At 46.8% G+C, this 285,137-nt stretch overlaps 7 protein-coding genes across 24 annotated transcripts; 4 read left to right on the top strand and 3 right to left on the bottom strand.

Moving 5' to 3' along the window:
* Positions 1 to 34,794: 34,794 nt before the first annotated feature.
* On the top strand, positions 34,795 to 39,500 carry SLC35C1 (solute carrier family 35 member C1). 2 transcript variants are annotated; one of them, XM_072865696.1, is made up of 3 exons: positions 34,795 to 34,928; positions 35,018 to 35,553; positions 37,365 to 39,500. In XM_072865696.1, exons 2-3 carry the CDS (start codon positions 35,049 to 35,051, stop codon positions 37,922 to 37,924), a joined length of 1,065 nt encoding a protein of 354 aa, XP_072721797.1. In that variant the 5' UTR covers positions 34,795 to 34,928; positions 35,018 to 35,048; the 3' UTR covers positions 37,925 to 39,500. The 2 variants fall into 2 exon arrangements, with proteins under 2 accessions (XP_072721797.1, XP_072721796.1); XM_072865695.1 differs by lacking the exon at positions 34,795 to 34,928 and having other exon boundaries at positions 34,950 to 35,553.
* Positions 39,501 to 39,727: 227 nt separating this feature from the next.
* CRY2 (cryptochrome circadian regulator 2) lies at positions 39,728 to 63,096 on the top strand. The gene is made up of 12 exons (XM_072864617.1): positions 39,728 to 39,957; positions 42,885 to 42,993; positions 46,495 to 46,637; positions 53,825 to 54,009; positions 55,341 to 55,429; positions 56,471 to 56,611; positions 57,105 to 57,416; positions 58,494 to 58,645; positions 58,797 to 58,999; positions 59,476 to 59,565; positions 60,087 to 60,228; positions 60,713 to 63,096. The coding sequence occupies exons 1-11, from the start codon at positions 39,746 to 39,748 to the stop codon at positions 60,224 to 60,226; spliced, it is 1,776 nt and encodes a 591-aa protein (XP_072720718.1). The 5' UTR covers positions 39,728 to 39,745; the 3' UTR covers positions 60,227 to 60,228; positions 60,713 to 63,096.
* A 2,686-nt stretch (positions 63,097 to 65,782) lies between these two features.
* Positions 65,783 to 92,561, top strand: MAPK8IP1 (mitogen-activated protein kinase 8 interacting protein 1). Its single transcript, XM_072864217.1, has 13 exons — positions 65,783 to 65,808; positions 67,802 to 67,897; positions 75,463 to 75,568; positions 82,298 to 82,531; positions 86,285 to 86,366; positions 86,587 to 87,462; positions 88,123 to 88,198; positions 88,653 to 88,825; positions 89,117 to 89,226; positions 89,374 to 89,493; positions 90,522 to 90,592; positions 90,974 to 91,072; positions 91,517 to 92,561. Exons 1-13 carry the CDS (start codon positions 65,783 to 65,785, stop codon positions 91,587 to 91,589), a joined length of 2,142 nt encoding a protein of 713 aa, XP_072720318.1. The 3' UTR covers positions 91,590 to 92,561.
* Positions 92,253 to 93,496, bottom strand: FREY1 (Frey regulator of sperm-oocyte fusion 1). Its single transcript, XM_072866130.1, has 4 exons — positions 93,429 to 93,496; positions 93,141 to 93,214; positions 92,806 to 93,017; positions 92,253 to 92,688 (listed from the first exon to the last, which is right to left on the bottom strand). The coding sequence occupies exons 1-3, from the start codon at positions 93,494 to 93,496 to the stop codon at positions 92,881 to 92,883; spliced, it is 279 nt and encodes a 92-aa protein (XP_072722231.1). The 3' UTR covers positions 92,253 to 92,688; positions 92,806 to 92,880.
* A 64-nt stretch (positions 93,497 to 93,560) lies between these two features.
* PEX16 (peroxisomal biogenesis factor 16) lies at positions 93,561 to 101,265 on the bottom strand. 2 transcript variants are annotated; one of them, XR_012043200.1, is made up of 11 exons: positions 101,064 to 101,265; positions 100,861 to 100,896; positions 100,506 to 100,582; positions 99,117 to 99,250; positions 98,707 to 98,813; positions 98,127 to 98,207; positions 97,513 to 97,665; positions 97,098 to 97,170; positions 96,608 to 96,794; positions 96,401 to 96,465; positions 93,561 to 95,256 (listed from the first exon to the last, which is right to left on the bottom strand). XR_012043200.1 is itself a non-coding variant. In XM_072866129.1 (11 exons), the coding sequence occupies exons 1-11, from the start codon at positions 101,218 to 101,220 to the stop codon at positions 95,198 to 95,200; spliced, it is 1,062 nt and encodes a 353-aa protein (XP_072722230.1). In that variant the 5' UTR covers positions 101,221 to 101,265; the 3' UTR covers positions 93,568 to 95,197. The 2 variants fall into 2 exon arrangements, 1 of the variants encoding a protein (XP_072722230.1); XM_072866129.1 differs by having other exon boundaries at positions 93,568 to 95,256; positions 96,675 to 96,794.
* A 70-nt stretch (positions 101,266 to 101,335) lies between these two features.
* LARGE2 (LARGE xylosyl- and glucuronyltransferase 2) lies at positions 101,336 to 126,750 on the top strand. Of its 6 annotated transcripts, none has more exons than XM_072866128.1 (16): positions 101,337 to 101,401; positions 107,374 to 107,534; positions 119,872 to 120,045; positions 120,343 to 120,599; positions 120,977 to 121,080; positions 121,341 to 121,464; positions 122,006 to 122,177; positions 122,343 to 122,447; positions 122,735 to 122,847; positions 122,962 to 123,087; positions 123,240 to 123,395; positions 123,612 to 123,676; positions 123,951 to 124,229; positions 124,563 to 124,709; positions 124,886 to 125,081; positions 125,204 to 126,750. In XM_072866128.1, exons 3-16 carry the CDS (start codon positions 119,946 to 119,948, stop codon positions 125,399 to 125,401), a joined length of 2,142 nt encoding a protein of 713 aa, XP_072722229.1. In that variant the 5' UTR covers positions 101,337 to 101,401; positions 107,374 to 107,534; positions 119,872 to 119,945; the 3' UTR covers positions 125,402 to 126,750. The 6 variants fall into 6 exon arrangements, with proteins under 6 accessions (XP_072722224.1, XP_072722229.1, XP_072722225.1 ...); XM_072866124.1 differs by having other exon boundaries at positions 107,374 to 107,504; positions 123,513 to 123,676; positions 125,204 to 126,749; XM_072866125.1 differs by having other exon boundaries at positions 120,998 to 121,080; positions 123,513 to 123,676; positions 125,204 to 126,749.
* Positions 126,751 to 129,526: 2,776 nt separating this feature from the next.
* On the bottom strand, positions 129,527 to 268,982 carry PHF21A (PHD finger protein 21A). Of its 11 annotated transcripts, none has more exons than XM_072863760.1 (21): positions 267,819 to 268,117; positions 256,318 to 256,432; positions 256,022 to 256,241; positions 236,823 to 236,863; positions 232,080 to 232,215; positions 227,413 to 227,445; positions 225,185 to 225,250; positions 163,771 to 163,971; positions 159,826 to 160,080; positions 157,959 to 158,045; positions 155,427 to 155,723; positions 153,526 to 153,624; positions 152,370 to 152,421; positions 151,465 to 151,544; positions 150,953 to 151,013; positions 148,343 to 148,506; positions 141,607 to 141,762; positions 139,842 to 139,917; positions 139,411 to 139,514; positions 137,422 to 137,487; positions 129,527 to 132,525 (listed from the first exon to the last, which is right to left on the bottom strand). In XM_072863760.1, exons 5-21 carry the CDS (start codon positions 232,131 to 232,133, stop codon positions 132,415 to 132,417), a joined length of 1,962 nt encoding a protein of 653 aa, XP_072719861.1. In that variant the 5' UTR covers positions 232,134 to 232,215; positions 236,823 to 236,863; positions 256,022 to 256,241; positions 256,318 to 256,432; positions 267,819 to 268,117; the 3' UTR covers positions 129,527 to 132,414. The 11 variants fall into 11 exon arrangements, with proteins under 11 accessions (XP_072719861.1, XP_072719863.1, XP_072719855.1 ...); XM_072863762.1 differs by lacking the exon at positions 129,527 to 132,525 and adding an exon at positions 132,533 to 132,915 and having other exon boundaries at positions 267,819 to 268,116; XM_072863754.1 differs by lacking the exon at positions 129,527 to 132,525 and adding an exon at positions 245,763 to 245,856 and having other exon boundaries at positions 132,533 to 137,487; positions 267,819 to 268,115.
* Positions 268,983 to 285,137: the final 16,155 nt, after the last annotated feature.

Below are 285,137 nucleotides of genomic sequence, written 5' to 3'. Positions count from 1 at the left end.
TGCTGTTAGAGAGCCCAGACTGGGATCACAAGGGGTTTCCAGGCATCCTGCAGCACCTGCTGGGGACAAGGAAGGTAGGGATCCAGGTGAGACCGGAGCCCAACCATGAGGGGCTCTGGCTGGAGAGAGGCTGGGCTGCCGTGGGCTAAGACAATGAGCATCTCAAGGTGACCTGAGCATCCTTTGAAAACTGGGCTGGATCAATGCAATCAATCCTCCTAATAATTTCCTCTCCATCAAAGCATGGAGCAAAAGCCCTGAGCTCACAGGCAGCCCATCGGCCTCATGCCAGCTGTGGTCAGCCAGGAGCCCAGGGACCCCCACTTGGGACAGGGGAGCCCTTCCTGGCAGATGGGGACCTCTGGGACCCCTCTGGCTCCTTGCTGGTGTGCCAGAGCTTGCACCCCAGGGGGAAGGGGCACAGGGCAGTATGGGGTGGGTGCCCCCCGTGTTCGGGAAAGCATATCCCTTCCACGCTGCTTCCGCCATCCCCGAGATGGGTTTCTGAGCCTGGGTTTCCTGGCAGGGGAAGGGGGTGGCCGTGACATGTTACCCAAGCTCTGTCGCAGACAGCGCACACGGCAGCCGCCCATCCCTAAATTTTCATCCTGCTGCTTCAGGTGTAACACCCCCAGCCAGCGCAAAGGTGAAAGCACCAGTGTAGGCAAAATATCAGAAACTACCTGCGTTTCAGCTACAGAGTCGACGGCTGCTCTGGACTGGGTTAAATGACACTTCCCCGGGGCATTTCAGGATCATTTGCTCCCTTGCTCAAGCTCCCTAACTAGGCCCAAGGAGGCAGCGAGGGAGTGGACGAGGTGGCTGAAAGCAATTTCAGCCCTTCGAAAGAAGTAACTGGCATGTAACTGTGACAGGAAATTGTGCAATTAGTACAACAGGGCAATGTCAACAAGCTCTTAACGCCAGTTGTTATGGCAACACCAGGGAAAGCGATGTTAGTGCTGGAAAAATCGAGAGACTGAGAAATAACAACAGCAGCAACGGCAGCCGGGATGGCTCTGGCTTTGCTTGCGAGGGTCCGGGGCACGGCAGCATCCCAGCAGCATCACAGGGCCACGGCCACCGCCTTGAGGCCAGCCCCAGCTCCGTGCTGGGGAGGGGATGGGCAGAGGTAGGGGACCTGCTCCAGCAAGCAAGAAACAGGAGCCATCAGCAGGGACCGGGAAAGGGTTTCCATGAAGCTCTGCCCTGCAGGAGAGGCAGCTGGGACAGCCCGCGTCATCCCTGGTCACGAGCATAGAGCATCAAATGGCTGCGAGCTGGCAGGGCCAGCTTGGCTCGTCATGCTAATAAAGTAGCATTGAGTGAATTGCTTGAGAGAGAATATTGAGCCTTTTTCTGCTAGCAAAATTATGGTGCTTTGGGTCTGACAGCACGTTCGCTAATCCTGGGCAAACATATGGCTAGGCATGTTGACAAGGTGTGTCTCGTGTGGCTTTGCAGGCAGCTGGATCCTTCGCCTACATGCTGGGCATGGCTGAGCCTTTGTAGCCCCCCGCATGCCCCCGCTTCAGCCGGCCACCTCACCAGCCGTGCCACGGTGGGCCTGGCGCAGGGGAGAGGAAGGAGGCAGAGGACCGCCCGGGAAGCAGCTCAGCCCTCGCTCCCTGCCCGAGCCATGCCACAGCCGTGCCTGTGCCAGCTTACGCCCCCTGAACCACTGGCTTGACTTTCCAGCTTGAGCCCGGACTTGCCCGGTGATGGCTGGAGTGAGGCTGTCCCTGCTTGGTGTCACCGGCCTGGCTCTGAGCCCCTGGCTCACCTGCGGAGGGGTGCCCGACCGTCTGGAGGGGCTGTGATTTGTGAGGTGCGTGTGGAGGGCGTCTGCGGTACTGTGGGAGAGAGCCATTAATGCTGGAGCTCAGGGCGTATGCAAGCCTCTGCGCTGCTCACCAGTAGAAAAGTGGGGAATTTCTCGACGGGCACAACATGTGCCTCTTGTACCCTGTCCCAAACATGTCAAAATGGAAAGGATTTGAATTCAGCTTACTGGGGTGTACAGCGGCTCCCTCCCTCCCTCCTGCCTGCCAGGGCAAGTCCCTGCGGCAGGGTTCCCCCAAGAGCCATCCAGATTCCTCCGTGGTTGTGCCCTCTGGTTCACCCCAGCATAAGCCAGTGTATTCTCCTTTCTCAGTATCAGTATAGCTCTCTTGGTACCAAATTTGGTGCCTACAAAGCTAAGCAAAGGATTCAGGTTACTGCCAGCTCCCTTTTGCATAACGTTAGACCTTTTCTGGGAAAAAAAGCCTTTGCAGTAGGAGCAGGAGAGACCATGCGATGCTTTCAGAGAGAGCCAGGGCTCCCAGAGTCACAGGGAGCATCGTCCCTTGCAGCTCAGCTCTGTCATTGCAGGGCTCCCACGTCTGCTCTAAGCCTTCAGAACCCAGAGGGGCAACCGAGACCCTGACACAGCAGAAGGACGCCAATCCAGGGGAAGCTGCTGCAGCATACCTGTGAAAGCTAAAAGCATATGGCTTCAAAGAGAGGAACATCCTGAAGCCCTTTGGAAAGACCTGAGCGATGGGAGGATCAAAGCACTAGAGAGAATTGTGTTTTGTTTAAAACTGAGGTCTTATGGCAGCTCTTGAGTGAATCTTAAGAAAACATAATGGGAGCTCTCAGAAAACAGCAATGCGAGCCTTGCAGCTGGTACAATGAAGAAGAGCGAAGACCTCTGCGTGTTATTTGTGAAATGTTATTGCCCTTGTAGCAATAGCTTAGTCATTCAAGTAAGTTAGGATGTTGGTGACTGAGTTTTTAATGCGAGGGGGTGCTTTTTGGCCAGCTGAGAGCTCTGTGTTGTGCTTCCATCTGGCCAGATGGTAACACCTTTCCTCATTCCACAAAGCGTCTTGCCATGGGAATGTTCTTATTGATTTTACTGGAGCCGTTTGCAGAGCAAACACTGTAAGGCGGCACAACTGAGCCCACAGTGAGGAGGAAGCTTCCGTAAAGCTAATGAGCTCCTAATGAATGTGGCTGATTACCTGATGCTCTTGCCTGTAAATGCAATAACAGCGTGTGTGCCGTGGTAGATGACTATAGCATCGCTTTGGAAAACCTCTAGCATTAATCCTTCCCAAAGATGGCAGAACCATCAGGTCTCTGCACTTCTGGGCCTGGTGGGGCGCAGCGTGGTCCATCGGTCCACTGTGCAAGCCAGAGCCGGGTGATGGAGCATGATGGCGCAGCGCCGGCGGGTGGGGAAGGAGCTGTGCTGCCTCTGCACCTCCCTGCAGCTGCCGTGTGCGTTTTAGAAAGGAGAAACCGTTCCAGGGAGGTAACGGGGAGCTTTGATGAGCCGATCTCCCACCCCAGCCCACCTGCTAGGAAACATCTGGAGAGCTGCGGCATGACTTTCCCTCCTGCCCAACTGGCTGGTTCCTTGCTGGGGGCCATGGTGAGCATCCCACGTTGCCTGTGGCCATTTGGTCCCTCATGGGTCTCCTGCCTGGGATCAGAAGCGAGGTGGGAGTGATCCCATGTCTCACCCTGACCCCCAGCTCCATCTCATCTTTGCCTTCTTTCTTCTTTTCATCTGTTTGTGCCTTGATCCCGAGTTATCTGCTGGGGTTATTTAGGACTGAGAGAGGGAGGCTTTCTCCCCCTCCCAGTAAGCGTGACTACTCCGCAGCCCATGCTGAGCAGCAGCGGACAGGAGACACTGCAGCCACTCCAGGAGAGGAGATCCAGCCTGTTAACCCATTTCTCTCATCCTTGATCCTAGTGAGGCACTGAGGAGAGCAAGTCTCTGATGCCATAAGCAGCCCTGAGACGCCTATCCCAACCATCTTCCTCCTGAAGACACTGGGGATGTCTTTCTTCCTTACCTCTGCACCAGCTCTCTAGTCTGCATAAATAGACAGTGTAAAGAAACTGGCAGTTCTGGAGCATAGCTCGTTTGACTTCCTGAGATGTCTACCTTGGGGTGACCTCATGCTTCTCTGGTGGGAATAAGGTGAGATGAGTGGGCTGGAGAACGTGTGACAGAAATGTGGGCAGGAGGATGGCACACTAGCAACACAGGAGGCAGGGGTTCTCCAGCAGTGATCCTGAGTTCACCTAGTCTCTGGCACACTTGGGCTCACTGCAGAAAGGAAAGGAGAAAAAACATTTATCAAGGTGGTTAATAAGAATTAACCACAGAAATTCCTGCACTCCTGTTGCCTGCACTCCTTCTCTCAAAGGGAGCAACTCGGTCAGCGCTCTTGGTGTGCTGCTGGGACACATGGATGCTGAAGGTGAGTGTGGCACAAGGCTCTGCTCAAACGTCTAGTGCCTCTTTGTGCTTGACTCTAAGCCCAGGGGAGGTCAGAAGCATGGGGAACCTGGAAGGTTGGAAAGAACTTGCTTTTCTGGCAGGAAAATCTCAGCAAGAGCTTTTGGTTATGAACAGTTGCTGTTTGGGCAGAGGAGGAATGTGCAGAGAGCACCAGAAATAGGATGTAGAACTGGGCCTGTTGCCCTGGGTTTTTGCAGGGTGATTTTGCACCCTTGTGTGAAGTTGTCCAGAGGCTGCAGTAAATCTGCGGATTGGGGGAATGACGTCCCTGAATCACTGTCTTCTCAAGGGCCAGGAAACACAAGGTGAAAATATACAGTCACAACAGTGCACCCAGTCAGACTTCTCTTAATGAATGGTGCAAAGGAGGAGCAAGAAAGCCATTTGATCTACCCATCACAGCGTCTTTCAGCATCCCTGCTTTTGTGCCTCTGAGGCATGCAGCTCGTCTCCCTCTCCTTGCTCCAGTGGTCAAGGTTTCTGATGTCCTGGCTTTCCCTCTTGCTCCCAGCTCAGTTATCCAAGTCCTTTGATCAGCCAGGGCTGACCTCACCTCCTCCCTCCTTTCTTTGGGTTGTTACCTGGATGATACCTGCAGGCAGCAGAGAGAAGGCATGCCTTCTCCCAGCCCTGTTCCTGAGCGGTGTAAGTTTAGCTCCCTCGGCTTCCCCACACAATCTTCTTGCTTCTTGGCCATACTGAATATATACCATTTATGTGCTGCCTCCTTTGATTTCTACAGGGGAAGCCTTTGCCAGCAGTGAACGTGTCTGATTTTTCTCACTCTGCCGCGGCAGCTTTGGAGCCATCGAGATCCCTGGAGACTCAGCGAGTCTTCAAACAGTCAGAGGAGCTGAGACCCAGTCTCCTGAGACATCTGAGCACAGCACAGCATCAGCTTTTTGATACAATGCTATCAAGACGTTTCTCTGTATTTCTTTTTTTGCAAATCAATAGAATGGAGCTGGTTTCCCTCCTGCTGTTGTCGGGGGCTGTTGGAGAAGGAGGTGTTTTCATTTCAGCTCTTGAGTCAAAGAATAAAGGAGGAGGAGAAGGTGGGGGAGAGGAGGCAGGAAAGAAATATCAGAGAGGACGATAAGGGAGAGCATCTGCTCACAGCTTTTCCATAGGGCTGGCCCTCTCTGGGCTGGGGGAGGAGGCAATCAAAGGGTGCTCGCCCGACAAAGGAGCCAGTGCTGGGATGCAAAGGCCGAGTGGCTGGAGGTGAGCAATAGCGAACAGGAGGTGAATAGAGGGGGCAGAGGGGGCTGCAGGGGGCTGGGACACGCCGGGGAGCCCATGGGGACCTTTGCACCGACAGACAGCAGGACTGGGCAGGACAGGGCTGGCTTTGCCAAGCCTCCAACCAGATGTCTTGACCCTTTGGCCAGTAAATTGGTGTGGCACAAGCTGATTTCCTCCTTCCACCACTGGCTTTTCCCCCCTCCCAGCACTATGAGGGCACCTTGTTGCACCCGTAATGCTGTGTGATGCCACCTGCAATGCTGTGTGAAGCCACCCGCAGGGTTTCTCACCAGGCTGCAGGCTCCTGACCCGGGGTCCCGCGCTCTGCTCTGCCACCCAGGCCACCCTCCAGGAACCCAGATGCCTTGGCATGGGAGCTGCCTCTGACATTGCTTCCCAGGTCCCAGTCCCCCCTCCTGCCCCGCTCCCCGCTCCTGCTCCTGCCCTGTCCTCTCCATTGGAGACTGCCACGGGGATTGAACCGTTCAGATACAGGGATGCTCCAGGTTATCTGAATGAACACCCACATTCGCTCCAGATAGTACCTGCCAAGCAGCTGGGCCTGGAGCAGGATCTGGCCCCGTGCTGCCTTGGGTTACAAGGCCAATGTACTATTCCTAATCCCCATCAAGCTCTTTGTTTGGGTTTGGCCTGTGATCATTAGTATAAAAAATACCCTTGGCACATGGTACCCTTTGCAGAAATAATCCTCTGCTCCTGCTTGGCTCGGCTCCAAGCTGCTGCCCCACCGGACATCCCAGAACCTTCTGCAGAAGTCTGCTTCATCCCAGTTCTGCTTTGCCTTGATTTAATCTCTGCCCCAACAAAAGCACCTTGAAATCAGAGCCTTGCTGAAGCCCTCCAGGCACGCTTTGTGTCCATACAGGCACTCCCTATTCGCGCCCCTGGCGTCTCCCTCGGCACCGGTGGGACACAGGATCTTCAGCCAAGCTGCTGCTGACCCTGTGGGGCATCTCAGCAGGGACCTCGCCTTCCCTTGGAGCTGTCTGGAAGTGCGGTGCCACCAATAATGGGTCCTCAAAGTCTTGCTGTACGTGCAGGGAGCATGTCAGTTGTTACCACCCATATTTCCCATACTGCCCATATCTCTTTCCTCCTCCCGTATACATACTCTCCCCCAAGCTCCCTTTTTTCTGCCCAAAGCACGTTCATTTTAAATTCATCTGTGATTTCCTTTTGCAGCTTGGGGCACCCAAACCCTCCTGCTCCATCCCCAAGTGAGAGGGAAGGGAGCAATGAAGGACACTGCTGCTTCCCTTCCTGCCTCTCTGCACTTGATCCCAACATCTGGGATGCGGATCTCTCCCTCATCCTCCTCACAGAGGGTCTAAGAGGCTTTTAAGCCCCCCCTACGCATGCACACACTCAATTCTCCACTAATCCATGGTGCCATTTAATAGCAGACCCAGCAAGGGCTGGGCAAAACTTGTGAGTCATTAATTCAGCTGGAAGGATGAGCTAATGAGAGGAACCTTTCGAGCTTCCCTCCCCACTCCTGGTTGCTCAGTGCATATTAATCTTCCCAAGCGCATGTGCCGGCAGCATCCCCAGCAGCTGAGCACGCTGCTGCATGTTTGCTTTATGGGCCGTTGTTCCCCGTGCCCAAGACCTCTGCTTGACTTGCTATAGTTCTTCCCAGTGAATTTGTTCCAAACCACATGATTTAGTGGCACACGGAGACCTGGAGATGGCAGGGGGAGGCTGTGCACATTAATGAGGTCCGTGCTAGTACTTGCGTGCTGCCGCCTCTTTGCCTGGTGGGACTGAGCACGGTCCGTCCTTCTGCAGATGGTGAGGGGCTCTGGGGTACGGATTTGTCCAGCAGGGCTGGATGATGGCAATTCAGCTGCTGTGGGGCAATGCTAGCATCGCTGAAATGTAATTAATTCTGCGCACTACCCGGGGGTGAAGGGGAGTTTGAATACAGAGGCTGTAAAACTCTCCCGGGTGAATGCATCCATCTTGATCTGAGCTTTGCGAGCTTTCCCAGTTGTATACCTCCTAAAAATATTCCCATGGAGCCACAAATTCCTGTAGAGTAACTGTAAGGCTGCTGACAAGAGGCTCACTTTTCTTAGTTACGCTTAGAAATAGCCCACGGCACCCCTGGGATCCATTGACCCCCGGCTGTAAACCACCAATCTGCAGCTTGTAGAGGAGGGAAACGAGAGGGCAGCACTGTGATTTCCACCCAGATAAAGCCGTGCACGCTGAAGGTGCCGGGGCAGCCCATTAGTTTAAAAACTGCTGCCTGCCATTATAAACCTGGCACCATCAGGCCAAGGGCTGCGTGGTCCCTGGGATACCAGGAGCATCCCAAGGGGGAGCAGGCAGCTGTCCCGTCCCTTCAGGCTCCGGCATGGGACGAGGCTCGGCACATGGTGGGCTCCACGTGCACAGTGTCTACAGCACGGTTTTCAGTTTAGCTCCTCACCATAAATGTTTGATTTCTCTTTAAAGGAAAATTTCAGAGGGCTTGGTCAGCAGGGCAGTGGCTGTCACTGCTGGAAGGACAACTGCCGGGTCACAGCCTGGGCCAGGGGACAGAAATGAGTGCGGTTTGATGCCGTCAAGCAACAACCCAGTTTTAGGTTTGAGCGTGGGAGGACTCTGCTTCTTCCTTGAGCTCAGATGGCTGCTGTTGCCTGAGCCCTAGGAGCAGGATGTATTTAAATATTACTGCTAATTGAGAGTATTTTAGGTCTGCATTTCTCCTAAAAATTAACTCTCTTGATTTGAAACTCTAAGTCGAGGCATAAAATTACCGTAGGTTAATAAACCCCATGTAAATATAAGTACTCACAAAATGCACGTTTGTTGCTCAAAAGTTAATGCTAAGCCAACAGCTCAGGAGGCACCCGAAACCTGGAGTGAAATACAAAACCAGAATTTGGCAACAGCAATGGGCTCTGTAAGTGCAGCAAAAGGACTGTCTTCAGCTTAAGGATGAGCTCGGTCTCATCTGAGAAGCTGCAAACTCCGAAAAGCAGAAAGGCTCATTTTCCACCCTTGTCCTAGCAGTGATATCTGCAAGGTTGAAATCTATACTGCTGAAAATCCTCAAGGACCCCAGAGCCAGAAACCAAGCCGAATTCATTAACTACCTCTAATGCTGCCTTTAATAGATTGTATGGGTTTTAAATACAAACGTACTTTGAGAGACCTTTTTTGTCCTGTAGCTAGGACAGGTAAGGCAGGCTCATAAAGCCAAGTGTAGATTCTGAGTTTGCACGTTTCAGTTAATTACCATCCAAATTAAAGCTTATTCAGCTGATGAATTTAAAAAAAATAATCAGCTAGTGAATAAATGCAATATTAAGCCTTTCAACACAAAGTGAAAAAAAAAATCTGAATAAATGTTAATTACATAATAGCTCTAAAAAGCTGGTTTAACTACAATGGAAGCTGGCAAAAAACAAGTACTGGGTTTTGCTGACCAGTGCCAGTCTGCTTGCTTTAGGAAAACAGCAAAGTAGCTCAAATGTGAAACAAGATTAGAGCGGATTATTTAAAGGCTTCCTGTTTACAGATTTAGATCAACTTGAATTGAAATCAATTCATCCTTCCTGCCTGGAAGGGGTTTGCTCAGGAAGACGACAGCGGCAATGGATATGGGATCATGGCAGGTGTGATCCCCCTTATTCCCTCTTCACCTCCCTCCACAGAGGGGTGTTTCACATAGTTTATATTTTAAAAAAAAAACAGACTATGAGATGAGTGGATCATCTATCGGTATTTCCATGGAGGAGAGATTATTTAGCAGGGCACTTCCATTTAACGGAGGAAGCTATAGCGGCTGGATCATGCCGCGGAGCCACGCCGCTGGCGATACCCTCGCACCGAGGATGCTACCGGCACGGCGTGAGTGAAGGTGGTCCTCACAGGGAGGGAAGCAGGATGAGGGGCGCCTGGCACCATCCCTGTGTGCCCCAAAGCCACAGTGGAGCAGCGAGACCCTCCACCCCCTCCATGCCCGGCCAGGAAAGGGTCCCCTCCTCGCCCCCCCTCGAAGCATTGCTGCAGATGGGGCTGGTGTGCCAGACAAATCCCCGGCGCCCCAGCCGTGCCAGATGCCTGGCACATCAGTGTTGCTAAGCGAGGAGAAGTTTTAACGCATTGATTAATGCCCTGACTCTGGGTGAGTAATTAGAATTAATGTGGGATATCAAATCAGGAAATCAGGCATTATTAGGAGGAATTAGTGATTTATTTTCATTTTATGCCTGGCTCACCCCAATCCCCCAACACAGACAGGGGATTTGGCAAGAGGCGAAGCTCCTTACTGAAAGCACAAGGAGGGAGAAGTAAGTGGTGATGGGAGGAGGAGGAAGAAAGGGGAGAGCACAGTTCCTGCGTGGTTAATCACAAAATCTCATCGCAGCCTGCAATCGCTGTGAGCGAGGTGCAGAGCAGCCGCGAGGGACCATCACCGCGACTGCTGCTCGGGGTCCCAGCTGGCCGTGGCTGGAGGGACGACGAGAGCCCAGCAGCCGCTTGAGCAGGGAGATGCCATCCTGGCACGAACCCTGGTTTGCTGGAAGTGCCATCCTGGCACAGACCTCGGCACTTCCCTGCTCTGGTTTGCTTTTGCTCTTACAGACCACTGATGGGAAGAACATGCCCGAGGCAAATCCATGCCCCTACAACAGGGACATGGCAGCAGGGCAAGGCAAGGGTGAACCTCACTGGTGCTAATGCTGGGGGTCTTGCTCCTCAGAGGGGTCCTGCTCTGGCACAGCAATGGGGACCAAGCGACACCGGGGTGCCAAGCCTTTGCCCAAGCAATCTCAGCTGGTTGTTCCAAAGCAGCTGTCAGTCAGTGCGTGGTTGCAAGCCGGCACGCGTGGCTGACAAATGGTTTGCGGCAGACAGCTTCCTGAGCCACTGTGGGATGAGGGAAGGCTGGAAATCCCAAGCCTGCAGCCTGCTTTTACTGGTGCAAGGGAAACAAAAGGGGCAGGGGAGTGAAACAGTGTAATTTGGGACCCCCGGCGCCTGAGCGGCTTGAGAGTAGTTGCTCTGAAAGGGGAGAAGTGGGCCAAAGGATGGAGGTAGAGGAGCCCGTTGGACCCCAAGGCCAGCCTGCAGCACAGCGGCTGACGGGGATGCCACGGCAGCATCCCTGCTGGGAGGGCAGTTACTGTGCAGGGGACCCCGGGAGGCAGAGACGGGGTGCGAGCCCTCCCAGCCACAACGGGTTCTTCAGTCACACGAATAAGAAGATGGTGTTTCTCCACGGCTTGTCAACTGTGTCTGAGAATGAATTTTAATTACACTGCCCAGGCTCAATAAATCACAGGGGCAATTAAAATCCCCATTTGCACTGACTAATTGCTCCAGAGCATGGATTGTGGTAAGATGTTAAGCTGCTTAGCCGTGGTACAAGGCAGAGATGCAAAGGAGCAGGGTGGATTTGAGAGGGAGCAGGGAAAGGGGGATGCAGGTGGTGGGGATGGAGCCCACCCATCTTCCCCATTCCCCATCCCACATTCTTGGTTGACTGTGCAATTTGATGGCTAGTTAGAAAAGAGCCCAAGGAAATCTCTGCAGGTGACAGGGCCTTTGATGTGCTTGGCTAATGTGAGCTGGCTATGTAAACCAGGTGCCCTGGGCCACCTTCTGCCCGCACCTCTCCGTACATCCCTTGCAGCTCCAGCAAGCACATGCTAGAGCTCATCACTTCTCCCGGGGGTCTGGCTCAAGTCACCCCAGCCACTGGCTGGCCGGCAGAGGTGTGCTTCCATCCTGCCTGCCTTGCTGCTCTCCCCCTGCACCAGCGACACCGCTCCACCAGCCCTGGCACGGAGAGGAGAGCTCGAGGCAGGGGAAGAGCCAGCCAGGGGTAATGGCTGCCGAGACCCAACTGCTGCGTAGGCTGGGAGTAGGGGAGAGGGGCAGCAGCAGTTGCACACCCGGGAAGGACAGCGAGAGCATCGCCTCTTTGGGAGAGAGCAACTCTCTGAGCAACCTGAGCAACACTGCTGTGCAGGACCCCGAGCCCATGGCTTTGCTGCTGGCCGAGCCCAGGAGGCCACGGAGGATTTCACAGGGTTGTATGGGAGTGTGAATGTCTGAAGGTAACAGCTCCTGCAGGACTCGGTGGATGCTGTTTGGTGGTCTGCCCCGTGTGTGCTTATAGCAGATGAAGCTCTGACTTGCTGCAGCCCTGCAGGGTGCCTCCCTCCAAGGAGCTTAAGGAGGTCTTGGCCAGGTAAGGAGGTACAATGGCCTTTGTTTAGCTGTGACAGGGGGTGGGAGGGATGCGGGGAGCAGGGAAACACACGAGCTCCCAGATTGCCCAGAGGGCCTCTGTCATGGCTGGGACATACCGACATAGCCTTCTAGGAGCAGGACATGGCCTGGAGCAGGACATGCTCCCTCAGCGGAGCAGCAATGACACTGTCTCAGATGGCTTCAGCATCTCCAAATGGGGCTCCCTTTCCAGTTTGCATGACCTCAGGGTTTAAGTGCAGTCAAACCTCATTTAACTGGGACCTAACCGGGCTCCTTCTGTTGCAGAAGCCAAGGTAAAGCTTCATTATAGGTTTGGCACGTGGTCCCTCTGCCTGTGCCCCACAGGTGGTAGGTGAGGTGGATGTACTGACTCCCTTCTCGCCCTGCCCTGGCAAATCTCTCCAGGAGCTGTGCAGGTCAGCACTGCTGTTACACCCAGCTGGGGAGCAGGAGCATCTTCCACGGATCTTTCTCCTCCTAGATGCCTTCTGCTGCAGAGCCACTGCCGTGACAGGTTAAGCCCCAGACAGAAAAGCCAGCACATGGCTGATGATTAAAATCTCCAAGATGGTGCAGACAGATGGAAATTTCCCCTGGTTCCTAGCTGCTGGGGAAAAAACAGAGTAAAAGGAGGAAAAGTCTCCCTCTCCTGGGGTGGGGGTTATGGGCCGGACACCTCAATACGGTAACACAGCCATTATGGATGATCATCCCCGTTGGGCTTTTGCATTTGGTTTGAGAGAGGGGAGAGGCCCCAGGGGGCTGGTAACAGCAGCTGGCTCGGCCTTTCTTCCCGTGGAAGAGTGGGGAGCTGGCCGAAGGGGAGATGGGAGCAATGCCGGGGGGAGCTGAGCACTGCGCTGAAGCCTAGGCAAGGGCACGGCCGAGGGCAGCGGCGCTGGCCGGGGAGGGCTTTCACACGGCTGCACACTCACCACCCCAGCATCGCCCCGCAGCACCCTGAGCACAGCCCGCCTTGCTTGTCCTCACACAGCATCCAGCCTGCCCCGGCAGAGCTGGCGCTCGGGGGACGCCCGGGTAGAGCAAGAGCCCATCGTGCCCAGGACTGTCTGGCATGGGAGGGGATGGGGGTGAGCAATTACGATGAATCCACGGCTGTTCAAGTCCTCCACGTCTTTGCAGGGACACGTAGCGGAGCACAGGCTGCCAGGCCAGGGGAAGTGCACTGAGCACTGTCACCTCAGGCTACCAAAGGCTGCGACGGACACAGAGCTAACGAAGTACAGTGATGGGATCGCTGGAGGGTCCAGGAATGCTTGGAGTGGCATGGCAGGAGGTAAGGAGCCAGCTGCTGTCCTCCTCCCCAGGGGGCTGAGCAGGGACAAACAGCAGCAGCAGCACCCCACCAGCCTTTCATCGTCCAAGCTCTGTATTTGCGGCGACAGGTTAAGTGCTAATGAGCCCTGAACTGGTGGTGGAGTAGGAGACCCAGCAGTGCCGGAGCCCAGGCCAGCGCTAGAGTAGCCCTGGTGGGAAGAAGAGGGGGGGTAACCTCAGGTGGCAGTGCCCCAAAGAGTTGCCCTCTGTGATCGGACCCATTTGCAAATTCATCTTCTCAGGCAGGAATTTTAAGCAGAATTTTTTTCACTCTCTCTTTTTTTCCCCAAGATGGAAATGTCATTGATATAGTTTATAGTACCCCCTATAGCATCTCAGCCATATTATATTGCCTTTGATATATCTCACGTGCAGCATGCATCCCGGTAGCAGTGGGAGGAAGCTTCAAGAGCAGTGTTCAATATGCACGAAGGCTGTCTCTCAAGAAGTTTATCTTCACCAAAAAAGGTAGGCAACCTTTCTATTTCTAATTACTTTGAGTCTATAAACAGGTAAAAAAGCCCTCGCTCGCTTTCCTTTCTGCTCATTTGCCAGAGAAGAGAGGAAAGCAAATAAGCCTAATAAGAGATGCAGAGACTGGGTCCACAGCCTGGCTGCGTAGTGCAAAAAGCGGGTGCTGTTCTGGGGTCCCTGGGCATTGCAGATGGAGCCTGAGTGGCACAGCTCAGCCTTTACCTCGTACCTGGGGGTTTTGTGCCAGCTGAAGAGGCAGTCGATGTCCTGCTCTGGCACAAGGTGAAAGCAAGGCTCGGTCGACGAGATGCCCAGAGAAACCAGTCCCTGTCCTGGCACACAGTCCTGCCTAGAGAGGCGAGGAGGAAGAGCTGTGTTTGGCAGGGTGTGAAGACAGCAAGAGTGCTGTCTCCCAAGCAGGAGGGCTTGGGAGGTTTCAGCCCCCATTAAGGTTCATTGACCATGCAGCCGACGCTCTCTGAGGAGTCATAAGAGATTGCAGAGCTGACTGCTAAAATGTAGCCTGCTGTGAAGCATCACACCGATTTACATGTAGATCTTCATCAGAATTGAGATGTATTTGTTTAATTAGCACCACCATAACACAGGCTTGGATGGAAAAACTTCACCGGGGAGTTAGATTAACGTGGAGCTGAGTCCAGGCACGCCAGGAGAACAGGCTGCAACCAAAGAGACTGCTAAGCTGGGACAGCTTGATCACTCCCACACGAGCAGCCAGGAGAGGCTTTCCAATGCGGTACCTAGCAGGGCAATCAGCTCTTGGCTTGGATAGAAGATTCTTTAGCCTGAGGAAGAAAAGCTAGGGAAGAAAAGCTAGGGGCCATTGCGGCAGTCTGCAATCCCAGCCCAAGTGTGGCAGAAAACAGAGGTTTTTCACCAAAAGCAGCATATGTCACTCATTCGAGTTAAATGAGGCTTAAAAAAAAAAAACAAACCCAAAGAGAAAGCAACAACATGTCTTAAGAATAGTCTGCTCTCCCAGCTGGTGTCTCTGCCTGAAAACACACCAACCAAACCAGGAGCAGCAGCAGCGAAGGGGTGAGTGCCCTAGTGTTGATGTGCGAGCCGGCACCTGCCAGCCCAAACACCGGGACACCCTCTGGAGCGAAACCAGGAGCTGCCGCAGCTCCATCTCAAGGGGCAGGGTCCTCCAGATGGGCTTGCAACACACTCCCAGCCGCTCTGCGGTGGCACTGACAGCCCTGTTACGCAGTCGCGCTTGTCAGCCATACCAACAACAAACAGACATGAAGACACCATAAAAAAACCTGCAGATGTCTGCATGCAAACATTTACCACGTCAGGTGTTTCCAGCCTTGCAGAAGGAAACAGGGCATCTGCTCTGACCTGCTGGCAGAGCAGTGGGATGCCTGGGGCCTGGGCTTGGGCGCAGCTGGTGAGGGACGCCAAAGGCAAGGAGCATAGCCAAGGCTGGAGAGAGGGAGGGAGGCAGTCCCATACGGAGGAGAAAGCCCAGCACGGGACGATGTGAAAGCACCAGTGGGATGGGGCGGAGGGCAAGGGACAGCGGTGCTGGTCCCGGCTGGCGGGTGCCTGCTGGCTCCGGGACAGGCACCGCGTCCTCCTCAGGCCCTTTGCAGGGAGCAGGACAGTGGCTTTCCCTGGCCACCTGGGAGGGAGGACTTGGGTTTCTGCAGGTGCTTGGTTTCGGTGCTGACTCCTGCAGAGGGCAGGAGCAGGGCAGACAGGTCATCTTGCCCTGAGGATTTTAAGTAATAAGGCAAGATACGGCCTGTGAGCTCGGTGACGGATAGAGAGTGGCATTAAATGGGACTCGGTGCCTGTCTTTATCTTGTCTCTAGCCATCACGGAGGGGGGTGAGCTAAATGCTGAGCACTGAGGCCTTGGGAGCTCCCTTCTGCTGGCCTGGAGCAGGTAATGCCAGCAGCAGAGGGCAGGAGGGGCTGGGGGCATCGCAGACCCCGCAGCCCTCTTTGCTCCACCATGCTCTGGAAGCTTCCTCCTGAAATGAAATGTATTTGGAGGTCTTGTTGCCCAGGCTTACCAAAATCTGAATCATAAGTCTTCTTATGTACGCCCAGAAGCCATCGAAAATTCAAAAGAATTTGAGGAAGCATAAGGCAAAACAAACCTTGCTTTTTTTTAATCTGAGGTATTCTACCTCATTACATGGCACTAAAAGAGGTGTCCCTGTGCCCCCTCGCCCCGGTGCTGTCAGCCCTGATGCCACAGGGATGGGCTTGGCTCACCTGTCTGGGGCTGCAGCTCCTCTCAAGGCAGCACTCCAGGAGCCCAGCATGGCAGAGGGCGGACAGGGCAACCCCCAGTGTAATCCTAAATGCCAGCCCTAATGCTGGGCTCTGCGGAGCTCGTCTCGGGGGCTGGCATCCCACCTGGCGCTTAGGCTGCCGTGCTGCCTGCCACTGTGCCCCTCTGCTTCTCCTTGTCCGGGGGCTGGGATGGATTTGCCCACTGCCAGACACCAGTGCCCCTCTCCCCTTGTCTCCTGGGACCTGCAGGGCACACCTCAGCCAGCCCAAAGCAGGGGGCTGCTGAAACAAAGCCCTAAGGAAGGGAGCAGCAAGCACCACGTGGGGACAAGTGAGGGGCCAGCACAAGCACTGAGGTCCCCAGCTGCATCCCAATGCCTTGCTGCTTCCCCAGCCCCGGAATGGAGCCCTGCACTGGCTCCCTCCTGCCCTGGCACGGCAGGGGAGAAGGCACCGCAGCGGGCTGGCCACAGGCAGGAGGCTGCAGGCAGGCTTTGGCGCCGGCAGCAGCAGGCACACAGACAAGGCTGGGCTCTGCCGCGGCAGATTGATAGGTGTCTGGCGGAAAATGTCCTGCTGATAGCCTGAGAACAAAACGCAAACAGGGAGAAATGACAGCTGTTCCTGTAGCTTTTCCATCATCTCTGCCGATAGCAGCCACGGCGCCTGCAGCTCCGCGATTGATGCATCTCCGGGGACTCCGGGAGTGCGGATGCCACAATCGGGAAGGATAAAAGAATTGCTGCTGGAACCCAGAGGAGACTTCGGATCCTTATCAGGAACAAAAAGGACATCAATCTGATGCCAGCACAGGCCTGTCAGATGCAACCACACACTCAGCAGCCAGCCCGGCAAGGCTGGCAAGGCACGTCCATCGCTGCTGGTCCTCCTTCCCACCCGGGGTAGCTCTGTTTCAGCCGGGCAGTGCCAGGCAGCAGCCTTCCCGGGGCAGCGGCACCGAGACCCAGCCACTGCTTGGCCAAGAGGTGGCCAAGGAGATCCTTGGCAGGAAAGATGTGGAAAACGGAGCAGGAGACGAGCCTCTTCGAAGTCCCAGCTGGCTCTGGCACAGTCAGTCCTGCGGCCTCAGACAGCTCGACAGCCCAGATGGCTACCCTGCCTTTCTGTGCCACGTGAGCCCCAGCCTGAGCTGCGATGCCTCGTGGTTGGTCCCCTGCTATCTGGCTGACTGCAATCCCGGTACCCAAAATGTATGGGACTACTTTATACAGCACTGGCAGAGGTAAGCGTCGACCCCTCAGAGATGGATGAAGCCAGCATTTCCTTTTTAGGTCTAGCTTCTTGACATGCAAGGGGTAGGGACGAGGCATGCAGTGCTCTTGGCTGGAAAGCACCCAGGTGCTTGTGTAGACTGGTCTTCTGGGGCTTCCAGCCACAGCCAGCTGCGGGAAGCCCAGCTGCGGCATCTCTGACCTGTGCAAGGGGACTGGTACCCACGTGCCATAGCAAACGCACGCAGCCTCCCTTCGGCCGCCACTGCCTCCAGCTTCTTCTGGGGCAGAGCACACCAGCCACTTGATAACCACACCGCTCCAAACACGCAGAGGTTAAAGACAGCCTCACAGCACGGTCTGTCCCCTGGGCACGGCCAGGTCCCGGGCTGGCACAGGTGCCTGTGTCATCAGTGGCCAGGACAGCTGGGCTGGTGGGAGCTGGTGCTGGCCATGAGGATGGAGGCTGCCAGCACTGTCTCTGAGGCTGCTTTCTGCAGCATCCATGCCTCCTGCAGAGATCTCCCATCCCCAGAGCCAGGCATGGAGCTTCTCTGCTCGCCGGTGGGCCAGGACAGGGCTGAGGAGAGCACAGCTGCCTGCAGGGCCATGCTGAGCCCCATCACCTACCGTCTTCTGCCCCAAAGGAGATGGCATGCCACTAGGACCACCATCCCCATAAAGCCAAGGAGAGTTGATGGGCATTGCCGTTCAAAGAGCTATTGCCTAATGGTCCTGTGACAGCTTTCTGTGAAAATACAGCTGTTTCTTAAAGTCCATTCCCTGCCTGGTGAGGGGAGTAGGACAGCACATCATCAGCCTGCTCTCAGCTGCTCCCCAGCCTGCAGGCTGACTCGGGGACCATGAAATGCTGCGGCACAGGGGCATCCTGGGATGTGCAGGTACTGCAAACCTCTTATTTAAAGTTCCTGGTCATGGCTATCAGTAGCAAAATCGTAAGGCTTGGGTAGCAATAAGGAGCTCTGATTTTTAGCAACAGAGGTATTTTGTTTGTCTCAGTGCACACACGTACGTACACACAGACCTCATGCGTGCACAGCCAAAGGGGAAAATGCACTGATCGAGTTAAGTGTGGCTAGACCTTGCTACGGTGCAGGGCAAATACTAATGTCATGTAAAGAGCTCTAATTAGTTTAGAAGCAAAGGCCGGTAACAGTTTTCAACATCTTGAGGAAATTGCATTGTGGCTGTTTAAATCTCCGCTGCTGCTGCCCCCTGGAGAAGGCTGGCGATGTTTCTCCCTCTCCTGCAATAATGTTTGTCTCTGTGACTCTATTTTGCGTGACTACTTCCAGCTGACGCAAGGCTACTGGGGAGCTGAGCTCCAGGCGAGGAAGGGTTTTCAAGATGGGCTTGGCGTGCTGCAGCCCACGCAGGGCCACGCAAGGCAAGCTGTGGTGGGGAAGGAAGGTAGTAGGAAATATTTGGAAAAATATGAGGATTTGGGGACAAGGCCTTGAGGCTTGCAGCAAGCTGGAGAGCTGCAAAGGGTGGATCTGGCCAGAGCTAAGGTCTTGCACGTGTACCTCCAGTGCTGTGCCTTTCTCAGGACTTGCCGTTGCTACTGCAGACCCAGCTGCCAATGGCAGGAGACGCTTGGCTTGCTTTTCTCTCTCTCCCACCTCGCTTTGCTTTTAAATAAGATTCTATCCCTCACTGCTCGGAGGAATGCTTTGAAAACCTGACCCCGGTGCACCCTAAAAGCTCAGAAAGCAGCAAGTAAATAAAAAGAGTGCTTTCTCTTTTGACTTAAAAAATCATATTTGAGAAAAAAAAAACCAGCAATCTCCTAACGCTTTTTGCCCTGATTCAGGAGAAAATTTTTTTCCTCTCTTCTTTTCAGGCTGGTGCCTCTGGGAGATTTGGGGTTGCAGTACCAGTGCAGAAGAAGCCAGTGTGGCCTCTGTGCCCCTTCCTGAGGATGCTCAGTTGCTCCCGATGGCTGGCTAGTGCTGTCACCTGCCAGCCAGCACTTGGTGGCTGTGGGGGACCATAGCACTGCTCTCACTGACACCCTTTCCTGACGGAGAGCTTCACCATGAGCATGGGACACAGCCACAGAAGCCGTGCCCGTGCCGAGAGCCTTGCCACCCTTCTCTGGCCAGGGTGATTTTGCTTCTTGGAGCTGTTAGTCAGAGGCTAATGCACTCGCCTCGAGCTGTCTGGTGGCCAGCTGGTCCCCATCCTAGTCCTGGGTGCCTGTACTGGGCACACAGGTGTCTCTGGCAGAGAGGGCATCCAGCCCTCGGGGCATCCAGGATCTGGGCAAGGCTGAATGAAGGTGCCCTCCATGTCTGCTCCCCACTTCTGCTTGTCAGCTGTAAATGCTGGCAGGAGATCTCCAGCTGGAAGTGGGCTGCAAGCCACTGGCAGGTAATTGCTAAAGCAAGCAGGGCTGCATTAATTGAGATGACAGCAGCCAGCAATGTGCTCTTGGTTAGTCTTGGCTCTGCAGCAGCTGGTGGGGAAGCAGAAAACCCAGGGGGATGGGAGATGGGGTCTGTTTTGCTACAGTGATGTTCCAGGCAAGGGCCCCGTGAGGGGGCAGGAGGGAAACCTGCCTTTCTCCCCCCGCAGTGCTCTGAGCATTCTTTAGCTGCACCTCTGCCATTTACTGTGGCTCCACACCACGCTGGCGTGGGCTGTGCCATGCCCAGTACTGGAACTGGCTTTGCTGATGTGCGCTGGGCTGATCCCTGCCCTGTGGACCATCCTGACAAAGAGATGCAAGAGCCTGACGAAGCCGCAGGGTGGGAGGCAGGCAGCCATCTGTGACAGGCATGTGCATGCCCAGCAGGGAGGCGGGGAGGGAGCTGCGGCCCCTTCTTTTCGCCCCCTCTCCTCCCACCCATGCTAGAATCATGCCTGGAGGTACTGCAGGCCCTGGAGGGGTTTGGAGCACCCTGTCCCCAAACAACTCATTGCCGCAAAGGGAAGATGTTGCTTGGGCAACACATGAGAGTGGGAGAAGAGGGGGGCAATGCAGGCCAGGAATGAGGGGTGTTAGCAGAGCTGAGCGGGGAGCCCAGGGCTGCCAAGGCAGAAATTTGGCCGTTCAGGGCTGGGAGGATGACCACAGACCTGGCTAGCTGAAGGCGCAGTGGGACAGAGGAGCACAGCACAGCTAGATGTGGTCCAGGTCCTGCTTTCTGTCACTTCACAGCCTCCTCTCAGGGACCTCAGACCCTGTCTGGGGCCACCCAGCCAAGCTGCTAGAGCAGGGATGATGCCACTCACTTCGTCATCTCAAGCCATCACTGGTAAGCTTGGACTTGCAAGCTCAGACACCCAAGCCTGCCGGGGCAGGATTCAAAGTGTAAGTCCAAGGCTGCTCAGCTGCTGGGGGGGAACCAGCAGCTGCTGGTTGCAAAATAAATTGAAAGAAACAGGTTAGTTGCTGTCGTTTGCCTGCAGTGGCAATAAGGTGAGCAGGGCTGTCGCAGGGGGCCCAGAGAGTGGGCAGCAGCCAGCAACCACCTGTGCCACCCTCCCCGCTGGGTGTCATGAGCTAGGGTGCCCTGGGGATGGGTGCTCACGGAGCAAGCGTGTCCCACCTACCTGCACCACTGCCCAGGGAAGGATGGCACTCAGACGGGGAACCCTGTCCTCTGTGGGGACCAGAAAATAGCCCTGGCTACCCAAAGCTGGGTGCCACAGAGACCAAAGCCACCCTAATTGCAGATGCTCCTTTAAGCCCAGCCACCATGCTGCCTGCTGAGCTGTAGGGGAATTGTTTGGTCAAAGGCTTTAGGATAAATGGTGCAGAAAGCCACCCGGTGTCATCACCATGGGGCTTGTGGGCCAGGGGCGAGGACAGAGCCCCTCTGATGTGTAAGCTAGGGGCTTGCGTGACCCAGAGACGCTCTTCTAGCGGGCTGCCTCTTCCACACCCCACACACGTGGGCACGAGAAGGGATACCAACCACCTGTGGGAGGATGGGCACCTCCTCTGGCCCTGACCACAGGGGGCTCAGGGACCCCAAAGGCGGAACCCCACTACATCCTGTAGTGGGGCAGCCGGCAGGGAGAAGGGAGGAGTCGGATGTGGCTGTTATGGCAACTGAAGCTCTCAAGATGAAGGGAAGGGAAAAGGCACTCTTTAAAGCATGTTTCCATAGCAACAAGCATCTTCAAAGGCCTCTATAAAAAAATGAAATAAAAAAAAAAAAGAGGAGGTTTCCATAGAGGTGGAGACTTCTGCGAGCTGAGCTGCTGCAGGTGCTTTGGGAGTTAAATGAAGAGCCTGGGCCCTCCTGGGGGGATGGGGCCAGCCCCGCAAGGCATAAAGAGTGGGAGGAACAGAATTTTGCAGCTCAGGGGCTGTATCATGCCTCCTTCCTCCCCCACATTTTTTTTTTTTTCCTAGCTGGGCCTTTGATCCATAAGATGGCCATGCCCAGCAGAGGGAAGGGAACAAATAACCTAGTGGAAGCCAAGGGGCAAAGAAATGCCTGTGCTCTTGTTCCGGCTCTTCCAGCCTTGCTTTCCCTACCCAAGGGAGGACAATCCCACAACATCCCCGCTGCAAGGGCTTGTCAGCTCCACACCTCCCAGGGATGGGAGGCTGTAGGCGATGAGCTCTGGGTCAATGCCACAGCTGGGAGCGTGCAGTGTGACTGCCTGCTGGGGACGGGGATGTGACAGCAAAGGGCCAGCTGCCCATGGGAGCAGCAGCAACAGCCTGCTTTGCCTGGGGTGGGGTGGGAAGAGCCAGCGTGGTCGGGCACCAGCTCAGTCCTGCACGATGCTGAACCTGCTTTGGGCCACATGTGCTCTGGTGCTACATCCTCTGCAAGGATGGTCCCAAAGACTTTTCTTTCTTCTTAGCACGTGCCCCTCAACTAGAGAAGCATCAGATGTTCCTGGAGGGGCATGAGCTGCTGACAAAGGCTGTAGTCAGCACTGGCCCCAGCTGCGTCGTATCCTGGGAGTGTAGGCTAGCTGGACTGGGCACCACAGCAAAATGCTTTCAGAAAAGAGGCTTCAGCCTGCTTTTCCTTCTTTCCCCCCTCTCCTCAAAGGCAGATTTGCCCCAGCTTTCTCTGCTGTGTGATTGCAAGCCTTGGGCTCGCTTTCTTCATTCCTCGGGGGTGCTGCCTGGTCTGCAGCAGGGGCCAGCAGGGATGGACACCCCCTGCACACTGCTGCAAGCAGAAATGGGTGTCGCGTGGGGCTGGCTTTAGAGTCGTGAAGCTCGTTAGTGGGTGCTGAGCTGCAGCCCCTTTCTCTGCTCTTACATGGTATAGACCTATAACCACTGCCCTCACAACCTCATTACTAGGGATGCCAGGCACCACTATGGCTGTCCCACCCTAAAAACGAAGCCTCTCTTTGCTCACTCAGCAACAGTGAGCACTGGCTTTTCTTTACTTTGGGATGGGGAGGCAAAGGGGTGGTGGGTAGCAGAAGTGCCCTGATGCTGAACAGGTCTTGGCTGGAGGAGCATTTTGAGACTGTGGAAAACCACAGGGGCTCCAAATCTGTAACAGTTGTTCATTAAAACAGATGAAAAGACTCATTCCAGATGGCCTATCCATCCTGGATATCTTCAGTGTGGGATGCACTCAATTTTAGCTGATATAATTTCATCTGTAGGCATTCTTTGCTTCAAACAAAAGAGCTCGCAATTAAAAGGAGGGACAATACTAGTTGCCAGAGCCCTGGCCCTGTGACTGTCACTGGTTTTCTGTCAGAGTACTCCCTGAGAGGTGATCAACCACCCTACAGTGCCTGGGTCCACACTGGCAGGGGATCACTCTGCTCCCCCAGCCCAGCCCCTTCTCTGGAGAGGTCTGGACTTCCATGCCTCATTTTAAGGCTGCTGCTCAGCTTGATGACTAACAAACTCTACGCTCAAATGATCCTGCTTCAGAGTAATGCTCCTAATCCTGCCAGTAGCCCCTTGGGATGCTGGAGAACAAGCACTTTCCCAAACCCCCAGGCTCTGCAATCACATACCTCCACTCACTGATGCCTCATGCAATAACCCTGCGTATGCTCCGGTCTCCTGTTTTACTGATGGATTTTGAAAGGTAACCTTACCTGGAGAATCCTTTGAGTGGCTTCTTTGTCTAATTGCCTGCAACAACACAGTATTGTTGGCAAGTGGTGCAGGAGAGTTTGGCCTCACACAGCGTAACTAGCTAGAGGTAAATTGAAAAGGACAAGTAATAAAGCAGAAGTGCATTAAAGGGCCTCCTTCAAGTGTACAAGTGAGAGAAAGATTCTGCACGACCAAAAAGGTGCAGGTTAAAGGACTGTATGAGCTGCTTGGATGCAGCAGGGCTGTGTGGCAGAGCATTTCCCTAGATCAGAGGTGGCAGCACGGGAGCAACCCAGAGCAGAGCACTGACTGCCCGGGAGTCCCGTGTCACAGCAAGGGCAGGAGGCACCATAGCTGCACTTCAGCTACCATTAACGCCCATCACCAGCTCCATGTAGTAAAGTCAGGGTAAGCCAGAGGCTTCAATTACATTTATCAGGCAATCAGAGTCACAGCAGCCCCGTTAGCACAAAACGAGCACTGGGGACCCATGTGCTGGGGAACGTGGAGCTCACCTTGGGATGTGTAACGATGGGCACAGCTGGCAATGCTGGGGGGATCGGGGTGATGCCATTCCCGGTGCGCTGGGAAGCCCTGGCAGGGGATGAGCAGAGGACAAGATGCACATCGACAGGCCTCGCTCCTCTCCCTCCTGGCCCCCAGCCACTTGCAGCAGGACTGGTTAATGTGGGACATGTTATTGCAGCGCTGGCTGTGCCTGTGAGATGATTCCCCTCCAACCTTTGGTACTTGCTTTTCTCCAGCCTGTCTGCCCCAGCTGGCAGCCTGAGGGCTCAGAGCGAACCGGGGTGGGGGCTCAGGGCAGAAGTTATGTGAGTGCTTGTGTTCAGTGAGCTGCTGGGAAGGGTCTTTATACCCTGGGAGGAATAAGTGGAAGCAAGGAAGGGATGCCTGCTGAGGAAGGGGAGTTTTTCTTACCAGAAAGGACATATATATCTTTTTTTAAAAAAAAAGAACACTTGGTTCTGACTATATGGACCCTGTGCTAACCCACGCAGCATGGCGCAGCAGGGGCGCGACACCCCAAGGTGTGCTTCTGCCGTCACCAGACTACAGACTGCTCAGAGGAGCCCTGCAGCTCCTGGGTTACGTTACAGCAGCCAACAGCTCCTCTGTGAGGCGTAAGCTGGCCCTTCTCTGCCTTCCTCCATGGGATGATTTGCAGGGTACAACCTGCTCCGTGCATTGGAGCACTGCCAGCAGCCCTCTGGCTGCTCGGATTCTGCGTTGTTGATGGCCACAGCAAGAGGAAAGGGATTGCCTTGGTTGAGCCGCAGCAGGAGCAGCGAGCCACCTTCCCGGCCCCGTGCCTGGCCCGAGCCTGCTTCTCAGCCTCACACACGCTTCTCCTCCTCGGCTGTCCCGGGCTCACGGCTGGATGCCCAGCAGCAGCTCCCGGCTGTGGGCAGCCCTTGCCTGCTTTCCCTCTGCTCTGAGTGGTTTGGGAGGTCGGGGCTCCTCACCCCATTTCCCCCTGCTCGTTCACAGGTGCTGGGCTCCCGTGGGTCCTGCAGTCCCCTTGTTAATATTGCAGGTGTGAGAGCAGTCAGCGCTGCGTGAACAGGAGCCAGAGGTTAAAAAGTACAGATATAACTATGGTGATAACGCTCCTGTGCAGCCAGCTGGAATGGCAGGGGAGGAGATGGCTAGAGAGGGCTTTGCCGTCAGCCTCCATTCTGCCCTGGCTTCTTCTGGCCAGGTATTTTTCTTCTCTTCTTGAGGTAATGCATCCTCGGTACCAAGATCCCAGGCCACAGGGAGGCTGAGGGTTTCAACTTATTAGTTTTGGGAGACACGGCTCATGAGCACATTTGTTCCCCCATGCTCCCTGCCAGCTCCCGTCCCCCCTCCATCGCTCACAGGTCCTTCAGGTGCAACAGAGCTGGGTGCTGGCTTTAAAGCATCCGCTTTTGCATTTGCAATGTGGTCTTCATGATAACCATATTCATTTAATAATAGCCAAGGCCCCGTGTATTCCCTGGCAAGCTTGACCTAAATTCAGCAGCAAGGTTTATTCTGCAGCTTGCACTGCAGCGGATGGGAGAGTCTGCAGCAGCTGGGGGAAAAAAACAAACCTTGAAAGGGGGAAGCTTGGATTGTATTAAATCTGAATCAAATCACAGCCATCTCCTCTGTGTTTCTTTAATTGGAAGTTCAAATTCAGTTTATTGTTCCCAGCTCCATCATTTTTAGTTTTCAATGTGCTGCAGGATTTGCGACCTCAAATGGCTGTGATTGTTGCACACGGGAATGTTGACTGCTGTGGTTGCTAGAAATTGGGCAAGGGCTGTGGTGTAGTTTGGATGACAGTTTATTAGGTTTCAGAGTTAGCCCTGAGCGGAAGGTTGCCGCCTTTGTGAGGCATTACTGGCTTCTTCTTTCATCACCTTCTTGCACTCACCGGGGTGATTTATTTTGTGTTATTACAGTGACACTCAGGCATAAAGGGCATAAAAAGGTGGCTTCAGCAAACTCCGTTCTTGGGGAACAAGAAAATAGTCAGGGCTTGATAATAACAAGCTAAACAGGTTTCACGCACGTGCCTTTAACCACTGTAACCTCAGGAGGTATAGAGCAATGATATGCTTAATCCGGGCTGTTTGGCCAACTTTGTTAGTCAGCTCCCTGGAGGAGGAACAAAGCTGCTCACGTATGTACAGCTCTAAGCCATTGGCCATGCTCCAGAAAATGGTCCTCTCTGCTGATGGAGAAGGATGCTCACCAAAGCTTTGCTTGTGCTCATTCAGGCACATCCCCGGAAGGGATTAATGCTCAGCAGGTGCCACCTGAAACATGCAGAGAAAGGGAAATGCCACTTTTCCTTGGAGAGCGGCAACGGTTACACTGTTGGCTTCAGGTATGGGCAGGAGCCAATGCTGGGAGCCTTCTGGTTTGTGCTTGTGCTCCTGGGCAAGCCCAGGCTCTGGCACCCTCCTCAGCAAGGTCTAAGAGCCACCTCCACCATCTGCCCAAGCAGGTAGCTCAGCAGTGTTCTAAGAGACTGGGAACAGAGCTGGATGGAGGAGGATGAGGAGGACAGCTGGTCTCATAGTGCCTGATCAGAGCTTTGCCCCAGCCTTGGTGCGGGTGTCTCGTTACCACCCTGTCACAACCCTCCCGCTCAGCCTTTGGGAAATGTCTCTTCCCTGGGAGAAGGGATTTTTTTGGTTTTGTTCACATTGCTGGGGAGGAGGAAGGAAATGCAGCTCTTCTCCGAGCCCAGGCCAGTTAGCCTCCTTGCCTCCTGTTATCCCCCCAAGGGCCAGGGGATAACACCCTGCTCCTCAGAGGGACCAGGGCAGGTCCTACAGAGGCTTTGGACCCTTCATCTTCATCAGGAGGGAGGCCAGACAACACTGGGGACTCTCTGCTCCCCACTGGTGCAGCCCAGGTGTGCCCTGAGCCCTGCCAGGCTGTAGGAAATGGCTCTTCTGGCAGGGAAAATTGCATCCTCCTCAGTAAACAACCCTTGTTTTGGCTGGAGAGGCAGAAAGGGCAGGATGGCCTGGCATGACGCTGTGAGGGGGGCAGCAGGTGCTGGATGGAGGGGTCCTGCTATGGTGGCAGCCCTGTCCCAGGGGGGCCGGCTGCTCCTGCGCTCGCAGGGCACAGCGGGGATGGAGGGAGGGTGCTGACAGGGCATCCCGCAGAGATGCCCCAGCTGGCCCTCCCCAAAAACATGCCAGGGCAAACCGAGCACCTAGGGGAGCCAGGCGGGGGGCTTCGGAGCCCCGTTTGGGGTGGACGCTCTGCCCACTTGGCCACCAAGGCAGAGGGACATCCCTGCCACACCAGATTCATCTCTCGCCTGAAAAGCCAACTTCAGCCCAGCCATGGAGAACAAAGCCAGAGCAAAGTGAAAGCAGCATCACCCTTTGGTTTCTCCACCTGACCTAGCCTTAAAAACTCCATTTGAAGGCAGCATTAGGGAAGTAAGATATCGTTTATCAGGAGCGACAGATCCAATCTATAAATTAACATGCTCAGCCTGGGAGGCAGGAGGCAGAGATATCTATCAATTCCTCCCCGGCAGGCTGACACAGGCACACAAATTTGGCCAATTCCCCAGAGCAGCATCCGGTCTCCAGCAGGTCTGAGGACCCAGAATTGCTGGGGGAGCAGAGCCAGCAACAGGGAAATTATATGGGAGAGCCCTGGAAAAGAACCGAGCTCCCACCTCCACCCCACCCTGTCCTCTGTGACATGAAACAGAGGAACCCCAAGAAAACAGAGGAACCCCATGAAACAGAGGAACCCCCAAACAGAGGAACACCAAGAAAATGGAGTTCACGTCTCAGTCCAAAGGCATAATATATTCTTAAATGCACTGTCAAGGCATTCAATATATGAAGAGTTGTAAAATGGCTGCAGTCCGTTAGGGAAAAGCTGGCATTTTAAGATACATCTACACAGTTTGCCTCCACCCTCCAAAAAGAAAGTATAAACCATGGAAATAGTATTTGCTTTGTATGTAGGACCTACACAAACATAACTTTACATGTACACAAACTACTGTCTCTGTGCTCAGTAAACCTGGGGTCATAGGGCTGCTCACCTCCCAGCCCTGGGAGGTGCCGGCTGACTTTTGGTGATGCCTGGCATGACTCTGCTGTAAAGGACAAGCAAACGAGGACATTCACAACCCTGTCACGAGGCGCTTGTCTCGCTGAATCCCTTTTCTACATAAAACCAGAGAGGCTGGGCCAAATGGTGGAAATGGGTTTGATCAGGACCGCCGGCACGGCCTCGCTCCCACGCCAGGTAGCTGGGTCTCTGTATCAGCTGCTCCCCACGGGGAGGAACGGACAGCGGGGCGGCTGAGGGGACGGCTCCCTCCGAGGGACATGGAAATGAAATGATCAGGGGGCTCAGATGGTGCAGCCAGGAAGCCTGTTAAAGGCCTCGTAAATAAGAGCCCATGCAGACAGCAGGTACCGCAGGGCTTTATAGGCCTATAAAACACCCTGAGCTGCCACTGAGGCTGGAAGGGATGGGTCGGGAATCTAATTTCACAGGATTTAAAGCAGGTGAGAGAGATATAAATGTGTGTTTTTAATAGTAATTAATGCTGCCATTCAGAAGCACTTAAGCACTGGGTTTGGAGAGTTTCCAAGGGCTTGTCTCATAAATCACAGCCCGCTACCTGCCCGCCCTGCTCCTGGGAAGCCGGGCTGCTGCTCCCTCGCCTGACCTGGCCACGGCAGCAGGGCCATTTCCAGCCCCAAGCGGAGAGCTCAGCATCGCTGCGGCCAGGCTGCTCCCAAGCCATGGCAAGCAGAGCCATCCCCAGCCATCCCTCTGAACTGGGGCCACCCTGGGATGGGCACAGGGACACCTTCCCCCAAGGTCATCCCCTTTTCTGCAGAGCCAGAGGGACTAAGCAGCAGCTTCCTCACACCTAGCTAACTGCTCACTTCTCTGCCGCGGGCTGCCAGTTTTCACCCTGCCTTCTTGAGTCATTTCTGCTGTGCAGGCGGTCAGGTCCCAGCCAGCTCCCTCTGCCTGGTGTGGGTGGGGAGCAGAGACTGCTGCAGCACACAGGGATGAGGCAGAGTGGCGGGTGCACAGGAAACGCACAGGAACTGGGCAGTGTATATAATCCATGCTGGTTTGTGTGGTGCTGTGATTTCTAAGCTGACATCAGGACCCTTGGGGTCTGATTTCATACCATTCCTGGATGGCGACAGAGGCCAAGCGCTTAGCAGAGAAGCCCAGCATGGGCAGCTGAAGATGCACCCCATGCCTTAGCATCCCCACACACCCCAGAAAGCAGTTGCAGAGCTCACGGCCTTTGCTGCGTGGTGTGCACCTACTCCTGCCTCCCACGGCTGCAAGCGGGCAGGCAAAGTGGGAGAGCAAGGCCAGGGCTCCCCTCCACCCCAGCCCCAGTCCTGCCCCAGCCTCACCCCAGTCCTGTCCACCTCTACCCCAGTCCCCCCCAGTCCAGCCCCAGGCTTGTCCCAGCCCTGCCTGGGAAGGCTCCAACCGTGTGCCAGCCCTGCCCTCTAGTGTCACTTCTGCTACGACCACACTTTATAATACAGCACCTCTGGTGCAGATGTTCAGTCGGGTCTAAGGCGTGACTGTTTCAGGCAGAGCTTGACTTTCACGCCAGGGGAGCAGGACAGGGGAAGGATCGAGGCTCACAGATTTGCCAGATGGTGATGCAGTAATTTGGGGGTGGAAGGTACTTGCTGCTGCCTTCAACTCCGGACTCTGCCCATGGTCAAAGCAGGTCCCTGCTATTTCCCCAGTCGAGGCAGGAGTCCTGAGGAAACCAGGAAAGAACAAGACAGCCAGGAGAAACCTTCATTAACTATTTCTTATGCACTATTCTTCCACTTATGTGCAGTCAGATTATCCAGGTTGTGGATTAAGCATGCCTCAGATGCAGAGTCAGCCTGAGATGTGGCCAAGTTGATTAGCTGATGGTGCCCCTGCACTGCTTCCAGAAACACCTCGGGTCTGCAAAGCCCAGGACTGCTTTAGCATGGCACAGAGCCCACACAGAGGTCCTGTTGGACCCCACTGCCTCCAATAAAGAGCTGAGTCAGTATAACTGCTCCAGGGCCCTGGGACCAGACATGCAGAAGCTGAAGACCCCAGGCAGTGCTGGTTTTGATCCAGTTACAGAGCTGGTTTGGATCCAGGTGGGAGTTAGCCCCTTCTGGGCTGAGCTCCAGCAGACTCTGCATGAGTCCCCCATGTCCTGGGGTCCAGGAAGGTGTCTGAGCTGGGTGCAGCTGGATCCAAGCACTCTCCAGCTAGTGCCACCAAGCTGCTGGAGGACAGCACGTGGGGCAGGCACCGAAGCATCTTTGCAGCAGCTGCCTGGGCCAACAAGGCTGGCACAGAACCACAGCTAATAAATCCACCTGGACCAAATCTGTTCCCATTTTGCAGTGACACAAGGCCACCTCTGTACTAGATTCCCCAGGTGCTCCATGTTTCTCCATGATGTGACTGCAGAGACATCTATTATCCTGCACAACAGAGAGCTACAGCAGCACTACCCTGCCACGGCCATTTCTCCTACAAACAAGGGAGAGTCTGGAGAGATGCTGTATCATAATGGGAAATGCCAGTGCTAGAAACAGGTGTTGTTTGAGGATGACACTAAGAGATTTTCTATTTTCTCACCCTGATTCACGTTTACTACCTAGCAGAGAGAGACCTGATCCAGCTATTCTGACCTGATAAATCAGGCTTGGCTTTTGCATTGGCCTCCTTCTCCTGTACTAATTATCAGCAAATATGAAATAATGGTGTGACAGCTGAGACCTGTTGTTACCAGGAAATATCTGCAGTTCAAACTTGAAACCTTGAAGGCTCAAGCTAATTTTGCTGAGGTACACAGCAAACCAGAGGAATCACCAGTAAGTCCAGTGAAGTAATACTCCTGTCACAGGTGAACCCTCCTGGGTTGTTGGTCCCTGCCTGGATGCCATTGTGGGGTCACACTGGCTATATACAGGCTGAGCATACACACACACATATGCATAAGTACAGATATACATGTACTTACATGTACATTTGTGTATACACGTGTACATGTGTTAGTACATATATAAAGCTAGATTGTTGCCTTGACTTGTTAGCCCCACACTTTATAAACATCTGCATCAGGGATGCGTGTATTAACTGGAAATCAGATCTCCATACACACAAGGAACAATAAATCCTTAAATACACTGGAATGACCTCACTGTTGAGCTGGTTTCTTCCCATTTCCCATTCCAGGTAGTGGAATGAGCCCTATTTCTAGCCCCAAAGGGGTCTTCCTGAAGTCCCAGAAATACTCAAAACTGGCCGTGTTTTCTGCTGCTTTGTTTGCTATTCTACAAAGGGCCTATTCCCACACTAACACACTGGTCAGTACGTCCAGGTCTCCTGAATGGACAGGAAATGCAATTTATGCTGTTTCACCACTGGGTTTGACATACATACCAAAGCCTATTGCTATTTTATCAGCCGGGCTGCTGGTTATCATCTAATTTGCTTGCTTTCAAGTAGGTCACATAATTTAAGGGGGAAGGGGAGAGCTCTCCTCAGGGGAGCACCGCCTATCATATTTTAAAAGGTTTTCTGTTCACACAGGAAAGGATTGAATAAGATACAGGACTGCATGCGCGTGTGTGTGTGCATGCCAGCAGGCAGGCAGGCGTGCCAGCCGCCGGCAGCACCGCAGGCACCTCGCAGAACACGGGAACAAGGACACTATCGAGGCAGCCAGATTTTCCAACACGAAGAACCCGTCAAGGCTGCTTATTTTCCAGCCTCAGACCTCCACTAGCAATAATAGTTTATTTTTAAAGCACTCAGGGAACATGAAGCAGCACAATCCTAAACCAGAAATAATCCTACACTGGCTCCTCACGATATGTGCTATTGTGTTAATATACAACAGGCAGCAGGGCAGGAAAATATCTAGGTCTTATCCGCATAAGGAAGTGAATTGCTGCTGCTATTGCATAATAAACATGTTCTGTAAGGAAGTTAAATGCATTTATCTTTGAAAAAAAAACTAGGTTAAAAGGTAACTTCACCTGCCTGTAAGTGCTTGCTTGTAAAAAATCAGCAAAGCTGTAACAAGATCCAGAGGTTGAAATCTTGAACCAGGCAACTCCAAGCATGAAAAAGAGTGTACCTTATTTAGTGGGAAATAAACAGCCATTGGAATAATATTGCTAGTGTCCTACTGAATTCAATATTCCTGGAAGTATTGTTAATCGAGATGATTGATTTTTTTTTCCTAAAAGATCAGCTTTAATTCAAGCATGAATTAATTCAGGGAAGCCCAAGGCTGGTGCTGTGCAGGAGACCAGGCTACACTGTCACAACAGCTCCAATTAGCATTATAACCTGTTCATTACCGCCTTGACTCTGAAATTTCTAAATCACCTACAACTTTAAATCACCTTCCCCCCAAAGCAGAGCATCCCCGTGAGGCAGGTAGGCAGGCACGGCTATGGCAGAGTGCCAGTCAGTTTTTGCACCTTTATTCAAAGCACTTGTCAGAACCATTGCCATGCTGTAGACAAGCTCTGCCTAAGGAGATTGACCAGCACAACTATCACAGAACTACCTGATTATTCGAGAATAAATCACTTTTATTTTGGAATACACTGTCAACACCGGGGAGCTATATTGGCAGAGCTGAGAGAGCTATTCTGGTCAATTCTCCCATGCGGACGTGCCCTACATGTGTGATAATAAGGCTGGAGAATAATCCCCCAGGAGAAGCAATGAACATTTTATTGATTGGGATATTTCAAACTTGTGCAGGACAAAGCAATCTTCAATGTGCTGAATGAGCAGACAAGATGGAATTGAGGGTTGGGGTTTTTTCCATCTCTAATTTCTGTGTTTAGTTTAGAGAAGACATTTTGAACAACACTAGCAAGTGGCAGAGGGGGGAAAAGAAAGATCTATACCTGGCTCTGATTCTGCCAGAGGCACTGTCATACTTGCAACATTAGTGGTAGGAGAGGTCATTTCCTTGAAATTCAAGACAAATGTGTGATGCTGAAGCCACAGGTATGTGTAACAGGCCACGGGGACCCCTAGAACTGACCCAGTGTCCCACACCCAGGCTGTTTGCTTTCTTTTTCTTACCCAACCAATGCCATTTACAGGAGAAGCGCTGGGCCAGGTGCTGGAAGGAGGTGGATAGGAAGGGACACAGGATAGGAAGCTTGCAATGAGTCATTGCTAGCTGTCCTTCTAGCAGCAGGATCAAAGCAGAGCTGAGCTAGAGGGGACACCGGTCGGTCATTTCCAGCGTATCGGTAGCAGCTTTCCCTGCCTTGATGCCAGCCCCTCTGCAGAGTCACGGTCTCTGCTGTTTCCATGGCAGGAGCTGTGGGCCTGCGTCCGCCTGCTCTCATGCCCCGTGTGTGCTCGGGCAAGCACCATGCACCGCTGTGGCTCTCCCAGCTGCCTGCGCAGGCAGGCAGAGCGGGGAGGTCGGTGAGGCGAGGAAGCAAAACTCGCTTGGTGTTGCAAGGGCTGTACCAGGCTGGAAAGGCGCCTGATAGCCCATCACAAGGTGCAGGGGTGAGAGCTGGTGCTCAGCACATTCCCAGAGCTCTCCGTCATGCTGTGGGGCACTTGGGCAGTCCAGAGCAAACACCCAGGCACCAACTTTCTCTGTCCAGAGGCAACGTGATTCCCACCAGCGCCCAGGTGCTGTTTACAAGGGAAGGGCTATGAGGAAAGGTGACATCTTTTACTAAACCAACTGATGCAGCTGGGGAAAAAAAAAATCAAGTGCGATTTCAGAGATTTGAGAAAAGCACATTATGCCTGAAAAATCTTCCAGCCGCATCAACAGGTCTAACGAAATACATCATTTCTCTCTCCACAACCCCTGCTACGCTTCTGTCCTTCACAACTGCAAGAGCATAGCTGCTATGAGGGCAATTAACACCGCTGGCCTTGCCTTCGAAATCCCCTTAATTGTGCCCTCTGCAAATTGCTGGACCCCAGGACATTGCAGACCAGGCATTTTGCAGCAGTCTCAGCTGAAATAAGGAGTGGGGGATCATAAGGACCAATGTTTGACGCTGAGCTCGCTGCTGCCTCCCATGCCACATGGAATCTGGTATTAATTTTAATTTATTTCGTCCTGTCCAGCAGTTTGAATTCACAACATGCTACAGTTCGGTATTGGAAAGGCCCCTTTGCTGCAAAGCACCATTAAGAGAAGGTGGGACCTTTTGGCATGTGAGTATGGGCAGATGGGTCTTTTATACCTGGAATGATGATTCGGGACTGTGGGTAACTGCTTTAGCAGGAGAGTGTGTGCCGCTTGCCCCAATACTCAGGCTACCTTGAAAGTAGCTAGTTCCTGTATTGCTTGCGATGTAGCAGGGCGGTGCAGTTTGGCACAGGCTGCACATCAGTACCGGAGCAGTTAATGGCATTGGCAGTGACATTCTCCTGATTAGATTTCGAAGTTAACACTGCAGCAAGGGGAATAAGGCAGCTGACGCTTCCCTGTACTGTCCTTATGAGCTGTTTGCAGATGTCACCGTGCCTACTTCATTCAGGTCGTACCGCAAAGGTTTTATTTACCTCTACAAAAACGGGAACTTTATTTCTGTAAATAAGGCTTAGGCAGCAGAGCACAGACCTGTATTTTGTGGCGGGCTGCGGGCGAAATCTGCGTTAGAAAATCAGCGAACGTGCAAGGCCCGGATCCCGTTTGCTCCAAGCAGCACACACGGGACACCGATCCGAGCTAGCGGAGCGGGCGCTGTTCCCGACCCAGGGGCTGCTGCCAGTCACCCCCTTCACGCCCCGGCCCTGCCGCACTGCCCGGTGCTGCCGGACAAACACGGGGCCGGTCACCTCCTCTGGCCGCTATTAACTACCGTGAGCTCCTGCTGTGTCGCAGCGCTTCCCCAACGGCCCCGCCGCAAGCCCTTCACTTCTGGCTGCCCGGGGGTGCGTGAGGAATCGTGCCCCGCGACTGTTCCTGGCTACACTGCCCCGCTTGTTAATTGCCCCCGCCGCCCCCCGCAGCGCGGCCCGCCCTGCTCCCCCTCCTGCCGCGGCCTGGCCCGGGGCGGAGCGGCGGGGCCGGGCCGGGCCCTCCCCCGACATGGCGGCGCGGCCGGGCGGCCGGGGAGGCGCCGAGCGGCGGCCGCGGGGCGTGAATAAAGGGCGGCGGGCGGGGCCGCGGCGCTCTGGGAAGCGCGGGGCCGGCGGCGGGTGAGCGGGTGAGCGGGGCCGGCGGCGGGAGGGGGGGCGGCGGGGGCGGGCCGGGGCTGGCGGCCGTCGCCTGACGGCCCGCGCCCGCCATGACCAGGGCGCAGCTGACGCGGACGGGGATCCTGCGGATGGCGCTGGGCGGAGGTGCCGCCGATCCGCTGCTGCCGGCGGAGGGCGGCGGGGGCCAGCGGGCGCCCTTCCTGCTGCGGGCCCTGCGCATCGCCGTGGTGGTCTGCCTCTACTGGTTCACCTCCATCGCCATGGTCTTCCTCAACAAGTACCTGCTGGACAGCCCCTCGCTGCGCCTCGACGCCCCCCTCTTCGTCACCTTCTTCCAGTGTGCCCTGACGGCCGCCCTCTGCCTGGGCCTCAGCCTGGGGGCAGCCTGCGGGCCCCCCTGCGCCGGCCTGCCTGCCCTCCGCCTCGACCCCAAGGTGTCCCGCAGCGTCCTGCCCCTCTCTGCCGTCTTCATCGGCATGGTTACCTCCAACAACCTCTGCCTCAAGCATGTCGGCGTGGCCTTCTACAACGTGGGGCGCTCCCTCACCACCGTCTTCAACGTGCTGCTCTCCTACCTGCTTCTCAAGCAGACCACCTCCCTCTATGCCCTCCTGGCCTGCGGAGTCATCATAGGTGAGGGGGAACGGGACGGGGCTGCACCCACCCCATGGTGGCCCCATAGCCTTGGAGAGCTGGAGGTGGGGTGTCTTCCCTTGGGGAACCATCCCCACCTGCACGGCAGCTCCCGGGTGAGGTGGGGTAGCCCAGGGCTTGTGCCTTGCTCTGCCTTGGGCACCCTGCTTCACATGAATGGAGCATATAGGTAACTCGTTAAGAAAGGAAATTACTCTTACTTGACCATGGCTCCCTTTTTCCTTTGAGCACTAAAACCTGTCTGCTCTCTAATGAAGTTTAACTTGCCTTGCCTTTTTTTTCCCCCCCCACAAAGGCCATAAAACAGCAGGTAGCTTTCTCCCTGTTCTCAAGTGCTTGTTGATTATTAACTTTGGTAACAATAATGGTGTTTATGTCAGCACCGTTGTCAGGGACCATACAATGGAGCCAGCCAATTCAGGCAGTCTGAATGCATATGATGAAGGGTTAGCTGATCAAGCCAAGTGTAAAACACCACCAGAAGATCTGGTTGTGTGGTTAGGATGTAGGGCAGGGCATTGACTGGCTTAATGGCAGTTGCTTACAAGTCTTTCATTACAAAGGCATCGGTAATGCCAAAGGCTACCTTCCACTGGAGGGCCATTTAGATGCCAATAGTGGTGAAATGTTGACTTCAGTCCGGTTCCAGTTGGACATGTGTTCACTCTGGTGCTTAGACAAGCAGGTGGACTCAGATGAAAATGAGACAAGAGATTCTCCTCTCCATAGAAGAGGTGAAGAGGAACAGAACTACTGATTTTTCCACCCACGAGATGCAAGCAATTGCCTTCAGCTAATCTTGTGTTCAGGTGTTGCCCAGGATTATGTGTCTGCCAGCCTTGCAGGGTTTCTCTAAGACTCTCTCTGTCTGGCTCCATCTCCTTTTGCTGTGGGAGCATTGCCCATATGCCTGTAGCAGCATAGCTGAGCATCCTCTGTGGCCTGATGCAAAGCCCTTCCTGTCTGTGCAGTGAACCCATTTGTATTTGAGCTTAGTTTAAAGCACATTAGCCGCTTTGCAGGCAACTTCCCAGACAGCCTCCAACATGAAGCAGCTAACAGAGAGGCGGTGCAGTGCTCCTTCAGTAGCTCATCTCCCTTTTTATGTTTTGCTTATGAGCAAGATGGGGAGAGGTCTCCCTTTCTGCCCTGGAGACACAAAGCCTGTAGCTCCTGTTTTGGAGGTGGTTAAAGAGTGCATTACCTATCAAAGAGGTTTAACATCTTGAAGATACTGCACTCAGTTTCTGCCTTATGATCTTTTTTTGATCAAGCTTCTTAATATTACATCCATGTGTTTACTATCTTTCCATCTTCTTTTCTGACCTATCTTTCCCTTCCTGTTAACGGCACAGCAAAGCCTGTGAGGCTTTTTTTTTTTTAAACCTTGAGGAATATTTCTTGCTACCTGCAGTCAGTTTGCTGCCTTTTCAATTAAAAAAAAAATCATATGATCTCCTGAAAATTACCTATACAGAAAGAGTAGCTTTAACTTTAGTTCATGGCTCTTTGGAATAATGGTTTCTAAACTCATGCTGCCTGCTCAGTGTGGGAATCAGTCTTCTGAGATTGAATGATAGCACAGTAAATTACCTGCACTCCCAAAATAAATCTTCTCAGAACACTGGTCATGATGCTTTGTGGGTTCACTTAATAGAATGGGGAAGCCCTTAAGCCTGTCTCTGCTTGTGGTTGTGGTTGTTCAGTATAAGGTAGATGATGAATTGCTGACTGCATGTTTTGAGTCCTTCAGCAGTTGTTCAGATAATGTCTGATTTGTTTGGTTGCAGGTGGCTTCTGGCTGGGTGTTGACCAGGAAGGAGCAGAGGGCACTCTGTCATGGACAGGTATATTCTTTGGGATCTTAGCAAGCCTGTGTGTCTCACTCAATGCCATCTACACCAAGAAGGTGCTGCCTGTGGTGGATGGTAGCATCTGGCGCCTGACCTTCTACAACAACGTCAATGCTTGTGTCCTGTTCTTCCCCCTCATGATGCTGCTGGGCGAGTTCCACACCCTCTACCACTTTGACAAGCTGGGGAGCCCCAGTTTTTGGGGCATGATGACCCTGGGGGGCGTGTTTGGCTTTGCCATTGGGTATGTGACCGGACTTCAGATTAAGTTCACTAGCCCACTCACCCACAATGTGTCTGGGACAGCCAAGGCCTGTGCCCAAACAGTGCTGGCTGTTATCTACTTTGAGGAGACAAAGAGCTTCTTGTGGTGGACGAGTAACTTGATGGTTCTGGGGGGCTCCTTTGCCTACACATGGGTGAAGGGGCTGGAGATGAGAAAGATGCAAGAGGATCCTAATGTCAAGAGCAGCGAAAGAAATGAGACTGGTGTGTAGGCAGCTCCAGCACCTCTGTTTCTGTGCCTGGGGGGTTAACCTTCGGTGCTGCTTTCCTCCTGGGGAGAAGAACAACAAGGACCAGGAAAAAAATTCACCTGCAAAGTATATGGGGAACTGTGTCAGGAACCAGAGCCAAAGACCTGACTGGATCATGTTTTATCCATGGGATCTCGGCCTGTATCGGAGTTGGGGAGAGCATGTGTTGTAGAGAGCAATCAGGTTTTTTGTGATCATTTTTTAAAATGGATGTTGATACTGACCTAATCTGGGCAATTTGCATCTCTGGGGGTTGGGCTCATAGCAGAGAAAGACCGGGATGGGAGCTTTGTGTAGTTAGGGATCTAGAATTAACTCAGTGAATGCAGTCTGAAGTTACAAAATCCTGAACCTCCATGTAAGGAAGAGGCAGGTTGCCAGACAGTTAGGGGTAGATTCCAGTAAACTCCTCTGCTGTAAAAGGATTGACAACAGCTGTTCTTCCTATTGCCCCATTCAATGCAAAGGATGGGAAATTCCTTCTGGTTCTGTACAAGCCTAAGCAGCAGCAGTGCCTCCGAATCTCCTTTCCAAGAGTCAGTATCACATCCTGCTGAGGTCTCTTCTGTGTTTCCCTCCACCTGGTTTCTTAGCTTGGGAAATCATGCCAAGAAGCAGGAATGAAACTTCTCATTCCCTCTGCACTGTCCCCTGTGATGGAGAGCATGCTCTGTCAAGTGGCCTCTCTCAGGGAGCAGCAGCTTGGCCTCTGCCTCTGTGACAGGCAGGAGGGGAAAAGTTACTCTGAAGCACTTGCTTCTGTGGGGTGGAGATCCTAGTTCATGGGATTTGCAACACTTGTCCTCCTTACCCTCTGTGTAAGGGTAGGTTTGTGTTTAAAAATGGGGTTCTTACTAATTAGGCTTGTTTTGGGGGACCTATTCCATACCTGCTTTGGATCCCCTCTGGTGTTTGCAATTTGTCTTTTGGCTTGTTCCTTTTAAACACACCCCCATGGCCAGCTCAGTGAATCCCTCACTCCCCAAAATCCTCGTTTTGCTTAGCTGCATCAATCCCTTTACTTGAAACTTGCTGCTGAACAGTTAGTTCTGCAGAAATCTCTGCCCCTCTACCTGGTGTCATGCAAGTGCCACCTGAGGTTGCTCTACAGCTGTGACTTCTGATCCCAGGGGTCAGCAGCAACATCCTATGGTCAGCTGTGGTGTTGCACCAGCTTTCTAAACCCCTGGCCCCTTTATATTTAAAGGGTTATTTGAACAGGGATGCTGGGCAGTTGATGTGACTGCTTTGTACCCTGCCCCATGGATCCTACATGATATACTCTGCCCCCATGCGTGATGTCTGGCCACTCCTACAGAAGGACATTCCATTTCTGCCCAGAATATGTTCCTGTCTAATTCTGGGGGGCTCCTGCTCCAGGTTTCATGACCACAGGTACCTTCTCACTCCTTTTCGGTGCCAGGGTGCCATTTGGAGTCCTTGAATTTTTTTTTTTTTACGGGAACTGACATTTTTAATGTTGCACGTACTGACTTGTAACAGCCAAATTTGATGAATAAAGTCTGGGGTGGCTCTCTGGGTCTGATGAGGGGCGGGAGCGACCTTTGCAGTTATATCGCCGTGGCGGGGGGACCGGCGACACCCTCTGCACCCAGCTCCTGGCGCGGCCGCTGGGGGGCGGCAGAGCGCCTTTAGAGCCGCGCACCGCCCGCTCCGGCCCCGGCCCGCCGCGCTGATTGACTGTCGACGCGTACGCGTTGACAGCCAATCAGCGCGGCGGGGCGGGGCCGGAGCGGGCGGCGCGCGGGGGCCGCGGTGGTGATGGCGGCGGCGATGGCGGCGGCGGCTCCGGCCCCGGCTCCGGCCCCGGCCCCGGCCCTTTGCCGCTCGGTGCATTGGTTCCGCCGCGGGCTGCGTCTCCACGACAATCCGGCGCTGCAGGAAGCGCTACGTGACGCTGCGTCCCTCCGTTGCATCTATATCCTGGACCCCTGGTTCGCCGCCTCCTCCGCCGTGGGCATCAACCGCTGGCGGTGAGTGGGCTGAGGAGGCGCCGGGCCCTCAGGCCACGGGTGGGCCCGAGGGGGACCGGGCAGGCTTCGGGACGCGCCAGGTGTGGGCAGGAGCGACGGGACTGGCGGTGGGGAGGGCTCCCGCGGCAGTCGGAGCGCTTTTGGTGCAGCGGCTGGACCGAGGCGGTCAGGCCGCCGCAGCAGCGGGAGCAGCACACACGCTGCCTTGTCTGGCCCGGTCCACGTATTGCGGCCCCCGGTCCTCTCCGTGCAGGAGAGAGGTTGCCTTCCCTGGTTGGCCTCGCCACGGTTTTCACAGCGGTGTTGCCTGACTGTGTGGGAGGGTGCCTTCAACTTTATGTAATGTTATTAGACTTTCTCCTTACAAGCTGGCTGAATGTTTGAGAGCAGCAACCGATGGACTTTTCGCTTTAGGAATGCTTTTTCCTGAGTTCACAGACAAGCGCAAAGAACCCTCAGAGCTGCGTGACCGCACCGTGCCTTCCCTCTGCCCTTTGGCTGGCAAGTGTGCATAGGCATGCGCGCATGCCTGTCTTCTTCTCATCCCCCAAATTTTTACGGAAATACAATTTGGCTGCTGCTAGGAAGGTAGCGATGAAGCTGTTCGGGCTTTTCCCCTCTCTACAAATGGGAAAATGTATGGGGTGAGTCGTGTCTGTGCAGAGAGGAAGACATTATGTACTGGTGGCCGGTAACATTACATAATGCTGTTCTGCGAGCTGTCTAAACATTTGGAAACCCAATCCAGGTAGGGATTCTTCTCTGCAAGAGTCCCCTGCATACAAGCAAAGCAGATCTCTCCCTGCCCTCACACTAGGGGGTTCTGGACAGGACAGCCACCTGGCTAAAAATCCTTTAAGTGCTCTTTGAAATGTCATGTGGCTTTGTGTGTAAGGTTAGGGAAACTGTAGTTGTAACTGATTGCCTCTTCTGTGCATCTTAGCTTCATCTTAGAGGAATGGGATAGCGTGGGTGATTTCTAAGCATTTCTAGAAGCCACATCAGAGAATGGCTTAAACATTGTAAATGTGCAGAAATGACCACAATGTAGATGTTCAAGTTACAGAAAATTGTGGATTCTGTTACTGCTTAATATCCTAGAAGTCTGAAGAGATCTTTCCATAGACCAGACTTCCTACAGGCAGCAGCAGACAGAAATGCCTTCCACGTGCTGCTGTTGTTGCTCACTGTCCTCATTTGGAAGAACAAAAGCAGTGCCCCCAGAAGATTAATTCCTGATCCACTTAATCCTTGTTTGTTTCCCCAAACATTGCAGAGGAAGGGAAGCTGGGTAGTAGTTTTATTTATGTTGCAGTTATGGAATATATGAGCAGGTAAAGTTTTTAAAAATAATGTTTTATTGGAGATGTCGGAAATTAGCACCACCGGCTGTTAGGCAAAAATGTATTAGCAAGTTACTTGTATTTACCAGAGTTCCGTTGGTTCCCACTGAGAACCTTGGCTTTGTTTTACTTTTTTTTTTTTTACGCAATCACTCGTATTCAGAGTTCTGTGCTCCAAAAGCAAATGTTGTGTTTTACCTAGCTCCCAGAAATCTATCATGTTGAAAATCCCTTATTATTTAACTGCAGAGCATGTGTGAGCCGTAAAGGACTAACCCTTGTTTAATTTTTAGAACACCTTGGAAAGTTGATATTCCTGTTTAATAGATGGAAAGTGGGCTGGGGGTAGGGGAACGGTTTGTTTAGGTTACCCAGACCTGGTTCTTCTATACCTCGATACTGGGGCCTTCTTTCCATGAACCCAGAGTCCCTTTCTCCCTCAGGAAGTGCAGAGGGAGCTTGTTCTATCTCAGAGCTTGCAGTTCACATTATCAGCAGTGCAATTGAGAGAGGAAGTACCCAGTTTGCAGGGCAATTGTAGCTTAGCTTTCCTATTAGCTGTGTGTGGTCTTAAGGGAGCTGATGCAGATACTCATGTCTTGCAGGTCACGCTGCAGAGTGGGCATGTAGGAATGAGGGAGAGGTAGAGGTTGGCAGGCTCACTTACAAAGGGTTGTGAATTTGCCAGCAGTGCCACGTGCTGTCGCAGAGATTAAAGTTTTAAAGCTGGTGTCTTTTGCAGAGTTAGACGAAACGAAGTGAAGTTACAATGTAGGTGGGGTGACGTGTGGCTGTGAAAGCAAAGGTGATATGTTTGATGTTTTATAGCATAGTGAGGGATCAGTAAGACACACCATTAAATGCAAAAAGCAGTTAAATGCTTTTTTACAGTTTTGGGGTGGGAGGGAAGAGATTAATGTCTTGGCATGCTCTCATCTTTGCATCTTCATGGTGGAAGATAAATTGCAGTTCTGTTTGCAACTGTTCTAAGTACAGATAATTCTTGCCTTGGGAGATCTTGGTGCTCAGTCTCATGCTACTGATGAGCTAGGAGTGTACATTCCTCTGCTGTGACATTGCCCGTTTGTAGCCAGAACTGTAAAACTTGCACGGTTCTTGTAGTAATTAATTACTTTCCTTGGAGTAGCGTATTGACATCTTTCTACTTCATATGCAAAATCTCTCCTGCCCCAGAACCCATGAAAGAATATACTGTAGTGAATTATATGATTTATGCTTTTCTCAATGTTGTAATGTGGAGAGAGCAGCTGGCAGGGGGCTGCTGCCAGCTCTGAGAGATAACATGGGAAGGGGGTTGCAGGAAGAAGAAAATCCTGGAAACGTCTTGCATCTGGACAAGCAGGACATGCATATGAATGGCTGGGAGCTGGCTGGTGCTGCAGTCTCATAGTAGTTGGTAGACAGACCAGGGATGAATATGAATTCTTGTTTTCTGTTTCTTGTCCTAACTTTCAGTTTGATTTAGTGGTGCAGGTTTGCTGGAGTTCATGCAAATTCTCCTGGTTTGTGTTTTAGCTGTAACTGGACTGACTGACACTAACTGCTGTTGTTTCTTCTCTGCAGATTTCTGCTCCAGTCTCTGGAAGATCTGGACAACAGTTTAAGGAAACTCAACTCTCGCTTGTTTGTTGTGCGAGGGCAGCCAACAGATGTCTTCCCAAGACTCTTCAAAGTAAGAGAATAAAGTAATTTTCTGGAGCATAGTGAAGAAAAACTGATGTCCTGATGCTATCCTTGTTTTCACTCACTAATGATTTGCTAGTTGTTGGAGATCCCCTCAGCTTCTCTTTAACTATAACTAATTCTTCACTGTAACAAACTCTTCTCTTTAACTACAACTATCCATAAGGGCCAGCTTGGGAGCCAGATACACTCTTGAACTCAGACTTGCAAATAAATTTAATAATAGGGTGTAACCTAGTACCAGGGTGCTTGAGCCTCTCTTTTTGGATGGTGGTCTTTGCCTTTGGTTCTGTAAGTCAGGTCTCACAGGGTTGTATTGCAACACACTGACTCCTCTGTGTTGAGAGCTTCTTCCCTACTGGCCATTTTCTTCCTGCAGCTTTTACTCGGGAAGACTGCTATGTCCATACGCCTTTACAGACAACTGAAAAAGCATATTGATCTGTATGTGAATTGCAGATAGGGCTTTGTGTTAAAATTTCAAAATTCAGAAGCTTTTATGTTAGCTGACCTTCCTTTTCTTCTTGTGTTCAAGGCTGCAGTTCAGTCAGCTCAGCAGAATACAGCTTGGGTCCAAGCTTCCTGCTGATGTACCATTTAGGACGGTGGAATATGCAGTGACCTCGGTGGTCAATGATGGATTAGTGGGATACATTTCTAAAGTGATATGTCAGTGCTGCAGATTGCGAGAGAGACAGGGCTGGCAAGAGCATCTCCTTGAATACCAAGGTTCCTCAAGCAGTATCATTCTTCTCTGTCCTGCTCTAAGATTGTGTTTCACGTTGTCTTTGAAGCTTTTTGATGGTGTCTTTGCTAGAGTGACAAAGCTAAAGGAAAAAAACATGGTTCACAATAGTCTTATGAGTTGGGTTTGTCATGTGGACTGTACCTTATGTACAGTTGACAAAATTAGTGTCCCCGAAGCCTGCTATAGACCAGATGCTGAGAAGGAGAGGTAAACTTGAATCTATACCCTCCTGCTGTAAATGGTCTTGATGTGTATTTTCTGGAGGAGGGCAGTACTGGGGAGCGGAATTGGATTATGCAGGTCAGAAGGGGGACTGATTTATTTTGGCTTCTGCATCTTGACATGACACAAACTATGTGCCGCTTTTAGCCTTTTCAGAGTCTGGGTTATTTTTGTCTTTTGATCTGCAAATAAGTTCTGGCTAGTAGTAGTCCATGCCCTCCTTATTTTAGTTCAAGGTATTCACAGAATAATTAAAACTTTGTTGGAGAAAAATGCCTGTTTTGGTCAAAGAACAAAAAGTAGTTGGCAGAGTCTGAAGTTTGAGAGATGGTTGTGGAATCGGCCAGACCTGCTTTTTGCTGCAATCTGAGTTGATGAATATCTTAGATGTGCTCTAACAGAGCTGAAAAGAAGGGGGGTATGCTATTATATAGTAAATGTATGGCTTTCATGGGAATTCAGGCCTTTCCAGAGCTGCTGCACTGAACAGTGAATTAGCAGCAGCTCATGCCTTGCTGTCATCTGTTGTGGAGAGGAGAGTTATGTCACGTGGTAATGCAACACTTAGACCTAATATAATTTCTGCCCTTGCTGCCAGTAGCTGAGCTATGTTGTCGATAACAGTCGCTGCAAAGGCACTATTATGCATGGATATCGTGAGAAGTGTACTTGTTAGCTCTGTGTTAACCTTTGCAGAGGTTTTTTTGTCTCACTTCCTCTGAACAAACATCTGTAATTTTACCTCTTCTGTCAAAGAAAAGCGTGTCGTTTGTTCACTGAAGTTTGCTCACAGTCCCTTTGGTGTGGTGGGGTTTTTTCCCCCCCTACAGTTTTTCTTTGCTATAGGCTAGATACTAAAAGACAAGTCAGTCATGACTTTTCTTTTGTATATCTGCAGCAATTTATTGTCATACAATTTACTGTTTTCTGGCTGGTTGTGCTCTGCTTCCTGTGTGCTACTGTAGCACATAGGGTGATGGGCTTCTCAAAACTGTAGGAAATAGCTGAATTTGGAGTTTTGTATTCTTACCTAAAATCTGTTAGCCTTAAATGGTTTTTTTTATTTCATTCTTTTCTTTCAAGGCAGTAATGTGTGTTTCTTCAAGACCAAAGCCATCTTTTCCAAGCCTTCCAGCTGATACTGTCTTTCTTATAAAAGAAAGAGAAGTTTAAAATGAAGCTGTTAAATCACATAGAAGCAGGGCAGGGCCTGGAACATGTCTGTCCGACCCCTGCTCTGAGTTATGGATGCTGTCATGTTCTCATTTTGAAAAAGGAGTGGAGGACCTCTCTGAGATGTACATTCAGTGGTACATAACTGTTTTAGTTCTCTGTCTTTCCTAATATTAATTTCAGGATTGAATCTGAAAGTTTAGAAAAGAAGGGGGCTCGTACAGTTGTTTTCTGCTTCTAAATTATCTTCCCCATCTTTGGCATTATTTTTAATGGTCTTTAGTGAACTAATCACATTTGTTCTTTGTGCTTTGTTTCTGGTTCCAAGGTGGAAAAGACTGTCCTGTATATACAGAGGTGATTTAGACTGTCTCACTTTGAGAATGTGGTTCACATCTTAGTTGTGTGAGGGGTTTTTTAAGTGTCTCTATAGATTTCTGGCTGTGTTTGACTAAAGTGTTTGCTAAACAAATCTGTGGGCTGCTGTTCTGCTTGATGGATGTCTTGGGAGGGTCGCTGTGGAAACCATTAAGCCTCTTCTCGTAGGATTCATTTTCTGAGGAAAACTAGGCCATAGTCTTTGAGAGTAAACTGTGCTCTGGAAAAGCCTGGAAGAGTCTGACTGCTATTTCATAAGGCCTATTCCATGTAATCTGTGAGTGATCTATTAAAGGTGTGAAGATACAGAATGAGTGCATGGCACACCTAGTGTGAAATAACTCCCCAAAGGTAGGACTTTAATTTAAATCTGAATTGCAGTATCATACTCTAATGTGCTGACCAGAAAGGTTCACTCAGTTGCCATCCTTTGTCCTGCATTTCCCACTATCCTGGTTTTTGCTGTTTGGGTTGGACATTGGTCCCCTATTATGTGATGGCTTTAAAGAAACATTGGGAAAAACTTAGAGTGTATTGTTTTACTTAATGATAGTTTCCACATAAAAATACGGGGGGTTTGAGCAGAACTTGTATTGAAAGAGTTCTCTGAAATGCTTTCTCTGCAAATGCTGGAGCGGGATGGTAGGGTTACTTTGGACAGCATGTGCAACAAAACAAGGTGGTGTTAGGCTTGGGGACTGAGCTGTAACCTAAGAACATTAATAGAGAAGAACTCAAACCTCCTCTTACATGTTTTAAACCTGACATATAGGAATTTGCATAGCAGATGAGATGTTTGCTAGAGCTGATAAAATCGTTGATTCTTTGGTTATCTCGACTCCAGACTGCTGTTCCTCTCAGTAACCTCTCTAAGCTTCCAGGACTTAACACTGGCCAGGAATTCTGACATCCTCATTTGGTTAGAAAGAGTCTTCTGTTTGACCGCTGTGTGTATTGTGTTTCTTGCAGGAATGGGGAGTCACTCGTCTCACCTTCGAATACGACTCGGAGCCGTTTGGTAAGGAGAGAGATGCAGCTATCGTCAAACTGGCCAAGGAGGCTGGCGTGGAGGTGGTGATAGAGAACTCCCACACCCTCTATGACCTGGACAGGTACAGGGAGGGCAAGGGCAGAGGTGCTGCCTGGGCTAGGCTGGGATTGTCGCGTCTGGGAAGACTTCAGTCTCCTCTATTACGTTGGTCGCTATACGTTGATCGCTGTCATCCTGTGCGAGCCTAGAAGGTGTCAACAGGATTACTCTGCGCACTCGCACTTTTGATTAGAGCACGTCAAAGTGCTGACAGTGACGTGAATGTACAGAAAGGTGATGCCTCAAGCTTATTAAATGACTGTCAAGTACAGTTTAAGTTGCTCAGCTGTGTCCTACTGATTGCTCTCCTTGAGCATGTCCTCACTGCATGGACTGCTTTTTTTGCTTCATTGTAATAAAGGTAGTTGAGCTGTTGTCTCAAACAGGTTATGAAGGCAGGGCTTTTAACTGATGGATGTGCCAGGACAGCTGGAAGAAGTAGAACAAGGTAGATTGGGGCAAACTTACCTTATTCTAAAACCTGAATGCCTTGTCTTTGTTGTGTATTTGCTATGGGGGAGCCTTGCCTTTATGTTGACTTTTATATATTTATATATATAATCTCCATATATGTATGACCTTCTTAAACAGTAGAGACAGTCTTTCAGCTAAGATAAGGTATGCTTGATTTCAACCATGTTTCAGTACTATTCTTACAGGTTGCTTGCGGGGTGTTTTTTCCAGTAATGCTCAATGTAGATTTCCTCCTATAAATCTTTAGCGTCCATAATTTCCTATGGGAAGGAGCTTTGCAGTTAGCACATGCTGTGTGGAAGTGTTTGTCTTTGGAGTGAGGGGGATTCTTCTTGAACCTCTCTTGTGAGCAGACACTGCTTTCTAATTTTTGCAGTAGAAGAGACCATGAATACTTACTGCATCCTCAGCTCTTCAATGTCAATGCCCCTCACATGCTTCCTCATGTCATCTTTGTCTTTTCCAAGGTGGAGAGTCCTAATTTACTTAGGTTTTCAGGTGGAATCTGTTCCATATCTCTTCTAAGTTTTGTCACCTTTCTTTATACTTCTGGGTATTTCTAGAGATGGAGAGCAGCGGTGAAAACTGTAGGTAGTGTTCAAAATGAAGGAGCGACTTGGATTTGTATAGTGCTATAATGTTTCCTCCCTTTTCCTAATAGTTGCTGGCATTCTTTTGGCTTTTTCTGAGTGCTGCTAAACACTAAACTGATGTCTCGGGGCTTCCTTCCAGAATGGTCATAGCTATTTGAGAGGCTGCTACTATATAAGTAACTTCAAGATTGCATAGCCACGCATATGGAGAAACAACATGACCAACACTGCATTTCATCTGATATTTTTGTCAGCTGGTCATGTGGCGTATGGGAAATTTTTAAGTTGCCTTTCATTTTTTAGCTATCCCATATAGCTTCTTGCGTCAGTGAACTTTATCATTGTGGTCTTTTTTGTCACTTCCCAGATAATTTATGAATAACGTTGAGCAGCACAAGCCCTAGCTCAGCTCTATGTAGGATTTTTCCTCCTGTTGGAAAAATGGATTCCTACTGTATCTCAAAGAATTTTCTGTCTGCAGGGACCTTTTCCTTTATTGCAATTTATCTTGGTTTCTTTAAAAATTTTCAGTGAGGCCAGATGGCTTCTGAAAATTCAGGTAGAGTATATCAACTAAATCTCCCTTGCCCCAGGCTCAAATGTCATAACAGATTTTGAGACACAACTTCCCTTTGCCAAGGCCAAATTAACCCTCCAGCATATTGCATATACCCATGCATTCACTGGTTCCGTTAGTATTTTCTATCCATCTGCCTAATGCACGTATCAGACTTTCTATTCTGTTATCCCTCTGATGCCCTTGAAATGCTTTTTAAATCTGGAGTCATATTTGCTTTTTTTTCCTCATAGTATTCGGACAGTTTTAAGGCAAGTGTTACATGCAGCAGCTATTAGTTTGGGTATTTCTTGATGTCCTTTACAGCTCCTGGGTGAATGCTTGCCGGTCCTGGCAAGCTGTTGCTGCTCAAGCATAGCTTTGTTTTGTGGCGTTTCTTCCTGACCTCCCAGTCTGTGACATCTGATACGTTTCCTTAAAGAGATTGAGTGGCAGTCTCCCCAGATACCTCCATAGTGAATACATGTGCAAAACTAAATGCATGGTTTTTTGCTGTGGTGTTGCAGTCTCTGCTTTTTTTATGACTTGATCACCTCTTGGCCCTATAAATATCCTGGAGTGTCTGTAAAGGGATTTTTTTTTTTAACTATTTATGCTTTTTTTTAAAAGGTTTCTCAAACTTTCATTCGTGTTGGGAGGTGCAAGGAGGCTGCTTTAAGTTAACCTACAAGTTTGGTTTTTTCTGTCTTTATTTGGCCTCCATTTTTCTGAGGGATTTTGCCTATTGTCTTTGATGCTATTCTTTAATTGTTTTGACTTTTGTGATCTTTCTGAAGTATTTTTTGATGGTTTGTGCGCATTTGTGGAATCTTTTTTCCCCAATGTTATCTTCAAATCATCTTTCTGTTGCCTGTCGGTGTTTTATCTCTCAGCTTGTTCTTTTTGCTTAGCACCCTTCCTTATTTTTATGCATTTCTCTTCTTGAAGTAAAAGCCATTATGCTGCTGGAAGGATGTTAAATTGATGCATGCCAAAGTCACAGTTAGAGCAGGCAAGTGATAAGTAACATTTTCAGCTATACCTTAGGGCTGCCTAAGACCAAATCATGAATTGCCTTTCCTTGTGGGTTCCTGATTAATTATTCCATGGAGCAGTCATTTATGGCAACTAGAAAATTGTTTTTTGGCAGGCAGCGGGGTGTGACAGCTACCCAGTCTGTGTGGAGGCAGTTGAAGTCTCCAGTTGCTCTGACATTTCCTGGTTCTTGGCATCTCTGGCATTTCTCAGCAGGTGGTAATACAGTTCTAGTATTGTATTTCTCCTGGAAGCCTCTCTCAGAGTATCTCGCCCTCCAGTCATGTTACCCAGTCTTTTAACTCATGGTGTGTGTTGTCCCTCTGCTCAGCCTACTGTTTTTCCTGCATAATTAGTAACTTGGTGGTAGTGTCCTACTTCTCATCTTTCTTTAATCGAGTTTCCAACAAGATTGTCGGGCCTGGTTTTGAACAATTTAGACTAATCTTTCACTTCTACATAAATGATTCCAGCAGTCCTTCTCTTGTCCTGTGCACCGAATTCCCAGTACCACCACCAACAGCTCCTTTTAAACATTTACAAAGAGCCTCTTCAGTTAACTTGTGAATTTGATCAGTTCTAACCAGTAGGAAGATTACAGTATGTTCCTTGTTGGCACTGCCAGCATAGCTGTGTGATTATCAGAGCATGTTTCCCTTCCTCTCCCCCAAAACAAGGAGAGGGCTATAGAAAATCAGCATCAGTGCTGGAAAATACTCCTAAGAAAATCTAGGAATTCCCAGTCAAGATTAGCGATGTTCAGATTGTAGAAGTCAGACAGAAAAGATAATGTCTTGGGTATCAGCTTAGCCTGCTCAAAGCCTTTACTTGACAATTATTCTGTCTGACAACTTCCAGCTGACAGGTTGTTTTGTCCCTTCTCTGGATATGCCTGTTTTCTCCTCCTTAGGATCTAAATCCTCTATAGTCTGCTTGCTGACGGTCAGCATTATGGTTTTCGTAATCCCAGGCAGGCCTAGTTTATTCAGGGGGAGCGGTTTAGGTCAGAAAAGAACACTGTGAGCTTGTATGTTTGTAGAATGCATCAGGAGCAGCTTTTCCTCAAATATTCTAGCCTAAGGCTGAAATGATAGATAAATGCGCTTTAGTAGGAGCGTGTACTAACTTAAAGGAACCAAGCACTGGGGAAGCGTGTATATACCTTGGTGGTTCTGCAATTCGTAATTACGCTATGCCAGAAAAGTGATTTATTTCCATCTAAGAAGGTTAAGTCAAACTGCCTGCCAGATCTTCTTATCCCTGTCTGTCTTGCATGGTGCTCTCATGTCAGGTGTTTTCCCCTTGTGCTGATACTTAGCCTGTCATCAAGTCACTTCTTCATCTTTCATATGCTCGTGTGTGTGATTCTGTGGAAGTTGAATTGTTCGTCCTTTGTCCAATGTCTGTTGTGTGGAATATCTGTTGGTAATCTCTCCGTCTCCTCTTTGAATCTGTAGAAATAACCCTTGTCTTATGCACACGTAGCCCTACACGAGCTCTGTGGAGCGAGGATTTAGATCAGAGCAATTGCATAAGCTGGCGAGGCTAACTAAATAGTCTGCGTGAATTGGTAGTGGGGTGCGTTGTTGAGCAGCCTGCTTGCCGAGCGCTGGCAGTCAGCTCTTCCTCGCGTGAGGAAGCGGGGGGAGCACATTCAGTCCCTTGCCAGTACCGGGCCCTGTCATTTGCAAGCGAGCTGAGGTGTCAGGTTTTTGATGCGAGCAGCTTTCCCTAGCCTGGTAGCCATCCTGCTGGGGCACTGCTGTGGAGATGTGAGTCAGAAGCTGACACCTGTGGGGGTGTGCATTCAAGGTCTGCAGACACTCTGCTGTGACAGGTGACTAACTGTGGGATACCTTATAATCCTAGCAGCACCAGAACTACGTTTGGTCAGGTTTTGGTTGCCTGCTTTCTTGAGGAAAGTGTGACTGTGTGAATGACAGTCAAAAAGACCCTCATAACTTCTGGCATCCAGGTACTACTGCCAGGTAGCGCTGAGCAGTATATTGCTAGTCTGGTAGCACAGCCATTTTTATGTGTGCTAACACCGGAAAGGTTAGGTTTTGTATCATGAATACAGTGATTCTGCTCTTCTCTGTTCTGCTTCAAGAAAACTAGAAGAATAACTGCCACGTGTAGTCAGAGAGTTGCGCTGGGGGAGATGGATGAAATGGGAGTATTAAATCCTGAGGAGGGTCCTCCCTTTTTCTGTCATTGGGGAAAGTCCTGTGAGATTGTACTGCCTGGATTAGAAAGACAGTAGGAGGAAGGAAATGGCTCCTGCTTGGGGGGCTTCCTGTACAAACCTTTATACAGAAGGCTGAACAGCACTACAATACCCAGTATGTATCATATAATATCCAATATTGTACAATACCCAATATTTGATATTCTTCTCATGGCAGTATTGTGAAAGGTTCAGGTTTTGTTGCATAATGCCAGTGTCAGGTGCTGTGAAATGTGCAAATTGTCCTAGTCCTATCTCTTCAAGATCTGTGTCCCAGATCCAATAACTGCCTGGTTAGGAATTTAGGAGCTGTACTAGGTAACTTCAGTCGTATTCACGTTCTTGAGGATGTCAAATACAGACACTGGCATCCACCTGCAGGTCACATCGATTTGCTCCAAGTAACTGTCCGTTCACAAAAGTTTTAGCTGTGGATCTGGGATGTGGTGTGGATCTCAGACTGAGCTGCAGCCTCAGCAGACCCGTGGAAGAGGACTGAAACAAGAGGCAGTGTTAAAGAAGTGGCTTCCCTGCCCCCATCCCCAGCACCTCAGGGCAAACACCGTGCAGCTTTGTCACGTTTTTGCTTCCAAGCACTGAATTACTCTGGAAACAAGCGAGCCTCCATAGAGTGCTGTAACTGGAAATGCCTCGCTTCTCTTCCAGCGGCAATGCTGATTTTCTGGGGATCTCTGTGAACTGATGGGCTTGTTTGGGGGCCCCAGTGCTCAGAGCAAGCTGCAGAGAAGATCGTGGTGGGTAGTATTCATGAGAGTTTGCGATCTCTTACTATCTCTGGGGGCGGTACACAGAGACAGCGGGCCGAAAAGTGCACGCGTGAAAGCAGAGGAGATGCTCGCTGGTATGAAGGTGCAGGACCGGGTATGTTGCCTGCAAGACTCCCCTCAATGCACTTGCTTGGAGGGGTGGCAGAGTGCTGTGCCCACACTGTGATCGTGTTTATAGCCTCGCACTGGAAGCGTGCAGTGTCTTGCACTCTGTGCTCACCCTGATTGCCCGCCCTCCCTCCCTGTCCTGTTCACTAGTGTCTTTTTCTCCCGATGTGTACAACTTAGACGCAGAAAACCGGGAGGGAAGCGCAGGAGGCTTCCTTTTTAACCTCTGCAACTGCGCTGCCTGTGTGAAAGGCTCCCCTCCCCTCGGCTGGCGGGGTGCGGGAGGCCGGGGCTCCCTGCCGGTGGGCTCCCTGCCGGGGCGGGCCGGCTTCCCGCCTTGGCGCCGCCGCGCAGCGCGGGGAGGCTGGGCGAGCGCGGAGCACACGTGAGGAAGCGCTCAGGGCTGGGGAAGGCCCTGGGCCGGCATGTCGCTCCTCCTCGCTACACGTGCGGCTTCGGGGGGAAGGGAAGGCACATGGCGTCCGCCGAAAGGCTCGGCTTTGAGCCCAGCCCCTTGCATAAGCTGTTGACTGTAATGGGTGGGGAAGGCTGCTCTGCTGCGGCTCCTGTGTGAGCTGTGGGGTTGGCTGCCTCAACTTTATGTAATGCTGGCGATCCCTGTGCTGTCTGCTTTGCTGTTAACTCCTTCCTCTCCCTGCAGGAGAGGGGGTTAAAAAGGGCGTCTTTCACCCTGGGGAAGCTTACCTTGCCCAGGGGGCTTCTCGAAGCTCTCTGTCCCAGGAAAAAGGAGGCTGCATGACCCTAGCGGGCTGTGGATGCTTGGTGAAGTAGAGGAATGGGGAACTGTGGCTGTCTTTTCCGTAGCATGATCTGACACAGATGAATAGCATGAGACAGGTCTGCTCGTGACCTTACGGCGTGGGGGAGGATGGTGATTTCTCTACTTATGGGGAGAGAGGAATTACGCAAACTGGGATTTGTCTCATCTGAGATAGGTGGAGGAGGGGTCGCTAACAGGCTGGGACTTTTTGTGTCAGACGGGGAGGAAGTAAGGTCAGAATCAGGTTAGGGCATCACACGGTGTCAGGGGAACAGATGCAGGTCTGGGATTTGCCATCTTGGGGAGACAGAAAGGCAGTAACCAAATTGAGGTTTCATATAGGGGGCTGATGAGCTCTAGGGGAGAGATGTGATGCTAAGCCTGATTCAGCTGGAGCTGTTTTGGTTTTTTTTTTATGAGGATTAATTAGCATGTGGGGTTTTGTTTTCTGGTGTGTTTTGGGATTTTGTTTGTTTGTTTTTAATATCATTTTGAGGGATGCATCAAGTGCAAGGTAGGTCTATAAGGAGTTCTGTATCCAAAGTGAAGGGCTATCCTGAGCAGTGATAGTGGGATGCAGTTTGGCTGTCTTGTGTCTTCTGTGGTAGCGAGGCTGTGTTGTTTCACCTTGCTTATCTTGTCTCCAGAATAATTGAGCTGAATGGCCACAAGCCACCCCTCACCTACAAGCGCTTCCAGGCCATCATTAGCCGTATGGAGCTCCCAAAGAAGCCGGTGAGCACCGTAATGAGCCAGCAGATGGAGACCTGTAAAGTGGACATCCAGGAGAACCATGATGATGTGTATGGGGTCCCGTCACTGGAAGAGCTGGGTATGTGTCAAGAGTGAAGGCAAGGGTTAACTGCCAGCTGAAACGTGATCTAATGAAACTGTTTCTGATGGCTGGCATGTGCCCAGGACAACTCCAGTGTTCTCATCTGACCTGGGCTGCCTCTAGCCATAGAAGCAGCCTAATGTGTTCAGCGAGTGCTGGACCTCGTGAAAACAGACAGCTGTCCCTTGCACTACTGTCGATGCACAGCATCCCCTGTAGCATTGCTCTGAAACGCTCTGCATCTGTCCTTATGTTCCCTGCTATACTGAGCATGTAACCACTGTAGCAGTGTCTCATGTCCTCGCCAACTGCTTTCCTCCTACTGCCATCTCTGACACGTTGTGTAACAGACCTAAAGAGGTAAACTAACTGTGTACCAGGCTTAGATCATTTCATTCAGTTATTGCCAAGCAGCACCAATTTGGGAGCTTAGCAAGACAAAAGATATTACAGAAACTTCTTTCACTCATCCTGCTATGCCTTATGGTCCTGTATTTTTCTTGGAGAAGGAGGATGAATAGAGAGCTGAGGCATGAGGAATGCAAGGCCTACATCAGGGAAGTGAATCTAAATAGGATTAATGCAGAATACTGTCTACGTGTGTGTGACTGGAGGCTCCATACCAACTTTGTAGGAGTATCACCTTGTACCTTAAGGCATGGTTTCAGCAGTCATGTAAAAGCGGAGGGCTTCAACCCTTAGGATACTCCTCTTGTGCAGTCCTGGGTAGATCTGCTTGCTTTATTGTCTGGCCTAATGCAAGACTGCCTGCAACCTTACACTGCTCTGCTTGCTGCCAGGGGAGGCTCCTCAGTCAGCCCAGAGCAGTGTGGGGCAACTGCATTATTACTTCCCCTTTTGCATCAGTTCTTCAGCACGAATCCACTGCCTTCCCCAGCACGCACTTTCAGCAGAATAGGAGCATCACCAGGAGCAGCCAGGCTCTCTCGTGAGCTGCTGGTGTCCATGGTAAGGTGTTTTGTAAGGTGGAGCTATGGAGCAGATGTTCCTTTGCCAGCTGCTCTGGCCTTTGGAGCAGAGCCCTGTGGGTAATGCTGACACACGAGAGAGAGTTCTGGCATATGAGCGATGGGAAAAGTCCCTAGAAGGCTGCCTGAAGCATTGCAAGGAGAGGCTGTTGTAGTGCAGTGTTATGAGCAGGCTCTCTCCTTGTTCCACGTGATTTGCCTGCTGTAGAAGGACTAGAGCAGCAAGTAAACCACGTTCTGCAACTGCAGCATGTAGTGTCCTGCTGTTATTGATGCTTAATCCCATCTATACCCTTTGTCTAGGCGTGGCTTCAAATATTACAAAGTTCTTTCCCTCAGGCTTTCCTACGGATGGTCTTGCCCCTGCAGTTTGGCAAGGAGGGGAGACGGAAGCCTTGGCACGGCTGGATAAACACTTGGAAAGAAAGGTAACCCCTGTTACTTAAGTGGCGATTCCTGCAGGCTGTGCCTCCAAATAAAAAACGTTGAGCGTTGGCCATTGCTCTGTTTCCCTGCTCTTCCTAGCAACGGTCACAGCATTCACCTCTGGAAGGGGTGTTTGGTGGTGTTAGAGTACTCCTGTGATCTTGGGTTGTATGTGGAGCAGGGAGCTCTTGGGCTTCCTCAGACCCAAAGAAGTAGAGCTGTGTATTAATTATGGTGCTGTTTGAAGCACATAGGATTCGTTTCCTTTAGAGGAGTGCAAACTTGGAAACTCTCGTCTAAGTTGCTCAGTCCCTCCAGCACACTGCACATCATCTTGTTTTGTCTTTAGCTGAGGTGTTGATGCAAGTGGATGCTCATAAAAGAATGCCTTCTCCTTGTACATGAGCCTGTTAATATGTTGTCTCGCTGGCTGGCATTCCTTGAGCCCCTTGCTGAAATACTCAGATTTTTTCTATGGGGCATGTGTTCTTGATTACAGTGCACAAGGCAAACAATGTCAGAGTAATGAAAGATGACCCAGCTGCAGAGGTGTGACTCAGTTTTAACCAATTTGTATCTTTTTAATGCTGGGTGGCTTGGTGGCAGTTGTAGAGATAAAGCATAAATTCTTGTGCTGAAGGGGGAATAAACTGTCAACATAATATTCCACAAAAAGGTCTGAATTTCCCCAGTTTTCTTGTGTGGAATGAGATAGACATAAACCTGGACATAAACAATTGTGTTAGCTTGTGTTCCTAGGAGCTCTCAGGGTTATTAGCTCCTGTGTGTAAACCAAATTTAGTCCTTTTCTTGGCCAAAATGACTAACTGGTTTAAATCCTGGAGCAAAGGTTTTGCATTTCTTGAATGGGGTGTGGGGATTGGGATTGCCTGCTTGAGGTCTCTCCCAGCAGTGGTTGGAGGTAAATAGAAGAGACTCTGCTGTCAGACCCGAGTGGCCTCACCATCTGCACAGAGGCCTGCCCTTAGCAGTGTCCCACAAATTTTGGGGTCTTCTGGCTCATTTCTCCCACATATGTCTAGGCATGGGTTGCCAATTATGAAAGACCAAGGATGAACGCCAATTCATTGCTGGCCAGCCCTACAGGACTTAGTCCCTACCTGCGTTTTGGCTGCTTGTCCTGCCGCTTGTTTTACTATCGTCTCTGGGAGCTGTATAAGAAGGTAAGACAAAAGGTTCATCTGGAGAGCAGGCTGGTTTTGAGCATAGCACGATGCTGGTTCTCAGACAGTGTGCCAGAACAGCTGCAAAAGTTACTATTGCCTCACTTGTGTTTGACTGTTGAGCTAAGCTTGTTGCTACTACGGAAGAGGCTCTTGGGTGAGGAAAAGTGATTCTCCTGTATATAGTCGAGCAAACCTTAAATCTGCCGGTACCCTGTTCTTCAACCTAGACCTCTGTGTCATCAGCCATGTAGAGCTTTTTGCTGTTAGTTTTGGGCCATTCAAGTCTCTTTTCAGTGTACTGAGTGAGCTAAAAGCAGCACTAACTTTACTGCCTGGGGTTTCTGGTGAAGGATGATCTGGAACTGAGCTCCTTTATTGTAGTTGTCAGTAACTGACTTGGGAATTATGTATAAATGCATGGGTGGCTTACAGCTCAGCTTAATGAAGCCAGTCCTCCCCTGCTTGTGAATACCCGTTTCCTCCTCCACAGGTAAAGCGGAACAGCACACCCCCCCTCTCTCTGTATGGACAGCTTCTGTGGCGGGAGTTTTTCTACACAGCGGCCACAAACAACCCAAAATTTGATCGTATGGAGGGGAACCCCATCTGCATCCAAATCCCCTGGGACAGGAACCCTGAAGCCTTGGCCAAGTGGGCAGAGGGCAAGACAGGCTTCCCTTGGATCGATGCAATCATGACCCAACTGAGACAGGAAGGGTGGATCCACCATCTGGCCAGGCATGCGGTGGCCTGCTTCCTGACCAGGGGCGACCTCTGGATCAGCTGGGAGTCAGGAGTCAGGGTGAGTCTGGCATTTCCAGAGGCTTGCAGGAGGCCATAAGGAAAACAGTCTCCCTGGCACTCACTGTAAGGATGGGCACACAGGTATGGCTTTTGCTTCGCATGTAAAAGTTGTGTGGAAGAGAGGATTTGCTAGTGGGCTCTTGGCCTGCCAATGGCCTGACTTCTTTCTGCCTTCTACTGTGAGGCTCTGACAGTATCAAGAGTCTCCAGTAACCATAACTAAATGTTAGTGGGACCCACTGGTAAATATGGACTGTGGTTTTGGGGGCTTTTTTATTTTTTTGTAAAAGTTCTCTCAGTCCATCTGTTTTCTTTGCAAGTTCAATGTCAATTTATAACTGGACCTTTTTCCTCGTTGTATAATCCATCACTGTGCCGGTCAGGGAACGCTCCATGACTGTGAAATCTGAGTCTAGAGTCTCTCAAGGAAAGAGGTAAAAGACCCTCCTCTTGGGCCATCTGAAGGGACAGACAGCTTGAACCTATCTGGTGTACATATTGCCCTACGCAAAAAGTGGAGGCAGGGGCATCTCATCACAAAGCTGACAAAGCAGAGCGTAGCTGAAAGTGCATCATGGGGTCAGATGCTAAAAGTGCAGCGTCTGTGCATGGATGTGAGCGAGTTACTGTTGAAACCTGTCCGCCTCTCAGTGGCAGTGTGCTCTGGGACCTTCAGAGGGGTTCTTCCTTCTTGCTTTGGTGCTTGTTCTTCTGTGCAGCATCTGCCTGCTTCCCACAGTTGGTGCTTTGCACTTGTTACGCCTCCCAGGTTACGATCAATACCCGAGGCTTGCTGCAACACTAGGTAGTGATTTAGTCTGTAGCTGCATGAGAGATAAGCCAGCACTTTATCAGCATGAGCAGACAGTGCCTCCCTATGTGAAAGCAGCAGGAAGTGAGATATATTGACCAGCTGACTGGCTTCAGCCAGCAGAAGGCCTCTTTGCTGCTTTCCTGGTTCCTAGGAGCTGTTCTCACAGCTCAGTGCCTGCCATTTGAAATAGCACCTTGGATCCTTGTGCCACAAAGTCCTGCCTGGGGAAGCTCTCACTGCCTTTTCCTCCAATTGCTGCAGGTATTTGACGAACTGTTGCTGGATGCAGATTTCAGCGTAAATGCAGGCAGCTGGATGTGGCTTTCATGCAGTGCGTTCTTCCAGCAGTTCTTCCACTGTTACTGCCCTGTGGGCTTCGGACGTCGCACAGACCCCAGTGGTGACTACGTTAAGTAAGTGATGTGACTGGAGCTTCTTTCTTGCTTGATCTGTGAGCCTAAGTCATTCAGTAGCTGACAGGCGCATGGCACTTTCTGTGCATTGTGAATGCTGGATTGCTGCACTTGTAAGTGGTGTTTGTGCATCTTTTTACTTGTGTTGCAGGAGGTATCTGCCCAAACTAAAGGGCTTCCCATCACGATATATCTACGAACCATGGAATGCCCCAGAGTCCGTGCAGAAGGCAGCCAAGTGCATCATTGGGGTGGACTACCCCAAACCCATGGTGAACCATGCGGAGACCAGCCGGCTGAACATTGAACGCATGAAGCAGATCTACCAGCAGCTGTCGCGCTATAGGGGGCTCTGTAAGTACCAACAATTGCAAAAGATTGTGTCTTTAATAGAAGATAAAATGGTGGGAGGAGGGGGTCATGATTTAAAATAGATAGCACTTGTCTCTGTGGCCAGTCCTTGCAAGAGGAAGCAGTCCCTGCCAAAGCTGCTGAATCGGTTTCCAGGGAGAGCTCCATTGAGCTCTTGGACAGCTAAGAGTGGAGCTGGATTAGTTTTGAGAGCTGGTGATGGCACGGCACCATCCATATGTCACCAATGGTCCAGTCTTCACTTTGGAAAAAAACCTAGGCAGAGCATCCTAAATAAATATGCTGCTAGATGACAGTGTCTGTCTGTGGCCAGCACTGGGTGAGCACAGCTCTGAACTCATCCTGCTTTGGGATATGGATGTGCTGGTTGGTGATCACTAAGGTGTTTCCATGTGAAAGGCTTCTCCTACTCCAGGTGGTTTTTGTTTCTTAACTATGGTCCTCTTGCCTTTCTCTAGGTTTACTGGCATCAGTCCCTTCATGTGTGGAAGATATCAGTGGCCCAGTTGCAGACTCAGCTTCAGGGCAGGGCTGCAGCACCAGTACAGGTGAGTTGGAGCTATTTGTGTGCTTCTGAGATAGTTTCATGTTGACTTAAAGGCTACAGGCAGGAGAGAGAGATCGTATTCTACTAAGAAGAAGGTGTGTAGCTAGGAAAACATAGATCACATTCACCTTCCTTTAGGCTTTCTTCAGAAGTCCCCAGTGAGCCTTCATTCCTAAAAGGGCTGAAGAATAGGAGTTCATTAAAGTGAATCTTTTATTGCCTGTATGGGATCATATGCAGCCACTTAAGGGAGAAGTGCAGATCACTGTATGGCTAATCAAGTGTAATTAAGCTGTCCTCTGTTAAAGGAGGATACTTTTGTGTGTGTTCTGGAGGACTTAATTATTCTGCTCTTAACAAAGTTTTTTCAAAAGTTTTTAAGGAGGCTGTGACAACATCTCTCTGTGCTTATGCACTGCATGTTCTTCTTTCTCCCAGCTCTGTAGCAGGTTAGGCTAGGGCATGTTTGTGAGGAAGTCTAAAGGCAGGGGGAACATCGCAGTGACTCTTCTTCCTCTACAGCGATGAGGCTGTCACAAGCAGACCAGGCTTCTCCAAAGCGCAAACATGAGGGAGCAGAAGAGCTGTGCACTGAAGAACTGTACAAACGAGCCAAAGTGACGTGTCTCCCCGCTCCAGAGATCCCTGGCAAGAGTTTATGATTGTGAGTAGTCCCTGGTGTGATCTGGCCTAAACTACCTTGTTCTGGCAGCTAGCGAGGCACAATCTTTTCCTCCCTGCATTTTAATGAACAAAATGGACTTGCTTGTGGAGGGAGGTGGCTTGTAACTGTAATTCCATAGCCCTGTAATTTGGCAGTGGTCTGCCCTCTGGTTGTTTTGCTTTTGCTTGACAAGCTGTTAACTCAGTTGTCCAGCAGAGAGCAGTACCCTGTTACTAGAACAATCACAGAGCACAGTTGTTCATAGGTTTGCTCTAGTGAGGCTGCTTCTCCTTCCACAGAGTGGGTTTGCAGCCAGGTTTGCCCATGTGGTGAGGGTACGCGCTAGAGAAGGGGAGCAAGCAGGACCAGTCATCTGCCTGAAATGCTCCGGATCCAAGGAGGGAGGAGCTGGTTGCATGTTCTGCCAACTTTTCAGTAGGAGGGGGAGGTCAAGGCAAATTCTCTCTTTTGCTTTCTCCTACAGCCAGCGACAAGCACCTTGCAAGTGAAGAGTGAGAGTGCTGAAGAGGTGACCAGAGGAGGAGGGACTGCTGCCACAGAGGGACTGGAACTTGCCATCCACAACAGAAAACCTAGGGTCTCATATAAACGTGTAATTCCAATAGCTGCCACAGAAGGGCACTGCGTTACCTGTGCTTGGAAATATTTGGCTTTCTGGTCTCCAAAGAGCTAAATATGTCTCTTCTCAGCCATGCCCAAAATCTGCCCACATTTAAGGGGGCAAGAGCCTTTTGTCAACTTGTTCGCTCCCAGGTGTATCTTTCTTTTCTGACAATGGCTCAGTACATGTGACTTGATGCAATGATGTAGGGAGCAGCATCCGCACATCTCAGAAATAGCGAACATCCTTTCTCATCATTAGTACTAGGCAATGAGGTGCACTAATTACTTCAAATTATAGTAGGAGTTGAGAAGGAAGCTGCTACAATGTCAAAAATAGAGTACCCATCCTACAAGAGAACGGGAAAATATCAGTATCTCTTTCGTTAGGCTAGACTGACAGGGATATAAATGCTTTCTGAGTAAATCAAGGTGGTACTCACGTGGGATGGAAACAAAATGAAGGACAACTGTAGCACAAGAACAAAGAGATACAAACTGTCTGTACACCTGAAGGGCACTTAAAACTTTCCCTGCAGAAGAATCTCACTGCTGCAAGGTGAGCCATAGCACTGTTGCCTGGAACGGGTAGCTTCAGAGCAGTTTGACGTTTGGCGGGGGACGGACACGGACACACAACGACTACACACTGTGAGAGAAGGAGGAATTCTTCAGAGAATAAGGTCACGCCTTGATATGAGTAAAGCAGTCTCCCAGAGGCTTGCTGGTCCAAATAATAAGGGAGCTACACCTCGGCCCTGCACTCTACAGCATTTCCTTCCCTGAGTGAGAGCTCTCTCAAATGGAGGGACCAGTGTCTGGTGTGCCTGTGGAGTGCTTTATAGGGGATGTATTACACATCAGCTCCTTGAAGTGAGTCTTCCTCAGGCTCAGTCCGTTGTCCAGTCTGTGTGGATGTTTGCTCTTTCCTGTATCAGCATCTGTGTTTTGAGTTTCTATGCAGTATACTCCTGTACCTCATACCCTGCACACTGTTCCTTCTTGCCATTTGCATTCACAGTGGTCCTTTATAGTCTAGCAGGACAACTGTGTAGCTTTCCTGGCTCTTAACCATACACTCCTTGGCCTGCTCCTGTTACATGTCATTTCGGCACGGTGCTGGCAGAGCACCTCTGCTTGCCTTCCCCACCTAAGAGGGCAAGGGAGGGTAGTGCTGCAGAAGAGCCTCTCTTTTGGCATTTTTCAAGAGGGATTAGATTGAGTAGCTAATCCTGTGCAATGGGCTGCTGTTGGCACTGTTTTCATTTGCTGTCCAAAACCTTTCATCCCCGCCTGGCACAGACAGTGTGGGGCTATATGTGAGCTTATGCAACTAACAGCTTAGGGAGCACAGGAGTTGTCTCCCGCTCCTGGATAATCAGATTCAGTTTTGGAGCCCATGTTTGAACGCAGAGCAATGGGGCTGTGAGAAACTGACTCAAATGTATCTGGGAAACCTGGAGTGGCTGAATTGGGTCTGTGAGTTAATTTATTGAAGAGCTAAATAACCTTTCCTTCCCACTCATCTCCCTGGGGCATTGACCCTAGATTCCTTTTCTCAAGGGAATCCATTGACCAAGTAAACAAGAGTCACTTTTCCTGCCCTTACTTTCTTCTAAACTGCTATTCATAGAGTCTGCCTGGTGGATAACCCAGTAATCAACAGGTTTTGTCTCCTTCAGTCTGACCTTATTCCCACTGTCTTGAGGGTAAAAAGGTATAAAGAAAAGGAGACCCTTCCCTCCCCCCCCCTTCTGCTGCAGAGAGAAGAAAGGGGAAAGACATGCACTTTGTACACTTAGATTACAGAAATTGTGACTTTTGTCGTTTGGAGAGTTTCATGTTTAGGCAATGGTCTGTAAATATGACTTTTTTATAGATATATAAATGTCTTTAACTCTCTCTTTGCTGTCATCCAAATTATTTCGTTTGGTAAGTGGCATTTTTGGAGCTGGATCCATGGGGGCAAGGAGCCAAAGGGAGGAGAGGAAAAATCTCCTAAGTGATCTCTTAGAAGGCTTTGTGAGTGAGGAGGAAATCACATTTGCAAGGCTTCTGTCAGCACCTGTGATGTGGATGGTGGCACCTGGAAGAGCTGCAGTTTGGGTAGGAGAACTGGGAAGGACACAGAGAAACACAAGGCCAACCAAAGACACAGGAAAAACTGCGTGCAAGAAACCTGTTAAGTAGGCTGAGATTCATCCACTCTGATATCCTTTCCCAGCTGAAACAATAAAGGTGTGTTAAACAGTGACTAGGTTTAAAAGGTGTGTTAAACTGTAAAAGGTATAAAAGGCCTGCAAAAGGTGTGTTAAACTGTTAAACTTATGTTTAATATCTTCATCAATGATCTGGATTAAGGGATCGAGTGCACCCTCAGTAAGTTTGCAGATAACACCAAGTTGTGCGGGAGTGTTGATCTGATTGAGGGTAGGAAGGCTCTGCAGAGGGACCTGGACAGGCTGGATCGATGGGCCGAGGTCAATTGTATGAGGTTCAACAAGGCCAAGTGCAAGGTCCTGCCCTTGGGCCACAGCAACCCCATGCAACGCTACAGGCTTGGGGAAGAGTGGCTGGAAAGCTGCCTGGTGGAAAAGGACCTGGGGGTGTAGGTCGACAGCTGTCTGAATATGAGCCAGCAGTGTGCCCAGGTGGCCAAGAAGGCCAATGGCATTCTGGCTTGTATCAGAAATAGTGTGGCCAGCAGGACTAGGGAAGTGATCGTGCCCCTGTACTCGGCACTGGTGAGGCCGCACCTCAAATACTGTGTTCAGTTTTGGGCCCCTCACTACAAGAGAGACATTGAGGTGCTGGAGCGTGTCCAGAGAAGGGCAACGAAGCTGGTGAAGGGTCTGGAGCAGAAGTCTGATGAGGAGTGGCTGAGGGAACTGGGGTGGTTTAGCCTGGAGAAGCGGAGGCTGAGGGGAGACCTTATCGGTCCCTACAACTACCTGAAAGGAGGCTGTAGCGAGGTGGGGGTCGGTCTCTTCTCCCAGGTAACAAGTGATAGGACAAGAGGAAACGGCCTCAAGTTGCACCGGGGGAGGTTTAGACTGGATATTAGGAAATTTTACTTCACTGAAAGGGTTATCAAGCATTGGAACAGGCTGCCCAGGGAAGTGGTTGAGTCGCCATCCCTGGAAGTATTTAAAAGACGTTTGGATGAGGTGCTTATGGACATGGTGTAGTGGTGGTCTTGGTAGTGTTAGGTTTACGGTTGGACTTGATGATCTTAAAAGGTCTTTTCCAACCTATACAATTCTGTGATTCTGTGACAAGGAAGTAGAGTAGGGGATGATTGTCCACCGCTTTCTGTAATGTTTCAGGTTGGCTGTGTTCGATTAAACTACAGGATGGCAGATGGAACAAGGCTGCACCTTCCTTAATTTTTTGTGGTAAGCTCTTCTGTAGTTGTGGGTGCTAACAGTTCGACTGAGTTCAAAAACGCTTGACAGGTTCATGGGGAAAGAAAAAGTCATCAATACCCATTACTGAAGATGCCGTCCTTGTTTCAGGAAGGAGTGGAGGATTGCTGGAGGCTGAGATAAAGGAAGCATCATGAAATGGACGCCAGTTTGGGGATTTCCATTTCCTGGGGTGACGACTGTGTTTTGTGTCTCAGGGCTAGGTGGCAATATCTGACCTGGTGCAGGCACAGTGTGAGTGAGCTCTCTGCCTGGGAAGAGGGAGCAGTTTGGGTTTGATGCTGTGAGAGTAGCAGCTTTCAGGATGTCCCACAGGGTCGTGTGGAGGCTCCTTTCAACTGAGAGGGTGGGTGCTGGGGCAGAGAAGTGCTACAGAGCTATGAACAATGTGAACATTGTTCAACATGGGTCTCCTGTCAGTGATTGAGCCTTTTCTCTTGCAGTTCTTCAGCTAAGTCATGAAGTGATACTAAATACACCATGACTTAGCAGACTAGTGACTAGCTAGGATGCAGTTGGAGTAAAGTTCTGCTTGTGCATTATGCCATCCTCAGTGCTCCTGTGTAGACCCAGTTACTGGAACTTGTTTTTTTATTTTTGGAGAATTACATGAGGTACATTATTTCCTTAGTAACCAGCAAGATTTTAGGAATCACAAATAGCCATGAAATTTCTCATCCAGGTTTGGCAATGGGGCTGATCTGGAACAGAAGTTGCTAGAGCCTTAGCCTCAGTTGCATATGTTCAGATACCACCAGTCCAAATACCAGCTAAGCGATTATTACAAACAATCCAACAAAGCCAAGACACAATTTTAAAACGTTTTGCATATATAAGCATTTAAAATTTGGAGCCTAATTTGTTTGGCAAGTTTGAAATACAAAAGGCTGTTTTTGAAGATGCAAATCAGGGTGTTTCGAAGGGTGTATCAGCGCTGGAGATAAAAGGGCATGTCTGGTCTACAGGGAGAGCAACGTGTACAGTGCGTTGGCTAACTGAGTGAGGGTGCGGTCAAGGTTCGTGCTATTCCTGAGTTCTCTGGTGTCCAGCAACGACCTTGACCTCATGGGCTTGAGGAAGTAACACTTTAATGTTTCAAGTGGCTCGTACATGACAAAAACCTTTCGAAAATAGCAGCCTGTGCCTTAGATGATGAAGAGCCAGGATGACAGCAAGCTCAGCCCAGCTTTCTCTACCCAGAGTGCAATAATGTAAATTAAACCTGGAGAGGTTGGGTTTGAGGCTCCTTCTCTGTGCTGGCCAGAACATCTGCTTTCCCTGTCAAAGGAATGGTGGTGATGCGGCTAAGGATGGAAACTGGATAACCTTGGACTTCTAGCAGAGTGATTGCCTGCTCCATGTGCTGGTGCTTGGGGAAATTCACCTCCCCCATGTCTCTTCTGTCTGCACAAAGAAGGAGCTGGAGTGGCTTCAGGTGGGGCTGGCTGAAGGGTTTGAAAGTAGAAAACACACCTGGATATGAAGGGATGGGAGCCAGAGCTGTGGCCATGGGGGCAGAGGGGAAACTGGAGCAGTGAGAAGGATGGCTGATGGAAAGCGAGCAGAGTGCTAGTCTGGTATCACAACTGCATCGAGGGGGAGATCAGGTGGCTCAGCTGGGGGAGAGAAGCAGGAGAACCTCTCTCAGCATGTAACCTTTCCTCAGGTTTAACTTAAGGCTGAGAACAGTTGCTCTGAAGTGAACCCAATGGTCAATGGGATAATTTGAAAGAGGCAAAAAGACGACAGATGCCTTGTGAGCAGAGACGCTGGCTAGGACAGAAGCTTAGTCTCTGTTTTGCAGGACATGTATGTGCACATCTCTCTGGGAGCCCTCTCCCAGAGGCCATGGGCTCTACCATGCATATAAGGAGATGTGACTGGCAGTAGCACAGCCAGAAAGACCCCAGTGGGTCTCCTTGCCAGGCCAGCCAGAGCTGGGATGAAGGGCCTGATGGCCAGGCGGGGTGGAGCTCTTGGTGCTTGGCTACCCCGAAGGAGGTGAGACGTGCTGGTGGTGATCTGGCTGCAGGAAGAGGAGGCAGCCTCACCTTCTGCTCCAGGTCAGAGGCCAAACCACAGCCATGCCGCGGAGGAATCATGTTTTGGCAACTGGGGTTTATGCTTTAAGATGGAGCTGTGTCAAAGCTCCCCCAGTCCCTCAGTGGGTGCCGGTGCGTCTCTTGGGTGCTGCGTGTAAGACCGTTCAGTCTGTGCATCCAAACTGCGAAGGGGACAGCTAGCCTTCCTTGGGAGGCTGCCCCGGAGGTACCTGCACGTGGTGGCCCTGTGGGTGTGTGCTTGTTTCCACGCTGGCCCAGGAGTAACATCTCTTTCGAGTTTGTCTGGCAGAAGATCAAGACTCCCGAGTGAGAGCAGGGCTGTGTGCCTTGGAGGGCTCTGCTTGCTCTTCTCTGGAGGAGCAGCTGACGTCCTGGGTCTTGGCCAAGAACTAATACCATTGCCTCAATGACAGTCCACTCTGTGGTTTGAGAAATGCTGATGGCGCCTGCCATTTAAAGTTTGAACCGCGAAAGCAGTGCCACCCACCCCATCCAGGACTGTCAGGACAGTAACAGGGAGCATGGTGGGCATGTGGGGAATACGAAAAGTTCTCCTGTTCAGATACAGAAATGGCCTTGGGACCTAAAAATACTGATGTCCACTTCTGTGCACAGCACAACCTGCATGGTTTTATGAGATAGCCTGCAAAGCCTGGGGAGGAGAGGCAGGGGAGGGAAGGGTGGCAGCGAAGAGCATTCACACAGGAGAAGATGCTCCCTGGGGCACAGCTGGATGCAAGACTGGGGCTGCCTGTTCTGGGGAAGAGACCTGCAACCTCAAGATGCATTTTTTTCCCCCTTGTGCCTGCAGAACATGTGTATAAGCTGCTTTTTTAATTCCCGTCGCTGTGCTTGCAGCTCTGGCAAGCTTCAACAGGGACAGGGTGTGTGCTGGGGCTGCCAGACCTGTTGCCAGCCAGGCGCTGCAAACCTGCGATGGGTGGAAAAGTGCAACCTGATTTTAGCTGCTGCTCCTGCTGCCTCCAGACGTGCCCCCGCTGGGGGGGAGACCCTTGCAAGTGGCCCTGTGTGTCCGGCCCCTCGCCCTGGGCTGCTGCCTGCCCACTCTGCCAGCCGGCCCCGCTCCCGGGGTTGCTCCCCCGGGCCTGGGGGAGACCCCGGCCACGCCCCCGCACCGGGGGCTGGGGGCTGCTGCCGCCACCTGCAGCACATCTGCCCGGGGGGCGCTGCCTCCAGCTGCGGGCACATCTGCCCCGCCGGGGCCGGCGTTTTCCAGGGCCCGGGCGGTGCGGCTGGGGACGGGGTGCGGTGTCGCCTCCAGCTGCGGCCGCGTCTGTCCTGCAGCTGCCGCCGGGGGCCGCGGGAAGGAGCCCCCGGGCTGTGCCCTCCGCTCCCCCCCCGGCGGCAGGTATGTCCCTCCCCGCCGGCACCGCCAGCATCCCCCTCCCTCCATCCCTCCTTCCCTGCCTCCCTCCCTCCCGCCCGCCCTCCGCCTGCATGGAGAGAGCCACAGAATGGCGGAGCGAGAGAAAGGAGCCGCATCCCCGCCCGCCTCCTCCCCTTTCCTGGGGCTGCACCTCGCCTCGCCCCCAATTTCAGGTACTGGCCGCGCCCCCCCCGGCATCCCCGCGGGGCTGCCCCGGCCCCCGCCCGGGCAGCGCTCCCCATCTGCTGCAGCCCCCGCCCCCTCCGCCGCGCCGGGCCCCCGCCTCGTCCAGCGCTTCTGCCTCCTCCCCGCGCACCCCTTCGGCCCCCACCCCACCCCACGCACCCCTTCAGCCCCCACCCCAGACACCGCTGAACCCCACCCTACATATCACTCCAGCCCCCCATCACTGCTTCAGCCCGCCCACCCCATATGTTGCTTCAGCCCCTGCCCCCCAAGACCATGTTGGCCCCCACCCCGTATACCATGTCAGTTCCCACCAGGCCCTTGCTTGGCCCCATGTCCCCCTCCAGCCCCCCGGCCTCCTTACCTCCTTATCTCCTCTTCAAACACCTCTTCCTCACGAAAAAACAAGCTTCATCTCTTTCTCCACCACCAGAAAAGCCTTTTTCTAGCCCTTCCCTAGAAATCCCGGGTGCTCCCGCTTCCTTCCCACCCCTGTGAAACAGGAACCCCAAGTGAGACGGTGGGAGAGTGCCAGAATTGATCCTCTCGGCAATACCAAGCGCTCCCATCGATTTGGGATGCAGGGGGCTGTCTCTCCTCCAAAACCCAGCAAGTCTGCTCACGGGGACTTCAGATGGCACGGGCCAGGCCAGGCATGGCTGGAGGTGCTGACCTGCGGGGGCCAGGGGCTTTGGACCCTCCGGTGCCTCCTGAGGGCAGCTCTGGGATGGGGATGCGCTGGGCAGGTAAGGGAGCTCTGCCACTGCCCACGGGTGCGGTGCCCGGCGTTGCTTGCTTGCCATCTGGGGGAGCCTCGATGCTTCTGGCGGCCGTGCCATCGTCAGCCATTGCTCTCTGCTCGCCTCTGGCACCCAGAGGTGCTGCGGGGGGCCTGGCTGAGAAGGGACGATCAGTACCGGCTGCTTTGTGTGGTGAGATTTTGGAGAGTGAGAGGAAGGGCTGGTCCACACTTGGGGCCATAGCTGAGCTCATGCCTGCCTCTGGCAGGCCGCAGCCCCTGAGGCTTGGGGACCAGCGGGTCCCTGCGAGGAAGCAGCCAAGTGCGGTTGAGCTATGGTGGTGTTCAGGCAATTTCCCCCTGAAGGGTGCCTCTGCTCCCAGAGCCCCTTTGCTGAGTGGCTCCGGGGCTTCGGCAGCCACCTCCTATTGCAGTGCTGCCTGTGAGAGCTGCTGGGAGCTGTTGCAACATGGCTGGGTAAACCCTGCAAATCGAGCAATTAAAGGCTGCCTCTGGAAATGTCCACCATGGAGAAGGGGCTTGGCCACTGAGCCGGGGGCCAGAGGCTGAGCCACCAAGCAGCTCTGGGCCCATGAGAGGGTTGGTCTCACCACCCGGTGCTGTCCTGGATGCAGCGGCTGTCCCCTGGGCACCCTCCTGCTCCCCAGCAAACAGTGACACCCCGGGAGGGAGAATGAGTTCCTGCTTCTTGCTGTGCCTCAGACCTTCGGAAAGGGAGCCGAGCACCCTGGCAGCCTGCTCTGGAGAAGAACCGACCTCCGTGGGGGAGGCCGTGCAGCCAGGCAGAGAGCTGGGGAGTTGGGGCAGCAGCATGATATCTTCCCCAGGTGCCGAGCTCAGGGAGTGAGATATGAAGTAGAAGGAGATGCCGGTGATGTCCCTGAGCCTGGGGCAGGGTCTGGCAGACCAGAGGCAACACTGTGGTGGGGAGCAGCATGAGAGGAGGGAGCCCGGCTTGTGCAACGTTTGCGAGCTGGGTTACATGGCACAGCTTGGGTTGTGCCTGTCCCAGGTCCTGCATCCCCACCGCAGGGGCTCGGCAAGGGGCCATCCTCCGCAGCCGAGCTGGAGCTGGCAACGATGAGTGTGGTTTAGGGTGAAGGATCAGCCTGCGGCTGGCGGCAAGGTCCTGGGTGAGCCCTGCCCTCTCCGGCAGCTTGCTGCTTGCAGGGTGAGGTATTTCAGCTTTTCTGTCCTCTGGTATGTGTGCCTGCTCTTCCAGCTCCCTGAGTGGCAGTGCGCTGGCGCAAGTGTTAGGTGATGAGGTGGCTGGAATCGAGAGAGGACTTGGTCCTGGCCAGCAGGTGGCCCGATGGGCTGGGGTCTGAAGCTCTGGTGGCCTGAGATGGTGGTCTGGCAGGTGCTCATTGCCGGTGATGGTTTGCTGTTGTCTCAGAAGAGGTGGGAGGAGAAGGATGGTGAGGTGAGCCCTCCTTGAGCCAGGAGGACCTCCGGAGGTAGCTGCTCACCACAACAAGAACAACAACATTTTAGGAGACAGCAATAAAAAAGTTCTTCTCACCCAGCCTCCCTGTTGTCCTTAAGCCTCCCAAAGCCCCGCTGGGGCTCCTTGGCATCTTTCTCTGGGACACCATGTTGCAGCTCCTCACCCTGCCAAGAAGCTTTGCCAGTGCTTTGGGCCAAGCTTTTCTGTGAGGGGCTCTCTGGGGCCTCTCCGGGGGTGGGGGTCCCTGGCATAACCGGGGTGCAGCTGGGTGCAGGGCCCTGCAGCACTTACCCTGCCAGCTGCCTGCACCGCTGCCCACTGGCGCATGGCTCTGATGTACCCGGGACCTGGCGGGGGTCAGCGACCGGTCTCCTCTATCTCCTTCTGGTTTTTGCAATGCACCTAGCTGCTGGGGAAGGAAGGCTCTAGGGAAGGAAACCCTTAGGGAGTTATTTGCATGGATCAGGAGAGATGGGGAAACTAACCCGCTCCTCGGGGAGCCCTGTGGGAAATCACAGCCGTTTCCCATGCCATTGCCGGGGCCTCAGGAAGGAAGGAGGCCTCCGGGGGTAGGAGACCTCTCCATCTCCTCAGGAAGTTCAAGGAAGCACCTTCGGGCTGAGGCAAAAATCAGTCCCAGCACTATGGGTTGTTTTACGTGTCTGCCGTGCTCATCTGGAGCTGTCGGAGGAGCCTGTTTGGAGGCGATGAGCTGGGCGTCAGAGTGGGGCTACCTGTCTTCTTGTGAGGGGAGACAAAAGGGCTGTCTTCTGATGGAGAGAGAGAGAGAGGAGCCCTCTCCTCAGTTCAAATAAAAGAGTCTCTGTGGCTCTTGCAATGGAAGAAAAAACCCAGGGCCAGCCAAATGTAGGATCGTACTTTCCTTCCCACTGATGCTGGTTACAGGACTTCGACACAGCACGGCCTGGGAGCAGAGTATCAGAGTACGGCCCAGCCAGCCGGGCTTGTTGGAGCCCCCAGCTCCATCGTGCCGTGTTGCCCTGGCCAAGTCCCCACATGGGAAATCCTGCGTGGCGGCAGCGGGCCGGGGAGGCGATGCTGGAGATCCCCTTTTCCCTGGCAGGGGATGGAGTGGAGGGAGGTGCAGCAGTCAGGCTTGATTATAAGGCTGCTCTTAGGACTGCAATCAAGCTGCTCCTGCTAAGGGCAGGTAATGGCTGTCTCTGCTTATGCACACACATGTGCTCCCTCGCTCGGACACCCAGTTCTTGGGTGTCCTGAGTTTATCAGTTCTTGTGCATTCAGCAGGGCTGCCAGCCTCCGGGAGCCTCTTGGCACATCCTCGGCACGGCCTCAGGAGAGCATCTGTAACCTCTGCAGACACAGGGCTCGCCCACCCTCACGGCCGGGGGGCAACCTCCCGCATACCTGTGACACCGTGGTGCAGCAGCAGCAGCATGCAGGTGGCACCCGTGCCTCCGCTGCTGCTGCTGGGACAGAAGTTAGCCAAAATACCCGTGTAGGTCCTGCTCAGACTTTTACTGCCAATGATGGAGCTGAGGGCAGTCAGAGCTGTTTAATTTTGCTGGTATTTTTAGCCTCTTTGAGAAGCAAGAGACAAAGGCAGGGGTGTTTCCAGCACAGGGAGTGCGGGGAATAATGGAGAGCCTTCCTTGTATCTCCTAGGAAGTCCTGGAGCATCCATGTGAGAGGAGAAAAGGGCAGGAGTAATACAGAGATAGAGATTTCTTTATTCATCTCATTAAGCGAGGGGGTTTCAAGCAGACGAGGTGCCTCCAGGCAGAGCTGATAGGGAAGATGGAGCCCTGGATACCATGATCGGGGAGCTGAGAGACAATGAACACAGTATCACGAGTGACGTTCGCCAGTGGCATGGCACTGGTGCAGTGACAAGTTAGCTCAGCAGAGTGGTCCAGGCCACCCGGTGAGCTGGACTCCTGCAAACGTCACCCACCTTAACCCGGCCAGGGGCGAAGCCAGGTCCCAAGGACCTGGCAGTGCCGGTCAGGCTGCTGGGAGATGCACCCATCACTCACAGCCCCTGGGCTGGGGGGACAAGGAGAGCTCCTGGGGTGGGTGCCAGCATCGGGCAGGAGGGCAGTGCTGTGATGGGTGGCAGTGGGGCACGACCCCGCTGGGTGCCAGAGCAGTGTATGTGCAGCTGGCAGAGAGAGGGATGCCCTGTCCCCATCGCGAAATCGGGGTGGGCGCCTCTTTCCCAGAGCTGCTTTGGCTCCATCTCGATGGGGCGAGGGGTGAACGGCTCCGCAGAGGCTCAGGGACTGCGGCACGCTGGCGGGCGGCGAGTGGCTCCGAGAGGCACGGGAGTGATGGAGGATTATCGGAGGCCACTATGCCAACAGTTTGTCAGCAACACCTGGCAGCTCCTCCTGGGAAAGGCCCCTAATTCCTTCGGCAGCAGCAGAAGAGGGGTGGGAGCTGGCAGAGCAGCTCACCCGGTATTTCTCTGGCCCTTAACAGGGGTTAGAGGTTGGGGAAGCTCAGGGACAGCCCTGCCTGAGGCGGGAGCGGGGCCAGGGGTTAGGTGGGGGCAGACAGGGAAGGGGCAGCGCTCCGGCACTGCTCTGTGCCGGCTGGGCTTACCCCTTGGCGAAGGTGCTCCTCTTGCTTCCCTCCGCTCGGGGAATGCGGCCAGCCGCGATGCCGGTCCCACTGTGCTGGAAGCGCTCCGGCCTTTGCGTCGGTGAGCCGGCCCTGTTCTACCTGGCGAGAAGCCGGACGAATGCTCCCGTCTCCTGCAGGAAGGGATCCCCTTGCTGCGGCGGAGCAGAGAGGGGCAGAGCCCCTCATCCCTGGCTCGGCCAGCGATGCCGCAAGGGCAGGAGGAGGCCGGGTGGTGCGGGCGTCCATGCGGGGTAAGCAGATCCCCTGTGCCCGCTGCAGGTGCTGGGGAGCGGGCGCTGGAGCAGGACCAGGAGCCGGGCTGGCTGGCAGGCGGAGGCAGTCAGCATCCCCAGCAGAGTGCAGGGACTTGGCACTGGCTCAGCTGGGGAGGTTATTTTTTTTTTTTTTTCCCCTCCAGGACAGCTGATTCCATCTATTTTTAATGAGCTTGCCCAGGTTGCGCAGTGAGGAGACAGAGCAGCACCGGCAGCCACAGACTGCGCCGGGGCAGGCGGAGGGGCAGCGGGCACCTGGGGCTCAGCCACCACCTCCCTCACTCCTCCTTGCCCCGGGCCTGGGGTTCTTCTTTGGGGTGGGAGCGTGTCCCCCAGGGAAGGGGGTCCTCCTCAATGCAGCTGCCCTTGAAAATGGAGTCGAGCACCGAGGAGGAGAGCTGGCTAGAAGATCAGTGGGAGAAATGGTAGGGGACCCACTGGGCCTCGGGGGGGGAGGGTTTTCCCCACGGGTGGGCACAGGGATGAGGGGCAGCCCCTTGCCCCTGGGCACGTTGCCCTTCTCTGCGAGCGATGGCCGCAGGACAGGACCAAACTTGGCACCCAGTCAAGCCCAAAGTTTTCCTGGCTGCGCAGGGAGCTGCGTGGCAGCCAGGCGCCGGGGCGGCAAAGGCGGCCGGCTGCATCCTGCCATGCACCAGGATCTGCGGGCAGGGGCTGCGCGTTGTCTCCCCGTCCCTGAGAGCGCAGGCAGGGCTGGCTGTTCCCATCCCAGAGCGGGGGGCACTGCCACCCACCCCAGCCGCTCCCGCAGAGTTGGGGAGACCCTGCCAGCCCCTCGGCAACCTTGCCCCTCTTGCCGGGACCCCGCCGTGCCTGCTGTGCTCCCGCGCCGTGGCGGGCGGAGGCCCCGAGCATTAGCGGCTGATGGTGTCCCACCCCGGCGACCCGCGTAACCAGAGAAGAAATTGATTTGTGCTTTGAAGGCTCGTCATGAGCCTCCTGCTCCGCGTCCCCTCCCTCCCGTGGGCAGCAGCAGGAGGTGGGCAGGGGCTGTGTGGACGGCTGTGTCCCTGCCCCCCCCCCCCATGCATCTCGGGGGGCTGTCCCCATGGGCACAGCTGTGCCCGGCCACCTTCACCCCAGGAGCCCACTGCTGGCAGGGTCCTCAGAAACACGGAGGGGAGGTGCTGCTTCCCCCATGGGCTTCTCCTGCTGCTTCCCCGCTCCGGGGGCTAGGACAAGGGAGGTGTTACCCCTCCATAGCACTGGCTTGGTGCTGCTGCAGGGGGGAAGCCCCAAGCAGTGCTTGGGGGTGCAAGCAATGCTTGTGCAAGCAATGCTTAACACAAGGGTGGGAGCTCTGCAGGTCACAAAATACCCTTCTCCTTCCTTCCCTGCCGGTGAGGGCCAAGCCAGAGAGGGGTGCCGGGCTCGGCATGGTGCTTCCACCCGAGCATCTCCCAGCCCAAGGAGCTGGGGCAAATGGAAATGGCAGCATGCAAAGCAGCGCCCGTGGCTACTCCAGACAAACTTAGAGGGACGAGTTGGTTGGCAGAGGACTTTCAAGCTGGGCTCTTTTATTTACCCCCGTGGTAATGAATAAGCCAGAGTAGCATTGCGGTACCACCACAGAGAAATGTTTTAATGCACAGAAGCCAGGAGCACCTCGCCGTCCCCCCGGGGATGCAAGCAAGCACGCAAGGAGCCTGCTCGTCAGCATGTTTCCGGCTGCTAAAAGGATATCTCTGTAAACTTTTTAAAGGGGTGTAATGAGCCTGTGGGGCTGATAGCCATAAGGGAACCCTGAGGCTATGCAGGCGGTCTCAGCGGGGCGGGCTCCGCAGCACCGATGGCCGTGGGGATGCCCACAGTCACCCCAGGGAGTGATTTTGGCACAGAGGGAAAGAGCTGCCCTCTCTTACTGCAGGCACCTGGGCTGGGACATCCTTCCCAGCTGTGGCTCGGGGGCTGGTCATGCCATGGTCACCAACGACATGCCACGGCCATGCGGTGCTTGCAAGGTCTGTGGGTCTTGATGTGGCCGCCCATCCCAGTGGGTCCATCCTCCAGCTGTGCCCTGCCAGGACCCTCAGCCCTTCCCCTCCCTGCAACCCTGGCCCTTGCCCCGCTGGGTGTCTGTACCCAGCTGGGACAACCCCAGAGACTCCCTGGGATGGTGGGAGCCTGGGAACACCTGGCTGTGCCATCTGTCCTGTCCTCTCCCAACCTGCACATCCCTGTTGGCTTTGGTCAGGCAGGGGCTGGTTTGGGGCTGGTTCCTCCTGCCTCTCCACAGCCGCAGACCATGCCAAGCCCAGCTGTTCGGCGGGGACAGACCCATCTCCTCCAGAAGGAGCCCCCTTCCCAGTTTCTCCCCGGTAGAGACTGGGAGAGCCTCTCCCGGGGCAGGCAGTGCTGCTCCCTGCCTGCAGGCAGCATGCTGCCCTGCACCCTCCTGCCCGCTGCCTGCGCAGTGGGCGACCCCGTCTCCGTTCCCTCCAGGCTCACCCATGACATCAGCCTCGAGGAGTTTGAGGATGAAGACCTCTCCGAGATCACCGATGAGTGTGGAATCAGCCTGCACTGCAAGGAGAGCCTGGCCACCCGGGTAAGTGCGATGGGGATGGGGACAGGCAGAGAGCGCCGGTGGGGCTGGCAGGGCCAGCAGCTCCTGCGCAGGACCACCAGATCCCCAGGCCAGTGGTGCTTCCTTAAAGTACCCATTGCCACGACCCTGGTCTCCTCTGCTCGGCAGTGCCCTCTCCTCACTGCGGCACAGCACAGACCCCTTCTGACCCAGCCAAACCCAGGGGACAAAAAAGTATCTCAAAGCCGGTGCCTTTTGGTCTCCATTGTGCTGGAGGAGTTTGAGTTCATTCCTCAGGGATGAGCCTAAGGCTTTCGGTGCGACTGGGGGCATGCCCCCCATTTGAGCGGGATGGCCATCAAGCCTCTGGCACCCGATGGGCATCCTCAGGAAGCCAAGACATATGCGAGGTGGCACCGAGGGTCCTGCACAGGCTGTGCCTCCTGCCCCCACGTCCATCCCTGGCCCTGTAGTTGCAGCTGGGCTGGCATGGTGAGAGCCCTCCTTCCCTTACCTGAGGCATTACTTCTGGCTGCCTTTAGCAGGAGCCATCCTCAGGTGTTTCAGAAGTGGGAGACCTGGCGTGCCGGTGAAATGGGGATGGAGGAGGCAGCTCCAACCCCAGCAGGCAGCAGGTGAAATAAAAATGGGAGCTGTGAAGCCTATGCGGATGCTGCAGGCGGGTCTCCCATCCTCCTTAAGCACACTGGGGCACACTGTGGAGACCCCGACGGGGTTCACACCACTATTTGAACTGCCCAAGAAGGCCATGGGGGCAGAAGCATGGAGATAGATAAACTGAGAATTACATTGGATTTGGAAATATGCAGGGATTCTGCATTTTGCTAATGTGTTTCATGCTGAAGGGATGCAAATGCTGGAGGAGCCACCAAATGGTTTGAGAATCATTTCGTCTCTCAGGAGAAATATTTCCTCTGCAAAACTGATGAAGACCCAGCGAGGAGGGGAAAGGCAGAGGAATTTGTCACAGATTTAAAATTAGAAAGTGAATTTGTGGTGTTGGGAATCCCTCATTGCAGGCAGGAGGGTACAGGCAGACCTCATCCCTGGGAGGTGAAGGTGTCCTGCTGTGCTCCCCGGTCTAATTTGGGACCTTCCTAGCAGAAATTCGACTTCTCCCAGAGATGGGGCTGCTGCTCCACATCTCTGCTCTGGCCGCAGCCTCTCCCTGCTCCAGGACGCTATGGCCGCGGAAGGACGGGGAGAGCCGGGGCTTGTGGGCTGTGTACACTGAAGAAAGGAGGGATAACACTGGAGGCAAAACCAAAGGCAAACCCAGTGCTGGGTGTCCATGAGGGCACAGCCGCAGCGAGGGCAGGGCATCGGGAAGATCCTCCTGCCTGCAATAGGTGAGGCAGGCAGGGGCTGTGGGTGCATTGCTGGATGCTTCCCGTTAGCCATTCTAGTTCTCCGCTGCTGATAGCACCGCTGGGCTCTTAGGGCAGGATTTCTTTTTTCTTTATGGGCTGCTAGCCCTTGGCTGAGGTTTGGCAGGGAGGGTAAGGAGCGGGGGAGACTTGCAGCTCAACTGCTGCAGCCCTTCCTTGAGGGTGAGGAAAAATAGACTGTTTCACCCATTTAAAACAGTTTACTGAGGGGTTTCTGCATCCCTGCGCTGCGATGCAGAGACCTGACCCTCGGCAGAGGGTTTGTTCGGGCTCCAGCAGCGAGCCCCACGCCTTCCCCTGGGATGGCTCAGAGCTGCTTTGCACAAATGCCCAGGTGCACTGAGAATCTGCTGGGGTGGAAGGGGGATGTGAGGCTGCCCCCGGGGAAGCAATGAGCTATTCATAAACACAGCAAAGGAAGACGCCTACCACGCTCAGAAAAAATGCCTGCTAAAAATATGTCCAAATGGTTTATATGGGACATGGAGGATTGCCCGAGGAGCAGAACCGAAAGCGGTGACAGCAATGGCGGCGAGAGGGGTTTTTCAATCCCAAACTTCGAAGGTGAGAGCCAGGGACCTTTCCAACCCAATTGCCGTCTGGAGCGAGCTCGGGGCGACAGGGTTGCAGGATCTGCCTGATGGAAGCAGCCAGGCCCAGAGGGAGCGGCTTGGCTGGGTCTGCACGCAGCACAGGGGCCAGCAAATCAGTAATGACCCACGGCCAGCATCAGCCAGCTAATTGCATCACGTGGGGATGGTTGGCTTGGCAAGTCAGCCCAACGCCAGGGCCGGGGGGGCCCCGCGCTGATGCCCTGCCTGTGTCGAGCTCCTGGTGCCGGTGCCGCAGAGCACTTGTACATAGGATGGAGAGTTGGCCCCGGTCGCCCCCGTAGTGCCGGGTGGCTGGCAAAAGCCCAGTGACGGAGCGAGGGATGCAGGGTGAGAGCAAGCTGTCGGCTCGCCCGATCACGCCAGAGCAGAGAGCAACCGGGAAGGGGGAAATAGAGGCTCTGGGGAGCGCAGCGAGCCATGGGGCTGGGGCATCCAGCCGCTCTGAGCTTCCCGACCTGGAGGCAAGTCTCCAGAGAGAGAGGCAGGCACAGTAACTGCCCCAGCAGTAAGCAGGAAAGCACTGGGACAGAGCAAGGGGACAAACCCTGCCGGAGGGCTGGGAAGGTGGCTGCTGGATGGGGACGGCCAGTGACCTTGGCAAGGCATGGGGTCTGGGCAGAGCCACTCAGCGGCAAAACCCCATGGCAGGAACAGGCAGCTGGTGTGGAGTTCAACACCCAAACAGAGGTGGGGTTTGGGTTTTTTTTTTCAGTCCTGAAAAAACAAAGATGACTTCATCATCAGCTATTTTAGCAGCTTGCCAGAAATAGTGGCTTAGACACACAGAAACTGCAAGGAGGCGTAGACTGATGTTTGTGCAAGAGGGAACTCTATACGACGATGAGGACCGCACCTCATGGATGGGAGACCACATACTAAGAATGAGGAATATTCCCAAACACGGCTTAAACACCCCTGAATTTCAACAAGACGTCCTGGGTGAATGAGAACCGGGAGCGAAGCGAGGGGTGGGCTGAGGAGAGCGCTCAGTGGAGGAGCAGAGCTGCTTTTAGGGCTGTTGAATGGCAGGGCAGGAGGCCAGCTGGGGAGGAGCAGGGGCTGCCGGGGCAAGGGACGCCATCCCCGCCTCGCAAATGGCAGCTGGCTCCAGCCGGGCCCTGGGGCGCGTTGAGAGGGACGGGTGCAACAGAAGTGCCAGGCCTTTGCTTCAGGTTTGGCCTCGGTTTGGTGGCTGGGAAATCTGGGGTGACTGTCCCCGGTTTCAGCAAGATGGATCCCAGCAAACAACCAGGCTGTGCTTAATAAAGGCTCAGTGCCTCATCTGTATTCCAGGAGCTGTGGAAAATGGTTAATGCAGGAATGAAAAAAATAAGAAACACCCTTCTTGGAAATACCTGCGAGCATGAGAACAAGTGCCCAAAGGAAAAGAGCCGATATAGAGCTGTGCTGAGCCTTCGTGGTCTGCATGAAAAGGCCCAAACCAGCCATGAAGATACAGATATGTGGAGAAAAAAAACAAACTGCTTTGGGTTTCCAGCATCATATGACTGCTGGAAGTGCCGGGCTTCCTCTTGATGTTCACCGCCACTGGTCCAGCGTGCCAGAGGCCAGAGGGATCCACTGCAAAGGGGGAAGCAGCTGCCACGAGCCGGCCAACCTGCTGATCCGGGGACCGGCAGGGAGCCGGCTGCATGGGCTGGCAGCAAATGATACAGCAGCAAGGCAGCTACTTACTCCAGGCGGCTTTTCAAAGGCCATCCCGTGAAGCTGCCTCTGTGATCCGTCACCAGCTGTGGCTGCACCAGGCTGGGGGCAGAGACGCTTCTGGCGCTTTGAAGCCGGGAGCAAAGCAGTCACAGCCGGGTCGTAGGAAGAGGGGACACAGTTGTCCCCTCTGCTCAGCAAGTCCCCCTTGCTTCCCTATGCTCCTAAAATGCTTTTTCCAGCTGAAGGTTTTGTCGCTCCTCCTCCGACAGGGAAGGCTGCAGGGGCGGGGGAGCAGGGAAGAGCCTTTCATCTGCTCAGCCGTAGGGGGTAGGCACCGGGGTCACTCAAGCAACATCTTGCATATCACCCTGCTCCCCTTGCAAGAGCCTTTCATTCCTAGGGAAGCGAGCAGCATCTGTCCCTTCCTGGAGTCAGCAGCAGCCCCCACGCAGGCGGTTCCCCTGGCTAGACCGGTGCTCCCAGCACCTCGCAATTGCAGCAGGGCTCGAGCTGCTCCGGCACCCCTGGGGCCCATGGACCACAGCATCAGGACCATCAGAGACCAGCTGCTGGACGCTGGGACTTCTTGCCATCAGGACGGCACCGTGGGGGTGGGAGGTAGCAGGAGCGTGCCAGCGTCATGGCCATCCCAGGGACAGATCTGTAATGGAGGTGTGAGCCTGCCGTGACTGCATGGGTGTCCAGGTGTGCATCTTGTGTACGTCCTGCCGCAGGATCTGGGCACTGGTACTGCTCTCCCACACGCCCTAATCTCTCCCACAGGCTGAAGGGACTTTGGGAAGTCACCTCACCGTCGCGTCTGTGCTAAGGCATGAGCATACTCAGGCTGACCTCAGGTTACATGAACTTGTTCCTAGAGGGCTCCCGAGGCAGCCCGTTCTGGTGGGGCAGCGTCCTTCCAGTTTAGAAAGGCTTCCCAACATCTAGTCCCTGCCCTCGCTTTGCAGATGACCGCAGGTCGCACTCAGATGGTAAGGGGATCTGTTGCTGTGTGGTTTCAAAATCACTTTGTTGTGCTACCGTCCATTAATAAGTACCTGCGGTGGTTGTAGCTTCCTCCTAGCTATTGAACCTGGAGCGGTGCATCCCTCCTAGGGCGCGCTTTTCTTCAAAACAGTTACTGTTTTCTTTTCTGCATTCTTCTGGGACTTTCCCTCCTCTGTGGGTTTTCTGAGTGATTGCTACAGGATTACTGAGGCAGCATCATTAGCAGTCTAGGTTGAATGTCACCAGCTGACTTAAGCGGACCTACCTTAGCTAGGTACGATCTATTTAGCTGGCATTTCCTCCCAGTTCTTTTCCTTTGCTTCTGTTTCCTTGCTAAAATCCATGTGATTTGCCACAAGCAACTGGTGGGATCTACCATGGAAACACAGAACTTGTTGTATGAAAGCTAACATTAAAAACAAGGGAGTTAAATGTTTAAAGCCTTGAGAGGATGGGTTTTGGTGGCAGTGCTCCTCCAGGTGCTCACCCGGTGCCTGCCAGGACTGCAGCAGGGACACTGGGGTGAAATGGCCCCCATGAGAGGGGTCATACTGTGCCTGCAGCAGGCAGAGCCCTGCCCATGCTGGCTTTAGTCCGACACGTTAGGAGCTGGTAGCAGTGAGAGCTCTTGGAGGGGCTGCCAGAGCTGCTGGGGCTGTTTATTCTCCCATGGCTCAAGGGGCATCCTCCATGCAGCCGGAGACACGGAAAGCATCAGCTGCAAAAAAATGCCCTCCTCCACCTCTGCCTGCTGACGAGCTTTCCAGTCACCGCAAACAGCTGGTAACACAGGGAATTCAGCTCACTAATGCCAAGTTGCAGCCTTTATTGCTGGCTGCAGCAACCTGTGCATGTGCAAGCTCCAGTTACTTCAAGGAAGGTGGCTTGGGAAGGAAACCGCTGACCTTTAAGTACTTGCAGCTGTGGGGGACATCGGTGCCTCTTCGCCCAGCAACGCAGCCATGAGGGCATCCGCTCCTCACAGCCCTCGTGGGCCATGGTGGCTACCTTGCTCCAAGGGTGCAAGGGGAAAGAGTGGGGCTGCTCCTGGCCAGAGCACAGCCGCTGCCAGCGGGTGACTGGAAAGCTAATGCCAGGCTGCCGGCTTGTTGGGCATCCCTTCTGCACGGCTTCACATCCCGATATGTGCAAATGCAGGGTGTATGAGAAGAGGCTTGTTCGAGATGAGGAGGCCAAGGGGGATGTAACTGCTGTCCCTGGCTGCCTCATGGGTGTTACAGGGAAGAAGGAGCCTGACTCCTCTCAGAGGTGTGCAGTGAAAATGTCAACACCATAGAGAGAAAAAAGTAGTAGTAGCGCAGCACTGGCACCAGTGCCCCACGCAGCGGTGGGTTCTCTGTCCGTGAGGATATTCAGGTGTCATGGGCAAGGCCCTGAGCGACCTGCTCCAGGCCCCGGGTTGGACCAAACCTCCAACCAAAACGATTGCGTGCTTGTATGAGTCCCAGTTGCCAGGACAGGAACCAAGAAAGGGCACGGTCTGCCTTAGGAGGAGCAATCATAGGACAGCCCAGTCTGGAAGGGACCTTGGAAGATCACCTGCTCCAACCTTTTGTGGGAAAGGGAGCCTAGATGAGATTATCTAGCACCCTGTCCGGTCACGTCTTGGCTCCAGCGTCGGGGACTCTACCACGTCCCTGGGGAGGTGGTTTCAGTGAGTGATTGCTCTCACTGTAAAAAAATGTCCTTGTTATGTCGGGATGAAACCTGGTCGCGCACATTTGTGCGCTTTGTGGTGAATATGATGGCTACATGTACCTACAGGCGCCTGCCGGGAGTGAGGTGGCGGGGGTGTCCGGTCACCCGCGGGCAGCGAGCAAGGACGGGTGCTGCCCCGCGGGGGCGCGGGGCTCCCCGGCCTCGGAATAACATCCCTGCCCCTTTAAAAGGAAGAGGCTGCCGGGTGCCGATGCGGCCGCACCGGCGCCGGCCCCCCCTTCCTCGGCCCCGGTGGGAGGCGCGGCGCGGCGGGGCGGCTGCCGGCCCGCCCGCCCTCCCGGTGGCCTGATCGCGGCCGCTAATCCCGGCAGGGCCATGTGAGCCGGCAGGGCGGCGGGGCCCGGGCGGCGGGCGGCGGGGAGGCCAGCCGGCTGCAGGCGGAGATGCTCCAGCTCGACCTCATCGACGCAGCGGGGGACGCGCCGGCCGAGGAGCAGACGGCGCCCGAGCCGCTGCAGAAAGACCCCCCGGCCGGGACCACGGATGTCTACAGGCCGAAGAGACCCACAACTCTCAACCTCTTCCCGCAGGTGCCTCGCAGCCAGGTGAGGCCGGGCCGGGGGGGCTCGGGGAGAGCGGGCCGGGGGGGTCCGGGGAGGAGGAGGGATGCTCCCGCCGCCGGGGGCTTTTGTCTCGGAGGGATGAAGGCAGGGAGCGAGGGATGGATGGCGGGGCTCGGCTGGAGGGATGGCGGGGAGAGGCTCCGCTGCCCCTCCCCTCAATGCCCAGCGGGGCGGCCGCCCCCCTCGGGGGTCCCTGCCCGCCGCCGGCCGCATCCCCGGGCCGGGCGCAGCACAGGCTCGGTCCCTGCTACAGAGCCGGAGGGAGCGGTCTGCGGGCCCGGAAGGCACCGGGCGGGACACGGCAACGTGCTCTCGCCCTGCCCTGCTGCCCCTCGCACCGCCGAGCCCCGGCAGGCTGTGCCCCCGTACAGCCCCTGCCCCGGCACCACGCTCGGCGCGGGTGGGTCCTTCTTCCGTCCCTGCTGCCGAGGTGGGGAGGGAACAGGCCAGGACGGGGCATCAGCGTGAGCTGTGCCCCCAGCAGAGCCCGTGGGGCAGGGGCAAGGTGGGAGCTGGGAAGAGGCCCCGTGGGGATGTAGAGCAAACGAGGCACGGCGTACCGACCGCGTGAATGAGCCATCGAGGGACGGGGCACCACGCCACGGGGCTGGCGAGGCCAGGACAGCACCGCTGGGCAACAGCTGGCTGGGTTCCAGCCCCAGGCCAGGGCAGCGCCAGCCCCGGGGCAGGATAGTGAGACCGGGTGCCCCGTGCCCAGTGGCGAGGACTCGGTGGCCTCCGCTCCCGAGCAGCGGCACCCGGCAAAAGAAGCATTAATGTCGGCACCCCGTGCAAAATTTGAGAGACAGAACAGCAACGCTCAAAATGGTGGCCGGGAGGATGAAGGGGTTCTGTTGTCTCGCTCGCTCTCAGATTTTGCACGAGGCTTTGGATGGTTTTCCCCCAGACTGCCCTCCCCACGCAGCCTTGGGGTTGCTCTTGTCCTTGGGGCGGGTGGCGTTTCAGTGCCCCGCACGCTGACCCTCTGAGTGGTGGCCGGAGTCCCTTTGCCCCATCTCTCATGCAAACTTCACGAACCCATGCAAGATGCGCAACGCGCAGGGCTATTTTTGCCACCCTCCTGCGTTCAGCTCTGCCTTCTGCCAAGTAGGAGGATTTTCATCGTGGTGACGTTCAGCCAAGGAGCGTGAAGCGAGAGGCAGGTGTCCCTGTGGGTGACAGATGGGGAGTAGTTGGAGCTGGGTGTCACCAGCCCAGCACCGGCAGCTGATGCCAGCTCTCTGCCTGAGGCCACGGGTGGGAGGAGGAGGAGGAAGGCACGGTGCCAGGATGGGCGCCCTTGGGGCAGCTGGCACCAGAGACAAAGGCAACAGGGCTGGGGAGGCGGGGGGGAGCACCACTGAGCATAATGGACAAGGGGACAGCAGCAGCCTTGTCCCACCCTGCACCGGGACCCTGAGGAGCAAGTGGCACATGGCAGCCACATCCAGCTGGGGAGACGGGGGACAGCAGGGCCCCCCTCCCGGGCAGCCCGTCCCAACCAGTGTCCAGGGGTGGCAGCAGGCCTGTGGAGAGGGATTTTGGTGGGGGGGGTTGCGTAGACAGTGGGCTGGGGAGGGGCAGCTGATGGTCCCCTTGCAGGGGGATGCTGGAGGCTGTGGGGAACAGGAGGTGGGGGCTTTGCCGCAGCTGGCAGCGGGAGCCTGGAGCCAGCAGATATGGGGACACAGGGCTGGGGCATGGCTGGCTGGGGAGGGCAGCGCTGTCGGTGGCATCTAACAAGAAGCAGGAGAAGTGCTGGAGGCAGGCTGGCTGTAAGGTGCTTGGGGTGCCTGTTCTGGGTGCCTACCTCTGGCCAAAGGTAGGCAGGTACCCCTGCCCACATGTGGTGCCCTGAGGAGAGGACAGGGTGCAGGGCATCCCTTGGGGACTGGCCTGAGATCTGCCTCCACCTGTGCCAGACCCTCCTGCACCCTCCTGGCCTGCCCAGCTCCCTCCTCCTGCAGGTGGTCAGGGGAGGGACCGTGGCCATGCGTCCTCTCTTGAATGCCCAGACAGGGCACCGGGCTGCCCTCCCGTGCCTCTAGCCTCCTTGTGCTGGGCAGGGCGTGCATGGGCAGGGCACCGGCTCACCCTCTGCTCCAGCTTCTCCTTGAGGGGCCAGGAGCTGGTTTGGTGATGTCTTGGTTGCTGCTGGGCTCTCTGTGAGAGTCATCCCAGGTAGGTGGCCTGGGATGAGAGGAGCATCCCCAGTTTCCCAGGAGGGAAAGAAACAGCTGCTGGGACTGGCAAGGTTCTCTCTGCCCTGGCTGGGTGTTACAGACCCCAGAGCGCCCTGGCCCTGCGGGATAGGTGGGCTCTGCCTGCTGCGTTGCTGCCTCCTGTCCTGGTCTGGGCAGCCGGGCTGGCTCGTGTGCTGGCCCCGTGGCACTTTGCACGCAGAGGCCGTCACTGCGGCAGCTCGCCTGGCCCGCGTCCCGGCCTATCGTGTCCCTGGGAAAGGCAAGCGGGGACGTGCCGTTATTTGCCTTGGCACGGGAAGGGCTCGCAGAGGCCGTGCTGAGAGGTCACTGAAGCCCTGTGGTGGGGGTCTCTCCCCTCCCCGCGCAGAGGCAGGGATCTGGCAGCCGTGGTTCAGCAGCATGCGACTCGGTGGAGTTTCAGGGCAAAGGCTTGCTTCGTGTTGGTGGGGAAGCAAAGTAAATACGGGGCAGCTCCTGCGCTGCTGGTAATAGCTGCAGGCTGGCGATAAGGCCGTGAGAAAATCCAGGGAGTCCCAGCAGGGCTTAGCACTTAAGCAAAAACTAATGGCTTGGAAAATACCACTGCTGCAGCTGAGGGAGAAACATCATTGTGGAGATGGGCAGGGAGGACTTGTCCCCCATCTGCAGGAGGGCCCGTGTTAGAGGGGGACCAGTGGCCTTCGGGACCAGGGAGGGCTCCTCTCCCAGCCCTGCAGACACGAGACCGCTGTGGTTCCCTGTCCCCAGGTCTCACAGTGAGGCTGAGCACGCGTTCCCCTGTGCACACATGCGTGTGCACACGCATGGCCGGCCACCCAGGGCAAGGTGGGCAGGGCACAGCTCCCAAAAACACTCACCCAAGCATGGGCAGCACGGGCAGCCTGATCCTGCCTCGCCGCTCCAGCTGATCAGGAATAACATCTGCTAGTGGACTATACATGTATAAGTGTGTGTGCATGTATAGATGTGTATCCATACATATATATGTGTGTGCATATGTGTACCCCTATATACACCCAGTATGGATGACTCCAGTAGCAGGTGTCAGTCTATCCAGTAGCTGGCTCCCAGCTGGGCAGCAGCACAACCCCTGGCCCTTGGGACTTCCCTGGTTTAATAATGTCGGGTGGTTTGAAGGCAGGCAGGGCCCAAAGGGTGGGAGCAAAGCATGCCTGCCCAGCCCAGGCGGGCTCCAGGCAGGCTCAGGTCTTGAATTTTTGGCTTGGGACTGTCCAGCTGTGGGCTCCTGCATCTGAGTCTCCCCGGGGCGGACGAGTATATCCATCCAGGCCAGGCCGTCTGCCTCCCGGCTGGCTCCTTGCCTGCCCTGCTTTGGCTGCAGAGCCAGCTCTCACAGCAGCGGCGTGGTGAGATGTGGGGCTGGCGGGGTGGTGCCCCCAAGCACCTCATGCCCAGGCGAGGGGGGAGCCGAGCAGGGCGCTGTGGACCTGCGGAGGGACGGGTGCTGCCGCCGCTGCGCCACACGCTGTTTACTGTTTGGGCTACAAGGCAGCTTTGTTCTTCTCCTCAGGACACTCTGAATAACAACTCTCTGGGGAAAAAGCACAGTTGGCAGGAGCGGGTGTCCCGGTCGTCGTCCCCTCTGAAAACGGGTGAGTTCTTGAGCTTTTGGCCAGGGGCAGCTCCTTGCACCCTTTTGTAGCTCTTGGGAGCCTGGGGCAAGTGGTGCCGGAGCAGGAGGTTGGGGAAGACATCCTACATGGATGCAGGGTGCATGTCCATCTCGAGTCTGGGTGGCATCCCTGGCCACCTTCCCTGGCAGGGAGCATCACCCTCTGCGGGGCTGTCAGTGCTGCTCTCCTCCCCCTCCAGGTGAGCAGACCCCTCCCCATGACCACGTATGCCTGAGTGATGAGGTCAATCACCAAAACAGCACAACCTCCACCAAAGACCGGGGCACGTCCACGGAGAGCCCGTGCCGCCGCACAGCAGCCACCCAGATGGCACCTGCCTGTGTCACCTCGTCCCGGCCACCTGAGAAGCACCAGGCCACCAGCCGGCCCCCACCGCATGGCGCCAGCGTGGTGGTGGTGACGACGAGGGGCCCCGAGGCCCACCGGGACCGCATCCGCTACCAGACGGACGTGAGGCTGGAGGCCACAGAGGAGATCTACCTGACGCCCGTGCAGAAGAACTCGGACCCCCTGGAGAATGACAAGCCATTCCTGTCTCAGTCCAGTGAGAACCGCATGTCCATCAGCTCCGACATCGACACCTCTGGCTATTCAGCCCTGGCAGGGAAAACCAACCCTTCCATCAGTGAGGAGGACGAGGTGCTGGACTACATGTCCTCCCCCGACAAGACGAACCTGCCCAGGGTCTCCTGTGGTGGCGGGAGCAGTGGCTCCCGGCCAGGGCACAACCTTCAGAGAGCCTCGGTGAGTTCGGACACCAGCGCCCTCTCCTACGACTCGGTCAAGTACACACTGGTGGTGGACGAGAACGTGCAGCTGGAGCTGGTCAGCCTCAAGCAGTGCTACTCGGGCTACAGTGACGAGAGCGACTCAGCCACCGTCTACGACAACTGCGTGTCCTCGCCCTACGAGTCAGCCATCGGCGAGGAGTATGAGGAGGATGCGCTGAAACGTGACTCGGTCTGCCTCTCCGAGGACTCCACCCCCGAGGCGGACATCCACTTCTCCAAGAAATTCCTCAACGTCTTCATGAGCGGCCGGGCACGCTCCTCCAGTGAGTGCTGGGCTCCGGGGGGAGGTGGGCTGGTGGCTGCCTGCCCAGGCAGCCCTGCCCATCCCTGGGACAAGGCTGAGGGCACGCTCAGGGCCCCACAGCGAGGTGGAGAGCCAACAGCGGGCACCAGCCCTAGCTCTGCTTGCTGCAAGCCTGTGGCTTCATCCCTGGTGGCCAGGGAGATGGGGTGGGCTTGGGAAAGCCTTGCGACCTACAGGTGAGGGTGGCTGGAGGTGTTTCAGGCTGCTTTTCTGGCTAGCCTGAGGTATGGCCGTGCTCAGGGGAAGGCTGGGTGGTCTTGCAGGGGGACAGCATCCCTCCTGGAGTGTCCCCCTCTTCCCTGAGCCCAGAGGAGCACCAGGGCTGGTGGCATGCCCCGGCTGGCAGGGCTTCCTGCAGTGTGGCCGGTCCCACAGTGCTGGTGATACCAGCTGTCACAGCTGTGTGGGGTGGCACAAGGAGGTCGTGGTCCCACTGGGGACCACTGGGCACCAGTGTGGTGGCTCTAGCCATGCCTTTCTCTCATGTGGCACCATGTGGGTTTGTCTCAGCCCAGCCATACCCCAGGAGCATCAGCAGCCTGTTTGGCTTGATGTCCATTCCTCGGTTGTGGTGCTGACCCCTCAACACTGAGATGTCTCCCTCTGCCTTCGTCCCCAGGTGCCGAGTCCTTCGGGTTGTTCTCCTGCGTGATCAACGGGGAAGAGCAGGAGCAGACCCACCGCGCCGTCTTTAGGTGAGCTTGCAGGCACGAGCGGTGTCCCTAGCATCTCATGAGGCAAAGCCAGTGCTACCATGGTGGGGCCAGCCCAAACCCCTGTGTTTCCAGCTTTTGGGAAGCCCTGGGGACCAAACCACTGCCCATAGCTCGTGTCCTGCCCAGGAGCGACATCTGCCCAGGCTGCTGCAGGGGCAAGACCTCCAAGGGCAGCCAGGACCTCTGGGGAGCAGCATGGGTCATGCCATAGGGATACCCTTGCCTTAGGTGCCAGGGTGCTGCCGCCTTTTGAGCCTAAACCTGCTCAGATGCTTTATTCGGCATCTCAGGTCCCCATGGCTAATGGCACCTGCCAGGGTGCTGCCTGCCTGGGCTGGTGGCCAGTTTTGTGTTGCCCCCTGCCCCAGCAGTGTGCTGGTGAGAAGGCTACCAGTGCTGCTGGCTGGCCAGGTGCTAGTGCCTCCCTGCCCAGGTTTGTGCCTCGCCACGCGGATGAGCTGGAGCTGGAGGTGGACGATCCTTTGCTGGTGGAGGTGCAGGCAGAAGATTATTGGTACGAGGCCTACAACATGCGGACGGGTGACCGGGGCATTTTTCCTGCCTACTATGCTATCGAAGTCACCAAGGACCCAGACCATGTCACAGGTACCAAGCCTCTGCGTGCAGCCTGCTGGTGTCCCCCATCTTGTGTCCACTTCCTGTCTACTGAGCAGAGCCTGGTGCTGAGCAGGGGGATGGAGGGAGGACCAAGCTGGGCACCTGGCAGGGAGCGATGGGCAGCTTCTGGTGCGATGCTGGGAGCTGGTACCTGCTGCTGTGGGAAGCCTTCCCTGGGCAGGGAAACATGCAGGGGTGGCAATATGGAGCAGGGAGGTGGATCTCGGCCCACGTTCCCGGTCACCGGAGACAATCCCCGCCATGTGCTCTCTCTTCCAGCTCTGGCCAAGAGCAGCGACTGGGTGGACCAGTTTCGGGTGAAGTTCCTTGGCTCGGTGCAGGTTCCCTATCACAAGGGCAACGATGTGCTGTGCGCGGCCATGCAGAAGGTAGTGTCCCACCCCATCCCTGGGAGCGGGAGCGCCTGCTCCTCCTGGCAGCAGGACAGAGCCTCAGTGGGGAAGGGAAGGGAAAGGCTGAGCCATCATCACTGTTCAAGAGTGCCAGGGCTTTGTCTCTCTGTCTTCTCCCCCCAGATTGCCACCACGCGCCGCCTCACTGTGCACTTTAACCCACCCTCCAGCTGCGTCCTGGAGATCAGCGTGCGTGGGGTCAAGATTGCTGTGAAAGCCGATGACTCCAAGGAGCACAGCAAGGTAGTGCCCTGCTCCCCGCTTGTCTCATCCCTTCCCCGGCTGCTGGCTCATGGCCCCTGTGCTACAGGTCATGTTTGCATATGAAAATGGAGGATCTCCACCCATCTAAGGGTGTGAGAAACACCATCAGCGGGGTTGTAGGCCCACCACAGGGTCTCTCATGCCCCACAGGCTCCCAGCTTTGGGCTGTACGGCCGGCTGATGCCCTCGCAGCTGCCAAGCGCGTTGCTGCACTGGGATGCTGCGAGCTGAGCCACGCCAGTAATCTGTCAGCTGCTCCTAAACCTTTCTGCTACTATTTTGAGTGGTGTCCTCCAGATCTGCCCTGTAATCTGTTTAGCTGGCTATGGCAGGCTGCTGATTAGCGTTCTGCATAAGTAGCCTAGCAAAGCACGGTGAAATGCTGGGCAGAGGCGAGGGCTTTGCAGCAAGCCTTTGGGAAACCTCCCCTACAGCGGGGGGGGTAGGAGTAGTTCATGGCTGTGGATGCTGTGGCAGGGAGCTGGGCTGGGGTTCCTACAAGTCCTGCCTGTATCTAGAGGATGCCATCAACTTGGTTGCTCTTTAAACTTGTATAAGTAAGTTCTCATTTCTGGCTGGGATGCTTTGAACACCCAGGCTTGAATTACTTATTTAGTTCTAAATAAGTTATCCATTCACTTTCTATCTATCTGCTGGTATTTCTGAGAGGCTTTTTAGTGAGGGAGAAGGGCTGTGTGCACTGGGCAAACAGCAGCACTGACCCTAGCCCAAGTACAGCCTAATCCAGGGCCTCCAGGGAAACCCCGCAGGAGCTGCTGGAGGTGGAGGCAGCTGGGGCGGGAGCCAGCAGAGCACCCTGTCTGGAAGAGCACCCTGTGTGCAGGTGCTTGGGGCCATCTTGAAAGTGCTGCTAGGAGCAGCCCAGGATCAGTCTCCAATTCATTTCACTGCTCAGTCCAAGTGCGTATTTCCAGGGGCCAGAGACCGGCTGCCCCGCAGGGTGGTGGGGAGGAAAGCTTTGACAGTTTGTCTCTCTCCCCCCCCAGGTAAACAAGTGTAGCCATTTTTTCCAGCTGAAGAACATTTCCTTTTGTGGGTACCATCCAAAGAACAACAAGTGAGTAGTAAGGAGGTGCGGGGCAGCTCTCAATGCCAGCAGCTTGGCATGGAGGCTTTGCTGCCTTCCCACTCCCTGGGGGCAGCATGACTGGGGCTGGGAAGGGAAGGGGAGGCTTCCCTGTGCCCCGGTGCCGAGGGCTCCCCTTCCCCTGTGAGCCCAGCACTGCAGCTTCATGCAAAAGCAGCCTTTGGATGGGAATTACATCCCAGCTCTGGGCATGGGCCGTGGCAGCTGGTGGGCACTAGGGTTTGGGGGGGTGGGGAGGGCGTGTGCAGGTCCCAAACCCCTATGCTCAAGGGTGGGTACTCCTTGGGGATGCTGGGGTACCTGTGCCTGCTTGTCTGCTGGTCCAGTCACACCCACTCTCTCTGCCCTCAGATATTTTGGGTTCATCACCAAGCACCCTGCTGACCACAGATTTGCCTGTCATGTCTTTGTCTCGGAGGAGTCCACAAAGCCACTGGCAGAGTCCGTAGGGTGAGTCCTGGCTGGGCAGGGAGGGAGGTGCTTGCTCCCGAGGGGCAGGAGGAACGAGGCAGTCAGGCTGAATCCTGCCATCTCTCCATACGTGTGGGGCTTGGACCTGGCCCCAGGCTGGCACCTCTTCCCTCAAGTGAGAGGCCTGGGGCAAGAGCCAGGGCTGACAGGGCTACGGGCAGCATATTCCTGACAGACTGGAACAAGTCCCAGTGCAAGGCTTTGCAGGCAGATGGCTGAAAGTGATGCGCTGTGCAGGGGATCAGAGCAAGGATGGAGATCCTGCAGCTCTGATGGCAGCTCTAGGTGCTAACGCAGGAGGGGCCATGGGCTGGAGGGTCAAACTGGCTGCAGGGTAGGGAGCAAGGGTGAGAAGGGAAGGGGGGCTCTGTAAATGCCTCATGGGGAGGATGCTGCTCAGCTTTGCCTGGTGCTGTGTTGCAGGAGGGCTTTTCAGCAATTCTACAAGGAGTATGTGGAGTACACGTGCCCCACGGAGGACATCTACCTGGAGTAGGGGCTGGCACAGGCACCTCCTGCACAGTCAGGGCTGCAATCTCGCCCCTTCCCTGTGTCATGCATGGACAAGAGCTGCTTTGAGCCTGGAGGAGGAGCGAGCCTGGGGCAGGGCTCCCTGGGGCATGGAGTGCCGCCTCTTTTCATGACTCCCCTTCCTCAGGCTGGGGGGGACGGGAGGGGGGAGGGCTGGACAAATTGTGTTTATTGTACAAAATACTCTTAGTTTATTCTATTGGAGAAGCACCTGCTGGGTGCCCTGCCTGTGAGCAGTGGAGGTGTGGGCAGCAGCGTGCTCGGCCCTTTCCTGCTGCAGGCTGGGGTGACAGCATCTCCTCCGTGTGACCATGGCCCAGCTTCCCGTCACATCCCTCTGGGGTGACTTTTAATGCAGTGGCAGAGTTGGACTCTCGCAGTATGAAGACACAGCAGCTACAGCAAACAAGACCTATGTGCTGGCTCATGCCTGGGAGCTGGGCTTGCCCTGAGCGAGCATCACCTTTCTGCCAGGCCCTGGGGCCAAGGCGGCTCGGCAGGGATGGCAGATAGATCCCCACTATCTCCTCTGCCAGAGGTATGCCAGCACCAGGATGAGCTGAGACAGCTCTGCCCCATCCCCACCCCTCCCCTCTTGTATCCATGCCCTGGGGAGAGGGAGAAGTCCCCCCATACCTCCCTGCAGTAACTACACCCTTGGGAGGGGAGCCTTTCTCTGCCCCTTTCCCCCTCTCCCCCCAGCTGCAGGTGGCAGAGGCAGCAGCAGGGCTGGGCCACCCCAGGGGCATGGGGCTCAGCCCCTGTGCAGAGCTGGGTCCCCGCCAGAAGCGGGGCAGGGAAGGGCTAAAGCCTGCAGGGAGCTGTGCAAAGCACCGGGGAGGCAGAAGAGCTCTCCCGGTCCCTGCAGCCAGCGGTCTCTGTGCTTCAGCTGGATCTGCTGTGATGGCAACAACTATTAAATATGATGGTTCATGGAGCAGGTCTGCGGTGCTGTTTGTGTCCCACAGCAGTGGTGGGTTTGGGCCCTGGCTCGTTCCTTCCCTTGGGACACCAAGAGGAGCTGGAGCTTCTCAGGTTTGGTCCGAGAACCCTGGTTGCAATCCCTGGAGGCCAGAGATCATTGTGTGATGATCAGAAAGGACCTCTGGAGTTCATCTGCTCCAGTCCCCACCCAAAGCAGGGCCATCACCACCACCCCCATTCCTACACTCCACACCTACCCTGTCCTGCAGCAGTGGAGGGCGGGGGGGGGGGTCCCCGAGACTGGGCTGCGGTGGGCAGAGGGGCACGCTGGCTCACAGGTGGGCATTGTAGTAGTACTCCAGCAAGTCAAGCTCATCGCGCTTGCTTTTGCCAGCTCTGCGCAGCCCCGCTGGCCGCTCCCGGGCCGCCTGGGTCCTGAAGTGAGGCTGCTTGGGTTTGATGCCGTAATCTGTGGATAGAGCGGAGAGGCAGGGCTCAGCCCTGGGGCTGCTCATGGAACTGGCGACAACCGCCCTCCTGGAGGGGCCAGTGCCTGGAAAGGGGGTTCGGAGGGGCGAGGGGAGTGCTGTACCATCCACCAGGCCAAAGTGCTGCTGTGGAAGCTCCAGGGGAGCAGAGAAGTCCTCGGGGACTGAGTAGCTGACCCTGCGGAGGATAACCAGGGGCAAGAGTGAGCTGAGCCCCTACAGCGCTCACCCATGCTGGCACAAGGGCTCCCACACACCGCTTGTCTTCACCCAGCATGGCCAGCTCTCGAGGGCTCGGTGCCACAAGTGCCAGCCTGGGCCAGGAGTCCTGGGGTGCCTCTGCAGGTACTGGGGCAGGTAGGGGGAGGAGGAGGAGGGGGAAGCGCCATCACCTCTGGTGCAGGGGCCGTGGGAGGGCAGCCCCCAGCAGCAGGGCAAGCAGCAGGAGCCAGCACTGCATGGCACGTCCTGACGCCAGCTCCACAGCGAGGTCACAGAGGAGCCACCCCGGTGGCCCCGGGACACCGGCTGGGTTGGGCAGGAGGCAGGCCCCCACCCAGGCGTTGCTGCCTACCCCCTCCCAGTACGTGAGCTTCTGGCCCTGGACTGCCTGGTCCTGCCCAGGGCACACCGGCTGCTTGCAGCCCTCCCTGCAGCTATAGCTCCAGGGCTGCTTCCCTGTCCCTCACCACCACCCTTTGCCTCCCTCTCAACCCTTCCAAGAGCAAACCCCTTCATCTCAGTACCTCCCTGTCCCCAGGATTGACCCCCCCAGTGCTTTCCAAGCTTTGCAGTCTTCAGCATCTTCCTCTGCTAAAAGCCCAAATGAAGGGAGCACAGTCCCTCATTCATGGCTTTTCCACGCTGCTGCTGCTGCATTACAGGGCACTGCTGCCAGCAGAGGTGGCAACACAGACCCCACGCGCTGCCAAAGGCCTGTGGTGGCCCATTAGGGGGGTGCGTGTGTGGGGTACATCCCCTCTTTCAGGTGCTGAGGCAAGAAGGCTGTGACCCCTGCAGCCCCAGAATCCCTCAAGGAGGGTTCAGGTAGGAATGCTCCTGTCACCCACTTGAGGTCAATGCACCTGGCAGTTTCCAGCTCCCAAGCTCTGCACAAGGATGGCAGCTGCCTGTGGGGCACCAGCTGGCTACCCCTGCCAGCAGTGCCACCAGCTGGCTACCCCTTTGTCCTGGCCAAGGACAGCAGCTCATTGAGCAGATCGATGCCTCAACTGTCCACCAGTTAGCAGAGCAGATACAAAAAGATGGCCATAGCTGTCCAGGCCTCTCCTGGGCCCTTTATTAAGTGTGGCACAGCAGTATTTGCTGAATTAATCTATTTTCTCCTCTTCTCTGCCCTTGGCCAAGCCCCTGAGCACTGGCTGGCAGCCATTCTGCAAACCCTTTTAGCACACATTAGGTGCTAGGAAAGCAGCCTGCAAACTGCAGCTCTCCATACCCCCAGGGGAACCCCAGGAAACTGGAGACTGAACCAGGCACCTGGAGTTACAGAGGCTACAGTCATCAGCTGAGCAACGTGTAAGGCCCTGCCTGACACAGGCCAGAGCAAAAGGCTTCTAAGGGACAGCATATCCCAGGGTAGACATCTGCAAAAGCTGCTCTTTCTGGTAGAGAGAGAGCCAGCAACCAGATACAAGAGGATCCCATGCAAACAGGGGAAGAGAGGTCCTTCATCTCAGTTCTTTCTGTTCAGTCAGTTTATTTGACGGACAAGCCGGCTCCAAGCAGATCAGCCAGGAACGGCCAACACAAGCAGGCTGCAGGTCAATCTCAGCGCTGCGAGGTGGGAGACAGTGCTCTCCAAAAAACACTACACCGCCTGGCTTTATTATAGTGCAGCCGTACAAAAGGAGAAAAATTAAGTGCTTAAAAAAAAGAGGTTGTCCCATCACCACTGCTGCAGCCACAGAACCGTTGAAGGAGGTGGCCGGGGTCTCTCCACACATGTAGTGTCCATCATTCACAGCTAGATCTGTTAAAAAAAATTACATACACCCCTCTCCTCACCCTGCAGAACAGGAGCTTCTCATTGATGGTTTAACTGAAAATTAGACATTATCAACATCCCTCCCCCAGCCTGCCTGCCCTCCTTAGAAATGTCCAGCCATGATCTTAGCAGAGAATAATCATCATCTTCTCATCAGCCCCAGTTATAGAAATAGATTTTCTGCCAAGCAGGCAAGTAATCCATCAGTGGCCCTGAAACAAGAGAACAGAGGGATCACGCATGTAGAAAGGTAAGAATTTGAAGCTGTATGTGTACGGGGTATATCCTCCCTTCTCGTTATGATACCCAACAATCCCAAATCTCCAGTTATACAACTCAGATGAACCCAAGAATAGAACAGTTACTTTTGCCAAGATGGGAGACAACTTTAGGATGCGGTGCCAGATATTAGAGCAGGACCAAGCAGGGTGTGAAACATGGTCAGCATGGCCATGGTGTGGGACACTGCTCCCTCAGAGCTGACACATCCAAGCTCCAGTGGGAAGGGGGTTCTACAGTGTGCAAGGGGAAAACCCGCATGCAGTGAGTCAGGAGGACACTGCTGTGGTGCAGGAAGGAGGGAAGACAACTCAGCAATAACAAGCAGGTGCAGACACAGAAGCAACTGCTGTAGAGTGAAAATGCTTATGTAGCACATGGCTTAATGCAGGCTCCAAAGCCTCTCCGAAATCACTAACTGGAGGAAGCGGCTCCTGACCTAGCCAGCTTTGTGAACTCCCCAAAGAAAGGACAATCCCACAATGCCAGGCTGATCTAATGCCACATCACTGCCATGAATCACTCCACAAAAGGCTTCACATCAGCGGGGAAGAGGGGGAGATGGAATTCTGGCCCATAATAAAGGGATCCTCTGGTAAAGGACTAGGAGAAGACAGACCTGGTTCAGCCCGTTAATTTACAGTCAGCTCCTGGCTGGGTCAATGCCTCTAGACACCTGCTTACCTCTCACGTCTGCATTGCAGACTGGGGATCAAGGAAAGGAGTTCAAAAACAGGGGCTGCAAGGTAGGGCTCTGGTGCACCAGCTGAGGTGCAGAAAGGGAGCCCAGGAGAGCAGGCGTAGGTGGCAGAGACCAAGCTCTGCAGCCCGGGAGGGCACAGGGAGGTTTACCACTGTGGTCAAGCACAGGTCCCTAATAGCCAGGAAGCAATTCATCCGTTCCTGTTCCGGTTTAAAACAACACAAGCATCAATACAGGGTACACTGGTGCTAACCATTCTAGGGACTTCCCAATTCCTTCCTCAGGTTGGAAACCAACTGATAAATGTTCTGCCCAACTCCCCTGATTTTTCTCCACCCAAGAGAAACAGGAATATACCAGCGGGGCCCACTTACGTGTGACAAAGCCAACTCCAGGCACATAATCAGCCAACAAGCGCAGGAAGAGGAGGATCCTGCCCCTAGGAAGGGAGAAAGCATAAACAAGTCCAGTGAGACACCTCCTGCCCCAGCTGTTGAATGCACGAACAGCAATGGCAGCTGTTACGCAAGGGCTCAGATTAACCTGGTCACAGGCACCCAGACCTCTTCAGATCTACTCACCCAGTCCCCTGACGCTATTTCTGTTAAAAGGGAAATTTTCAGCAAAAGCCCAGCAGGGGCCCCTTACTCTGAATATCGGTCATAGAAAGGAGATCTCAGCAGGTAATACAGCAGTAGGATGGTTCGTCGCCTCAGCTCTGCTCGCTCTCGCCTGTTCAGGTCTTTCAGATCACTCAGCAAGCTCAGACTGGAAGGAGAAGGGCAGAGAGCTAACTCACAGCAACAGCAGCCAGCAGGGAAAAGAAAGTGGGCTTCTAAATGCCCTCCGTTCTCAGCTCCACGCAGAGCAGCCTGCACCAGCTCAGAACAGAGAGCACTGTAAGTGTTGCAGAAGATACCTAAATGTGTCAATCTCCCAGCTAAAGACCAGGCACAGCCCCTGTGCGTATTTCTGTCAGTAGTGCCTGCCCTGGATTGGGGAGCAGAGGGAAGCGTGATGTTCAGCCACCACCAGCCTCAAGCACCCGCAAAGACTCTTCCTCAGACTGACCTAGAGATGTCCAGGACTGCTGAGAGGAGCCAGGGTTTCCATGATCTCTGGCCCCACACTCCTAAACTCAATACTAGGAACACACAGTCAAGGAATGGAAAGAAGCAGAGATGCCTAACAAGAGGCACGCAGAGAAGGGAGCCCCTGGGTATGACCAAAGCTCTGCTGAGCCCAGGAGAATACACTTTAAGGCAGTGCTGAGGGGGGGGGCCTAGGGAAGGGGCTGGAGGACTTGCACCCACAACTCCAGCAGCTGAGGCTAGCCATCAAGGTGTAAGAGAAGGGAGGAGTCCCGAGGCCCCTGCCAAGCACAGCAGCAGCAGGGAGAAAGCAGTCTGGTGTGGCACTGCCCTGCACCAGGGCTGAGCCTGCAGCACCCTATGGCGTGAGCCCGCACGCAGCCAGGGCAGGATACGGTGGAGCAGAGGGCGGGTAATGTAGATGGATTCTGCGATGGTTTCTTGGAGACCCAGAGGGGTGGGAGGCTGGTTCATCTCCTCCGCTCTTCGGCTCTGCGACTCCTCCCTCTGCTGGGGGGACCCCCAGTGCCGGGACTGCAGGGATGGGGCTGAAACGAGCAGATCAGGTCACTAACACAAATAAAGCCTTCCTACCACACTTCCCCACACCACCACCCCACTGCTTTCTGCACCGCGAAAGTGTGAAACAGAAAAGCTTGAAGAGCTGCACACACAGCAACTGCTGCAGCTGACCAGCACCCTCAGAGCTTGCCTCCAGAGGGAACAGAGCAGGGGGAGGTACTCATAAGGTCCATGCTCCTCAAAGTATAAACACGCTGAAGGTTAACTCCGTTGTACAGCTCACTTGGAAAAATACAATTTAAGTGCTAGCCTTGCACCATGTGCCTGAATCCCCATTGCTTTGATATCCCCCCACGCACAGGGCCCAGTGCCTGGCAGGATATGCCCCCAAGGTTCTGCTCTTTACTGCCCACACCCAGGTCATACATAAAGGGCACAGAAGCAGAAACAGCTCAGGCAAGGTCAGAAAATGGGCTCAACTACTTACTGCTCTGGAGAGAGCGCACAACACGGCTGGAACGCCTGCCAACATAGGTCTCATCCTTCCCTGAGGAGTTTTCTTCCACATCTGCAGAAGAAAATGGCCACAGGGGTCAGGCTCCAAAGGAACACGCCTCAACGCAGAGCTGGCAGCACCCTTCCCTACACTGTCATCAAGGAGACCGGACTGAAGGTTTGATCTAGTACAAACCGGACCATCCTGAAAGGGCTAACACTGCGCAGAGCTGTCAGAGGGTGAAAAGATAAATCTGCCTGACATTGCCCAGGCCTAGGATCTCTTTCCTCACTGTCAAGACCAGGGGACATGCAGCTTGACTCACAGTTCAGACAATGGTTCCAGGCTTAGACTCCTCCACCCCCTCCTTCCAGACTGTAGGACGACCCTGCCACTAAGCTAACTCGTGCTCTATAGATGGTGGAGAGTTCAACACAGCTCAGCTCTGCGTACTGAAGCCTCACAGTTCCCTGTGCCGCCCAAACCACCGCTCTGATGAGTAATTCCTAGCAGGATAAGACATGTGGCCCAGCAAGGTGCCAAGACAATGATGACAGCACCGTGCACTCACCTTGGGGGTGGAGAGGTTGCTGCTGCTCCCTGTTCAGCGGAACGATGGGAGGAGATGTCTGGATGCCAGCTTTGTACCACAGCAGGAGCAGGAGACGAAGGATGGCTCTGTGAGCAGACACATGGAAGCCTTCAATACCAGGCTACGGAGCTGGGTTCCTGTTGTGCTGGAAAGGTGGCTTCCACAGAAGAGGGAAACACTCAGGTCTGCTCAGGGCAACTGGCAAGGCAAGAGGGGTAAGAGTCCCCTTCTGTGGCACAGTATCCAGCACCGTGAGGCTCCAAATTCCCCCAGCCTCAGGGACTGGCAGCTCAGTCCTGCTTGGGCTTTTTCCTGGGGTACTGCTAAGTCCCCTCCAGATCCCCTTTCCGAGCGCACGCTGCCCCTTCCCCTCCACCCACGGCACTTACTTAGCCAGCTGGATGAGGACAATGATGGTCCACCGGCCCATCTCCCCCCACACCCTGGCTGTCCCCATCTCTGCAAAGACCTCCACGCATTCTAGCACACTCAGCCAGGTCAGCAGCTTCTGCTGGGGCAGCGACTGCAAAACACAGAGGGGAGGAAGGGGACAGGATGCAGGTTCTGCATGGGAGTTAAACAGGGCAGAAACACAGCCCAGTCTGGCAGGACTCTCAGAAATAAGCACCAGGTGGCCTTAGAAGTCACAGCCCCAGAAACAAGTGGTACCTCCACTGCAGCCTGAGTCTACACATAAGTCCACTTCTCTACCTCCAGCCAGGGGCAGATTGAGACATTGCAATATCACACAGAGCTGCTACCCCAGAAACAGGGAGAACATCACAGCTGTATCTTGGATTGCCTTCTACCCCAACTGACAGAGCAGGACAGTCTCCTGGGTTGCAGCACTGTGCCTGAACTCCACGGCAAAACTCTCTCCTCCTCTTTGTCCCAGAGTTGGGATACGCAACAAACCTCCTCCCTGGTTAGAGTTCATGAGGGAGTACGCTTGGAGTAGAGGGAAGGGGACCCAGAGTCCACAGTCACACCAGAGCGAATGCCTGCTGAATCCAGCATCAGTCTAGATTCCAGGCATGAACCCCAAGACAGTGGGTGCTCTTCCAGCCTGGGTCCCTGCTCCCCACGCGGGAACTTGCTGGTGCTGTCAACCACAGGATTTAACCCGTTGAAAAGCATCAATAAAGACAATACAGCTGAAATCCACTTTGGCCTTTAGCAACCATGGAAGCAAGTCTTCTGCATTTCTGTTTGTTACGCGCCTGACGCTCCAGCCAGAGAGCTGCCTACACCCAAACCCACACAGCAGGTAGGCTTGCAACAGAAGAGGCCTGTCTGGAAAAAAACGCCCTCCTCCTCACTCCCCAAAGGGTCTAACAAGTGCTGGGAGCCAGCCTGGGGCTCCTGCAAGAGAGACATAGGAACAAGGTCCTTATGTTTGTTTTGCTCAATAGCATAGGCAAAGAAAGAGGCTGAGGAATGGAATCAGAGCCACTGTTCCAGAAACAGCGATGGTTATTCGGCAACAGCTTTGCCTAGCTGAAGTTCTGAGCTTCTCAAAAAAACCAGTGGCGCTCCTGGTGCAAGTGAGGGCCTGATTTCTGTGGTCCAGGGAGTGCCCTGACCACTCCTCCAAGCCAGGAGCCACGGGGCAGGCCTGCTGTTTACCTGCATTCAGAGGTTGCCTCTGGCCTCTACATACCTGATAGCAAAGGGAGGCCACAGCAAAGACCTATTAGTTTCTACAGACACTCCCTGAAAGCTTCTGCAAGGAAGAAAGCATGTGTCTCAAATCCTCCTCCCACACACTCCAGCCTTACCACAGGCAGGCTCCGCTGCAGCTCCTTTCGGAGAATCCAGTCATTTAATAGCACTAGCAGGTTGGACGCAGAGTAGACTAGAAAAGGAAAAGAAGACGACCGCAGTTACAGCATGCCCAGAAAGCAAACCAAACCGGGACTGTTCCCCCGGGAGGGGATGAGAGAAGAAGGGCAGCAAGACGTGCAGACTCCTCCCATCGGCTGCCGGAGGATGCAGCCAGGCGTGAACAAAACAAGGGGGCCGGGGAACGGGCCCGCATGCACCCGCACAGAGGCACACCACCAGCCCTGCACCGGCGGGTGCCGGCTGCCCCGGCCGCGGCGCTCCGCCCCCGCCTCGCCGCTGCCCACCTACCCAGCTCCGACAGGGCGTGGGAGTCCGAGAAGCGACCTGCGAAGGGAGGAGAGCGGCTACCAGCCAGCGCCCAGAGCGGGGAGGAGGCCCCGCTCCCTGCTGGGCCCCAGCCCCCCGCGGACAGGTGCCGGAGCGGAGCGGGGCCCGGCCCAGGCCCAGGCCCCGGCGGGAGGGATGAGGGCCCGGCCGCCCCCCTCCCGCACCTGGCAGCAGGTAGGAGAGGCCCCGCACGGTGCCCTCCAGCTGGGCCGTGGCGGCCGGGTGCCGCCTCACGTACTCCTGGTAGCGCTGGCACAGCAGCCGCAGCCGCGCCGCCGGGCCGCCGCCGCGGGCAAGGACCGGGGCCGCCGCCGCCGCCATGGCTCCCGCGGCCGCGCGCTTCCGGGGGCCGCCACCGCGCCTGCGCGCCCCTCCCATCCCAGCCCAGCCCAGCCTAGTCGAGCGAGCGGAGCGGACCAGGCGTGGCGGTCGAGTGCCGAGAAGCCGATTGGGCGGCAGGGCGGGGGTTTGAAGGACCGGGAGCGGCGGTGGCGGCCGGCAGGTACGGGGCGGGCTGGGGGGCCGGGGCGCCGGGGCTACCGGCTGTTGTGGGGGCCGAGAGGGGCCTGTGAGGGGAAGGGGGGATCTGTGAGGGGCTGGTGGCCGGGGTCCCGGCCTGACAGCGGCCGTGGGGCCGGGGCCGGCGGGGTCCCGAGGGGGGACGTGGCTGCCGCAGGGCGTAGAGGCGGGGTACGGGTCAGTTTTGGGGGGCCCCGGGCGGGGAGCGTTCCTCGGGCGCTGCAGCGGGGCGGGGGTCGGCCCACGCGTGGATCTGGCGCTCCGTGGGCCTGGGAGCCGGGCAGCTCCGTGCCCCGGGGCGGCTGCGGCCGCTGGCGGCGGTGTGGCGAGTGCTGGCCGGCCCCGGAGAGCTGGCGTGGGGCTGCTCGGGGGAGCTGATGGCGGCACCGGTAAAAAGTTCCCGGCGGCGCTGGGGAGGGAGCGTGGGCGTCTGGAGCGGCGTCTGCCACATCTTCACCCGACGTGCAGGAGCTCCGGTCCCAGCCGGGCGGGCCCGTGCCCCCCGGGGGGGTTGCCGTGATGGACCCCCAGGACCGTGTTTGGGTCCCTCCTTGGCGGGCACCGGGGAGCCGTCTCTCTGGGGGACACCTGGCGAGGGCCTTATTTCGGGAAGGGCCAGGCGTGACCGAGCGGGCAGGGGCAGCCCCCGCGCCTCCGGAGGCGGAATGGTCCGTGCCCGCTTGCTGGTGCGGGGCAGGAGGGGGTGCTGCCCGAGGGGCTGCAGGCTGCGGGCAGGGACGGGGAAAGGCTGGGGGGGCCTTGGGGCGGGGGCCTGCCGACCTCCTGTTCGTCGTCCGTCGTGCGTGGCAGTGTCTGCCCCTGCCCGGGGTCGGGGTGGGCTGGAGGAGTCTTCGGAGGGGAGGGAAGGAGGGAGCACGGAGAGGGGAGCGGAGGTGCAGAAGGGAGGCGGTCAGGGCCGCGCTGTCAGTGCTTCCCGGCTCTTCCCGGAGCCCGCGCAGGACTTGCACAGCCACGGACACGCTCTAGGCTTTACTGCACTTGAGCACTAACCCCCATTTTACAGGCAGGAGGCGGAGGCGTGGGACCCGTCTGGCTGCAGCCTGTTGCAGAAGAGGGCTCAAACCTGTGTTCAGTCCTGCAGCCCTTCCCTTCCTCCCTGCCGTGCCGAGCGGTGCCGGGCTGCACAGGCTGTGCCCCAGCTCTGCCTCCCGTTCACCCTGCACGGAGGCTGCCTGGCCGTCCCCTCCCCGCTGCGCAGTGCTCCCCGGAGCTCCCCGGAGCTGAGCCTGGCCCTCGGCACACCTTGCGGTGCAAAGATCGGCAGCCGTGCACACGGATACAGCTGCGTGCCTCCCTGCTGAACCTTCGAGGGTGCGCAGGGTGGGTGAGGAGGGCGTTTCATGGCCTCTCGCAGGTCTCCCGAGCTCTGCCAAGCTGCCCCTCCTTCCTCCTGTCCAGTTACCTCCACACAATGGACGCAGTGTGTGCCTGCAGCTTCCTCTGCAAGAATTACAGTTGCATGGGCAGGCACTTTATCCTTTCTGGTCTCTCCTCTTCTCCCCCCTTCCCCTGAGGGTTTGTTTTCCAGCAGGCTGAGTTCAAAAAGGGCACGAGATACTGCTGGCAAGCAGTCTGGCGCTAAACAAACCTTTTTAGTCAGAATCGCATGGATTAGACCCAACTTTCCATTCACATGCAGTGCTACCTGTGAGCTCCTCTGAATTTCACGGCGGCTGAGCTGCTAGTGTAAGTACCAAGGCGGGTGAGATAATAGCACCTGAAGCCCGTGACAGAGGTCTGGAGCGCAGCTTGCTGGGGGTAGGTGTGCGCTGCCGGTGACTCTAGGGGCATATCCAGTGCAGACTGCTGGAGCTGCTCTCCTTCAAGGAGAAGCTCTGGCTCTGCCAGACAGCAATCTGAGAGCCAGCTGCCTAGGAGACTGCCAAAGACACCTTGTCTTCAGCCAGAGGTGAAGCTTGATGCACAAAGTCCTTGGGCTACTCTGAACAGCATAGCTAGATAGTGCAGTTCTGTCCCTGAGCGAGAAGCTTTTTGGCAGACGCCTCCTCTTCATCCCTTGCCCCCAGCCTCCCTCCCACCCGCTGTCTGTCCTGTCCCCTTTTCTGTTCATCTCCCTCCTGCAGTGAGCGAGTTTGGAGGACAATTTGAGTAGCATCACGCTGCCCTTTTACGGTAAATGTGCTGCAAGGGAGTGCTGTAGGAGGGGTGGCTCCTCAGAGCAGTAGCGAGCCCATGAGGCTGGGCAAGACTTAAATCGCCTTGGCTTATGGTGCCCATGGTGGGGGGGTGGGGGGTAGGAAGTGAAAGGCCGGGTTGAGGGGCTAGTTTCTCTCTTGACTGTACCCAGAAAGATCTCCGAGCAGCTCTCTCCGAGCAGATCTCTAAGAGAGATCTAAAGATCTCTCTTAGCACTTACTGTCAGTAAGGGTGCCGAGGGCTCGTGCTTACTGGAAATCCACTGGCTGTAACTGAGGCCAGATAGTTCCTATGCTCTGATGATGAGGGGTGCAGGCTCAGCACTAATGGTAGGAGAAGAAGCAAATAAAAAAAAAAGCACACACTCTGCCAGCCCATCAGTGGGTACAGTGCTGACGTCCAGCTTGCTTGGCTGCCAGTGTCTCGCTTTTTGCTCAGATCCGTGAGACCACACCATTTCTGGGGAGCCTGACCCCAGGTGGAGCACTGCCGTGGGTCTGAGGCAGCTCATCCTAAGTAAGCCTTGCTCAAAACATACCTTGCAGGGTGCTGGGGTAGGTGAGGACGTGTTCTTACAGCACCTGCCAGCGTTAGAGCTGGGGGGCGGGATGTGGGAGAATAGACTCCGTATATCGATGCTTGGCTATATCTTGGGAGGTTGCTAGTTGTGGGGGAAGTAGATATTCTCCCCAACCATGTTTTCCTGCTGTCCTTCCACTGCCAGGAGGGAAGGATCCTGGCAGTGTGGGGTGAGGGATGTGGATCTTTCCAGCTGCGGTTGGAAGGGAGCAGTCCTGGTGTGGGATGAGAGGGCCTTTCTGGCCCTGGCTCCTTGGGGTATCCCTTCCTCCGCTGCTCAGCTCCCATATAGTGGTGCGGCCGTCTATTTTCTTTGCTTCTGGATGAGCTCAGCCAATACTTTGGGATAGCTAGGGATAAATTGTGACTCGCTCCAAATAACCTGTAGACACAGGCATGTCCAGGGAGTATTTTAGTCCCTGACACATGAGCCCTGCCTAGAATGGAAGGCCTGATTCACTCACGGTATCTCACTGGAGGCCAGCACCTTTCAGGAGAGCTCCAAATCTCTGTCCAAATGAGGAGACAAGGGCAATGAAGCACACCAGGCTCCGAGCACGGTATTGCTGGTGGTGGCAGCATGCACCTCTGACCTCCGACAGCCCTCCTGGGGCCTGGAAAGGCAGCAGCTGGCAGGGGATGTGGGTGGTGCAGTCCTTGAGTTCCTGAAGTGTTGCTGACAGGTCTATTGCTTGAAGTGGTAGTCTGAGGGGAAGGGAAACCCAGGTCAAACAAGCTTAAGGGACCTTTTAATGCGTGTTTTGACTTGGAGGCATTTTGTTGCTGTTCTTTGTCAGGGTGCCCCTGCCCTTCCCAGCTTTGCTGAGACTTGGCATCTCAGGAGAGAGACTCTTTGGCTTCCAAGGAGGAATAACACGTCTGGCAATGTGTGCAGAGCCCTGCTGTGAGGTAGTGACTGCCTCCTGCCTCTGGATGCCTTTTCCAGAAAGCCATTTAGAGGCCCCCATGTTACTTGGATACCTCCCTTCCCTGATTCATTAGCAATGTGTGGTGTCTCCTGTAATATCCCAAATCCGCCGGTGCTAAAGGCTGAGAGGGAGAGGCCATGTCTTTTAATAACCATGTGATGCTGTTGGAAAAAACTTCTGGACATGCAGTCCTCTGGTAGCCTGAGTTACTGGAAACACACCAAGGGGGAGATGCAGCTGGGCCCTGAGGGAGAGGGTGCTGCAACTGCTTTTGGGTGAGGGGGGCAACTGCTTGTGGTTTCTGATCTGCCTTTCCCCCAGCCTCACCCAAGTTCCCCTGACCCCACCTGGAGAAGGCAGCAGACCTGGAGATCAGTCCCACCACGCTGCAGGTCTTGCAGGTCCCGTGCGCGGTGCTGTGGGAATAACTGCAGCCGTTGGACGTGGGCTCCACCCTGGAGATAAGGCTCTTGCCACGTGCTCACGGGAAGTCTGCTTTCCCGGTGACGCTGGTGGCCGTGCTGTGGCGGATCCCACTGGGCAGCGCTGCCGTGTGTGGCAGGCACGTGCCTGGCTCTCCCCACTCAGTATTAGCTCTGCTGAAGGTGCCTTTGCTTTTCCAGCTCTTTGCTATTGAAACTACTTGGTCCTGTTGCCGGCAGTTTCTGCTTCCTATCCCAGGTGGGTGCCAGCGGCTTGGCTTTTACCTGCTGAACTGCTCCCTGGAAATGCAGGGCTCTAGCAGCACCAGAGGGAGGGTTGTGACTGCAAAAGGGATGTGTGACAGGTGGATTTGGCACCCTGGTTCGTATCCTGTTCCCCCTGCTCCAGAAGTATCCATCTTCAAGGATACTTACATCCCTTTGGTCTGAGGTGGAAGCTGACAGATCAGGACAAGTGGAGGGGGGATGATGGAGGGTATACATGTCTGTTTACCGACGTGTGCTGTAGCGTCCATACGTGTCCTCTCTCACTGCAGCCTCACTTTGTAGCCAGATACTGAGGGAGACTCGCAAAGCAGAAGTAGTGCCAGGCTTTGTTGCTGGAGGAGGGTTTTGCTGAGCAGTTGTGGAGTTGTACTTCTTCGTTGGAGTTGCGGGGTTTCACTCTTTGGGTAGCAGCTGTTGTAAATTATTTCTTATTTCCAAGCGTTGGTGGGATTGATGTTGCCTCCCTTGTTTCATATTGTGCTATGCCAGGCTGACCTGGGGTTTGCTGTGGCTAGAGGGGTGCAACGGGGCTGGTGCCCAGCACACTGCACACTTACTTTTCTGTTTGGGGTTTTAAAACAGGTGGGACAGACCAGAAAAGATGGTTTTGGTAGGTTTTACCTGCTTTGAAGGTCCTGTTCCTCCTGCATCTCGGAGCAACGATGTGTGGATAAAGGGGCTTTAAATCAGAACTCCCGATTCCTCTCTGATTCCTTTGCCCCAACTTACTTGCATGGCTCTGTGCTTCTGGTTTGGGCTTTCTGCCGATAAGGAGGTGATAATCCCTGTAGCCTCCTGGGAGAAGGAGGCTACATCCATTCCAGCCTGCAGTTGTGGGGTATGGGTGCCCAACTCCATGGGAGCTGGAGGAAAGGGGTGCGCTGGCAAGATCCCAGCAGAGGAGGAGGATCTCCTCTTCCTCTGAGGAGGAGTGACATGTGCAAGCTGCTCTGCTCTCTGCAGCCCAAGTTGCATGACGGTTTTTGCCTGCGTTCTCTCTCCTCTGCCTTTATCCCTTCTCTCTCCCTGTTGTGCATCTATCTGGATAGACTCTCTTGACTCCCCTCCTGGGACTGCCCAGGGTATGTCGCAGGGGCTCAGGTTACTGGACAAGATAGTTAATCCCTTCATTGCCTCACAAGCTAAACACTTGCTGCTGCTATCATGTTTGGGAGGGGGCCAGGGAACTTGCATCCCTCCCCCAGCTCCTCGTCCTGCTGGAGAGTTGGTGTGAGGACTCACGTGTGTTGTGATGGAGCGTGGTGGCTGTGCTTTGCCAGCACTTCTGGGCACACGTGTACAGTCCTCCTTGCGTGGGTGGGGAACGTGCTACAGGACAGTGCAGTGATCTGGGACTAGGAACATGCAGCACGCAGATATTCTCCCATGGGCTGCCTGGGTAGCCTTGGGTGACACTGAGCTCTGCTTTGTGACAGGCAGGAGGAAAGGGACAGGACCAAGGTGTTGGGTGCTGCTGGTCTATGGCTGTGTAGGAGCCTGTCCCCAGAGCTCTCTTATGCAGTAGCTCTTCACGTGACTGTTTGTCTTTTGGGTTTCAGGTGATGACAAGCTCCCAAAACCTCAAGTAGAGCTGAGATGTGTTATCTGCCCTTCAGGTTGAGAATCCCTGGTTAAAAGGTGGTCCTCACAGCCACCACCAGGCCCTGCCAGCTTCTCCAGCTGTTCCCAGGTACGCCTGCAACATTGGCAGCCTCCAAAGGTTAGATCTTGCATGTTAAATAGACAGTTTACACGTGCTCGCTCCCTTCCTGTCTTAGTGCTTCTGTACTCAAATTGGTAAACTGGGGATAATTGCATGGCAGAAGGCCTTGGCTCTGTGGGTTTCCTCTCTACTCGGCACGTGGGTATTTGGGACCTGTGGGGAGGTTCTGGAGACAACACTGGCACTTGTAAGACCCTGTGGCCCAGTTCTCTGGAGGGAAAGACCAGATTCCCCACATGAATCTTTGAAACACAGTGTGGTCCCCTCTCGGTGGCTGTTTCAGTTGAACTTCCTTTGAACGTGCATGTCTGGCTCCTTCTCCCCAAACGCTACTATGGTCTATTGCTTGTTTCTAGTGTAGCGGGCAGTAGGTGACTGGGACCTGGAACAAGCTCCCTGGGCCAGGGGAAATGGGAAGACCCCCTTTTGAAGGCTGGGAGCTTGTGCTGGCATTGTTCTGCCCTAGCAGCTTCTTTTCTCTCTGTCCCTTACACCAAGTGTTTCTGTGGGGCCACTGTTCTCAGCGGCCACCTCTCTCTCCTCTACCCCTCATTAGTGCAGGGCTTGGCATGCCAGCAGGAGGGAGCCTCAGCGTGTCTGCGCCTTGATCGGATTTGTCAAGGCTCCTTCCCCTTTCTTCCTGTTCATTGAGGGCTGAAACAAAGCAAACAGAAGAGAGGAATTCCAGAGAATAGGAGCGAGGGAAGAGAGGAACGCTGGAGTGACAGGCTGCCCCTGCACACAGGCACCCCCCCGCCCGCCTCGGTCTGGTGGGGCAGAGCTGGGGGCAGAGCATTTTGGGAGGCCAGGCCCTTCCCCGGCACCCCTGTTCCCAGCTACGCCGCCAGCTGCCTTGCTCCCCGAGCTGTGGGACCGAGGCGCGCTGCAGCCCAGAGAGCTCCTGTCCCCACTGCTCGGGTGTTTTCCCTGGTGAGGCTGTCCCCGCTGCATGCTGAAGTGCCAGCAGCGAGGAACGAGGAACGGAAGCTCGGGCTTGCTACCTCCTCTCGGCACAGGCACGTGGGCCTGAACACAGCTTGAGGGAAACAGGCCATTATTTGAACTGCGTTGTTTGTCGTGGGCTGCGGTAAAAGGTTTCCCTCTTTACCTGTGCCAGGAAAGTTTCCCCTGCCAGGCAGCCCCAAACGAGCCCGGCGCAGAGCTGAACGTCCTGCCCGGGTGCCGGGGCAGCAAGGCACTGGCCCCTCCCCAGCCGGGAGCCAGACGGGCGCTTGAACAAGGCCCTTCTGCGCAGACAGGTCTGTGAAGCGGAGACAAACGTGGTCTGGCCCTTGTATTGTTTCCCAGGAGGCAGGGGACGCGGGAGAGGAGTCACGGCCGGGCAGGCGAGGCTGCCGCAGGTAAAGCTTCGTCCGATCTGATGGAGCCCCTCGCTCCCTCCTCTGCCATCCCCAGGCCATCGCGCAGGTTCCCCTTCATCCTGCCCTCAGCCCCGCTATGGATTGGATCGGGGAGGCAACAGGATGCTCAGCAGCCCTGGCATAAAGCACTTGAGGTGAAATACATCCCTAGCAGTGACCCCCTCCTTGCGTTTAGGCCACAAGAACAGCCTTTAAGCCACAGCCTCTGTCTCCTTTCCTTCTTCCTCCTTGTTCTCCACCTTCTGGCAATCTCTGCGCTCTGTGGTTTAATTAGAGCGGAGTAAAGTGCTTAGACTCCAAAATGTGCAGATTAGGGGGTTACTAATCCTCTTCCTCAACGGGTGCTCACATCCTGCCCAGTCTGTTATCGAGCTTCTGTCCCAAGAGCAGAAACTCAGCCAAACTCGAGACCTCTACCTCTCCTCTTGCTTGCTGCGCAGAGGAGGAAGGGCAAGGGGTGACAGGAGAGCCCTGGGGAGGAGGGAAGTCAGCTGTGGGCTTCCAAAATTCTGAAGATGGGTTTGTACTCAGCACCGACTGTCTTTGCTTCTTGTGCCCTGGCTGGTTTTGGTGCTCCAGGAGCAATAAAGCAAGGGTTCGGTGTTTTGGCTTTGGTTTTTTTTTTGACTACTGTCTTCCTGTTCTGACAAAAAAAACTTTGTCAGAGGAAGCAACTGCTTCCCTGTATGTGTGCGTGCATGTGCGTTTATATGCTGAGTGATTCAGTTCAGGTCTTGTTCCTTCCCTGTGTGTACACACTTCTCCCCATGTTCCCAGCTGTCTCTCCTGCACTCTTATTCCCAGTGTATGCCCAAGTGAGCTGTGCTGCAGCATTGCTGAAGCGCAGGGCTCCCTGCCGAGTGCCTGGCAGTGCTGCGTGGGGCCGGCTGTATCCTCGTCTGTGGAAGCTGAGATCCCTTTATAGGACATATGCTGTCAGTGTGAAGGGGAAGGCGGAGTATTTGCTGTTCCACATGGAGGCACCAGCAGGGAAGAGGGAGTAGGGAGGACGAGTGTGGTGGGAAGGATAAGGCTCTTCCTGGAGGTAGGAGGGGAGCTTGACCCTGATGGTCACAGCATGGGCTGAGCTCTTACGCCTCTGTCCCACTGCTGTGCAGGCTGGGTGCTGCACAGAGGTTCCTGTGGATTGCTGAAGACACGACCTTTTGTCCTGAGCCACTCATCTATTGCTTGGTTGAGTCAAGGTATGCTGTTTCTTCCCTGCCTTTGTCCTTTGGTGTGTGAGTTCAGGGTTTAGCTCGGCAGTGTGAGAAGCCCCAGGGATGGGAACACAAGGAGCAGCAGGAGGGGAGGAGTGCTGGGAATGGTCAGTAAAGAGTTTGGGTGTTAGGAGCTTTCTCCTTTCCACTGCCCAGCTTTGGGAACTGCCTCCCCTCTGGGATCCACTTCCCTTACTTTTTTTGCCCCCATCAGTTGCTACCTCATTTCTAGTTTGCAAAATGCCCCATATGCTTTTTTGCAGATAAGTTCGCAGTCTCTTAGCCTAGCCAGCAGCTCTTCCTCCATAGTGTTGTCAGAGCCTATTGGCAATGTATAAGCCTCTCTCGTAGCTCAGGTATCACTTCAGGTCTTACAAAATGCCCAGGGCACCCTGAGTGGACGGCGCTATTGCTGCTTGGGTTTTTGAGAGGCTGCCCTGAGCCACCTTGGTTTGCTATTTATAGTGCAGTTGTTCCATTCCTCTGTGGACGAGCTCTGCTTTCAGCCTTGCTTGGGCACTGAGGGCACCAGTGCCAGGAATAGCTCTGGGCAAGGAAGACATGGGAGTGGCTGCTTGAGCACAGCTCCCAGTTTGGGCCAGTCCCTGGTGGAAGAGGCACCAGGCTGCATCCTTGAGCTCTGGCTCTCGGTGAGCATCAGCTTCCTCTGCGGCACAGCTGGTTTTCATGCAGGGGAAGTGAAGGGATTGCCTTTCCTTGTCAGGTGCCCCGTGTGCGTGCCTGGCTCCGCCGTGCTGCTGAGGCTGCCGGAGCAGAGTTCGGCACTGTGAGAGATGGCGTCTGGAAGAGTTGCTCGAGTGCCAGGTACCAGTGGGACTAGTGAGGGACCTTGGTGTGATGTGCTTGCACTGTGGAGGGCAGTTTGCACGGGAAGCCCTGCCCCTAGCATGTTCTTCAAGCAGTGGCTGTGACCTCTGGTTGTATATCCTGAACCGCTGCCCACTAGGGCAGGTGGATGCCTTTTCGGTGTGGCACTTGCCATCCCTCACACAGGGCCCTGCTCGCCTTCCCCCAGGGCGAGTGCTTGCTGGCCTCGAGAGAGCTCGAGCTGAGGTCTCAAAGGAGCCTGCAGTGCAGAAAACACCAACACCCTCCTCAGCACTGCTGCTTGGGCAGAGCTGCTCCGGCCCTTTGGCTCATGATGCTCGCAGCTTGTCTGGAGAGCAGAGCTGAACAAATAATTAATTGCTTGATTTAGTGCCCAAAATGAAAAGCTGGAGGGAAAAAAACCAACACAGCCAAGTTTGAGAGACCCTTTATCTTTTCTTTTAAATGTAATGCAGCTCAATTTCAAACAAAACAATGCAAAATGAGACTTTTTGCTTGGAAAAGGAAGCATTTTGTTTTTGTCCAAAACTTGTTGTGAAGTAGCAAATAGCTCTGAGCTGTCTGGAAACTGCAGATTTCAATCAATAACTATTCAGCAGAAAACACTTACCCAGCTCTGCCAGTGACAATGCACGGCGGGCACCTGAGGGCCTGGCTCACAGCCATGTCCCTGGCACCTTCCCAGAGGTGATGGGGAGGATGGTGTCGTGCCTCTTGTGGACTTTTCCAGGCAGAGTGCTGGTCTGGGGTTGTTGGAGTCCCTTTGCTTCCTTTTTTGCTGTAATTAACCTAATTAATTTTGCATGAGATGATGCAGACTCTACAAGCATGTGTAGGGGTTAGATCTGGTCAGATGTGCTGCGATATGGTCTCCCTTGTCCTACCAGGGAGCAGCTCCTGGTGCAGGTTGTTGAAGAGCGTTTCAAGGGAGCAGGAAGAATTGGGGTGGGGGGGGGGATCTCCTGTCAGTCCTTACCCGTGGGCACTGCTAGCTGGAAACTTAAGACATTAGCAGTTCACAGGGTGAAATTCCCACCCCTTTGCTGTATGGGGCATGACTCCTTCTGGGTGCTCCAGCTGCGCTGATGGCAGAGCTGGAGCTGGCAGGGGGCTTGCTGCAGACTGGCTTGGATAGAAGCGGGAGCTCCCGGCTGCTGACCCTGCTCAGCTCTGACCCCAGGAACTGCCATCTGCCGCAAGCCCACGGCAGTGGAAGCGTCAGGAAATGGCAGGGGTGAACAGGTATGGATGCCCGGAGCACATCCGGAGACTGGGACACAGTGAACCTAATGGATTCAGAGCTGGCCATTAGCTGCAGCGCAGACGTCAGCAAAAATGCAGATATCGGAAACCTAAACCCAGCAGAGGGAAGGGAGCTGGAGATCTGCCCAAATGCTGCTCCTCTTCTGTTTCAAGGGGCAGGCGGGGTCCTCCTGCTCCTTGTAGTGCTCCTGCACAGTGCCCAGGCTTGGTCCCTCCTGTGCCTAGCTGTGCTGGCCAGGGTGGCATGTGGAAGAGATTTGATCCAGGACTCTGTAGCCTCTCTGTGTTAGTGTCAGAGCAGCTGTCCTGAGTCAGGCTTATGCTCCATCAGGCCCAGAAAAAGGCCAGTCAGTGTCGATACTTGACCTGCCAGGTATCCTCCTGGCATCAAACAACTCGTAGTCCAGGCAGGTAAAGCTGGAAGCAGTGTGTTGAACAGGTATCTCCTCCGTGAGCTTGCTGCGGGTCTCGGCAGCACATTGGCAGGGCCTCACGGGGGGAGGAGGCACTGGGGTCACCTCCAGGTGCCAGGTTGGAGCAGGGCTGGTGTACCCCACCAGGCTGTGCAGGAAATGGGCTTGGTGGGAAAACCATGACCAGCATGGACATGCAGGGTGCTCTCTTGCCCTGAGCCTGGAACTCTGGGCACAGGGCTGGCTCAGTGCTGGGGGAAGGTGGTCTGCTCCAGAGCCATGCTGGAGGGTTGGACAGCCCTTGGGTGAGGGGCTTCCTGCTGGCAGGGAGTGACTTGGTCCCCAAGAGGTGATCCTTACTTCTAGCCCGGGCTGGGACCCAGCTGGTAGCATTGGCATGTCTAGGTGGGTGTCCTGGGCAGCGTGTCCGGTGTGCTGCGGCTCTGCTCACACGCAAGCTTTCAGGGCCTATCCTGCTGGTCCCCTGCTGCAGCGAGGAACAAATGCAGCTCATGCAGAGGAGTGCAAGTGTTTCTGCCGCCCTGGTGTCCCCACAGACATGGTTGAAGGCTATTGCCAGCTGGATCCTTCCAGCTTCTTCTTGGGCCTAGCAGGAGTGAGAGTACTTAGGGACAGTGTTGCGAGCTGGGTGGCCCCCTCTTGCCTTGCCTGAGAGTCGTGACAAAATGCAGCTGCCCAACTTGTAAGCGTTGCAGGATGTCTGGTGGACTTCAGCCTCCTACGCAACACTTGCACGCTCTGTTGTGGCACCGGACTCTCCACATGTGCCCTGCACAGCCCTCTCTCCAGCTGGGGCTCTGCCGGGCAGCTGAGTCCAGTGCCCAGTTGCGGACTGGGAGACTGGCTGCAGTACCACTCCGCAAAAGCGGACTGTGTCTAGCAGGGCCTCGTGATCAGAGTCCCTGCCAAGAGGAGTTGCTCCCTGATGCATTCCTGGGGTTTCAGACATGGAGAGGTAAGCAGCGAGGCGTGTTGCCTTGTCAGACCCAGCCTGAACTTGCTTGTTTCCTCTGGAAACAAGGAAACAGTCTGGTGATGAAAGTCCCTGCCTCAGCCAAGCTCGGAGCTTCAACTAACACCCTTCAGAGACCGTTAGCTCCTCTTCCCCAAGTGCTATGCTTCTGTCAGAGAAGAGAAGATGGCTTTTCAGTGTGACCTTTGCAGAATAAAAAGCTGAACTCTTAGAGCAGCAGAATTGTGTGTGGTGATAATCTTACGGGCCTCAGGAGAGCTTGATGTGCAAGAATGAGCCATAACTGAGGCACAGCTGACTGCTGTCCCAGGAAGATCTTCACCTTTCTGGGGTTTTCTCTGCAGCTTGGTGGTGTTGGGGACAGTGAGGAGATGGGGACACTTTCTTCTTTTACAGCTCATGTACTAGCATCCAACTCTGTGACTGCTGCTCGATCCCATCTCTAGAATACGGTGGCTGTTTTGCCACAGGTTGCTCTTTCCAGGGAAATACGCAGGTGAAATTCTCACTTAAGTTTTGCTTATCACAAGACTGGGGAGGGAGGGACGGCATGGTAATCCGGAGCATGGGGTTTTAATCCTGCTCTCCTGGCTGAATTCCATTCCGCCTCTGTAAATTCCTGCAGCTGCCCTGCTCTGTGCTGCCTGTGTGGTATCTGCCGGCTGGCACAGCCCCCCCTCAAGTGGCAGCGTTTCAGGCATGGGGAGGGGGACAGGGAGGTGACCCCAAATTGTAAGGCACTTTGTCAGATAGGTGCTGTGGTATGTGCTTTAAAGGTGACGTGCTCAGCGACGAACCAGCCTGTCCCCTCCCATCTCTTTGTAAAAGCAAAAAAGATGGTCCCCGGTTGCCTCTCTTCAAAGCGTGGTGCCTTTTCTCAGTTGCCGGTCTTGCTGCACAGCTCTCACCGCGGCTGTCGGGCCCTTTCTCACCCCCTGCGAGCCCAGGAAGCTGCTGTGTTGTGCTGCTGCTGAGGCAGTCTAAGCAGGTTAGCTAAACTGTTGCTGCTTTCCCAGGTCCAAAAATGAGACCTGGGAGAAGGATTTGCAGTTTCTGTCGCCTACAGCGAGTTAAGACAACAGGCAGCGCGGCTCTGCGAAATCACTCCTCTCGTGGCTGCCCTGCAGCTCTTTACTGGGAACAGCCAGGCCACCTCTTTGCTTGTAATACCGGGGGGGGGGGGACACAGTAAGGGGGCAGCAAGCCTGGGGCTGTCCCTGTGCCCCTCAGGGCTGCTGTCCTGTGACCTGCAGACAGTCTTGCTGTGCCTCAGCATCCCCTCGGCAGGTGCACATTAGCTTTAGGAGACACAACAGGCTAAGACACCTACCCAGCCATGGGTCTCGCTGCCAGCTGCGGTGCTGTGGGAAAACAGGGCTGCTCCCCTCTGTGCTTGCGAGGCTGTGGAAACATGCTGGTGTGATGGGAAAGCTCCCACTGCCAGCTCTCCCTAAACATTAACTACTCACCTGATAGCCACTGAGCCAGGGAGAGCGAAGGCCAGTCGGGCTGAGCCATGCGCCTACAAAAAGAGGGGATCTTGGAGGAGTGGGGTGCTGGCACATGGGCAGCTCTGGGGGGGAGCCTGGGGCAAGCAAGGTGGGCTCACCATCCCGGGAGCGAAGGCTGCTTGTGCGTGGAGGGGTGGCCGGCGGGCAGCCAGCCTTGGGCTCCTGCCCACACCTCAGAGGTTGGTGTGAGCATGCACCCGGTGTTTGTGCAGCTGCCCAGCTCTGCTGGCTTGGCAGTCCCTGTCCCCTGGCTGTCTCCCTGTCGTCACTGGAGGCAGAGGTGTCCAGCATGAGGCAAGACTGGGGTCCTGCCTGCTCCTTCCCCAGTGTCTGCTGTCAGCCTCTCCCAGCGAGAGAGGGGATGTGGGTCTCTTTCTGTCCCGTTTGCCACGTCCCTGATCCCTGCCGAAGCAGGAGCTGCCCTGCTCCCAGGGAGAACATGGGGGAGGGAGGATAACCTGCTGCGAACAGCACTTCTGCCCCGCACCCTCGCACTGGGGTTGGAAACCGGCAGTATTGGGAAACCTCTCATCTTACTGCTGGCTGCACTTGTCTGGTACGAGCAAGGAGACTGAGGGGGGGGGGGGCAGAGAGGCCGAGCACCGTGGCTGCAGGGACGGGTAGAGCCGAGACGCTTGTGTGCCATGCCACGGCTGCTGGTACCCACTGTGCCCCTTGCCTGGGAGCCACTTCCAGCCTTGCTGTCCACTTGCTGTGGTTTAACATTTCATGGGGGAGGAAAGGCTGTGTAGCTGCCTTCCTGCTTGCCATCTCCTCCCCACCGCCATAAACATCCTAAAACGCCTCTGCCTCTCCTGTGCTGCCCAGCAGCCTACCTGCTCCTGCCCCGGCTCGCGAGGGCCTGGCGCTGGGCCCTCGCTTGCAGGAGGAGCAAGACAGGGAGGCCAGGAAAAGCGCACAGAGAGGCGGTGGTGGTCAGCCGGAGCAGGAGGCGGTTTCCTCCCCTGGAGCAGCGCTGTTGGCAGGAGGCTGCAGGAGGTCTGAGCTTCTCCCAGAAGCGTGGGTAAGCCCTGTGCGGCCGCTGCCTCCGATGCTTCAGCTGGAGCACTTGCTGCATGATGGACACCACGGGGCAGGGACAGGACAGGCCCAGGTGCCGAGATCCACGTGCCCCTGGGCCAGGTGGGGGAGCAAAGGGAGGGCTCCTGCTCTGGGGCTCAGAGGAGCAGTGGGGCAGCCCGGGGGTTTCCTCTCCCTGCCAGGGCTGGGCTGGGCAGAAGGGCGCTGCTGAGGAGCGACTGCCTGTTGTAATGGGGCTCTGCAGGGGCAAGCGAGAGCTGCCCGAGCGGGAGGTAAATGCATCTCCCGGGGCAGTGATTTCAGTGCTGCCTGGGTGGAGGCCCAGCCGGCCCCTGCCCTGGGGCTGGAGGGCTGCCTTTGCAGGCGCTGCTCTGTCTTTGCGAGGCAGGCTGGGGCTTGCTGCTGCAGCTCACAGTTGGGTTATGGGGTGGGGGGCAATTTACGTTTCATCTAAATTGCTATGCAGGCAGTTTGCATCCTAATCTCTCTGGCTGCTGCCGGTGGTGGCCTCCTCCCACCACACCCTGCCTTCTCCAGGTATCCTCGGGCAGGCTCCCTCCAAGGCCAAGGCAGGCAGGAGGGCGGGGGGCTCCTCCTTCTGCTCTGGCCCCAGGCAGGAGCCTGCTGCCTTTCCCCAGCCCTGGGGCCAGGCACGGGGGGAGCTGCAGGTAGAGCCCGTCTCCACATAGTTAGCATTCCCAGCTCTGTTCTCCCGCTCCTCCTGCTGTCATCCTGCTTGCTCCCGGTGGGCTGGGCAGATCTGGGGGACGCTGTGCTCTTTGGGGAGCCCTGCTTTCCTGGGCTGGTGGGGCTGCAGCAAGCCTGGGCAATCGGGGGGCAGCTCTTCTTTTCCTTTTCAAACCTACAGTGGCATTTGCACCCTGTCCAGGTGAGGGGCTAGTGCTCAGGTGGCAGGGGGTATCTCTTCGGGTAGCAAGAACTGCACCCCTCCCTTGCCATACCTGCATCCCAGGCTGGCCGTGCAGCCCCTCTCTGCCAGCCAAGGGGAGACGGGGTGGGCTCTGCTGCCTTCCAAAGCCCCCCGAGTATCTCTCCGTGTGGACAAAGGCTCCTGCACCTGCCCCGGGAAAGGAGGAGGCAGGTGCTGGGCAGGGGGTAAATAATCCCGATGCTTCCCTTATCTCAGTAAAGGAGGGATATTTGAGGCCTGGGAGCGGGAAGGGGGCTGGAGGGGGGGCGGATTCCTCCCGACTTACTTTGGGCAACTCCGTGCCCCTGGCGCTGGGGGCTCTTGAATAGAAAGCGAATTTAATCTCTTGTTTTGTTTGTTCTTTCTTCCTCCGAAAGGGGGGCCAGCGCGGGGCGGGCGGGGGGAGCTCGGGTTTGAGAGCGGGGAGGACGGGGGGGAAGTGTCAGATCTGAAAGGGAGGAGTAAAGGGAGGACGGGGAACGGCAGACCCGGAGGGAGCAGCAGCAGTGGGCTGCCAGCCGGCTGGGGAGGCGCCCGGGGAGGAGGCGAAGGGGAACGGCAGGTAAGGAGGTCGCCTCCTGGGAGGCAGGCGAGCGGCCAGGTGAGGAGGGGGCGAAGGGATGGCAGGAGGGGTGGGGGTGCTAAGGGGGGGATGGATGGAGCCCTTGGGTGCCTCCGGGTGGGTCTTTGGCAACTGGCCTGCTGCTGGCCCCATCCTGTCCCCCCAGATTGCTGTCCCGGTAGCGTGCTCGCGTGCAGGCTGGGGACGGAGTGCCGTTCCCTGCGGTGAGGCCCCCCCGAGGGGCCACGGGGGCAAGCGGGAGCAGGAGGGGTGCTGCCACCGCCTTTGCTCTCCTTCATTCGTGCTAAAGTCCTTTTCCTGTCCCTCGGCTTCCCAGGCTGCCCGGTGCCGCTGACCTCCCTCGTCTTGCCTCGCCCCCGCCTCTTGGGCCCCGAGCTCAACACAAAGTTTGGGGGATGCCCCGGCCAGGCAGGAGGGGTGGAGATCGCCTTGTGGGAAGGGAGCCAGGCTGGCAGCAGCGTTCAGAGACCTTGCCAGGTCCAGCACGGCTCATGGCCGTGGCAGGGAGAAGGGGTGCCTGGGCCTGGTGTGCTCCATGCGTCAGCTCCCTCTTCCCCGCCCTGCCCGCGCTTGGCCTGCTCTATAGAGCGGAAAAGCAGGGCAAGGCCGGGCCCCACTTGCGGGGAGCTGTGGTGCTGGCAGGACCCCTTCTCCCCCAGGAAAAGGGGTGCAGCCCTCTGGTGCCGTGCCTGCTGCCACAGGGCCTTGGCTGCATCCCCCAGTGGGTTAGGGTGGCCGTGCTCCCTCGGGCTGGCCTTGCCCCAGCCCTTGCAGAGCCTGAGCCTGTTGCTGTGTATCCCTTGCTCCTGGCGAGGTTGCCACCCACCCTCAGCAGGCAATTTCTGCAGCGGGCAGGCATTTGCACCCCGGCCCCAGGGGCTGCTCAGGGTGGTGTCCTCCCAGGCTGCCTGTTTCAGCCCCCAAGCGCTGGCGGCCCCATGGGCATCTGCACATCAATGGTCTCCAGCGGGGTGTGTGCGAGGGGGAGCAGGCCCTAATCCGGCCCATTCATCCCCACGGCAGCTTTTGTTGAGCCTCCAGATGTTGCACCGAGGGCCGGGGCTCGGTGCCGAGCTGCAGCAGGCGGGCAGGGGCGCGGAGCGAGGCCAGCCTGCCGGGGAGAGGTTGGCGTTCCCTTCCCTTGCGGGGTCTTTGTCTGCCCGGGGCACCGGGCTCTTGGGGCTCTCTCTAGAGTCGGGCTCTGTGTCCCGTGTTGGGCCGGGCCGCAGGAGCAGGGCGCGGAGCGCGGTGCTCTGCCCGGTGGGGCAGCGTCTCGCCGCCGCCGAGGAGCGGGAGCAGCGCAGCCCCCGTGGCGGGAGCCGCGCCGCGGCGGGGCGAGGGGCGTCCCCCGGCGTGCCCCGTGGGGCCAGCCGTGCCGGGAAGTGGCTTTCACCGAAGCGCTGGGCATTTTTCCGCCAAGCTCCGTCGGGGCAGGTAGCTGCGAGCGGCGGGGGAGGCGTTTGCCCGGCGGCAGGGCCCGGTGTGGGACGCTGCGGGAGCTCCCCGGGCGCGCCGGCGGGAGGGCGGGGAAGGAGCCCGGCGGGGAAGGAGCCCAGCGGGGCCCCTCGCCTGGCTCCGCGCGGGCTGTGCCCCCACCCAGCCCGGCCCTGTCCTTGAGGCCGCGTCTCAAGAGCAGCCCTGGCCCCTTCGGCCTCGGGAGGCGGTGGGGGAGGGCCCTGCGCTCCCTCTCAAGGGCAGGCTCCGTTAACCACCCCGTGGCCGCCCACCTGCCTCGGGGAGGACCTCTCCAGCACAGCCTCTCTCCGCCCCTGGGAGCCCTTCGTTCTTTCCCCTTGCCCGTGGGATGGCGAGGAGCAAGGAACAGAGCTGGACTGAAATCACTTGGAGGACTCCTTCCCTCCTCCCATGTTTGAGGTCCCCCCTGAGAGCCATGCGGCCGCAGCAGGGCGGTGGGGCAGGCGCCGGGGGGGCCCAGAACCCCGGCGTGGGTAGGAGGGAGCCAGCTGGGAGAGGCTGTGGCTGGAGCGGTGAAGTGCGTCTGTCTCGCCGCTGCGCTCGCTCGCCCAGGCCGTGTCCTGGAGGGAGCAGGAGATGGGGGACATCCTGCTGGGGGATGTCAAGGCGCCTGGGTGTGGGCTGCAGAGCTGCTGGTGACACCACTCTGTCCACTCCCCTGTCCCTCGCAGGCTCTAGGATGCCGGGGCCAGCCGGGCTTGGGCTGCCCACCTGATCCTCGCCGCCCCTGTCCTGCCGGCACACCATGTTGCGCTCCTGGCGCGTGAAGCTGAAGCTGCTGCTCGCCACGGTGACCCTGGCCGTCCTCCTCTCCTGGCTCTACCTCTTTGTGGGCAGCCTCGAATGTGAGTGGGTCCTCCTCCTCGGGTCAAGGGACGGTCCCCAACAGAGGGCAGGCAGGCGAGGCCAAGGCCTGGGGTGGTTGCTCTGTGGCCATGCAAGTCGCTGCAGGTAGATCTGAGCTCTGCGTTTCCAGGGGCATCCCTGGGGATCAGGGGAGCAGAGCTGTGACGTTGGCTGGGCACACGTGGGGTGTGCCTGGGACCTCTCAGTTGGGGCTCTGCCCCACCGTCCACACCCAGTCCCTCCCAGCCGAACTCTGCCGTGCTGTGCCCGTTGCATGCCCCATGTCTCCTCCGCAGACGGCCGTTTCCTCCTGCTGCCGCCCTGCCTGGGCGAACAGCCGAGCCGGGACGTGGAGCGGGAGGCGCTGGCCTCACGGGTGCGCAGGGTGGAGGAGGAGAACCAGCAGCTCCGTCTGCAGCTCAGCCAGGCGCAGGCGGAGGGCAGCGACGGCAGCCCGCAGTGGGGGGCTTCTGCCGAGGACGGGGACCCCCCCGGGGGCGAGAGGAGCAACCACACGGTCTGCCCCAAGCAGCGGACGGTGCACAAGTGTGAGGTGGGTGATGGCACTGGCACAGTGGAGAGGGGATGTCGGATGGGAGGCTGGGACCCTGGCTGAGGATGGATGTTATGTGCAGCCTGCCTGGCACTGCTCACCCCGTGCTCTGGCCGTACTGGGGCCTCGTCCTGGCTCTCCATGGTGCTCAACGGGCCACAGCCGGTGGGCGAGGGTGTCTTGCTTCTCTGGAGAGGGAGGCCAGGCAGGAGGAGTGGCAGCCAGACTCCTGGTCCCCGCTTCTGACCTGGGCTCTCCCACCTCTCTGGGGCTCCTTCCCCAGGGGAAGGGCTGGGTTATGGAGTCTCTCCCCATAGCACAGCCCCAGGGAGGAGCTGACAGGCCCCTGCAAGGAGGGGGTGTCCGGTCTCAAAAAGGCGCCGTTTGTCTCTGGGCAGCTCCTGCACGTTGCGATTGTGTGCGCCGGGCACAACGCGAGCCGGGATGTGGTCACCCTGGTGAAATCCATCCTCTTTCACAGGTAACGGGGAGGTGCTGTGCCAGAGGCCTGCTGGTTTGGGGTTCCCAGATGAGCTGCTGTGGGAGAGGGTCTCTAGGGCCTCTCTCTACCCCCTGTGCCACTGCTTAGAGGGCCAGAGGGACATTTTTCCCCAGGTGGCTGATTTTTCTCCATTTGCCCCCTCAGCTGATGTCTGTCCCCTGGCAGGGGTGGGAGGGATGGGGACCATGTCCTCTCCTTTCCGCTGTGGTGCTGAGTGCTGCTGTGCTTGCCCTCGGCAGGAAAAACCCCCTCCACTTTCACTTCATCACGGACTCGGTGGCCCACCAGATCCTCCAGACGCTCTTCCAGTCCTGGATGGTGCCGTCCGTCCACGTTAGCTTCTACAACGCCGATGACTTGAAGGCAGGCACTTGCCCCCCCTTTGCCCTGTCCCAACCCAGTGCTCGGAGGGCTGAGGGGAGCAGCAGAGAGGGGTGAGCGGGAAGGGGTTTATTAACTCTTTTCCTGCTGGTCCCTCGCTCACCTGCTCCCCTTTCTGGACTTGTTGCTGGTCCAGCTGAGAAGGGGGGCACAGGGTTCGTGCTGGAGGGATGGGGAGGCCCCTTGGGGTAGCACTGCCTCTGTGGCGGAGCTGGGTCCCATGCTGAGCACTGAAACACTGGGGTTCAGCTGGGGGTTCTGGTGGCTGGAGGAAGAGCCAGGCCAGGGTGAGAGCAAAGGAGAAGGAGATGCAGCCAGCAAGCGCCTGAAGGGCCTGGGGAGAGAGGTGTGTGGCTGCCAGTGGTGCAGCTGGAGGAGATGCTCCAGGCTCGGCTGGCTCCGCAGCTCTGTTGTAGCCCGCTGCTGGCCTCCTCTGCACGGGGTGCCAGGCACACACAGCGGTCCTGCTCAGGCAGGGGAAGGGCATGGCCGTGCCCAGCCCTGAGGCCGTGTCGCCTTGCAGCCAGAGGTATCGTGGATCCCCAACAAGCACTACTCCGGCATCTACGGGCTGATGAAGCTGACGCTTACCAAGGCACTGCCCTCCAACCTCTCCAAGGTCATCGTCTTGGACACCGACATCACCTTTGCCACCGACATCGCTGAGCTCTGGGCTGTCTTTGGGAAGTTTTCTGGTGAGGACAGGGTGCCCCGGGGACCCTCTGGGGCCCTGGCAGGGCCCTGGGTGCTGGGCTCAGGGTGGCAGTCCCCGTCTGCCACCGCACCAGCGCAGCGGGATTGCTTGGGCCCTCTGAACCTATAGCAAGACAGGCTGCATCCACATCCCTCTGTTTCCTCAGACAAGCAGGTGATTGGGCTGGTAGAGAACCAAAGCGACTGGTATTTGGGCAACCTGTGGAAAAACCACAAACCGTGGCCGGCCCTGGGACGTGGCTTCAACACGGGTGAGCGTGGGCTGCCGGGGTGAGCCCTGCAGCCTGATGGTGCATCCAGCTGAGGTGGCACTTGGCACGGGGAGGCTGGGGAAGGCTGAGGTGAGACAGGGGAGTGTGGTGGGCACGAGGGGGCTGCTACAGCGTCCCCTCCAGTGTCCCCTCCACACGTGGTCGTGTGGGTGGGCGCAGAGAAGTGGCATGTCCCAGGGGCCGAAGGCATGCGGGCTGCTGTGCTCCAGCTCTGTAATGGCTGGGTGCTCCCTCGGTGACCCAGTACCTTCCTCCCTGGCACCCAGGGGTGATCCTGCTCCTGCTCGACCGCCTGCGTCGCCTGGGCTGGGAGCAGATGTGGCGGCTGACAGCGGAGCGGGAGCTCATGAGCATGCTCTCCACCTCGCTGGCCGATCAGGTAACGGTCCCTCCTCCAGGGTGGTCGACCCTGCTGCGTTCCTGTAGCACTGCTGGCAAGGGGGGCCATGCTGTCTTCCTCATCCGCCTCTGCACTCGCGTGTCTCTCTCCTAGGACATCTTTAACGCGGTGATCAAGCAGGACCCGGCCCTGGTGTACCGGCTCCCCTGCTTCTGGAACGTGCAGCTCTCTGATCACACCCGCTCGGAGCAGTGCTACACTGAGGTCTCGGATCTCAAGGTGGGTGGGTTTGCTGCCTTTGAGACTAGGGAGGACCTGAAGGGCAGCGCATGTGCTGGAGGTCCGTGGGAGTCAGCATGGGGTCTGGGGGCTTGGGGAGCGCTGGGTGCTGCTGACTTCCCCTCTGCGGGGTGACACACCACTGTCCTCAGGTAATCCACTGGAACTCGCCCAAGAAGCTGCGGGTGAAGAACAAGCATGTGGAGTTCTTCCGCAACCTCTACCTGACCTTTCTGGAGTACGACGGGAACCTGCTGCGCAGGGAGCTCTTCGGCTGTGCCAGTCTCCCCAGCCCACCCAGCGACCAGGTGAGGGCGGTTGCGACTCTGCCGCCGACCCCAGAGTCTGGGGTGGGCAGAGACCCCACGCAGCCGCCCCAGCTCCCTGTGGGGCTCCTGCTGTCTCTCACCTTCATGGTGTTGCAGCTGCAGCAGGCGCTGGAGGAGTTGGACGAGGACGATCCCTGCTACGATTTCCGCCGGCAGCACCTCACACAGCACCGCATCCACCTGTTCTTCCTGCAGTACGAGTTCCTGGCCCTTCCCAACCCCACCGATGTCACCCTTGTGGCCCAGCTCTCCATGGACAGGTATGTGCTGGTGGGAGGTTGGATCCCACCTCCACTCCTCTGGGGTGGCTCCACAGCTTGGGAGCTACCAGGGATCTCAAAACACAGGTTCCTCACCCTCACACCAGTGCTTTGCAGTGAGGAGCAACACCCCAAGCTGGGAGCAGCAATTCCTTCCACTCCCCCTGAACTGGGCTTGGCTGGCACGCAGCTTACTGGCAGGCACCCAGTTCTGGGTTTGGCCAAGCTGCCACAGGGCAGGTCTCCTGCTCACGCAGTGCCCTCTGCTTCACAGGTTACAGATGTTGGAGGCCATCTGCAAACACTGGGCGGGCCCCATCAGCCTGGCACTGTACATGTCGGACGCAGAGGCTCAGCAATTCCTGCGCTACGCCCAGGCCTCGGAAGTGTTGAGCGCCCGCCGCAACGTCGCCTACCACATCGTGTACAAGGAGGGGCAGTTCTACCCCATCAACCTCCTGCGCAACGTGGCCTTGGCCAACACGCAGACGCCATATGTCTTTCTGACGGACATTGACTTCCTGCCTATGTATGGTCTCTACGATTACCTCAGGTAAGGCTTTCTCCAGCTGGCTCTTGCTCAGCCTGCCGGGATCCCCAAGCGGGTGGGTTTGCAGGAAACACCCCGGGCAGCAGTTCTCAACATGCAGAAACCGTTTCCTTTGTGTTCAACCTCGGGATCCTGCCCTTGCTTTTGTCAGACGCCAGTGGATGAGGAAGCAGCAATGGCTGTGAGGGCTGCCCCGTTTCTCCTGCCCCTGCCTGGCACCACTATAAAGAGTCTAAACCCGTTAATACTCTTCTGGGCGGGCTGGAGGGGCTGAGGAAGGGGGCTGTGGCCACGGCTTACAGCCAGGGAGATCTCACACCCTTCCTGCCACCATAGGAACTCCATCCAGCAGCTGGAGCTGCCCCAAAGGAAGGCAGCTCTCATCGTGCCGGCATTCGAGACCCTGCACTACCGCTTGACCTTCCCCAAATCCAAAGCAGAGCTGCTCTCCATGCTGGACATGGGCTCCCTCTACACCTTCAGGTAGGGACTGGAGCTGCCCCGCCGTCCAACGCGGCTGTCACACCCAGCAGAAGCCAGTTTTGTACCCTTGTGCCCTGGGGCTGAGGGGCAGCCGGCTCAGGGGAGCCCTGCGTCCTGTGTCTGTCTTGGGGAGCTGCCAGCTTTCCCTGGTCTCTCATTTCCATCTCTCCCTGTAGGTACCACGTGTGGCCAAAAGGCCATGCCCCAACTGACTATGCCAAGTGGCGGACAGCCACCGTGCCATACCGCGTGGCGTGGCAGCCAGACTTCGAGCCTTACGTTGTAGTGAGGCGAGACTGCCCCAAGTACGACCAGAGGTTTGTGGGCTTCGGCTGGAACAAGGTGTCCCACATCATGGAGCTGGATGCGCAGGTGGGTGAGGGGCTGCTCTTGGCCCCATGGAGGTGCTGGGCGTTGGGGGGTCTTGGCCGGGCAGTGACATGCTGGTACCACCAAGCTGATGCTGACAGTAAGGGCTGCTGCTCTGCCCCCAGGAGTATGAGCTGCTGGTCCTGCCCAACGCCTTCATGATCCACATGCCCCATGCCCCCAGCTTCGACATCTCCAAGTTTCGCCTGAGCGCAGGGTACCGGGGCTGCCTCCAGACGCTGCGGGAGGAATTCCACCAGGACCTGTCGCGGCGGTACGGAGCTGCCGCGCTCAAATACCTCACCGCTGAGAGGAGCCTGTGACACCCGGGGACACGCTGGAGAGGGTGGGGCGCAGGGCCTCCCTCCTGCCCCTGCCCACCACCGCAGCCTGACCCGAGGGAGCCAAGCCGGCAGCACAGCCTCTATGGCCCAGCAAAGGGATGCCCGTAGATAAGATGGAAGATGCCAGCTGCGAGAACAGGCACTGTGCCTGCAGGTCAAGCTGCTGCAGCGCGCCCAAGGGTTTTTTTGGAGCAGCAGCCTTCCTGTGTTACAGGAGAACCTCCCCATGCCAGGGGCCAGGGGGATGGGTCTTCTCCCTCCGCTGTTTTAGCAGACGTGGATTCTCAGCCTTCATTAGCTCGCCTCAGCCTGGGGCCTGGCTCCTCGAGAAGCCTGGGAGCTGTATCTTACCCTGCTCGGCCTCTGCTTTATGGTCCCAAGTCCCAGTCCTCCGCACACCCCTCCGGGGCTTTGGTGAGTGGGAGACGAGGGTATAGAGCATCCTTTTCCATCCTTTGTGGATGGCTCAGAGAAAGCCTCCCAGGAGGGGAGTACCAGGGCGTACCAGGAGCTGTGGAGACCTGGTTCAAGCCCAGACAGACTGGCTGGTTAACAGGGCGAAGTACTGTTCCTCCCCATCCATATGGGTGCACGGTGGCGTTGGCCCAGTACTGGTGTTGTGGGAGTCACCCAGAGCAGAGCGGGCTGTCTGCCTTCCCCGGCAGTGGGCGCCCAGAACAGGCCTGCACCTCCTGGCTAGAAGCGGCCGTGACGGTGACAGGCCCCGTCCTGGGTCTGGCAGTGCTCCGCAGGGCAGCGCTCCGAACCACACCTGGCAGCCATTGCCATGGGCAAAACAGCATCTTAGTGGGCCAGCACATGCTTGCAGAAATTCCTGGCAGGGGACCACCCACTCCTCCCCAGCTCTTGGCAGCACAGACGTTGCCATCAACAATCAGGGATGTGGTTGACACTGGACAAGACCGTAGCTGAGCACTGTGGCGGGATCCCCGCGCCGGGAGCCGCTTGGCTGGGCACTGTTCCACTGCTATCACACACTGGAGCACAGAGGATGCATTGCTTTCCTCACGCTATTTAAATTATTTAATACTTTCCTCATAAGAATTAAATGATTAGGGTGTTCTGGGTTTTTTTGGTTTTTTGGGTTTTTTTTTAATCCTTTCTTCCTCCCAGATGATTTTGCTGGTGGCCCTGGAGGCTCTCCAGGCCAGTTGCTGCTGCAGTCTCCGCTGTTCTCTCCTTAGCGTTACTTGCTCTGTGCAGGTGTAGGATTTCCGTCCGTGGTGGGAGCGGCTGGGAGGAGCCATACAAAGCGCGGTGTATGGAAAGGGCACAAGCGCCTCTTGCTTATTCTCTCTTTTTAATTTAATTTTTAAATTAAAGCTTTTTTATTCTTTTTCACATCCTTGTTAGAACTGCCTGGTTATTATTTTTTTTCTGCTGTGAGCCTGCACGTGTCCCCTGGAGGGAAGGCAGCGGGGGGAGAGCAATGCAGGGGCAGCCTGAGCCTCGTCTGGGGAAAAGCATCGCTGGGCTTGCTCTGCCTGGCACGTTTGAAGCCTTTTCCCTTTCTGGCTGGCACAGTGGGAGAGTTGGGGAGCAGGGAGCAAGAGTAGGCAAAAGAAATGCCCGTGTCACCAAGTGGCAGGCGTGCTGGTCCCCTTCCAGCTCTGAAATGGCTGGTGGTTGCTGACTGCAGTGGGATTGAGTCCACCGGTTCGCGGTGCTGCAGCCGGGCTGGCAGCCTGGGCAGCAGTGCGGCCTGCCTGCACAGCCAGCGCCCTTTAAATGGAGCCTGAGGCTTCACATCCTAGGCATTAGTCAGTTTAATCACATCCAAGTAGAAGAGATGTGGTTTCTTCTTTTGGCGGTGCTGCAGCTCTTCCCCAAGACCAGCGTGTCAAGCTGTCCGCTGTGCCGTGACCCGCAGGACCTTCCCCTCGCCCGCCGAGGACAGGCACCCTGCTTTGGCCACAACACAGGCAGCGGGACCGACCAGGCCCCCCGAACAGCCTTGGCTTTACAAGACTGTTGGGAATAAAAACTGGCTCTTAGGCCACAGGAGCCGCCAGCCAGTGCGGGGGGAGGATGGGGGTGGTATGCCAGGAGCAAGTTGTTGAGGCTTTATTTGGGAAAGGGCTGGAAAGATACCACTTCTCACCGTGAAGCCAGGCGCAGCTCCACCTGACCAGTCCCTAGCAGTCAGCTTTGGTTTAATACAGCCAAAGCTCACCAATATCGCTCTGCTTCTGCACTAAGCAACACACGTTTAGATCAGATCTAGACAGTAGTTTAGCCTGCTCTCTGCTAGAGACGGGGTGGAGCAGTACCGGGACGGAGCGAGCCTCTTCTGGGCATTTCTTTGATGGTTAGATGGCTACAGAAATGCTGGCTCTGCAGCTTTTTGGAAGGTGCACTGCTGTGCCTATAGCAGGAGGACTGTGTGCCATCATTTTCAGAGAATCCCTCCCAGCCTAGCCAGTCCTTAGCCCAAAACGTGTCCACAAGGGTTTAGGTACCGGGAGTAAACCCAGCTCGGTTTTGGTCTCCATGTGCCCTCTGCCGGGCGGCATCAGCTGGAGGCAACCACTGAGTCAGAGCCCGGAGGTTTTCTTAACCGAGCACAGCTCCTTTTAGAGCTAAAATTTGCTTCTACTAACGCAGCACCCTTCTCCCTGCCAAGAAAGCAAGCCTCGAGCCGAGCGCACCGCAGCCGTCGTGCAGAGCCACGCTCAGAAAACCCCTCCCGGGGCTGGGGACTTTCTGCGGGCACCGCACCATCCCCTGTGCCTGGGACCCACTGTCCCCGCCTGGTACATACAGCTAAGGAGACAAGAGATTTTATTGTGTTTTATTTAGTAAAATGTTAAAATAAATAAATACAAATTGATCAGATGCTCTGTACCCCCTCCCCCCAACTTTAATTTGCTAAAATCTAAACACATCTGTACCAAAACTGAAACCACAAGGGACTTGAAGGCAGCAAAGAGACTGCAGATCACTATGAGCATCAGGCTAAAAAAAATAGAGATATTTAAAAAACCCAAACCAGCTCATGAGTCGGTGTTCTCATGATGTGATTCTGTGACAACAGAGCAGTACCGGTCAGAAAGGGCATTTTACACCAGGGCCTGCAAGGACGGGAGATTGGCAGGGAGAGGGGCAGCACAGGCGGCACCGGCTCATGGAGAGCAGAGCCATGCTTCACCGTGCGGAAACCCAGCCGGTAGAGAAGCTGCCACTGTCCCCTGGCAGCGCCAGGCCCGCGGCCGCGGGGGGCTGCGCCGCCAGAACTGGGGGCTGTTCACCAAAAGCACCTGGAGAAAGTTGGGCAGGCAGGGGAGAGACCGGGGCTCGGACACGGCGCCCTTCAGTGTCAGCTCCTGGTCCGACCCCAAGCCAGGACTCCCGCTTTACAGCTTGGTCTCAGGTAAAATGCTGGGGGTGTGGGGGGACAGGACGAAGCACGGCACGTAGGCGGGGTGGTGGCATCAACAAGTTACTGAGATGGTGCTGGCAGGATCACAGGAACGTGAAGCTGTGATCGAGGCCTGAGTATTTTCTCTATACAAGCAGAGCTGCCTTCACAACCCGCCTGCCCTCAGTTGTGGATGACACGCAGGATGTTTGCAATTAGAGCTAGTCAGCCCCCAAAAGATGAAGTATCACATGGGAAGCCACCCCACCACTGCCCCAGACCCTCCCAGGCAAACTGCAGCTCACCACCACTTCTCTGCACCACAGGCTCCACTGCTGTTAACACTGCAAAGTCATTTCCTTCCTCCGCGAGAGCCTGGACAGGTTGGCGCTAGCTATCTTCCTCCCCGTTACCTTGCTTAATCTTTGCTTAATCTAGTTTGCAACAGCACCCCTGTGCTTTGCTTCTGTGGGACTATGAGAGGTGGCCAAGGCGCCTCTGCCAGTGTAAGAGGGTGCTTGGGGGGGCCTTGCAGCTGCAACTGGAATGAAGCAGCCCATGGGGCACGACCGCCTGTTGGCTCTGGTTGTGCGGGGCTGCCAGGAAGCTGCCCGAGCCTCAGGGGTTTATGCGGTGGCGTTCTTGATGCCATACGTGACAGGCAGCCAAGACCTTTAAGGAGGGTCTTGGCTGCCTGTCACGTATGGCATCAGGAACGACTCAGAGACAATGTACCTTCTGGAAGGGAGAGCTGACGGGTAAGACGCTACTCCTGGCTCTAGAATCAATCACTGTTTTGATGCCAGCGATAATTAAAGAAACATATGAGACTATGATTAGAAATTACACATTAGCCCAGAACAAGCAGAAACACGCAGCCTCCTGCCGCACCCACCACGGAGCGTGACTTGTACCTCTTCTTTCAACAGTGCCTGCTCTCAGAGCCTGCAGCCCATGAAAAACCGCTCTTGCAGTGTCAGAACTGCCAGTACCCACTTTGCGGAGGGAAATGCGAGGCACAGAGGGATTCTTCCTTTATCTTTTAAATAAGTGCCCTTCCCCCCTCAATTTTGGCATGCCCCGTCTGATAGATCTGGATAACGAGCAAGGGGAGCCCCCTCCCCTTGCTTGCACAGGCACAGCGTCTTCCCAGTGCTGCTGCAATATCAACCCTCAGCGCTGGGGATCCAAAATGAAGGGTGGCCACTGAACACAGCCCCAGGGGCTGGCCTCTGCCCGTGCTGGACCTGCGTAAGCCACTGCCTCCCCTCCCCACCTGAGCTACACCCCCAAGGCCATTCTGGTTGCTCACTAAGAAAAGTGCTTTCTCGAAGCTCAGAGGCAACAATACTTCATTTCTTTTCCAACAACACAGATAAAAGAAGGCAGGCAACAAAAGGGCAGGAATTGGTCGAGGTCTACATTTTCCAGTGTAAATTTAGGAAAAAGAAAAGATGCAAATTCCCCAGGTGGTGAAAAGTCTGCTGAGTGCCAGCAGACTGATACTGCTCGCTGCTTTCCGCTGCTGCCTTTCCACACCACCTCTCCACCCAGGAGAGACAGAGCCAAGCTTACAAGGCCTCTGAGTTCCCCAGGCGCTCCCGATAGTAAACATGCTCTTAAGTACTTCTTCCTTCCTAGATGGGGACTGGGCTGAGTCTCTCATCATCGTCTGAAGCATTTGACACCTGCTTGGATACTACAGAGTGAGGAAGAAAAGACACAGAGAGCTTACTACCCTGCTAACACGCTATAGCTGGGACAGCCATTCTCCCAGGAGGGTGCCCCATGGGCTGCCGCTTAATGTAGCCTTGATGCAGGCCCTCAGCATGGCTCTCCAGGCTCAGCTCCTGAAGGGTTACGTTAAACTTACCACGTGCCCCTGTCTAGCTGCTCTGGTGAACTGCCTTTTTACATGTGTCCCTAAATAAACCAGATCCTAAGAAAACAGGGAGGCATTGCTGCACAGAGGGGTTTTGGCACAGAACTGCCAGACGTGATGGCCCAGAGAACAGGAACCTTGCACAGATACTCCAAGAGACAGCTGAGAAGTACCTGACTTGCAGGTCCTGCCTGGCATCATCTCCTCCGCTCACTCGGGACCCAGGACCTCTTGAAGCTGACACTGGTTTCAACTAGGCTGATCGTGACACTCGAACTAGGAAGGTGCGACCACACTGACGAGCTGAACCTTTGGCTAGTCCCGGGAATATTTCTAGACAGGGAAATTTTTAATTAATTCAGTCCAGATTAAAGCAGGCTCTGGCTGCCCCAAGGTCTGCTTGATCTGCCTTGTCCCACATCGTAGCACAGAAGTCAAACAAGGCTCTGGTCAGGATGGGATGACTCGGCAGCAGAAGCAGAGCTAGGGATGACTTAGTGCCCGCTTCCTTCCCCATCTGCAGCTAAGCTCTTTTCTCCCACCACACTTGGTCCTTTTGGAACACACATCAACCCAAGTCAGAAATTGAGGTAAGACAGCGAGCCTTTTTGTTCTAGCCTTTCCATCGTACTTTCAAACCCTGTAGCTGCATTGATACTTGTCTCCTCACAACGGAGCTCTATTTCGCTCCTGGATTTTTCCTACCCTCACTTTCCCTCCTTCTCATCTCTTTCCATTTCTTTTCTCTGCTCTGCTTTACCCCACATAATCTTCCTTTCGTTTGCTCCTCCTCCTTCCCTTCTTCCTTTCCCCTGTCTCCAGCCCTGTACCCCTTCTCACTGCCCTTGCTTCTCAAAAGAGGCTTCTGTCCTTTCCTTTGTCCCTGCAGCACCCACCTCTGGGCAGGGGAGATGAGAAACCCTGGCCCGATTGTTCTCATGCGACAGACTCCAGCGCCGCACAGCAATTTTCACAGCACCAAGGCTCTTGGCGAGCCTGATTTCCATTCACTGCTCAGGTCATTTAGTAATACTGACAGGGGATACAGACAGACCCTCACACGGGTAAGGTCTTGGTTTTCTGAAACAAGCCCACATCTTAAATTAACCTCTACGAGAGGTGTTTGTCTTTTCATGGGTCTATAATTACCAAGCTTACCAGTGCATGGTATAAATAATTTTCTTTATTGGCAAGTTTCAACTATGTGCTCAGCCTATACAAGACACAATGATGCAGAAAGTTCTTGTCCCAGATAAAAGATAAACATGGGGGAAAACGGGAGCTAAAGGTAAAGGATAGAGAGTCATATTTTTCAAGTATTACATTCCATTCTGTAGGTGTTACAAACAGGACTGAGGCTTAAAGAAGGATCTGAGTAAGACGGCAATAACCTGGAGACAAGATGTCTGCAGCTCTTGTGTTTTCCTAATCCCACCTGATTTTTAGGGCATTCCCTGGTCCAGGTCTGACCACTGAAAACCAGGATCCAACAGCGTGTTGCTGCGAGGCTCACTTGCGTGCCCTCAGAACCAGTACCTAGCTGGCTGTTGGAAGGGTTCTTCGGAGACCTTTTGCCTTCTGAATGCCAGAAACTATAGAATCCACATAGTGCTTGGGAATGGCCTTTGCTGAGGTAGTTTGTTGGCCAGGCAAGTCTAAGCGCCAAATGAATTAGCTGCACAACAAAACATCTTCCTCTTTCTCCAGGTTCCTGACTCTTCTGAAGAGTTTCTACGTACTTGTCAGAAAACTTTCTGCAGTAACCCAGCAATTCTGAACTTGCCCTGGATCTTCAGAATCCCAATGGAGGACAAATGGAGGTGAAGAAGGGTCAAAACAGTTCTGAAAAGACATAGGGGCATGGTCCACAAGGAAGCGTAATATCAGTATTTCAATGGTTATCTGAGCAGCTCACTGAGAGAGGCCCTCAGTAAAAAAGTGAATTTTGGTTTGACATCGGAATATGATATTTTAAAAACATGTTTTATTAAAAAACTTGTAGTCATCATTAGTGCTTCAAAAGCAAAGAAGGCAGGGTGCAACCCAGCTGGGGAAAAAAAAGAAAGAAACGTGCACTGCAAATTTACAAATCTTTTCCACTGTATCCACATGGGAAGAAAATTTCAGAGTTTATTCCCTGTATTGTGGACTGCCACAGCTTCATGGGGCTAAGAGGGAGATTTCACTCTGGGACCTCCCAAGTGCTGATCATGCTGCTTTTCAGGGCTGTCTCTGCAACAGTACAGGGAAGAAGATGATTTGAAGCCAAGGAGGTCAGAATTAGTGTTCACATTTCTAGACAGCTGGAATACAGATTTGCTTTCTTAAGCCTGGTCAGCTAGGAAGGATAAAATACAATATTGTTTCTTCTACCAACAACAAAACTGACAGATCTGCCCATACAATTATCACCTCTTTAATTTGTAGTTTAGCAGCTTTTAATTCATATCCCCACTGACAGAAACCTGCTTGCAAGAAAGAACAAAGTCCTTGTTTTGCTCATGCAAACCATTAGTTCATCCTACCGACATGGTAATTCCTGGCTAATGATGTCCTTGAAGAATCATCCATGCTACTCACCCTACCTGCCAGTCATCCCTAGAATTATTGCCTTTACCGTGTTTTGTACAGCACTAAAACCACTGCTGGCTCTAAACAAAGATAATGAGAATACTAATGATAATACTAATGCTTCTAGCCAGGTCACATGTTTGCTTTCCCACTCTGACCACAACACACCTTTCCAGCTGTTTAAAGAACAGATTGCAAAGGGAAGGGAAAAAGCTACTTCTGCAATGCTTACTCTATTTCTGAGCAAAGGAGGAGGGTGACTTCTTAAAGCCCTTAGCACTAGGCTGAGAGCCAGGACCGTCTCTGATATGAGCTTCCTCTGTGGTCTCATCTCCTCCTTTATAACAGAGATTTAAAAGCCACTTATTTCCCACCAATGACAAGCAATGACATAAGAATTAGTCAATATCTTGATGGTGGTTTGGAAATACAAAACACCAGTCATTATGACAGCTTCCCAAAGAGCAGAAGTTTTAGTACAAACTCACTCTATCTCAAATATTACATGAGAAAAAAACCCAAACAATCCAAACCCAGAAGACAGGTTTGAGCTTTAAGCTGTCAAAGAGTTTATATTTCTCCCTTGGTTGTAACCTCTTAGAGCAGTGAGAAAAAAAACATTTTCCTCTGTATTTAGCAAATGCCAATTCCCCTTCCACCTTACTGTTGCTAATTGGGCAGAGATAACCCCAATTTACTTGCGTCTGTGTAGCAGCACCATTGCCAGTGTCAGTGCAGCCCTGGGAATGCTCCTTGCCTGTTGACTGATACTGCTGCAGAGCCAGGAGGGAAAGCATCATCCAAACAGGATCAGCGAGAGAGAGAAAACTACCTAGCAGCATCAAAAAGTCTAAGTTAAGATCATTTCTCTGCCAGGTAATGATTAACTAAAGGCATCCTTTCACAGTCTGGAACACAGATGTTGTAACAAAAGGGACATAAAAGTCTATACTTATCTACTCGGATTCTGGAGACAAGCAGATGCCTCAGAAAAGCTGTAATAGCTGTTTTAACATCTCCTGGCTGGTTAACTGTGCTCAAATTTAAATACAGCTACCACTGAATTTCACTTCCATCCCCTCCTGAACTGGCAAAGAAAACAGGAGGACTGTCAAGTCTTCAGGCATAGCCTGCTACCCCAAATAGTGCAGTGCTTCCAAGAGAGCTCAGAAGATAACACCAGAAATAAGAACATGAGAACCATGAAGACTCAGTGCACCTATCCCTAGAGACTGTCTCTTACCAGGAATGTATTCGATGCTTCGGAAGATGATGTTGAGAATTACCCAAGTGGCCAACTAGAGAACAACCTGGCTAAGAAGGCAGCTTATCCTGAGTATCTGGCCGTTAGCTGCTGGCTCATATTCTAAAGAAAGAAGGCTCATGTTCAGGTTTTTTTTTTCTCTTCATCCCCTGAAATACATAGTCCTTTGTTTAAATGCTATGGGTTGCTGGCCCAGTGCTGCCCTATGGTAATGACCCCCACTGGTAACTGGGTTGATGCAAGGACATTTTTAGTTTGATCAGTTTTGACGTCGTCGGCCCAGCTGTCTCCCTGCCACTTGTGCTAACTTAATCTTACAGCTCTGCTAGTTCCAGAGCAGAACTCAAACATCAAAAAACAGAGTCGAGGTTATCACAGGTTCAGCTGAGAAGTGCACGTAAGAGTCACTTTCCCAACTACAGACAAATGTGAGAACTTGGGATATCAGTTCTGAGCTCAGAGCTGAAAATAGTGCATGCTCCTATAGAAGGAATAAAAGTCCTTAAAGGGCAGAAGGGCAACCTAAAGGAGAGGGAAGAAAACAGCTCCAAGAATCCCACAGAAGCATACTTGGCTGTGGCAGCAAAGAGACTCTCTCAGGCTATGTAGTGTCTGGAGTATTCACTTCTTCTTGCTCAGAAATGCATCCTTGAAATACAAAGCTCTTCTACCTTCCACTAGAAACAGCTGAGCAGGTCTGCCTTGCCACCCAACGCATGCTCTCAAGGGCACCACACCAGGGACTCTGCCTCACATTGTGTGTGTAGTGGCTCAACTCTGCTCCCACTGGAAGTAAAGGGAGTTTTCCCAGTACTTCCAGTGGAAATGGGGTTTACCCAAATGTTTATATGCAGTAGTGAAACTAGGCAGCTCTGGGACACAACCCTAAGTGACTAGGATCAGCACTTTAAACTGAGACAGACCCCACAATAATAGGAAGCACAAGGCAAGCTTTGCTATCTAGAGTGAAAAGATTATACATAAGAGATGAACTTCTTAAACAAGAGGATATAACAGAAGGCGATTTCAGCCCAACCAACTCACTGTCTTTCATTCTCAAGCTCTAATCAGTCCATACCACAAAACTATAAAAGCCTTAAACAAGCACGCTGCCAATTGCTTTTCTCTGGGTTACAAACACATGAAAGAATGGGGGAGATACAGTAACAGCAGAGACAAGCCTGGCAGATCCTCCAGGTGGGGTGAGGTCCAGCACTGTAGGATGCGATTCTCTTTAGAGCTTAGCCAGTAGCATGTATGGTATAATCTATGGAAACTGTCCCATTGGATTTTAAAACACAAACACAGCAGAATGTCATCATAAATAAGCAAAGTCTGTGTTAAAAAATTCTAAGTACACAGCATTTTCTCCAGTTCTGACACCTTTTTAATAGAAATCACTTGTTTAGGAAACAAATAGCACTTTTGTAATTTTTTTTTTTTTTTTTTTACAATGTTTCTTACCTTGATCTTATTTTAAGTAACACTAGGAAGACCTCAATATCTTTTATTTTCCTTTTTAATTTAAAAAAAGTTGGTTTTTTTCCCCCAGATACAAAGATTTTGCCCTTGCATAAAAAAACAGTGCCCAAAACGATGACACAAGGACTCACAAAGACTCACTGTATCTCACTGACACTATTACTTCTAATCTATACCATGCAAGGTCCCATCTACCTCTTTAATTAGACTGTCAGCCTGAAAAACAGCTTTTCTATTCCTTATTTAGTTCTTGTTACCAAAAGAAGAGAAAGGAAGTGAAAGAAAAGGACATTTCTCTGTTCAGTTCACACATCTGGGTCATGTGCTACTTTGTTCAGGATACCTTTGTTGTTTATAAATATAGAAAAGGGTTGGAATCTCATTTTCAAGTAATCGATGCACATTTTCTCTTGGGACACCTCCGTCCAATGCTCCAAGCTGACCCTGGATTCTGGCCCTCTATTTTCCCATTCCCAACATAGGCTTTCTGGATGAGTGTGAGGACCCAAACCAATTCTGCAAAGCTTGTCTGTTGTTTAATGTGAAGAAATAGGATTAACCCAAAGCTGTTGGGACAGTAGATCCTCAGCCTGTACATGTGCTGGTTACTCAGTGAAAAGTCCATCTCCTTTCCTTTTGTACATCTCCTGTCTAAACAATAGTAAATACTGCTTATTTGATAGACTTGTCCCTTCTGGGCACTGGGATTTGATAATTTATATTTCTGTTTTTTTGGTTTAATAGTACTGAGAGTTTAGAAACAGGAAAAGCCCACAGGCTCTTTGGACTTGTTTTTGTTTTCCCCTAGCTAAACAAACTGTTCTGCAAATAAGGATTTGAAACCTGCTCTCCTCCCCCATCCCTGCTCCTCACCCCAAACAAAAATAAAACAAACCTATAGTGGCTGTGGAGGCTGCTGCAGGCACACACTGGTGTAAAATATAGAGAGAGTAAATATATTATTTCACTTGGCATGGTGCTGGCAAAGAACCCCCAGCTGGCACTATTCATGTAACATGATCCAAACTTTGCATGTACACACAGAATAAGAAGGATCAATTGGCAAACTCCGGTGCCGCCTGGCACAAGCATCTTCACGCTCTCTCTGGAACCAAAGAACTAAAGAATTCTGCACTTTCCAGAAGAAATCCGGTTTTGCTTTTCTAGAGTTTCGTAATTTTGCTCTTCCTCCTCGCCGCCACCTCCCTTGGCTCCTTCTTAACTTCACTGTGTTATTTAGTCTCATCGCCCTTGTTACAGTTCACCATGCAGCTCTGGGAAGGGGAGGGGGCTAAGGTGGAGGTGGCAGCATTAGTATTGTTAGTGGAGTCCATGCCATTGGAGATGGCTACTGAATTGACCTCAGAGTTTATGGGTTTTGAAAGGTCGATGCCTTGGATGAGGCGGATCAGCTGTTTTACCTTCTCCAAGGAGCTGTGCATCTCCTTCTGTTTTGCAAGGATGGTATTCTTCATTTCCATGCATTTCTGCAGCAAAACAGAAAAGCAATAATAAGTTAAAGCTTATGAATGAATGAAGGAATATGACATTCACAGATCTAAATGTAAATATGCAGAAAAGACTGTAGCTGCAGTTTCACTTTCCTAGCCTAGAAGAAAAAGAGTCTCAGGGCTGTGGTTCACAGGAGAATTCATATTTGCAGGCTGAGGAATTAAATTGCCAGTACATAGCTGTCACCTGCTATGGCCCCCTTTCATCCCAAGGTGTTTTGCAAATCCACACAGACAGCTCTATCCTTTTGTGTTCCTTTTGAAGGGAAAGTTCCAAGTATATGTTCTTATTTTTCTATTAGTATTGCATTGCTGAAATTTCTTTAGCTCAGATCTGCAAACTCAGGCATCCTACTGCAGCTGACTGCTGACAGTGTGTGTGCATGCTGCTAATGGGATACAGCCTTTGCTTTCACGTACATTTTAGCAGGAACATCACTTCCTCCTCTCAATAAATAAAGGGGCACTTGAAAAGAAAACCAAGCCTTTCTTCACTTGAAAATCTTATTTTGTGGCCACTTCTTTCTCTTAGAAGCGGTAGTAACCTAGCTAGCTCATCAGTTAAAAGTCAGGGTAAGATAACTTTAAAAAAAGCCCACAAATGATGTTTCAAGGGTGAAATCTGCTTATATCTATATCTGAAACTCTCAAAAAGGAGATGGTAGCTATGTCTGGTAGCAACCAGACAGGTAGCAACCTCCCTACATTTTTTAAAACTTTTAGCCACGCTGATCTCCAGACACTGTTGGTTTCAGCTTTACTATTTTGCTCATGGCATCATAGAAATGCCACAAAATTTAGACCTAATGTGTCTTTTTTGGACAGTTCCAATGAAAGTATAAACAATGACTTGATCATAGAAAATAAAGCATTCCCCTTACCTACTGTCAATCCCTCATGTTAAGGGCTTGCATCTGCCTGGGTACATCACTGAGAAAGAGCGTTAGTGCTCTAGTGCTGCTCAGGTTAGGCCCAGCTACTGCTAAGCAGAAGATGACAGCCTCCAGAACTGCTAACCAGCACCTCTCATCACTTGTTTGCTCACAATCGTTTTATTTGTATCGTCAGCATTTAGGGGTCTTTAAACATGGGACACTTACTTTTGTTCTAATAGGTAAAGACAGGCAGACTGGAAAGTGCATCTGCATTGAAAAAGAAAAGTCTGTACTTCTGTATCCAGCCTTACAGATGCTGCCACATAAGAGATTTCAGTATTTTTCATTCTGTGATACTGACTAGGGCTACGCTAAGTGAGGGGCTCAAACTTTACACTGGCAACTCAAGAGCCTGATTTGCATATTAAGGTGAGAAGAGAGAGCAAATTAATATGTATGCTCCAATTACTGTGATAAACTAAGGTGGAAACTACAGCTTCTGGTTAGAAGTATGACATTGTCTAATTAATATTATGCAGATACATGCACAGCATCCAGCTGCTGACTGCCAAGGCAACATTGTCAACAGCCCAAGAGCCAGTCATGAGTAAATGGTCACTTTTGTATTAGGAAGGTATGAAAAACGCACCAAGACTGTAACTCTTATTAGACACAGAGGCCCAATGATTCATATTTAAGTGAGCCACTGGAGAATTTGACTTAATCTACTGCCCACAGACAATAATGCTCTGGGTCATGTTTGTCAGCTGCTGATATTACAGGTCACCACACATCTACAATATAAGGTCAGCATGGATCATGTGTAAGTGACTCAATCTAAGTATATGTTGCCTGCATTTCATTCCTGCTCCCCAAAGTCCTAAAAAGCAAAGGAAAGTGCTCACTCAGTTCTCAGTAAATCCAGTAGAAGACAGGTCTAGTACATGGAGTCACTCTGTAGTTTTCTCTCTGCATTCTGGCACCAGAACACAGGTGCAGAGCTATTTGGGAGGGCAATACTCACCGTTATAGAATTGCTGAGCTGTTTGACCTTCTGCTCTAGTTGTTCTCTTTCCTGTTTTAAATCTGAACTCCATTTAAGTAGTTTCTGTTTTTCCTCTTCTTTTGCTACAAAACAGAATATTAATCAGAATATTTAAAATGTTCCTGTTAAAACAGTGGACAGAGGCTCTAAACTGGTTCATGTAAAAAGGGTAATTGTGTTTTAAGTCCATTCACAACTTGCGCACTAAATCACACCTAAAATTTCACCTACATACACAAGCATCACAGAAGGCTTAACAAATATTTAGACTGCTATTTTCACTTCACTAGTGATTAAGGTTCCTCCCCTTTAATTTCCTTTTGTAAAGGAAGTACCATTCTATCCCATTCCCAAAATAACATCTTCCATTATTAAAAGTGAAACAAAAGTGGTGTTCTCCATTTTCCTACCTGCTTTATATGCAATATATGAATGAACAATTGCTAAAGTTCCTGGCCATGGGATTGCTTCTTCCTTCTTTAGCATCTGAAAGAAAAGCGTTTAGATTTAGCTGGTACACAATATACCTCTAGGAAAGCAAAAAGGAGAGAGAGGAAGAGGGACAGACTGAGGATTTTCTTTTATGGCTATCATTAGTCTCAGCCCTGTTAACATGAAGCTTTGCAGACCTGTTCTGAGATTTTACAGAGGGAATTATTCACAATTGTATTGTGGCTCCCACAAAGCAGGCCTGTTTCTTACAAATGTCAGCATTTTCTCAAATTCCCTCCATAGCCACAAATAAACTCTACTAATGAAACTGAACAACTTAAAAGAGGAATGAAAGGATAATATATCTGAACTCAAACTTGCCAGGAGACATAAACATTATTTCATAGTTCAGACAAATTGCTGATCTTAGTTGCTCTGGGAGAAAACTTTTCATGGCACAGAGCAGTCTCCACACTATATATTCAAACATCACCCTTCCTGGCTAGTAAAACAGGAAACCGTCCTATCTCCCCTTCTTATCAGAATCATCTTAATAGAGCTGTCAAACCCTCTTTGTAAGGGTAAGCACCATTTATGTCTTTCAGATTCTTCCTACATATTCCTTCCTAACAAACTTATTTTGAGAGGAAAGACATGTATTGTGTCTTTTTAATAAGTGAATCAGAGGGGTGTCTCAGAAGATAGAGGACTCTGTCACTTTACAGTGAAATAACTCAGATTTTTTCCCCCCTAATTTTGTGGGAAACTATCACTTAAGTATGAAGAGGAGGGATAAGGTGAGAGTAGGCAAGAGTGGGAGTAGGGAAGTGGTAACACCCCCTCCTCACTTGCAACTACTGACCAAGTCATTTGAGTTTTGCATTTTCATTCTTCTGAACAGCATATTCTGAACAGGCTGTTTTCTTATGTTACCATCTGGCTAACCGAAGGTCACGTGGGCGACCAAGCAATATGCTAAATCAGACAAAACGCTAACAGCTTCAGGCTGCTGATTATCAGCAATCCTTTGCAACTTCTGGAGTTCAATGTAAGGGTTAGGAATACAATAGTTTACTTCTTTGTCTTGTAATCTCAATGCAACTATGAACAAAATTTTAACATATCATCTGTTTACTTCAATTGTGTACTTTCAGAAAGCGATATGGAAGGAAGAACAACCAAACTGTTCTTCGCCTACCCTCATTATACTGATGCTGGATAATATTACAATGATTATTATGATTCAGAGATCACTGAAGACAACCTCTCTGATATTTGATTTATATGAGTAAACAGGGGCTTATATTTGTTCTATCTATTGAGGTAGGCTTGTGCAAATGTTTCATTTATTTGTCCAGAAGAATATACTAATAACTTTCGAAGAAACAATGAGCTTAAGATGAACAGGAAAATTTATATGGGTCATAGAGAACCTTTCCCAAACATTTGTGTGCTTTGGCCCAGAAAAAGAGTAAAAACAAGGGTAACAAATATGGTAACAAAGAGTAAAAACAAGGGTAACAATCCCAAATATGGGAGCAAGACTTAACAGTTTTGTATTTGCACACATCCCAACAGAGGTAATTCAACCAAATTCACACAAGCCTTATTACAGATCAAATAGATTTGTTCGGTGTCAGATTGTCTTGATCTAAGTAAGCCAAGTGATCTGGTTATTTTCTTTAACGCAGAAAAATCTATATAGTGCATTGTGTATAATTCTCCCTGTCTGTCAAACAATACCTGGTCTTGACATTTGGGACAGATCCACATGCCCTTGGGAATGGTTTTCAGAGGCGGGTCCAGACAGTCCAGGTGATAAACACGTGAACATGTGTCACACATCAGCAACTGCCCGCTTTTTCTGCAAACACTGCAAAAATCCTCATGGATATCGCCCTATAAAATTGAGGGGAAGGGGTGTGGGTGAGAGAAAGAGAGAGAGAGAAGGCAAAAAGTGAACTTTGATCTTTGACATCTACATCCTAGTTGAATGCAAAGTTTACAGCACAAACTATGTCTAAGGGGATTCCAAATGGTCAAACCCTTTTTAGGACGTGAAACAGGAAAACCAGGCAGGATGTCAGAAACACTGAGATCTGTCCTCCCAAACACTCCCTCTGTCCTCCCAAGGCAAAATGTTACAGTGAACACTTACTACCATAGCTTCTCTTACAACTGCTACCCCATAGTCTGTCTTCTTTAAGATTCTCTCCTTACCCTGCTCTTTTTTTTTTTTTTTGCCTGAAGTGATGAGCTACCCACTTTCTTAACCCTTCTCATTTCTGGATGTAAGCATAACTCCACTTTGGAATGCTGATGAGGCTGTCTCTTGCCAGTAATAGTATGTAAGAAACCCCAATTGAATGACTTAAAAAAGACACTGTCAAATATTTAGGTCACCTTTAAAAATGAAACTGGAAGGAAAAGGTGGTGTGCTTGTAAATGAAAAAGAGCAGAATGAATTATGTTCTGAGACAATTCTTTTTACTTCACTTAGGTTACCTCCAATTGCACGAAGAAAGCTGTGACTGAAAATTTTCTCATTCTCTATAGAGAGTGGTTTATGTTTCATCACTAACATAGGCTGAGAAGCCAGGGTGAGGGAATACCAAGAGAAATTTTCTAACTAAGGGAATTTTTAAAGAAAGAATTGAAAACATTACTGGCAGTGCCTCTTAAAAAAACTAGGTTTAGTTACTATTGCATCACCATCAGAGAGAATTTTTTTCTACAGCCATTAACTTCCCAGAAAGATAGGTCCAACTTTTGTCACTTTCTCTTCTCTCTCTCTCCTCCTGTTACTCCCATCTCATGCTTGGGGTGAAGGTGGTGTTTCTGTTTGGTTTTCTTTGGGTTTTGGATATTTGAACAGAGAAGGATGAAAGAAAGATGGCTCAGCATCCACAGAGGAGGAGAGGGGCACAGCAGCCCTCTCCTCTCACCGCTGTGGGCTGTCCTGGCAACTCGACATATTCAAGGCCCCACCTGGAGTCTGAAATACACACTTCTCACCAACTTCGGTCAAAGTTTCACACACAGCAGATCTGCAAGATCGTGATCTTAAGATGTGTGTGTCGAGTCAAACTGCACGTATACACTCCCCCTGTATGAAATATCAATGTGTGCAATGTTTCATTTTGACCCATACAGTCTTTTCACGTGTGTGAATAAGTTCTATCAATTTGGAGGGATAGCAGACTTGGCCGTGCACTTACACATTAAGTTGCCAGGCAAGAAAAATGACACTAATCTCTACTATGGATAAAATATTAAACATATTAGAAGAATGACACACAAGCAATCTGCTCAGGTTTCTACTTCCCGGCTCTATTGCTGATGAGGCCTTTCTTCAAATGGAAGTCTATTCTTCTCTTAATTCCCAAGGTTAGCACTGATGTCATGTTTTGTAAAGGATCAATCTTTAGTGAATTTTCAGTGCCATGTTTTGGTTCCGTAACTCCTAGGGATCACTGAGACCTGGGTTATGGTATTATTTCATCCTTTAACACCAAAATGTTCCTCAGCATTAAATGAAGAATTAAATGAGTGACATTTCATGCCTCTTGTGAAGTGAGCTGTGTAACCAGGCTGGGAAGAACTTCTTTTCCTCTATCATGCATTCTATGAGTACAAGGAAAAGAAGGCAGGCAGGAGATGTGATATAAGCTAAAACAAAATCCTCTGCAACCTAAGGAAAATTTAGGAGGAAAATTCTCACATTTTAGAAGAAAATTCTCATTCTAGAGCATTACATGTGTTAAGATGCTTTGGTTGCCACAGACTACACGATGGCACTTGGTAACTGGCTCAGGTGCAAAATTATTGGTGTGTTGAAAACCAAACCTGTTTTGTCTAATACCCCGCAGAAAGAGACCTACACAAGAGACACATGCAGTTGCTTCTTGACAGGGAAACATTTAGAAATTTAGACCCAGAACCTTCTAAATTGAGCTGAATGCTGCAGAACCTGAAGTGACACAGCTGGTCAGCGTGAAATGCGGCTGAATGCACTGAGATGACAACACACATGCACAAAATCCACAGTCCTATTTTTGGTAATGCAAAATTCAGGGCATTTCCTCAGAATTAATAACCAGCCTTACCAAATCCCAGCCACTGTTTGATTCCAAAGAAATGCCCCAGATTTTATGGGCAGTTAATAAATATATGCATAAAGGGGGGCTGGATTTGATGTGACATGCACCCCACTCGTCTCAGCTTCTGGACCAGCTCTGTGAAGGCTATGGGCAGCCAACTTAGGCTAGAGCACAGTTCACTGAGGCTGCTCTAACACATGCTACAGGCTGAAGAGACTGAAGAATAATTTCAGAACAAAGGCCATAAAAGGTGATTTAATGTCACTTTTTGCTCTACTTCCTCTGCACCAAGAGACCAGGAAAATAAATGAAAGCTTTTTGGACAGCTAACAGTTTATTTTTATAAAGTGTCTAGAGCAGCAGGGCCTGGCTTTAAGCAATAGAACTGAATAATACAGTATCTAATCAGAAGTATATGTAGTTTGTGTGTTTGAATATGTAATATCTATACTTATATGTACATTTCACTAGAACAACATGGGAAAACTAAATATTCTGCAACAGATTATCATAGGTTATCATAACGTATGATGTAAGTGAATTAAGTTATCAGAAGCAATAATAATTTTGGCATTTCCTAACTTTTATGGGCTTGACTTTGCAATCTGAATGTTCTCTAATGCTCCTCTCAATTGAAATATTGTTTTGATATAAAAAGTTTACTAATAAAAAGGCATTTTGTGACCACAAACCTGAACCATCACTAGAATAGAGATTTTTGCACTATTCTTACTGCTGAGTAATTGACTGTCAAAGGCAATTGCTATCTTCCAGGTGAAGGAAGCCCTCCACTACTCCCTCCACTACTGTGTGAGGGAGAATCACAGATAACCAAGTGGATCACAGCCAATTGCCGAATAGAAAAAAGAAAAGAGGGGAAAAAAAAAAAGTTTTGCTCAATCCTGCCTAGTACATTACTTCCTTCCTTTTCCCAGATTCTATTCCAACTTTCTGCTCATCCATCCTTATCACCAATCCCATCTCAAGTTCCTGCTTCATCCTCCCTTCAAACTTTATCCCTGTCATTCAGAGAATGACAATTCAGGAGAAAGGCAAGAAGGCTGTTCCGGGCCATGGTGCCTGGTGCCAAGTGCTTGGCCTGATTTGTAATTTTCATAGGTTGGCTAAAGACAAAGATTACTCAAGTGCTAAATATCAAATTTCTAATGCCTACAGAAATTAGACCTTCTCAGCAAATTAATGCAAAAATACTTTAAAGATGGGCAAAACTGCAGTTTTCTTCTACATCTGTCTGAGGAACTGCTCAATTCTTTTAACTGAGACTTCTGAAATAGCCTTTTACTTAGGCATGCACTTGTTGTGTTTTCATTTTTAAGTCCCCAAAAGCTGCAGGCTGTAACTACAGACAACATTTTCTGTCGATCCAGAATAGAGACCTTTCTATATTCACATCATCTGCTAACAGTGTAGATCCTCTTCAACATGACATGGACTGGCCTCGCTGCCAAAAGAAGTGATCCTGCTTTCTCTATATGCCCAGACACTCATTTCTGTCCCCTGCATGAGGCTGGCACAAGAATGTATGCATCTATAAAATTCACCAGATTAGGGCATGAACTTGGCTAAGACTAACAATTTTTAGCTATACCAGTTCCCTTATGCAGATCACAATGTGGCCTCAGATATATCTGTGCTGGAACAACATAGGAGGCATTTAAGGGATGAGAAAAGACTGGGGGTGACAGGCAGGACAGTTGTTCTCAGTGGTAGCACCCGCCATAAACTGTAGCATGAGCATTTCAGTGTATACTGTATTCTACATCTAATTAAGCTGCAAGCTCCTTAAATGCAAAAGATGTAATTTTCCTCTTTGTCTTCATCTCCAGCATGACTCGTACTGTTGGTGTTTAAATATATAGTACTTTTCCAGCATTATATAGCACTTTTCCAGCCAAGAATGCTAAGGGTTTTTACAAGTATTGCTAAGTTCTCAAAACTCAAATAGGAAAAGGAAGCACCATGCCAAATGTATGAATGGGGGAAACCAAATCACAAAAAAGGGATGTGACTGCACAAGCTTATACAGCAATTTTATGAGAACATATTAACAGAAGACTACCTGCCAACTCATGATGGCAATGAGAAACCATTCCTGTCTTTATGATTAGCAACTAAGAATTATAACATGTAATGACAGAAGAACAGATCTCATATTTACTTCCTTTCCAGTATTTTGTTGTCTCTGAAGGTTCAAATTTTGTTTAATAGTCTATTTGTAATTAAAAAAATATTTTTATGAGCACTTTGAAAAATATTTTCTGCTTTTACATGTATTTTATTTTATATGGAATTCAATAACAAGTATTTCTGAAAAGCCTACCAAATTAGCCCAACTGATAGCAAATATGCATTGAATGGGACTTTGGGATAAAATTCTTTCAAAAAATTAAACCCACAAAAATGTTAGTGCTGTTGCATATGTATAAACTAAATGACTTGTCTGGAAACATGTTAAAGGAGATTTATATATGATTCTGAAGGGGAAAGAGTGCTACTGTGCTATGTTATATGCTCAGGTAAGAGAGAATGTTAATTACCTGCTGTGTAATCTTCCACTGTCTCCTTTAAAATACCTCTATTTTCATTAATTAATGAATGTTAAAGTGATCCAGAACCTAAGCCTAAATACTATCCAAATTCAGAAAATTCAGGGCATTCAGAAGTAGATTTGAATACTACAGAAATTCACTATTCTTGATTTAGCTTGCTGCCACCAGGCACTGCAGAAAACAGGGCAACAACTCATTATACTGTTTTGAGAGCTCTTACACAGTGCGAAAAGACTCAGCAGTATACACACACAAGTCAGAGATGGAAAAGACCCCCACCACATTATCCAGTCCTTCTCTTGGGGCCAATGTAAAAAATGTGCTCTCCAGCATGTTTGCTAGTTGTTTGTACTGCTTACTTTTAAAAGGCCCCAGAGATGGAGCTGCCCCACCTTCTCCCTGAGGGGCTGTTCCACAGTCCCATTCATTTGACTGTCAAGAAAGGGTTTTTACAGTCAAGTGCTATTCTGCTCTCAAAAGTGACTATATAAAAGAGAACCTTTTAATTTCACATACATATTTCCTGGGTATCAGAATTGCATCTGTTTATTTCAGACACATGACTCAGACACACTTGTACTATTTCTATTCCTGTTACCTCTGCAGAACAAATACAGTTCAGAGGCAAGAAGCTGGCTTCTGTTCCCTATTGTATGTGTCCAGTAGAGTTGGTCTCTCAGCCTATGTACTTACAGTGGTGCAACTGCATAGACGAAAATAAAGCGGCCCAACTCTTCCTTAAAGCCCATTTCAAATGGTTGGGCCTCAATTATATGTGATACTATGTTTTAAAAAAAAAAAAAAAGCGGGGGGGAGGGGGGAGAGACTGCTCTGACTCAGACTGCAGAAGGAGTCTGCAGCACTGGTATGAAGAAATAAGCAAGCACCTTTTTATTTTTAAACTGTGCCCAGTAAGTACTAGACATTAAAACACAAGCACCTTACTGGAAGTACACTACAAATCCTGAGTATTTTTGTGCAATGAATTGTTTCACGCATACTGAACAGTCACGGTACACTTTCAGACAAATCAGCGTCCCTTCATGATGTCATTTTGGACCTACATAGCGACTCAGTCCAATCTTCCCACACTATTTATCTTCTAAAGTTTATGCATGACCTTTAACTTTTTTCACCATGTTTTTGCAAGAAATAGAAACAATGAAATAACTGGATAGTTCTCAGCAACTTAAAAACCATGTGCTTTGAGTAGCAAATCTTATCTTTGAATTAACTTAAAATAAGGACACTTGGTTCTTCATAAATTATAACAAAATGACCAGATTTCACTCAAGACATATTTTGGGATCTGACCACAGGGGTGATGTACTTAGCTATGCCAGTACACCAGAACTGCCATAACCAGTGTTGTGAATGCTGCTCCTGGCTGTCGTGGGTGATCCAAGTGGTTTCCCTCCTTCTCTCATTACAGAAATACCCCAACTTTTTGTTATTATGGTCTGTAAGTAATACTTTTCATTCTCCCCTTCCCCCTTTTTCATGGATGACAGATTCAATTCTGTCAGACAAGATCTCAGATGCTGCACAAAGGAAATGAGCTCATCTAGCATGCCTGGTGCCTTCCAATGTTTCAATCCACTGAAGGAGTTATAAATAAAATCTCCACAGGATAAGAACATAGGTGCAGGAGGAAAAAGAAGGGGTGTTAAAAGAATGCTGGACCGTTTCACTGCACTGAATCAGGACAAATGATGAGTGAGACTAAAGAAACAAAATCTGCAACGATTTTCCTTGTGGCTGTTTCTGCATATCTTTCTAAAAGTAACCCCTTCCCCAAGAGTTACTTACGTCTGTGGAGCTGGGGCTAGGCAGGGACACAGGCTGAACAGCTGCGGGAAAAGTAAATGTGGTCTCTGTCTTTTCATTTTCGGGGGAGTCAGGATAACTGGACAGAGGGGACGTGGGGGTCAAAGCCCCGAACCCCAGCACCGTGTTGTATTTAGGTGGACGACCTACATATTAACAACAGGGAACACAAAAAAAAAAAAAAAAAAAAAAAAGGAAAAATGATCTTACATACCTTTGGCCAGTGGTCCTCATTGGCTAGCGTGAAAAAGGAAATGATGTAGCACAGAGAGGAAGTTAATATAAAAGTTACAAGTGGAAGGACAGAAGCAAAGATTTAAACATTTTTTAGAAATCTTTTAAGTAGAATTTTGCAAGGAAAGAACATTTAAAAGGTGTATTTCAGAAGGAAATAGAAATAAGCTCTGTAGAGGGTCAAAGAATCACTCCCACAAAAGCAGCATGGGGACACTTGCCACTCCTAGAAATGAGGCTATTCAGTTTTTAGGGAAAACATGTTGGCATCAAAGCTAGAGAGAAGCTACAATAACTACTATTAAATCCTTTCTACTGTTATTCCACACCTCCCTATCTTTCTAGTGCCAGCATAAATCTACACAAAGGTTAAGTCCTTTATCAGAGGCCAACACTCACCAACCCCCTCCTTTTCTTCCCCTTTTTTTAAACACACTCACCCACAGATCAGCACTTTCTACCCTACTAGTACATTTCTTAAATTAGGCTACCTCAAGAGCAGGTCCTGTTGTCGGACCCATAACACCAGCACTACCAGTTGTAACCTACCACTGGTCTTCCACTGTAACCCTCCTCAAATTCTGTATTCTTTCTTAGACTTTCTCAGTCAAGTATGTTTGATTATGCACAACTCCTATATGCTCCTTTAGACTAGCAGAAGTGCAAAATGTGTTCGTAACAATTTTCATAATATCATGTATGCAAAGCAAGACAGCCAAAAACCAGTATGTAACCATCATTTCTGCCTCCCTTCTCCAGGGTAATCTATGGATATGTAAACATAAAGGATTTAGGATCTAGGAATAATTCCCCAGATCTTATGTTTACAGATTGTCAGTCCATACCTATTAACATGCTAAATCTTGCATTTAAGGTCTGGATATGTTCCAGAACTAAGGATGTCCTTGGAAACGGATTTCTGATAGTGATGTCCATGGCTGAAATTTCTGACATGCTCAGCACCAGCTAGAATTAAACTAAAGCTCTCAAGGGCACATGCTTGCATAAGCTTTTCACCTAATATACTGCTATATACTAAATCACAAAACAAATGTATATATCCAAATCTTGTGTCAATTGAAAATGTGTGCTACTAATTTCGTGCTGATGCAAGGTACAGGCTCACAACAGGGTGTGAGAATAAAAAGAACGTATAATAGCAGTCAGTGTGCAAAAACAGGCTAAGAGAGTTATCAAGTACAAAAGCATGCAATCGTTTTTATTGATACAGTAATTGTTCACAATGAGTTATAAAACAGAATTAAGAAATCATTACTAGAAGAAGGAACATTTACTTATCCACAGAGTAAATGCAAAACTCACTCTCTATAAAATCTACATCATAGAATTTTAAAAAATACATTTAATTTTATTAGAGGATGGCAGTAGAGACTAATGTCTTTTATTTAGAAACACCGTAGCTGCAGAAGTGTCAGCTTTGCCACATTGCCTGCTGGACTGAAGAGGTATATCAAGGAGAGCACATATCAACTGAATACTTGACCTTGCAGCCAAAAAACAAAGATAATGGAACTGGTTAGTGCTAGGTAGGACTGTGGGGTTTTTAATCTGATTGATTACTTTTCTTTAGACAGCAAACTCAGGAGTAGAGAAGGTATTATGAGTCTTTAAGGACTGCAGAAAATCATAAAAAATCAGGGAAAGATTGTCATATACGTGTGGTTGATGCCATGCACAAAAAATGGTATCACATTCTCTCCTATGCTGTTCTGACTCATCTGTTTCACCATAATCTAAGTCTTAAAATTTCACCTGTTCCACAGAAGGATTTCTACTGAATAATACCGCATACCTATATGAAAGATCATCTCTCATTTTAGGACAAGTGGCACTCTGGTTGCAGGAAAGTGCTCAATAGGAGCACGATAGCCTTTCTTGCTCAAGATAAATTCTTTTGAAGGACCCATCTCTACTCCCAGTGGGGAACAAGGCTTTTGTCACACTAAGTTTCCTCTCCTATTCAGGGCACAGACACTTTTTCCATAACCACCTTCCTCTTGACAGTAACAATACAATTTAGTTATTAACAAGAGGATCTTGAAAGCATCTTTATACCACTAAATGATGTTCAAACATCTCACCTTTCACTGTGCTCTACCTATTGTATTTTATTATTATTTTTGGACAGTGAAACTGAAATGAAACATTGAGCTGCCTAATAAAACCTGCTATACTAATCCCTAGAAGTCATGATCTTTGTCTACCATGGAAATTTACTGGACAAATGAAGTACTGTAGAGTCCTTCTTTGTTTTGCTCTTCAAATCAACAAGGGGACTGCAAATGCAAGATGGAGGAAAAGGCATACATCAGGGAGACAGGTCTAAGTATACCTCACCTCTTTTACGTGTCCCAGGATGCATTGTGCTGTTCAGGTACGTGACTGCACTCTTCTTGCGCTGCAAGGAAGAATATAACAATTTTTGTTGGCTAACATTTTTGGCAACAGCTATATGCAATAGCTGAGGAACAGCACAGTAGTACTAAGTGAGATTGCTGGCTGTTCTGTTTTCTGAAGCTGTGCTTCAGAAAGGTTAGCTTTTTTACACTACTTCTGACATCTGGACTACTTCAGGCTGATACACAAGCTGCCCTAATGGTACGCACACTGCCATTTAACGTCAGCTTTACACAGGAGAAGGCAGAAAAACACGTAAGTATTAGAAGAACATCCCAATGTATTTACTATTTAAAAATCCGAGGGTCATATCATTGCAATGGCCTTTTGAATTATAAATGATAGCTTGCCTGTCTAGTTAGAACTGAGATAGCTTAGGAGGTACCAACATGGCAGAAAGACACACAAGCTCAGAATGAAAATACCAGCTTCCCCCAGCAAAAAATTAATACCTCAGGCTCAAAAACGGCTCCACTGTACACTGGATTTGCTGTTGTTCTTCTTTTCCTCTCTTGTCGCTTACTTTGGATTTCTTGTAAAACAAAGCATTCAGGTTAGAAAACAATGGGTCTTGGAAATTATATAAAGTAATCAGAATTCAGTTTGCATGTGAGGAGAGCTGTGAAGATTTCTGCAGAACACCAATCATGCTGAATATAGGCAACTTTGTTATACTTCTAATTTCTGAAGGTTTGAAAACTAAGAGCTGACAAGTAATACAAATACAGTGCTCAACTAATTAATGAAATGACTGTCATCTTCTCGTCAAGTACTCCATGACTAAGACATTTTAACTCATGGTCAGTGTAATTGGGATCTAAAATGAAAAGCCTCTGGTAACCTTGTTGATACTTAAAAATAAATACAGTACAGAAATATGCAAGCCATTGAAATGTTAGGCTGTATTTCACTGTATAGGATTAAGGAGTTTAAATTATAAAGCCAATTATAATCTATTAACTCATTCACTACAGATTACAGTCCCATGAAATCATGAAATAAATGAAAAATCCAGATGTAGGTTACAGTAAAATTATCCATGGTATAACTTTGCAGATACAGGAGTTGTGCAGAAAGCAATCAGATTGTCACAAGTGTGTTTCCTACCATCAGAGCATACACTTTCTTCCCAACCACTGATCTCAGCTGCATAAGCAACTGCTTTGTTTCAACATAATAAGAGGAATAAAAAAGTATGCACAACAAACTAAGTTAGATCAAGAGTACACACATCCCAAACGCACTTTTGTGCAAGGAAATACTGCATTTAATACAGAAATATTTTGCACCTGTACTTCCAATTCAGAAGGGCCATGAAACAGGGAGCTCAAGAACCAACTTAAGCCATTTTTCCTACCTTCCAGATGGTCATGAGTAACTAGTCCCAGAGACACCATGAAGGCAAGTTTCTGTGAGGAGGGAGAAAAAAAGATCATGAGAAGTCCATCTGTTAGGATGAGCTATGTCACTTAGGCCCTTTAAGGTCAGTTGACAGGTAACTAAGCAACAAAAATGTTATTAGTAATAGTTTGCTTCTATAAATCACTTTTCATTCATATATGTTAAACTGCTTTACAGAGGATAGACAATAGTCCCATTTTCTAGATGGGAACCTAGGCTGAGATACAGGGAAATGCCAATTGCTCATGATCACAGAGTTGGCAGAGCTGGGAACAAGAAAACAGTTTCTTTACTTCCAGTCCAGCACTGAACTGACTATGTGACTGGCTCTTAGTAAATACCAACACAGTTCAATTGCCAGCAAAATATTGCTAGTTGAAGATCATTCTCCATATATTACAAACTACAAGGAGCAACCCTGGTTTACATTTGCCATTCAATAAGGGCTATGGCTTTCTTAAAGGATTCTAATTTTAATGCAGGAAGTGCACAGACATGTAAAAATCGGAATTTGTACCGACAACAGTTAATGCTCCCACAATAGTCAGTTTGAATCCATCTACAAAAACCAATGTAGTAGAGCATTTAGCTGTAATCGGTTCCAAAGCTCTGCATGGCAGAAAGGCTTTAAGAAATAGCCATTCTGGCCACTCTTTCCCCCCAAAACCAGCTGGACCTGAACTGGAATAAGACCTGGGCAGAATGTGAACATACATCACTCTTTCCCTCCTGCTCACTAGAGCAGAAATATTTTATAAAACAAAATAAAGACATTTCTCCAGCATTAAAAATCACTCCAGAAGTCTAAATCCTCAAAGGACTGGCAATTAACACTAATCTAAGCCTCCTGGTTGAGGGAAGGGAGGGAAATTATGATCTTCTAACTTACAAAAGACTCAGAAGTCAAATGCATTCCAGGACTGAAAAATACAATGCATTGTATTTATTTAGATTTCTTATTCTGCAGCCTTATCAACTACTGCTGTCCAACAGGAATGTATGGAATGTTAAAGTTAAGGACTCTTGAGGGAACAGAGGGGGAAAAAATGTTTTCTGAAGGACAGAGTGTTTCTTTTTTTTCTTAAAAGAAAGCTCTGGGTGTGTTCTGATACCTGTGGATTTTCTTCTCGTTTTGGCTTCGGTGCAGCAGGTGGAGTAACTGTACGACTTTCTGTTTGCTTCTCTTCTGCTTCCACATGTGGTTTAATAGTCTGAAAAGAAACAGTGTTTCTCTCATTCAGTGATAAGAATGACTTTTTTTACTTTGACTAATAAAGCAGAACAAATACTTTCCCAGATACAGGAGAAAAAGTTTAAAGCTGGCAGTGTACTAACAAAGACTTAATTGAGGAATCTGATGTGAGAGGAATGTTAAATAAAGCGTTTTCCTTTAACAAAGGATGAAACAGCCTTACCAACATTCTGTTAACCCACACAGCCACACAAGCAATAAAAGTCATCTTAAGAGTTAACTCCATTACAGAAATCACTATATGGTATGGGAAAACTAACAGAGACTTTAAGAAATAGCATCCCATGGAAGACTTCCAGGTAGAAACTATTCTGCATGGCACATACATTTTGTACTTCTCACTTCTCAGTCTTCATATTTCATAGAATTATGAATGCCTCAAAAACTGTCTCTCTGACTCCTATGATCTCAGATGTTTCTGAAGCTTTTTTTCTTTTCTGAAAGTCATAATCTTCTGCAATGGCATCACAAACCCTGCATGACAATCCTCAGCCCATGGCATAGCTGCTGAGGCTACAAACTCAGTGAGGTAAGCTACAGAGAGACAAACTTTCCCCCTTTATGATATGGAGAAAATACACAGAAAAATTCATCTATTATTAAACCACCACCATTCTTCTGTGTGTTTTTCAACAGTTGAAGTGCCAGTAATTATCTGAAGAGCAAACGAATATCGCTGACATCAAAAGGAATAGGCATCAAAAGTATAGTATTGTAGAAGTACAACTTCAAATCATACGAAAAGGGTGTGCATTGCTGAACAACTTGTGGAACAGCCTTGAGGTACACAAGAACCTACTCATGAGAATTCATAAGCAGAACTGAGCATGAGCGTATCTTTCATGCACATGATTTTCACAGTCTCCATAGGTGACTTCAAAAGCAGAACTTTTGAAGTTCTGGAAATAGGTAACTTCAAGGCACATTAGTCTAAGAAAGAGTTATAAATGAAATATATACTACTATTATTTATATACATTACAGAAATATTGTATGTTATAGGTAATGTATTATGTAGTATATAATATTATACAAACTTATAATATATGAAAGAGTTAAAAGTGAAACAAGATTGCTTTGCTTGAACTGAATGGCAAGGACTCTCAGTTGCAATCCACACTGACTAAAGTAATGTTTTATTTTATAAAAGTCTTTTCTGGAGAGAGACTTTAAACTGAACATCTAGAATTCTCTGTTTCTGAGGGCCTCCTTTCCACTCAATCAATCCAATTTAGTCATGGCAAACTATCGGTCTTCAGAAGCTGAGTGAGACTATTTTGCCTCCAATCACAAGACTGCAAGATCAAGGAAGAAATGGCTACATTTATCACATTAAATACCCCTACGATTTTGCGTAATTTTTGCCTTTCACATAGCCACCCTTTGAAAAACAGAAACACAGAAAATATTTTTCCAGTGTTTCTTAAAGGCTTGATATGAACATTGACTTCAGTTTGTACTTGGTCTCCAAGATACTAGTACAGCCCTGCAATGTAGCTAGCTTATAAACTACTGAAGTTAAGACAGTAGGGGGAGCATAAAAATACTGAAGCATGAGAAAGATTCCAATGGACCTTATTAAAGAAAATTGTAACTTCTGCCCCAAGAGTTGCAAGTCATTCCATAATTTGTACTGTTGTTGGAACATGAGTATCTCCAGTACCCACTGCAAATTTCTCCATGGTTCTCATCCTCTCCAAACCGGCACAGTAAAGCAATAAACCCAGTATGCTGCATTAGTAGACACTTTCTTATCTGTACCTGTTTTTCAATGTTTGGTTTGCTGATCTGTACAGTCTGAGGTCCAGCGAGCCTGGTACCTGGTGCTGCTATCACGATGCTGGTGAGCTGTGCCATAGGGAAAGTTTTGGCTATGGTTGCTGTCTGCCCGTTAACTACACGAACAGGATGTATGGAGTTCTGAGAGTTGGGTAAAGAGGTGGGTGTGAACTTTGTTGTCAACATCACAGGCCTCTGAATAAGCTGAGGAGCTGCAAGCATTGGAGGAGGTGCTGGGGCAATAGGAATGTTATTTTGGGCAACTGGTTTAGGTCGAACCTAGAAAAAAAAAGGAAGAAAAAAAAAAAAGAGATATTTGTATGTCAGTATTTCAGACGAACTTTTTTACTAAGTCTTTCAATTCAGCCTGTATAATCTGCAGAAGGTTGCTTGATGTTTTTATAGAATGTAATTTTTAGCATAGTGTCCTAAGTATGCTATGAGAAGGAAAAGCCACATTTTCAAACCTACTTGCATAAAACCCATCCATAACATTTGCATATGCAGTCACTGTCCCTGAAATGGTGGTATTTGCATGCACAGACACTTATATTGCATGTTTATTGCCAAGTGCCTTATCTGTATCTAAATCAACATACTGGTTTTGCAAGCCAAAAAATTCATGTAATATTTACAGGCACAGCTGAGGCTCTCATGTTACAAGTGTGTCTCAGGGCTTTATACTGAGCCTCCAAGAAATCATGAACAGTTGATTGTGCCCTGAAAGAAATAATTAAAATTTTCAGGAAATCCTTGTTACCTTTGTTAACTCTATATTTAGACACCTGCACAACCAATCTTGCTAAGCAAAAAAATTGTCAAGATTATACATTAATCCCTCACTGAAAGTGCTAAAGGCTACAGGTAAATGCAGTCATTACTCTTTTCTTCTTTCACAAGAAAGAGCCACAAGAATCTTCCAATCCTCCACCACCAATACTTGCTTATTTCTTGCCCATTGTTAAGTTTGTACTTATCACATCATTACAGAGTACAGAAGTAGAATACATTACTCTGAAAATAAAGTCTTTTTCCTTATTTAATTTCTATTGTCCTATCCACCTTTAATACTCCATCATGCATTTTATCATGGAAAACTAGGTCACATTCCAACAGATTTCACCATCCCCAAATCTTAACCAGACACCAGCCTATACTTTCCTTTTTTCTTTTGTAAAAGATTTAGACTTTTATTCACAGCACTATGTATTTCTTACAAATGAAATAGTTCCGCCAAGATGTTTTTTTAAATGAAGACGCAATCTGTGTCTTTCCCAAACCATTAGAAAAAAGTAAACCACAAGTTTTACTGCTCAGCTGCAAACAGAGGTCACTCTCCGTTGCAATACAGAAATACTTGGGAACAATCTAGAGACATCTCGTTTTTCCTTTTTTGCTCATGAGCAGCAAATAGCAATTAGAGCAATTTAAGGCCTTGGGTGATGCTTTGATTTTGCTGATACCTGTTCCATGGGTTCATTTCATTTGATGCAAATAGGATCATATATGACCATCATATGCGAATTTCATAATCACAGACTCATGCAGGTTGGGAGGCAGCTCAGGAGGTCTCTAGTTTGACCTCCTGCTCAGAGCAGGGACAACACTAAATGCAGACCAGGTTGCTCAGGGCTTTGTCCGGATAGGTTTAAAACTCCAAGGACAGAGCTTCCACAATGTCTCTGGGAAGTCTCTTCCCCTCCTAACTGTCTTCAAAGAGAACTGTTTCCTTATACACAGTCTAAACCTTCCCTGTTCCAATTTATTGTCTATAATTCTCCTGCCAAGCACCTATGTCTCCATCTTCTTGTTAATTTCCTTGTTGATATTGGAAATAAGGCTGCTGTTAGGGTGCCCTCAAAACCTCTTCTCCAAACTCAACAAGCCCAGATCCCTCAGCCTCCCCTTGCAGGTCATACATTCCTGCCCCCCAGCTATCTTAGTGGCCTTCCTCCCCTGGATTAATTCAAACTTACTGACTTCTTTCTGGTACCAGGGGGTCCAAAACTGCATGCTGTATATCAGATCCAGTTTTATGATTGCTGAGGAAAGGTGGATAATCTCTTCCCTTAATCTACTGGCTGTGGTCCTGTTGGTACAGCCCAATATGCTGCTAGGCTTCTTTGCTGCCAGGGCACACTGCTAGTTTAGCTACTGTCAACCAAGACCTTTTAAGCAGTGCTGCTCCCCAGCCAGTCAGTCCCCAGCCTGTACCTATGCAGGGGGTTAGTCCATTCCAGGTGCAACACTTTGCGTTTTTCCATACTGAAGCTGAAGAGATTCCTGCTGGCCCATTCCTCTATCTTGTCTAGGACCCTCTGAATGTCAGCACTGCCCTCGAAGAGTATTGACTGCACCCTCAAATTTGGCATAATCTGCAAACCTGTTGAGGATGAATTGTCTCCTCCACCAGGTCAGCAATAAAGACTGACAAAAATGACGTTCATAGAAAGTATCTCCTATCTATGCTGTAATTAAGTTCCTTCTTCTATTGCTTGTTCACTGTACACTCACCTGTGGAAGAAAATTTGGACGAGGAGTAAGTCTGGGAGGAGGGATGAACTGCGGCACTTTTATGGGCTGAGGCGTAGCCTGAACCTGCTATAAGAACACAAGAGAGTTCAGTAAGAGGAAAATAGCTTTGAAGTTGTTCACCAAAATCAACATCCTGAATGTATTTTCAGACCTGATATCCCCATTTTTCCACTCTGTAAATAATTTTTCACAGTAACAAGTTCCTCATTAGAAATGTAGTAAAGACAGAGCTAATCTTACTTTCCAGTTCCTACACACCTTGCTTCCTAAATTGAAGGTATCTTTCCTTTTAGTTCAACTGTACTAACTACTGTGCTCTGCAATCTAAAACCATTTCATTTGAAGATAATGAAAGCTCCTGTTTGTTTCAATAGTTAAAAATTGGTTTTACAACAGACAGAAAATAATAACAGACTTTGATGTCCAGCTATATGAACCATTGTCCTTTCGTATTGAATGGCATACAGAAGAATGAAAGAATACCTCATGCAAATAGAAAAGATCTGGAAGTTACAACTCTTTTAGCAATATTAATGACACTATGAGGGGTTCTAAATACACAACTTGCAATTTTCGAAAGTAGGCCATTCATTTGAAACAATTAAGATCTGACTTTAAGGCATCCTAAGTACTTCCCCGTGTAACTGAAATCAGTTGGATGGAGCTGACACATGATAACCTCTGAATAGCACTACTAGCTACCCTAAGTTGAGTACTCGGTCAGATTCTCTGAAATTAATGTCCTTGTTAGCTTCCACCCTTCTGTACTTCTGTCCACCCACATAAGATTGCAATTTACTTCAAAAAGGTCTTGTACTGATTAATTAATGCTTGGGAAAACATTCTGAGATTTTTGATGAAATCTGCTACAGAAATATAAATCATGGACTATTATCAAAACAGAATCACCTCCCCAAAGCTAAATTATTCAGCAAAGAAATGAAGCACAGACAAAAAGGACAGATGAGAGTGGTGCAAGGGATGACACGGGAAAAGAGAACAGTAGAAAAAACTCCACTCAAATAGTCTTCTCTATTCTGATTGCAAACATATGCCTCATTAGGAAACAAAATTACTTCCATTTGCATTATTAAACTGTATTTTTCAATAAAGATAAATTGGATTTACGTTTAGTGAAGCCTTAACCTTTACTCCAGAAGTAAAATTTCCCTGTCATGATGCTATACAATGTCTGGTTTCCAGACCAAGAAGCCTATATAACCCAATTGGAAAACATTACTTCTTTCATTTCTAGGTGGCTAACTGTCCTGGAAAAGACTGTGTGATGTAATCAAAGGACTTTCCAAAATATATGCTTAAAGAACAGGTTCTGTATATGTGTATGAAAAAGTGGTGAGTGAAGACATGGGGGTGGGCAGAGTTAAGTGATGTGTCTAACACCAGAGACTTTATCACACAAAGAGAACAAGAGAGATTGACTCAAAAAAATCTAAGATGAAAACCCAAACTGATCAAATGAAGAAAGTCTGACATCTCCTTTACCAAAGAAAAGAGTAGGAATTCTGCAGAACACAGCCACATAGATTAGGTAGGGGCTAAACAAACGCTACTTCCCCATGACTAACAGTTACTAACAGGGGAAACTTTACACAGAGGTGATGATAGCATTAATTTAATTCTATAAAGCAAAACAGTAATAACAACTCATGTAGACAGTAAATTCTTTTCTCTTAGACTATCATTTTAACAATGTCAACTAGTGAAGACTCACGACATGTCCCTACTATTCTTTCTGTGCAAAAACCTGACCGTTTATTTTTTTCCAATAGCCCTCTTGTAAACTAAACCCACACATGTCTGCAGGGCAAACACATGAAACGCTTACCAAAGTTACTGTGTTTTTTGCCACTATTTGGACTGCCTCAGCTCCTGGCCCAGTGACCTTATTTGTTGTCTGGAGGTTGACTGGTGCATTCTGCGCATCAGTGCTGAGGACTGCTTTCTGATTGCTGTTGATAGCAGTAACCATGGCAATGGTAGGTCTCTGACCCACAACAGAGGCAGGCATGGTCGCAGTTGCTGCTTTCAAGACGAGAGGTAGTGTCTTAGTGGTGATCATAGAAGCTGTAGTTACAGTTTTCTAAGGGAAACAGAAAATACACTGTAAGAGACAGAGACACTTCGTATCAGACAGGACGTGGGTTGGTTAGTCAGAAACAATAGACAGTAAGAGAAAGAAAAGGCAGCACTGACTCTATCTACCTGTTGTTCACACAAGCACATTATCTTACGCCTCTGAAAACTGGATAGCTAGAAAGGATTCTCTATTTGGGGCACTTGTTGGGTCTATTTTAATCATCTGCAGCATTACAGATTGATTCAAAACAAATTCCTGAAAAAACGACAATCAAGTGTTAGTAGTGGCACATGCATTTTTGGATCTTTTAGTTTCATATTATTTCCAAATATGTACTGTCAATATGAAACCTGTAAGGTGGAGGTTTATGAAACGTACCAGCAAACTAGCTTCTCACCAATTAAAACTCAAATTTTCAAATGGAAAATTTATTTACAGAGATCCTCACAATCAGAAGAAGAGGGGAAAAAACATTAATAAATTGGTTTCTTTAAGAACAAAAACGTATTTTGATTTTGGGTATCCCAAATTTCAGTTTTATCCATACATACAGTTATTTAGCCCTTAACTTTCTTTCCTAAGAATATCAGTAGGGCTATCCTGAAGTTGTAAGGGCTGGCTGTTAGTCTGTCCAGCTGCAGGCAATTAACTTCTGTGGAATGGGGTGGTTTTGGAACAGATACATGGTGCCATGATTGCTCTCAGCCTGTTTTAAAGAGAGTGGTTTTGAATCACTTAATGCCAGCATTTACCTGAAATGTCTGAATACACTATGCCCCAAAATTCCAAAGTTAAAACAACTATAATTTCATAGTTTTGTTTTAAAATGTACTGTCTTCTAAGATGTTAAGGGAAATGGACAATTATAAATCTCATTCAAAAAGCAACAAGGCAAGAGGGGCTCCATACAAAACCAGAACAAAATGTGCACAGAAAACTCATGACAAGTGACACTCAACAGAATGGCAAGTGAGCCATCTTTTCTCTTTGGTGTAAAAAATCCATTGTACCAATGGCACTGCATCTTCAAAACAGTTACTGGCATGATCAAGCGCTCCTAGTATGCAATAACCACCATTCCTTCCGGATGTCAGTGCTAGGCTCTACAACAGGAAAAAATGGAGAACCAGGGATCAGGCAGTCCTTTTCGTGGTCTAAACATGCCTCATTTAGACTGCTTGATTTTAATCACACAAGACCTTCCCCTTCTTTCTAATAAAATAATATAAATATATTTCCAGTTGGATTCTTTAGTATTTTCACCAATATAATTTCCTTAAACAAAAATGCAGTTTACTTTCACACCTCTACTTTCATAATGCTTAAACTATATCCCCTGTTAATTATGCACAAGTGTGAAAAGAATTCAAACACTGTATAATGCCAAATCAAAGGATAATTCATTATTCCATTTTATACATTTATACAAAATCCAGACATAATTAACTTTTTCTTGTCACAACATGAACAATTCCCTTAACTTTTTATCTGAGATTCAAGAGCTTCTTATTGACCTCTGCTGCGCCTTCTCCAAAGCAAGAGGCTCCATTCCCCTAATGCAGTAACATTATTCAAGCTTTTCCAATGAGATGTAACATGGTGTAATTTTCACAAGCATTACATTCATCCATAAACATTTTAAAGAAAAGTGTAATCAATCATGTAATACAAGACTGTGACTCTTTCAAGGTGTTCTAGTAAGTCTGTAAGTACTAAGAGTACAGTTTCAGTCAGCAGATCACAGAGCTTGAATATCCCTGTTACTCTGATGAGCATTAATTACCTTGGTTATTCTAAAAAGTTTTCAATGCATGAATTCATACTGAAGTGGCATTCATAGTAAGTCTGCATTATTTCACATAATAACATTGCAATAATATGAAATTTTAGCAGGCTTGCTGCTTTATGAAAATTTAAAAATCCCTTCTTACTGGACTATATTAGGTATATTAAAATGTCACTATTGCAGCAGCAAATATACCTTGATTCCTAAATTGAATTACTCTGAAAATAACCATTGAAAGCATTCTCTTTACTGACACAGCCTTGAAAGGTGTATTATTTACAAAAGTAGGCACCAAAAAACTTTCTAGAGAGACAAAATATTTGACTTTTTTTTGTTAAAAGAGATTGAGAAGCAACAGGACAGAGGCACAACCTTAGATGAAAAATGTGTACAGAAGCAAGTGAAGTTACTTCAGAATTATACCGACATAAATAAAAATAGAAAAGTGTTAAGGATAAAAGCTGGCTTATTTATTCAAATGAGAGGATGACCTGCCTTTCAGCTTATAATTACTTTCCAAGTATAACTGTATCAATGATAGTCAGAAGGGTGTAGCAGTTTTTTGACTGTTTCACTAGAGGGCTCTTTAACTTTGAACAAAACCTCAATTTTTACAACCCAGGAGATGACCTGGAAGTTAATGCATGAATGCAAAGTGTGGAATACAGAGAAACGCATGAAACTGCTTTGCAGTCATGTTTCCTGACTGAAAAACAGAGACCAGTGATACAGCAAATAGTGATCCATTGTTTGCCTGTAAATATTTTAGGATGTAGTAATATTTACTTCTTTGTTCTGTTTTCGCTTTGATATAGATGTTGCTGCTCAAAAATGCCTTTTCCTTACTTAAGTTTGCTGAATTTCTTCAATATTCTTTTATCAAAAATACAGTTACCCAAGTCTCTCAAATACATTTTTAGACAGCATCCAAAACAACCTGTTGAGTTAATGAAAAAACTAACAGCCCAACCATTTCTCCCCCTTCAGTTTCCAGGAAAAGGGAGTGCTCAGTCAAAGCTGTGGTTGTGATTCACTGCAATGTGCATAAAGTAAACTTCATGGGTGAATTCTGCCATCTGCCTATCCACGTAAATGTGAACTCCTGAGATTGCATCAATGGGAAAAAAGACCTCACATACACTTCCTTTTTACAAAACACTTCCCTGCGCTTTCTTGCTGTTTTATTAGCGCACTTTGGGGATTCTAAATATTTGAACAGGAGAGACTTTGAATCAGCTTGGAATTCCCCTCTCAGTAAAAGCAGACCACTTTCTCTGGTGAGTTCTGGGATTATGTCTCTAATCCTATACTGTACTGAAATTCAGTGTACCTTCCCAATAAAGACACTACTTTCTAAAATTCAAACTTTGCAATTACCATTGTATACTTTTAGACTAATCCTTGAAGACTCAGGTAAGTATTATTTGATACAAGTTACATCTGTTTAAAAAGAACCAAGCAGAAAGAAGAAGGAACTGTTTTCTTACATTTTGTTCACCGATACAGTGACCACTGTGTCAGTCTTCTAAAAATAAACTATTTTAATCATAAACCTCATACAGTGCATGTAAAGTCTTTACTGTTTCTTGAGACCTCCTGGGTATGGACAGACAATCATTCATGCACCTATGGAAAAGATAGGTTCATTTGCTAAACTTTGATTTATTTTTAAGAAAGGTGATACTGCCACCCTTCTTTTCTGTACGGTTATGATCTGACTTTTAAACACTACATTTTTTGTTTTTTACTCAGATAGGAGGTTATTGCTGAAAAAACCACACAAGACCCATATGTGCATATGCATAAAAGGAGAAATTCATATTGGTACACTAATGGGTGTAAGTGAAAGTTTTTTTGCAGTGAACTTCACCTTCAGCTAGGAAAAGAATCATTGTAGAGCTTTTTACCTGTGATCCAATCACGTTTGGAGAGGGTGCAGTAGACTGCTGCTGCTGTTGATGGTGGTGTTGCTGTAGCTGTTGTAGTGGTTGCGGCTGTGGTGTCTGTAGTTTGTTTTCTGACTGTCCCAACGGCTGTATTTGAAACTTACTGTCTGGCTGTTCCTGCTTCACTATCAAATTCTTTCGAAGCTGTTCCACCACTCTTTTCTACCAGATAAACAAAAACATAAATGGAAATTATGACAGTTATTTAGCTGCACGTATTAGAGAAGATAGTAACACCTGAAGTTACATTTATTTAATGTAAATAAAGAACTGCTCAGAAGCTTAATGGGATTTCTCTTTTTGGAATTTTAAGTATTGGTGTTATCTAATGGGCAGAGTGTCAAAATAGGCCACAGAGGAGTATTGCTGCCCAGCAGGGTGGCCTTGCTACCCTTGCAGAAACCCACCCATCCAAATTCAGCCTATTCACAAACCACTGCAAGACCTCATTAACCCGTATTCACTTGAGACTTGTTAGCATTCAGATTCCAAAGTTTCTGACTCCTTCAAACATGCACCATTCCTACACAGTGACGAAAAAGGACTTTAGGTTGAAGCCTCAGGGCTGACTTCAAGGCAATGGGGATGCCATTTTGTACCAAGCATCGAAACTGAGTGAGGAGACAGCTAGTTTGAGTACAAAGTGGGGAATAGGAAGTGCATGGATGTGTGGTCATTCTGTTCAATATTATTGTCACCTGAAAGAAAATCAGATAGCACTACCTACGTGAGAAGGAAACTGCAGTTTTATTTCTCCCGGCTTAAAAGCTTCCTATTACATTATAGCTTCCATGAAAGTTTGAAATTATTTAAGAAAGGAGTTTCTTCTCCTGGTAGCCATTGTGTATCTTTAGACGGTAACTCAACAGATTTAAGAGCAGACCAGGTGACCTGCAGGATAAGATAACATGTCGCCACATAGGTAATATGGGCTTACAATTTATGTTCATATTATACTTTAGTGTGGACAAGGGTGAAAACACCACGAGACTTTTTACCTTTTGCAGGCATTACAGAAAATGGACATTTTTTCCTACACTCCAACCACCCCCAAATTAGGACAGCTTTAAAAAGATTTAGACATATACTTAAGCCCCCTTGATCAAGAGCATACGCATAATCCAAAACAGTTATATGACAAGGTTGGCTTTGGAAGAGGACAATGAAGTCAAAAGACGTGGTAGGGGCTCAACTGAGAAAGCTCTAGGGGAAACAGAAACAGTCACGAAACCTCTACCAGAGCCAGGCACTGACAGAGTGGGCTGCCCCAAGCAGTTCCACTTACGCAGAATGGAAAAGAAAAAAAAACATTCTGACAATATCAAATGTTTAGATTTTTGTTTTGAAGCATTAGTATTAAGACACAGTACAAAACAGAGAGATGGAACAAAAAACAAAACAAAAACACCCCAAAAAATCCAAAACCAAATCCAGCTATTTACAACCAACTGAAACCATTTTTTCCCTCAAATTTCTTTCACACAGGATTATTAAATTCTGAGCTAACAAAATATCTGTTCTCTGCATAGATCTTGTGGATGTACTGCAGACTTTTGATTCCGAGAATCTTGCTTATGATGAGTTAAAACTGTGCTGTGCCTCACACACCGAATGTGTACCTCTATAGCCCAAAAGGAGATAACAAAAGGTGCAGGATCTCAAATTGGCAGATCTGAGAACTGGAACTTTAAAAAGACAAACAAAACACACAATCAATGAAAGAACCACCTTTTTGTAAAAGACTGAATTCAGCGACTCAGAGATGTACAGAAGGAGGACTGCTTGGCTTCTACAAACCTCCAGCCCTGGCTGGGAATGCACGCTCAGCTCCTATGACAAGAGAAACACAGGCCCAAGCTCACTGAAAATTCAGGGAGTTGGTAATGGACAACAGCGTGAAGGAACTATTTCACACTGCATCCACAAAAGTGCTAAAAGTTGTCAAAGCCTAAAAGCTGTAAATTGTCTGTTCCCTTCTAGAACAAGGAGGAAATAGGAGGTGTAGAAGGCATTTTTCTAATTCAGATACTTTACACAGTTTTAAATGGCCGTTGTCTATCAGCTTATTCGTACACATAATAACTGAACCATCATTTAAAATTGCTTTCTGAAAAGATCAACGACGTTAACATGCAAACCAAAGTGCTGTGTCAGCAAGCAGATACAAGAGCTGAAAAAGCATTTCCAGAGAGTAACCCAAGGGAGAGGAGACGAGAATGGAGCAAAGTAGGAGAGGAAATAATACAACGTGCCTATGGAATACCTGCCAAAAATTGTACTGCACATACACTGCACAGGAGGCTAAAGAATTACTGTACCGAGCATGAACAGGAAGGGAGTTTTTGTCTTCCACAGCGGCCTGTATGAAATTCAGTGATAATGGTGCTCTTCTACTGATTCCTTAACTGGAGGAAATCAGCAGCAATGGCCCAAGAATTCATTTCCACCTTGTTCTTTACAATGGGAGGGAACATTAGTGAAAGGATTTTAAAAAAATAAAAAAGAGAGAGAGAGAGAGGAGAGAGGCAAGCTGGAGGACTCCTCTGACATACTGCTACACCAGGGCGAGAGCCAGTGAAGACGGGAGCAGGAGCGAGGTGAGTCACATCGCATTCACACGCCACCTGTTCCACCCCTGGGCCTGAACCATGGCATGCAGAGCAGGGGAAAAACAGGGCCGAAGCGCAACTTTTACTAGTGCCTTGTGCAAAAACTGAGGCTCAGCATATTTGGCACAAGATGGATAACATGAGTTGAAAAATGCATTTGCTCTGGAAGTCTACACTAGCCTGTTAGAGGCTGCTGAGAGCTGCCTGGCAGCAGCATATCCTGCCATCCATATCCATTATGCAGATATTAAATTGGAAGAAACATCTAATGCTTTTAAGATTCAGAGAGTAAAACTGAAGTTTGCAGTGCATGCCAATTGCTTACTCAGTTTATTAAGCTGCTTCTACCAACTGTCAGTAAAAATACCACACTGAAACTACAGAAATCATTTTACTATCTGCAAGACGGTTGGGATTATCTGTTTGCTAGTACTCATCAAGAGGGACTCTGAACAACATATTCCAAAATTACTTAGCTTAATTAGCAAAACCAAATGAGACTCTCAGGGTTGCACCTACACAGGAACTAAGAGATCTACACGCATTTTCAGCACTACCCTCTGCTGCGTCCTCCTCTGCACAGTCTCAAGCCATGCTGTCAGTCTGACCGCTGTCCTGCTGGAACCACTACTCTGCAACTGCGCAAGAGCCCCGGCACGTGTCTGTCTGCAGCAATGTTAGCAGAGACTCATTTTGTAGGGGATTAAACAAGAGGGTAGTATGAAAGAAACTCTTGTGTACTGTCAGACTTGATACTTCATTAAAACTGTATTTTAAAATTGTTCTTGAGTGATTTGACTGTTCTTAATCAATTTTGAAGGCAGAAAGTACAACCTGTATGACTGAAATTTCCCAAGGCTAGTATAAAGTCCTAGCTATATGCCTTAGAGATTGAGTGCCAGTGAGACTGCGGTTATCTAAAAGTACCGCAGAACTCTGAAGAAATATTCCTAATTCTTTAAATGTAATCATTGCCATTTTTCCTTCCCACTCTTATTTAAGAATATTTAATTTAATTAAATTCTTACTGACAAGTTCAAAATTTTAAATTAAGATTAACTCAGTCATAAACACATCATCATAAACACAACACAGTAATTTTCTGCACGTCGGAAAGCTCTAACCCTCCCCATATTCCTAAAATAGTTTCTATTCCTGCAACACTACAAATGTATCAAAAGCATTTGTCTTTCAACTTTACTGAATTTTCCTCAAAGCTGAATGCCAATCCCCTCTTTACATCCAGAACGTGAAAGAAATTAATATCACATCCCTTCTTCCAAACTGTATTCTACCCAAAAAGTAACTGCTAGCCCTCTGCAATGGTTACTATCAGACTACTTCATAACCCATTTGTCGAACAGTGCCCTGTAAGCATACTACATAATATCATAGCTCTTGCTCTCTTGACATCTTCATTGCTAATCTCATGAAGAACCATTCACAACACTGAGTTAACAGAGCCCTAGACATCTTATATGACCCTTTCTTAAAGGTAATAATTGTAATCAATATTGTGACATTTAGTGATACCACTTTCTCATTCATGCCACAGGCCAGATCCTAACACAGCATTAGAAGATTATTTTGGTTTGATTAAGCAGAAAATCTGCCTCTACGTCTTGTTAGCCACAGATCTGTGCCAAAAGGTGTCTTCTCTGCGCTCCTATAAAAAACTATCAAAATATGTTACTATAAGATAAGGAAAGTCCTTCGAGCAAACTTAAAGCTTAGTAAGGTTTAAGTATAACATGATTAGCTAAGCATTATTTCTATTTTAATCAATCAATCAATAACAAAGTAGTTCTCTAAGTACAGTAATTTTTTAAATACTAGATCCCTTGTTATATTTGGTGACACATTTTCTTCTTCATCCAAGAAACACATTCAGAAAAGCATACGTATCTAAAGGAAGGTCTGTTTTTAAACTTCAAAAATCTATAAAAATTAAAACACAAAAATCATCTAAAAATGAGAGACAAAAGTAAAGTACTAAGCAACCCTGCAATGCATACCTTTTATATCACAAAAACAAAGCTTATGTGGTTTAAATTGCTCAACTGCCTGCTAGTGACCTGCTTTCCTGCTCCACCAACTCCAGGAAGTCAGCTATTAAGGATCCCCTGTAACCTGTTCCCTCCAATGACCAAGAAATGTTCTCTCGAATATAAAAGTTGCCAACTGCTGAGACTGAAATGGTAAGATAAAGTATTGATTTCAAATAAGCTCCAGCTTGGGAGTGGGGAGGATGGAGAGAATTTCACCGCCCTGCAATCTTCCTTTTCAGCCTCCCGCCCCTCTCCTTGCCAGCCCCAGCCCCATCCCCTGCCACTACCCAAAGAGAAGTGAAATACCTCTGCTTTTTGACAAAACAGAAAGAGACCAAAACTTCGTGGCAGAAAGAAGCTAAAAGATTTTGGAGCCCTGGCACCGTTAGTCTTTAACGTGCAAAGATGGTGCGTTTTGGGAGTGGAATTTAGGAGTGGAAATATTACAAGCAAGGAGAATAATTGTACACTGCTTTTACAATAATTGTACACTGAGAAAAACTGTATCTACTGCTTTAAGATAGTATCTAAAATTTAAATTGTGAAATCCAATTATAGAAATTGATGATGCAGAATCTACACCAGTGAGAAAAAAAAAACCCTGTTGTACAGAACAACTTGAATTTAATTCCATTGAAAGACTGATCAAAGGACTATAGAAACATTTTCAGCTATTTCTGTGGTTATCTTGTATTTTTATGGGATTTTGCACTTCTGGCTGTGCTTCACTCATACTCAGATCTTTTTATTAACAAAAAAATCTAAACTAACTAAATTAGAAAGAATTTTATTCGAAGAAAAAAGCATAGTACAATTTCCTACTTCTTAAAGGTGATCAAATTGGCACCTATACTTTCCAGTCAGAAAAGACTCTCGGGACAGAGGTGCTTGAATTGGAACGTAGCAGTGGGACTGGGAGACCACCTCCACCACATACTGGAATGTCTTAGTGGGCATGATTACTGAAATGTGCACTATTTCTTTTTATAGTTTAAAAACCTAATTATTTTTTTTAAGCTTTTGTTAAATACACAGATATTTTAACCATACCCAGTCAACGGCTGCTTTGCCAACACTCCAGTAACCATCTCAAAGAGCACGTGCTGCATTCCGCCCACAGAAAACATGGCTGAAAGCTGCACAAAGATGCAAGGACTTATTTTGCATGTCTAAAAGGGGTTGTGGAGCATGTTAGGGGAACTGAATGCTTCTCCTCCCTCTGCCATGATGGTCCTATGGGATAAACTAAGCAATACATTTATGATACCAATGAGCACTAGAGATGGACCAAGACAGTAGAGTTAATTTTGGTACGCCCTAAATTCATGAGCTTGCTTTGCAGTCTTGATATCTTTAATATAATTACTGAATATGGCATAGGGCACCTTGTGTAAAATGGAATTTAAATAAATCTTCATTCCATAAAAATCTACTTCGACATTTTGTCAGATAAATATTGTTCTATAGCATTGGCATGGTGTGAAAAGTATTTCTGTCATTAAAAATGCTGGTAAACTTATTACACTTCATTATATTTTAAACTATTTAAAATAATTAGTACAGGTGTGATTCTGAAACAAACACACAGTTCACACATGAACATACATACTTTGAAAAAGAATGTGGGTTTTTCCTTTACAATAGAGAAACACTGCCTGAAGTTGCTAGAAATCATTCAGAAGTGAATTATGTAAGTTCTGAAAATAATGTTCATTCCTTCATTCTGAACAAGGGAGAATGCTTATCATTTTTTATTTTATTTAAAAATATAGCTAGAATTCTAAATGAAAATGACCAAAAATAGCTGTTGTGCTGTTCTGCTTTATGTGACTTCTTGATTGCTTTATTTTCAGTACCATGTCTTTTACCATTTGCAGCACCACAAGACCAATTAATTTTTGGAAGGGGATGTTGTACCGTGAAATGCCTTATGCATGACTGTCTTCTTGTTTTAGAATTTTTACTCTTGCACAAAGTAGGGAACAGAGACTGAACTAGTAGGAGCAGCACACATACAACATTTTCCTGCAGCTTATATATTAAATAAATGTCATATCTACCTCCCAGTACTTCTGTTAACGGAAAGAAACTTGCAAGAACAGCTACAATAATTAAACAATGAAGCAATTAGTGAATGGAGAATTAAGTGTATGACAACAGGCAAAACAGAACAGGAAAAACAGTTAAGTGCAGTACTTTGAACGTAATTAAGGAGGAATGGAATTAAAGGAGTGAAATTAATTTTTTTAAAATTTGAGAAGGTTTGACAAAGTTTGTTTTGGTTTGGTTTAGGTTTTTCTGCTTCCCAGAAATACTTCCAAGCACGAATACAAACTGGTAAAAGGATGTGGGGATCACCTGAACATGACAAGGCTGAAGAAAGGAAAAAATTAAACTGCTGACTACCACAGAAAAGGTGCTCATTTTGATTTTATCTTGCCCATCTCTGTATTGTTCTACCCCCATTTGTCTGTTTCAGGGGAAAAAAAAAAAATCTCCTTAGGAAAAAAAAAAAAGCCACCTAGATTGTGCAGAAATGAATCAAGGGTTCTTTTGTACTTTGACGTAAAGTATGTTTCTATGATCTCTGACTGAACCTAGTTTTCCAGAAGTGTATAATATGGTCTTGTAAAATCTGTCATGGAGAGAAGCTTGGGATATAAAATCTCAGCACAAAAAATACCATGGATTATTATTGCTATGCAGGACTACACACAGGAACAACCATCCCCCTGGGAAAGCCATTCGCATCTTTACAAGGCAGCCAGTTGTCTAGCTAAACACCTCTGCCAGGGAAGTCCTGCTGCTTCTCTTCTCTCACCTCTGATTTACCTCATAACATGACATCCTTTAAACTGAATTTCTCTGAATTAAGCAAGCCCAGTAGAGCAATTTAAATTTGTAAACTTACTTCATGTTTTACAATCAATCAACATATATAAAAGTCTACTTTCTAATCTGGTAACTCCTCATATTTTTGAATAACCCAAGTGGAAAGGATAGTCATCAAGTAATTTTACAGTGTACTACTGCACAGTAACACAGTCCCTTGAATAAAAATGAATCAGCTTCAGCAGGATTCTTGTGCATCCTACAGCTATTCCCACAACTGAATCACACCTCCTCTCCTCCTCAGGAAAGGAAACACACACAGTTCATGCTCATGCGCTTCACGCACCATCAGAAGTATCAAACAAGATGACTAGTTTTATTTCACCACAGAATGCAAACTTATTATTTTGTGAACAGAAAGATCTCGATGCTCAAGCTATATTGTACAACCACCTGTTGATTACTCTGATGTTGTTAACAGCATCTAATATTTAATTTCCACAGTTGCTTTACAAAGATCACAAACTAATAGCACCAGACAGGCTTCTTCCCTATGTCGTCAACCAAATACTGTTTAGCACCAATTCAGTTAAAACCCATCACTAACAACATCACATCGCAATTCACTGTTGATCTCTACTTCACAGGCAGAATGAGTTATCACAGCAAAAAGTCATAGTTTCACCTCACTCAAATGAGACATTTTCTCTTCTTCCTAGTCACTTGAACAGTAATTCAAATACAGACATTCTGACCAGCTAAATATACGTGCTGTAGTATTCTCCTTAGTTAACCAAGCACGATCAAAACAAAGAAAAATGCCTGCTGCAGAGAGAAGACATCAAATTAAATCACTGCAGAAGACCCAAATTGCTGTTCTTCAATTGCATCAAGGTTTGTGGATCAGTCAACAGTGACTCTCCGAAAAACAAAGCAATGGTTCTTCCTTAGCCTCCTGATTTAAATGGCAAGGGGAGGAGGGCCTTTGTCCCTGTGTTAATTTATCTCAGTGAAAAAGTGGCTCACTAAGTAAGGCTAAAACTACTCAGCAACTGAAGATTTGGTGAACTTCCACCTCTCTTAAAAGCACCCAGGAACAGGCATTTTGCCAAAAGAATGGAAAACTACCTTTTTCACAAGGGATGCAGAGCTACTGGAGGCAGCTCAAAGGAAAACCACAAACATAATCAAGGACCCAACAGACAACACTGTGTAATGTGAAGCTTACTGGGGCTCAGCATATCCAGTTTATTACAGAGAAGCTTGAGAGGTGACTTCTCTCTGAGTATCGATATTTATACACGGAAAAGACATCTGATGATGGGAGGGTTTTTAGTTTCTCTGAGAAATGTAAAATGATGATTCTGTGGCTGCAAGTTGAAGGTAGACAAATTCAACCTTGAAATAAGATGCAGAGATGGTTAAATGCTGGAACAGCCTAATATGAGGTAATGGCCTACCATGGTTTGAAGCCTTTAGGACAAGGTTATACAGGTTTCTAAAGAAAATGCTTAACCTAAGTTTTGGAGAAGACTGTACAGTACATGAGAGGGGGAGAGGGCCCTGGAACCTGGGAAACTTCTGCTCATTCCCATCCCTAGGGACAGCACAAATGCCAGCACTGTTCCCAGCATGTTTCTCCAGCACTGAAACTCCGCATAAAGACAGTCTTACTCTTCAGAATATGAACATGTCCAGAGGCACAACCAGCCATATATACTCAAGGTTGTTTTTTCACCTTCCTCTGAAACACGAGATATTGGCTACAGCTAGAGAAAAGAAGGTAAGCAAAGCAAGCTTATCTTCTTCCTTTGATGTATTTTATCGTATGCGTTCTTTACATATTTAGATTCTTATTGATTTTAGACTTGGAATGGGAAAAAATTTCCCCAGGTCAGACTTGCTGGGATGTTGGTTTTTTTCCTTCCGCTGCAATGCAGGATGCAGACTGCCTGCTAGGATTAGCTGGGCAAATTTCCCCTAATCAACCTGCTGACATTGCAAGGGCCTTCAGAATAACTGGCAGCCCAATCCACTACATGTTTTCTGGAACACAAAGATGTGGAAGACAAAAATTTAGTCTCTCAAACTGTCCTAGTCTCCCTGAATGCAGAAGATGTCACACAGGAGTACCGGGGTAGAATATAATGGCCTCTAACATGCAGGAAGTTAAACTGGTTAATCTCCTTGTCCTTTTTGGCTTTGACATGTGGTGTCTTCCCTCTACTTCCTACATGCAGTTTCACAACTAAAGTTTATCAGTATTCCTTTAAAAGAAAAAAAAAAAAAATCTGCATGCTAGATGAAAGACAAAAACACATTTTATGAACATGATAGTTTTCAACAGATGTACACAGTACCTAACTTAATTAACAGGATCAGGCATTAGCATCTAATCTCAAATTATGTATGTAATCTCAAATTTTGGTCAGTTCCTGGAATGTAAACCCCAGTAGCTGTTCTTGCTCCTGCCAGAACTCTTCTCTATGAAAGCTTAATCCCTTGCTATCAAAACGCCTTAGGAAGGTGTCATCACTTCATCCAGCAAGGTAACAGTAACGTGATGCACAGACACGAAGAAGCCATGCATGGAACACAAAGATCTTTCTGACTTTGACGATGGACACTTCACAGGAAAATGCATTTGAGAACTGTTATATCAATATGGACAATATCCAAAAAAGTACTAACAGAGACCACATAAGGGAATGTAAACATTCCTATCCGTAAGTTCATACTACTTCTTCACAGTGTGCTTGCTTGTTTGACAGTTATACTGTCATAATTTTAGACTGTTAAACCTCTGCTCTAGGGTTTGTAAAAGATCAGAGCACTTGTCACTCTCAGTGCAGGTAGAGTGAGATAGAGTGGTTGAGCAGTTCATTTTTCTTTCTAATTACACTCCATTAACCTTCCACATGAGAGCTCCCCTGTGCTTTCATACCAGCAGCACCAACTGGCTGTGTTTGATAAGGCTCAGCAGAGCCTGCAAGACCAGCACATGTAACTAAAGGAACACTTCAGCACTGCAGACTTAGCAGAAGCTGGGCTGAAGCTCTGTTACCGAGCGGCAGTCATATTCAGCTAAATTATACACAGATGGACACCAGCCTCACCCTACTCACTTCCCTCACAACTTTACTCCTTGAACTTCAAATGCTAGATACATGATCTAGCATTTGAAAGCCAAATGCAGAACTAGGGAATTATTCACTATAGGAAACTGAACAGTTACCATGCTTTCACCTCACTGCAGAGACCTGCCAACAGAAATGCATTTAGAGCATTAAAGCATGCAGGGCAATAGAAAAGAAGTTGTCGTTACATTATAATTAGATCATGTTAGTGTATGCAACCAGAGCACAGAGAAGGAAAATTACTTTTGAAATTTAAATCTTTTTTTAATGCACTTTCAGTATCTGGGGTTGTTTGTTGTATGTTCTGAAGACCACACTGTTAACAAACAGCATTATATTTATCTATAACCTTCTCAATGGTGACCACATAAATGATAGGCTTTTCTAAAAAGAGAGACTTCTTCGATTAATAATGTATTCTATGGGAGTTTTAAACTCAGTGCCAGGAAAGCTATTTTCCATGTGCATGAAGGTAGATTAGCATTTGTGTATACTGAGCAACAGTGTCGGCACATGCTTACATAGATAAAAGGGAAACAAATTTGGAAGGAGGGATTGTAAACAATCTGGAACAGTATCCAAATTATTTAAGAAATAAATGAAACACTACAAAATCTGCACTTTCAAATGACATTTTATACTATCCGTTGGAATTTTTAACTATTTCAAATGACTTCACAACATAAAGTTGTATACAGAACTGGCCCATATAAGTGACTGATGGTGATACTCTTTTCACTGTTATCTCCATTATCCTTTCCCATCCCTCTCCTGTTGTTTAACGTATTGTGATATTGCATCTGCATGCATCTCCATAAATAAATATAACTTATCTTCTACTGTAAGTTTCCCAACCTTCAGCTAATATTTTGAAATGATCTGCTGTTTTCCAAGTCTTGGTAACTTTGAAGTGCCTGAAACAAAATCTGTTTATGCTACAAGTCAAGCTATGAATCCAACACTGTCCTTGTTCAAAATGGTACAGGAATTTTATTTCAGAGTTCTGGTGAATGTTGTCAAAGATCCCCTCCAGTACAAAGGAAACAGCGGTGGCCCTTCTCTTCTAACAGAAAGGTAAACACTGCCACTGAACCCACCTAAAATACCCTGAAGAGACTTGCTTTTCAGAGTGATCATTAAAGGCTCTTAACATAAGACCCACTTTCTATGTCTAAGTAATATTGTAATAGATTTTGGACCTCCTTTCCAAAATTTTCTTAAATTTAATCTAAAGATGCTAATTCAGTCTTTAATGCAATTTAACTTGTGCCATCTAAGCTTATAATATATGACATAAATTCAGAATTTGTGGATGTGACCAAACACAGTGATTCCAAAACTGTCAAGCTGTGACGTTGCCTCAGGAAAGCCGAATAGTCAGAGGAGAGTTAGTTCTTCCCTCTAAGACAGGCTTGCTCAAAGTGCAAACACAAGTACCTTTGTAACAATAATTTCTTGGATGAACAATAAATGCTGCTGTTGGGATGCATTTGATATCAACTAAGACACAAGATGAATTTTGTCAGATATAATTTCTCTACTAAAGATGATGTTCACTCTCAAACCTAATAAATTTGAAACATACATGATTAGGACATTGAATAAAATTATCTAAAGCATCCATATCTCTTGTTTTGTAAAAATGTACTACAGTGCTTCAATGCTATAACGCAATGAAATCTTGTTTGAGCTGGGATTAAAATTTGTCAGGACAGTCAGGATAGCACTGTGAAGGAAGGCAGAACCACATTTTTGTGCCACGCTTAGTTCTTATTTCTGTAAAAAGGAATTTTGAATTTTTCTACACGAGTTGTTCTTAATGCCTCTATAACTTGCTTTCTGATCTTTTTTGGAGTACGTACTAGAATCATGACTGAAAGCTCCAAAATTCCTGGCTGTAAGCATCGAGTGTTGAAACTGCTTTCGGAATAACACATTGCAGAGGTGCTTCCACTTCCTTGAGCAGTCCCATCACTGCTAACACCATTTGGAATACTGTCTCCCAACAAGTGGACCAAGCTCGCCTCTGAAGAATGCAACATTGCAGTTGATAGGACCTTTTTTTAACTCATCACCTGAGAAATGTGCCTCTTCAGAACTTTTTGGTAATGTTTGTTCTTTTCCCACCACCTCTTAGAAAATATTTCAGAAGGAAATATTTTGCTCTACACTGACTCATCATTCTCTTTTTACAGAAGACCTGTCAAACATAATCCAAGTACTTATCTTTTTTATGTCAATAAAGAAGATATCTCGAGGGTTTTGGGTGGCCATGAGGTGGGTGAACAGATCTTTTAATCTAACACATACAGAAACACGCAGTCTGGTGGAGGACTACTGGAACAGAATTGCTGAGGCTTCTTATACGGTTGTTGTAATAATCCTTGAAGACTGAGGGACTGTTGATATCACAAATACAAATTAGAGAAGCCCATTTTAAATGGTGGGAAAAAAATCCTAGTGCAACCGGCTAAAACTCTCTGTATTTTGTTTTTTTGAGGGGAGTATTTTTGTTAATAGTATTTTGTTAAAACTTTTAAAGACAGACTGTAAATGCTACAGATGTAAAATGAATTTCGAAGAAGCCTTTGATTAATTTCTATAATTCTCCAAGGAGTTATCTGTCAAAGAGAGGTAAGAAATAGAAAATAAGCTCTCTTGTAATTCCTCTTTATGCAGTACTAAACATATATAATAAGTGTGTTTTTAGGGGAGACCAAGATTTCCTCTGTGCCTCTGCAGGCCCATATTAGATTTAAAAGGCAAACTAACTTTTTTTTTAAAAGGATTAAACAAAAACTACCATATATTTTCATCACATAATGAAGTGCAAGTTCTTTTTTGAGACCATATGCTTGACTTCCTACTTATTGCAGAGAACATGCAATATATTGCCGGACGAACACGTTTCATGCTACAAACTGGTCTGACCAGCTAAACCTGCACTCAGAGATATCAGACAGTCTTACTGAAACTCAGAAGTATTATTTCATTGGCCCTCACTCAGCATTTCTTGCGTGAAAATTCAGCTGTGAACATGTTTGGAAGCATTAGCTCAGAACGCATGGACTTCTAAAAACAGCATCAGCGGGTCTCTCTCGGGTATCTCTAAAGACACCTATCACACCTGTCTCTAAGAGCTGTTAATCACAAAACAGTAGTTTTCCTCCCTATGGTTTCGCACTGATGGATATATATATTTTTTTAAAGGAAACACATGTTGCGCTGTTGAGAAAGGCTGAAAGATTACAGAAACCTAGCAACTGAAACACAGGCTATTACAGCAAGCCATTTTGCTTTGTGTCCTCAGGTCTGGTAACTTTACTTACACTGGGATCTCAAGCTCTATTATTAAACTAGAGAACTACCTTAAAGCTGGACTGTCTTTGCAACCAGAGTCTAATTAAAGTTTCATACACATAATGCGTACCCTTTTAAATTCCAGTCCATAAAAATAAGCCCTCACATAACCCTCTTTCTCAGATAACCTCCACAAAATGAGAAGCAGAAGGGGATCTTCAACATTAGGGAGCCAGTTCTGTGGGCTCTGAGGTAGGGGGGCCATTAGAGGAAAGAAGCAGCTGAGAGAACATTTTCCCTCATATTACCTCTGAATAAATGAAACTGACACTGAAATGCAGGGGTGCCTTGGGGAAAAAAGCTTCAGGGTTTCTTTCTGTTTTCTAACAAATACGACAGGGCACATATTCAAGAAAATAGGGCACATTTATTTGTTTGTTTTGATAAAACTATCCTCTATTGTATTTCATCTGGAGTTGGGGTAGGATGTAAGCCGAGGAAAGAGGCTTTTAAAAGATCTATACTACACACCCACACACATATCAGTAAATACATGCGAGGGCATGTAAGTAACTAGTGATCTAACTTCACTTTAAAAAAAGAAACACCATGACCAAAGGCTAAGAAAATATCAACCAATTGTAATAAAAATGTCAGTGTGTGATAGGTGTTGCAGCAATAAAAAAACAATGTAAAGATTTTAATGTGCAAACAGAAATACTCGACTTTGCACTGTATAGACAGTATTCATTACCAGCAGAGTAGGATTTTCATGGTAATTGTTTGGAGGATCATATAAATATGTTCGTATCAAAAAGACACTTAATCCAAAACACGTTTGTCAGTCTGCATAGGAAGACAGCCAAGCTGTCATTGATTGTGAGGAAGCTCAGAAGAAAACAAAAAACAAGCTCAAAAAAAAAAAATAATCAGGAAACACAGAAAGGAGTAAGAAGAAACAGGTTCATGCAAGCAAAGGGCACTCACAGACAACGTAAAGCTGAACCAAAAAGTAGTGAAGTCTGACAAGCAAAAATTAGTCCTTTCTCACTGACAGACAAGGCCTGCAGGAGAAAGTATTACATTTATCAGGTTGACTTGGATAAAAGGGCACAATTCTGGTCACACAAGCCCCTTTTAAAGTCCCTTCTCACTGACACGTCAGGCCTATGCCCAGAGGGATGTCCGAGGTGACACAAGTAGTGCAGGGCATACTTTGAGATTTTTTTCAAGGTATTAGAAATAACCATCTCATTGAAGAAAAAAAGTCCATACTTCATACACACATATGCAAAAACTGACCAGTAAACCGTGTTCAATTTAAACCCACAGACCCACATTCTTAATTGTTTTTCCTCTTTTGTCTCCCCGCTGGTAGGTTGCACAATTAGCTTGTACGCTCTGCAGGCCAAAAACCTAGACTGCAAAAATCTTCTGAAATATTTAACACATACTAGTACTATGCAAATAGTAATAATAATTCAGTGGCCTTTTCCTGCTTTGCATTTCAAATGTATTTATTATGAGCTAGACAAATAATGCAGGATTGTAGCATTCTGCCTCCACATTCCTGGTCTTCCTCTTCCAGTTTACCAGAGCAATGACGAAAGAGGAGGTTTTGCTCCAAGCCGTTAACACTTTCAGCACAGATTCTCACACTGCGTAGCCCTCTGAACTGGACGATCCATCTTTTGCACAGGGGCAGAAACTGATTTCTTTAATTAATTTAAAGCAGATCAGAAGCCTGACCAGTGACCCACATTGCTTGAGAAACCGCACCAGCAGCGCAGGCTATAGAGGCAGCTGCTTTTAGGCCAGCAACAGCATGCTCAGCATGAACAGACTGTACTAAGATTTTTCTCCCACACAGAAAACCAAACTGTTCCTGTGCCCTCTTTGTGCTAATGGAGCCTGTCTCTCGGTTGATGAGCAAGTCGCTATTTAGAAAATAATTTCTCAACCTATTTTGGAAATCCACAATCATGTACAATTGGCTGCGTTGGTTAGTATTCAGCGGCGATTTCAAAGGTTCTTTGTCCTGGGGAGGAGATACGACCATTCACCAGCATGCCGGCAGAACTGCTGAGTACACAGCTGGAGCATACATGGGGGAAGGGAAACAGTGTATGATTTTGCAATTATATCTGTTAAATCCATACAGTTTTGAAGAATGATCACTTGGCATTTCTACTGTTTTGCAAGTAAAAACTTTTAACACGTTTGCCAGAATTATTTGGCTGTTTTTTCTTGTAAGAGGATAGAGGATCAGTGCAGAGAAACGTTAAGCCACATGTACGTGCTACATAATTGGTTCTTTCAGCCCCTTGCAGCGCAAATGATTTGCAGCGCAAATGATTTGCAGTAACATGCTCCGCACCTCCTTACTAGTTAGCAGCCCAATCCAAGACAAATACATCAAGAAAAGATAGAGAGGAAAAAGCTGTGGACAAGATTAACCACACAAGCTTGGCTTTTTCATGATGCTCACATTTTTTCTATTACCCAGCTGCCAGATATTCAAGCGGAAACAGGGTGTACTGTAACAACTGCTACAACAGGCCACAAGAGCATAAAACCAATAAGAAACCTTTCTGTTTGGCTCTTCACAGGGCTCTCACTTGTACTAGAAAAACGTCACTTTGATGCCCTGTTTGCATTCCATTTCCAACAACAAGGAGGAGGATGGAGGTCTCCGGTTTCTATGGCAACCCAGATGGGCCACAATACAAGATACTTACAAATGTTCAACTGCGGGGATGCCAGATCAAATTAAGCTGGAGTTTACACTACTTCACAGAAACTAAAATGAAAGAAAAAACCCAAACAAAACATGAATGTCAAAGGAAGGATGACATTTCCTCAGCACATTCCAAAAGATTTCTGAAAGTAGATGATAAAGAAAGGAGGGATTTTTCTCTACAAAAATAAATAATAATGTCAACACAAACAAACCGAAACCCTCACTTACATGAGTAAATGTTTTCATTAAAACTAGACTACTGGAAAATTACCATCAGACATTAAAAGCAAAAAGCAGGTCCCAAAAATAACATGATTTTATTAATTTACTTAACTCATTATAAACTGGCAAATTTGTCATCATACTGTTTTGCATGGCTTGTTTAACGCCATGAGTTATAATTTGCCATATGTTTGGTTTTTTTTCTGTTGTTTACCCCTGACCTGGTCTTCTATGACATTTTGCAAAAGACACTCAGATGTAGAAAATACTCTGTATTCTACCTGAAGAAGTGAAATTAGTAATAGTGAGATATTTTAGTAACACTAACAAAACTGAAAAAACATTTAATGTGTGCTCTCAGTAATTTAACTGGTCAGTTGTTAAAAAGGTGGGGCAAGCTTACTTCTCAAAGGCATTGACACAATGTGCTGGGAAGGCAGGTAACTGTAACAGTCAAGCCAGTTTAGGCAACATGAGTAAAACCCCTTCTGAAGAAACACCTGTAAAAGCTTTCTGCAAGCTCTTCAGATGCGACATACATAGATGTGGTTCCCAAAACAAATCAAGTTACAGAATTTCTTAATGAATGTGTATTTTAAGGAACATTATTTTGAAAACGCGTGTTTTTTAAATCTTCTGATACAAGCTCGGTATTGTCTTTCTTTTTAGTCACTGTCCTATTTCAAGTTACTCTCTTTCTTTCAACTTAATCACAAGCTAGTTAATAGCCTTCATTAAATATGTGATAGCCAGCGAGGCTCACAGTAAGACAGATAACCGTGGACTTTTAGAGGCTTATGTTCTTTGGGGAGAGGAGAGGCAGAAGAGGAGAGAAAGGCTTAACAGCTGTGCCTAGTCAAAATAATCCAAAATTAGAGGGACTGTAACATTTAAAATTGGAACAGAGAGCCTTAAAATCTGGGTCTGTGCAGATATCTTTAAACACTTTATTAAAAACTGCAGACACTCACTCTTCATAAATCACTCCCCTTTGCAGAACTGCTAACCAGTGCTATTTACACAAGGACTTGTCAGCCTGGCTTGGAAGTGCCACCTCATCACCCAGGAGCACCCGGCGCTGCCAGCTGAGAACAACCACCCCTCGCACCGGTCGGCTGTGCCTCCTGCTGGTGCCTGAGCCTCTCCCCCTATTTAAAGTATGAGCTAGGACCTGAGGACCGTGGATTTAGCGAATGTGCCCGGGGTGGGTGGACAATGGCACTGAGACACCCGGGTTAGCACCTGCCTGTCACCCACTCCCCAGCACTCCTCTTCCTTCCTCTTCCACCCCAAGCCCTCCCGTTCAAAGCCATCTCCCCTGCGAACATCACAGCCCCACGCTGCGAGGGCTCTCGCCGTTGCTGACAGGAGCACGGCTGGCACGTGGCGTTTTTGCAGGCTGAGGCTGAACAAAAGCGGCCTGCTCTGCTGCATCCCCTCGCCCCATGCAATGGTGAGCAGAGCTGGGGAGGCACACTGCAGCGATGGTATCAGCACCTCAGGCATAGTGCTCTGGGGATTTGCAAGGAGTTCCTGCAGAATGACCAGAGTGCTCAGTACTAAGGGGTGAGGAGCTGAGGGCTGAAATTACACATCTGTAGTAAAAATTAAAACACGTGACAACTCTGCTCAGCTAGTGGGGATTAACTGGAAGTGACAAATTATGGTGGAGAAGTGTGACTAAGGACACAGCTGGGCATGATTAGCTTTAAACTTGGACTACACTGCTTAAACTTCGGCTATACAGCTGGGGCTGTGCAGTCACATCCTATAACTGCTACCTGTGTTTCGCATCTAAAGCAAAAGACAAGGAACAGCATAATGAAGAAGAGAACATGTAAAGTGCTAATGCTTATTAGAATTGTAACAGTTTAAATGGAAGAACAGAATGAACTGGAAATAACAGCAGGAAGGAGCTGTAAGTTGCAAGGGACGGTAGTGTGGCAATGAAGAAGCTGCTTGATGTCACACAGTTAAAGTTACTCTAATCATAATTTGGTGTAAATATCAAAAGACTAGGACAAATAACCAGGCCAGTGGATTCCTCTCACACACCCTATTGCCAATCACATACCCCAGACATTTTAAAGCATGAACTTCCACTCTGCAGTGATACGGCATGGAAGAAAGTTATATTGCAAATTGCACAGCATCCGCTATTCCACCGAGTCATTCAACTATCAATTTCATGCAACCACCACGGCATAACCAATTACTGACCCCTATAAGGAATTCTTTCTTAACAAAAAAAAACCCCAAAAACCCCTCAAAAACCATGGACAAACACCAAAGTTTTAAGGAAATTCAGCAACAAAAATTTTTATTAACAAGGAGTTATAGCTGTCTGATGCTCTTGCCGACTATCAAACTCACTGAAACCCAAGTATCTGAAACTAAGAAAGTGTTCAGGGTACACATCCATGCATATTAATTTTGTCCTTTTGGGATCCTCATGCTCTGGATATCATCAACACTAAATGCATGGTACTTTTTTTTTTTTTTTTTTTTTTAGAAGTAGCAGGGAATGTATTTGCAGTCTTCCAGTACCTTAGCTGACCACAGCACAGGTATTTTCAGAAAAGCCATCTACACTGCATCCCTAGAATGATACTCAACTTTTCTAACACTGTAATTAAAAAATAAGTCATCCTTTGCCTCCATGTATAGGCAACAGAAACAGATGGATGGTTGAAAAAATAATGTTCGGCATGTGCCCTGTCTTCACAAATTCCGGACAGTTTAGACCACTTTTTACACAGCTGAAATTAGAAACCTTGAGTTTCTAATTAGAAACCTTAGAAACCTTCTGACTCCCTAGACAGAACATCTCTTCCTCAATTCCACAGACCCCTCTTTTACTGCCCCATTACTTGTATGCGTATATCACTGTTTGATATTATAACTTAATCTGTCCATCATTAAAAACAGCAACCACACTCATCCTCCACTTTGTTTTTGACAGCAGCAATTGCTTACAGATGCGTATCTTGATGCTAACACAGGCAATACAATGCAGCACCTCTGCCCTCGCTGACATTCGCTCTGCTTCACAAACACCACCCACCTCTTCCTCTCCGACTGACAGTTTTCAATTAAAACTGAGTGACTGTTCTCAGTGTGTTCATAGCCTGAAATGTGCTTTTTCCATTTTGCAACTATAAAAGGCTTGCGTTCCTGATTGGGTATCATTTCTTTGAATCGAAGATATTACCACTTCCTACAAACTTTGCCACAGTGATATGATTCACAGCAGATCTCCCTGGGTATATATGCATCTTGTTTTTTTGGTTATGAACACAATGGAGAAACAAAGGGGTTATCTCATAAAGCATCTAGGAAATCCCCTTAAAACAGCTCTGCCATATGATCCAGCTAAATATTTTTAAAACTTTGAATACTGTTTTGACTGACTTCAGGTTAATACTGAAGTATTTCCCAGTAATTCCTACAGACTAGCTCCAGCATCAAAGGAGCCCTAACACTGAGTTTTGCTGAACTTAACTTTCTGCAAGGGCCCAAGATACTATTGGGAAACGCGTGTTAAAATTTCTAACACTGTTCATATTTTCAATATATGTATCGTAACACACTGAGTTTCAGCCAGAATCGACACATGGAGGGGGTGGGGTGGGGGGGATGATAAAAAAAAGTAGATAAACTCTCCTGGATTATTAAAGCCCATGAGACTAGAGAACTACCAAGGATCACTAGACTTCCAGCTTTTCCATCATCTTGGCTTTACGACTATACTGAAATACAGAAAATCACCTGCACAAGAAACTAAAGCACCATGTTTTTTAGCAGCTGGCAAATGATAATTTTAGAACTGAACCAGATTATCAGTCTTGAAGATGCACAAACAACGAAGTAAACAAGAAGACCTCTGTTAAATTCACATCTGATAAAACCACATGAAATACATCAAAGTTTGCTGAACAGAATAGGATGAAGCAGATGAAAAGCAGATAACTTACCCACTTCTAACAGGCCTTTTACAAACAGATTAAAACCAAAAGATATTAACATTTATAAACCCAAAAACAGTTAAAAGTAAGCTTTTACATGTCCAAACATTTAAGTGGTTGCATCTGTAAAATGCATCCTTCTTTTGGACTTCACATTTTTCAGAGGTATCAAATTGATGTTCTTGTTTTCAGTTATGCGAAGTCTTGACAACATTGAGTGAGTAAGTATTGTTGTAAGACAGCTAAATACTTTTGCTGCTGTATTTTGTTCAAAACCCAGTCACAGTATCAAACACTTCTGCCTCCTGTTTTCTGATTTTGTACTTTTTTCCCAAATCTACTCAATTATATTACGTATGTGCACACAGGAAAAACATATGTTCTCAAAAACTTTCCTCCACAAATGTTTCTGTATTAATTTTCAATTAATTAGGGTCAGAATGGTCTTTAAAAGTAAGAAAGCTGAACGCTAACAATCTGTCAGTGTAAAACAAGCACCAAAGATAAGCTCATGCTGTTCAAAGTACTGGCTGTTCCGTGCATCTGGAAGAATTTGCATTCATCAAGTGTGTTTGCACGACCAGACTAAAATTACTTTAACAGAACATGGAAGTTGTTTTACCAGCAGGAACCCTGACATCCTCAAGAACTGGTCTTCCAAGAAATGGCCTACTTAATGCACATAAATAGGTATTTCACACTAAAAAAACCCCATGCCCTCAAAAAAAACCAACCCAAAACCACAACACCAAAACAAAAAAACCTTGCACAAAGTTTTGCATTCTTTAAAATGAGCTGAAACTGCTACAAAACAAAACACCCCAAAACAAAATCTCACAAATTTATCTCTTACACAGAAGGAAAAACAATGGGCAGTGCAAAAAAACCCCCCAAATAAATAAGAAGCATCTCTTCCACTTCGCTTTTCTAGTGGCCAAACCACCAAAACGGCTAACAAATAATTTCATTGTTAATTCAGTTATTACAAAACTTTCTTTTTCTTGGAAGATACTGAGAAAATTCCCGTTTCAACAGAGAACAGCGACATTCTGCCTTCACTTTCTAACATCATAACAAATCAGAGAGACCAGCAGCTTAGCAAATACGTAAATCACTAAAAAAATACTAACACTGTCACAGGTGCCACACACAGTAGAAGTACGCACAGTGCGTACCACCGCGCTATTCTCATTCACGCGTTACAACGTGCGGAGGATGCAGAAATCCGCCTTTTTCTCGCAGAGGAAGGGAGCCGTGCCCGCCCCACGCCGGCCCGCCCGAGGGTCCCGGGTCCCGTGTCCCCGGCGCCCCCCGCTTTGCCCTTCCCCGGGGCCGGCAGCCCCGGGCGCTGCCCGCCGCGCCGGGAGTGAGCGCTCGCCATCTAGCGGGGCTGGCGGCGGCGGGCCGGCGGCTGCCTGCGGCGGGGACCGCGCCTCCTCCTCTGGCGGGGTTCGGGCTAGGCACCGGCCGAGGTGGGAATTTGCAGCAATATAAAACACCCCACACCGCTGTTAAACTCCGAAGAGATTTTTCAGATCTCGAAACCCATCTGAATCTGTCTGCAGCGAAACTGAAGCATTACAATTACGCTGCGAAGCCTTCGTTCACATTAACCTCCCGACGGAATTGTTCCCAGACTGAACTCCACAGTTAGCACTAAACCTCTCTTGCGTGACATTATTTACTCCTAATGCACATTTCGGTATTTGCAAAGGCTCTAGCTGAAGTTCGAACAAGACTTTAGAGACTTCCATCGCCAGTCCCACTCCAGCTGCTGTGCGCTGCTCCAGCGGCTCAAGAGAGCTGGAAAGCCAGCAGGAACAGCAGCCCAGGCACTCCACCAAGGCAGGGTCCCTCCCCAGATGTGGCACAGCTGGCACACGAGCTCCGGCACTACTCGCTGCCAAGCACAACCAAACCAGAACTTTACACCCTCTCTTAGACTTAACCGCCCTTGTGGCCAATGGAGCTACAGCCAAGCAGATGTCCGGCAAAAGGCTTTCAGGCTGCTCTAACTTACAGCAAAATCTAGTCTAGCTTCATCTGTCCTCAAATGAGCAGAACATAATCAAGCCACACACACACACACACATATATATATATATATATAAGGAATGTGAATAAGCTGATATTACAAGAAATCTGGTTCTGCATTTCTGTGAGTTATGGCAGAGTATGACTTAAATGTGCTCTGCGTTACATACAAAGTCCAAGACGCCTGAAAACAAATACTATTTTCCACATGCCCATAACAGCAATCTGTCTAGCCACATCCCTGTACACAAAAAGGTTATCACGTTGAAGACCAGCAGATACCTCTGCTGCTGGCCTGACAGCCAGGCCTCTAACAAGCACTGTTCAGAGATGTGTACCAGTATCAGTTGTCCGACAGGCATTCCAGACCTCCCAAGCATCGCAGATTTCAATTCTGAGCTTGAGTCAATCAATCTCTTCGACACATATCTCTGCTAAGCAGAAGCTGAGAAAAAGGGTGTTCTACAAAATATATGGCCTTAAGGAAGGTGCAGTGAACTATAAGGCAAGGAACACTCACTGCTATTCATGTTTTTGTTCAGTTCTAACATTTTATTATGGAATCTGGGCACAAACCATTCAACCTGTAAGGGTGACAAATTATTTCTTTTGCCTTATAAATGAATTAACATAGATTGCACAAGGGTATTTCTGCAATATCAGACATGAAACACAGTCCTAATACAAAAGAAAAAAAGACTCACCCAGTCCAGCCTTTAAGATGACGTGTCAAATCCATATATTTGACTATCCTGCATAAAACCACAGCTCTAATCAGGTGCCTCTCCTCAAAACAGGAAGAGATTCAAGGAAATCCAATGCGCATTCAAATGCTACTTTAAAAATAGCTGCGTTTTTGGCAAAAACACCAACAAATTGCTTTTGCTACTTCTCCCACTATCCCATTAACTCAGTCAAGAGAGCGCCGTGCTGAGAGCTAACGGAAGGCCCTTGTTTCAAACCTTCCTGTAATCCACTTGCAAGAGGACTGAAAGTAGTGTATTTATTACGGCAACCAGGAGCAAAATCTGTTTGTTTTCTAGTTTTCTTTCATAAATAACTATCTGATTTAATTCACATGAATATTTTCTTCAAAAAATTATCATTGACAAAAATACCGTAACTGAAATTACAAGGACATACAACAGAAGACAGGTGTTGGAAACTTCAGTCGCTTCTCATGTTTTGATTATGTCCCACACACCATATGTCACAGTGTGTGGAGGCTGAGACATGCCGCCCTCCACTGTCCCAGCAGTTCTCTGGGAGCAGAAGACCGAGGCGCTGCTGGGCCAGCAGAAACTCCAGCACTGTAGAGAACAAGAACTGATTTTTCTTAACTTCATAGATCTGAGATGAATCTGCAGCTCCTAAACTTTATAAAGGACCAGTTAAATGTATCCACACACTTTGAAAATAATCCTCCTTTCCTCTCTCCTGACATTTTTGCACTGTTTTCAGAAAAAAAATTAACCTGTCTGTACAATTGTTTAATATACTAAGACTTTAATCTTAACTAGGTCTTCTGGCTGTTTACATTAATAAGCAAAAATAAGCCTTTAACAGTTGGAAGAGCTGAGCTAAACTGATATTGGTGAATGCAAGAAGATTGAAAACATTAAACTTTTTCCTTCAATTTGAGTCTGAACACTTAAGGAGGAATATGCTACAAAAAATTCTAGACAAAATTAGAATCACGTGAAAAGGAAGTTTAAATACGGAAAGTGCAAGGATGAACTTAGCTAAAAATAGCATCATAGTAATTAAAAAAAAAAAGTATCAGAACACGGGGAATCAAACAGAAATGTAACAATTTTTCTGTCTCATCTCCAGTCAAGAACATCTCCCTGCTTAAAACAGAAGCACTTTTTTAAGAAAGTGCGGAAACAGAACGAATAGAGGTTTTAAAAATGAGAATGCCAGATGTTGAACATAACACTCTGCTAGATTTTTTCCTGGATACTGCTGGAAATCACCAATTGAAGAACCTTACTCCAGCAATCTTGTTTCAGGAAGCTACCGTTTTTGTTCCAGTGCATCACTGACTTTCCGAAGTGTTATTAATAATTAAACTTTTCTTTTAAAATTATTCATTAATATTAACTTTGTCTGAAATCTTCCTGGAAGCTAATACTTTTAAAGGAAATAAACCAGTAAAAATACACTAACCACAACAGTTAAATAAAATAAAGCATTTAATTTGAGAAAGGAAGTTACTTCTTGTAAATTCACTTTCCACAATTCATACTCGGTAATACAGTAATAATGCTGTACAAAAGATGTTTTCAGCCTTCACTTTTTACACCTATGAGAAACTGAAAAGCAATGGCAATTTACCAACCCGATCTCCTTCTTTGCTTTTGATTCCTCTAAACTAATAGAAGGTAAAGTAAGATAAGAAAGTAAAATAATGTAGGTGAAACCATCATATATAAGCCTCAGAAGCCTAGTAGGCTAGCAAAGTCTCTTTGACACCACTTGCATGTGAAATGTGAGGAATAACCATGAGTACTGAACTGGATCCAAACGAGTTGACTTACAAGAAAAGCCACTTCTCTAGCTCCCGGAGTGACTGAGTTCCAAGTTATTTCATTCTTACTTTTTAAACATTTTTTCCTACTGGCTAGTGCAGCACAGCTCCACATTGTGGAACTGAGTGCATCATCCTGGCTACATACGCGCAGACTCAGATGACCATGCTGGGCCACCTCCGTACCTTACGCAGTGCTTAGGGAGAGTTAACACAAAAGAAAGATTTACAACACCTGGAGTCCCATTAGTCCAATTCTGCTTAAGGGAAATCCTGAAGAGAAGGAATGCCTGAAATCCCATCTCTTCTGCACACTCAGGAATCTACCCACATTACTCCGGCAGTGCTTGGCTGCACATGTTCTTGTGGTTGGAGTACTTGTCCAAAAAGTGACAGATGACATTCATTTCCCCTTTCAGCTCAAGATAATACAAAAGTACATCTCTTTTCCCAGGAACTTTCTAAGCGCCTGGTAGTATGTGAAGTTGGGCCAGGGACACCTCTTATCTCCCCTTCTTAGCCACAATGTAGAAAAGAACCCAAGATTCCCAGGGATGGAGTGAGAAGGGAAGAGGGAGAATAAAGAGGAGGGATTTCCCCTGAGAGAGAATGCTGGTCCCCGCACCAGCATCTGTTTATTTTAATTTTGCATTTGAGACCACCAGATACCATACATATGAAGTTTTCCCATATAGGCTGCCTTATCGGGACCCCCCTCTCTTCCACTCCACTGCACACGAACTATAAAATTCCATCTTCTACAATCATTCAGTCACTGCCACGTCTCCTCCCCCAGAGCGAACAAAGCTCTGCAAGACATCCCGGGGGCATACTGCTACCCAGATTCCACTGAGAATCACACGCAAGGGCTTCTGCTGTGTTTCGATTTAGTGGGAGGACTGTGTCTTGATCCTCTACCTGGAAAAGCTACATGTTACCTACAGATTCTATCTGATCCATAAGAAAAACCAATTAAGTCAATATTATTCCTAGATCTTGTTTGGATTCATTTATTAACTTCTGTATCAAATACTTCTGGCATGTTTTATTTTACTTTCCTCTTGAAACACTGTATACAAAGTAATGAAAACAACATGTACAGAGTGTACTGAGCAGAACTAGGTTTTCCTCTAACATCACAACTCAGAAGTTCTGGTCTGCAAAACCCACTCTCTACAAACTACAAGCAGAAGACTGCGTTGCAATATGCACAGCATTAAATTGCTTAAAGCTGTTCAAATAAGTCTCACAGCCTTTTCCCTTAAAAACATTTTCTACCCTCAGTTGCCTCAGAAAAACAAAAATGAGGTTGTTATTTCGGTGTAACTATACCCTAATTCTACAAGTATTTTTCCCCTCATTTCTTAAGGAGAGGAAAAAACACTACAAAAGATGACAGCTTCCACCAAATAAGCGCTGTCAGGATGAGTCCAAGAGGCTTTCTCATTTGCATTTTGCCTGTAACAGAGTCACTGAGCTCTCTCACATAACACACGCTGCTAACTGCTGTTCCCCCCCCGCCTCCAAAAATCTTATTTCTAAATGCAGAAACCCAAAGTATAAGTAGTAGCTTTAAGAAACTACTGATAAAATTATCAGGCCTGTCTGTACAGGGTGGCTGACTAGCAGGTCACAACAATTCCCTCTGCCATTCAAGCTGAGGAGCAGCAGCTGCTGTCCCTTCTCAATCTGTACAAAACTTCTCCTGAAATGTCTATCATATTCATTAATATTTTTTAAACCTCTTCTAAAAGCAGCCTGTCAAGATCATTTTCACGTTAAAGTGAACTCCAGTATCAGGTCCATATAGCACAGCATACAGAATCCATTTAAATCAGCTACAAAACTCCCAAACATTTATGTGGACTAGGAAAAATCCAAATGTTGCCTTTTGTTAATTTATAATATATTTATTGCACGTTTTGGATTCTGAAACACACTGTAATACCACACAAAACTGTAACCTCAAGGATTCAACTGTATGGTCCACTCAGCCAATGCTGTCACTAACTTGAACAGCTTTACCTGGGTTTAACTGCTGCCAGCTGAGGCTAGAAAGAGTAAAAACTGTATCATTAGTTTCAGCTGCAGCAGAAATGACTACAGTTCCCCAGATAATGATAATGAATGTTTGTGTACCTATGTAGATGCTCTGTGTAACTTCAGGTAGACAACGTGAAAGCAACAGGAACAGTAACCAAATGCATGACGGCAGGATAACGTAACACTTTCCTTTCCTTCATCTCTAATAACCTGCAGGTGTCCAAGCCTGCTTCTTACAGAGATGACAAATTACAGTAACGTAGTTCAGTGCAGGGCACTGGCAAAAGTTACAAGACTTGTCACGACAACTGCAAAACTAATGTGTATCACGTGTCTGTAGCAAAAGCACATCTTCACTGTGACAGGGTCTCCTTTAAAGCTACAAAAGAAAAGGGAGACTAAGCAATAATTCAAAACTAGACTTTTAGAAATATACAGAAGCCAGTACTACCTGTTTGAAAGGCAGCTCCTAGAGGGAAATAATGATGTTTTGAAAGTCTAGGCCTATCAAAGGGTATCGAGACATTTTCTGAAGTTTGACCTGGGATACATCAACACAATATTTTTTTTTTAAATACCTGTTTTCGAAGTTCTTCACATGGTATGAGCTATGTCCTTGATGATTAAAAATTAATATATTTCCTTCGTGTGCACACTATGAGATACACATTATATTCTCCAAGGGCCTGCAATTTCTCATTTTAAATAGTTGGCTTTTGCTTTAACTTCTTGAATATACAGAGAAAAGCTACTTCTCATGTTTTTTAAAGCCTTCTAAAGCATTTCTGGGGTGTCAGCATTCTCATTTGCCACTAGAAGCTCTTTCTGATGAGCTCAGGACTTCAGCTTCAAATCAAGTTACATCAAAATGACATCAGCTGAATATTAATCAGGGTAGCATGCACAAACAGGTGTGACAAACCATGCTGTAACTAAAATGTGAAATTCTAATTCATATCAAGCCCCCAAAAGAGTCTTCATTTAAGTCCATCCATTAAAAAAGACACAAAAACCTATCGAACATATTGAAATGACAGAATAGTTCACTAAAAAAGTCGTGCACTGTAGAATCATCCTCCTGAAAAATCAAACAGCAAAATGTAAACTATTGGGTTAGTGTAATTCAAATATGGAGAGTTACACATTCGCTCCTGGATACTGATGGCAAGGCTGTGGTTACATGCTACTATTATACACTGCTACATTACTGATAAATTCAACCTTTCTGGAGGCTACTCATTTCTTCAGCCCTGCTGGTTCAGCTGTGTCTGGAATAAAACACACATTGCACAGGGAAGGAAAGGAGGTAATCTAACAACCAACAGAATAGTAACAAGAAATGGCTACCTACGATGTTGCACCAAAAGCATGATGCTGTTGACCTTTGCTTCTAACGTACCTCTCTCTCCAGGTATTCAGATAAAGAAGCGAACATCCACTAGTGACATTATAAACAAAACAGATCATATGGATACAAAGAGACAGACTCAGACAATGCTGTCACCCTCTGCGACTCCTAGACACAAAGATCTAGGTACCCCTACATTATCAGATGAGTTAAATAAATTAAAATCTAAGGGTACATTTGATCCATTAGGGTGCACAGGGAAGTTAGCGAGCTTTGATTTTGATTTTTCCTTTGAACAGGAAAAATCTTCATTTAAACAGCTGGGGTTTAATCTTTTCTGAATTTGTATTTCTTTTTAACTTTTTAGAAAAAAGCTGGTTCTCACTAGCACTGAATCTATAAAACAATGTAACAAAAACAGTCTCTAAAATTTTTACCTATTTTCTGTAACCAGAAAGTAGCTCAGATCAATATAGTTTTAAAGTAAAAATAAAGCTAAACATACATTAATTCAAATGATTCACATATAGATTACTATGTTCAAAAATGATTATTTCATATTACTAGATTTTATTCTTTTAATTTCTTACTATAATTTATGGCAAGAAGAATATCAATATTGTACCAGAACACTATGCATTTTAAAGAAGATCAGTACAAATATATTGTATGTGTTCTGTATCTGAGGGGAACGGAAGTTTATCAAGGCATGATTTGCATTTAAAACAGATGTATTAAACAGAGAAGGGCCATCTGATAAGACAAAATTTAACTGTTTTTAGTGAACATGTCCTTCAAGATTTTAGAATTAGTAGATCTTGCCCTTCTTCAGCTGCTTTTTACTTACAGATTAAGATAGAAAACAGTTTCTCCATCATTGTTTTTCAGCTCTTTATGAAGTAATTATAAAACTAAATTAACTGAATACGCACAAACGAGTAAATACGTTCTTTACCTGCAGAAGGGACTACTACTGTCATAATTCAATTTAACACATACACACTAATTCCAGCAGTGTACCAAGTGATTTCCATGAGGTGGTTCATTTGAGTTCTTTAAGATGTCAGAAACAACCTTGTATTGTTTAATATAATCTTTATTAAAATTAGATTTATTCAAATTGAAACAGGGCATGACATTGATTTGCAATAATTTTGAGTAGGTACATTTTAAAATAAAAGGAGGAATTTAAATGAACAATCTTTTTTCTTCTTTTTTAAACTCTCAACTGCTAACTACTCATCATTGAACATTACACATTTACCTATAGGATGAACCATACAAATACCTAATAAAGCACAGTAATACTGCTGGCAATATTCAGGCCTTTATATAATGTTTACAAGCATAATTAATCTTCACAATAACCTTGTAATGTTGGTAGGGAGTAAAGTATTCATTATTCTTTAACTTCACATATGGGAAAACTGAAACAGGGAGATTAATTTAAAAACAAAAATGCAAGTGTAGGTCCCCCAAATGTAAAGTCAAGGCCTAAGCAAAAAGAGACTAATTTTAAAGGCACTAAAATCAATAAAAGCAGATGGGGCTCTGGGCTTGTGAAAACAAATTTTCTCCAGGAGTATAACATTAGACATTTGACAGTCTGGGCTAACATTTTCATTATATTTTATTTTTAAAATTTTGTTACATTATTTTCCATAATTAATGAAATGGGCGTCCAGTTCTGTAGCAAGATTAGCCAGGTCCTGTTACAGCTTCTAGCCCATGATCTTACCTACCTTTTAATAATAATTAATTTCAACTAAGAATGCATGTTAGTTCTTCAGATACACAAACACAGAGAAGCCTTTATTTAATACTATGAAGAATGAAGAATCATACACTGAGTCAATGCCACCTTCATCAGAATTAGGGCAACCAAGCGCCAGCCTGGGCCCACTTTTGCTTTGGTTTTAAGACAAAGCAGGACAAAGGTGGCTCCAAACTTACACGGAGAGGACACCTTTCTGCATGGATTTCTATCGTACAGAAGTAGAAAGACTACCACTGTCTCCTCCAGCTATTCTGATTATTCACCACAGGAAAACGGGCTGTATATACTGTGCCATATCAGTTCAAGGTAAATAACTTCCTAGCAGGACGTTGTTGCTCTTAATTTGGCTTCACTTCCCTTGGGGGCATGGCATTTTTTCCAATATAATTCTTAACCAGTGAACAAACTTTCTCTCAGCTGGTATCTTACACATACATTTTGATTTTGAACAAAACCTGATATTGCTTTGGGTCAGCACTTTCACTGAGCTGGTATCTTACACATACATTTTGATTTTGAACAAAACCTGATATTGCTTTGGGTCAGCACTTTCACTGAGACTTTCGCTTACTCCATCCCCCGCAAACAAAAAGTTTGTGAAAATAATTACAAAAGAAACACTTCTCCGTAGGTGCTGACTGGGGAGCGGTGAAAGGAAATCTATTCCAACATGCAGCTAACATATGTGAGCACATGCAAATGAAAAATACGCGTACTCGCCCAGAGCTGGTCTGCTCTTTGTTCCTGGGCTGGAACAGTTTCCTGCCAGGGACACAAAATCCAACGAGAAAAGATGGTGCAGTAGCAGAAAGACGACACAAGGTGGTGGTCAGTGAAGCACGAAGGAAAGGAAAGGGAGCGGAAAGCCTGACTGGGGAAGGCCATGAAACGGGGATGTTGGCTCCAACCGTGGTATCTGACTGTCGGGCAGGGGATGCTCTAATGGAAAGCACTCCCTTTGAATCTAAGCCAAAAACTTAAAAGCATCTCCACAGCTGCCTGCATTGTGTTACTTTAGGTTTCAAAAGGGGAGGAAAAAACCCCAGAACTACCCCCCTGGCTCAGTTCACGAGCTCCACCAGTTTCTTCGATTATGCTTGGAAGCTCCTACAAACACACAAGATAGCTAACGGGACACATACACACAAATGTGTATGACTACCGCCCAGAGAGGATCCCTTTGGGAAAGGGCAGGTGTTGTACACCTGGAATTCCAAACACTAACCGCTAACCTAAAACTTCAGAAAAATGATGTGGGTCAAAAAGGCTTTACAAATAAAAGCAGGGAAACTAAACCCCCAATACTTACCAGAAAGCCTTTTACCAAGTGAAAAAGACTCATAGAAACCATAAAACAAGCAAAGAAAAAAAACAACATACAAAATAGGAAGCAAAAAGGTGAGAAATAAACCAATTTCATTAATGGAGTGATTGAAGAGGTTATTAGAGGCAAACGTGTATCCTTCAAAAGAGGGAAATTCACCCCTAGCAAACCAATAGCAGGAAGTATCAATTACGACAGGTGAAATGAAAGATGGAAATAAGGAGACACGAGAGGAAATGTGAACAGCAAAATAATGGAGCTATAACAGCAATACCAAGGCATTCTTGAAATGCATCAAAGCAGGAAGCCACCAGTCTGCTGGGCTGCTGAAGAATCAACGGACAGCTAAGGTCAAAAATTTGCAGAGAAAACAAAATTATGTCTTCGTATGAGGTCTTCTTCACAGAAGACGAATATATGCCTATAACTTTACTTTTCATATATCTTGATATGATAACTGAGATGCCAAAGAGAGGATGTTGGAATCAGATGATAAAATTACAGGAGAAGTAGTCACTGAGAATATATATAAAATATCTAGAAAGTATGAAGGAATTTAAAATGAAGGACTTGAGCAACTGACAGAAACAGGCATTTTACATACACCAGCATATTAAAATGTAAACAGTGTAACTATCTTAAAGATGCAAAAAGAAATCCTAGAAGTTACAGCTGAACCAGCTTTACTTCAATGTAAGGCACTTTGAATGCTTATCACAGACAATCTGGTCAGCAATGACATAGCAAAATCAATCAATCAATCAATATATTTGAAATTAAAAACCTGGAATGTTTGTTTCAGAATCTCAGTTTTACACAATATGAAAGTTATTTTTGAAAAGGCAAAGCAAAGAAGATGTAATATACAAATGATATGACATTATATAAATTAACAGTGGGCCTAGGATCCTGAATACGTGTTTTCCCTAATTCTGTTCTCAGGAGCAACCAAAATATAATTTATTCAGTAATAGACAACACAAATAAATATAAGGCTTAGAAAGATCTTCATGTGAAGAAATAAAAAATCAGGCTTATATAATTGATTCAGATTAAGTGAGTGAATAAATGCTGCAGAGAAAACAAAGTCCTATTAGTCCTTTTAAAAACTGAAGCGCAAAGGAGTATTAAAAAAAATGAAAGTAACCAATTTCAATTAGAAATAAACTAGTTTTGTTTAATAACTTTTAGAACTCACAGCCACAAGGTAGCATGGTGAAGATCTCACATTCACATTTATTTAGGTAAGGACATCATTATGTAAAGAAAAGACTCCCCCTACCCCTTTACTTCCCCTTTTCTCCCCCAAAAGACAGAAAATCTAATTTTTCTCAAGCTTTAAGGTACCAATCAATTACAGTCTCATAGCACATTTTGATAAAGAAGGGAAGTTAACTACATTATCTCAATATAAAAAAATATTTTACCTTTCTCCATGTCAGGAATACTCCAAACAGCAGATCAGGTCAAGATGTAATGCAATACTCTACACCGCTTAGTTGTGCATCAGCCCGGTTAGAATAATCTTCCCACAAAACAACTCCTAATGTAAAAATTTAAGATTTCTTTACGATTTCTGAATCTTGCTGGAGTTATAGAGTAAAGGAGCTGGAGGTACTGGGAAAGGTGAGGGGCTGGAGGGGACTGACCTTTACATGAAATCAAATCAGTTAGTAAAACTCCTGCATCTGAGTAGTGAAACAAGTCACTTAGGCTCTATGACCTTGCCTGTTACACAGACATCTAGCCAGAAATCATCTCCAAGTGGAATGAATGCCTGCCTTTATAATTCTCCCATGTGACTTATGAATGGAATTGCCCTAATATTTAAAAAGGTAATTTTAAGGTAATACCACTGCATGTCTTTAAAATGTCAATTAAAAAAGAAGAAAAAAAGTAAAATGTGAAACAGGCTTGTAACTGTTACAGACTTATTTTCATACACAGCCAAGATTTGTGCAATGCTCAGTCTCACCTGACATTACCACTTCAGATGGCATTCAGGACATGTAAACAAGCCCTACTACCATAACATGTTTGATTAATGAAAAAAATCAGTAACAAACTGTTAAATAGTGTTTCCTGATACAAAAGTACTACACAATTCAAAACTATTTAAAATACTGAAAATTTGGTTTGGTCCATTTATTTAATTTCTTCAGAATGTGAAAACTATGCATTGCTTTAAAGAATAAAAAGCTTAGCGTATATATACAAACAATCATCACTGGTATCTGATGTGTTACAGCCGAGCACAGTAATCTAGATACCAGCTTGCCCGGTTATAAATAGGCTGCCAATCTGGGCAGCAGCGGCAGCAGCAGCTGTCTCTCATCATTCTGCTTTCTCCCTCCATTTCTATTAGATTTCTAACACGATATAGTGATTTCTGCATATTTTCTCCACGCTCTGTAATAGGTGTGACAGGCACAAGCACAAATACATTTGTTTTTAAGATTATTCACAATGAACGCAATTCTATACTAACCTGTTACTATTTACCTGATTTATATATGTGTACAGACTAACTGGCCTGCACACTTGCATTGTCTGTTATAAATTAAATGTTTAGTATTATAATTCAGCTGTCTTTAGAAAAACGACTAAACTGCCTGTCCTACTAGACACTGGGAAATAATACATGCACCTGAACACTGAAGCCTGCAGCAATAACCACAAGACACAGTCCAGCCTGTGCCTCTATCATGCAAGCAAGACAACCTATCCAACTCATTGAGGTACTTACTCAAATACCAACATAACGAAAAGCACACTCAGAAGTCTGCCAGCTTATTTTTAAACTACATACAAACTAAAAATCAAAATTATAATTAAAACCAACTTATTTCTGTGTCATGCACAGAAATGCCATAAAAAATACTTTATCATAATTAATATTCTGGAGTGATTATATAAAAGATGACTCCCAGAGTACAATTCTTATTACAAAAATTGTAAGAAGTGATCTCTGGTTTTGTATTTGCAACACATTAAGTCTTGACACTGTTCCCACTTGAACACTTTTACTTTCTGTCCTTAAAGTATTTTCTCTTGACTATAGAAAAATTACTTTGTCAGATAAGTATTAGTTTTATCTCATCCTGTTGGCAAAACTGTATGTTCAGATACCACTATATCAGACTATATCCTTAGAAGTAGTAGCAGTATTTTTAAGACAAAGTACACAAGTGAAAATGTTCTTGAAGGGCTGTTAATGGTTGTAATGCTCCAAGTAATTGGGAATGCGTTCATAATTCTTCTACACACTCCTTGGCCAAAAAGTTCAAACTCCAGTTGGTTTAGTGGCTATTTCCAGCAAAGGCACATCATTTCATTTCAATACACACATATGTTATTACACAGCTTGTATTTGAGAATTTTCAGTGGGATCAATTAAAGACTACCTTTCCTACTGCATACTTCCTCTAAAATATTGAAATCAACCTGTACGATGCACCTACTGGTGCTTAAAGTAAAGTTCAAGAAAGCTGGAAGCAGATGCTCTCAGCAAAGGACATCAAGCCATAGAATACTGACATTGATCAGGGTTAATCTTATGTCTTAATTCTTTTATAGCAACACAAGCCAGATCTGTTTGCTTCAGATTTTTTTCAGATAGGATCCTACACCTAGAGCCAAAACCGTGTTGTACCAGCAAAAAAACAAAAAACAAAAAACCCCCAAAACTCAAGACCCAACTACCTGCGCTCTTAATACAGTGTTAGCAAGATCACGCTGAGCTAAAATTTTCAGTAGATGCCTAAATTTTACCATGACTGCAGTATCAATATAGGTGACACAGACATGTAAAAGAATAAAATGCAGAGCTTTTCACTTGTCCTTCAAGTTTTGTCAGTATTAGCATTGTAGAGATTCCTATTCCTGCCCAGGTGCTTTACTGATACCACACATCATACAGAAATTCATTAGTAATCTTTGCAACCGTAATGCAAGTTCTGAAGTTACACCTGTTTAAACCCGGTGTATGGCACTGATACACAAACACCACACTAGTTGCTTTCCAGACAGCTTGGGCTCCAGCAGATATCATCTTGTAAGTCTGTCTACAGCCTTTTAGAAGTTACTTTCCCCCACTCCTACTTCTTGTTCTACTCCTCTGCAGATGAAAACTTGAGGCCACTGTGCCCCAAGTTTTGTCACTATCGACTTGTAAAACATTTGAAATATTTGATTAGCTGAGGTGCAGAACACGTAACTACTGCTGGTAACGTCTTAAATTATTCTAGACATTTTTGCAAAAGGGTATCTGTCTAGGCACTTAAAGGAAGTTGGTAACACGAGCAGCGTACAGTTTGTAGATACAGCAACAGAAGTTACAGGAGGCATAATAAACAGGAAAGGTTATTTTTTTAAAATAAAATCCAACTCAGCTCCATAAAAGCAGAAGAGAAGAAGTGTGCTCTTAAATGGGACTTATACGTGGCCAGGCTAAGCACTTCTAGAGATGAGTCCTGGAAGGTCATAGGATGCATAGATGGTAACATGGAAGATGACATGGAAGCAACTGCTCAAGAAGTGACAGATGGATGTGTGGGAACATTAAAGAAGTGAAGCGGGTGGGGGAGAGACAGGAAACTCAACGAGGGAACATAAGTAAGGAAGGGCAGAATTATATAGAACTTTGAAAGTACTGAGAGGAGCTCAGATCTGATGCAAATATGGGTGGTGAACAGTAGGGGGAATACAAAAATAAGAGTGACAATTAAATCAGCAAGCAGGAAGGATTATTTTAACAGCTACATGTTGGGAAGTGAAAGAAGTCTCTATTCCTTCTGTCATAATAGACATGTCTAGAACAGAGCTGAAGATAGTGCAGTGGTTAAGACATGGCATTAAATGAAGCTTGCCCATAGTCATACAAAAGAAAAGAGCATGTCTTAAGATGCTAAGAAAGCAAGCACCAGATTTATAGCTGACCCAGATGACTACAGCCAATAGAATGAACATGCTAAAAAAAAAAAAAAACAACTAAAAATTGCAGACCTGAATAATATAGAAACCGAAGACTATTGTTGGTAGCAGAAGAAGAAAACTAAGAATCTGGAACAGAAAGAGGACAAGAGATGAAACTTTGGCCCCACTGAAATAAACAGCAAAATATACACCAGCTTCATTGGTATGTGAATTTTACAAAAGGATATAATTTTTGGCATTTTTCAGCTGATGACATGATATCTGAGAAACATCATATGAATGACTGCCTAATACTGGAAAATGGATCTGGAGATATCATGGAGAAGCAGAATAAAACATAGTTTCTGAACACATTCATATTGGTAAGATCTCATTAAATAACTGGGCGAGATTCAAGAGGTTATGAAAGGAGCTAAATTTTTTTCCTGCTTTCTACCAGCTGAGTACCAAACCTCAGACAAATTTCACTATTCACATCCTAATTTAAAGAAGGATTACTCAGTTTTAATGAACCCATTTTACCAATGTTTAGAAACAAACAGGACTGCATTTGTGTCAGTCCAATAAAAGACTAGAATATGAACACTGAAAAATTTTGCAAATGGTCTGCTCTATATTCTATTCCAAAGAACTCTAGAGATTGGCTATAGTTTTACACTCCATTACAGCTGCTGCAATCTTTAAAAAATAATTTGAAAGTTAAATAAAGGCAAATTTTCCACAATGGTCCAAATGACTACAAAGTCTGTTTTCCATTTGCAGGTGGTGAGTAGGCACTCCAAAGTCTGCACCTTCACAAAAGTCAGCAAGTCCTAATTTTGGAGATTTATTCCATGGCTCCTCTCAAATATTAAATGGACAAAGCCAGGCTGACTACAAATAAAATATATTTGAGAGAGAACTAAGACCTACAAAAAGTAAGGTTAACAACTTGTTCCACAATTTAAAAAAACCCCACTATTAAAAGCAGTTTTGTTTGGACAGCAATTCCTGTGCTTGCCACACATATATTAGAATCAATAAAGCTGATCAGAAACATAAATTATCTTTACACAACTAGGATGTAATACAAAAGGTGGCAAAAAATATAGCAAACAATGTTATTTCATAAATTGCCTGGTTTAACTACTCTTAGGGCTGTTGTTCATGGTGTGCTTCAAGGATTTTTCTTTTACTTTCTCTTTTACATATGGATTAAATCCCTGAGCTACTCACTTGTTTCTCATTCCCAATATTCTAAGACAATTTCTCACCAATTCAGTGGGTATACACCCCAAAAGCACTTCAATTAGCTCTATTTTCTAACTGACATCTTTCCAAATGTGGTTGAGAGTTTCATTTTTGAATAGGTGAAAATGAAGAGCAGGACCAATAAAACAGCTTAAGAACACACCCACTTCCACTAAGAGCCTGCATTTTTACATTAATGAAAGAAATACACTACATGGTTAATTCATGCTTTACATGCATATCTTAAATCAGGTCACTAACAATAATAATTTTTAAATATTCATAAAGTTCTGTGGTTGTTGTAGTGGTTATAAGTGTTACGAACACTGTCACCTTTCTACTATTCACTATCTTTAAGAGTAAGCTATCAATATTGTTCACGATGACTGCTGGGAATGCTGCTCTGAAGGCTGCTTTGCACAGGCTGTCCATGGCTGGAGCATGTTTCTGGGTTCTCCTCTGGCCTGTTGCCATTTCAAGATCTATTGTTTCATTTTCTCTGACAATAGAGGTAAATTCACTGTTTAAAACATGAAGGGAGACTTAGAGTTCAATTATTTTATTTCTTAATGATATTATGAATTAATATTCAGAAAATAAAAGAGTTTTCCATGGGAGGCTTGATTCTGTACCGATTCAAGTGAACAGAAAAATTATTGATTTTAACTGATGAGAATCAAGCCTGGGGAGGGGCTGGAATATGCTACACATTGTACTAAATAATTAGCAATACCCACAGATAAACTCTGATACATTACTTATGTAATATAATGTAAATATTCTGGTCCATTTAGAAGACCTGACTTTTTGTAAGTTATAAAAGTTAAATAAAAGTTTTGTAAACTTTTATTGTTAAATACTGCTGAATCCATCCATGCAGAATTTATTCGATAAAAATTATGTATTTCTGCTTCATATCAAGTCAAATTCAAGCAAACTTTGAAAGATACTGTTCAATAATTTTGATCTATCTTTTATCTTCAGTCATTTTACTCAACCTGCCTTAAAAAGCAGGAAAATATTTGTCGAGACATTGTATTTTTTTTTTGTCCAGAATTTCTCCTCCTAAACTGAAATTAAGAAACTGTTTTAAACAAAAAAACTAGGCTGTCCTTTTGTAAAATTAGCTCAGCTTACTTTCTGCAGTAGCAGTACAGAAAGACATCCTTACAATTGATCGGAAGTGAATGTTCAATAGTTACCAATGACACAATGGCAGTAGAGAGACCATAATACAATGGTGCTTGTGGCAACTAATTCCCCCCTGCCGCCATATTATGATACATTTATAGTGTACTTAGCTCTCCCATCATACACATCAACAGGTAAACAGGTCAGACTTTTAATAAAAAAAAACTTTGAGTATCATTTTCTGTGCCATTTTTATTTTGACATTCGTGAGTGGTCCGGAGCATGCTGAAATTTCCTGAATGAATAGTGTAAATTGATGCGCAAGTTAGCCATTCTCTGCACTGCACCTATTGACCTACCATTTTTCCAAATTTAGTTTAGGAAAAATAAATCAGTCCATAGAACAGAAGATAACTCTGTTCCTCAACCACACCTGTTCACAGTCTGACATCTTGCTGGACTTACTAGCATGAGTTTGAGATACGATACAGGACTGAACTGGTATAGTCTAAGCATGCAATACGTTCCTCCCCTTTACTGACAAGGCAGTAACTTGCAACAGAGAAATACGCTGGCTACCTTAAGGCAGAGCCCTACCCATAGAGCTGCCACTCTTCTTTCTTTTTCTGTCCTTCCGACACAAAATGATGAGAGCACCCTCTCACTAGCAAATAACTAAAATTTATTACTAAATTTCCATTGTCTTCTAAGGGTTTCTCTCAAAGCAAAGGAAAACCATCATTAAGGAGAAACAGACAAACCAAAAATAAAGAACCACTGGAGGATATAAAAATCTGGAATTTTTTCTGAAGAAGCTCAAAGCTTTCTAAATAAGATTAAGTAAATATGTCAGAGTAAAGATTACCAGTAGTAGATCTGACTCTATTTTCTTCCCTTCCACACTTCATTTCATAGCAAAATGAGGCATGAAAGTATGTTCCAGATTCACATGTGACATCACTGAACACTGAGACCTTGTCCTAAATAGGTGTTTATATTTGTAGGCTTGTCTACACAGACGGTCCTCCCACCTACACACATCTAGATGGTGTCCAGACACTACGGCATTATACCAAACCAACAGTACTATAACAGAATTTGCCCTTCCTTATGTATGAGCAGCCAAAATAGGTTATAACACTATTTTGTCCCTATTGCTTATGAGGCAATTTAATACTTCAAAGCACCACACAAACATTAACAAATTGATCTGGAGAGTCTTTTATAAGTCATTCTACAGAAGTAAATTCTACAAAGTAGAAATTGTACATCCTACAACTCTACATGTTGGAACAATTTTTGTGCTTGCATTTTATGCACTGAGGAATAAAATCTTCATTTACGTGACTTCCAGGATAATTACTTCTGAATGAATTAGTTAAAGTTAATAAGAAAACAACAGAACATGGCAAACTATATCCATATCACAATACATTGCTTTTTCCCATTTGCAGCCTTCTTCGCATGGCTGTGAACGAGTCCTCTTCTCTCCATGTAGGGGGCTGTCAAGGTATCTAAGTTTCAGCTGAATACATCCACAGACAAACACTGCCACGTAATTCCCCAGTTTTGATGTAGCGTTACATACATATAATGAAAACTGCCAAAAGATTCATTTTTAAAGAAAATGACCCACTTTCAAAAATCAGCAGTTTTTGGTTCCAGGTGAAATATGAATATTTATATCTAAAAGTGATGATGCCAGAAGCAAACATTCCAAACCGGATTACTGATGTGAGCATTTCACTTTGGCATCCTGAAGGACAATCCTCTAATAATTTTCCTAGCCCTCAGAACTATAAATTGTAGATAGGGTGGCTACATGTGAGGAAAACAATGAAAAATTAATCTCTTTTAGAACCTTAAAATGTGCATTTAATGATTTATATTAGGCCATTTAATAATTGAATTTGCAGTAAATCAAGGGAACTGGGCAAGTTTGGGTTTGTGGTTAACAGCTTTAAACCTGTTTCTATCTTTGCCATACATTAGCAAAGCTTTCTCATTGGGCACTATGGCTCAGGCCAGCATAAACTTATCATGATGACACTTACTGAAATCCAGTTCAAACCTGAGATAATTGCTCAAAGACAGATTGATTTTGACAACTCTTAATACAGCATACTTGAAGAAAATAAGCCAAGAAACATTACATCCTACCCAAATCTGCACAAAAAAACCTTACATGAAGACGTTCTTTCTATCTAGATTATGCCTTCTTTAAATTTAACAAAAAGTAAAACTGTTTGCTAGTCTTTGATCAGCCTTCTTTGAACTGATCATCCTGCTGCAAGAAGCTTGAACTAAGCTTAAAAACCCCCAGTGTAATACTAAGGCTTATTTGTTTGCAAAGTATGTATTTGTTAAAATGTTGCACCTTACTATGTTTAAATTTACAATTAGCTTAGAGTTGTTTTTAACTGTTTTTGCAGGGAGAGGAGCAGGGGTCCTACAGAAGTTCTCTTTCTTCCCTTCCTTAAATACACTATTTAAGCAATGCCACTCCACAGCACTTGCACAAACATTACTGCCTAATGAAAAAGCTTTTATTGCCTTGTGGATGTTTTCCCTTGGAAGACCAGAATATATCTGAAATTTTTTCCACATACAGGAAGGATTTAAAAAACACAATCCTAAAAAGAAATATTTTGAAAAATTAGAAGACATACTGGGGCAATGTTTATACATAGTTATAGGCTATACGGACAGAAGGGTACTTCCATGTCCATGCCCATGTGCGTAGTATCAGACCGCTTATATTTAATAGTAACGTAGCTCTTTGCATAATCTAGGTAGTTTGTAAACAGAAATTAATGTATCTTCTGTTACTTAGTTACTTGATGACATACTCTGAGCCATGTTTAATTGATCAGGGATCTGGCATAGAGAAGCAAAAGGCTTATGTAAGTACATCCAGTGAATGACAGGAAAGTAGGAATTAGAATTCAGAGCAGTTCCTAACTTCCAGACTATGATTTTTTTTTTTTACCTACTCACTGAACAGAACGTGCTGCAAAAGTGTTCTGTGAAGAGAAAATATGGTGAAATAGTAAGGGAAAAATACAGACAGTAAACATATTTTTTTCCCTCTTTTGATAAACTTCACAATGAAGATGATCAAAACTGTAGTCCTCCCTTCTCCCCTTGCTTTCATGAGTACCCTCTCAGTTCCTTCCTCCTCCCAAGCAACTGAAAATCATCCTGTGAGCAGCTGGGATGCTTTAGGGTGAACAACAGGAATCAGCGTATCGTAAGCGTAATTAAATTTTAAACCAGCCTTCTGGGGACTCTAGTTAAACAGAAAGCCCACTATTTCCCTTACTATTTTTATCATTTCAACAGCACTAGAAATCGAGCTTCCAAATGTGAGTATCTGCTCTGAAGGTTGTCCACATTACAGAACATCCATGTGCCCTCTCTACACAGCCATAAGTATGCTGATATGCCCTCTTTCACAGCATCTGTGGGAATACCTCCTGGCTCGTTTTACTGAACTCTTTTGACTCCTTCTCAACTGTGCAAAATCTGGAAGCATTTGCAGATGGGATAAAGCAGCGTGGAAATTACAGGAAAACACTGGAGATCTTATGTTATTTAGTGTGCACCCTTAACTACAAACTGACATCTGCCAGCTCACAGTTAAGCAAAATTCACATTTGAATCCACATCTCCAGTGAGCAACTTAGTCAAGAATTAAACACGTCACATAAGATGTACATGCAAGGACTGTAATAGGACTCAGAATAAACTTTTAAGTTCAAGGGCCAACCTACATCTACGTCACAAGCCCTGTTACAGCAGGACAGTCCCTAATAGCCAAAGGCACACAAAGGAACCAATACAATCAGCAGACACGGCTGCCCAGCATGAATGATGAGATAGTCCTGCTATCAACACAGCAGAGACCAAAGGGAAAGTTTTTGGTGGGAGCATGAAGCAAGGCCAAAACTCACACCTCAAGCTGGACATAAGAAGGGTTTTAATTTCTACACCACCACATCCCTGAAGGCGAGATAAGCACCTTGCATATTATCACTGCAGCTTGCTAGAATGACTGGCATCCAGATTCAAGCTGATGTGTGAGCAGGGACACTATACATTGCCATATCCCAGTTACTATCTTCTCATAGGTAACTACCTACAATTTGCACAGGTTGCTTTTATGTTGTATGCATTAAGTGGTGTGTCTTTCCCAGTTTTAGAACTTGCCTACTCTTCCAGATACACAATGGAAAGAAACTACAAAAAGCCATTAGAAAACTATCACAATGCAATGACTACAATGTTATTCAGAAGTGGCTGATTAAAAGGATAAGTGTAAAAAGATACTGTCCATGCTTAATACAGAATCCTAGCTGCAGCAGCAAAGGTGAGCTTCAAATCATGCCAAATTCAGTGAAAGTTTGGTGTGTGCATTTGTACAGAAGTTTGTATAGAAAGAGGAGTATGAAAAATTCTGAGAACGAGCTGGGTTAATTCTGCAATAAAAATACACACTAAAGGAACGATTTTATTTCTCTTTCATTAAACTGCACAGGCAGCTTTGCTATTGTGAAGTTCTACCGATTTCCCAGAGTTTGCATATTGTCTTGTTTTAGCATTGCATGCATCTGTGTTTTAAGAGCACAAGTCAGTCCTTTAACAGTTTCTTGTATGAGGTTATGTAGTTACTCAAGAGTTTTCAAATGCTTGAAATACTGAAGAACATTTCTAGTTTATTGATGCTTATCATCTATTATGGTTTGCTCCTGAAGTAACACCTTAAAAACTGACTAGTTGCTACCACACAATGGTAAGCCATTTCTGTAGTTAACCGTTGTAACTGAAATCCACAATTTTTGCAAGCTTTAGCTAGCATTCAGCACGACAGATTACGAAGCCACATGCTACCCCATCATCCTTCTCTTGTTTCTTGGAGGCTTTCTCTCTCTCTGCATACGCCTGCACGGGAGTGTATGTTCTTCAGTCAATTCACACACATCATTGAACAGCAAGAGCACATGTCTAGGCCCACAGCAGGGGGGTTAATTAACTGTACAAGGGACAGAGCTAGCTTTAGAGCCATCTTTTACCTGTATACAGAGAATAAACAGAGCTGACACTCAAGGGAAAATGCAGGAAGTTTTGCACTCCTCACTTCCTCATAAAAAGACACTAATTAAAAAAAAATACAAGTTTAGCAGCAGCTCTAGACTAGACTTGACTAAGAAAGATCTAATCTCAAACACTGACACTGGAACACTCAGTTTAAGACTCTTTTCAGACTGGAATAAGACCTTGCAGATGGACAAATGAAAACATTTATCTCCTTGTCGTAGCGCCTGCTAAGATCTACTGCAGTTAATAATGGTTGGATGCACAAGAGAAAAGCACTGGTTACTTACTTTCACATTAAGAGTTAGCAGACAACACAGTAACAAAAACCGTTTGCATACAGCACCACTCCCCTCAGTGTTAGTGCCAGCAGAGCTCCAGCAGTGTTAATGCTCTGGAAGAGTTTCAGAAAAACAACAGAGTTTTCAAAACATTTTCCTAAAATACTGCAATGGAGGGAGATTTCCAGCCCAGGAAAATAAATTGTCAAATAGATGAGTGAACATATTAAGACTGATGGTACATACATTGAGTTCAGACAGGGATACTAAGTAATACAAATGGGAAAACAACCATTATACTTTTATTCAAATAATGCAAGTCCAGGCCATCAATACCTTTTGGGAGATTGGCATCACTCTGTATTCATTAAGTACATGTGTGCTTTTGAGCAGGAGGTTGGACTAGCAGACCTCTGGAGCTCCCTTTGTATCTAAACTTTTCAATTTACCATACCCCGTCAAAACACCAATTATGGTATCAGCTCTGAATGCACATTACAAAAAAAAAACTTGCATTACATGCTCTTGAGTGTACCTCATGCCTGAACTTCTCCATCTTTTTCACTCTCCTGTGTCATAACAATCTTATTTCTTATTATTGAGGCATAGCTCGCTTCTGAGAAGCATCCTGTAGGAGTTTGTCTGTGTCTAGAGTTGAACTATGTGCCCTATTAACAGTGCACTTTGGGGGAGTGGTGGTGGTAGTGGTGTATAACAAATATAAGCTAGGGTCAAAGGATGTTTCCTAGTTCCTCCATGTAAAGGAGCCTACCTCTGCCTACTGTCAGTGAGTGTCTCAGTTTCCCACTCCTTAGACTGTGAAGATCTAGGTTGACGATAGGAGGAGATACTTTTCTTGGGGTTTCTTTTTCCATTGCATTGGTTGTGGAAGCTTCCTCTGAGAAGCAGAGGAGGGGGGTTTTTGTTTGTTTTTAAGCTCCATTATGTTAGCCTTTGTCATTTACAATTCCCTTCTGGCTGATCTGGCTGCTGGTTTGTCCAGAAACAACCTGACTGCATCAGCACACCAGTGAAAAATTACCGAACAGCATGTTAAAGTTTTACAGATGTCTTTCCTCTCTGACATCCTTACCCATCACCCTACTACCATACAAAGCAATTACGATGAGGGATTTGCAGAAGGCAGAGGAGCAGAAAAATCAGAGGCTGACCTGCTTGGAAAAAGCAGAAAACCTCTTACAAGTGCCTGCCCCAAATGGTAATTTTTTTTATTTAATTTTTTTTAAATCTACACCTGTGACCAACTAAATCAGAATATCTGTATTCTTATGCTTTAGCATTGAGTTTAGCATTTTTTAAATGATCAAGTGATAAATGTCTTAAGAATAACTGCTAGGTACTGATGCAAAATATAAATATGCCCTACAGCATTAGACTGAAGTTACCCTCCAGAATTCTTGATATTAAAAGTGATTTTCTTTAAGTCATACTGCTAGCTTTCTATTACAGACTCAGCTACACTTTGAAACATGGGTGCAGAAAAGTTGTCTTCCTTAGTAGCTCGATCCCTACGTATATTTAAAGTCTAAAAAAAACACCCAAACAAACAATTGTACTATTTTTTATTTATGTTGAATCAACTTAGAAGGAAAAAACCCCGAAATTTGTTCCTATTCCAATTCATGCATGTTTTTTACAACCCAACACTTTTTAACCAAGCTCCAAATACAGGACAAATTCTCACTGTAGCTATGCCTATGTAAAGCCACTGAAAACAAAAGCAGCCATAGAAAATTCACATCCTTTTGGGTAGAATTTAGGGCATTCCTCCTTTTTCATAACTGGGGAGTAAGAGTGAGGATACCCACCGTGGACTATTGGGTCTGATTTTCTGTTGTCCATGAATAGTTTTATTCAAAGCCAGAGATTAACATATAATCAAAGGCTTTGACTGTATGAGATTTCAAAGACACCTCATTGCTTTCTGCTTGGCCCTGGTGATCTACATTGAAACACTCAGGACTTGCAACAGAAGTTCTCAGGCAGAATACAAAAGTTCTGTCTCCAACTAACTCTGTTTGAAATTTGCTAAACAAAAATCTTAATGCCTTAGAATTCAGGTTGCTCTCTGCTGTCAAACAGCTTCCAAAAAACCATCTCAGCTGTTCTTCCTATGTACAACTCAAGTTATACAAATTCAGTTCTTCAAAGAACACTCAAGAACCATTTTAGATTTCTTTTTATGCTTCACCTTCATATTTCTTGTGTTAGGTTATACTGAAAATACTATTAATGGTGACAAACAAAATGCAAAGCTTTAACAGAAATTTTCCATGTGCAACTGTAACAATCTCCATCCTCTATACTTAAAGCCCAGTCATGCAGGTCTACGTCACGTGTTATGTCTGCTTCATGCATAGGGCTACTGTGTGGATTAGCTATTCCAATGGGAGAAGCAAGATAGACACAGCCTGCCTTCCTTTCTGCCATTCAGGAGCTGCAGGTACATTTACCATAACTGCACCCCTGAAAAAGGAGACTACCAAGCCACAGATTGGGTTCAAAGCTGTGGTTACACAGCTGTTTAGTCCAGGATAAATTCAGGGAGCTGTCACATGAAAGCTGTTTCACCCTTCCTTTGTTTCAGCCCTTCCTTTCTGCCACTTCCCTTATGCCAAAAGCAGTGTTCATTCAACTGCACGTGAGCCAAGTGAGCAAACTGGATCATGCTCAAAAACTAGAACATCTCAGTCTTCAAGCCAGACAACTTTTTGACGCCAGTTACTGCACAGCAACATGGGCACTAATTCTGGCACAAGAGAGGGGCAGGAGTAAGCAGCTAGACCAGGGAGGAAGGCAGGCCACAGCAGCAGTCTAATTTGAAGCTTAATCAAAGCGGCCATATAATCACAACCTACAAAACCACAAGGTATGGGATCCTAACCCATTTTTGCCTCCGAAACATAGTGAATTTGGTGCCTTGGAAGCACAGTGCTGGAACCACTGGTTCCAGAGGAAGTCAAAGTAAAGAAGTGGAACCTGACTTTCCTCACTCCCGCGCAGTGCTTCAGCTAACTTCAGATTACAACACTACAGTGCTATCATCAGCCCAACCACAGGATGTTCTTAAATAGATATTTCTTCAGCAACCTGCTTATGGTCTTTCAAAGACCATTAGGAAAAGACAAAGAAAATAGCAGTTTTTAAAAAGCAGGGTTTGGGGGTATTTTTAGTACAAGATGAACATTTATTAAAAAAGCAGGTACTTCTCTAGTCTGAGTTACCAAAGGGCTGTTGCAAAAATAAAAGTACAAAAACTTCTTAAAGAAATGTTTATCTTTTACAATGGGCAACACAGAGGTTAACTCTTTCTGTAAATTATATGCCACACATCAATTGATTAAATGATGTATTGAAATGCTCTCAGCCCTACAAATAAAAGATTTCAAAACAACCTGTATTTTTTAAGACAGGCAAGGTAACAGAATGCACTGAGGGGGGAGAGATTACTTTTAAAGATGCTCTCTTATTACCTTGTTTCCTATAGAACTTAATTTGACTCCTTACCAAAGCAGTTTAAATACAAACATTAAATTACCTAAAGCATTATAACAGGCAATTTTTATTTCTTATGACACTACATTTGATGCCTACTGTCTTCACAGCCTTCCCAGAACATTGAAAGCACAGGCATGCTTTGGGGACATTACACAGTTGCAAACCACTGTAGCGTACATCAGAGCAAACAGGATATGCACAAGGTGCACCATCCTTTCAGGTGATGCATCCCACTCCTCTCTCTGCAGTTTCTCCTCTTTGCTGACCTCCAGAAATGACAAGTGGGCTGGAAAAAGGGCTTCATCTCCAGGGAATAGTAGCAGTCCGAGTAGGGATGAGGTGTAGGTAAACACATGGCACAGCTGGACGGCTTCCCTTAAAAGCAGGTATGAAAGCAGTAATGGACACTGGGAAACACTGAGCAAATCAAGATTAGATGGGCAAACAGGACTGCAACTGTTCTGAAGAGTTTAAAGTGCTTTTGGGTGCAACGGCTCTTATAATCCAAATTCATGCACCAGAGGCTAACTTTTCTCTTGGCATCAATAAACATCTTATGTCATGACTTCTTCAATATGGGAGAGTAAGCTACAGTCAGATACACAAATGCTGCCTCTTCCCCCTGCCCCAGCAAGGCGGACAAAAGGCCATCTGAGAATGAGTCAAGCTCCTACCAAGTCTTCAAACAGAAGTACAGGTACCCCATACCCAAACCTGCTGATAAGAAAAAAATACCCCAGTAACGCAACATCAACCTTAGTGCAAACTTTCTCCTCAGAACCAGGGAGAAAGGTTAGCCCAGTTAGCCCTGCTAACAGGGCTTCCCCCAGGGCCTCTGCACTCCTGCCTTCCTCTTACTTTTGGTCCAGAGACACACTCCGGTCCCCGTTCTGGTCCAAGTTAATTGCATTCATCTTTCAGCCTGACATGGCAGTAATGATGCTGGGTCTTAGTGGAGAGTTTTATCAAGTGAGTCCAAGATTATTACAGTGCCTGGTATTTCTGCATGGCCTTAGAACTTGATGCTGCTGTTAGACACTGTTAGAGGAAATTTAACTTTACAGAAATTTCTACAACTAATTCTCAAAATATTAGGTGGGGAAGGAGGGGGCAAGGGCTCTGTTTTCACAGATTTACTGGCTATCCCAGCCAGTCCAAGAGAACACAGACACTCTATCCTGTGGGTTGTAAGACAATTGTAATAAAAAAAAAACCAAAACAAGAAAATACCACCCACCCCCCTGCATCCCTCAGACTGGGGTCAAATTTTAGTCCACAACCCATTTCTCCCCTCATATGGAAGTTTATGAGAGATTATGTGATCAATTAGTCAAACCTTGTCTTTTCAAGGAACAGACTTCAATTCAGGAGATCTTAGAATATTTAATATCGTTTGAGACATGTAACTATACACAGAGAAACCCCGGGTACCATAAGTGGTAAAATGAACTTTTTGTCTCAGCATTTTCTAGTCTTAATCAGCATATTGCATGAGCAGATCATTAATATTTTAAAGGCAAATAAAGGATGTAATGAAATTTTGGAGACATCTGACCCACTAAAATATTTTTGAAAGCTAAGGCTCAAAATGTGTGTCAGTTAAGTGGGTCTCCTGCTAACTCAGGAGAGGTCAGGAGGGAAGCTAACTATCTGCTAAATGCCGTAATTCACATACTGTTTAAAAAATCCATTCCTGAATAGAGAAATTATATATACTTTAAAAGCTAGCAAAACAGCCACCATTCAAAGGTATAAATAAGTGAACTATGAAGGTGAAGGAGAAGATTTTATCACCTGCAAGGTTTTGAATGATCAGCGATTTTCATTCAAGCGGCTTTTGAATAATTTGGAACCCACAAAGATTATTCTGAGAAGTACATCAAGCTTAATTCCACACAGCTAAATTCAAATGATGTAAAACCCATTATGAAATGATGGCATAAGTGTTTACATCACTTAACACAGTAGAAAGAGATAAGCAGGATAAAGAAAGAGGAAAGGGCAAAACCTGTTTATTTACCCTTTACCTTATAAAAGTGCTACATGGATTACTTAATATGCACTGTACGCTAGCACCAGTGCTTTGAGATCATGCCTGATTATCACAGAGGTTGTACAAGCCTAATAAATACTAACTCTTGTTCTGAAGGAATTTAGTTTAAAAGTAGAATTTATATTCAAAACTAAAAACCAGAATAAAAGCAATTCAATACTTCAAGTTCTAAACTCTCTTTTTGAACATGAGGACAATAACTGTCTCTTACTATTCAAATATAAAACCCAGCATATTATACATGGAATTAAACCTAGCACTGCCACATTGCAGTCCAAGGTGATGTTACCACATAAAAATAAGCAGGTACACTGTATTAGTGTCCCACATAGTGCCGCACCCCTGCTGCTGCAGGGCCACCCTACTTAACGCTTTGATTATTGCCTGTGTTCTTGTCAGAAAAATTAAGGTTTAGGGATATAGAACCTGACACATTTTTATATTACCATAATACACCTTCCTAATGCAAAGGATAAAAGCAATGCATTTGGCATTTACTACAAAAACAACAAAACTATCAGCTATGTTTCCTGGTTTATCCACTGGTTTGTAGAGCACCAGTAAACGCAGCTAGCATAGCTGCTCCTAAAAATGTTCGGCTATTTATTTCCTCTCTTTTAAGTGCTTTAGTTTTATGACTTACGTTACATCTACCAATTTTTGGTAACCTCAGAAAAAAATATTCTGCTTGCGGATCAGTCCAGCTCACAGGCTAGCTTGCCCAACAGACCATTTTGCTTGCCTGCAGTTGGTGCGTCTGCTTGACTTCTTGCAGTGCCCAGAGACATTTGCATTCTAAGTGTTGATTTCTATGAGTTCTTGAAGAGTTTTCTCTTTATAGTTCTCCATGTAAGTAGGATTTAAAGGCCTTCAGATTACTAAACTAAGAAGAATAATAGAGACACGGCTAAAAATTAAAATGGCTTCCTATTTTAACTGGATTCTAGCCATAGGATTCCTTGGATTTTAAAATCTGAATTGACACTTGCTGAGGGCCTGACCCAATGCTCCTGTTAACAGGAGATGCACATAGCTCTAAACTCCAGGGTGTAGAGAATATTCAAGTATCCAAAGCGATCTACAAATGCATAATAGCTCCTAAAGACACAATTTCATAACTAAAAATCCTCTCAAAAAGATCTTTCCGTTAACAGATCAAAATTGAATTTGTAGTATCTGCATTTCTCACCTAACTGTATTGTATTTTGCTGAAAAAATTAAGACCTTTGCAGAAATTTCATTCTTGACTGTTGAAACTCTGTCAGACAAAAGCTACACAATGACTTGAATGCATTTAAAAGTAATTTGGAAGAAATTATCAAGTCTCTTGCTAGTTCTCTATAAAGAAAACTGTTATGAACTCCAAATCTATTTTGTGATAGTCATGTCTATGTGAATATTTAAAGGAAATTAACATACACTAAGTTACATTTAAAGACAAAAATCTTTCAAATAATTTCTGTCTGTATCTATAAATATAAATTAGTCTCATTTGCTTTTGAAAAAGCAGCCTAGTATCTGATTAAAATGAATCTTTATTGTATTGTGCACCAAAATCCTTTACACAGTAACTTCTGAAGTTCCTAAAGCTATGTTAAAAGCAGACCTACAACGAATTTTTGTCCCAAATGACAGTACCTTGACAGCTAACCAAACAATAGGGCAAAAGTTCAAAAGAAGGGAATATTATTCAGTTCTCTAAACAATAGTAGAATTATTTGACACTTATATGATACCCAGTTCCCCTACAGAGGGGATATCTACATAAGATATTAAAGCATCAGCTCTGGTCTGGTAGCAGAAGAAATCCTAACATTTAGGCAGAGTAAGATTTTTGCTGCTTTTCATCCATTTGAAGTGGACAATTTCAATGCACTAAGCCATCCCAATAACTCATTTCTGAAGAGTCTCACTGTATGGAAGAAACACCTATCAAACTAGCCTTCAAGTGCAGCATTCCTGCATATTACAGAACACAAGATGTTGAGAAAGTAGTTCTTACATGGCAGGTAGAACTGAATCTTGGACAGCCAGTAAGCTGTTCTCATTTGAAAAAAAAACTTAGAAATTTAAAATCTTCTGTTTCCAAGTTTCAAACAGAGAACATAGTACCTTTAGGCCACACAATTTTAATTGCTCAGCAGACAAATGTTAGGAGCTTAGTGTTCTGGGCTGCTGTAAAACTGCTTCCCCCAAATGATATACTCAGAGAATGGGATATTTCTGTTTCTTGAGATATATGACAAAATTTAGAATGAGTTGGAGAATTCGAGAACATAGTTTTGTCCAAGTTTATCGCTGAAGCGTTTGTTACCAGCCCAAAGGTGCATGTAGAGCTTTTGACGCTAGAAAGCTGCTGACAATCAGGCACTTCCACACTGCTCTGGGCTGGCTGCAACTCTAAAGGACAAAGCGCTGCTCTGAAAAGCTGCCATACTAGAACGAAAATGAAGCCATTTATAAAGAGAGTACATGGATATGGAGCAAGACTCCACAGGCTTAAATACTGCCGAGTATTCAAATTTTCAGAAGTCTAAAATAAAAGGATAGCCACTCGCTGTTCTGCAGGACATTAAGCAGCTCTAAAGCATATGTCTCAAAAATTCACAACACATATTAGAGTTCCTATGTAATTTTTCTCTGTTTATTTTTAAAGGAAAAATAAGGTAAACAAGTTCTGCCTTCTATAAACAGTACAAACACCATCACTGAGGTTTTATTATTGGGTAAGGAAAAAGCTGGCTCATTTCTCTTTGCTACATAGGGCAGTCTGGGTCCAACTCTTTTACACACTAGTGTCCATTTACTATGACACACTGCCTAAGTTTTACTGAGGAAATCTTGAGAAAGAAGAAAAAAAAAACAACAACTACTTAACTAACTCACCTCACCTAATCTTGAAGGGAGTTTATAGGACAAAGAAGAAATGCTCATCACAACTCAAGGGCTTTCTCCCTGCTAGCTTTCAAAAGTTTATGTTAAGACAACACTTAGAATTTATCTCTATTAAAAAAAGAAAGAATAGAACAAGAATTCTTTTCCATAGAATACATCAGATAAATGTTGTAGGGAAAACAGGTAAAACTCACAGAAGTTAACTGAAGCCTAATCTTCCTACAAGTTTTCTGCAGTCAGTGGAGTGAGGGGGCCCTCACAAAGGCAACACAGAATGGTAAGAATTAGGTTGCCTTGTCTGAATTGCCTCCTGGAAGGTACTCTCTCTCCACCTCTCTATTGATCCCTAGAGTAATTCAAACTTCATTCCAGGAAAATTTCTGTCAGAATTCTGCACTCACCACTGCCTAAATCTACCTGTTATATTACAATAAGGAGGGAAAGTTGAGAAAGACAGCTTGCGCATCAATACCAGTTTTGACAGACTTAGCATGAAGGAGGAAACACAAAAAGCTCAGAAAATAATGGACCTAAGTAAAACAAAAAACACACCAAGAAAACCTACATGCTATCTGGCCTCCACCACCTATCTTCCCTAACACTGAAGCTCCCTGTCAGGTGTTTCTGCTAACTAGTTATTGCAATGCAACAGCAGGGGAAAAGTTGCTCTAAAGAGATTATACATTTTTTTGGAGTTTCTAAAAGTCAGACCAAGTATTTTAAAAGTTAACCCAAAAATGAGTACAATACTGAAAGTGACTATATATAATGCCCACAAATAGTAGAATTCACATTGACTTGAACCACATTTGAAGAAAATACTCTTAATTATTTCTACGGACAGAAAATGTATACCAGGTTATAGTTGCAGTGAACACTGATGTTTCCTGAGGATGAAGACTGCATTCTCTCCCTACAACAGTGTCAATATAGAAAAGAAAGCATAGAGATTTAGTGAAACCCCATCAAGGGCATTCTTACCCTTTAATCCCTAAGGTTTGCTCTCTAAGCCCTTCAAGGCCCAAGCCTATCAGTCTCCACAATAAAATGAGGAAAAAAACTCATAGTGACTAGAGCAATAAGGACACATAACACTTATTCAAATAGAAAAGTCAAACCCTAAAATAAACTTTTACAAAAATTGTACATGTAATTGGCCCTCTCATGCTTCCTTAGTATGACATCTTCTCTCTAAATCACTCCCAGAAAGGCATATCTCCTCTTTATTCGTCCAGTGTCCATCACAAAGGACCCCCAGTCCACCCGTAAAGGCCAGTACAATTAACAGAAACCAATTCCAAACCAGCACTACAGAAGCAATGTAATATATCACATTCACCTGGGTCCTTTTCAAAAATAAGCATGAGGAGTTGAACTGAGTGGTCCCACAATGCAGGGTGTAATGTGTAACCCTGTTGGAAAATACCACCCTAATGCTGACTACCCTAGTCACTCTTGTTCTTGGCATAGCACCATTAAATAAGATAATCTTTACTAATAAAATGTTTAGCCCATAGCTGTACTACATTCAGTAGCTCATAGTGCAAAAAAGCATAATCTCAGGAAGTGGCTTATTTTCAAACCAAGTAACAGGCAGCAGAGAACAAACAGCAAAGATAACTTTTTGCCTGTATTCTAAGCATTAGACACACTGTCTTTCTCTTTTCTCCCTTCCAAAACTCACAGTTTTCAGAAGAGCTGGGGACCAAACAACTCCAATAGGAACTAAAGATCCATAAGGCTCTGAAAAGCAGATCCCTGGATTTGATTCCCCTTCTAACACTGATACACTTGGAATAAATCAAAATACTATTTCTGTGGCTGTGAGGTTGTTCCACTGAGTCATGCAGAACAGAGCAGAATGGGCTATTTTAATCTGTTTTCGCTTATAAAAATTCATTAGTAGATTTAACCCCTTTTCCCAGCCTCCAACTAAGATGCTTTTAAGGGTGCTATACAAAACATCCTAAATCCCAGTCACCACAATCTGATGTTTCGCCCATCTTTCCCCCAAGTATAAAAAGGAAAAGGGAATAATAGTCCTTGAAATAACTACTGATGTGTGAGGTTATCCAGCAAGTCAAAACATGCAGGAGCACCTAATAACCAACCCTTCCCATCAGTAGGGGATTTTCAAGGAAATACTGTAGTTTAACTGCCCATTTTCTATCTACAGTGTTGATTTTCAAGCAGAGCAGGCTATTTTGGAGTTATGCCCTGGCTTATATGAAGATGAAAGATGTATCCAACTAGGCTCAATTAAAAAAGTTCTCCAGCTGCATCCAAATCTGGCTTAAATACAGCATGAATTCAAAAATTAAAAGTTGAGCCAGAAAATCAGTGCTAAAAGAAGGGCAGCAAGAAGAAGGTATAGAGGGTTTTTCTTCTTTTTAATGATATCATGAAATGGCCACTTGCATTTCCTAAATTAAGTTACTCCGGTGCTAATGTATATTAGATATGCAAAAAATTAAGTTCACAAACCAACACTGAGAAGTCTAGGTGGATTTACATTAAGAGAAGAATAGGAAATCCAAGTTTAGATGACAGTATGGGTTTAATAATGATTTAAGCATTACAAAAGGGCTGAGAAAGCTTAGCAATATTTCAGTCATATGCAAAGTATTATAACATCAGTTTTGCAAAAAAAGAGTTTGGGGCAAAAGAGGCAGCAGGGAGAGATGCATGCACTGTGCCTATCTACAATCACCTGTACAACATTCAAAATTTGTTTCAGTCAGTATATCTTGAGAATATGGAAGATGATAGCTTAATGAGAAGTCATTATATTCACATTTTCACACAATATTTGGATGCAAATTAAATAAATACCAAAGATTAAAATAGTAAGCTCATGCAGATTTCTCAAACAAACATTCACCTTCTAAACAGGTCCTGTTCACACTGATCAGAGGGTTCAAAAGGGTCTGATGATTCACAAAGGCAGTTATGTTACTCCTCCTTACATCCAGATAGACCAGTATCTTTTTGACAGGAAAAATGAGTGACCACTTCAAACCATCTAAGAAAGGAATCTACAAATAGTCAATTATGGGAGGAAACAGAGCTAGGTGTATCACTACAGGGTTTCATTATTAAAACCAAACTCTGGGAAGGTGCAGAATTGTTTTTCATATATTTTAAGACTGCTTTATAAACAGTTGGCATAAATGGATGCTTTCAGTTATATGGAAATTAGCATATCTTTATCATTCACGCCATTTACTTAAAAAAGATAAGTGTTTAGTAATAAGTACACTTCTGGATAAACAACTGGAACTGAAATAAGCATCACCTGCCTCAAGTTATTAGTTACTACACATTCATATGGCATATTTGCACACTTCCTCCATACTGACAGAATAACTGGCATTTTAATATGCCCTTGATGGATCTTGGGGAAAGGAGGGATTAGAAACTCCAGACAAAACTGGCAGGAGTGAGAAGTGACTTCATTATTTATTTCCAGATTTTGAGCCCTAAAGTTCTCATGGTATTCATTAGGTGTATCTACAACATACGAGCATATCTTGCCTACCTTCTTATGCAGAAGCATTTCAAAGTGCTCTTTCCTACCCATTAACTGCACCCAGTTTCCCTCCTGCTCTCTAGCTTTCTTGCGCTTACTTTCCTCTCACCAAAACACAGCCTTTCATCTTTACAGGATAAGATGGAACATGTTTCGGGTACAATTTTCTGATAATGTGTTCAAAAAGCCTCCATAAAAATTCACCTTTACTATGGATGACAAGCATTCAAGAACAGTCTCACAGGATGAATTTATGCACATTACCAATCTTTCATTACTCAGTAACGGTATCTGTAATAAATATAGCAACATTAATGCTTAAAACCTATTCCTGACAGTTTTTGAAGACTTAAATAACAAGTTTCCTTTGTCAGTCTAAACCACATGTTTACATTTATTCAACTATACAAGACCATGGTTAAATTACACTACCATTCTTAAAATCCCTCCCCCATTACTTGCTATTCAGTGGCAAGGTTAAAAGGAGTCTCACCCTGAACATACAGGATTTAGAATAACCTCAACTACCTCAATTTGCTGTAAACTTTAAAGACAAACAAAAGTCACTAGATTTGCCTATTCATAATAAGAGAAGCTTGCTTTTATAGTGTGCATTTTTTCTGATTAAGATAGTTCTACAGTTTCATGATATTCTACAATTTCAACTATTCTTCACAGTAAAGTATGTTAAACTTTTCCCCCATGAAAAATAAAAACACAAGTATCCCTATGCTAACAACTATTTTTGAGTACTTTTTCCTACAAGTGTATACAGCTCTTCAGAAATCAAAGTAACAAAGGGATCCACTTTATTCTTTCCACATCAAGAGCAGATGCATTAGAATACAAGTCTAGTTTTCACAAGACTGTTTTCTTGAAGATTCAGTGAATTTCACTGCAACTACAGTAAGAGACATTTTATTTTCAAATATAGGGGAAAGAGCCATCTGATTTCTTTAGTATATACTTATCACCATCACCTTTTTACCATAAGGTCAAAAGGCTATTCCTGTAAGCTTTCTTCCACATTTAAGAGAGAATGTTGCTCCAACTTTTCCAAGAAATTGTGATAAGGACAGATGTAGAAAATCCTCTGTATTTGACATGATATTGCTAAAAAGCATTTGCTGCCCACTTCTTTCTTGGCATTTCTTTGGTCAAATAAACATGACCTGTTCCTTGTCACTGGAAAAAAGTACTGCTATGATACATACTCGATGATGTATCTGCAAGATCATATTATAATTTTTTAATTAACCATAGAGGGAACGAAGCAGGAAAAAAAGGTATTACTTCAAGATTACACCCCTCCTGCTTCTTTAGGTGAGCCCTGCTCTACCTCAGTCTTTCACTAGTGTCACTGGTAACAATCTCCAACTCACCTCCTCAAAGTAAAATGAGTACACTGGTAAAATTCCTCATGGGAAAACTCAAGAATACAGTCTTTATGTTTTTTTATTGTAAGGAGTATATTTAACCCAGACAAAAGCTGAGTTGTGATAGGTAATTGAGGGTAAAAGTCTACAAAACAGAATGCCAAAGGAAGACACTATCATAGAATACAAAGTGAAGGGAAGAGTGCTAAGACTATTACTTTCTTACAAAGATGTAAAAATGTAATAAAAAAAAAGAAAAAAGTGCTACACAGCAACAGAATTAATTTATATTTACAACCCAAGCTTAGATTTGGCAATTAAAACTGTTTTGCAAAAAGTTACTCTTGACTTCTCTTTACTGAAGAGAGGGGTGGGGGAGGAAAGAGGAAATGAGGTTTAAAACCAATGCGTTCAGGGTTTCCAAACTGCAGCACTCGCATTTATAGCTGAGTAACAAGACTGTTAAACTGAATTCACCTTATGGTCCCCAGATTAGAAAAGGTAAACACAGTTTAGAACTCCGTGGTAATAACAAAAAGAGACTAGCAGAGGAAAGTGATTGTCTGAAGGATTAATGTTTACTGCCCTTTAAAAGCAAATTATCTTCAAATAAGTTTTTTCTCATTTTGAAGTTTTTCGTCCATATCATAACACGATCAGCATACATTGCTCCATCATCTCTCAGGTGAAACAAATCAAAGCATTCATTTTCACCTTTCATATGTTCAAAAAAACCCATATCAATATATGACATACCCTACACTGTAACAGTTTAACCCTGCATCAGCTAACAAATTTCTTTAGGTTTAAGCCTACATGCTGCACAGCCTACTTGCTTTCTTTTTGTACTTTGCCAGATCTCTTCAATTTCACAAACTTCTGAAAAGAGCTGTCATTATTAATTCTCAGCAAGACACCTAAGCCACTATGAATCACTCCAGCGACTGGCAGCAAGTGTCGGCACTACTCTCACAATGCTTCAGAAATAGAGAGAAGTCCTAAAGCAACTAAAAGCTTTTAGCTAACCTACCACTGACTTGGTTCTTGCACAAGTCTTCATGCAACTTCATTAAATAAGAGAGCAAAGAAAAAGGTTACATTAGGCTGACATAATATTTCAGAAGCCAGAAATATTTCAGTATTCTGCCTCTCTAACACCAGGGCCTCAGCTTCATGCCACTGTCTCCGAGTAGGGAAACCACACAGGCTGGAACTTTAGTTTTTCACATTTCATTAAAAGCTTATGAAACAGTGACAATTATGCCTCCCGTACCTGTCCACAGTGGAGGTAGGCCCTCAGAGTTTATTCATCAGACATCAAGACTACTTACTTGGCTCTAAACAAGAGTACAGATAACACATGTTGCACTCCTTAAGAAATGCACTGCACAATGTAAAGCATTTATTTACTATGAAAAACTGCAGGCTTCTCCATGCTGTGTGAAAATTAAATTGTTGGATAATATTCTCCCCATAAAACAATTGATAATAATTATTTTTCCTAAAGAGAAATGAAAGTGAGAACAGGCTTTATTGTAGTCTCTAAAATGCTGCTCAACTCTGCATTGCTAAACCACAGATGTCTATACAACAGACTCCTACAAATAAGAGGGAGTGAGCATTTCTCTGCATTGGGAAGTTGTGAGGTTTTTTCCTAGAACTCACATTTGCCATGACCATTGCATTTTAGCAGCCATACTACTTTAACAGCACTATCATCTGGGACACTGGCAGATCTGTGGTCCAGTGGTAGATATAACAAAATATTTAAACTTCAAGAATCATAGAGAAGTTCACTGTTCTACTGATAATCAAAACCATAAAAATACACAGAAGGAAACTGGGCTGTGACTTCATATTGACTGTATTCAACTGTGTGGTGGAAGTGAAGTCAGAAACTTATTTTTCAAAGTCTTTTGGAAACTTAGCCCATGTTCCTCCCATGAACAAGTGCACTTTAGTACTTTGAGCTGTAATTTTCAGCAGAAAAGATACAGCGGCATTTCTGGTGATGGGTAATTTAAAATACATGTTAGTATAGACCACTCTGTAACATGACTTTAAAGAGTTATGAATCTAAGTTTAAAAGTATACTTACTTCTTTCTTACCTTCCACTCGCTATCTCACTGCCTGCCCCTGCTGATCATGTGAATTGGTAGTCAATATGACTTGCTTCGTGGCATCAAGGCAAGCTAATTTTGAAATTACCATGGGCCTCCAGAGCTTACCAGAGAATTCTGAAGCTGCTTGCTGTGAGACATAGCCACATGCAGAGGCTCATGCTGGTTTTAGAGGATAAATCATCTTCAAGAGAGGCATGCCATCACATCAGCAAAACCTCAGTTTTTGTTGAATTAGTATTCTCATTAAAAAATCATTTTCTTTATTATCCTTACATGTTCCTTGCTAGACTCACTGTTCTACTACTAACACATACTATAGTTTTTAGTAAACAAAATTTATAGATAAGTGTTAATCACTGTCTGCCTATTTCCTTAGGAAAGGTAATTCTCAAAACAGAACACATGCAGATAGTAACAGATGAATGCAGGTATCTAGATGTGACACTGATGCATAACTACATTCTTACCTATGCACATGTTCTAAAATGTTTCCCCTCTTCAAAGGTGTTACCTATTGACCTAATTTGGTTCTGTTATTGACACAATAGCAATACAATTAAGAGACTGTTTAAGAGTTTAGATTTTTGGGGGGGGCTGTGTATGAGGGTTTTTTGTGTGTGTTGCTGTTTTGTTTTTTTAAAAGCATAAGTGAGAACAAGTTTTGTAGATTTCTGTGTTACTTATTTTTCTTCTAGTTACCCACAAGATGCATCTTCAAGTTCCACAATCTTTCTATTAAGCATTCAGTTGTAATTATTACTGATACTTTAGACCTGTCAAAAGACAATTCCTACCAAATGGCAAACATAAGACAACTGTGGTGTAATTTATCATGGTAAAAACACACAACTAATTTCCAAATTGTCTACTAGGTACCCATAACCAACGAATTTACTTGGTCTAGACACAAAGAAAAATTCTAGCATACTCATCCAGAGGCACAGTGTGGACCAACTCAGACAAAATCTAAAGATTTGCCTAAACGAGACCATTCTGGTTTAGAATAAGTTTCAAGATAATAATAAAGGAAGTGACAAAATTAATTCATTTTTCCAGCTCCCAGAATAAAAACATTAGTTTCAACACAAGAAAGATTGCTATAGCTTCCACTGATTACACTAGTTGCTTGATAGACTTGCAATAACTCATCCTATCTTTTGTTGAGAAATCAAATAAAAATCCAAAGTGTCTGGTTGCCCACACTTATTTTTGCACTTAAAAATTTAGCAGCTCTCTTGGAAGCTGGGAAAAGAGACATCTTTAGAACAGGGTGTTAAAAATACATCTCTGTTTCCCTACCTGTTTCTCACTCAGAGCTGTGATTTTGGCTTGAAGTTCATGAAGCTGTTTCTTCAAATCAGCGTTCTGATTAGAAAGAAAAAATATCTGTGAGAAAGATATTCCATTTGTTAACATAGCGTAGTAGCAGGAAGGTGGGTTTTTTTGTTTGTTTTTTTTGTGTGTGTGTTGTTTGTTTGGTTTTGGGTTTTTTTGCATAGAGTACTACAAATACAGCACCTCTGGATGTATAGTCAATAAAATTCAAGAGGCTCAACAAAGCCTTACTTAAGTCACTGAGTGCAACAATAATCAGAGGACCTTTCTAGCACTCAGAGACAACCCAGTTTGGAATGAAGATTTCATTAAAACATCCATTAGTGCTTACCACATTATAAAGCACATTTGTACATTTCATCAAGCTTACAAATTAAACAAGAAATGTTTGTTAATATGTAATACAATAGTATCATATTGTATACAATAGTATGCTATGGTGTGTTACCTAAAGCATTCTCACCTATGCTACTTATGCAAAGACATTATCATACGTTCGACTGTGTAGAGCATCAGCAAACGTATCTATCAAATCTTAATTGACACACATGTCAAATGAAGGCAAACATATCTAAGTCTTCATTTCCATGTACGTTTATGCCTTAGACTGTATTTAAGAGAATTACATTTGCCTTAGCACATCATTCATATCAGCACTTTGCTTACAATAGCACTTTAAGATTTGAAAGCCATAAGCATCATTTAAAAGATGCAGTCAAAAAACCAATTTTTTACTAGGACTATTTCTTTCCTACTAAAAATAAAATAAAAAAATCTGTCCTCAGTTTAAAGCCTGTGAAGCTTTGCAGAAATGTGACAGGGAAGCGAGCTTCCCTGCAGTTTTCTCTTTTTCCACTTATTTTGTTCTTATTTATGTTGTAAACTCTTTGCACTAAATTACACAGGTTTGCTGTGCTACACAGAAATATTAAAACATAGGACTAATATTGTTACAGGAACTTCATGCTCAGGACATCTTCCCTATTTTTATATTCCTCCATACAATTTTGAAATGCATTACAACCTCAGCTTGTAGATAGTCTTCTCCAATACACACACAATTCTAGCAAAACCAGATATTGACCAGTCATCCTCCCTTCTTCTAGATTCCACCTAATAATCTGGGATAAAAATTTAAGAGCATTGGAAGCAGGGACAAGATTTACTCTTCCTGGCTCCAGGAACTTTGCATGGCTGCTTGCAGCATGACCTGGCTTTCAGCAGATAGGAACTAAAAGCGAACTGCTCTGCAGGCTAATCACTAGTAGACTTGCCCAGCAAGTAAGAGTAGCAGAGCTTACCCAAATCCCATCAGAACAAGGAAGTTCCAGAAGTAAGTTTTCCAATACCACCCTACTCCCTGCTCACCCCTCCCTGTCAGTGGTCTAACTACTTGACTGTTACAAAAAGCTGTCTTCCCACTCCACCGAGCTCAGAAAAATATATGCTCAGAAAATTACAGGGCATTTAGTATTGTATGAGGATGGAAGCACTTAATAGCAAGCCTCAAGTGAGCTGCCTTTATCCCTCTACTCAACATTTCAGACTGGTTAGAGAATTCCACAGAACTCCCCATTTGGCACACTGGAGTGCTTAATCGCTATACGAGATACCCAGTCTCCTTACACAGTCACTGGGAAAGGGATGACTACTTCTGTCTGTGCAAGGAGTCTAGTTATCCAACTTCAGTAGCTCTGAAACATCCCAAGGCCAAGTACCCACTCTTTGGACACTACAGTGCTGAAGCTGGATACCTAAGACAGGCAATCTGAACACAGCCTTAAGCTACATTCTTTATTTGGACAAAATATCCTCTCTTGTACAACTGTGAACCTTCTGATACTCAAAAAAGAAAAAAGAAAATTCTAGTGATGGCAGATTTTATAAAGAGCAGCTTCCAACAGAATCAGAAACTTACTGGATGTTTGAACTGCACCATAGCCTGCAAGAGTCACTTGATTTAAACTATTAAGAATGTGAGGCAAAAGGCTGCATAAAGGCAAAAGTTTAGGTTTTGTTTTAAACTATCCAACAGTCATTGTTTAAAGACTTGTTCATAATGGTTCTCTTCTAAACATTGTGTTAGCAAGGAAGAACATGATCAAGAAATATCTAAAATTCTCAAGCTTCATGCACTGTTATTTCATGTATTTTTTAAGGGTAAATAATGCAATATAAAAATAAATAGTTACCTGCGGATCTTGCTTCATTTGGGCAACCAATTTCTAGAAAGAAAAAAGATGCAACAATACAATGAAGATTTTCATTAGAGATCTTGTTGAATAGTTTAAAATTCAACATTTTTAAATTTTACAACAGTTTACAACATTTCAATAGCAAAGCCTGGGATCCAGTATTATATAATTTTCAAACCCATTCTTATTAATATAGTAAAACTACTGCACTAAGCCACCACTTTTGCTCCTTCTCCTAAACAGCTCTTGAACAAGTGATGCCTTTTAAGGACAATTTAAGCCAGCTGGGTAAGATAATCTAATAGCTGTGTCTCCTCTAGAACTGCTGCCTTCTTTGCTTGCAGTCACAAGGAACACAAATCACAGATAACCACTGTGGGCACAAAAGCTGTTTGTATATTCAAGAGCAGAACATTTCAAGTACTAAGGGTCTGTCTGTGTGTTGGCTTGGCTGGTACCACATGGAAGATCCATGTTCAGAAGTATCTTTGCCACTTTTCTCCCTCAGAGAGAGATTGAGATCATTGTAGAAGAGATGCCCTCCACATCCAAGGGAAAGCAGACAGATGGTTACAATTCACTATTCTTCCTCCTTCACTTCCTTCAGGCAGCTGCAGGAGAATGCTGTCTACTGCTAAGCAAGGAAAAAGTTACCAGGCTGTCACCAAAGAAAACCAGAGCCCAGAATGAAGAGGCAATGTAAACCAAAAATTCCCAATTTTTCTTTTTTGTTTACAGCCACATTTATTCATAACATTGCCATGTCCCTTCCACACATGCAAAGAACAATGTAAAGTCTGTACTTTCTTCCCCATTTGCTCATCAGAATCAGGAAAAGGAGTGAGAAATGGAAGGACAAAGCAAGCAAGAAAAAGATGTGTTTCATTCTACCTGCATTGATACTGCTCAGAGAATTCGGACTTTGTCAACTAATTCTCTTTAAAAGTTTATTTTGTTTCACATCCTAAAAATGTTATTAATCAAAGAAAAAGCATAACACAAAGATAATTCTGCATCAGACCACAGGTTTACCTGCTGCATTTACTTTCTAGTAGTAGCCAGTAGCAAACAGAGGCATCAGCATGATGCCTATGCTGGAGAGTGTTATCTCCCGTCTTTCAGAAATTTACATCTCTGATGTCTTCAAAGATTGTATCTTGGGTTTAATAGCTAGTAACACACTTTCCTTCCATTAATCTGCCTTAATTACTTTTTCAACTCAGGAAAACAAGATTATGTGACAGTACGTTCCAAAGTTAAAATACAGGACTCCTTACATAGAAGGACCTCCTTTTTCTTTTGAATCTGCCTCCTGATAATGCAAGCATGAGGGGAAAATAAGATTATGGAAGTCAAAGAGAAGAGAAGACTTGAGTCAAGTGGAGCTGGAAGTTGGACTCAATGATCCTTATGGATTCCTTCCAACTCGAGATATTCTATGATTCTATAACCATTTCTCTATTCATCTTCTTCCTACATTTTTTCCACACCACGTATTCCCCCATCAGTCATCGCTTCTTCAGATTGAAAGTCTCCTCGTGCAAGAATCATTCCACTGCTTTGTTCACTCTTAGCACTCTTCCCTGTACTTCTCTAGTTTGTCTCTATCATCTGGAGACAAAGTTTAAAACTGCATGCAACACTCAGTACTCTGTACCGCAAGAACTCCTTCTGCAGTGCTAATAGCCAATTCACAGCCTGCTATTGTAGATGTAAAACCGGGACTGTTTTTCCAAAGTGCATCACCTGGCATTTATCTACACTGAATATTATTGTTTCTTCATACTGCCATTCAGTGTCACGGGAGCTAAGGAGCTACGTTACCCTTTTGCTTACATGCTTAGCTTATTTTTTCCTCGGTGCTTTCCGCCACATCAGAGTTTGACAAGCAACAAATCTGTTAGTTTTTATACAAAGTGCTTGTACAGACTCAGTCATAAGACAATATAGTCAGTGACTGTAAACTGTTCATAAAGTACTGCTAAATTTACAGATCACACAATACTGTGTCATCCAATCATAAGGGGAAAAAAAGTTCTTTTGCACCGACTCCAAATGCAAGCTAAATTTAAGATATTTTAAAACCTACTGATCTTTTTGCTATTAAATGAGAGAAGGAAAAGGATGTTTTAGGTTCTTTCCACCCATCAGCTTGAGGAGTCATCCATGAACCCCAATCCTTCTGTGAGAATAGCTAAATATAACTCCTTTAACACCTCTTGTGATCAAAACTATGAAGAGCAGACTGTTTCAAAATAACCTTAATTAAGTCAACACAGTAGCAGAATGAACTACTTAGATTTGATGCATCTCTTCTCAGGACAAGCCATATAGCTTTGACATGGAAGATACTTGAATATTCAAATTGTACTCCAACTGAGCAAGTGACCTGGTCAGACTTCACTTATGGAGGATTATTCAATCATCAAAACAAAACAAAGTAGCTTGTTCTAAACAACTAAACCCCTCCCTTGGGTCCTTACTGGTAGTTTAAGATACACTTTGCCAAAGCGGCAGCAAAACTTCAGACAGAGTTCTGCAGGTGAACTGGAATAGGCAGGAAACAAGGAGTTATTCTACAAACAAAAATACAGTCATACTGAGCATCACTTTCTACAGCTATGTAAGCAGTCACAGGTAACACGCTGCATCAGGAAGCTGGGAGGCTTTGCTCACAGTGCAGAGCTGACGTCTGTACGCTCATCATAGACACCTGTCCACCACTTACAAGAGGACAACAAACTATGACTGTATGAGTGTTGGTAAGCTTTTTTAGAGAGTCCTCACAAAAAAAAATATTAGGTAAGTAAAAGATGACAAGCGAGACAATTGTCCACAAATCCTGAGCACTGCCAAAAGAAGGGATATGTTGTATCTCTAAGTTACAAAATTCAAAGATATACAATACAGTTCAAGCATTTCATTTGAAGATTTGTTTGTGCCAAAACCAGTTTCATTCCTATCAGTGGTCATTTGACAAGTAAAGCAGTAACCACTTGTGCACAGTTCAAGAAAAGTTTACTGAAGCACCCAACACGTTGCTGCAAGTGTCATTTTCCATTGTAAACATTTAGACTTGTTCTTAGCCTTAATTATGGGAATATACAGTATCTTGAAGAAAAAAAGACAACCTTCTGATATAATGGCTTGTCTAGTTTCACCAACTAAAACCAAATTTAATTAAAGTTGATTTCAGTGCAGAGCTCACTTTCAATGAGGATCGGGCAAAGCTAAGGCAAATAGGGTCAAAAAACCTTGAAGTTGTTAGAAAAAGTCTTTTTGGACATTTTCCAGTCTTCATCCCTGTTCATCATCATCATTATGAACAGATGCTAAAGATTATTTAAAATTCACAGTCTTAAAATTTTTGGTTAGCTTAGGCGTAAAGGGGAATGAAGATACACACACGAGGTAAATGTTATACAAACACAAGTATGACTAGCATTCTGATCACCATACAGCAGATAATACTTGAAAAAAATACTTACTAGCCTTAAACATTTTAATGCCTGCAGCAAAATGCCATGGATAATCTCTGAATTTCCTTAGCCCCATAACAAAACTTCACTGAAGTTTTGAATGCAAGGGCCTTGGAGTTTCTGAGGAGAGCAAGATACTTGTCTGTAGTTCTGGAAATTAATCTTCAGCTTTTTCAAGTTTTTGTCCCTAGCTAAAAGTTGTTTCTCAGTAAAGCAGACATAGCTTCATTTTACTAATCCACCCATTCAAGTTCTTGTGCTATGCTCATCATTGCAGCAACTACTGAACAAGTCATCTAGAACACTTGTTTAGACAAGTCACCAGGCAATTTGGAAACATTTTCCAAATTTTCTATGATAGGTTACACTGATCAGTTTAACTTATCCACTGTGTAACAGTGGTGAGTTTCAGATATCCAACAGAAATACTTGGAGAACTGTCTTTAGAAAAGATCTCATTGATAAATTTAACATTGCAAGCTGGCAGCTACTCTGTGTTTATGGCTGTAACGATTTTGTTCCAAGAATGAATATGCATATGTCCTCTTACATTTCCTAAATTAGGTTTTATTATTATTATTTTTAATATTTCTCATTTGTATTGTAATGGAGTGGCAAACTGCAACTCTACTGCCATATAGTATCGGACAGGCTACCAGTAAAAAGATCCAACATGTAAAAATTCTGAGCCCAAGCACTAGAACCTTTTGGTTAGCAAAACTATACAATTACAAGATTAGAAGGTACTAAAGTAGAAGACACTCCAGAAGATAAGCACCAGATGAGACTACGCAGCACTACACACATTTCATTTGAAAGTTCCTCCACCGTATTCTTCCATTGCCAATTGAATACTGAAGTTGGCTTCAGAATATTAAAAAACCTTCCAGACAGAAGTTGCTGAACATAGAGTTTTCAGAATGTGCTTATCACTGCTACAAAATATATTAAAAAAAAAATCCCCACCCACAGCCTGATATGTAGACTTTTTTACATTTGCTAAAACACAACAGGTGTTGGGGTAAAAATGCAGAGTATAAAATTCTAAAGCAGTTTCAAGCTCATAAAACAATCATTACTATAGTTATAGTGCTATTACTTAATGCTACCGTTAGTAGTAATACAATCAGCAATACTAATGCTGCTATTACTTGAAAGTATAAAGCAAGAAAGAATACAAGTTACCTGGTGAACCTGAATTTCCACTTTCAGAGCCTCCTGTAGAGTCTGCAGCTCCATTCTCTACCTTCTCCACTTTCTCTAGAAGTGTCTTTGCTGATTCCAGTGCCTTTAGTTTCTGGTTTCCTCTTTAACACCAGTGCTATAGAAAAATAAAGGTTTTGTTTTGGTTAGTGAAGGAGCGAAGTCAATTTGAAAAAAAGGAGATTATAACAGAGCAGGAATTGAGTAGTGAACTATATTCAACTGAAGCTTTCTAGCCTAAACACAAACAATCTTTTGAACACAAGAAATCTACAGGCTGTACAAAATGCCTGCCTTGGAGTCGTTTAGCCAAATTCGTCACTTCCCACATATCCCAAAGTTGACATACTTGTCCCTTATCTTAGTTTGCAGGCAGCTATTTCCTACCAATATCCTATTGCAGTTGCATATTAAATTAGAAAATTTAACTACCGAGAATGTTTTAAAAATCTGTGTAGATGAGAAAAAAAAAATATTCTGGAGACTAAAATTCTGCAACCCAAACAGCAATAAATTGTTAAACAGAAAGTACTGCATTAACATACTTCCGTGATACTATAGAACTGTTCTTAGATGGGATGGCCTGCATGCAATTTGACAGAACAACATTAATATATTAATAACCCACTGCCTAAAGTTTGTGCTGAGTTAGTAATTTCAGTTGAAACCTATTTTGAAGGAACACAAGATTGATACAAAGCAGCACAAGACTTTTTCAAAACCATTAATTTTAAAATCCTTTTAATCCTGGAATTCTACTTGTAGAACATGAGTTTACCATCTTCACTTGTACTACAAACAAATTAATCCCCCCAACCTCTGACACAGAAAAGCATTATCAGCCATACTTCTAAAAGCCTTGAAAGTTGGACAAAAGATTTTTGTTCAGAAATACGTTAAAAGTATCAGCTTCTGAAACAGGATTAAGATTCCTGCCTCTATCTCATATGCTCAAATCACAATGGAACCTGTGTAAAAACATCTATAAATACATACACATAAAGCCATAGGAAAACATTATGTAGCAATCGTTCCAGTCACTTTTCCATCAAGACACCACAAATTAAAGAATTGCTGGAGTGTTTGTTAAAATAGTTCCTTTTTTTTTTTTTTTAAATTGCTCACAATTATTGCACAGGTATTGTAGCCAACTCAGAGGCCTTCATAATGGGACTTCATTGTTTTCAAAAGAATACTGACAGTTTAGATTAGACATGTAGGCTGTAAAAAGAGAGTAATGCCCATAAGTTAGAGAATTTCATTTTAACATTGTCTCACTACAGTAAACTGAAGTGCTAGACAAGTTTGTGAACTCCTGAAAATAAAAAGGGGGGGGAAGTTTGTTTTGTTTATTTAAATTAATTGTTTCTCTTTCCAAACAGAAATATGTTACAAAAAGGAGGGGACTATAAAGGGATTTTAAAAACCCTTATATTTAAACTCATTCTTTGTCAGTGCTGTCTGCTGTTAGCTTAAAGTTACTTATTTAAATAACAAAGGCCCAATCAGACTTTCTAGTCAACACATTAAATGACCTTCTGCAAAGGGCCTCTCCCACATGTGACACAGACGAGCGAAAACAGCTGCCTTTGCAGCACTACTCTCTATAAAATTGTAATTTGTATCAAGGGATACATGGAAATTACATATAGTTCCCTGTTCTATTACCACAAACAGTAATGAGAAAACAGAATCCCGGATTATTACTTCCACTCACTGACAAGAACAACTATAGTCTGCATTAAGTCCCTACCACTGCAGTTTCAAAAGAAACCATGCTTCAGAAAACCACATGGGAGACTGGCTAATGAAAACTGGAACCCACTGCAGAGGCAAAGTGTCTTTCATAAACCTTGGAAATTTGATTTTGGGGGTAAAGATATAGGCAGATATGGCCATAGTTTCTTTCTCAGTGTGTCTTCAATGAATGAGAAAGCACTCATGATGTAGTATTGGTCTATAACTACATATTAACTTTAACGTTAAGTGCAAAACAGCAGAAGAGACAGTTATCTCAACTGAGAATGTAAACAATATCCATAATTTTAATACATGTGACTGTAAAGCCCAGTACTAGTTCATGGGAAAAATGACACAGTTCTTCTGTAAAAAAAACATATAAGGATTGAGCAACTACTATTAATGCACAACTTAATTTGACAGATAGAAATTGTAGTATTGATGGTTCATAAAAACTAATCCAACCTAATTTCATAAGATGCCTTGAACAACTAGAAAGATTTTTCTAAATTAAGAGATTTAAGAAAAAAAGTGATAGCGCTTTCCAGAAGCAAATGGTTGCTCAGCCTAGCCGTGTTTACAGGGGTGTAGACATGAACAAATGTAATTCACTGTTGTATTGATAAACACATATTGTGATGACAACTAAAAAAACCAAAACGATTCTAATAACATACCATTCACTTCCATCCCAAAAATATTTGTTACAATTTCAGATTTTTCTTTCATTGTCATTTAAAAAGTTAGCAGATTTTAATATTCCTTAAAATTTATTCCTTCGATATATATAAATTTGAAATAGGTGCCATACTATAACATCCTGAAAAATTAATTTCAATTCATAAGACTGAAGCTTCCAAGAAAAGGCAAGAGAGATTATCAGATTAACAAACTTTTGACCTTTTTTTTTTTTTGGTAGGTTTTCTAACTCTTGACTCCTTCTTCCTACTTCCCCTCCTCCAGCATTCCCATTATAGACTCAGAGCAACTCACTTTGCAATATCATTTACGTCCAGTTACCTTCTGCCGGCAAAGTTACACTGAAGCACATTTTAAACATAGGAAGCAACCTCCTCTTCAAAAACTAAGTGTCTGATAAGTAAGGAAAGAGAAACTAACGCTGCTTCATCAGCGAAGGCCACACAGTAAAGAATGATCTTTTGCAACCACCTCTGCCAGCTGCTGTATTTGTCAGCTAGCAGCACCAGTATTCTCCTTAGTAAGAAAAAAGAACCAGGATAAGCAATTACGAGAACTTTGTTAAATCACAAATAAGATACCATATATTTGGCATAGCATCCCAGCCAAGGCATGCATCACCACCACTTTAGAGGCAAGGAAATAGGCACAGGACAGTGAAGAATTTGTTACGAGGTTCTGAAGTGTTCTAAGCATCCAGATCATTGATGGGGTGGGAGAACACATTAAGTAAAATGTTCATTTAAAAATTTGGTCAAATTGCTAATTTCTGAATATGAAATATATATGGTTGTTAGTCAGTTGTACCCCTCTAGAACTGAAACACTCTGGTGCATGCACTTGTAGCTTCCCTTCTCAAGCAGGAATAACTATCTGAAGTTACCCCTGTCCAAAATTCCCCCAAAACACTTGCCTAATGTTAAATTTTTAAAAGTGATCATTCCTTACATCCAACAAATCCTAGACTGTATTTTTCTGTTTTATGTAGAATAAAGTCTAGAAATATCTATGAGGGAAGCTGGTTAAATATTGCTAGTGTTTCCTTTGAAAACAGGTACAGAACTACATAAGCAAGTGGTCACACTCATTCTGTGAGTGCAAAAATCTTCAGTATGTTTGAACTTCTATTCTTTCAGACTGAACTTCAAGGGAAGATTTAAAAACTTAAGTCCAGTGGCATTATAAACTACCTAGAATACCACATCCGAAGATGTATAAAACCATCCCTGGATTAATCATAAAACATACTGCGTTTTCCACTTCACTCTTATGACAGCAGAATTATTTTAATTAAAAAGCTTGTAGATGATTGAAGTTGCACGGATGGGTTGGTCTGCAAACATCGTTCATCCCATTAGTTTTTAAAGGAAAACGTGCAAATGCCTTGTTCAGTGCTAGAATCAGTGATTTCCAAAAGGAAAGCAGAGAAGTGTGGAGTATGTACATCTCTTGTACATCCAGACATGCTTCCAAGCCTCAGCCAGAAAAAGCACTGAGAGCAAGACGTAAATTTGCCATTCCCTGGATTGATTTCAACTATTGGAGGCAGCAGTCCTCCATTCAATTTCTTGCTGGCATGCTTTTGTTATAAATAATCCCTTATTTCTTACGTGGTTGCTTCAAGACTTAAAATGTCATACTCAGATAAGTACCCCAATGCACCACAGTAAAGGTAGTAGATGTTTATATACTATATAAATATTCAGAGACTGAATGAAACAATAAACTCTACAATAACTCTGCATTAGCACTTCTCTATTATTATCTCATTTAAATACAATCCACATCAGAACCTCTGTAATATCACAAAGCTATTTAAACTATGGCTATTTTGGAAACTACACTAGAAACACAGCTAACAAGGTGTATATGTATATAAAAACAAAGGTAGAACCCATACAAAAGCCATGAATGCTTTCTCTGTGTATGGAAGGACTCTGAACAACTTAGAATTTTAGACAGAAGTCTTTCTGTTCCAAAAATCACTTCAAATAAATTTGGTTTTCACATTACACAGAAAAAAATTAACATTATTTTTGAGTAGATGAATTTAAATGTTCACTGTACTTACAGACCCTTGGGCTCAAATCTCAGCCCTACAGTGATTTTATTTATAGGACTGGGGCTTCCTTCAGTAACATTTACTTTTTAAGATTTAATTTCTGAATATAAGAATAGATAGGATTTCAGTTTCAGTAAACATCAAACTTTTCCAGGAATGGATGCCAGCTCTTTGTATCATCTATTCTTAGATAAACCATCTTAGCCTTGGCAAGAAGTACTTACCGGTTTTGAGAAAGTTATTCCCTTCAGCTCTCTACCCCCTCCTACAAAAGAAAAACAACAACAACAAAAAGATAATTACAAACAGCTTAAGTACAGTTTGAAACAGAAAAAGAAAATTCAAAGATTTGGAAAGTTGGGGGAGGCGGGTTTGGGGAAGTGTTTTTTGTTTGGGTTTTTAATTTTTTTGTTTCAGGCATGTGGGTTTTGGCATTTTTTTTTAAATGCTGAAACTAACTATAAAATACCACTTGGAAAGAAAATCCATTTGACATAGCAAGGAAAGCCAAGGAGATGTACAATTCTAATCTGGATTAAAATACAAACTATTACTGTCACTAAGGACAGAAGATATTACAGGTACAAGCCTTTCTAGTTCTGTGCAAGGCCTGTGTCCCCCTCCCCTGGGGGAAATACCTCCTTTCCATCACATTTGTAAACATCTAAGTCACAAGCCCTGTCAGTTGCCACAGCTAAATATGACAAGGTTACCTACCCCAGACATTTGCCCACCACCTCTGCTAGAGGTTATACCAACACAACAAAGATGGTAGAGCAGGTGGTGTGTCATCACAGTCACTAGAGCTCAAATCCCAGAGAACTAATGTAAACTGAAATCAATGGCAGTTTAAGCTAATATGTTAGGTCATGAACTGTGGAGGCCTAGAAGATACACTGCCCATTAAACTGCCTGTGTCATGGGAAGAACAACATTTAGCAGCGGAGCAAGGTAGTACCTCTTAAATCATCCTCATATGAGTCATAAAAAAACTTCGTGAGTCAGAGTCCTAAAAAGATAGCTAAAATATAAACGATAACTCATTTGCTCAATTACTTTTCGTGATGCTAAAATAAGTCTCCAAAATACTCCAATTTTCTAGTAAAATACTAGAATATTAGCCTATTTTAAGCTTTAACTCCACAGCTAACGAGCTTTGCAGATATGTTTCTATCCACACACAAGTCACTGCAGAGCTGAAGTTTAAGCCTCAGCCTTATAAACAGCAGTAGAAAGCCACGTAATCATCTATCACTCAGTGGAGACCAGCACAAGTGGAGGAGTTCACATTTACTAACCAGCAGAACTAGGGTGCTGATGAACACCAAGAACAGAAAAGAAAACAGGAAGCCTCCTGCTGGTAGTGACCGTAAGTATTGTCGCTCTCCTAGTCTCAAATTTAATTGTGCATTTTGAACAACAAAATATTACAGAAGATAAGTTGTTAAATTAGTTTTAGAGCAATTTCAGGTTAGTTTAAATAACATCCAACTGCTAACATGGTAGGTTATGAACTGGGGAGTATGGACTGCTTTGAGGCTATATTCAAATGAAGTGCATTTGCTCTGAATGCTACAGAATTTGAAACACCCTCACTGTTGAGGGTGCTGAAGAGACAGGTGTGATTCTCAAATGCTAGCTGTTTTGTCTTCGATATTAAAACCTTAGTTATCACCTCCACCTCCCACTATCAATCAATTATTTCATTGGTCCAAAATCTATAGAGGAAGCTCTTTCATCATGCAAGCACTAACTGTCCCTCTTCAACAAGCAACTACAACTATATGTCCATGCTATTAATAAAAAATAATAATAAAAAAATCTCACTGCTGTGGATGACTGACTCTGGAAAGCTAAACAAATAGGTTGGTACTATACATCTGCAAATACAGTCTTAGAATAAAAGAGCATGATTTTTATTTTAAAAAGAAAAATATCAATTTACTTGTAGCACAAGTACACACATAAACTGAAGAGAAAACTGTCACTTAAAAATAACAGCATGATTAACTGTTCCTTCCTTCCTTTCTTCCTCCTATGTAGAGACTTGCCTCCATAGCAGGACCCTAGCTTCATCAAGACTGAACTGTGCAGAAAAAAGCTGCACAGTTACAAACCTTCGGATTGCATTTAACCGCTCCAAAGGGCTGCAACCCCAGGTTGAGAACCCAGGGGCTCCCGAGGACAAAGTTAGGAACACCAGGAGTTTAATCATGACTCTCCGAGTGATTTGCTGTGTTGCCTTGGAGAAGTCACTTAGAGAGGACCTAGACAGGGAATGGAAATACATTTGCATCCTCTTCTGTACATAATTTACAACAGGCTTTTTCTTAAGTGTTTAGAACAGGTTGAAGTTTGAAAGTCAAGCCTTTGGAAATACAAAATACTTTAATTCTGCCCTCATGCAAGTATAGTATTTTTACTGGCATCTCTGTCTCATTTAGCAGAGAGGACAAGCTTAAAGAATGAAGTATCAGTTGAATAATTTCTTTTCATTCTGAGTTTTCAGTTTGCATGCTTTTTTTAATTCAACATCTAAGCTCTACAACAAATAAAGAATTGGTTTCCTCATAAGCAGCACACTAACAAGAGCCACAGAAAAACTTGTGCCTGACACAGGCAAGTTTTCTTAGATAGGGAATTGAGACAGAGAAATTAAGACCAAACATCCAAGACTGGTAACTCCAAGCATCTTAAACAGACTTACGTTTTCCATTGCTTTTAACATTTTTATAGTAGACAACAGTTTATGACCATCTAAATCTGTAGCTTTGGTTCTTGACAATTCCCTGCATTTGTGGTTTCTGGGAACCAACCCGGAATAGTATTAATGAAAAAGGTACCAGATAAAATCTGCTCTATAGATCAAATGAGATTATTTCTTGTTCACAGCAAGAGCACATACACAAACCCACACTGCCTCTCTTGCTCTCACTACAAGACACATTAGAAAGTTAAGATTAGACAGCTCACAATCACTTATATCAATAGAGAAGTCTGAAGAGTTTAGCATTTTGCAGGTTTTCTTAACAAAAACTTCAGCGAGTAGAAATGTATAACAAAATCTCAGCTATTCATTCTACTGAGGTTGCCTTTTGAAGGCTCTAGAAACACGTGCTGTAAACTGTTCAAGGTATGAGTCTGCACGGCTAACTCTGATTATTACAGTATATTCAGAAATATTTGAGGGTTTTTAAAACCCCAGATCTGGGAGTCATATTTCTATATCCACCTCTGCTTTCTATTAAGAGCACTGCCTTCTTCCCAAAACTTACATAGGATCAGAAGAAAAGCTTGAGCAACGCTTACTTATGTTTACTACAAGCTAAAAACAAAAAGCAATTAAAATTAGCATTAACCAAATAAAACATCAAAATTTTATAAATACATTTTTCTTAGTGATGCTGACTGTTGAGAATCTGATGTTAGTGTTACTAACAGGAAGGGTAGTTTGATATATACATACACTTAAAGAATACCCACCCCCCCAAAAAAAGGCTCTCAACCTTTTCAACAATTCTATACAACATATGTAAGGAAAAATACACCATCATTACCAAAACAATCATATTCTGCAGATCAACTTTAAACTTTTTGTTGAAGTTTGTAAATATGGAGAAAAGCTACTCATTTCATGGGACTGTTATGAAAACAAAGACTTCAAATGCAAAACTCCTATGTTTAAGGCTTGGTAGCCCCTGAGGACATCAGAAGAACTACACATGATGGTTAAACATTTTAGCATACAGCACCTGAAGGTTTAAGACTATTTAAAGGCTAAGTATCTGTATATTAAGATGTTCAGTTACATCAATCAGATACTTATTATCTTTAAGTTATACAATAAAGCCTATGCTACTGTAACCAAAGACTCATTTGGAAAATATAGGAGAAATGAAAAGTCATGTTTAGCCATTTCTTTGTCAGCATTTTTCCTAACTCTAGAAGCTAGCACTTGTTTACTGTTAGACCATGTAACTTTAATTAGGAACTTTGTATGTACATATCACATTACAGTATTTAATTATGTAATTTGTACTTTTTGCCAACAGGGCCTTGGTCTTGTTCAGTGCACAGGATGAACTCAGATGAAAAAGGACTAATTGTTGTGCACAGGCAATTGTGAGCCTGACATTCTTTCACATTTCAGAACATTGCTTGACAATATTAAGGGTAAAGCATTAATTAAAAAATTAAAAATTAATTTTTTGGTGCAAAATACACTGCACACAGAAGGGATTGACAGTTTTCTCTGGACCTCTGTCTTTAGATGTGAACTCCTCAAAGCAACAGCTCTCCTTGCTATATTTGAAAGGCATCCTGTATATAGAGAGTACTCTATCAGTATCTTCTAGGAAAATAAGTTGTAACAGTTACTTTACTGTGATTTTCAAGTCAGAAATGAAAAAACTCGTATTCCTTAACAGGACAGGATTTCTGCAGTCTCAAGAAAAAGACAGACCAAACACAGCCCAGACAGGGGGTATACAAGCTATTTCAAATTACATTAAGGCTCACATTTCAATGACCATGTTAGCAGCGCTGGTGCTGCCGCTTCCATGATTACAAACAAGCCTCCCGTGTGCCAGTGCAGGGAATCTGATCTTGCCATTGTGCTGCAGCTGGGAGAACTCCCAGTCAGCCCCAGTAACACGTGCCAGGCAGGTGGTAAAGGGACCAACAGAACTGCGCAAGACAAATGAGACTGCACTGAAGTGTACTACTAGCCATGCCTTCCAGTTTGTCCATCTGCACAACTCCTTTATAACTTCTCTCTCTTTCTCCTCCCTATCCCCACCCAATACTGGTAAACAGCGCCCACTAAAATGGTCAAGGAGCTTGGATTTTCTATTGATGAATACAGACAACCTGCAGGATTCAAACTTCAAGCTCTAATTCTGCCTCCAAGTTCCTTCTGCCACAATGATTAGTCATGAAACAGATGCAATTTGGAGTTTAAGACACCAGAAGCTGATTTCATTTAGGGATAGATCACTTCACCTTCTCTAAAACAGTTTAGAAAACCATCAAACTAAGTTTAAATGGGAGCATGTGATGCCATCATTTGTCTTTGCAGAAGCAGTACTATATTTAACAGAGAGAAAATGAGCTAAAAGGCTCATTACAGCTAAAAAGACCACCCCCATTGTAAAGACAAAACCACTTCACAACCTGATTTTTAAAAATCAACCAAAACTTGCCATGGCAGTCAAACACATGTAAGCAGATGAAGATAACCCTCTTAGCTCTGCTCGTCCTACGACTACAGTTCTGATAGGCATTAGTAACTCTTCCTGAAAGCAGTCTTTCCTGGCATCTAGGGGGTGGGGGATGAGATCATGCACTCTAGCAAAATAAAAAGCCACATTTGGCCTAGTGGAAAGTTAGCACAAGTATGTTTTAAGGTCTCAGGATTGCCTTTCTCACCTGAGCAGATTTAAGGTATGTGGCTTTGCACTTTCTACCCACGCACAAACCCCTCTTCTTTGAAGAGTCTTAGTGTATTTCTTGAATCGGAGAAGCACGTCCTAAAGCCACTTACACTTGAAAGGGGAAAAGTTCACATAATTTAACTTGCCAAGGATTAACCATTTAAGCCATCTTTAAAATAAAACACTCATCCTCCCACTTCTGACACACATATACCTTCCCCCCTTGTAAAGGAAAGAGAGTAAGGTGCTGCCATTTAAAACAAAACCAAACCAACCCACAACAAATTCAATCCCCTGCTTTTCTATTTCCTTCCACACAATAAATAAGGCATTCAGGGAAACAGGTTAGAGGCAGACTTTCTGTCATTTTCTAGTTTAGTTTTTATTTTAAAATCTATGACCATTAATAAGCCTGCCAGAAGTTCTTCCTGACTTGATTCCAAGGGCTCAATGTATTCCCTGTCTAACGCCTTCTAACATTCATAAAATTATCATCAGTACAATTCTGCTTTTTGTACCCAGAAACCAGTGTATGTGGATGTTTTACAGTATTGTTGCATTCAAAAGTTATGGTACTGCAGACAGAGAAACATGAACAAGAACACTAAGCCTCACTTTGCTTAGTGAGTTGCCATTCACCAGTTTCAGATAAACACTAAACCACCTTCTATGCAGCGTGGCTAAATTCCTACTCATGTAAAAAGCTGGATGACTTGAACTTTATTTTAGTGAATTACTTTGTTATTCACTAAATAATTTATTCACTAAATAACAATAATTTGTTATTCAGAAGGATTGTTTATCTATACATACACTAAGAAGAAACCCCAGTCCTAATTAAGTCTGGAAGTTTAGGCTTTACTAACAGTGCAACAGCAAAGTTCCACATTTGAAGCAGGTAGCCAGGGAATTTTTTGCAAAAATTAAAACAGTTGCATGATGTAAAGATACAAATCAGTGGAAGGTAGAGTTTGGTGTTTGTTTCTAAAAATTTTTGCTGCATTCTGCCACATTCCATAAAGTTGCTGGAAATGTGGGGGTTTTTTAGAAAACAAAAGTTTATCAATTAAACTTCAAAAAATGTCAGTTAATCTGTTAAGTCTTAGAACTGGATTTTTTTTTGTTTCAATTATTTTCAACTTATTTACAAAGTATACATACAGCTGGGAGGAAAACAAGATGGAAGGTCAACAGAAAACAGAAGGAGTTGTCCCCTCCCAGCTGTACTAGCCCACTGTTTTGTCTCAAAATTTGTAAGAAATTTGAAGGGAAGTTGTTTGGAGGTTGGTGGTTTGGTTTTCTTAATAACATGCCTAGAAAAATCAGTTCATTAACCTCTACTGTTCTTAAGGTGTGTTGTAAATTTCTCATTCCAGTCATTGAGAAGTTTCTGCCTTCCTTTCATACTTCAGACACAGAGGACTATTTGGGGAAAAGAAGGAGGAAAAGGAGTTGTGAGGAGGAGAGAAGACTACTTTCTAGAAAGAACACACACAGGAAATCCTAGTAATTGATTTAGCAACTGAAGATGCAAGAAAAAAAAAAATAAGAAAACTCTACTCCAGTACTGATTAAAGTATTTTCCCCCCTCAAATTCCATTAAGAATGGATGGATCTCTGATTTCTTGTTTTATTCTTTTACATATGACAAGAAATTTCATATTGAGTGCCAAACTATTTTTCCTCTTCTAGCAATCCACTTTATCTTGGAAAGAACAGCTTGCAGGAACAATGCATTAGTGAGGCAGAAGTGCCTTAAGAGTTTTGGAAAGAGGTCCAGAGTACAAAAGGAGATGATCTGGGTAGTGCTGCAAGACTGCAGGCATGAAATACAAAACTAGAGGTATCTCTGACTATCACTGGAAGTGCTACTGCACTTCTTATGGGGAGAACTTCAGGTATGTGCACATCGCCTGCTTGTACAAAATATTCTTTGAATTTTATCTGCCTACGAGAGACGTTCAGAGGACAAAAAAAAAAAAAATCAGAAAAGCAGCCAACGCCTCAACCACAAAACAGTGACATTCAAGGACAACTACGGCCTTCCATTTCCACAGCAGAAAGAAATGCTATTAACTCAATCTGCCAGCAGGGGGAAATGCCAAACAAGTGAAAAAAAGTTAAGAGCCAAACACTAAAGATGAGGAATAAAATTAAAACAAAACAAACCAATCCCCCCCCACACGCACACATATCCTCAGCAGTTAAGGAAGGGAAAGATTCTGGTCCTGGAGAGGAGAGGCAGGATAAAGGAAGTATATACGAGTCAAAGAAACCAGAGTATTTCTCATTCTTCCAGGCTTTAGAGAGGAAACACTAAAAGTGCCAGTCCAAAATATAAGCATTTAAGAACAGCACCAGCAAGTAAAAACAAGCTTTCAGTTTCAGTGTTAGCACAGAGTGACTACAAATCAATTAAAGTTTTCTTAAATCTAGCATTTCAATGAAGAGCAAAGTTTTGATTACACAACTGAGAGAACTGAGGTAAGAGACTATGAATTTTTAAAGGACTATCCAAGATGAATGTATGAACTAATTTATTTAAAGTGAATACATATACTCTAGAAAATCATTCTGCATTACAGAAGACTTCCTATTACATTTATACAGAATCCCAAGAGTCTGGACTTTTTTTTTGCTGAAGAGATTTCAGAACAGCAGGGGTCCCATTAGACACCCTGTTTTTCCTTCTACCTTATAAATATTATCTGTACACCATTTCCATGGTTACAAAGTATAGTGAAAACTACTTAAAGGGAGTATCGGTTAAGGGAATAAATCCATGTTAAACATATTTTGATGAAGGGCAACTTGCATGCAACAGACAGGAAACAGACACAATTACACAACGCATTTTAAAATTAAGAAATAGAAAACCAAAATGTGAAAATTTGTTGAAGAAACTTAACATGCATTTACAATGAAAAAAAGACAAGACCTGCAATCACAAGGACTTCCCTTTTAAAGTATCACAGGCTAAGAATCACAAGGAGCAACAGGGAGATTTTCAGTGACAGATTTATGGAGATTAGCTACAAAAGATGTTACCTTCCCACAAATATCAGAGAGAAGCTAGGTACACATGTAATAATAAGCAAACATTAAAAATGCAGATGAATTGTGATTAGTGATTATATGGTAGGGCACCTTACAACAACAGGTAATCTTTTATACTTCTGTATTTATAAAGCTCTTTCAAAATCAGACGCTGTACTTCCAGTAAAGCTCTTCTCTCAGTGTGTCCATGAAACCTGCTAAATGAATGATAGTTTTTCAAGCATGCACAAGGAAAGATTAGGCTAACAGTACATCAAGAGGTTTAAGTAAATCCCAGTTCTGCTCATAGTTTATAGTTCTACCTTCAGCTTCTCCACTTTCATTTAATTTATCCTGCAGGTGGAACACTCCCACAGGCAGCTAATTTATCTGACCAAGGAGCTCTCCTTTATGCTCTCTTCCAGCTGTGAAGTCCTACCACCAGCAGTCCCCACTCTTTCTGGGGGGAGTGAGGGGGTGTCACACTCCACAGAAAGTTGAAGTGATTCACAGATAGGTCTGGGGATCACCCAGCACAAGCTTAAGCATCAGGAGCACTGGGCTAGCAGCAGATGGGAGACCTCCTTCGGTAGTCATCAAGTTTCAGTGTGCTATAGCGGGTAAGAGACTGAGCACTTTGCTGCTTTTCTTTTTAACTAAAGCAATCATCAAGGAGCCACCTTTCACTTTCCTCACCTGGTCAGAAGTTTGGCTTGTGAGTTATGTTTTCAGTGATCCAGTCACGTAGACATGTTCTTTTCATTTTGAGACTGGAAGACCTACAGGACGACTGGGGAAAGAGAGGCATCTCAGTTTGCCAGGCATCTGAATTCTGTTTGTTCTGCTTGTTACTCAGGCAGAATAGAAATCACTATTATTTTCTGCTTATCCTCATTATGGCACAGGGGATAACAGTTCTTTACTTGTTTACTGTATCATCCAGGAAAAAAATGTGTAAAAAGGTCAAGGAGAAGAATCATCATTTAAGACTTACTTTAAACACTAAAATTAAACCAACCTGTGCTGTTTGTGCTATGGGTCAACTTTCATGTCAATATACTGGAACAAGTACTGGTCCACACTTCCTGTCTGGCACAGTTCTTATAATAAACTGGCCTCTTCAATTTAATTATTTTAGCACATGCATTAAAAACAAGCCATTTCATCTATATAAAGTACAGCAGCATAAACTTGAAAACTTGCTGCTAATGTACATTCGTGTGTTCTGTATTTTATGACACTAAAAAAATACTCAAAAGAATACAGGAGCTCATTTTATCTTTTGTAGAACTTTTAACAGGAAGTGAACTTTTAACAGGAATTTAAAATGAGAAACTGTACATAAATTCTTGCCTTTACAGATCACGGGCTCTAACATGTCAGAGGCTTCTGAATAATTGTCAGAAGACAATATGAAAATGATTTGTTAGTGAATAGATGTTCACATGACAAAAGTATCAAAGAACAATTGTTTGTTTCTTAATCAGTCTTCAGATTTTAAGAACAAGATGAAAAAGGTAATGCTTCTCAACTGATAGAAGTGATTTTTTTCTAGAAAGAATACTGTCAATTTAATTTCACACAGTTCCATGCAAAAAAGCCTCAGACTTCTGTTGATTCTGTTGGGTGCTCTGAACCCTGTAAAAGGCGGCTGGGACCCTCTGCTGCTACCAGAAAGGTATCACATTTTCCTCTCCTCTTGAATAAATACAACACCTGTTCTAAGTACAGCCTGCTATCATTTACTAAAAAACATTCTCATTTACATTTGAATTTGATTTGCTTTGTAGTCAAACTTATTTTATTTCACCAGCTATTATTTCATTATACTGTGCTGTCATTTTGGCATTCCTGATCTGAGCACAGGGACACACTAAAAAAGACCAGCTTAAGACCCTCTAACAGTAAGTGCAGTATGGTCTGCGTATAGATTAAATAAAGAAAATAAACAGCATTAGGGTTTTCATGTGTTTCTAGTTTTGTGTACTGATAAATTATGATAGAGCCCTTAAAGGCATCAATGTTTTACAAGTAGTCAAAGTAAAAAGGCAGTAAACAGAATTCGGTAAAACATGCTTGTTTCAAACTCTGAACTAAATAGAATATTGAAAGCTCCTTTCTCTCCCCCTTCATCCCAAAATAAAAGCGTGAGTGAGAAGGGATTTCATTACATTCTTAGAACTGTTATAAGTGAAGTCAAATCCAGCCACTCACATTTAGCATGCGGGCTGTACACGCTCCCAAGTACGTCACACTGAGAAAACACGCTTGCTGAGCTATCTGCCTTCCCAAGGCCTCCAACGCAACTGTCGCTAGGCCTAAATCAGGTAGGCTCTGTGTGCAGTGCTGCTGCAGATGAGCAGGAGTCCACCCCTTCTCCCCATTTCCCTTCAGATTTAAACTACCAGATCATTCCAGCATCAGCTTTTTTTTTTTTTTGCTTCCTTTAGCTGTCATGTCTGTTTAAAAAGATGAGGGAATTACAATTTATTGTGCAAGATTTGGCCCTAATTTTTTTGTTCTTTACTACACCAGCTACCCTGCAGCTTCTGAGCCACCAACGGCTGTTGTTTCTTGTTCCTTGAATGCAACAGGACTTAGTCTGCCAGGCTGCATCACTGTTTTCGCAGCATACCTCTAAGAGGAAAAAAATCCCCTCTTCTCGCTTGCTTCCTGCTGGGCTCTGGGAACATTCAGATTTCCCCATTCTCTCAACAGATACACAAGTCCAACACTGGTTCAATATTCACACATTTCTCTTTCAACACCAATTCCTTACTCCCCTGTTTATTTTCATACAAAGCTATTAAGTGAAAGGGCAATTAAGTGGTGGCCCAAGTACCTCAAGTGTTCTCTTATAGAGAACTTGATTTCTCTGCCAGGTTAATCCCATTCTGACAACTACTTTAAGCCTTTTACTTTATCTAATTCAGCATTTTTCTGCTCTTAGGATTCCGAATCTACCTTGTAGCTTTGCAACACCCAGGTTCAAGAGAAAAAAAAAAAGTTTTGTCTCTATATAGCATGAACTTTTTCATCCAGGCACGATGGAACAACACTCAGACAAAACCCACATTTTCTAATAGCTTTACCCTGAATAACATTTTGGGTAAAGTACTTGATTAAACACAGTCTCACAAGGCTGATACAAAACTACTGGGGAAACTCAACAGCATGAACTAAGGTATAGATGAAGTCTCAAAATTCATCGTCACCAGGCCAAACAAAAAAGGGGTAACATTCTGGAGGTCAAATATATATCAGAATACTGTATTAAAAAAAAAAAAAAAAAGAACACTAAGACTTAGAGGCAAGTACAGAAATACACACTTTGCCTGAATACTGGAGGCAAAAATGGTTTCATTGTACTTCTTAAAAAAAGTCCACACACAAAAAAAAATCACCACAGTTTGTTTCTTCCAGGGAACGGTCCACAGCAATTCAAAAATAAAAGATTTCCCAGACAATCCAGAGTACACGCAACTTTTTTTTTTAAATATGTAATTATTTAAACAGTGATTTAACTAGCTCATTGCAATGGAAACCCTGACAACACTTGATATGCAAGACATTTATGACAGAGTCCTAAAGAACTCACTATTAGACAACAACCAACACAAAGATGGACAAGTGAGAACAAGTTTATATACGCACCTTGGAAAGACCTGTTTTCTCTTCCCCATTACAGATTTGTTTTCTGATCTCAAAATTTGAGCGGCTGTTTCCCCCTCTCTATTCTGCACAATATACCTGAACTAAATTACAAGGGTTATTTCAGTCCCTTGTCTTCCAAGAAACACCTGCCCTAGAAGGAAGGAAAAGCAGGACACCAGTCTCCACACCCTTTTTAGTCCCCTCTGCTGCAAGAAAACGTATATCCTTGTGTACCAGGCAGGAGGTATTTAAGTTCCCAAAACAAACACAAGCATTTTAAAGAATTCTAAAACCAGAGGCATTTAATGTCTCGGAAGTCACTCCTAGTGAATAATAGTCCCCACTGTCATTTTAACCTGTGCTAAATGGCATATTTTCAAATAATCTATTGGAGAAACATTAAGAATTTCAATTATTTCAGCCCTTTCTATTTTCTCAAGTTGCATTAACAAGCACATAATATCTGGCACAGGTTCTGTGGGGGAAGTGGCTTGTATATCATCCTTTCATACACACTACAGGCTCCAGTCCTGGAAGAAGGCAGAATGCTAAGTACTTTTTTTTCTGAAGAGGACAGGATGGTTGTTTAGTGAACAGACCAAAGGACTCTATAGGATCAGCAGTAGCATGTGTTGCCAATTTCAGAACTAGTTCATTTGAACAGCCTCTGTCAAGTCACTTAAAGTGTTTCATCTTCCAAATACAAACACACAACAATGATACCTGGTTTATAACAATGCAAGTATTCATTTCTTAGCTTTCTATGTTTTTAGAACTGTCCGAATAAAGTTCACTAATACACAAAACAATGGTTTGTCCAGGTAGAGACAGAGAACTGAAGCAAGCTTCAGCTGCTTAGGTTACTTGTGCTACAAAAACAAAACACATTATTCAGACTTCTCATTCATTAACATCTAAAAGTGTCAGTCTTACTTTTTCAAAACCTGCATAAAAGTTCTTACTCAAGCAGTCAAGATAACAGTAATTTTTATGAATTAAATCTTTTGCAGCTATTAAGTTCCTGCTGCAGTCACACAGTACACTTGAGACTGTTCAAATTCCACAACAGATTAATACTAACCTACAAAAAAAAAAATTTTTTCCACAACTTGCAAAGCATCACAAGTATGCACCCACACAAGAGCACAAGCTGCTAAGAGCTTCTGAATGTAATAATGTAAAACTATAATTCAAATTACCAAATGCACAAATAGCAAGGAAGTTGAAAGGGGGTTGATTCCCCCAACAATAATCTAAACCACTAGATATCTGAAAATTTGTACAATCCGTACATGCTGAGCAAAGCTGAAGTAAAGGATGCAATTCCTACAGTGGGTAAATTGTTACAGTCTGGATGTCACATCTGCATGTTCATACATGAAGCACTAGTCTTCTTGTCCTCCAGGCTAGAAGTCTTCTAGACAGAAGCGTCTGTCACAGCCCTTCTTCCTACCCCTCAGATATGATAAGAAAGAACACATGTACTACTCTGTCAGTCTAATTATTTAATCCCCAATCAATACTTAAGAGCAGCAGGGGAAAGGTAAATTCACATGTAGAAGCATGATAATCAAAAGAAGCATTACTTTCTAGCAATATTTCTTCTCTGAAAAGCCTCTGTTCCCACTTTCCTAAAAATTCAACTAGCTAATACAAACTCCCCCAAAAATCAAACTGAGATGCTCTAGTTAAACAAGGATTAAAACTATGAGAGTTAACACCTGCCCTTTGCCTGACAGTCAAACTGCCTTAAAACTGATCATAATATCATTGAGATCAATGCTGGGTGAGTGAGAAGTTTTGGCTTTCAAACCAGAGTTCCAAATAAAAACCATGAAAATCCTACTAAGATGACAAAAAGAGATAAACAGTGGATTCTTGATATTTATTAAAATAATAAACTTACAGCTGGTCGTAACAAAAACATGCAGACTTGGTTAAAAAGGCAAGACAGGGAGTTGCACAAACTGGAAGAGGAAAGAACTGAAAAAGAGAGGCAGGGAATGCCACTGCCTACCAGAGGTGATATAATTCATGGTGCTAAGCTTACAAAGCACTGGCCATTTAAACCATCATTAAAAAAAGAAAAAAAAAAAATCACATCTCTGAGGAACAGTCTCTTCTAAGCATTCATACAGAAGATTGCAATCTTAATGAAATGAAGTTTTTGGACATTCAACTTCAAAGCAAAAGAGAAGGGACACTGGAATACATACAACTTGAACAGCATAAGGTTCATATATCATGTTGCATCAAAAGCAAAAGGAAGGTGAACCCATCTGTACACCTCACACCACCTTAGAGCAAAATCCATGAGAGGACCTTCCCCTTCTTAAGAATATATTAAAAGACTGAAAATAAAGAAAACACTAAACAGTCAAAAAGCAGAGAAATTACCATAACAAGGATCAGGGTTGAGTATGTGAACGTACTTTTAACTGATCTGGCAAAAAGGGAGGTTGCAGACATTATGATGCTTTCCACTATTCTAGATAGTTAAAATTAAAGCAAACTTCAAAGAGTTATAGGGGATCTGATAATACTGAATGATTCATTTTCATTTGTCATTTTATTGTCCTGTGTCAACAAGTGCAAAGTAACATACTCAGAGGAAAAAATAACCCTAGCTATAAATACACAACGATGAGTCTAAACTAGGCATTACTACTTACGAAAAAGATTGAGATTATTGCAAGCAAACAGTTCAACTCCCAGCAGCAAGAAGTCAGAGAAAATCTCAGAAGGTATTAGAAACAGAACAGAGAACAAACAGGGAACATTTTGCTGTGATGCACGCTGCACATAATTCTGGCTGCTCCACCTCAAAAAGGGGAGAGCTAGAAATGGTACAGAGAGGAATGACAATTAAGAAGCATGTTTAAAACAAATAAAACTATTTTTCTCGCATCAACCCAGCACGCAAACAGAAAATGCAGTTAAACTGCATGGATCTTGCTGCTGTGGAACGCTATGGAAGCCACGGATATAAATGAGTTCAAAAAGGCAGCAAACAAGTTAACCTATAAATAGCTTCATGTTGCTATTCACAGTGCAATAGCCCAAATGTAGCTTCCATCTCAGGCAGTGGCTAAACAAGCATCTGTCACAAATTTACTGTTAATATTTCAGCAGCTGACAGAATTCACCCATTTCCTATGCCATTCAGTCAGCTGCTGCTGCTGGCCACCGGTATAGGCAAGATGCTGGATTAGATGGACATTTGGTCCAGCACAGTATGTTAGTTCTTACATTTAATCACATTGAGCACCCACACCGGTACATGTCTTGGGTTGTTTTGGAGGTTCATTCTTCTGGTAAATAAACTAGGCTATAATTCAAGCATGTAATGTTAAAAGCAGAAATTGTAACTTCTGAATCAGAAATCAAACTGGTTTATGCTTATTGTGTAATATAATGCAACACTGAAATAAAGACATGATCAAATATTCAAGAGTGTGAGGGTTTTTTGTTTTTACATAACCCATCAGACTGGTGAAAAAATCTCCTATAAGCCCCTCACTAATCAGGATGTCAACCCAAGGAGATTCAGGCAGTTACGTTTCCCCTAACTGAGAAAGACCCAGAAAGTTGGAAAGCAGCACTAAACATAAGCCATGGATGTTTGCTAGAAAAACTGCCAAGACTCACTTAAGATTGGCAACAATTTGGCTTCCTCCCAGCTGACCAGAGGAAAGATCTCTTGAACCAATGGATTCAAAGGGAACATGTAGATGAATGTCTGACTCCTCTCCAAGAAAACTGAACTTGCCAAAGTCATCAGGTCCTGTCTGACCCTGGAGCAGTACTGGATGCTCTCCTTTTTACTAAGGAAGTCTAGCTGAAGAAGTACTACTGTCGCAGAAAATGCATAACCTCAAGCTGAGGCCCAGGACAAACATCGAACAGAATTCTGCTAGGAAGTACTGCTAATCCTGCTAGAAAGCACTGCCTAAACAATTTGGTGAATGTCTGCTTTCTCATCACTGTCAGCTTCCTTCTCTTCTGACAGATGAGCTTTTGAAGATAGCCAAGCTGAAAGCCATGTAGGATAAACAAGCAGGTCTCAATCTGTGAGAAACACAGAAGTTTCATTTTTCTAGAGCCCAAATTACAACGGGTCTGGAAAACAAAGCAAGCGTCCGGTATACACCACCTTTCAGTATTGCTATAGGCAGTAAGATGAAGATGGATGTACCAAATAAGCTTATCGTCCTTATCAGGAACAAGCAAGTATCAAGGATAAAAATGTATAAGAAAAAGCAGAAGCTCTGTGTGATCAGTTTCACGAAGACACAGACATGGCCTCAATAAAATTGTTGCTCAGCTACACTGGTGAGAAAGCTGACCACAATCCAGTTTACATGAGAAATCTCTTAAGTCACACCAAAAGACAAATATAGAACAACAAAATAAGAATTTCAGGCTGCACTACATTTTGTTTTACATTTCACGTAGGGGGTAGTATCATTTTGTTATTTAAGTAACCTGTTTACGGAATCACACTGGTTGGTTTGGGGTTCTTTTGTTTTTAGGGGGTTTTTTGTTTTGTTTTTTTCAGGAGGTGGAGAGTTGTTATCTAGGCCAGTAATAGCATTGAAATTGGTCCTGCTGAAAGAAAACAGCAACATAATGCCCTTGTCATCCTAAAGATCATTTGTGCAAACCACATAGGCAACAAATAGCACTACAAACTAACAATTCAAAGAAATTGGCACTCTTCTTTGTAGTTGAGAACTTCAGATTTACTAGATGTTTTCTCACTCCGTGCTGTCATAGGCTGAATGTTATGTTTCAGGTTGAATTTGTTGGTAACCCCAAGAGAACCGCAAGAAGATTTAATCATAATGTGTGTGTGTGTACTGAGTTTATTCATGCTTCAGTGCTTCTGCTTATCATCCACGGGGCAACATTTCTCTCTTCTCCATCCCACCAGTAAAGCCCATCACAGATGCATAATTTGTCTTCCAGATACATAACTTGGAAAGTTTTCTTCTAAAGTGCCCCATCTCTCACAGAGCAAATTCTAGTACCAAGCAAGGTAAAAAAGAGCTCCAAGCAGCACCAAGAAACCTCTCAAATCTCATTCACATTTTTTGCTCACAACAAAAAACAAATGCTTATCCTCTTGCTCTCCTCCTAAGTTCAAGGCGAGCTTCTGTTCTCCCCCACATCTGCTGATACTTCTTCAACTCTTACACAGGAAAACTCAGTTGATTCTCATATATTCCAAAATACAGGCAATTATTTTGATGCATCTTCTTCTCTTCTTGCACATTAGGCTGCAGGGAGACGGAGGAAGAACTGGACAACTGTATGGATGTCTCCAGTTTTATGCCCATTTGCCTGCAATTCCAAGCCATTGGTCTTAGTAATGATGCAGGCCAACCCTTCCAGTGCAATACAGTTCTCATGTTGGTTTACTTCACATTTCCGTGACACTTGCATACAAAGCAGAACTGCTTCCTTTGGCTACACGGAGAACAATAATTGAAAGTCTTCTCCTGAAAAACACAGTGCCAGCCAACACTATCTCTTTGGATCTCAGCCCTTTAATGCCAAGGCAATATACCTGAAAATTATTTTAGAAACATCATATCATTAAGCAGTGGAGAGGTATGTGGAACTAACTGCACATGAACAGGAGAAGCGTGCCAATCACTAAATTGTTAACACAAGAAGATACTCCAGGAAGTTTCATTACACCCACCTATAAATGAAGAGATCACCAAAACCAGAATTGTACTTCACAGAAGTCACATTGTAGAGTAAACTCTGTACTAAACCAGCTTACTGCTGAAAGTCAACCCCAGGCTTATGCAGAACCAGAGTCTCAAAACATGAACAACTCTAATGAAACATTAGAGGGGCATTTGCCAAAGTTCCTGAGCACCACAAATACTCTTAAGATACCAGCAGACACCACAAGCAGTGCCATTAAGGCTTGTAACTATAGATACTCCAGAACAAGACACACGCATTTAAAAGATAGTGATTCAATATCCCACCAGAGCCCAAGAGCCTAATGCCATCAGTAGTTAGTTAGTTAGTCACAGAATCAATCACATGGAGTTCTAAGCACCAGACTCACACGTTTAAGTGAGCTATTTACAGTAGACAGCAAGGCATATAACAAAAAGCAACCGATACCTTTCATTTTTGCATTGGAATATAGTGTCCTTATTAAGCAGCACTAAAAGAGTTAGTGGAAGCAATGCTGGACCCAGCCAACTGGGACAGATTGCAGAAATTTGGGCATTGCTGAGTCTGCTGATTTTCCACTTGGAAAAGGGGTTTGTCCAAATTAGCAGAACAAGATATCTGTCCCTGAACAGTACTCACTTGGGAGGACTGGAGAATTCTGCTCCCATAAGCTGTACACAAAATAGTTTTAACAAGTGGTTAAGACTTCAGCACTGACGACACTAGTTACTCAGTGTTACTTTTGCTGTGCATTGAACCATGCCACGCAATTAGCTATGTGAAGTCCTTTGTACCAGACTCAGAAAGACTACAGAAACAGTGATGTTATGCAGTAAAGTTACTGGAACCTCACTCACACACTGGTCATAGACAAAGTACATTCTGGAGATGTTTCAATTTGATAAATGCAAGCACTAACCTTAACTCTGACCCTCTGGATACATTTAGGATGTGTGCCCATGTAACAGTATCTGTAAAAACATAATCATGCCTACATGCTAATATGCAATTTCTTGTATTAATTGTAGTATAATACAAGGGAGATAGAAAGGTGGACAAAAAAAATTTCAACAGCAACAACAACCACCACCACCTTTCTTCTTTATTTTTTCAGGTTCTGCAGAACTTAACTCAGAACTGTTAGTTGGCACCAGTGCTTACCTATGCAGATCAGACTTCACTGGATTTCAAATTCACATTTATTAATTATTATCTCCCCTATGTACCAGAAGGTCTCACATCCCCAAACCTCTACTTTTCCTTCAACCCAAGATAAGCTAATAAAAAATATATCCAAAACTTCAAAAACAAAAGTACCCTATTTATTTTGTACAACCAGTTTTAAAAGACTCTCACCTCCTTTGGGGCAAGCACTACTTACTGGTACACCATCCATACTTAAATCATTTTTAGGCTCATTTTTGTTTACAACATAGCAACATTCAGGACTTGAAGGAAGCAGGCAACTTACTGGATTAAACACACAAGTGAGGGCCTCTGTTCCTAGCTTAAGGTCTCCAATAGATTTACCACAATGCAGAATAAATCAATTTCTCTCTGCCTCAGTTTCTAATCTGAAACATAGGAATAATACTACTTACCAGACTGACCTGTTATCTTTCAAGTGGAGCAGATTCTCAAATAATAACAGGCACACCTATACTCGAGTGAATAAACTATGCTGATTCACAACAGCAGATTGCCTGGGCCAAATTCCATGCAGTATTAACAAGTCAACAGGAAGCACTCCAAAATTATTTCACTGATGTGCTCTGATCTTCCTTCCCCTACATTCCAGTCAGCTGGCACTCTCGCTGCTCCCTGCAAATATATAGGCACAGGTATCAACCTCAAATTCTGTCTTCCCTTCCCCTTTTATTATATTCTCCCTCCTTACCCCTTAAAAGCCTTTTTTTTTCTTCCTTCTCCTCAAAAGCACACAAATGGGAACTGTAGCATCTGGAGAATGGTATTTGTAGCTGGGGTAGTCACACTCAGTGGTAGTCACTAATCTGAAAGGAAGAATTCAAGTAACCATACGCTTAATAGAAGTTCCTTTCTTCTCAAAACCATGATTATTCAATATAAAATAAGAAGATTTACATACTATATCACATAAACATAACACTGAATTACTGTGCCAATCTAACATGGAATCACATAAGTATACAATTAGAATTTAATGGAGAAAAGCTGAGTGCAAGACTGCTGTACAATGAAAGTAGACTTCTGCTACAAGAAAAACAAAGTGTCCAAAACATTTTTACTTGCACTGATTGCCATGGATTTTTAACTGATTGTTTACTTAAAATAGGAAGATAAACTGTAGATTTATCTGGTTTTTGTGGCTACCATAGCCAACCAAAAGGCAATACCATTTTCAACTTTCACAATGCTGATAGAGAGTGAAAGGGTATCATGGAGCAGGTATTATTACACTTTCTAAACAAAAGGATCAGCAGTTTGAAGGAGGCTGCTGGTGGCAGTCCATTTTCCCTCTCCCTCAAGTTACTTTTATTCTCAAGGAGCCAGGACCTATCCCTCAGGGGCTTCACCCAGAGGAGAAGGCAGTAATGTGCTGCTGAGGGACACTCCTCTTTCACGTCCCCTCACACACCAACATCACCACATCCTTCACCTGCCCTCCTAGGACCTACTGATTCCACGTACACAACAGCCCTGCTCCAACACTGTCCTAGGAGATGGAGACAGCCACCACATGGCAAGAAGGCTTACCATAACAGCAGACACTACGATGAGACAAAATGGTGCAGGGCACTAAACTAGTACTGCATAAGCCACAGTAGTATCAAGACCAACACTCACAATGATGTTTACAATCACAGCACTACTGTGGTATCAGTGTAGTGCCCATCATTATGGTAAGTTCTTCGCAAAGTTACTCCTAAACAAATTCTGTTATCTGAAAATGAATGCTCAGATTTTTAATGGTCCTATTGCTGTGCTAGAAAAGATGTTTAAACACATCTCTCTCCACACACACAGAGAAATTCTCATGCCCTCCTTTCAATTACATCGTCCTTACATATTCCTCTCCTTGCTGTTTCAAGGATGGCTTTTCTTTTTTTCCTTTTAAAATCCCTTTGAGAAAAATCCCAGCTCCTCTCAATTTAGACTCTGGTTATTACACAGTAGAGGGGAAAAAAAAGCCATGAGGACCAGAAACATACATGAAAGTTTATTGTGTGATTTTAAGTCCCTTCTAATACAACTTCTGATCCCCAAGAAGCCCATACGAGTCTTACTGCCTACTGGACTACCAAAGACCACAGCATGGAAAGCAATGTAGGGAAAACAAAATCTAATCGTAACACAATGGAGGCTGCATAGCTGAAGGCTCAAAATGTATCCTGCATATGTGGGAAAATGGCAAAAATTATAGAAAAAATATGCAGATAGTATTTACCACCTTTCCTGTATTATGCAAGAGTTCCTGAAGAAGCTTGTAGGAGTTTCCGATATACACGTGAGAAAAATACAGGCATGTCTCATATATAGTACTTTCTACACACAACAAACAGGGATTTAACAGATACTTGGCCCCTTCCTCAGTTTAACTTTTCAAAAGCCTTAGAGTAAGACTGCTTATGTATGTGATGATGAAATCATCCATTATATTAACAACACATTTGGCATAAGGAAAAATCAGCATTTTTTTGACAAAAACAATCAGGGGCAGAGAAGGGTAGATTAAGTTAGAAAAGGGAAACCAGAAAGACGGTCCCAACTTTTGAGGAATCCTACATGTTTATCTTACATCAGGAAGGAGCAAACCTAAGATCAGTATTTCCACTCATGCAATTTTGTAGCAATGACAATGTCAGTGCAAAACAACAACTTGAGGTACTGGTAGTCACACAGTCATAGACCTATGCTGAACTAATCAACTCTGCAGCTGAGAAGATACTGTTACTACAGTGAGGAACCAACCCGGAGCATGCATTTAGCAGGCCAACAACATCAGGTTTTGACTGGCTGCAAAAACTGCAGCTCATCATCACAGGAAAAACCGTTTGATTAAATTAAACACCACAAAATCTATTAGAGTTCTGCATCAACAGCCAGGCATCCAAATATAATTCCTGCAAGAAGTAAGGTGGGAGAAGACACTGCAAGTTTTAAGCCAAGAAGAAATTGCCATACAGGGATGAGAATTATGTGAAGGGAGGAGATTTCTATGTTTACTTTAGAGCATGAAATTCAAAGGAAAAGTAGAGCTGGTGAAATATGCCAAAATACAGGTGGGAAATAGAAACTAAGTCTCTGGTTCTGAAACAAGTTTCATGGTGGCAAATCCACTGATTTCAGCAGGATTCAGTGAGAATGCAAAATAAGGGGTATGGTGGGATTCCTCCTTGGGAGAAGAATTGCAGTTGACTCAAGGACAGGCACCTGGTGTTCAGAAACAGCACAAACCTTGCTAGTGCTTCCCAATTTATTCCTGACCAGAATGTACTCTCTGAAAGGGTAATAAGGGAAGCTCAGGCAGCCACATCCTTTCCGTTTGGGGTCACCGAGAAGAGCATCCTTAATACAGAAAATTCATACTACACACAACAATAGATTTACATGATAAAGATGCTTATCAGAGACAATTATTGCAAGCTAAGCAGGAGTGAAACAGTAAGGTATCTGGAGCTCCAGCTAGATGCAAATTAGCAAAAGGCTTAGTTATTAGTAATATAGGCCATTGTAGTCCTTTTATAAAGTTATGAAAAAGGCTTGTTAGTTGCGGGGGGCTGGTTTTTCATTGAGGCTTTGTTTGTTTGTTTTGTTTTTTAATCCATCACAAGTCAGGTTATTCAAATTTCAGACTGAACATCTCAATTGGGGCAGTTTTGTCACACTGGCAAGAAGGAAGAGACAGAGACAAAAAGTATTCCTTGGATACATCAAGGACTAATTTCTGGCTTTCATGTGAAATTTTGTCGTGTTAGCAAATTAAGCAAAAGCCCTGAATAAATAGATTCCAAGTTCTTACAAAGCGTTACAGGAGCTCAATATTATCCACTTTTTAAAGGAACAGCAAAGACACTAGGAGACAGAGTACCTGGTGCGAGAACTCCCAAGGGCCAGCAGCAGCATCTCAAACAGACATCAGACTCTTCAAACTTTGTCAAGTGCTTCAGCCCTGCATAATCCACTTAAAACTACCGTTTTTGGGGAAAAGAATGAAATCCTGGTACTCTCGATTCAACTAGGAAGCTTCCCGTCAACTTGAGCAGGGCCAGGATTTCCTCGCAGATCCAGATACATTTGCTCTTATGAGATAAGAAGTACTTATAGAAGAGTTTTTCTTTACAGCTATGCATCAAACCCTTTTGTACATCCCTATTACCCATGTTCCTTATCTAGAATACCCTGATACAGCAGCATTACAAAGGGCACTGTCACAGGCTCTCTACAGAGGGTAAAACGTCCTTGGAGGACAAGATACATCATCGTTCCACTACATATAGATTTATCTTGGTTTCTTCTCCTGCCTGTTGTGTAGGCCCAATCAGTCAATGAAAGGGAATTTCATCCCTGCACAGCAACAATGACAGCCTTTCTAATCATGTCAATATACTAATAGTAACTATTTCAGCTAACCATGTGTCCTGTCAGCAATTTGCTCCACATGGGCTGTGAAGGGGCTGGGAACACTTAAAGAAAACTATATTACTAACTGTTTACAAACTCTATTACGGTTACAGCATATGTAAGGTTTTAGATGAATCTCTGTATAGATTTACCTTTTTGTATCAATTTTAAACAGAAGTGTCAGCAATGCACAGTGTGTACAATGCATCAGTGCTGACAAAATACATTCCCTGCCTCGAAGAAGCTATTACCACCTAAATATCTGTCATATTTATAATCCATACAGGTGAAGGAGAGAGCAACTTTTTGTTGGGTTTTTTTTTTTTGCACAACTATGAAGAAATATGAACTCTAAATTTATATTGAGTGGAATTTCTGGACACTTACTAAAAGAAGAATTTTGCCACACAGACCTAGATATAAGCTAATTATGGTGAATACAAAGAAGCTACTTTCCAACATTAGAAGTTTGGAGGTCTTGATCCTACTACTACTTATACAGGTTCCGGTTTTAGGCATTCAGATATACTCTCTGAATTCTGCAGGACTTAAAGTAAAATACACATGACTTTTTGCAAGACTGGAGCTCTAATTAATTTCTCCAAAAACATAAAAAATGTTTATTTCATATTGTTTGGCACTTAAATATAAGCCTTTTTTTATTATTATCTCACACAAGAACAAAGACATTGACTGGGATCAGTTAAAGTTAAGTGTTTGCTCACTTAAAAATTAAGACAACTGCAGTATCCAAAACCTGGCACACGAGACTACAGCGAATACAAAACTTGCTACTGGCCTAACAACTGAGATCAAATTAACATCCACGTTAACTTTACCAAATCCCACCGAACATTATTCGTTAACGTCTTGGGTGAAAACACACTATTCTTATGGATATAAAAAAATAAGCATTCTGAAAGTTACTATTCCTCTACCTCTGCTCCAGAAACACTTCACCTTCTTCAACGCGAGTTCAAGCGTAGCGGTCTGGGCTCAAACACACCGGACAAAATCTACCAGATGTGCTCTGCTTCTGGTCGCACCTGCCAGTACCTGAGTTTGAGACCCTGCGTCTCCTTGGCGACCAGCAATGACGTCACTAACCCCCACAGCAGGAACACAAACCGGCTCTGCTGCATAAGGCGGCTACGTCATTGCTCGGCCTCAAGAAACAGAGAAGTGAGATCTTTGCAGGTAAAAAGCTGTTCAAATCCCCTTTCGCTTTGACAGAAACCCACTGTGACGGTTGGGCGGCAGTTTGAAAGGAGAACATGGCAGCCATATTGCCAGTAACGGAAGCTTCCTTCTGCCGGATGTTTCCATCCATAACGTTGCCTTGAAAGATCAAAACTGTCCAGAATATCAAACAGGATACTTTCAATCACAGATGAGGTAAGGTATTAGTGCAATTATTAATATTTCTTTGTACAAAAACACATAGGCAGTTGGAAGACTTCTTTCATCAACTGCTTTTCCCTCAACATACTACCCAACTATATACTGTCCTCGACTTGTAAATAAAAACACGTGCTGCTGCACAGTAATACCGGCACAGGTTTAAGCTGACAAACCAAGAACTGCATAAGATATCAATGACTCGGTTTCTAGAATGTTATAGCATCTTTCGCTTGCCACCCCCAATCTCCAACTTCTGCTCATGAAAACTGCAGGTCCCAGGATGCATTAGTATATCGCAATCCAGGCAAGCTATTCAGATAAAAACACAGCACTGCATACTGGGGCCTGTAGTTTCCACAAGCCACGTTCTTACTGAAGATGAGACCAGATGTAGGCCATATTGCACACTTCCACGGGCCAGCAAACAGCGTACACATACCGTACAGGGAGACGGCTGCTAGTAATCATCAGGTAAGCTGGATCGATATCCAGTTCTCATACGTCAAAGGTAAGAGGACAAAGATTTCAGTAAAAATACACATCAGCTAACCAATAATTCCTAAACAATAATCAGCAGTTTAGCTACTTTCAAACATGCAGAATGGGCCATAGCTTTTTAACATCTTTATACTAAAGTGCAGTAAGAATTTTTTTTCCCCCCAAGACTGCTACATTTATTAACATTAAAGAGTGCTCTTCTGAATATCAATAGGAAAAGTGTCTTTGGTGAGGGGCGTATTCTCCCTGTCCAGAATTCAGTAATCTGGAAACAAATTACTCTCTTCCTCCATTTCTACAACATACTGAATCAGGAGCTTGCCTCTCTTCCAAAAAGAAGCAGAGCTTAGCTGAAAATTAAATAGCTGTATCTCAGCGTAGGCCTCAGAGAAGAATATGCTGTACTTCAGTTCAGTAAAGGGAAGGGCAGCTCCCCCTACCAGTCTGTTCTAAGAAGGTTTTAATCGAGGAAGGAAACAACCAGGGATCAAAATGAGTAAGTCCTCCTTTCTTTTCCCTCCCTTTTCCCCGAGCTCTGGATTATTATTATTATTAAAAAAACAATAATATGCGTATATAATTCCATCTAAGTACTTACATGTTTCACTAGTCTTTGTAGAACAAGACAGTCTTCGCAGCGTTTCCAGGCTAGCAGGCAGCACCCGCAAAAACACGCAAAAGAAAAAGGACCAAGACTCCGACCCAAGAGAAAGACGGCGTCCCATTGCAACAGAAAGACAAACGGTGATGCTTCAGTCACCTGAAAGACATCCTGATGCACTTCCCTATAGAGGCAAGAGGCCTCAGGAGCATCTAAAGGTTTTGTCAATACAGCAATACTGTCCATAGGCCAAAGACAGCTGTTGCCATAGTTACTATCAGCCAGCTTATCAGAAAATAATTATTGCGATTACTCAGAAGTTTTGTTAAAACAATTTAAAGCTTCAATAGGATACCACTTGATCTCTTCAATTAGCTGTTTGCAACTATGCTGCCTTCGGGATCCACATAGTTAACGATGCTTGGATCTGCAGCATTGGAGGTGAACAAGAGAAGGAATCAATGTTCCTTCTCCCTTTCGTACTGACAGCTTGTATTTCACAGGCAGAAACGACACCGAACCGACTGTAAGCTCGGCTGCTCTGCTAGAGTTCTCCTCTCACAGGCCTGGAGACCGAGTCCAAGCACAGGCCGTCTTAGAGTCACAGGCCCAAATCTGCCCTCGTTTGTTTTAACCATTCATGTGTCCGTAATCCCATTCAGGAAACACACCGGCTACATTTTGAAAACATATTTCTAATTACGCATGCAATGGTGGAGTCCCTCACTTAAGAGGCACGCAACACAATTCTGTGGTAAGTGAACTTGTAATATTCCCTTTTGTCCTACAAGTGCAGTACTGTCAGGTGGAAGAGCAGAATCTGGAAAACACACATTTTAAGAAATCTGACATTAAAAAAGCAGAGAAGCTGTGTGAACGTGGCCTACAACAGAGCTCACATTAAGCAGAGCTTCACTCCTTACGTACTATCTATAAATGCATTCCCACCAGTAACAACAGACATTAGGCTAGGGCTGGAGGGGTGTCCGGTATGGGTTTTTTAAGGCATGCTTTGAGCATACAATCTCTAATCAAAGAGTGAGTGTTTGCAGTGACAGTGAACAAGAAATCTCAGGTAAGAGGGAACGAATAATAGGTCAAATCATCTAGGCAAAGAGCTTTTAAGGCACAGGGTACTTGATAATTCCAACAGAGATATTTAAATGATGTAAACAGTAAAACTGAAAATAAATGCCGCAGAGAAGCCTACACCAAGTAGCACATTCCTCCTCCTCAAAAGCCTGGGGTGATCAAAGTATTAAAACAAAAGATTCTGTAGTAAAGTTGGGGCTTTGTTAAGGCAGTAGGCATGGCAATCCTCTCAGACCGAAGGAAGGGACCTTTCAGGACTTTCTACAGCTTTAAACATTATTTTAAGGACAGGTGATTCTAATTGTAAATTCTGATTGTCACAAATGCACCTTTCCTCAGCACTAAGTAGATTTTTAAAAACTCTTGATTTTTGTACATTTTATAGCCATTCTATATCTACACTTGACTTTGCTTTTGTGAAGTTTTGCTATAACAAGAGCAGAGTAAAACAAACCTAAAATCATACTTTACCACTTTTAATTCAGTGAGGAACTGCAGGAGCCATAAATTATTTAAAATTTATGAAACACAGGTTGTTTTTTTTTTTTTTAAATGAGACTGTATTTGCAATAAGAAAAAAAAAGGAAAATAAGAAAAAACAAAGTTGCTCCCCCCTCAAATGTAAATAAACTTCTTTTTTGCCTGCATAATGCATATCTCTACCACCAGCACAAGCCAGACACTGGCTTTGTGTTGTACTGAACATGAAATATTAATGCAAGATACCTATAAAAACTATCCTTCAGTTCACCCTCTATTTACAGGGTGCAGAAGTAAATATCTTGCCCCTTGCATTCGGCAGACATCTCAAAACCCTTCTGCACACTGTCCCACCTTTCCGGGATATGGTTTGTTCCTAAATAACCTTTGTGCAGTTAAAATCATCAGAAACAAGATGTGAGCTGCTTTCTGGCACAGAGTAACTGAACAAGGGCAATTCACGAACATACAGGAGCCAGGGCTTTTGTGGAGACTTACACTTCTAGTATACAGCTATGCATGTGACTGCACAGTTGTGAGCATAAAGGGTGAAGGGGACAGTAAAGAAATACTATTAGAAGCTTAATAATAGGTTTTTAGCGCTGCCCCTTCTACACAAGGAGCCTCTCCTGAAGGCTAGTCTGCTTTACAGCTCACATCACTGTGCGATGGCCCTCCGAAAAGCAAAGCCCTATCACACTATGAAGTTCTTTCTGGAAGATTTTAAAAAAGCAAAACCAACAAACCCGAAACAATAGTAAAAAGGTTAAGTCACCAACATGTGTTCCTCACATGATATTCATCTTGAGTTTCTGGTACCCGCACAAAATGCCCATAACATGAAATAAGATAGTCTATCAAGGTTCTTACGAACTGGTATTGAAATGAAAGAGAAATCTGTTGTAAACAAATTCCAGTAGTATCAATGCATTTGACTGAATAAAGTTCTTCAGGGCTCTGAGAATAAAGGAACTGAACAGCTACAGTGTGTTCATATGCAATTATGACCATTATAAACAAACCACATGAACAACCCAAGTGATAGCTGGGATCACTATTAAACCTTTCCAAACACACAGAGAATTTCACAACTTTCTAAGGCACCATTAAAACACATTTTATTTTCCTAAAAAAACAAACAAACAAAAAAAACCCAAAAAAAGAAAACACAAACACACATGAAAATTATCTCCTTTGTATAGATCCAGTCCAAGGATTTTTTTTTCATTATAATTTCTACAGTGATGTTTAACAGACACACACAAAACCTCATCTCTAAAAAACAGAAGTAAAGTTGAAGTAAGAACTATTTAGGTGCAATGCTTGAAACACAGATGAAGCTGAATGGCCTAGGGTGAAGAGAGATCTTTACAAAACCTAAACTGAAAGCAGAGATCTTACTGTTGAAGCTAGAAAACACAACAGAATTCTCCTCTGAGCAGCATAAGTTTCAGTTTCCTACTTTTGCTTTAGGTTCTTTGAAGGAAAGGTTTTTTTTATTTTCACTCCCTAAAGGAAGAAAACCACTTTCAACTGCCGCCTTCTGCCTCACAACAAATCCAGTTCAGGATGCGCATAGGGAAGAGCAAGGATTAAAAGCTTTCAGGTAGATATCTTACGATGACTAATGGTAAAATAATTATTAATAACAAAATATTCCTTAACCTGACATTTTGAATTATACACCACATTAGTTAACTGAAAAAAAAAAAAATCACTAAAACCCATAATGGGATCCACTCCAAGTTTCCTGTCGCTCAGGTGAGTATGGCTAAAAACTGGGGGCATGACATAGTTGACATCCAGCTGGTGGCAAGTACTCAGTGAGCAAGCACTTACCTTCTGCTGGACAACCGATCTCTTAAGACCTTGAAGTGATACTCTATACATGCTACTATGCAACACAAAATCAATGGATGAAGAGGTTGCTTCATACTCCCTCTGTATCAGCTCAAACTTCTAGCTGATGTAACCATCATAAAATAATCTAATTTCTCTACCACGATAAGGTCAAAAGGTTTAAAAACATGTGAGAAGCACTTCACCTATTTTTTTTAATACAGTTTTAAAGTTTCATTTACTGAGCTACAGAATTCCTTTCTAGAAAATAATAATAGAAAATGCCCCCAATGAAATGGTTTCACTGAGCTATCATGAAACATGCCCAGATATAAATAAAATTCCCAAAGCCTGTGATCTTTCTACTGAAGCACGGTAATTAACTTCTCCAACTAATATGGGTAGTTATGCACATTTTTTTGTTTCTTTCTTTCAAGATCCTGTTCTTACTAGTAATTTAAAGTCACTTTAAATATAAACAATAAAGTTACATTATATACAATCACTAACAAGCTTAATATAAAAGTTTTAGCATTACACGTTAACTGGGTAGAAGTCATGAATTCTAGATTTCTAGGGCTGGGTTTGGCTTTTTTTTTTTCCCCAAGGCTTTGAAAAGCATGTTATTTTCTTCACAAATTAAGCCCCAAAATAAGCCTCTTTTCATCAAAGTTAAACATTCCCCCGCTATGTAGCATATCCAGCCTCACCAGCTAGCTCCGGGCAAGCACAGGAAAGCCAGAGGAAGCTGACTTACAAAACCGAAACTAAGCAGGTGTCTTCATTGTTAGAAGTGAGCACAATGAAGGGGGAGGGAAAAAAAAAAAAGTAAACAGACAGCCAAAATCCTTTTTATTTCCAATACCTGAAAATCTACAGCTAAGCAAAAAAGATCTATCTATCTATCGATATGGGCGTACAGGAGTATCTGTCCTTTAGCCTGATAACAAGCAACAGCATATCTAGTTAAGAAAACTTCACTGGCCCAGAGGAGCCCACCCCTTACTAGAGCCCTGCCATTACTGAGCGCATGTCCCCACCTGATTATTCCACGCTCAGACCTACTGTACATCACAGTACACAACTTTCTCGTGACACGCAAGTTATTACCCCCAGTGGGACCTTTTTACATGCAGTCTCCACAGTGAACAAAAGTTCATTGTCAAGCTCAGCGCTTGGGCCCAAACAAACATCCAGGGGGTAGGAGGGGGAGAAAGAGGGGAAGTGCTCCTACCCACAATTGTAAGATTTGCAAGCAATCACCGTTACTTACAATTAAAAAGTGGGAACAGGTGTAGCAGATATCATACTTTGATAGCTGAACAAAGAATATTACAGCACGTGACTGAAATGTGATGACATTTGTTCACCAATCGAAAACAAAAGCCACTCTCCAATGGCACTCTTTCCTCCACCCCCAAGAATTAGGAACTTGGAAATCTCTCCATATTGAAACACATCTGTTCATAGCCTCATTTTTTGACACTTGAGAAGAAGTTGAATGAAGAGCTCCATGCATTAATCCAATACAAATTCACCTAAAAACCTCGGTGTACAATCCCGTCAGCACCCACCAAACTGCAGAGGTGGTTGGGGGAAAAGCCCTACCGACAGTGAAGCTCGGAATAATAAAGAAAAGAAAAAACAAAACACACACCACCACGAAAAAAAAAACCAACCCGCAGAAAGGCAAGTGAAGAAAGGAGCATGCACAAGAGGACTACACCAAATGGCAGAGTCCCACATAGAGCCCCACTCCACCTACACAGAAGCAGGAGGGAGGGAAAAAAATAAAAATAAAGAAGTAGCCGTCCCCAATGCCGGCAGCCGTGCCGGAGCAGCAGTGGGAAACCCCGGCGGCGCCCCGGCCCCGAGCTCCGTACCTGTGCGGGAAGGGCAGCCCCAGGGCGAGGGGGGCAGGCCCGGCTCCAGAATAACAAGTTGCAGAAGAAACGGAATTTTCCCGGCGCTGCTCGGGCCACAAAGACGAATGAAAGGAAGGAGGGGGGGGGAAAAAAAAAAAAAAAAAAAAAAACAACCAACACGCAGCAGCGGCTTTACTACGAATTATCCATCACGAAAAGCGGCATCATTTCCCAGATAATAATAAAACTTCCCCGACAGCATCGCGGCGAAGGACCCGACCGAGAGAAAAGGGCCTGGAAATAATCATCCTGAAGGAAACCGGAGGGGAGGGGATAAGCCTCCCTCCCCCACCCCATCCCCAGTGCAATGTGTCATCTCCTTCCCCTGCTCCTCCCCCCAACCCCAATGTGTCACCTCCTCCTTTTACCCCAAGTGTCACCCTCCTCCACCTCTCCCGCTCCCGCTCGCAAACTTCTGCCGGCGCCCGCCGGGGAGGCCGGGGGGCCGCGGCGGCGCCCCGGGACGCTCCGCTCTTCCCCCCCACCCCCCCCGAGGGAGGGGCCGGGGGCCGCGGCGAAGTTGCTGCTCCTCATCGCCAAGTTGGCCGGAGAGTGCGGGGCGAGCCGCCGCCATCCTCGGCGCCCCCAGCCCCGCGGCGGCGGGGGCGCGGGGGAGGGGGGACGGCGCCCGGGGGCGGGGGCAGGGAGGAGGAGGAGGAGGCGAATCCGAAAGGTGGGATACTACACCCTGCTGGCGGCGGCGGTGCTGCTGCGGGCCGGCCGGGGTCCCCCTGGCAGGACCTCTCTGTGAGGGGGAGGACTCTTCTTCATAGGGGGAGGGTGCCGGCGCCGCCGCTCCTCCGGGCCTCCCTGTCCCCCTCTTCTGGGCGCCTCTCTCTCTCTCCTCCTCTCACTTTCTTTAAGCTAAGCGGGGAGTGGAAGATGGTAGGTTGCTCCCTTCTCCTCCTCCTCTTCGCTCGCTCTCGCCTCTGTGGGGTCCTTTTCCTTCCCCCTCTCCGCGGGGGGCTCCTCCTGCGGCGGGGAGGAGGGGGCGGGCGGGGAGGGAGGCACGAAGCCGGAGAGGCGCAGGAGGAGAGAAACTGTGACACAAAAACAAGCCGAGAAGCTGAACTCTTCTTCAATCCCATTCACCCGGCCCGGCCGCAGCACCGCTCGCCGGGATCCCTCCGCCGCCGGCCTCCCTGCCTGCCTGCCTGCCTGCGGCGCGCTCCCGACACGCCGCCGCGCGCGCCCCCGCCCGCCCCGGCCCGGCCCGGCCCGGCCCGCCGCCGGAGACCCGCGGGGGAAGGGGGAAGGCCGGACCGACGGACCCGCGCCCCCCCACACCCCGCGACGGCGGCGGGGCGCCGCCGGCCGGGCGCGGGCCGGGGCGGGGGGGTGAGGCGGGAGGGCGGGCTCGGCGGCTCCTCCTGAGGGGGACTACTTGACGTGTCGGTGCGGCGAATTTATTTCCCTTTGCCTAAGGAACGGGCTGTGCTGCGGCCCCCATTGCCTAGGGAAAAAGCCCGGATGTAAAGTGAGTGAAACTAAAGTAGAGTGAAGTAGGGCACCAAACTCTGCCGGAGCGGCGCCGCCGGCCGCGGCAGCGGGGGGCACCGGGCGGCCGCACCGCCCCGCCGCCGCCGCCACGGCGCTACCGGACGGGGGGCCGCGCGGATGAGGGAGGGAGGCAGTGAGGGAGGGGGCTCGGCCGGCGCGCGGCCCCCCCCCCCCACCCGCCGCCTCCCCTCCCCCCGCCCGCCCGGCCGGCGCGCGGGGCTCGGCGGGGGCGGCGCGCGGCCGGGCGGGCGGGCGCGCGGCCGGGCGGGCGCGGGGCCGCGCGCAAGGAAGCTGGGGCGGGCGGGAGGAGCCGCGCGGGGCCCCGCCGCGAGGGGCTCCGCACAGGAAGTTGATGCAACAGGGCCGCGGGGGGGGCGCGGGGGGCGCGCGCAGGAAGCTGGCGCTGCGGCGGGGGGGCGGGAGGAAGCGCGGCGTCCTCATCCCCATGCAAGGGGCTTTGCTGATGCACCACGGCCGGGCCGCCCGGGCCCGCGCCCACGGCAGCCCGCGGGCGCCCAGGAAGAGCCCCCTCCCTTCCCTTCCCTTCCTCTCCCCTCCCCTCCCCTCCCCGGCGCATCGGCGGCCCTGCCATGTTATTCGCAGAAATAGCGCAGCCGCTCGCCGTGCGGCCGGGAAGGGTTTCCCCCTCCCCTCCCCTCCTCTCCCCTCCCTCCCCTCCCTCTCCTCTCCCCTCCTCTCCTCCGCCGGCCTCCGCCGCTGCTTTCCGCCTTGCCGTTCATGCAATGGGGTTTGCTTATTTATTTATTAAGTTACTACTCCAGTGCCGGGTGATGCTGCCATTTGCTTTCGTGCGAGCCGCGGGGAACGGCAGCGCATCAGCTTTCCCTGCCTGCTTTTTTGCTGGGTTTTTTTTCCCCCCCTTCCTCTTTTAATTCCCCTCCCAAAAGAAAAAAAAAATCGTGGTGAGTCAGAAAGTTTTATAGGCAGGTTCAAAGCAGTGAAGTGATATATCGTGAGTTTTCACGTTTCTGAGGAGCCCGTTGACATGAAAGGCAAATAAACGTAAATTTTGCTTGGGGAGCTGTTAGGATCAAAACACTGGAGAAGGGGAGGCTCCTCGCTTACTCGGACCCACGTAGGTTTCTGGGTCCGTGCGAGAAGGCAGCTCGGGGACCATCGCCCCCCCCGGCCCCCCCCCAGTTTCCAACCACGGCACAACGGGCTGCTGGGGGCTGCCCAAACCCAAGCGGCCAACCCATGCAGGATCAGTGCTTATCTGCAATAAACTAGCTTAACTTACAGGCGTGGCATGCACCCCCTGTGCGCCTCCGGCTTCTGAAAGTCTCGAGTCTCAGAAATACTTAAAACCTCGCCTTTACATCGGAGCCACCATTGCTAAAGCAGTGGGACATGTCCTGGACGCTGCGGGATTCGCATGAGCTCTCACAGAAAGCCGGGGTTTGATGCAATGCAAAACCAATTTTATTTTTTTTTTTTTAATAGGCTCTCGCATCGCTTTATTTCTTCAAAATGTTCACAAGTTGGGAAGAAAAGTAAGTGTTTGCATTATCTCTGCAGATGCTTCAGGAAACCACGATGAACTCATTATTATGTTGTGAAACTAAATCCATAAAGCAGTCGTGATGAGTAACTCAGGGACTCGTAATTGGGCAGTAATGCACGGTTTTATCATCTGGAGGATTCTGGTGTGCTCGATGTGAGCAGGGATTTACAGCAAGGTTCCCTCTCAACTGTCAAAAAATTGGGCTACCAAGCCATTGTTTATTTAATTACTGTTAATTTTCCACTTCTCTTTCCATCAGACGGTTGCCCAGTTGTGTGTGATTTAATTGTGAACTTTACAACATTTGATGCCTTTCTTAAAGCTGTAGCTCCTGGACTCATACAGTTATGCAAGAAACTCAGGTTTATTTTTTTTTAATTAAGTTTCTAGCCTGTGGGTTTGTAGATACAAGCTTGAAGACACAAACCTTAAAGGCACAAAACGGAAAAGGTATGAAGCAAATAGAGTCATCCAAAAATGCCTTTTTGTTTTGTTTTACTGTCACATTGTTTAGCTTTTTTTTTTTTTTAGGCAATCTCTCCTACCCCCCCTTTTTTCTCTCTTTTTCCTTTTTTTTTCAAGCCAGGTATGATTCTGAACAGCAGGGTTGATGGAGTACTAAAAAAATAAACACACAGAAAATACCAGGGTGCTCATCAAATAGTTACTGATAGGTGCACCGTTCATGGATTAACAGGTAAAGTCACGTGCGCAGGACTACCAAAAAATCTAACAGCCATCACAAGTAGGTTTTCTAACACGTCCAACTGTGACAAGAGGTGTTATGTTTAGTATAATAAAAATATTACACGATTTTTAATAAAAGTATATCTGCTCTTTATACTTCTTTCTACTTGACTTCTACAGCCACTCAATAGATCAAGTAATATCAGGTCAATTACTGTCATGTTAGTTTACTTGAGATTTCTCTTGGGGCTGGGGGACCATCCAGCCCCCTCCCTCCTCTCACCCCTCCAGTCTCGAGTCTGTAACCAGTTTTTAAACCCCTCTGAAAATCCCAGCCCTGATACTCATGATTTTTCCCCCTCCATGTAAACTTTTACTACTGGCAGTTCAAGTCATGGAGGCCGAGTGTTACAGCCCAGACAACAGCCTGGATTTTAATTTTACCTTCAGTTAGGGTTTGAAGCAAGAAAAGGAATCAGCTCACTCTGAAAACAACCAGACCATAGTTGCTTTTGTCCTTCAGAGTTTTTGATAGAGGCACCAGAAAAATAAATACCGAGTAAAGCCTGTTTATTTCACTGGTTTGTATCTTTCTGGTTAACAAGCAAGTTAAAAGAAGGTAGAACGAGTGATAAAGCGTTATTAGAGATTTGGCATGTTTATTCTGCTGAGGAGTCAATACACGCAGTTTGACTGAAGTTTGTTTTAGAGATGAACTTTGGACAAAGTTCAAAGAAAAAAATAATCATTAGCTGTTACCATAGATGTGCAAAGAAATTTTACATGGTCTTAGAACTCAGAGTGTGATGGGTATCTCGTGATACTGGTTATATTCAGTGGGCACTCCCCACGGTGATCTTTGGGTCACAGCTGGGTAGAGTGGCTCAGACCATTTTATACCCTGAACTCAGCGGTTTAAGCCACAGATCCTGATTATCACAGACGTGCTGAAAGTTTTTCCTTTAAAAACAGCGCACATACACCATTCCTTTGTTCAGACTTGCGATGATGAAGAGGAGTGGTCCCAGCCTCCGTGGTACGTAGCTTCACTTGCACGTCAGCAAAAAGGGCCTCCATAGGTGTATGTGTAGCATTCACCTCCTAGTAGCATTAGAAGTGGTTTCATGTATGAAATTGGAAGCAATGGTACCATCAGATGCACAGCTAAATGCTTGAATAAAGTGCCTGGTTTTGTTTGTTGGCTTCATACAGAGATATCTAGCATGCTTTCCTTGCAGTGAAAGCAAACCTTGCTAGAAGCCTAGGAAAAAATTCCCTCCTTTGTGCACAAAGTTGCACTCCACACCTCTGCCTCCAAATGTGGTATTCCTGCTGCTCGTCAGAAATCATAGTTTGGTTTGTCCAGATTTTCCACTTTCTGCTTGATCACATCACCCTGGATACTCACCCAGCCCCCTTTTCCAAGTTTGTTTCCTAAGAGCATTTACAAGCACAAGGCAAATCTGAAACCTTTCCAAAGTTAGACGAAAACTCACAAAAATCAACAGGCTTTCAATGAGAATTTGCAAGCAGCTGCTCAATTATGATGTTTCTCATTGAATGTTATTTCACCAGTTTGGGTGAATTTCAGAGAAAGCAGCACAGTCTATGTAAAGTATTAATGCAGGGGCATCTCAAGAGTAATCGTCATTACTGACAATTATTGTAGTAAGTGTTCAAAATAACAAGTTACAGCATAACGTGCTAGCTTTGCTATATCCAGCCCATCTTACAGTGCTGTTTGCTGAGAGTACTTACAGCAAAATCTGAGAAGACATTAGTTAATGTGCAGAAACAGTCCTGTAGCCACTTGTGTTAAAAGGAATTAGCAGCAAGTGCAAAGGCTCCTAAACTACAGGTCTCAGATTAAGTTGGCAGCGGGGTAGCCACATAGCCCTTTCTCTTCCCCTGGTTTTCAGCAACAAAACTACCTTAAAAAATAAACTGCAAGTTAGTTACTTGCCTGTTGCTGTTTTTCACTGTGCTTTGGGCAGGGATGCTAGATGGCTGCAAATAAGAGGGGAGATAGCCTGTGCAGCCATGCTTAAAAGAGAAAGCCACAAGACCATTTCAGGCAAGACGTACCCCAGCCTAAGAAAACAGTCGGGAACCTGCCTGTTTTTCTCATCGGTGCTTGAACACGGGGTTATCTCTCCAGCAGGATCCAGCGAAGAGCTCCTTCTACAAGCAAATACGTTCCTCTTTCCCAGGGTCAGGGAAGGATAGGGCATCACTCACTTCCAGACGATAAGGAAAATTAAGCAGACGGTTTTTAGACCACTGGTTGGGGCCAGAGCCTGAAAACATGAAGCATACAAGACACTTGCCATTAAGGACATCAGCCTAAGTACAAACTGTGTTGCTTCACATAAGAACCTCTGACTTCCACCATGGATTATTGCCTTACATAGGAGCTATTGCTTACAGCAGCCAATGAAGCAGACCTCTGCTTACCCTGGCCCATCCGAAATGACTTGCTCACTCGGCAGCTGTCGGTCGGTCCAGCCGGGAGCAGTGCAGCTGCAAATCTCGCTCTTCTGATGCTCTGCCTGGGAGGCAGCAGTTAACTGGGTGAGCTAAAAACATCCATAGGAGTGCATTGCCTGGGATGTATATTCCAGGAAAGGTAATTCAGCCTGTGGACTGCCCTGTTCCTTTTGCAAAATTCACGTTCTCCAAGCCGCCCCCAGCAGCAGAGCCAGGGAAGGCCGGTCAGCGCAGCACAGCGTTGCGTCTCTAGTGGGATTTCACTGGGGTTGCAGGCTCTTGCAAGGTTAACCTTGAAAGGATGACTCCGTCTTGCTTTCTCTTCCCCTGATTACTGACTGTTTTGCCTACCACAGATGCCAGTTATTTCGTACAGAAAGTAGAGGACTGGAGCTCAGAGGGGGCAGCCCGGCCTGTTGCACCGGAGAGCAGTGGGGACTTGTGAGGACCCACCATCATCTTGTACCTGCCAGCAGCTCCCAGAGCTCTTCTTCCTTGGCTCCCCTCTTAGCGATTCAGTCATGTTAAGGTTTTGGAATGTAAAGTCGGGAAGGTTGGCAGCTCCTTATCTAATCTGACCTCCAGCAAAATGCTGGCCATTTCAACCAGTAATTCTGTATCAGATCTGCAATTTGGGGAGGCCAGAGTGTATCTTACCCTTCACAAGCCATTGCTGACTGCTTCTGGAGGTGCATCTGCTTTCAGAGAGTCTGGTGGTCTGGCTGCTTCCAGACTGAAGGAAGATCTGAGCAGCGATACTGTCTCTGGGAATCAAGAGGAATGGGTTTCCTTGCCCTTTTTTTATCTTTTCTCTTTAGGTAGATGTGAGCAGTCATAAAGGGGACATTGCTCATGGCTCTCAGGTGGCTGGCCAGGCTGACTAAGCACACTTATGGATCCCGTACACTGTTTAGAATCACAATGAGCTAGAAATTGTGTGCCAAGATGCGAACGGTCCAGGGAACAGTTACTCATTTTTAAGCCAGCAGTATGAAGTATCCTAGGTGCAATTGCAGTTCCATTATCAGGTAAAAGAAGCTCTTTTTGGCTTATTGCCCTTTTTGTTAAACAACATAATGCCCCCTAATTCAGGCTGATTTGTTGTAACGTTGGTCACCCCGCTAAATTTTTCAGCTGGAAATTGTTGGACCACTAGTGATTAGGGATATCTACGCTCCATCAAAATACCCTTTTCCAGATGCCTTCATCAGAATTGTCTCGCTTTTATTTTTGAGGAGCTTGGAGGGGAGAAAGTTTAGTAGAATTGGAAAGCTGTGGATGGAAATTAAACCCCTGAGTAAGTTTTCAAGGACCCACTGAAAGGAAATGACAACTTTTGTAACAGAGCATTTCAGAGTGTTGCTAACCTGATAAGCAAATAGAAGTGCAGAGTAGTAAACCAAAGGCACAAGCCATAGACCATGACAGCAACTACCAGGTTGTAACACAGGCATATAGACATCTCAACAGGTAGACCTCCCACATGCACAGAAATCAGACATTGCAGCAAACAGCGTCCACAAAAAAATGTTCATTCCTATAAACAGTACAACACCAGTAGACAGGACATCATGTCTTTTTAGTTCTTTTAGGTGTTAATGGTCATTTTGGCACCTCGCAGGAGAGATGTGATAAAGCGGAGCCTGCCCCAAAGAACGTACAATTTAAAAGGTCACTACAGGGGAGAGGCGGGGAACCAAGGTGCCTTAGGAAAACTAGGTGATGATGATAATTTCAGGATGTTAAGTACTTCAGATATAAGTACTGATTGCAGTTTTCAAAAATATTTGCATAAATTTGGCCCCTAAATCCTTCCATATCAGTAGACACATAAAGAGCCTGGGGTTTGAGCGGATGGAGCACCTAAAAAGCAATTCAGTTCTCTTTAAGTATTTAACTAGGCATATATTCGAGCTGCCAGTTTGGGACTTCCACCTGAGCAGCATCTTCTCCTATAGAATGATGTAGCAAGAATAATATCAGTGTTTGAGAGCAGTGCAGAAGTAGTAAGCTTTGGGAACTATTGAACTACTGGAATCCCACGTATTTATCATGTGTTGTCCTGACTTCACTGTGCTGAAAAGTAGCCCAGCATAGGCACAAGGACAGGGGAGGGAAGAGGAGCTGTGAAACAGTTGTTATTAAGGAAGGATGGGGAAGGGGAATCCAGGAGCGGAGCTGTGCCTGGCTTTGCATGTGAGAATAAGTGAGTTAACGATGACTCAGTGGACAGAGAGGTCAGTACCAGTGCAGGGATTCAGAGTGGGTTTTCATAGCCTAACAATAAATAGTGTTAGTCAACTCTAGATTATCTGGGATTAAGTGTATCGTGGGTGCAGATACCCCCGAGGTGACCAATGCTGAACTAGCATGGGTTTGTAGGAGCGCTGCTGTGCTCATGCAGCACCGTGCCACATGGCATTGCATCTTCTGAGGAGCTGTGGTCCCCTGCCCTTCACAGCCCCCAGAGTCACCAATCCTTCCCAATGGCGTGACACCCTCTTCTCCGAGCTTCCTGGGCAGGTCTGGCAATGTCTGGGTTTCTGCTTTGGCTGCGTTATCTCGTCTTGCTGCTTTCTCAGATAATCCGGAGTTGAATGCGGCTGCGTTTTGAATGGAGTGGGAAGGGGCAAAGTAAAGATCAAAAAAGAGTCAATAAACCTGACGGATATGGAAGGCATCTGCACAGTGAGACAATGCCCTTTTTACTTAGTCATGTCTTACAATACAGCTACCGCATCATAAATTCAGAGACACATGTATGTAGAGAGAGGTCTGCACAGATATTTTATTTATAATTGATTTTAGTATCTTCCACTCAAGTCTTCTGTTGTTTGAGTGATAGGCAAGTTGCAAAATATATCACTCAAAGAGTTAGGGAATTCAGCAATTAAACCTGTTTGTGCATTCTTTGTGTTCAAAATTGATTAATAACAGTAAGATACACCAACATCATGCTTTTCAGCTAAAAGACAGTTAGATAATGTCAATATATTCACAAATCTCATTGGCATCACTTCCCTATATGAATAGTACACGTAAGCATAAACATATTTTTCTCTCACTAGGAAGGACAGAATGAAAACCTGTTTCTTTCAAAACTCTATTAGGCAATCAAGTGGAAACATGACATAATTTGATTAGTTTCTCTCGCAGTGGACTTGGAAACACCATAGTGAATTTGAATAAAAGCCTATGATAGTTCGAAAACATTGCAAAGTTCCTGTTCACCTTAGTCTCACTGGTAATATCAGTGGGGCTCCTGAAAGCATCGACTCAGTGCTTGCCATCAGCCAGATAGTTAAACAAGGAGTTGGAAGTTATCTGAAGTCTATAAAATTCAATGGAAACTTGTATTTTGCCTATTTACAAAGCCATTGCGTGCCCACCCCCTCAGAGCAAGCTGAAGGATGTTGTTTCAAAAAAGATACGCTAGAATTAGAAAGGCAACAGAAGGGATAGGGAATAACTTTCACCTTGAGAAAAAAAAAGGTGGGGACTAGGACTTTTCAGCTGAAGTAAGAGAAAACTGAGGGGGAACATAAGAGGCCTGCTAGGTGGAGAGCGGCATGGAGAAGGAGAATAGGGAGCGATTGTTCACTGATCCTCAAGATGCAAGAGTAAGTGGCACTGAGTGAAATGATTAGACGATGTTTAAAACAAACAAAAAGCAATACTTTTTCGCTCAATGCGTAATTACCTTTGGAACTCATTGCTGCAAGATTTCATGGAGCCTGAAAGTATAAATGTGTTCAGAAAGGTGTGAAACAAATCTACTGAAGGATGCCACATCTGACTCAGCCCTTTTACAGCTGATTGCCAGGGGCTTCCACGAGGAAGATCCTTCTGGATGCACCCCATTTCTTACAGCCCTCCTTAAGTACCTGAGTCGGGACATTACCAGAGAAAGGCTGGGCTAGATGATGCATCTTTGGTCTCCTTCAGTATTGTCACTTTTATGAGTTCAGGAATGAAGGAAGTAGTAATATTTTGGTGGAGGAGAAAAATAATCAGTGCAAGAGGCTTCTTCTCTATTCATGGGTGCCGATGGTGTGTAGACTTTGCTCTTTACTTGAATAGAGTGAAACTTCTTGTACTGTGGGTTGGGATTTTTTTCTTCTGAGAATGAAAACAGGCCTTACGTTGTCATTCATATCACATTTATTGGAATGGGAGGTGGTTTATCTTTTAATAAAAACAGATTGTTCAAATGGGAATCACGTAAGGGGGCTGTTTGAAGGCCATAGAGGAACGGTGCTACACGTCCCTACAAACCAAACCAGCATCCTGGCTCTCCACTGCCTGAAATACTGTTCACAGGCAGCCGGCGCTAGGCAGGAGCCGGCCGGGGGACGGGGTGCCCGGTGTGGCTCTGCTGGGCCCCTGCGGTGGGTTTGCAGCCACCCACCGGCACCCACCCATCTCAGACAGCCTCTTCCCTGGAGAGATGGAGATCAGGGTCAACCCACCCAGCAGCTTCCACTAGGGGCCACTGCTACATAGAGGAGGAGGAGGAGGAAGAGGAGAGGGAAGAGGTCAGAAAGCATTGCAGTCTTGAGGCTTTATTTCCAGGCATGAGGACATCTGTTTGTAAACTGCTTGGCAAATGTGTATGAAGTACTACTATTTCTGTTGAGGCACACAAGAGAAAAGGGATGGCCACTGGGAGCTGCAGGGGCTGGTTCGTTTCCACCTCAGGTGTTACTGGCAGGGACTGAAGTCACCCCTCGATCCAAACCCTTCTCCCTGCACCATGTGAAGTTAGAGGAGCAGCGGATCCCTTGTTCCTGAGGGGCCATCTGAGGTCAAGGAGGTGAAATGTCCTATGCAACAGCACTTCAGAGAGGAAGCCATGCATGTTGTAACAACAATGAAGTTATATTTACAAATATCTATATGAAATTTGCTGCTTCCAGTTTGGACCTAAAGAAAGGCTTGTGTGCCTAAAAGCTTGCTTGTGTTTTCTAGCGATACTGGTTGATCTCCTAATATATATATATTACCTTCAAGACTTGCCCTTCTTTATTCTTAGACCATGGCAACTACAGCACTACTAAATATAATATTGAGACTTGGCAAAATATATTTTTAACTCCCAGGTTTCACATGAACCATGTCTTTCCTCACTTGCACGGGATGCTTGCTGCTTTCTAGGGCTTCAGTACAAGCAAAACTGAACTTACAGGGCCAGGGAGTAATTATATCAATGGATATTTCTGGGGAATTCATTCAAAAGTTTAAAATTCTTTAGGGAATCCCTTCTGGCAGAGATGAGAAGACTGTATGAGGAATATTAACCTTGATGGATACAACGAGAGACCTCAAACTCTGCCTGCCCTCCTGGAGAAGAAATGCCTCCTCTACCGATTTAGAGAGGAATTTAAGAAAAATGTCCAAATACATAAAGGTGCTAAAACAGCATTTCCAGCTCACCACGCCCCTCAGCAATTCTACTTTCACCCAGACCTGAAAGAAATTAATTATTCCCCAGAAACAAATGTTTCTCTGCTATTTGTAAAGAGCTAAGGGATAGGAAGATACACCCCTTCTACCGTAGAGTCCTTAGAGGGGATCGAATAGCTTGTGTTTATTTATCTTTACTAGCATAACCGGCTGTCAGCGGATTATCTCCTTCTGGCATCGAGATGGCTCCTTTTCACCATCAGGCAGCTGCAGAAGCAGCAGAGATTTTTTTTGCTGATTTTTTACTTCGTAGTTCATTGTGTCTCTCCCCTTGGTTGCTGGTGTGAACTGCTTGGTGGGGAATCTGCCTCTGAGGCCAGTCTGTCCTGCTTCTCTGCTACACATCTGAAAAGTTTAGAGGGTCCTTCTTTGTTTCAATATTGAGGATAAAATGATGTGGTTAGATAGATAAACAATAGTGTCATTTTGCATCCTCTGGCTCAAGATACAGCTGCCCCCTAGATGTGCTTTGAAATGATACAGGCACAGGAGCTTGTGCCAGGAAGCAGGGGGATTCTCCACTGCAAGGTAGGATTGTCCCAGATGTACAATATTTGTCATGGTACAGCAGCACCAACACCTGATTCAGATAAGAACCACGTTTTTTGGGCACTGTGCAAACAGTTCAGGAAAAGACTGACTATTTCCACCTCTGAATACAGAACATACAGCATTGGCATTAACAAACTCCAGCCCTTATCTCAGTCTGAAACTGCGTGCAGTGAGAAAATGTGCCCTTTGCCATTACCTGTCTTACTGCTACTGCCACCCCTAACCCTGCGCTTAACATCTGCAGAGGGGATATGCCTGTGCCAGAACAGAGCGTGCAATGTTAGCATTATTCAGATACGGTCCTTATCTTCACCTGGAAGAAGAAACTGAATGCCATAATAAGGAGTCCTCTACAACTGCTGGCTGCTTCTTTCCATGTTCCCACAGCTTAGTGCATGCAGGAAGATCCTTTCTGTTGACTTTAGCTGGGGGCGTCTCAGGATGTGTCACTTTGAGGGAGACTCCAAGTGGTGTGGGTTGAGGAAGGTCCCTGTGACACCTTCATCTATGGCGGTCTGGGATATCTCAACAGTGTGTGGGCTGGGGCAGGGTGGTGCCTGGGGGGGTACACCTGCATCTAGAGTGGTCCAGGGTGCTGCCATGTGGTGGAGCCCAGAAGAGAGTCATTTGGAGGCTGAGATTCCTCAGCATTTTAAGGTGAGGACTGATCACCTCAATTACAAGGGGACTGAGATGCTTGCTTTGGGACCACCTGAGGGTTCCTCAGTCCCAGGGATATGGATGATGCCTCAAGAAAGAGACCCCAGACTGCCACAATTCAGAAGTGTCCCTTAAGCCTCCATTTGGGGTGATGTGGGACATCTCAGTTTGGCGTTGACAGGACACCTCAGATTCACTGCAGTGCATTGATTCTGTGAGGAACACACAGGGGGCACTCAACATTCGGGGAGGTCTCCAGACCTCAGTCCATTGGCCTCAGTATGCCAATATTGAGGGTCAGGATACAACCATCTGGATGGGGAGTTAGCTCAAGGCACACCTGTTTCTGGAGTGCAGGACCGTGTGATATAGAGGGGACCAGAGAACCTCAGTTTGTGGAGGAGAGGTTGCCCAAGGGCACCTCCATGGTGCTGCCAGGATACCTGAGTATGGTGGGTGTCAGAAGAGCAGAGCTTGGAGATCTCTGGGTGTCTGGATTTGGGAGGGTACCAGGCATCTCAGCTGGAAGGCACGCATGGTGCTGAGCACCATGTCCACTATGTCGCTGACTTCTTAATTTGGGAGGACCCCTTGTGCCTTCATCTCCTGTGAAACCCCTGGTCCAAACAGTACTTATAGCAACCTCTATGCAGTTGATGGGAGGAGTGTAGGAAAATATCCAAGTCCAAATTTATATGGGCTTCCCATGTCTACACCCAGACCTAGTGGCAGGGCTTGGCCGAGGGGTGGGAAACACAGGGCTGAGCAGCACTCTTGGGTATGGCAAGCACCTCCATGGTCAAAGCCAAGAGGGTGGTTGCTGTACATTAGTCCCCATGCTGCAGAGCAAGATGGGGGCTTGCATTGCAAGCTAAGGTGAGGCTCAGAAGGTGTCCTGGTGAGGCACTGTCATTCCTGCCTGGCTCCCGATCTTCCAGCCTTACCATTCATCGCAGTTCAAAAGCATGGCAGAGCACCCCAGAGTGGGGGAAGGCCGGCAAAAATGGGGTAAAAAGAGAAAAAGGAACCTGAACTTTTTTCTAATTCAGATCAAATATTTGGATCAGAACAGAAGGTCAAAAGAGATAAGGGATGTTTGAGTATGAAGCAGAGGGGACCAGAGACCATGAGGTCAAGTGTTGAAAACGAATAGAGAATAGACGTGTGATGGGCCTACACGTGGTGGAGGGGGATATTCCTTTCTACTGGTGTTCAAAGAGGAACTGTAATGTTTTAGATATTTCCCTTTCATGAGAAGGAATGAAATACTGAAGGTACCCTAGGAAGTTGCATGAGATCATCAGGGAGAGTACCCAGTCTCAGTGATATGTGCGGGGCACATGCTTTGGCAGGGGTAGGTAGGAGATGGCTTCTAGAGGTGGGCACCTGGGGAGAGAGAGAAGGAGAGAGATGAAGAGGAGGCATGGGCAACAGAAGGACCCCCAGAGGGCATCAGAATAGGATGGGTGACGAAAATACAATCCAAAACTGAGTAAGTTGTTTGAGAACAGTAGGCAGAAAGTGAAATTGGGCTGAAAAACGTGAAAGGGAAAGATAAAAGAAAAACAACAGAACCAGGGAGAAAGTGAGAACAAAGAGAAAAAATGAGACTGTGAAATCCACCTGAAAAGATAAGTGAGTTCCTCGCTCCCTATCTCTCACTGCAGCGAATATTTGTAGGGTTTGACTTGCTGCCTGAGGCAAATTAAGTAAAGTAATGGGGAGGATAATGGGGTTTACACCTGGAGGGATCTTCTTGCCTCCTTACTGCTGTTTCAGTAACAAGAGTGTGGCTTTACATTATGTCCTTTGTATAGGGAAGGGCTCTCCAGTACATCAAGGATTTTATAGTGAAGTAGGGGCAGTAGGGGCTGGGACCAGGAAAGGTGACTGAGTGTGCTTGAAAAGGTTTCAATGTTTAAGAAAGTATGTGTTCATATTGTTGCTGTGATATTTTTTATAAATATTCAGTTCAGAGCTGTTTTAGGGAGGAATTCTGAAATACACCAAGGCTCTTCTCCTTTCTTCCTGTATTTCTGTCTTCCCCCCAAGACTCAAACAATCTTCACCTTTTTTCATGCTATGTTTTAGGATTTCCGTTGTCTTCTGGTTTTAGCTCCTTTTTTCCCCCTCATGGACTCTCCCTCATCCATTCTAGGATCTGAACTTCTTTTTTTCTTTCATTCCTTCTTTTCCCCCTTTCTTTCCCTTCAGCCCCAAGTGCTTTCCTCATTGCAAGTGTAATTCTTCCTTTAATTACTCCCCTCCATGAAATCTCCATTCTCTCTTGCCTCCTAATGCACATTCTCTCTCATATCCTTCTACTTCCCCTCGCTCTTGCATACGCTCTTCCCTAGTTTCCCATCTTTTTCCCCCATCCTTCCTTGACATTTTCTTTCTTATCCCTGTTCCCGCCTGTATCGCGGTGAGTGTCCCTCCCTGCCTTCCCCTGGCCCACAGCTTTCCCTTGCTGCCAGTGCCCTCCTCCAGCCCAAATGTCTCCATCTCTCCTCCTCGTGGGAAGACAGGCTTGGGATAGCCTGTGAGAGGGACAAGCCTGAAAAGAAGCACTTACAATGAGAACTTGAGACGAACAAGCTGCGAGGAAAGCTGAAGAGGAAGCGAGGTGTGTAGGAAGAAAGTAAAGGAAGGGAAATGAGAGCAGGGAGGCAAAACCAGAGAGAAGAACTAAGAGTCATGAAGACACTCGGACACAGTAGGGAGAGAGAGAGACAAAAAAAACCCAACCAAAAACAAAAACAAAAACCCCCAAAAAACCAGCTGGAAAACGCAGTAGAAAAGATAAGGGTGTTCTAGTTATCTGGGGCTGTGGCAATGAGTCAGAATCACTGAGTTTCCGATCTCCTATTCAAATGTAAACAAATATTTATTCATCTGTATTGCAGTGGTGCCCAAAGGGTGCCAATCAACCCACAGCACGGCAGGGTTATTCGCACACGAGAGACCTTGCAACCCCGACAGCACTTTTGCTGTAATGCAAAGGCAAAGAGCAGGGAGGAAGGTACAGCACACCTGCAAAGCTGACAGGTGGGGGTCAGGCAGGGGGGTTAATAACTGGTTGGGTTTTTTTGTTTTTTTCCACCAAACCTGAAATACATGAAGATGCTTGCCCACAGATGAGCCAGGATCACCCCTCTGGCAGGACAGCCTGTCCCTCACCAGCTCTGGTGCTCCTCTTTGGCCTGAAGAGATGTCCAGCAGCTAGATATTCTGCTCCTCTGTCCTTTGCTTCCCGTAACCGAACCCTACACGCTCCCAGTAACTCCTACCTTGCATATTCAGGAAAGTCTGACCCCTGTTTAGATACATGAACTAGAGAGAAGTGCTAGACTGAACCTCATTAAAAATTATTATATTCTCGGACATTGAAGTGTGTAAGATTTACCCATTTTGCTCTTCCCTTTGGACCCATAACCACATGAAAATAAATAATTATAATAAAGAGTGATTACCTTTTCTAGGTATGTCTTACCTATATTTGGCCATATGTCAATGTGAGACTGCCTCACCCTTTACTTTATATTTGTCAGGAGAAGCTAAGTAAAGGTTGTATTAACTGCTATTTGCCCTGGTCCTGTGGTATGCAGCTCGTGTGAAATTCAAAGACAATTTAGAATGCTATCACCGGTCCTACTGATGGTATTTTGCACTCCCTTTATGTAGTACAAAGCAAATTGTACCCCAGGTGCTTAATTTTCCTCTAAAAAAATTAAGACATTAAACATATTTGCTTTTCAGCTTGCGAACACTCCATCCCTCTGATGCAGTGGTTCTGACTTCCTGGGGACTGCCTGTCTAGAAATGTTTGTGCAGAGCTGCTCACTGTACAAATACACCTTTAGGATCCACTCTTAGCAAGTACTCTCTGTTTAAATCCACCTAAGTTGGTCGTGAAGCAGAAGGGTCACTGAATATACTTTGGTCCTTACAATTGCAATAATTTTCTGAAGAGCAGAAAGTTTCCTCAGGCAGAAAAAATATGTTTGCTCCATCAGTAAGACAGCACAGATTGAGGCTGTTGGCACTTAATGTATGTAAATTGTCAGGAATCCCAAGCCACCCATCCAAACCAGCTCTTTTGAAGCCAATGTGCTGCGCCCCATCTCTCAAATCTGCCACAAGTCTTGACCAACTCTTGTTGGCTATTTCTGGCATGAACTAGTGAAACCCTTACAGAGTTTTTAGTACTGGAAGGCATCACGCCTTTTGTAACGCTGTATTTCAAGCATGTAGCAGATTACAGGAAAACAAGCTGCAAGAAAAGCGATCTACGTTCAGATCTTCTCTTTTTCAGTGGCTTGCTGGTGGTGTGCTAGCCAAATCACTGGATTTCTCTGCCTACTCTTCCTTATGCAAACAAGGGGAAGTGATACTTCGTCATT

Source organism: Ciconia boyciana, chromosome 6 (assembly GCF_034638445.1).
Source record: "Ciconia boyciana chromosome 6, ASM3463844v1, whole genome shotgun sequence".
Lineage (NCBI taxonomy): Eukaryota > Metazoa > Chordata > Aves > Ciconiiformes > Ciconiidae > Ciconia > Ciconia boyciana.
Note: the sequence above shows the minus strand (reverse complement) of the source record. Positions and strands in the feature narration are given on the sequence as shown.

Bases quoted from the DNA above. Each gene is read 5' to 3' on its own strand.
- FREY1 (XM_072866130.1), bottom strand. From the start codon at position 93,496: ATGCAGTGCTGGCTCCTGCTGCTTGCCCTGCTGCTGGGGGCTGCCCTC. The intron at 93,215-93,428 runs GTGATGGCGCTT...TATCCTCCGCAG, and splicing joins CCACGGCCCCTGCACCAGAG to GGTCAGCTACTCAGTCCCCG. The intron at 93,018-93,140 runs GTACAGCACTCC...CTCTATCCACAG, and splicing joins GCACTTTGGCCTGGTGGATG to ATTACGGCATCAAACCCAAG.
- MAPK8IP1 (XM_072864217.1), top strand. From the start codon at position 65,783: ATGGGGGCAGAGGGGAAACTGGAGCA. The intron at 82,532-86,284 runs GTGAGGCCGGGC...TCTTCTCCTCAG, and splicing joins CGCAGGTGCCTCGCAGCCAG to GACACTCTGAATAACAACTC. The intron at 86,367-86,586 runs GTGAGTTCTTGA...CTCCCCCTCCAG, and splicing joins GTCGTCCCCTCTGAAAACGG to GTGAGCAGACCCCTCCCCAT.
- LARGE2 (XM_072866123.1), top strand. From the start codon at position 119,946: ATGTTGCGCTCCTGGCGCGTGAAGCTGAAGCTGCTGCTCGCCACGGTG. The intron at 123,677-123,950 runs GTATGTGCTGGT...TCTGCTTCACAG, and splicing joins GCCCAGCTCTCCATGGACAG to GTTACAGATGTTGGAGGCCA. The intron at 124,710-124,885 runs GTAGGGACTGGA...CTCTCCCTGTAG, and splicing joins GGCTCCCTCTACACCTTCAG to GTACCACGTGTGGCCAAAAG.
- CRY2 (XM_072864617.1), top strand. From the start codon at position 39,746: ATGGCGGCGGCGATGGCGGCGGCGGCTCCGGCCCCGGCTCCGGCCCCG. The intron at 56,612-57,104 runs GTAAGACAAAAG...CCTCCTCCACAG, and splicing joins TCTGGGAGCTGTATAAGAAG to GTAAAGCGGAACAGCACACC. The intron at 59,566-60,086 runs GTGAGTTGGAGC...CTTCCTCTACAG, and splicing joins GGGCTGCAGCACCAGTACAG to CGATGAGGCTGTCACAAGCA.
- PHF21A (XM_072863752.1), bottom strand. From the start codon at position 232,133: ATGGAGCTGCAGACTCTACAGGAGGCTCTGAAAGTGGAAATTCAGGTT. The intron at 227,446-232,079 runs GTAACTTGTATT...TTTTCTTTCTAG, and splicing joins TGGAAATTCAGGTTCACCAG to AAATTGGTTGCCCAAATGAA. The intron at 155,724-157,958 runs GTGAGTGTACAG...TTTTTTTTCTAG, and splicing joins GTCCAAATTTTCTTCCACAG to GTTCGACCTAAACCAGTTGC.
- PEX16 (XM_072866129.1), bottom strand. From the start codon at position 101,220: ATGGCGGCGGCGGCGGCCCCGGTCCTTGCCCGCGGCGGCGGCCCGGCG. The intron at 100,897-101,063 runs GTGCGGGAGGGG...CTCCCTTCGCAG, and splicing joins CCTCTCCTACCTGCTGCCAG to GTCGCTTCTCGGACTCCCAC. The intron at 98,208-98,706 runs GTGAGTGCACGG...TTTCTTCTGCAG, and splicing joins GCAACCTCTCCACCCCCAAG to ATGTGGAAGAAAACTCCTCA.
- SLC35C1 (XM_072865695.1), top strand. From the start codon at position 35,010: ATGACCAGGGCGCAGCTGACGCGGACGGGGATCCTGCGGATGGCGCTG. The intron at 35,554-37,364 runs GTGAGGGGGAAC...GTTTGGTTGCAG, and splicing joins GGCCTGCGGAGTCATCATAG to GTGGCTTCTGGCTGGGTGTT.